General features: G+C 39.6%; 8 protein-coding genes and 1 long non-coding RNA gene across 24 annotated transcripts; 4 read left to right on the forward strand and 5 right to left on the reverse strand.

Annotated features, from left to right (window-relative positions):
• Positions 1-21,931: 21,931 nt before the first annotated feature.
• fam110c (family with sequence similarity 110 member C) lies at positions 21,932-25,696 on the forward strand. Its single transcript, XM_047388442.1, has 2 exons — positions 21,932-23,314; positions 23,744-25,696. The coding sequence occupies exon 1, from the start codon at positions 22,117-22,119 to the stop codon at positions 23,122-23,124; it is 1,008 nt and encodes a 335-aa protein (XP_047244398.1). The 5' UTR covers positions 21,932-22,116; the 3' UTR covers positions 23,125-23,314; positions 23,744-25,696.
• Positions 25,697-26,442: 746 nt separating this feature from the next.
• On the forward strand, positions 26,443-43,818 carry fbxo25 (F-box protein 25). 7 transcript variants are annotated; one of them, XM_047387884.1, is made up of 11 exons: positions 26,443-26,598; positions 27,951-28,131; positions 32,832-32,935; positions 37,391-37,440; positions 37,579-37,671; positions 37,773-37,866; positions 38,928-39,112; positions 39,302-39,493; positions 39,755-39,919; positions 41,001-41,027; positions 42,986-43,818. In XM_047387884.1, exons 2-11 carry the CDS (start codon positions 28,007-28,009, stop codon positions 43,073-43,075), a joined length of 1,125 nt encoding a protein of 374 aa, XP_047243840.1. In that variant the 5' UTR covers positions 26,443-26,598; positions 27,951-28,006; the 3' UTR covers positions 43,076-43,818. The 7 variants fall into 7 exon arrangements, 5 of the variants coding, with proteins under 5 accessions (XP_047243840.1, XP_047243841.1, XP_047243843.1 ...); XM_047387885.1 differs by having other exon boundaries at positions 39,776-39,919; XM_047387887.1 differs by having other exon boundaries at positions 39,302-39,484; positions 39,776-39,919.
• A 1,352-nt stretch (positions 43,819-45,170) lies between these two features.
• On the reverse strand, positions 45,171-68,027 carry si:ch211-225h24.2 (uncharacterized protein LOC564539 homolog). Of its 2 annotated transcripts, none has more exons than XM_047387890.1 (4): positions 67,637-68,027; positions 58,745-58,798; positions 49,706-49,821; positions 45,171-46,675 (listed from the first exon to the last, which is right to left on the reverse strand). In XM_047387890.1, exons 1-4 carry the CDS (start codon positions 67,721-67,723, stop codon positions 46,237-46,239), a joined length of 696 nt encoding a protein of 231 aa, XP_047243846.1. In that variant the 5' UTR covers positions 67,724-68,027; the 3' UTR covers positions 45,171-46,236. The 2 variants fall into 2 exon arrangements, with proteins under 2 accessions (XP_047243846.1, XP_047243847.1); XM_047387891.1 differs by lacking the exon at positions 67,637-68,027 and adding an exon at positions 67,374-67,482.
• Positions 68,028-71,712: 3,685 nt separating this feature from the next.
• Positions 71,713-75,692, reverse strand: LOC124882250. Its single transcript, XR_007041843.1, has 2 exons — positions 74,599-75,692; positions 71,713-73,670 (listed from the first exon to the last, which is right to left on the reverse strand). It is a non-coding gene; the product is annotated as an uncharacterized LOC124882250 (long non-coding RNA).
• A 6,237-nt stretch (positions 75,693-81,929) lies between these two features.
• On the forward strand, positions 81,930-97,303 carry cmtr1 (cap methyltransferase 1). 3 transcript variants are annotated; one of them, XM_047387947.1, is made up of 24 exons: positions 81,930-82,081; positions 83,732-83,833; positions 84,283-84,443; positions 84,569-84,727; positions 84,821-84,913; positions 85,006-85,077; positions 85,286-85,380; positions 89,307-89,379; positions 89,484-89,682; positions 89,789-89,907; positions 90,015-90,111; positions 90,212-90,344; positions 93,246-93,425; positions 93,510-93,566; positions 93,657-93,714; positions 94,207-94,275; positions 94,402-94,533; positions 94,634-94,759; positions 94,944-95,035; positions 95,307-95,375; positions 95,547-95,594; positions 95,719-95,831; positions 95,956-96,064; positions 96,324-97,303. In XM_047387947.1, exons 2-24 carry the CDS (start codon positions 83,737-83,739, stop codon positions 96,457-96,459), a joined length of 2,487 nt encoding a protein of 828 aa, XP_047243903.1. In that variant the 5' UTR covers positions 81,930-82,081; positions 83,732-83,736; the 3' UTR covers positions 96,460-97,303. The 3 variants fall into 3 exon arrangements, with proteins under 3 accessions (XP_047243903.1, XP_047243905.1, XP_047243906.1); XM_047387949.1 differs by having other exon boundaries at positions 81,956-82,323; XM_047387950.1 differs by having other exon boundaries at positions 81,956-82,139.
• A 933-nt stretch (positions 97,304-98,236) lies between these two features.
• Positions 98,237-103,954, forward strand: hebp2 (heme binding protein 2). 2 transcript variants are annotated; one of them, XM_047387951.1, is made up of 5 exons: positions 98,237-98,361; positions 98,542-98,669; positions 100,425-100,560; positions 101,056-101,236; positions 101,822-103,954. In XM_047387951.1, exons 2-5 carry the CDS (start codon positions 98,595-98,597, stop codon positions 102,006-102,008), a joined length of 579 nt encoding a protein of 192 aa, XP_047243907.1. In that variant the 5' UTR covers positions 98,237-98,361; positions 98,542-98,594; the 3' UTR covers positions 102,009-103,954. The 2 variants fall into 2 exon arrangements, with proteins under 2 accessions (XP_047243907.1, XP_047243908.1); XM_047387952.1 differs by having other exon boundaries at positions 98,288-98,361; positions 98,532-98,669.
• A 4,424-nt stretch (positions 103,955-108,378) lies between these two features.
• Positions 108,379-177,892, reverse strand: nhsl1b (NHS-like 1b). 5 transcript variants are annotated; one of them, XM_047387554.1, is made up of 8 exons: positions 177,681-177,892; positions 131,954-132,106; positions 125,368-125,495; positions 121,275-121,479; positions 119,377-119,508; positions 114,120-117,308; positions 112,798-112,936; positions 108,379-109,937 (listed from the first exon to the last, which is right to left on the reverse strand). In XM_047387554.1, exons 1-8 carry the CDS (start codon positions 177,832-177,834, stop codon positions 109,280-109,282), a joined length of 4,758 nt encoding a protein of 1,585 aa, XP_047243510.1. In that variant the 5' UTR covers positions 177,835-177,892; the 3' UTR covers positions 108,379-109,279. The 5 variants fall into 5 exon arrangements, with proteins under 5 accessions (XP_047243510.1, XP_047243509.1, XP_047243512.1 ...); XM_047387553.1 differs by lacking the exon at positions 177,681-177,892 and adding an exon at positions 174,852-175,539; XM_047387556.1 differs by lacking the exon at positions 177,681-177,892 and adding an exon at positions 166,106-166,296.
• Positions 177,893-185,598: 7,706 nt separating this feature from the next.
• LOC124881782 (wiskott-Aldrich syndrome protein family member 2-like) lies at positions 185,599-222,449 on the reverse strand. The gene is made up of 2 exons (XM_047387557.1): positions 221,780-222,449; positions 185,599-186,490 (listed from the first exon to the last, which is right to left on the reverse strand). Exons 1-2 carry the CDS (start codon positions 222,096-222,098, stop codon positions 186,474-186,476), a joined length of 336 nt encoding a protein of 111 aa, XP_047243513.1. The 5' UTR covers positions 222,099-222,449; the 3' UTR covers positions 185,599-186,473.
• Positions 222,450-225,528: 3,079 nt separating this feature from the next.
• On the reverse strand, positions 225,529-234,505 carry acbd3 (acyl-Coenzyme A binding domain containing 3). Of its 2 annotated transcripts, none has more exons than XM_047388853.1 (8): positions 234,171-234,505; positions 232,781-232,922; positions 232,355-232,495; positions 231,987-232,145; positions 231,602-231,776; positions 230,366-230,612; positions 229,502-229,786; positions 225,529-227,691 (listed from the first exon to the last, which is right to left on the reverse strand). In XM_047388853.1, exons 1-8 carry the CDS (start codon positions 234,436-234,438, stop codon positions 227,477-227,479), a joined length of 1,632 nt encoding a protein of 543 aa, XP_047244809.1. In that variant the 5' UTR covers positions 234,439-234,505; the 3' UTR covers positions 225,529-227,476. The 2 variants fall into 2 exon arrangements, with proteins under 2 accessions (XP_047244809.1, XP_047244808.1); XM_047388852.1 differs by having other exon boundaries at positions 229,502-229,789; positions 234,171-234,503.
• Positions 234,506-239,341: the final 4,836 nt, after the last annotated feature.

A 239,341-nucleotide genomic window follows, 5' to 3' on the forward strand; every position in this document is an offset into this window, starting at 1 on the left:
TAATCAGTTAGATGATAAACTGGTTTTTTATGATTTTGAATGCTTCATCGATGAGAATGGTGTGCACATCCCCTATCTGGTCTGTGTTAAAACGCTGAAAGGTGAGGAATGGCATGCTTATGGATTGAATTGCACCCAAAAATTACTTCTCCATTTCAGGAGACCGATGTACAGAGGCTTTACCTCAATAGTCCACAACGCACGTGGGTATGACAGCTACCTGTTTCTCACAGTTATGCTGCAGTTAGGCATTAAACCTCATCTCATCATGCAGGGAAGTAAAGTTCTCTGTTTAACCGACCCTGATTACAGGTTAAAATACATTGATAGTCTGTCCTTCATGTGTATGAAGCTTAGTGCGAAGCCGAAAGCATTAGGTTTTAGTGATAAGACCAAAGGTTTTTTCCCCCACCTATTCTCGTCTGAGCAACATCTCCAGTATGTGGGGTCTTTTCCTCCTCCATCTTCCTACGCTGTAGAACGCATGAGCCTTCAAGAACAACAGGTGTTTAGCAGCTGGTACAGAGAAGCGAGCAAAGGGGTCTTTGACTTTGAGAAGGAAGCTCTTCGTTATTGTAAAAATGATGTGGACATTCTTTATCAAGGTTGTGTTAAATTCAGGGATGAGTTCTTTAAGGAGACAAGTGTGGATCCGCTTAAATGCGTCACGATAGCCTCAGCCTGCATGAAGGTTTTTGTAACCAATTTCCTTCCTCCTAAAACCTTGGCCATCCCCTCACCTCTGGACTACAGGCGTAGTAGTAAGACGTTTTCTAGTACGTCCATTCAATGGCTTGGCTGGATTTCAGACAGCAGAAAAATTGACATCGAACATGCATTAAACATGGGGGAAAGGAAAATTGGTCCATATTCTGTGGATGGGTATGCAGAGATTAACGGTGTCAAAGTTGCGTTTGAATTTTACGGCTGTTTTTTCCACGGCTGTAAAAAGTGTTACATGCCTCATGACAAGCATCCTTTGAGAGGGGTAGCATTTGAACAGTTTTACGCAGCCACTGTTGAGAGAAGCAAGGTGCTCCAAACTGTGTACGGTCTTTGTCTCGAGGTTATCTGGGAGCATGAGTGGACTGAAATGAAAAAATCAGACCTAGGGGTGATCAGCTTTCTTGAGAAAGTTAATGCACCCGAACCGCTATCACCCCGAGATGCTCTGTATGGTGGACGCACCAGTCCTATGAGGTTGAGGTACACAGCGGGGGCAGGTGAAACTGTACACTGGATTACTGTGTACTGTGGATTACACATCTCTGTACCCCTATGTAAATGCTAGCTGCGTCTTTCCCCTCGGGCACCCCACCGTCATTTACAAACATTTTGATGACCCCAGCAGCTACTTTGGCCTCATCAGAGCTGTGGTCTATCCGCCACGAGGGCTCTTTTTCCCTGTTTTGCCTTACAGAACATCCCAAGGTAAACTGGTGTTTACTCTCTGCCGCACATGTGCTGAAATAAATAACCAGTCAGGTCCCTGCAGGCATAATGATGAGGACCTAGCTCTGACAGGTGTGTGGGTGAGTGTAGAGTTTTGTAAAGCGCTGCAGTGTGGTTATCGCCTAGCTAAAATCACTGAAGTTTGGCATTTTGAGAAGACCAGCGACACAATCTTTAAAGGTTACATTCACTGCTTTTTAAAGGGTAAGCAGGAGGCTTCAGGCTACCCATCTGAAGCGGTGGATGAGGAGAGCAGGTCAAAGTATGTCGCAGACTACAAACTCCACCAGGGTATCCAATTAGACGCAGGCAAAATCGAGGTGAACCCTGCCAAAAGACAGGTAGCGAAACTGTGCTTAAACAGCTTTTGGGGAAAGTTTGCGCAGCGAAGTGATCTGTCTCAGACCACAGTCATCACTAACCCTGATGAGTTTTTCAGCTTCATGTTCTTGAGTAAATACAGGGTTAACTACTTCCATTTCTTCAACCCTGAAATGTGTGTAGTGCAGTGGAACTACAGCAAACGTGTCATCTTTCCCCCAAGCAAGGTAAACAATGTGTTTATTGCAGCATTCACCACCGCTTATGCGCGTTTAAAACTTCTCAGCAGCATGGAGCAATTGCAGGACAGATTGATTTATGTGACAAAAAGTGGTGAAACTCCTCTGGAGTTGGGGAATTATCTGGGTGATCTTACTGACGAGCTCGCAGGAGACAGCATTTCGGAGTTTGCATCAACAGGACCCAAGAGTTATGCATATCAAACCAAAAGCCAGAGAAAGCTAGTGATACGTGCTAAGGGTATCACTCAGACGCATGAATGCAGCGAGAGGGTCAATTTGGACAGCATCAAAGGGCTGCTCCAGGGCTACTTACAGGGGTCAACTGAGGGTGTCATTGAAATCCCTCAGCACACGATCAGGAGGGATAAAAAGAGATTCCTCTTAAGAAATGCTGCATTTGTTAAAAGGTTTCGGTTGGTGTATGACAAGAGATGCCTTTTTTCTGACGGGACAACTCTGCCTTTCGGTTGTTAGAGCATAAGAAGAAGAAGAAGAAAGATAAAATAAAAATGTTGCAATCTACCAATTTACAGGAGGTTGATTTTGATCCTAGATTTAGAGCGCCTTTCTCATGTATGATAATAGGACCCAGTGGTTGTGGAAAAACCTTTTTTGTAAAAAGTGTTTTGCAGAACTGTAACCATGTCATGGATGTTGTTCCAGAAAATATTGTATGGATTTACACATCTTTTCAGCCGATGTATGCTGAATTGCAGAAGATGAATAAAAATATAAAATTTGTGGAAGGATTGCCTCATTCTTTTGAAGATGAAAACCTGTTTCCTCCTGATCAGAATCACCTGATTATTCTAGACGATGTTATCGCTCAAGCCTCAGATGATGAAAACGTGATGAAGGTCTTTACCCAGTTTCGTCACCATCGTAATATGAGTGTTATGATGTTGACTCAGAATGTTTTTCATCAAGGAAAGTTCAGTCGCACTATTAGTTTGAACTGTAATTATATGGTGTTGTTTAAGAACCCGAGAGATAAGCTGCAGCTGAATATACTGGCCCGTCAAATGTTTCCATCTCAAAAGGGTCTCTTCTTGGAGAGTTTTGAAGATGCGACGAGAGAAACTCATGGATATTTAATCATCGATTTTACGCCTACCTGCCCAGAACATTTCAGATTGAGAACGGGGATACTTCCTCACCAGTGGCCTGCTGTGTATGTGCCCAGAACAAAGTAAGTCATCATGTCTGCACGTATAAAAAGGAATGTACCATTATTCAGAGCCTTGTTTGAGGCCACCCCGCAGAAGCGCAAAGATATTCTTGCACACTGCTCTCCCGACTTTCTTCAGGCTCTGTGCGAGATTGCACTGAATATCCTAAAAGGTAACATTAAACTATCTCCATCTCAACACCGGAAATTGAAGAAGCAAAGAAAAATCATCAGATTGTTGGGTGATAAAAAAACCGGAATAAAAACTAAACAGTTGGCTCTCAAAAGGCAAAGAGGTGGTTTTATTCTCCGACTCTTGCTCCCTTGATAGGTGATCTAGTGGGTGGTATAATCAGGAAATAATGTCTCTCAGAACATCGCAGAAGATGTTTCTCATTTCCCCTAATCAATTCAAGCGTCTGACCCAGTCAGACACATCCATCAGACAGACGGCGGTAGAGAATTTGGATGCTGAAATGAGAGCGATAATAAATTAGCCCGGTTTGACTTCTTATGAAAAAATCAAGAAATATGATGCACTTTTCCAGAGGTATCTGACTCTACTCAAGCAAGGTGTGAAAGAAGAACAGCGGGTAAGTTTAACGCTGCAGCATGACACAGAGGTTCCTGAACATGAGCGGTCCCAAGAAAAACAAGGCCCAGGGCAGGACGAGGCCCCTGAGGATTAGGTTGTTACGGATGTACTGAAAAGCCTACCGAAGCATAACCGTAAAATTGCTGAGTACATTTTGATGAAATTATCCGAAAGAAGTGAGAGTTGGACTTCGCGAGGTGAATTTGTATATAAAGGGAATGTTGTAAAAGGGTCCCACATGATTGACTTGTTGAAAAATCTCATCCTTCCGTTTAAAAAATCCGGAGCATGGCTACCCCAAGGGTGGTCAGACTTTCTACATACCTTGTCAGAGGTAAACATCCCCATATCTTCAGTCATTAACCCTTATGCTCGTGAAGAATATAGACAGTTCAAAACAGGGGGTACATCTATTGAAAATGGGGGTACACCACCCGGCATTAAACAGAGAAGAACAAGAAGAAGAAGGCAGATAACTCATTCTCCCCATTGGTCGAGATCCGAGCTGGAAGATCCAAAAAATGCTGATGGGAAGTCAAAAAAGTATCTTCGTAAGACGACACTACCACCCCGATGGATTACATTTTCACCATAAACCGTTATAAGAAAATGAAACATGTAGCCTATTTCTGTTATTCAATAAAATATTTATTGATTATATTTTCAAGTCTAGCTTCGTTCTCTACTTCACACACTAACATATGATATCATTACACAAATATTAAATCATAAGAAGAAAAAAAACAAACAATGAAAAAAAAAATAAGACATTTTAAATTCCATAACAATCCAGAAACATCTCCAAAGAGCATGTTCTGTGAGTATAAAATGTACAACTTTGATTAATGACACATTTCTGATATTGTTTCACAAAGTTAGATACCATTAAATCATTCTTAATCACATCTCCGGTGTATTTTGACAACACTTGCTGCAGTGATAATCCGCACGCTCTATGACATAGATAAAAAATGCAATGGTGACCGCACACAGTGGACAGAGTGTTTTGAAGCTGATTATTATGATACAATATTTTTGAGGATCTGTCTTCTAAAAATGTTACGATGCTTGACGGGTAGAACTCGAAATCCGGAGAGAATCCATAAGAGTCAAAAAAGCTGGATTGACCATTCTCATCCAAAGTCAGAGCTAACCAGTGTTCTCCAGGCATGTGTGAAGGATGTGTATTCACAATAAAGTAGGCCGGCCCTGGGAATTTGTCAGCTAGCAGCGGGAGCTGGTCGCACGGCCACACACCGCAAAACAAATCTCCCAGCAGATGATGCAGCAGGTTCTCAATTTCATGATTATTCATGTCTGATTAGATTAATAATAATCCACCAGCACACGCCTCTTTGAATCAATCTCTAAAATAGAGTCATAACAAGCGTAGATGATCAGCGTGGTGGTATGAGGCAATGGGTTTCTGAAACGCATTTCCAGTCTTAAATTCCCACTGGAAACTGGAGATAGAGCATCTGTGTCCTCACCCGGGTTAAGATTAAATGCGAATAGAGAGTATCCTTGATTAAATTCCTGACGTGTTATACTCAGCGGAAGATCTTTTAGATGTCGTCCTGTAGCCGTAAACAAGTTGTAATACTCTCTCACTGAATTACCTTGGTTAAAATTGGGCTGGAAGGCCTTAGCAGGAATTTGTCTGCCATCCTTACACAAAGCTAAATATTCCATATCAAAATGATTAAAGTCAAACGGATTGAGATTGCGTGTTCCTGTAAAAGCGTCATGATCCAGTAATGCAATCACCACATACTTGGGAAAGACGCCTAAGAAAAGATTCTCTTGGTTGCATACCCTTGAATTTTTAGGGATGGAATATGTTTTTACATTCACATGTGAAAGTGGATACAGAGCATTTACTTTCATTAAAGCTGTAGTGTGACCCAGTCGTACAGCTGGAGAGACGGTAACGTTTTTGATGAAAAGAGATGCTCCTAATATCCTGAGTTTGAAAGTAGAGTCTCTTGCGGCTATGAGACAAAAGGCATCGTTGGCTCTTGTAAGTTTAATTTTGAGGTCAACAGAGTTTAAAAGAAGTCTTTCACAGAAAAATATGTCTGCATGCAGGGGGCCTAGGAGATGTACCTCCCTGGAATTTTCCGTAAAGCCTGCTCTGTTGTTAAGACCTTGGTTAGGGCCGTTAGTTGTAACAATAGAGTTCAGAGCCCCTGCAGTGTCTTTATAAAAAAAGACCAGAGCTAAACTGGCTTTTTAAAGAATCCTCAGAAAAGTTTAACAATGTCTCAATCATGGCTCTATATGGATGTGTAGCGCTGGATTGTGAAATCATTCGATCTCCGAGAGTGACGTCACACTGACTGAAGATGGTGTTTAACGGGTAGTTGATGAGCCCTACAGGTTTGTTCCATCCTCGTTAGTAATTTTCACTCTGAGATGCAACAGCGTATCGTTGAGATCTAGATACTTTTCTCCATCTCCCGGAATGAAAAACTCGATCGGGCCTCCATCAGTGATTGCTGATAAAGGCTGGATCTCGGTGTAAATTTTATCTTCAATCGATAGCTGCGTCATCGGGGCAGAAAATAAGTCCAACTCTGCCAGCATGCACTCTGATGATTTGTTATGTAAAAGAGCCATTATTTAAATATATCAAAACATGCGGATGACTTCCTTCCTCTTCGTTTGTCAGCTCCAACTGATCTCCTTTTTCGCGTTTGTCGTTGTTTTTTAACTGTCCTTAAACGATCACCAGGACGTCTTGTTCTGGGTCTTTTGGATAAAACCATAATTCCTGAACCTTCTTGACCTTCGGTGCGTGTAGAACCACTCATTTTACTCACGGCTCTACCGATGACATCCGAAGCGATATTTGATGCAGCCGTTTTAAGATGGGGTTTTGCAATAGCAAATTCTTTTTTAACCAGAGGGGATACAAAGCGGAATAATTTTGAAAATAATGATCCAATTCCGCGTCCGTACATGACCGGGGCCCCATAAAACCCTGGCAGATTACCGCCTGCTTGACTTACATAGTAATTTACAAAGCGATTTGGATCACGTCTCAGACTTAGATGTGCCATGTTCTCTCTTGCCTGCTTGATGCAGTGTTGAAGGACCAGGATAATATGAATGATAATCAATCAGTGTTAGAGGTTATATATATCTCTGTTTATACAAATAAAATTGATCTCAGGCTACGTTGTGATATCACCGGTTTGAAGTGTAGTCTTACGATGGTCTTACCATAGATGAAATTTACAGGAACATTTTGGTCCGATTTAATTTCTATATGGATATTTTCAATATGTCTTCTGGAGACTGGAAGGTAGTGGGCGGGGTTAAACGTCAGAGTAACCATATCACTGAAGTCGCCTTGTACTTTGACGGTCCGCAGTAAAGGCGCAAAAGTGTCGCCTACTATTTGAGGGCTGACCACGTCGCTGTAACAGTATAGGTGATAGAAACCAGCCTTTATATCTGCCGGAAAAGGAGCCAGTTTTGGTTCAGATACATGAATCCATTCCCCTGGTTTCACGCCCATCATATAAGCCAGAGTGTTGAAGAAGCGTATTTCATACAGACCGCTTGCTTGAAATGCAAATCTCTTTTGAACTTTGCTGAATTTAATGCGGATACCCGAGTTCATTTTTTTGAAAAACAGTTCCATCTCTGTCTCGAGTTGAGTAACGCTGTTATAGTAGCCACTTCTGATCCTTTGCGTATTGATCTCCACATCGCCAACCTTCCTCCATTCAAAGTAGGCATCATAATCCGGTAAATTATGCCATGTATGAGGGTATGAAATCTCTGCTAATGCAACCATCCATTGGCCTTCTAAACCAATATGTTGAGCTACATTTACACGGAAACTCGAACTGGTATTATTTTTAAACACTTCCATGCTAGCATTAGAGGGAAGGGTAATGTAAAAACCGTCATCCTCTGCCTTGCGTTTCGTGATGCTGTATGAATCATTAGGTTTTAGTACACACCTATTTTATACGTTTCGTAGTTCATCAAACTTGATCCAACTGTTGAATTTCTCAGGCCAATTTTTCCAGCGTACAAAAACCTGTTTGACACCCTTGACGGTGCGTTGATTTAATATTTTCCCCACTTGATACATCTTGTCCTTAAATATTTTTACCTTTTGAAGTTCCTCAGCGTAAAAAGAACCCTCAATAGGTTCTCCATCCAAATCTTTGAGTTTGTATACAGGAGGAGATCGGGGTATCCGCTCATACACTGTAAACACTTCATCCGTAAAACTCTGTTTGTATTTTTTGTCAAACACTCCACGTACCTTGGATATTCTGACAAGATCCCCCTGTTTAAACATTGTCACTGAGGCCCTGCAATATCTGTTGGAGGTAACATCGTACAGATTCTGAAACACTTGAAAGGCATTTTCTGAGGTCACTTCCATTGGGCTCATCTTAATGCTGGTGTGGTAGCTGTGGTTGTAGCTTCTAGTTAAATTTTGCAGGACGTCAATGTAACGCCGGGTGTTGTTAGCAGTAAAATATCTCCACATCCTTGTTTTTAACGTACGGTTAAACCTCTCAACCACAGAGGCTTTTGCTTCACTTGCTGTGGCAAAATGTTCAATACCGTGTTTTTCCATTAGAAGCTTAAATTTCTTATTAAAAAATTATTTCCCTGCATCAGTCTGAAGTTGTTTTGGGACTTGACTTTCTTTAAAAACTGATTCAAAAGCCTTTAGCACCTCTGCAGCAGTTTTCCTCTTCAAAACACGTACATACACCCTCTTTGAAAAGATGTCAATGACTGTTAATAAATAATTGTAACCGTCATTTTCCTTGGCCAGAGCTTGCATGTCACAGAGATCGGCTTGGAACTGTCTCAATGGTCTGGTGACAAAAACTCTGTTTCTCGGGAACTTTATGCTTGCAGGTTTATGTAGAGTATAGGTATCTTCTCCCGATAAGAAATTGTTAATTTTTTCAACCGCTACCTTCTTCCCCGTTTCATCTTGTATAACCCTCCTCAACCTTTCTAAACCCACTAAACTTCCAGGATTTGATGGGTTGTAATATACATTTTTTAATTATCCTTCTTTCAGACATCCCAGTTTTATGCTCACTCTGACAACTACTTGTTAAATAATGAATAAAACAAACACCTGAGGGTATATTTATACTTCTTTTTTTATTTTGTACCTGTATTTAATAGAGAAACAGAAAAAAAAAACACATTCAGATAATAAAGATCAATTCAAACATTGCAATCTTTAAAAAAAAAAAAACTGTTATATATGTATACCAGTAGAAAGCCGAGAGAGAATACAGAAAAGACAAAACAAGTCATCAATCCTCTGAGATCGGATCGTAGCACTCTGAGACAGAGTTAAGCTGCTTGAGACAATCATTACCGCTCATCTTATCATACATATCAGTGATTGCACTATGGAAGCCTTGTACCGATATCAGTTCATATAAAACCGTCTCAGAAATTGTTTTCACTCTGAAGTCATCTGCTTGTATGCGTCGAAGTGTCAGAAGTTTCCGAATAGCAGGAAGGAGCTTGGGGTTTACGAGTCGTCGCACGATGCGTTGAAAGTTGACTTGGTAAGACTCCTCCTCCAATATCTCCAGGCACTGATGCTGTCGTTGGCTCGGGTGGTTCGTAATGCACCCATAACAGGTTTCTTTGACATAGTTCAAACAGGTTATGTTAAATAAATGAAGTATTGCTGTTTTCACCGTATTGATGAGAGCGCTTGAGATCCAGCCGTCAATTTCATCACCCTGATTACTCTCCTCCTCCTCTGGTGAAGGCTGAGGGGCAGGTATCGGGTCTGGAGTTTGTGGGGAGGGTGAGTAGCTGATGGTTGCCTCGTCCTCCACGATCACCCTTGTCTTCAGGTTGGATATCTGTGTGTACAGACTCAGCCACGCATAGCGGTGAATAGAGGCCGGGTGAAGGCGGATGATACGATCTGAGGTTGTATCCTGTCGGTGTCCCTGAACTGAATAGGAACTCAAAGAGCTGCGACGATGAGGCGGCTGGTGAGTAGAGGTCTGGAGAAGGTGGATGATATGGCCCGGTGTTGAAGCTTTCATCATCATGATCAGGAGAGAAGACGGTCTCTTCTTGCTGGCTGTAGAGGTCCCAGTATGGTGTTTTCCCGTACGCTCCATACATTCTCAAGGTCTGCCGCCCGCCGTTATGAAGAAGAAGAGTCTGTGAGCTCGCAGTTAGACCCTGATATATAGCGCAGGAAGGTGGGAGGGTCCTCAAGAAGGGGAGTGGGTCCTCAAAAGAGGGTGGGTCCTCAAAAGAGGGTGGGCTTTAGATCCACAACAGGGAACGTCAGGATTCTTTTCACTGACATAACATCAATCCAGCAGCGTGAGTTTTCGAAAAGGTTGGAAAGACGCTGTCCAATTTCATTCATCTTCTCAACCCAAGCATCATATGGTAGAGCCAGCACAGTCTTGAATACACCGCAGTTCTGATTGAATGCCTCCAACACAAACAGATCTGAGGGGGTCGTCTGGGTCGTCTGGTTATTCTTGCGTTTGCTTGCCTGAAAAGACCAGTGGCCATTTGCTGTGGTTTTTGACCCCCACACTGCACTAAAGAGAGGTTCTCTCGCAGCTATTTCAACATCGGAAGGACACATTCTCATCCTTTTTGCTGGTCGAGGAGAGCTTTCATCTTCATCCTCCCTTTCGTACACTGAGACTGATTCAGGGTTATCGTTAAGGTGTGGGATTGCCAGCCGTAACACAGCCCAGTCATTGTGGGTGAGAGTACACAGAGCCAATGATCCATTAAATACCTCGTCTTGATCCAATTGATACAGGCAGAGCTCTCCTATTTCGTACATGAAAATATACCCCCAGCTACCGCTCAGTCCATATGGTTCCAAAGACCACTCTTCCTGCAGAGTGTCGAACGGAGGCCTTTGTACCTTGCATAGGTAATATGTTGATTTCTTCGGGGCATCCATTTCACGGCGCGTATGCCTGTAGACGGTTACTGGGGTTTCACACAGAAGAGATGTACCTCTTAGCTGACCTGAGGCCTGTTTTTCATCCATTGTTGTTGGTGAAGTTGAATCATCATCTGCAGAGTATGTTACGATAGGAATTCCGATAGGTATCTCAGACGAGGAAATAGATGATGTAGATGGTTGTTCATCATCTTGGCACATCTTGCTTTTCTCCCCGGTTTGATGAAAAACTCTCTTAACTCTAACCATTGTTCAACAAGCATTCTTTTCCAGCGAATGCTGCAGGTAAATTGTTGCGTTTTCCGCTAGTATTTAAAACAAACAATGAAGAACGCCCCTCTGTTTTTTAATTTGTTGATTCTAGATTCGCCCCCTAATGACGAAATCCTATTAGCGCGCTTAGTTACGCCCCTTGGCCATACCCTCCGAGACACCTCAGCAACAGCGCAGACGCGTTAATTCATTAAACAGTGGATGTGTATTGTCAGACAATGCTCCAGACTTATAGCCAGGAAAGTGCTATTTTCCTCTTGATTACTTTTGACTACAGTTGGTGTGAAGACTGTCTGAGACAATACACAAGTTGTCTGCTTTAATTCAATAAACAGTGACATGTCAGGATTTTATAACCTTTATTTTTTATTTTTTCAGTTTCTTGTTACGTTTTACATAGACATACTGGTTACAACCTCTGGCTCCCACGTGGAATGAGGAGAAAACTGTTTTCTCTAAATCATCAATAACTATTGCTCTAAGATGAAAAAAAAAGAAAAGCTTAAGGTAAGTAAAATTATCATCCATTTTACCAAATGGAGTCTCTCATGATTCCAAACAAAGTCTTTTAGCTGTAGAATCCATTTCTAATTTGGAAACAGGATACTTAGCACTCATAACAATTTTTTTCAGTTCATTGGTTTCTCTGTTTTAGATCATCTCTACAACAGAAGCCAATTCATCCTTCTTTTCTAAATAGCATCTAAATAACCCCCTGTGTTAAAACAAAATGAATTTACAATCTGTCAGGTTCTCTCTTTTTATCAGAATTTCGTGTGATGTGCCTGCATTAAATTGAGTGACCTTTTAAAGTGGAGAAACTACATGTTTTGTTTTTAGATGTAAAAAACATCTAAAAACATACAATTAGAAAGATTCGCTTCCTTGTAATGACAACTTCCGGTTAATGACAACATCCAATTAATGATGATATCCGGTTAATGACAACATCCGATTAATGATGATATCCGGTTACGTCACAGGAAGCCCCAGCCACCGGAAGTCCCGCCCACCTGTCAAAATTTTCACACCTCGTTTGATTGAAGGATGTCCTTAATGTCTCTTACATCCTCAAAACATTTGAAGTTACTTTATAGGCACTTAATGTGTAATTTCTGGAATTTGAGGAATGACTTTGATGAGGGCAACAAGCCGAAACATGTCGGTCTGCTGAAAAAGTTGCTTCCCAGTACTTCAAGTATTGCCAGAGTCTTCAATTCTCCAGATTTTTGACTCTCTCCATGCACCACCTCAGGAGCCAGTGAAGTTGTGCCAGAAACTTTTGGATCTCTAATTTCTGAAACTTACCATGTGGTTTTCTGGAATGATGTTTCCTGTTTGAATACACCCATCTTAAAGTGATGCATTATTGGTAAGCTTCTGCAGAACTTCGTGACAGAAAGAGGAGTAAATTCAAATGAATTTAAACCAAGTGTTGTCACAAAGACACATCTAAAACTTTCAGGAAAGCAGAGTTTGAGGCCAATTACACACCCCTTACTTACAGGTTGCTTTCCTGTAACATTCCTGATACTCTCCAAAAGTTTCTGGCTTCTTTTTGAAGCTTACCAGGTAGCCTCTCTGAAACTTTCTTGAAATTTGCCGGATCCTTTTAGGAATGGTGCCATGTCTCAAATAATGGTGGACCAGAGTTGCAGGACGAGCTGAGACAATAGGTGAGATGATCAGTCATTTAATGTGATGAGCCAACTTACAAGAGCCGGTGCAGGCTTACAGGAGATCCAGGTAACAATGTTCATGCTAAAATCCAGATTTCTGGATCTCTGTGAAAACTTCAACGAAGCTAAATCAAGACAAGCAAACAAGACTAAATAAGACTTACGACACCGCATGGAACAAAGGAAAAAGACGAGCTTAAATACAGACGAAGGTGGACATGAAACAATAGGGCAGGTAATCAGGGAAAACACACACAGGTGTGCGGGAAGACAGAGGGGCAGGTGAACCAGATAGGGATAAACGAGAACATGAGGACCCCGACAAGTCAAACAGTAAACAGAACAGAACCGAGAAGATAAAACACCAGAAACAAGGAGTCAAGACTTAACCATACTTAGAACAGAAAAAACACCTGACTAAATGTAAACAAATACCAACCAAAAAACACACACTGTGACAAATGAGTTTCATTGTGAGGGGGCTTTTAAGGTGATACTTTCCAGGAAGCTATAGTAAGCTTCAGGAAAGCGCTTGCTAAGTTCCAGGAAGTAACCTCTAAAGTTAAAGGAAGTGGTAATGGCAAGTAATAGCAAGTTTTGGGTCTGATCTGGGGCATCCTTTCAGGAAGAGGTGATTGTGAAACCTCCATCCCAATAAAATTCCCAGACCACCTCAACTGACTCCTTTCAATGCAGAAGAGCAATGGCTCTACTGTGAGCTCTGAAATTGTTCAGACCCAGCAGTAAAATTGTTAATAAACATTTTTTATATGGGCTACAATTTGGCTACAGAAAATATTTACCCCTTTGCAGCTATCAGCAAACATGTTAGTTTTTGCTTTAAATTCAGACATAATTGCCTCTTTTACATTTACGGTTCCAGCACCACTCTGCTCGATCTCACTGTACTCTGCACGCAATCTGTTGTGTTTCCATTAACTCACTGATGGCTGGCGGTATGGCTTGAAGCCCCACGCTATTGATCATTCGATTGCATTTGAGCACTTGCAATATATAATGTGCTCTCCAAACCTTGAAAAGTCCCAGATTACAATTGCAAGGATCAAGCCTTGCATTTTTACAATACTATCCATTGTTATGTTATTTTATGGCTCTGATGCAGGCAAACAATTGCATACACACACCACCGTTCGACAGAATGGTTTATTAAGAAACACAAGTGAAGGCCTTCGGGTTTTCTGTACCACGTCAGGACGAACACTGAAGGGAGAAGGTGAGTGTTAATTGGAGGCAAGTTATTGCTGAATGTGGAGAGTGAGGAAGGTGAGTAACTCTCTGTCTGAGGTTGAAAGGTTTGGGGGCGTCCGAGAGGCTTGTGCTGGCTGAGCATCTGTTTTGTCTTTCTCCAGCGTGAGGCTGATAGGAGCAGCACAGCAGGCTGAGGGTGGACAGACAGGTGAGCGATGGGTTGCCAAGCCATAGTGTAGCTAGGCGGTAGGAGAGCTGATGAGCAGCAGTGAGACGATTAGCAGCGGGCTGAAGAAGGATCTTCTAGGAAGTCCCCAACCTGAGAAGCACCAGCCACAGAGGAAGGGACCCGACACAGGCTGCTGGAACAGGATCCTGGAAACAAGGAGGTAAAGGTAAGATCAATGATTGAACTCCCTATGAAGGAGTCAGCAAGACCTGGCCTGATTACCATGACATGAAAGCAAACAATCTAGTGTCTCTCTCAGGGATTCCTGCTTCTCTTAAGCACCTCCTGATTATCCTGATGAGCTACAGCTGTGTTGCCTGCCAGTTGCACCCTACTGGAGACAGTGAGAAAACAACAGAGGAGCACCAAACAAACCTGCGCAAAGCTCAGACTGTAACTGATACACATTATAAATAAAATAATGTACATAGCTGAAATCTTTGTATATCCTCTGCAACTGAGCATCCATTTGCAACGAGACACTTTGTCAAACTAATGTAGAAAAAATACATAATGCATCAGAAGTGCAAAGTACAAATACATTGAGCCATCTCCGTGTTAACAATGCTAATGCAAAAATGGCGAATAAACCTTGCCCACACACAGATTATAACAAACAGGTATTTTGTATTCAATTTTGAACTCCTGGGCATCTGCTCATTGTATGCACATCATTTCATTCATTTGATCTCTTGTATGTAAAAAGCATCCATTACTTGTTTTTCCACATTAGTTGCAAACAAATCTCATTATGAGTCTTTGTTGTTGGTGAAGATTAAAGGATTGGATTCAAAAAAAGAAATGTAAAAGTTTAGAGTCACATCTCGTCTGTTCCCTGCAAAAAACAGTTATTTTCTAAAATACAGTAAGATTAGTCTGTGATAAATAGACTGACTCACTGATTGGAAAGTGAGCTGATAGTCCTGGTAATAAAATATGAATACATAATTACCAATTATCTGTTGCTTTACATACTTAAACAATTACTGCAGGCAAAACGATAGACGTACCAATTACATCTAATAATTTGAAAGCCGTTTTTAATTGAGTCAGCCCGTTTCATTCACGACTCAGAGACGGCTGGTAATTGTTGTGAATAACTCAATGAGATAGCAATTACTGCATTATGTTGTGTCACATTAAAGAGTGCAATATGTTTTTCCAGCTAGCAGTGTAAGGTTAGAATTAAAATGAAGCAAAAGTTGCTCAGGGGAAAAGTGGCTAAATGGTGTCAGTGTACATGTTTACTTTGTTTCCTTCCATCCAACAAAGGGCTTTTCTAATTAGAAACAGATTTCGCAGTTTTTGTCCGAGAAGTGAACATTGCTTCTGCACTGAGTTTCTGACATTTAATTCGAAATATAAGACACAGGTGTTTGCAAAGAAAATCTGAGAAAGACGACCTAAAATAGTCAATGCAATCATATTTGAATTAAACAAAAGTAATTAAAAACATACATTTAGACAAGGTCCACTGCAGGATGGGGCCCTGGAAAAACCTGGAAGTTTGGTTTTTTTTGTGAGTTGCATTTTTAAAACTCCTAACTTATTAATGTAATAATTAAATTCAATCTGACTTAATTAAGTGGTTGGGACGTTTTGCATTACCTGTATACAATCATGTGGAAAAACATACACTCAGCCACAGCTTTGGGGCATATGGATATTTGATATCCATTTTAATTTAACTGAGGGATTCAAGTAATGTAAATAAAATATTCTGTAAAATTTTATTTAACATGGCTAAATTTCCAAAGAGAAATATACTAGCATAATCCCATTTCATTCCCACTTAAAAAGAGGTCTGAAAATAATTGGATATCACTGCATGGAAAAAAGTCTACAAAAGCTTACATGCTCAGGTCAGGCCGTTCAAGCAAGTCCATCCTGAAAACAGACATCAAGATGATAAAAGAAGTCTCCAAAAACCATAAGATGTCATTGTGAGACCTGCAGTAGCCTCTTGCTGCGGTTGATCAGAAATCATATGTTTGTAAAATCAAAAAAAGGTGGTTTGGGGATCATTTGCTACAGGAGGACCTGGCAAGCTACCCATCATAGAACCCACCTTAAATTCTACCGTGTATCAGAGAGTTCTTAGGGAAAATGCAAGACTATCTGTGAAAAATTACAGCTGAAGCAGAACTGGACCCTGCAACATGACAGTGACCCAAAACATACAAGTAAATTCACCAAGGACTGGCTAAGAGTTAAGAAATGAAAAGTCCTAGGACTAGTCAAAGCCCAGATCTTTATCCATTTGAGAAGTTGTAGGATAACTAGAAATGGGCTGTACATGCGAAAAGCCTTCAAACATCTTACAGCTGAAAGTGACTGAAGTTATTTCCACCAAAGGTAATAAGGCCCGCTTTAGGGGGTTGGGTGTCCTAACATTTTCCTCAGTTAGAAAACACAGTTTAGTTTTTATGTTTTGTTTAGTAAGTAAAACAAAGTTTTTTGGTGTTTTTTTTTTTTTAATTACTTTCTTTTAAAGTTTGGTTGCTATGGCATTTAATTAGTGGTAATGAATTATAAGGGCTGAATACATACACACAAGGTACTTTTAGATTTAAATTTTCAAAGAAACCCGGAAAACCATATACTACTTTCCTTGGTCTGTCACAGAAAATCCAGATATTGCACTGTAAAGTTTGTGGCTGTAACATGACAACATGTAAATAGATTAGAAGGGTATGAATACTTTGGCAACGCGCTATACTTTCAGTTATATGACTTAGTATCAGGGATCAGAGTCCTGATCGGTACATCCCTTGTCAGTATCTGTTAGTTATCCTGAACAAGTATATAAATTATAAAGGAGCATTGTATATTTAATATTAATACAGTTTAATTCAGTTTACTGTTCACTGTGTAGCAACACCTGATGATGAACCCTGCTTAGAAGGAGGAAAATAAATGTGGGAAAAAGAAACAAGCATGCAAAAAAGTCTGCAACACGTAATTATTTAATCTTCCTTTCTAATTTTGCTACTGCAGTAAAAACGTCCTGAAACAGCTTGTTTTATTTGTACTTTTTTAAACTAATACATTAAAGTTATGCATCATCATTGCAACCTGACTACCATTCTTTGTGTTCTTCTACAAACTTACAAAAACTTACAAAAACATGTTTGAGGCATTTCAGCTATGTGTATTAATGCAACAGTATGTCTGCTTTAAATTCCCAGTCCAGTCCTAAAAAGTAAAGGCTTATCATCCTGGCAAACAACCATTAATCATCATGACACATTCTGAATGCCTTTTGATCTGAAAATCTGGGAATTTCTCTAAAGGGCTAGCATTATTAATTCAAAATGGAGGTCAAAAAGACTGGAAATACAAGTAAAACCCAGCGGAATCCCCTAGAGAACAATTTGGTCTATAGAGGGAAGCCAATCAAAAGAAATCATGTGCCTGAATAAATTTAATCAGTGATTAAAAGCAGATATGAAAATTATGTACAAACAACAAAAATCTGGTTTAAATTATGTGATTTTGGTCTTTGTTTTCTTTTAGTTAATTAAACTTGCAGGAGGATGTCAATAATATCTTTTTGAATGAATGAATGTGGTAAGAGATGGTGCTCAGGGGTGTTTCTGGCTAGAAAAAAGGCACCTGAGAATTATATACGTTCTATTTAGCTTCACCCTGACCTTCAGACTATCCATTCCAGTGCTGCCCTCTGTCATCTGAACAAGTAAAGCTGGTGAGCTGATGTGTTTCAGGTTCAGTTGGGAGACATTTGTTTGAATGTCTACTTTAATTCCCTTTTTTTTTTCAGATGGAGCAAATGGAGAGCTGGATGTTACGTTTTAAACTGTGACTTGAGGATTTTATTTGAAGTGTTCAAAGTTGTCCACACATATTGTAAACTCATAGATCTTCAGAGATTTGGGTTTGTGTTATGGTTGGTACTGAAAATATATATGGCAAACATACTGTGAAATTTATGTTCATTGCAACAGCAAACCTAAATGATGTTTATTGGCATTTTTGTGATTGACCAAGACAAAGTAGAGCACAGATGTAAAGCCAAATAATAACAACGTATAGGTTGCAAAATGTTCGCAAATTAAAATCTGAAAAGTGTGGTATGTATCTGTTTACAGCCTCCTGGAGTCAATATTTTGTAGAACCACCCCTTGCAGCAGTAACAGCTGCAAGTTTTTAGGGGTATGTCTCTTCCAGCATAGTTTGCACATCGAAAGACTGTAATTTTTGTCTATTTGTCCTTATAGAATAGCCTAGTTAGATTGACTGGAAAGCACCTTAGAACATCAATTTTCAAGACTCTCAAGTGAATTTAGCCTTGAACACGCATATGTGCTGTGTCCCATAAGGCTTCTGGCAAACTGCAAACAGAACATATTATGGATCTCTTTCAACAATAGCTTTCTTCCTGCCGCTCTTCAATAAAGCCAGATTTGTTCAGTGCACAATCTGATAGTCTTCTAAGTCTGTGTGCAAGTTGTAATGACTTGTTGTGGTGACTCGTGAAGAGAGCAGCAAAAAAGGACTTCGTTTTTACTACACACATCTTGGCAAACCCACAACGGTTACCAGTTGTTCAAAATGCGCCTGCCAGGCTGGTGACAAAATCCTCCAAGTTTTCACATGTGACACCAATCTGGATGCAACTAAACTGGCTTCTGGTTTATTTTAGAGTGCAATTCAAGGTTCTTTCACTGACTTGGAGAGATCACAAACCGACAGATCAAAGGGCTGCTGCACCCATATGTCCCTGACAGGTCCCTGAGGTACTGTGACCAGGGCCTGCTGCTGGTGCCCCATAATGAGTTGAAAACAAAAGGAGACAGAGCCTTCTGTTCAGTGGCCCCCAGACTCTGGAGCTCCATTACTTTGGACATGAGATCGGTGGACTGTGTTGTCTTTTTACAAGCCAGCTAAAAACATATCTTTTTAAAACGTCTTTTGTTTTTATGCATTTTTGGCTCTTGTGAAGCACTTTGTGTTTTTATGTCCTGAAAGGTGCTATATAAGCAACGTTTTACATAGTTACTTACTTACACCACTGAAACACCAAGGAAGGTACAGTCAAAGCCCCATTTTAGTGGACTTGTTTAAGGGTAGCCGCACATTTTGGTTTGAGTGTTTGATGTGGCAATTACAGGCATTTTGATTTTGGCATTGAAAACTGATGGGGGATTTAACTTAGGGGTATCTGAATAAAGGGTACAGAATATAAAGGCATACCACACTTTGAAAACACTTGTATAATGTATCTTCCACTTTACAGTTATGTGCTAATTTGCGATGCTCTATCTTAAAATAATCCCAATAAAATACATTGAAGATTGTAGATGTAATGTGACAAAACATCATGGTTTAGATGGTAGAAATATGCTTGCAGGACACAGTAATGAATGTGAAGAGCTCTAGTGTTACCTGTAGGTGCCACTATTCATTTGATAATTGCAGTGAAAACCTCCAGATGAGACTGTGAGAAGAGTGTAAAATCAAACAAGGTATTAACAAAGGCAAGTTGAGCAAAACTGTGCTAAGGAGTTGCTATGGCCTTTCTCTGTTTTTTGTTTTTGTTTTTTCTTTTGGATTTTCTGTTTTAAGTATAATTAAAGATGCTGGACCCATGCAGTTACTTAGTCCAGAGTAGCACAGCATATATAGTCACGATTCAAAGGCAGAATAAATATAGAGCAGTAAAGCGCAGTTTAAGTTTACTTAAATCAAATTAGGTTTACTTTGAACGTTACAAAGAACGGGCAGGCATCCAATGCAGAGGGGGCAAGCAAAGACAAGATCCAGGCGGGGTTAGAAAACAGGCAGAAAAGAAATAAAGGGAGTGCTGAAGCTGCCAACATAAACCTGACCAATGCTTACAGATTAACCTGGAGTGAGCACCGGCTTTTAAGAACTCTAGCAACATAAGTATCATCTATTCACAACAGAACCTGCTTTCTTATTCACATAAAACTTGATGTAGATACATTTTATTGTTTAAGAACAGACCGTGTTTCCTTCCTCCCACACAGCTCCTCGCTTTTACTCAGCCTGTGCAACTATGGTGGTAAAATGTACAAAACCACCAAGAAAAATTATCAGAAACATTGTTATAGGTGTGCAGGGAGTTATGGGAGATCACGTGACCCATCTGGCAGACAATGCCGGGAAAGGCAGAAAAAACAGAATGGTTATCTTGAACAGGAAGACTGGGTCATATTCAAAACCATATTTACATGTGTATGACACTATATACCAAATTCAAAAAAGGAAACAGGCAAAATCTTAAAATTATGCAAAACCGAAAGGCTAAAAATACTCACATGTTGCACTTCCTGTCTATCTCCACTTGGTGGCCTTTCAACAATGAAAACGTTTTACATGTCAATTTTCTTGACTTTGTGCTTCCTCTTGTAGCTAAACTGTCACTATAAATACATCAATGTTTATTTAGAAGTTTATTATTCATAGTGTCCCCACCTACCATTCTAACAAGTTAAAAAAGTGACTCATGAAAACCTTTGTATCTCTTGAATTCTTTCACATTAATGTTCCAACTACAGATTTCAATGTATTTTTTTTTTCAGGATTGAAACTGTGCATAGTTGTGAATTTGATGGAGATGGATACATATGTTTATATATATCTTTCAAATAGACACTGAAAAAAGTGTGGTGTGCATTTGTAATTAATGCCATTAAATCACTTTTTTTATGGACCCGCCATCTGCACTTACAGGTGTCTGGCTACCAGCTTTTAACATTTAGAGACTGTATTTTTTGCAGCTTCTTATTTGCTTAGTAACCAAGTCAAATTGGACGGAAAGCATTTGTAAGGAAAACTATTTAACTCTTGCTACATATTCTCAGTTGGATTTAGGTCTTGGCTTTGAATGGGCCATTTTAACACATGAATATGCTTCCATTGCAGCTCTGTCTCTTTTTTTAGCTCGAGACAATTTTTTCAGCACTTCTGACCAGCATTCATGTCTCAACTAAAGAAAAGCATCCAAACAGCATGATGCAGCCACTACCATGTTTCACACTGACAGCGGCGTGTTAAGGGTGATGTACAATGTTAGTTTTCTGCGACAAATGTAGACCAAAAATGAAATTTAGTTTTAACTCTATTTTCTTTAAAAAAAACTTTATTTCTTTTTGCCACTCTTCCTCATAGGCCAGATTTGTTTGGTACACAAGTAAAAGTTGTTCTGTTTTAAGGGGCGGTTTCTCTCACTTAAGACCTTGTAAAGCTAAGACCATCATTCTTACATTCTAGAATGATAGATAAGGGATTTTTACGGATGAGAAGGAAGTGGAACGGTGTACAATTAATGTGAACCAAAAGAAATCTACAACTGTTTTCCCCTCAGGGAATTTAAGAGGAATAATTGTTCAGCTTTCCACAAATACCACAGCAAAATGTACTTCCTGGTATTGCACAATGATATTTAGATAAGGCGGCAATCACTACTCACTGCAATCTACCTTCCTTTCATTCCTTGCATTACTCATCATATGCCCAATTTAGGGATGTGTAAAATGTTTTCGCACAACAATTTCACTGGGGGGATAATTATCTTTTTCTTTGATGAGTCGGTTTTCCAGGTAAACACCCCAATAAACGTTGAGGAAAGGAACTAGGAACAGGTGAAAACTGGTTTTCTGAATGATTAGGCAAGTTTATGTCTCATGTTGAGCAACAAGTTAAAAGACCCGCATCTCCATTTGAGTAGGAGGTGGGAAAAAACGTCTGCAGGGGTTTCAGCTTTCATTGTTCTGAGTATCAGGTGTACTTTGAACAGGCTTGTGTTTGGTTAAAACTATTTCTCCACAGGATGGGTGGGGTGAAGGCATGTGTGTCTGAGCAGACAAGGTAAAGTCTCCTATTGGGATTCATGCTCAGGCAAAGAGCGGGCTTGAATGGAATCCTGCAGCTGTGACTCTGGACTGTAAACCAAAGAATTTCTCAATCTTGGAAATAACATTGGACAGTTTGTGAGGATAAAATGGAGACAAATAGTGGTACCACAAAAATCCTTGGGAAGGGTCCCGAATACCTTCGGAAGCAAATGGAACGTGAGAGTGAGACAAAAGGACGTATAAGTGCTGTGGAGAGGTTGGCTGCGAGTAAACCACAGTACGTCAAAAGTCAACAAGTGGTCAACTCCACCCAGGAGCCAGTGATCAGTCTTGGTTCAGCTTCTGTGAGTAGCACTGGGTCTTCTAACCAAAGCTCAACCCCTAACGGGAATCTTGTCTCTGGGAGTAACTCATCTGTGCCTAAAGGTGTTGTACAAGTCGGTTTACCGGTGCAACTACATTGGCCCAGCTCCAAGAAAAGACCAGACTCTCGTCTGCTTTTCAGGCAGAAATGCGACTTACTGCGAGGGTCAGCAGTCAATGACCAGAAACACCACGTGACTGGAAAGCTGCCACTCAGTCTTGGGAATATACATATTCCATTGCTTCAGGCTGCTGACAGGGAATGTAAGTATGAGGACAGCAAGGAAAAAATCAGCACACCTGAGGGACAAGCAGGTAGCTTCCACATTTCTCAGTCAGACAACAGGTCCAATGGAGCGGCAGAAGAAAGCAGCAACAAGCCTTCAGTTGGTGGTCTTCTTGCAGTTCCTGAGATTGAGTGGAGGTCTGGCAAGGGAGTGAGCCGTTCCCACTCGGATATCAGCTCCAGATACTCCAAAAACTTTGCAGACTTTGATGCATTTTTTAAGTACTGCGGCCTAGACAGCGAGGTGATTGAGTCCTTTGGGAGGGAGAACTTCTCAGCGTGTTCTGACGAGAATGTGATAAACATTCGCAGCGTCAGCATCTCTACGTCTGACGATGGTTTTTCCAGGGAGAGTGGTGACAGTGACAGGCTTTTTGAGAAGGAGCTGCACAAAAAAACACAGCAAGGCACATCAGTCATTGAGCGCAATGCACGTATCATCAAATGGTTGTACAGCTGCAAAAATGCTTCGGACACTGGAAAAACGTTACGGGACCTTAACTGATTGTTCAATAGAAGTTCCAGACTTTTTTGTCAGAGACTGAAATGATCGTGACTGACTTCTGTCCCTGCATCCCTGCACAGTAAATATCTCCAAATAATGGGTTCAAGACTGCAGGAACACGTGTTGCCACCATGATGTCCAAAACTGTCTCAAGCACAACTCGACTGACATCTGGGGAAACAAAAAATGAGTCAGTGCTTCTGTTGTACAAACATTTTCTGTGTCACATGAGATCACTTCACATTTGCAAACTGTAACTATATTTAAGAGTTGTGAAAATGCCTTTTTCTTTAAGTCTTACAAAGAAGATTTTAAGGCAGAGAGCTATGTAAAAGTAATTGGCTAAAAGTCCACTAAGCCAAGCTCAACACTCATTACATTGTATCTCATCATAATCTTGTATTAAACTATACATACTTAAAATATGTGTGAAGTTCTGACAAATGTGAATTCCCACAATGGGATTTTAATTCTGACATTTTAGTATATATTTAAAGGTCTAATATATAATTTATAATAAAAACTATTTCATTATTTGCACTAATGTTTGCCAAAAATGGTATGGAAATGGTATGAGTAATCAGGATAAAAGTTTAAAACCTCTTTTCTGGATTTTCAGATTCCCTCAAACACGAAAGCAACTCAGATAACAGCTTAAGTAGGTTCATAATCTGATGAGTGCATTCCTCCTTTTTCCAGGTGAAAGGTATGCAGTTCAGTACACACACACACACACACACACACACAGACTCAGACAAAAGACAAACACAGTTAGTCAAATAAAGGAATTGTCAGCCTTTAAGACAAACTTCCTCCTTAAATGTTACTGTCATCAGATGACAGTAATAAAACAAGAAAGTGTATTTAATATGATTCTAAGTGAGCTAAAAAGCAGGACAAATGTGATAATTTCCTTAGCCAATCCATCACCTGATCCCTAAGATGTGTGTGTGAGGAATGCGGCTGATAATCTGATGGGCTTATGTCCAGCGACCCGTTGTAACTGTATCTCCACTTACCTTCCAGTCTTCGTCTGCTTTGTCTCTTTAACACATTCCCCCATTTTCTGTATCCCTGCCATGTTTCTCTCAAGCTTCTTTGACCCTCAGAGGGTGTAATAGAAGATGGGAAAAACACAACTGATTGACCAGGGGGCTTAAGCCGTATTACCATCTGCTGTTTTTTATTTGGAAATATATTAAGCTTACTATTTTTATGGTGTAAATAGAGTAAGTAAAACTATTCAACAGTTATAGAGATACTTTTCCCTAACTACTAAGGTTATGCCATAATAAGTCACATCCAATCATCTCTACTTGTCAGTTGCCAGGTCCTAAAGCTGGTTAAAAAACCGATCAATTAAATCTCAGTGGCATTATGACTTTTACCACATCCCAACTTTAAGTTGACTTTAATCCTTACTTATATCAAAGTTTTAAACCACCATTTCTTAATCTTCTTATCCAGACTGTGTAAAATTCAAGCAAAGCAATTAATTACTTAATGTACTATTAGTGTGCCATTCATGATAAAAGATTTCCCCTAATCACAAAACAGAATATGTTGCCTTGTTGGACGCAGCAAGGCAAGGTACGAGCCAGACTTTTTTGCAAAATCAAAACTAACTTGTAGTTTAACTCGTCACTAAAGTAAAACATGTCATAGTAAGTTTTTCTTGTTTTGCCATGTCGTTGTAAAGTGTTATTTAATCACCAGAAAATCTACTGTGACATCACATAAGGCATGAAGCAACAGCTTTAGTAAAGCATTTTTGAGAATTTCCATTTGAAATTTTCTTGTCCCCCTATTTATTTGCCTACCTTGAAAAAAATTCCTTCTTTAAAGTTGTTGTGCCTCTTGTGAAGTCAGCAACCTAAGAAAGCAAAGGGTAGAATCAGTATTTTTACATTTGTGTGCTTTTAAGGAACTTTGTACTTTGTGAAATCCAGTTGAAATCGATATTTTATTGCCATGGGCGGTTCTGGACAGGGACCAACAGGGTCCAGTCCCTCTGTAGAACTGGTCCTGACCCCTGTTTTGGCCCCTGTACTGCATACTAATACTAAATCAATTTCTTATGATGATATGTACTGGGGCAGAAACCTTAATTTATTGGTCCATTAGACTAATTTAATTTTTTACCTTTACAGATTCACTTTAACAACAAATTAAAGATTAAGATGTTGCACTTTTAGCTTCAGCCTTATTGAGATACGATCAGAGTTTTCATCTGCTAGATCAGGCGCCTGCAACCTGCAGCTCCAGAGCCGCAAGTGGCTCTTTGGCTCACCTAAAATATTAAACAATAAAACATTGCCCTGTTTATATATATGTTTTATTCTTTACTCCCATGAAAAAACAGCCCTGCCCCTTGGTAAATTGGGTCTAGAACCGCCACTGTTTATTCCCCAGCTGAGTTTTTATTGCCAGTGTGTATTTACTATATAAAAAAACACCACTATACTATCCTTTATGGATACGATTTTATGGTTCAAATTGTTTTTTCATAAAATATGACAAACTAATACTGATAATTTAGATTTAAAATAAAGGTTAATCTGTGTTTACATAATTGACTATGTGAGCATTAGATTTTGTTTTTATATATATACAGCTTGAATTGAGTCATTTCAGAGTTTAGGGGCAGGGTCTAACCTCAGAACCTATGTTCAAAAAAGATTAGGTTTCTGCTGTTTGATGCTCTCTCTCAACACAGTTTTGTGTCAAAATTCAAAAGTCACACTTGTCATTATCATAAAAATGTTTACCACAAAGTAATGTCACAAAGACCAACAGTTGTCATGTGAAAGCACCTTTATTAAGCCTGTAACAGTTTTTTAGGAATTGCTCTCCTAAATTAAAATGTTTTTTTTATGCACACTCAAACATAAGTTTTTGATTTTGGCTTGATTAGGACAGTGAGATGCTGGTATTTCTTAGCGGCGCACAGTAATTTATTATTTAAATTCTACCTTTGTCAGATGATCATTGACTACGATTTACTCATAAAGATTGCACAACCCTTCCTGTTAAATAAAAACCACAACACAAGATGGAAGCCATAAATTACATGCAATAAAACTGGAGTTGTAATGCACGTTAACATTTTAAAACGTCGCACAGATGTTGCCACTTAGTAGCCCAATGGTCCCGTTCCCATCCCCCCATCTGCAAAATAAAAACACAAGTACATGTGCGCAGTCCTTCGTCACGTGTAGGAGTAAAGCCCCAGTAAAACACACGGGATAAAAAAACGGAAATGACTGACAACTCTGATTATCCAATCAGATGCGTTGATCCGGGTAGCAACAGCGTAAATACGAACACACTGTCCAATAAGAAAGTAGCAGGTGGGCGTGAACGAATTCTTGGTTTCTGCTCTGTATTTACTTCCGTCAATATTTCCAGCACAGCAGGAAGGAGAGCTGCGAGAAACAAACTGACCAGCCACAAAGGAACTCCTTGGATCTTAAGGTTTGTTTGGCATTTTTAGAAACCCACAGCTGAAGATTGTAGCTGTTTAGATTATTTATTTTATCTTCTCTCTGTAAAAACGCGTTAAACCGAGTGACAACAGTTTTCCTGCATGGTTTTGAAACGTTAAGCGTTGAAGCGAGTTAGGCTACCGTTACTGCTGCTGTTACTATGCAAAGGCACAACGCCGAAAAAAAAATGCGTCACATACAATTATATTTGAGATTTTGAAAATGACTTCTGCTTAGACACATTTCCAGTGCTAAACATAAAACCCATAAGAATAAGCTCATTATTTAAAGGTTTTACAATCCAATTGGCCCTCTTGTTATCTGGCTTAGTGTACCTGCAGCCATAAAAGTGGGTATAGGTGCAAACTGTTTTCTCTTTATATCTATTCTAAATACTAAAAGCATGCATTGAAATAAAATTGAATGGAATTGGTGCATTGACTTACACTGTAAAGGAAAATGTTTATTCTGGAAATTGTCTTCTATTTTAAATATAAACAAATAATATTTATTTACAAATCATATTTATTTAGTTTATTAGATGCTCAGTTTAACATATGTTAAATAACCAAATGTATTAATATAAAAAAAATTATGTAAAGTAACAAGTTTGAATTTTTCTATGCAGGATGTTCATTTTACATTCACAACAAAAGGTCGTGCATAATTGTGGGAGTGATTAAAAAAGTATATGTGACTTTCACATATTTTGGAAAAATTAATATGAAAAGTGTGACATGGCCCGTTGTAAGAAGGCTTCTTTTATTGACAAAGAAGCGTACATGTAAATGATGGTAACAAAAAAGGACAAGACATTTAGCCAAATGATAGGGAAAAGATAGCAGTTGAAGTGCAAAATTGGCAGCTGAGGTAAAAAATAAGCATGAACAGGTATTGTGCATTAGTCTATTAAACTTACACCTCTTTTAAAAAGGAGCTACAGACAAATAAGACCAAAACTGAACTTTTTGGACTTCGTGCAAAATGTTATGTTTGGAAGAAAACTAACTCTGTATATTAACATGAACGCACAGTGCAGTAAGGTGGTAGGAGTATTATGCTGTCATGACACTTTTCGACAGCTGGGACAGGGTTAGCTCTTGATGGGAAAATGGATGGAGTTAAATACAGGGTAATCTTCGAAAAAAAAAAATATGTTAGTCTTGGAAAGTGTGGGAATTTCACATAAAATCCTAATAAAAAACATTTAAACATCTGTTTGTCAACAGGTATGAATAGTTCTGCTAAACTGTGAAAATGGCAACAAGACCATTCCTAATTTCTCTCCTTGTATACAGTCTGGAACCCACAGTTAAATCTTGTTACTTGTTAATCCTGTAGGTGTTCGCCGTGGCTGCAGCTCTTCTCTGCTCATAGTCCTCCGTTCCCCAGTTAGTATGCCTTTCTTAGGCAAAGACTGGAGGTCACCTGGATGGAGCTGGACGAAGACGGACCATGGCTGGAAGAGGATTGTTTTCTTTGGACACGAGCTGGAGAACAACAAAGAGATAGACCTGGAAGAGTAAGTTTATTAAATGTTTATCGCTGTTACCTGCCCTATATTTACCTTTACAAACACAGTAGGTGATTTTTACACCTTTATATAGCCACTGATGCCCCACATTTGACTTATCTGTCCGCACAGAAGTATAAATAAATATATAGGAGTATCTCTGTACACTGCTGTCAAATAGAGGACGTGTGTTTAAGACAAGTATTATTTAAGGCTAGTAATTTTATTTCCCAGCTAACTTAAGACATTTTATCTTTTTGCAGTTTGTATAAATGAAGAACTTTATATTTAATAGCAACCTGAGAAGTTTTTTGAGTGCCACTTTAAATTTCATGACCAACTCAACAGAGAACATTTCTGTCTGGAGATTAAGTATGTTGAGTTTTACTGTTGAATTTTTCTTGTGAGGTACTTGTTAGGTTCTGCTAAATCTAGAATGTTTTTTTAAGAGGATTCATTTTCCAATTATAAAAGTAAATCAAGTGGAGAGTAGACAGGAAATTAATGTTAGAGATCAAACAGTGACGTTATGTTATGATTACATGGTCAGTATCTCCAGCCCTCAGGCGACCACCCAGGTTTAGATTTCTAACTGTAGTTGATGTTTTATTACACATTTTATTAATTTCTTTGAGTTACGGGTCTATTTATGTTTTCTATTTATGCCTGGTATATTGAATGTCCCTCAGGGTTATAATGTTAAAATCAACAGATGTGAAGCATGTCTGAGACTGTTTGAGATGATTGAAAGGCAACAGTAGCTCAAATAACCACTTGTCACATCCAAGTTATGTGGGATACCATCTCTGAATGGACATGTAGAACCTTTGAGCTAATGGGCTACAGCAGCAGAAGACCACAACAGGTGCCTTTCCTGTCAGCTTAGACCAGGAAACTGAGGCTACAATTGGTCAAACGTTGCCTGAGGGTTACTTCCACTGCAGGATATTGTCAAAGAGCTCAAATCTTCTCACACCGGTTTCTTGAACATGACGATGAGATCACGGTATTGCAATGGCCTCCACAGTAAACAAAATTTAATTTAACTTGTGGAGTAACAAGAGTTTCACATCATGAATTTACGGCTGACAAATCTGCAGCAAATGTTTGATGCTACCTTTTCAAAGCGGACCAAAAATAGGGTTGTCCACATTTACTTCCCCATGTCCTTGAACGCAGACTGCTCATAGTACCACCATGTGCCTGTATTCCTTCTATTTTTGGGTCAGTTTAACCACATTTCATTCAAAGATATGCATTTTTAATTTTTGAAAAATGTTTACTCAGAAGAGAACAAGAAGTAAAAAACTGGAACAAAAGAATAGACAATAGTTGTTGCAGACCCTGAGAGATAAATTATCCTGCTGGGAACAACAGCAGGTCTCCCCATCCTGTACTTGGAAGCATATTAATTGTTTTTCTTCTACTTGTGATCTTTATCTGTTATGTATTTTGCACCACTCTCTGAGTTGGAGCATTAATGCACATTGAACCCAATCACAACACTCAGACTGCATGAGGATGTCCTGGAGAAGTTTAGTGGACCACAGTGGGCAGGTACAGATAAGGGAATTTACATCACACAGGCTTTGTTATTTAACCATAGAGCAGAGTGGAAGATAGAAATCTGCCCTAATTTGTGAATATTTTACCAACCCTATTGCACCATATCTGAAGAAATTATACTACAAGATATTTGCTTGGGGTAGCGAGTGAGAGTCCAACTAACTGAACAAAGACATATGCTCAACAAGAAATGGTATCTGGTAATGACACAAGTCTCCCAGGAATCCCAGCATCAACTGGTGACATCTCATTCAGGTCACAGTCTTTCCTTTTGTATTGACCAGCCAGCTAACAGTGACTCACAGCCCCACACACTGTAGTTTCAGACAATAACCAGTGACATCACTGTTCAGACTGGCTGCTCTCCAAACCCAGTCCCACTATGATAGCTAGTGACTTCATACAGCTGGAACACAATGTTTATTGTGTGGTTGAGGTCAGGGAGAATGAGTAAGTAAATGTGTTACTTATTATATGAAAATACTTCAGCAGGAAATCCTTAATCTTTTAATCATCTGAAATTGTTTGAAACAACCATGCAATAAATGCAGCCACAGTGTAGCCTTTTATAGAAACGTATGTCTGCCAATGTACTTGACTGCAATGTTCTACAACTTGATGGTGCCTATCTTCAGCAGTCACTGGGAGAGAGGCGGGGTACACCCTGGACAGGCCGCCAATCCACAAGGCATAGCGAAGTCTTACCATCAATCAGTTGTTAAAAAAGAATGGATAATAATGTTGTGTGCCACAAACAGTTTTAATATCTCAGCAAAAACTGTTGCAGTATAATGTTTGCCTGCTGAGGTCCAGCTCATAAGAATACAATCATGTTCTAAACTGAACGCGTTCAGACTGAAATTGTTCTATGATCATTGTGAGCAGGCCTAATTGAAGAAGATGGGGAAGAAAATGCAAATATATTTGAGGATAAATTGATTTTGTCTAGGCTGTTTCTAAGATAGTCTATTCATTTTGCAATAATGAATTAATAATCTGCCCAGTTGGTTCATTATGCAGTAAATATCTGTCCGAAACAATGTAAGGTTAGCACTTTATGGCTATAGATAAAAAGTTTGAATGTTCAATTCGATTCAGTTTTATTTATATAGTGCCAGTTCACAACACATGTTGCCTCAAGGGACTTGTGTGTGAGATATTTTGCCAAGAAAAATATTGAACATTGTAAAACATGAACACAAACCTTACTACAGATCGACCCAGGCAATTCCAGAAATCCTTACCAGTTTAAATCTTAATTCCCTTAAGAACACAAATGGTATAAAGTCTAGAAAAATTGCTTCAAAACTGCCATTTGCATTTTAAGTAATGCAACATACATGAAGGAACTTTAACCTGCATCATAACACTGTTGGCATACTTGTAGGGTATAACTGCCATCCAGCTGCCAGCAGTGCTGCTTCATCAGGTGCTCAGCTTCCGTCAATAGATTATTAATGCACAGAAAGTCGCTTTCCAGCCCTGCTCAGCCCTTTGATCTGCAGCTTAAGTGTACTTAGAGAAAATCTAGTAATAAAATGGTTCTTCATAGTTCTTCATACAGATCACAGTTTAATATTTGTGTTGGGTGTCTCACCGTGGAAGTATTTTTTTTAACTAAACACATGCCATTTTTCTTTTATAGTAGAATTTTTATTAGTAGTCCTACATAGAAGTATTGGGCAAATATCCAACGATGCTGCTAATGCAGAGCAACGTAAAGTACCACAATGACTACTTTCTGCCTGTTTAGAGGATGCTACCTCAGATACAAAAGCAAGATGCAGTCTTCAGGTTTAGTATGTAGTCCAAAATATTCTGGAAAATGTTTTAAGTCTGAGAAAGTTTGAATAAAAGAAATTTGTATGTAAAAATGACAAAGTTTAATCCACTATAGGAAAATGAATAAAGATTTCAGCAAAGTTAAAGTTCATGCTCTGCATATGTAAAACATAACATTTGGCAAGCTGAATGGACTTTTACATCCCTTAATTCCCCACATCAGGTGTATTTATTAGAGACTAAGATGCTAAAGCTAATGGAGAGTACTGTGGATGTTATGTGAAGGTAAAGAAAGAAAAGTGTGGAAATCGCAATTTATATAAATTTTATTGTAATGTATTTTCATAAAATCATGCATTTATAATTAGATTTCATCCTTTATCTTCTAAACCCATAATGTTGAAAAAAAACTGCTAGAAAAAATCTTAAAATCTGTGTCTGGAAAAGTGTTGAATTTTAAAATGGAACCCTTGTAGGATTCCTCAAACCTACCAAGTAAACTTGCCCTGCCCACAGTGTTTATTAGACTGGTATATGTTTATGGTAAAAAGTAGTTATTTTGTAATAAATTGAACCTAATCTCGTAAAAAATCAGAAGTTTGCAGTTTACTTCAGTGCATGACCAGTTCTAATGTTGGGAGGCAGACCTGGACACAGAATAAAGGCCATGTTTTACAACCACCACAATATTATTATCTGAATTTACAGTATAATAATTTTTTCATACAAAAATATGTAGCAGAAATCACAAGAGATCCTCTGGCAGCTTTATATTTCTATTCAGCACAAACATGTACATATGAGATGTTTCCTGTTAGAGCTTTTCAAATGACAGCTTATGACAAGTTAAGGTCAGCTGCCACAATGTTCAGATTGTAATGATAAAAACAATGCTGCTGCTGTGCCAGGGACAACAAAGGTCAGATAGACGTTTGTTATTTCTGGCACAATAGATCTGTTAATGTTTGTAGCTCTTTATTTGACATGTTTTGCCTGCTGTGTGAGAAAAGACTGAGTCACAGTTTCTCGGAGTCTCAAGTATGTCTACTATCTGTAGTGTCTCCATCGTCGTGCAGACAGAATGACTCAGTTCCCTTTCTGATTTTTATGGCTCCTCATGGCCTGCATATATTTTGTGCTGCAAATCAACAATGCACAAGGAGTTTAATGACTTGTCTGTAGTTAGCTGATTGTATAAACTTACAATATAGCAGCTGTTACCCTGCTCAGAAGATACAGCTGAAAACGAGTTGCCTTTACTGTCTTTACTGTGGTTTATAATTACTGTTGTGAACCTTCTGGCCAAACCTGTATTATCTATTATTAACTCAATACAAAAACTGTTTCCTCTGTGTGGACAGGCTCTGCAGTGACAACAATGAAAATCTGTTTTTCGGAGAAGTGTGTGAGCTCGCCAACACCAAGAGGAAGAAGGAGTTGTACAACAATAATACTAAATCCCAGTGTGAGTTTCAGACACTCTGTGGGCTTCATTCAATTCAATTCAGTTTTATTTATATAATGCCAATTCACAACACATGTTGTCTCAAGGCACTTCACAACAGTCAGGTACATACATTCCAATAAATCCTAAACATTGAACAGTGCAGTCAGAGTTAGTTATTTAATCAAATTGGATAAAACGTTTTTCTATCTAAGGAAACCCAGCAGATTGCATCCAGTCAGTGACTTGCAGCATTCACTCCTCCCGGATGAGCATGTAGAGACAGTGGACAGTCACTGGTGTTGACTTTGCAGCAATCCCTCATACTGAGCATGCATGTAGCGACAGTGGAGAGGAAACACAGGAAGAAACCTCCAGCAGAACCAGGCTCAGTGTGAGCGGCCATCTGCCACGACCGACTGGGGGTTTGAGAGAACAGAGCAGAGACACAAAAAGAACAAAGAAGCACTGATCCAGGAGTCCTTTCTATGGGAAGGAAAAGTAAATGTTAATGGATGTAGCTCCTTTAGTCGTTTCACCTAGAAAGAATGAACAGATCAACTCTGAGCCAGTTTTCAAGGTTAGAGTCTGAAAGAAAGCACATAGAGTTAGTCACAGTAGAAGCTCAGTCAGTAGCCATGTCTAGGAGAGAGAAAGGGTTAAACACTAAAAGACAGGGCTATGTGGATCATCTGTACAGGTCCTTCTCAAAATATTAGCATATTGTGATAAAGTTCATTATTTTCCATAATGTCATGATGAAAATTTAACATTCATATATTTTAGATTCATTGCACACTAACTGAAATATTTCAGGTCTTTTATTGTCTTAATACGGATGATTTTGGCATACAGCTCATGAAAACCCAAAATTCCTATCTCACAAAATTAGCATATTTCATCCGACAAATAAAAGAAAAGTGTTTTTAATACAAAAAACATCAACCTTCAAATAATCATGTACAGTTATGCACTCAATACTTGATCGGGAATCCTTTTGCAGAAATGACTGCTTCAATGTGGCGTGGCATGGAGGCAATCAGCCTGTGGCACTGCTGAGGTCTTATGGAGGCCCAGGATGCTTCGATAGCGGCCTTTAGCTCATCCAGAGTGTTGGGTCTTGAGTCTCTCAACGTTCTCTTCACAATATCCCACAGATTCTCTATGGGGTTCAGGTCAGGAGAGTTGGCAGGCCAATTGAGCACAGTGATACCATGGTCAGTAAACCATTTACCAGTGGTTTTGGCACTGTGAGCAGGTGCCAGGTCGTGCTGAAAAATGAAATCTTCATCTCCATAAAGCTTTTCAGCAGATGGAAGCATGAAGTGCTCCAAAATCTCTCTGGATGTTTCTACTCCAGACTCAGTCCACTGCTTCCGCAGGTCCCCCAAGGTCTGGAATCGGCCCTTCTCCACAATCTTCCTCAGGGTCCGGTCACCTCTTCTCGTTGTGCAGTGTTTTCTGCCACACTTTTTCCTTCCCACAGACTTCCCACTGAGGTGCCTTGATACAGCACTCTGGGAACAGCCTATTCATTCAGAAATTTCTTTCTGTGTCTTACCCTCTTGCTTGAGGGTGTCAATAGTGGCCTTCTGGACAGCAGTCAGGTCGGCAGTCTTACCCATGATTGGGGTTTTGAGTGATGAACCAGGCTGGGAGTTTTAAAGGCCTCGGGAATCTTTTGCAGGTGTTTAGAGTTAACTCGTTGATTCAGATGATTAGGTTCATAGCTCGTTTAGAGACCCTTTTAATGATATGCTAATTTTGTGAGATAGGAATTTTGGGTTTTCATGAGCTGTATGCCAAAATCATCTGTATTAAGACAATAAAAGACCTGAAATATTTCAGTTAGTGTGCAATGAATCTAAAATATATGAATGTTAAATTTTCATCATGACATTATGGAAAATAATGAACTTTATCACAATATGCAAATGTTTTGAGAAGGACCTGTAGAAGGTGAGCATTAAGTTGTTGCCAGCAGAAGCTCGGATGATTCCCCTCTCCAGAAAGGTGTCACAGGTAGACACAGAGTCAGGCCAGGTGTAGCTTCTAGGAAGAGAAAAGAGAGAGAACATAAAGTTAGAAGCTGAAATAACAGAAAAGAATGCAAAATTGGAGAGTAGTGTGAGAATGTAGCGAAGAGGGTGAAAGTGGTCATTATGTCCTCCAGCCTAAGCCTATAGCAGCATAACTACAGATAGTTTCAGTTCAGATTATTTAGTTAAACGGCGCTTATTTACAACAATGTCGTCACAAGGAACCCCACAAAGGGTCTCACTGATGGTCATTGTTATACTAAAAACCACAAGGATTGGGATACCTCTCTTTGTCAGACTGATTATAACCATTGGAATAGAGAAGGGGTCGCACAGGTAGCAGAAATTGAGGGTGTGTTTGCACCTCAACCATAACTGAGCCGGTTTATGCTAAACCTGACTCCCCCTTACTCCATCCAACAGGGAGGGAGGAAGGCTCCCTCCCTGATAACCTAAGCCACTCTAACTATAAGCTTTATCAAAAAGGAAAGTTTTAAGCCTAGCCTTAAAAGTACACAGGGTGTCTGCCTCACGGACTAAAACTGGGAGCTGGTTCCACAGGAGAGGAGCCTGATAACTAAAGGATCTGCCTCCCATTCTACTTCTAGAGACTCTAGGAACCACCAGTAAACCTGCAGTCTGAGAACAAAGTGCTCTGTTAGGAACATATGGAACAATCAGATCAACAACAAACAACAAATGCATGGACTAGTTTTTCAGCGTCACTCCTGGATAGAATATTTCTAATTTTGGCAATGTTCCGGAGGTGAAAGAAGGAAATCCTAGAAACCTGTTTAATATGGGATTTAAATGACATGTCCTGGTCAAAAATAACACCAAGGTTTTTTACTTTATTACCGGAGGTCAATTTAATGCCATCCATGTTAAGTGATTGACTAAGCAGTTTCTTTTTAAAAGACTCCGGTCCAAAGACAACAACTTCTGTCTTGTCTGAATTTATAAGCAGAAAATTTAAAGTCATCCAAGTTTTTATATCTTCAAGACATGCTTGTAGTCTATCTTACTGGTTGGGTTCATCAGGATTTATGGATAAGTAAAGCTGAGTATCATCAGCGTAACAGTGAAAATTTATCCTATGCTGCCTGATAATTTTACCTATTGGAAGCATATATATAGTAAAGAGAATTAGTGGGGAGTCTGTGAAAATAAAAGGTGTTGAGCACAAAGGTGCATGTCTACAAAAGTAAGATTTGAACGCTGAATGCAGGACTTGCAGTTTACCCAATAACAAATAGTGTTCATGTTTACAGCTTCTCCGTATTTATTGGTACCACAGGTAAAGATGTGTAAAAAGGGTAAAATAAGCACATTTTTGAAAAATCACCAGTAGCACAATTACTGGCAACTCTGCTGGTAATATTTTTGTAAAATCCCCTTTTTCCAATAGTTGGCAATAAGTCTCCTTCTGCAGCATTTCCCTAGTTGGGACAAACAGAGAGAGGCATCTTTGATTATTGCTATTTGCACAATCTCTCTAGATCATCCAGAACATCACAGATCACTTATCAGTGGACTGGACTGTTTGTTTCAAAAAGCTAAACATTAGTCTCATCTTTCCAAAGCCCAAGTTTCCAGTTAAAGTCCGGTCAAGGTTTAAATGTTTCCATTTGTGAAGGTAGGATAGAAAGGTATTTGTTCTGGTGTCGTTCCAAAACTACTGGTTGATAAGTAGATAAAGTCTAGTGGCACCTATGAAGATCCCGAAATGCGGGATATCAATTAGCTTTGTAGACTTTTTTTTTTTTTTATCTCCCATACCTTCATTTTCACCGTACATGACAGAAACAACAGGTCTTCATCCAACCTATTGGCTAAAAGAAGTAGGTCTCTACCACGTCCACTTAAACAATGAGTCATGGTGTACCAATAACAGGTACTCTTATCTACTCAAAGGTACAATGTAAACTATGCCTTTTGAAAAAGTATTAGTTACATTTATTTTATATGAACTGTTAAGGGTTTCAGTAAGTGTGTCACCAGGGATTTTTGTCTTAAAAGATGTCTTTATATGGGTTTTTTTTTCCACTGAATAAATATTCACACATTAAAGGCTAATTCTTTATATATGTTTGTATACCCGGGACTATGCTATTGCAGTAAAAAATACATCTATTTTAGTGTGCCAGTAAACCTTTGGTGTCAATATAAATATTTGTTGTTCCAGTACTGCAGCTACATCTTTGTAAAGATCTGCATCCTGCATGTTGAGGTAAACATGATAAAGGTTACCAATACCGGTAATTGATTAAATATCTTTGTTACAAAGCGGGAACAAATGAAAGCATTCTGGCCTTCATTTAAGCAGAATGAGACTTAAAAAAAAAAAACCTAATGCATAGTTTTCCTTTAGAGGTTTTGATGATCAGTGTAAATAAAGACACGTGAATACTGTTAACATATACACTTTCTGTCTTAGTTGTTTTCAGAGATAAATGGATCTACGTGCAGAAAGGAAGCACGAAGGAAGTAAGTCCTGAAAAGCTTTTATAGTTGTAATATTTTGGTGTTGGGCCTTGCTGGCAGAGTATGCAACAGAACATAATTTTTTCACTAATTCCTTACTATTGTGTGTGCTAACACATCTTTGTTCTTATGTGCCAACAGCGACACGGTTACTGCACAATCGGGGAAGCTCTCAACCGACTAGACTTTTCCAGTGCGATCCAAGACTTGCGAAGATTTAACTATGTTGCAAAGGTGTGTAGTGAATGTCCCCTTTACATAGTGTTTAATTTCATGACCTGTGCTGTTGTCTATTCTTCTTACTCTTTGGATCTATGTCTTTCTATCTCCCACAGCTTTTCCAGCTGATAGCCAGGTCTCAGCTAACGTCTTTGAGTGGAGCTGCCCAGAAAAACTATTTCAATATACTGGAGAAGATTGTACGAAAGGGTAGGAGGAGCTGACACTCACGCAGAATTGTTTGGTGGATATTTCTTACCTACAGATCTGCTAAGGAGCTAGAATTGAATCCTAGGATATGGTTTTGGTAATATTTTACAGAAAAAAAAGCTTTATTTCTGCACTGGATTCAGAGCAGATAACTCCAGATACATGCTGATGCAAAAAGGCCCATCAAATCTAGTAGATGGGAACAATGTGTGACTATTTTTGTGTCGATTTTATTTTTAGTCACACACACCAGATGCAAGTGATTAAATAGATTTTTTACTTTTGAAATATTATTTTAATTAGAGCACCTTCCCCAGGTCAGAGGAAGGTACTCTAATTCTAACAACTTAATGAAGTAATTGTGTCAGAATAGCGTTTGTAAGTTAGTGACACTAAAAGAACACATTAAAGCTCTTAAATAAACAGTTTGGTTTCTATTTCTGCCCGTTATGCACGTATTTGGCACCTCTCTACATCCCCACCCCCAAAATGATGATTTTTAAACACAATTTGGACATTTTATCTGTTCTGAAAAAGGATTTGATGAAAGGCCACACTGGAGGACATCCTTGATCCGTGCTTTGGTAAAGTCAGTAACGTAGGAGGTTGTTTTATTCCCTTTTATCCTTCTCCAAAATTAGCACCAGTTTTAGCAGACAATCTCCGTAACACAAACAGTTCTGGTCTTTGAGTTTTTGAAGCTATTAAACCTGTCTGTAATTTACAAAAATATGAGTGGATCTTTCCCTAAATGTATACATAATCATCTCTTAAAGCAAACTGCGACAACACGGAGAGATGCTAGTTGCTCAGTACAGCTGTTTTTGGATCACATCTGCCTTTACCGTTTAAAATCTGAAGGATTGCTTAAACTCAAATTAATTTTTGAGTCGTAATCATAAACCAGCATCACTAGTGGGCTTTATACAGTTGTGCTGCAAAGGTGTGTACAGCAATAAATCAGTACTGTACCTTTAGAATCAATCATCTTGGTCTTTACTTGTGCTTTCTATAAGATTCATACATGTTTATGTTCTTTGTGTTTTCAACCTTGACTTCAGTCCTAGAGGACCACTACAATCCTCGCCTCGTTAAGGAGCTTCTGCAGGACCTGAGCTCCACACTTCACAGTCTGACCATCCATGTTGGCAGGTGTGTCCTCGTGGGCAACGTGAACATCTGGTTGTGCCGCCTGGAGACCATTGTGAAATGGCAGCAGGAGCTCAACAATATGCAGATCCCGAAGGTAAAAAAAAACATGTTGGAGTAAATATCTACCCCTTAAACGTTTTATTTTCAACTTTAACTGAGTTTTAGCAGGGTACTCATCACCCTGCAGACCCATGTGCAAAGTGGACTTTTTTTTATTTTGCAAAGTAGATCAACGTTCACTGTTCAAAGGTAACTCAAGTTTTGCGCTTTTTTTCTTTCATAGCAAATGTACACCGGCTTGTCTTTCAACGACTTGCCGCTGTACATGCAGAACAAGATCCTCTGTAAGTTATCTGACGCCTGTGACATCATCAACTTGGGTCAGGCCACGCCGACGTTGCACGTCCTCAGTGAGAACAGGACGCTGTGGAAGAAACTCTGTCAGTTTCACTTCTCAGACAAACCGGTGAGGAAGGTACACATTTATATCAATCAAAGTGAACTTGGAAATTTATGTTCAATGGCTTGAACTAGTTGTAAGTGGCAGTGACAGCCATTTTCATGTTAGCCACTAGAGGACAGTATTGACTAAATTAATCTAACTGTAACTGACAAATACTCACATAGAAGCACCAAGGAAAAGATTGGTTTTAATTAGGAGTTGCACCAGTTTTAATTATACCTCTGTCTCTTGTGATTTCAAGTAGTTGTTTTATGCTTCCAATTCTGCTTGTGGACTTCCACTGCTCATACGCAGTTCTGCAGGAATTTGGGTCTAACCAGAGCCGACAATGTGGACTGGAAGCTGATGTACTTCACCCTGCAGAAGCACTACCCCATGAAGGAGCAGTACGGTGACACGTTGCACTTCTGCAAACACTGTAGCATCCTCTTCTGGAAGGTAAACAAGACAAGCAGCCCATTTGGATCTGCCTTTGCCTACCTCAGGGATTCTCACTTCTTTTCCTTCCTGAAATATATGACACATTACACTTCAGATTTTGTTTAACAGTTTATTAGTTGAATTTTGTCTTTTGACTTGTTTTAGGGTTTTTAATTAGTTGTTTGGATTTTGTTTTTAGAATAATTAAAACGGTTTCTAACCAAAGAAGTGATTTTCTAACTACACATTTAATTTGTGTAAAATCAAAAATGTGTTTTATGCTTACTGAAACCATACGAAACATAATGTTTTAGATCAATTCAAACTATAAATTATAGTGGACAGGATAATTGATTTTGTTGAGTTTGTTTATGCTGCACATTGGGAAATGGCGTTTGCAATGAAATGGCTCGCAGTGTTTGAACCTTTCCAGAATTAAGATATCTGCCAAATCAAACATAGCTTTTTCTCAGCTTTTAACCAAAAGACTCTTTCTTATCTTTGCTGAAGCAAAAAAAAAATCTGTACTATTGTTTGATTGTCCTGGAAATCTGCAAAAGCCAATGTTTGGGTTCAAAAGTTTAAATATTTTATTTTCTGAAGTGGAAGGAAAGGTGTCTGTCTTGCATTTTACTACATCTATCAAAAGGCATTTTTGAGGTTTGCTTGATTAAGTGATGCATAAATATCAGCACACGTGAGCTCTGCTAATAATCCTAATCCCTGTTGTTCATTAGAACAATGGATTCTGCGAACTTGTGTGCTCACATGTAGAAATATTTTATTTACAATGAGTTGTCTTTTTCTCCCAGGATCACATGACAAAATATCTTGTTTTGTACTCAGTGAGTTTTTCGATATTTTATTTTTTTCCAGGTTTTTGAGTACAATTATTTGGGGAATATTAGATTAATTTGCAGAAATATAAAGAATTGTACTTTGAATGAACAGTAACTTTGTTTCCTTCTTTGCACCAGTTGTTACTTTCCTCCGCTGCTTCCTGTATGATTTAACTCTGCCTTCTCTGCATCCTTTCCCTTGCTTGCCTCCCTTCCTCCCTGCACCTCTTCCTGCTTCCCCTTCTCCCTGACTCCTTAAGGATCGCCATGTGGCTTTGTTCCTCAAGGTACTCCATGTCCTATCATGCCTTTGTTCTGTGCTCTGTTGACCATATTATGATTACCCTGTTTCCATGAGTTGAGCTTTGTCATGTGCTGTTCCAGATTTATCTTGATGTGATCATGTTTTCTCAGAATTATTTACTAAACATTTGCATTCTTTTCACTGTGTTCTTATCTTTTAGCTTTACCAACTTGTTTTTGTTAGATCACTGTCTAAAAAGGCTGGCAGCTGTCTACTAATCTAACATAAATGTTTAGATAAATGTTTGTCTGAATGCCGATGTTGAAATTTTTCAGTTTTCAGTAACTAATTCTGATTCTACCACTGCATTTCTTCAAGTTATTCCTGCATTGTAGCTGATTGGTTTCAAACAAAATTATATTTTAAGATGTGAATGAAAAACTTCTTGTGCGTTTGCAAAAATGTACTAACAAAATTGTCACTTTTTCTGGAAAAAACATTAACAATAGAATAATGATTACTATGCTATTTTAGAATATTGTTAAAGTTAATGTTTTTGTAGCCTACAGCCTTTAAACTAATGTAGGTCATAGTTTTCTACACTAGTAGCCTTTTTTTTTTAAATAATTTCCTCTCCAGACGCACTCAGATATTTACTGTCTGGTGAAACACCCTCAGTCTAACTGGCTTAGGTGTGTGCATGTGGCTTCTCTACTTATTTCAGATGGTTTTTTGGTGAAACATGCAGGAAATAAGTATTTTTTTTTTCCTCATTTTACTGGAAATGGACCTCCATCTGCCAGTTATGAACATGAAACATACCCTCATATTTAGGATTAATATTTCTCTTAACCAAATAGGTCCAAAGAAATGCTGTCATACTAAACTCTTTAACACATTTTGTAACATTACAACCACAAACTTCAGTGTATTTACTGGGAGTGTATGAGATGGCAACATAAACTAGCACATATTTGCAAAGTGGAAGGAGAATGATTCATAGTTTTCAAAATTCTGGATGCATGCATTTGTGTTCAGTCCCTTTTGAGGCTAGACTTTGTAAAACCAACTTTTACTGAAGTTACAGCTGATGGTTTTTTCGGCTCATCTTAAGATGCTAATTTCTGACCGTTCGTCTTTGCAAAATAGCTGTAGCTAATCCTGACTGGGTTGAGAGTATCTGTGAACATCGATTTTTAAGTCTTCCCAGGTCAGGACTTTGACTTGGCCTATTTAACACATGAGTATGCTTTGATGTAAGCCAATCCCTTTTAGCTCCAGCTGTATGTTTGGAGTTGTACTCCTGGACTAGCAGCGTCTAACAGGTTTTCTTCCAGGATTATCCTGGTTTTACGTTCCATCCATCCTCCCATCAACACTGACCAGCTTCCCTGGCTGCGTTGAAGGAAAAGTATCCTCACAGCATGGTGCTGCCACCACACCATTGTTAAATGAGGAATGTGCTCAGACTGATGTGTAGAGGTGCATTTTCTGCCACATGTAGCGTTTTGTGTGCAGCCCAAAAAAATTAAATGTTGGTTTCATCTGACCAGAGCACCTACTGCGTATCTGCTGTGCCCCCCCCCCCCCTTCCTTCTACTTCACAACTCTGCTCTACTTTGTGTTGCTCAGATGCCTGGAATTAAAATAAAATTCATTGCTGTGTGTATTTTAATGTCTCAAAATGTGAAAATGTTATTAATAGCATTGCAAGGTACTGTACATGCAAAGGGTGGGCTAATGATATGAACTGCTAGTACAGCAGTTTTCTGCAGTTTTACTTTTTTTATCAGAAGTTTATATGGTTTTATCAGGTTGTTTTTAGTGACAGTGGGAACATCTAGTAGCTGTCTCTGTACTACAGTCAAAAATAAGTAAAGAAGTTGCAAATAAACCCCGATATACTTCAGTAAATCTATTTTTGCTAAAACTTTACATTGTAAGTACCGTCTTCCCTGGTTACCCATCCTTCTCACATTCTGCTTGTTGACTCTCCCTCAGGACTTTGGCCACCCGTGCACCGCCAATGATCCAGACAGCTGCTTGATGCCCATTTCTCCGCAGCACTTTATCGACCTCTTCAAATTTTAAACCCGCCATGTTGTTCTCCGACACGACGTCCATAACTTTCCATCCCACTTTGAGTGTGTTTAAAACACCTCAACGTTGTTTACTCAAATAAAAAAAAAAAGGGCTTAAAACTGTATGAAAAGGATTTTCATTTTTCAACGCACAACTATTTCCAAACATAAAAAAGACTAAATGTTTTTTTTGCTTGTTTGTTTCAAAACTTAAAAAGATCTTTTATGTTTCAGCACATGTCCGTCGTGAAGACAGAAAAAGCTTCTCTCTATAGAGGGAATTACATTTTGTAAATATTTGAAAGGAAAAAATGTATATTGAAGGAATTTATGTGTAAAATGTGTTTTAGCCTGTCTTTGGTAGCTGTGTATTCAGTGATTGGATGTATTAAGATTTACAGAGAGCTAAAAGGCAAAATATGTCTGGGTTTAATTGCATCCTGATCTTTTATTTCTGGTGGCATTTTTCTACAGTAACAGTTCCTTCTTCGTGTTTTGACTCCGTTTACAAACCGTCAGTTGTCCTCTGTTAGCTAATGTAAATCTCTGTTGAGTGTACATGTTTTCTACTGCTGTTAGGCGTCTGAAGTGGCAAACAGAAAAAAATTAATGTGTTTAAGGGGGAGGGGATGACTTTTCTCATTCTCTTCCAACTTTTGTAACATCCCTTTACCAATCCATACTCTTGAAGGTACTTTTATGAATTTTACCATGTGGGAACTAGCTATGAATTAAAAGTGTTTGTAAAAACTGCTTGTTTTGCTATTATATTTTTCTTTTTATGGCTTTGATGCAGATATACCAATGTTTTATAGTTCAGATTTAACAAAACAAAAACACTTTCGCCAAGGTGGAAATGTCAGGAAGGTTGCAAGAATAGATCTAAATAGTTAATCTAAAATTTTCCTGCAAAGGGTGATAGATCTCATGTTCACACAAAAAACAAGTAGCATCTTCATTTTAAAATACAAAAACTGAAAACAGCAAATATGTCAGAATAACTCCACTTCAAGATACATGACCCAGCACTTATAGTGAATAGGGATACTGCAGGCACCACATGAAGTGCATCTGTATTAGTGCACACTGTAAGCATTGGTAAATTAGTACATTTATTTAAGTTGTCTAAAAGAAAAGCAGCAAAGTTATTTATTCAACCTAAGAGAAAAATACATCATTAAAGAAATAAAATGAATCCTCCTGAGACTAGTTTTGTCCCACATAGACATTACTGTACACACGACATTACAGAAGAGGTTAAAAAAAGAAACTTCTTCCTGCAACTGAATTGAGGCACTAGTTTTTAACTGGAAACCATAAACGTGTGTCCAAACTAGTGAAACGCAGTGTGTGAAGCACACACTAATTCCTTAACACCCACAGCCAAATCGGTACTTAAAGTCACTTCGCTAGGTTGAAATTCACAGCAAATAGGTCCTTGGTGGAGCAACTATGAACCAGTGTTAGTTTGCATTTTAACTTATTTGGCTATCTTTATTTTTTCAAAGGTCTGAGTTAAACAATAGGGCAAACCCTTTTTTCTCAGTCATGGGACCGTGTTTATAGATGAAGCAAATTTGCATGAAAAGACTTAACTCTTTTTTTATTAAGGATTGAAAAAGTGTGCTATGATTATTAAAACAAAGCACCGCCTTCGCCAATTATTGTTACCACCATATAAAGACATGTAAAAAGCCTTCCAGATGCAACATCTTTAGTATAACAAAGAGTGAAGAGATGTAGGACACAAGAAAGGAAAGGAGGTAGGTCAGAAAGATGAAAGGATAGAAGTGGAACAACGGTAAGCAGAGGAGAGGAGGAAGAGAGGTAAGAAAGGACAAGATAAAGGAAAGAATCAAAAGATGTGAGGAAGAAAAAAAGACAACGATGAACATAACTTTTAGACAATAGGGTAAAAAAATTGAAATTATTTTCTTTGTCCATACTTCTCCAGATATGGAAAATACTAAAATCCAACTGAATACTTTTCCATACTGTAACTCACTAGAGGCGTGAACTTTTCCTCTACTAACTCCTCACCATATCCATCACCACACACACTGTTATTGGTTTGCTTAACTTCAAAGACACATTTGCACACATACTGTTGTTTCAAAGGTGTTTTTTTATGATTGCACAACCCATTTCTGGGCTTCTTAAGTTAAGGCTTCAGACAGTTTCTGGGTGCTGCATCTGTAAAGAAAGGAAGTAAAAACTAGCTACATAAATTTTCAGTAGTATAACAAGCTTGCATAGTATTTGATTGTCAGAGCAAGAAATGTATCCTCGACTGTTGGCAAAGAATCGCACATTTAAGAAATCATAACAGACATTTTACAGTAGTGTAAGTCTTTCATTTCAACAGATTTAGCATTTGCTAGTGATTCACACATAAAGTCCTTTTAAAAAAGCTCACAATACAAATGATTTACATTTCCTTCAAATCTAATATTAGAGGATTCCTTTTGGTAAAATGATGCCATTAACTACAGATTGTTCATAAATTGGTAAGCTGGAGCCCTAGTTTGAGTTTTTTCTGTAACCATCTTGTTCTTGACGCCATGGATTACCAGGACACTCAAAATGGATGAATCAGGGTAATGACAACTAAAATGTCTTGTAGTAAAATTAATGTAGTATTTGGGGAAGAAGTTAAGGGCAAATATCAGATTTTAGAAACAGAAAACCTACAAATATAGAAATTATGAACCACAAATAAATCACAATCTGGCTTTCTATTGTTTTCCAAAGCAGATCCGACATTTTCTGATACAAAAAAGCCTTTGGAGCTACACTTCTCCACAATAGAAAGGCAGCGGCATATATGGCTGAATTGAAAACGTTTGGCTGCATTCTTACGACGCCTTCTGCTTGGTTTCTTTTTTTAATGCTTTTTTATACATATTTCTGCCTTTGGATATGGAAATAACATTTATTACATACAGACCCAGAAAAAATTAAAAAGCAAAAGTTGTAAAAACTGATATACTATATGCCATTGTTAGGAGAAAAAGAAATCCTGGCATCTACTGGCCACTACTGGAATAGCACTTTAAGGCACTGCCTTGTTAATGTCTTGAGTTACAGTGTAGCATTATGTTTTCTTTCTGGAGCTAGATTAGAAGGAGGCAGAAATTTGGTTCAGATAATTGTCTACTTAGGAAAACAGTGCTATTGTTTAAAGCCTGCCCATGGGCTCTCTGACACGATCCCTCTGCTCATTCTGCTGATGCCAGCCAGCTTGACTTTGGCACGGGCCGTCCACCTCACTGCAGCTGCTGGGTCATTGGAGTCTGTCAAGTTGGCATAATGAGAGGAGTCCTCTTCAAATCCCTGGCCACCCCACGAAGGAATTTCCAAGGGAATGCTTATGGAGTCAGGAGGAACGGACAATTCAGACTCCCCATTCTGACCGTTCTCAACGAGGGTTTCATCGGTCTCAGTAACGATCCCCAACTGTGGTGGCTCCCAGCCCTCCATCTTCTCAAGCTTTTTGGCAGGTGAAATTTGCCTCATTGTCATTGTAACACTGTCCCAGAAACAGTGTCCTTTTTCCGGCTTGTCCTTCTTCTCCTTCTCCTTCTCAGATTCCTTGACCTTTTTGTTGGACCTTTGAAGAAACACAGAAAGGGTGAGAGAAGTTAAAACATGAAGTTACAGGGAACTCTGTGGACCGCCTGTGCTGTAGCCATAAATAGAACTGACTGGCTGGAGGAACTGGTGTTTATCAGACGTTTCAACACTGGAGCCCAGAGTGTTCCTCTACACGCTGAGTCATTATGCAAGAATTCCCTTTTGTTTGTCAAAACACGGTCATTAATAAAGGTTTTCCTGTTCATGTATGTTCCACTTCCTCAGCAGGTCTAAACGATAACTGCTTTTTAAGGGTTGCATATAAACAAATCCAAGTGGCTGGGTGTGACTATTTCTTTTTTTTAGTTGAAAATGTTTTTGCTTCTCACACTTGAGCAGGAATGACTGAAACATGCTGATATACTGACCTAATGTAAACCAGAAAAATCTTGGCCTATGGACATTTAACAATACCTCTTTTACTTTGGTTGAAGTACTCCATTGGCACACTGACAGTTGAAACAGGACAAATACCAACTAACAGGTTACTTTTTTTGTGTACGGAAAGTCATATTTAAAATAGTTACATCTAAGTGGGATTATTGCAAATGGGGAATTTGTGCAAGAATTTAAAAGTTGTATTTACAGGAGTTGGACAATGAAACTGAAACACCTGGTTTTAGACCACAATAATTTATTAGTATGGTGTAGGGCCTCCTTTTGCGGCCAATACAGCGTCAATTCGTCTTGGGAATGACATATACAAGTCCTGCACAGTGGTCAGAGGGATTTTAAGCCATTCTTCTTGCAGGATAGTGGTCAGGTCACTACATGATACTGGTGGAGGAAAACGTTTCCTGACTCACTCCTCCAAAACACCCCAAAGTGGCTCAATAATATTTAGATCTGGTGACTGTGCAGGCCATGGGAGATGTTCAACTTTACTTTCATGTTCATCAAACCAATCTTTCACCAGTCTTGCTGTGTGTATTGGTGCATTGTCATCCTGATACACGGCACCGCCTTCAGGATACAATGTTTGAACCATTGGATGCACATGGTTCTCAAGAATGGTTCGGTAGTCCTTGGCAGTGACGCGCCCATCTAGCACAAGTATTGGGCCAAGGGAATGCCATGATATGGCAGCCCAAACCATTACTGATCCACCCCCATGCTTCACTCTGGGCATGCAACAGTCTGGGTGGTACGCTTCTTTGGGGCTTCTCCACACCGTAACTCTCCCAGATGTGGGGAAAACAGTAAAGGTGGACTCATCAGAGAACAATACATGTTTCACATTATCCACAGCCCAAGATTTGCGCTCCGTGCACCATTGAAACCGACGTTTGGCATTGGCATGAGTGACCAAAGGTTGGGCTATAGCAGCCCGGCCGTGTATATTGACCCTGTGGAGCTCCCGACGGACAGTTCTGGTGGAAACAGGAGAGTTGAGGTGCATATTTAATTCTGCCGTGATTTGGGCAGCCGTGGTTTTATGTTTTTTGGATACAATCCGGGTTAGCACCCGAACATCCCTTTCAGACAGCTTCCTCTTGCGTCCACAGTTAATCCTGTTGGATGTGGTTCGTCCTTCTTGGTGGTATGCTGACATTACCCTGGATACCGTGGCTCTTGATACATCACAAAGACTTGCTGTCTTGGTCACAGATGCGCCAGCAAGACGTGCACCAACAATTTGTCCTCTTTTGAACTCTGGTATGTCACCCATAATGTTGTGTGCATTTCAATATTTTGAGCAAAAATGTGCTCTTTCCCTGCTAATTGAACCTTCACACTCTGCTCTTACTGGTGCAATGTGCAATCAATGAAGACTGGCTACCAGGCTGGTCCAATTTAGCCATGAAACCTCCCACACTATAAATGACAGGTGTTTCAGTTTCATTGTCCAACCCCTGTATATGTGTATTTCAGTGAATGATCTTTTGCTCTTTACTGGCTATGAATGATCTACTCAACTCTTTTAAGGGACATCATAATTATCCCCATTAAGGCTTTTTCCTACATTGCCAAGGAGAGCTGCACAATATTTGAAATTGTAACTGTCATTGCAATATTTGTGTGTGTAATATTGCAACCACAAAGGACTGCTTGAATGCAATATTTGGAGGGATACAATATTTCAAGTGTCATGCATTCCTGCTTTGCATATTGCTTACATATTTCACCAGTTGGATGGACTAGCTGCCCTTATTGTCCATATCTAATATCGATTTTGGTGGCTTAGATGCCAAAAGCTTACAAAGAGTGGTGGAGACATTGTATGGGGTTAAAGAAAGAAAAGAGTCAGAAAAGGTTAAGTTAATGGCAGTCGGCATCGCAATTTTCAGCAACGTTATCACAATTTTGCCATCTTGGGCTTAAAATACAGTTGTTACTCACTCACAGCAGGAGGCAAGAACAAAACAACAAACAGGCAGGCGAGACAGGCATAGCATGATCTGAGAATGTTTCCGCGAGGAATAAACAGGACAAGTGTACATATATGGAGTGTGACCAGGTGAAACAAGAAGACAGATTAACTAGGTGCAGGTGAACCAGATAGCATTAATTGACAGAAGAACAAAACTTGGCTGGAGCAAAACAGACTCTTGAACACAAACTAACAGAAACTAGAAAAACATGAAACAAAAGCATGACCAGAAAAACAAACAGAAGAACGGTTCAAAACCTTAACTGTGAAAAACAAAGAAAAAACCCGAAACCAAAAAACCAAACAAACCCAAATCACAACAGAAACACCCCCCCCCAAGGGCGGATACTAGACACCCACAAGAGTCCAAACAAAAGACAACCCAACCAGGGCGGGCGGTGGGGGCCTCGGTAGGAGGGCCAAAAACAAAAACAAAGTTCAGGCGGTCGACAGCTTTTAAAAACTTTTTAAAACAAAAACAAAAACCACTTTCCCCTGTAAAGGAAAATAAAATATGGGGTTGTAAGAACTTTAGCACTGTCCTGTATGATCGTGTTCATTTTTTGTTTTTAACCTTATAAATCTTCTGCCATAAATTTTTATGTCATGATAAAGTAAATATGTTTGCAAACTCACACTTTGCGTTCTGCCACCTTCACTCCAGACAACAACAAGTGTTCGTCATCTTTAAAGGACAGCATTTTTTTCTCCTTCCTCTCCTTCTTGGACATCATTTTCTTCACCTTTGCCTCCTGATAAGAACAAAACACAACAATGGAAAAGAGGGCTTAATTTTAAACATCACAGCTAAAACATTTATAACCCCATGAGATACATGTTAGTTGTTTCTGTTGCCTTTTTTTGGTTTGATTTACCCTCTCTACATCGAGATATTTCACAGATGAACAAGACAGGAATGCAGAGAAGCAACCATTCGTTCTGGCTGACAGTTAATCATATTTTGGACTTTGTGGAGATTTCAGAGTGCATTCCAATGGGAAAAAACTCCTGATCTCCTCCATCGCATCAGAATTCCTTCCTGTGTTTCCCGGCTTTCTACAGAGTACTCATACATCCATTATCAGCAAAGATGGAGCAAGGTTTTGACTTCCTTTCTCGCCAAGGGAGAACTCCCAATCTCAATTGTCAAGGTCTCGCCCTCTACTCCTCCTCACATCTGTGTCTGCCTGCTCACTCAGAACATGAAATATTATTTGATTTATGGATTTAACCCAGGAGAACTTCTTTGCACTGGATCAGGTCAGGTCAAAACTCTAAACATGGCACACAATGCAGATCCATTCATGTTTGGGACAGGAAGCAAACAGCTTGTTTGGCCAAGAAAGCATTCTTTCCTCAAACCAACCCAACTTCAATCAGATCTGTCACCGGATAAGGCTTCAGAATGCTACTGTTAAGATTAAAAAAACCTCCACCAGTAAGCAGGCCCTGCATGTTTAACATTCGTTCAACACATCTTAGAACAGATGATTCCATTCATGTCCTTCTTGTTGATGAATGGGGAAACAAATACCATCCTCCCACTTACGCAAACATGATTAACCTACCATGAAATAAATATTTAACCTCTCAGTCTAAGCTCTTTTCAGCACCCAGTTTCTGTCCTACCTCCTGTTCTTTTTTTCAGTAAAATAGGGTTAGCTGCTCTTCAGTAGTTTGAGCTCTGAAGAAAAGGAACCAGGTATGCCAAAACCACGGGAAGTCCTCACTGGACGTGAGCATGTGTGCAGCTAAATTCCACTTGCATGCTTGCACACACTGCAGCTAAACTATTCTCTGTTCTCTTGAAGACTCGTTAATCTCTCTGGCCAAAAGGAGCCCCTTAGCTTGCTGTGTGTGAAGAGAAGAATTAGCAGCAGGTCCATGCCTGGCAAAACACTACAACTTTTATTAACCGGATTTCTGGCATGAAAGCTGAAGGAGGTATTATGCATTTTAAAAATGCTCATTTTTTTTGTTGATATGAGTACTCTAGAAGTATTTTTGTGATGCTCATCAGCTTTTGGGGCCAAGTAAAACACTTTTTTCCAAAATTGATGTTGCCTTATCACTTGAAATCTTTTCTCTCAAACATGTTATCTATAAAAGCAGCATCTTAAAACAACCGCCATCACAGATTAGTAGTTTACGCCTACATAAATATCCCCTTAATGCAGATTTCTTCGGTCATTATTGAAAACTTGACATTTTAGATCATATGACTGACACTGTTTCCAATATGAATGCAGAGGAAACACCATTCTAGAATTGCGCCGCTCAAGGTGGCAGCAGGTTGGAGTAGCTCTGTTACTTTTGATTCTGATTTATTCTTTTTTGGGAACTATTCCTCTTGTGGTGGATACAGTTGATTTTTTTTGGATGACTGTCCACTCCAGTGTCGGATGCTGTGCAGCTTGGAGGATTTTTCTTAATACTTTCTATTTTTGGACATTTGTTATGATGCATTGCCGTGGCAACGGGGTTGTTTCTTACAACCGGGAGCAGCTGATTAATATCTCAAAAGCTCAAATAATACTTCAGCTACAACCCCAAATCCCTGATGAGTTGAAAAGGAGATGCCGTGGGTGCAGAGCAGGAGCTAAGAGAAGAGAGAGAAGGAGGAAGTTCAAACCATCTCTTCCGTCGATTTTGATGAGCAATGTGAGATCGTTGGGAAACAAGTTGGATGAACTCCAAGCCCTACAAAGGACCCAGCCAGAGTACTGGGCATGCAGTATCATGTGTTTTTCTGAGACATGGCTGCAGGATCATATCCCTGACTTCAGTGTCTCTCTGCCAGGCTTTTTAACCATACGAGCAGACAGAGAATTAAGGAGGAGCGGCAAATGTAAAGGAGGTGGACTGGCAGTACTTGTGAACAACAGATGGTGTAATCCAGGACATGTTACTGTGAAGTGTCATCTCTGCAGTCCAGATATTGAACTGTTGGCAGTAAGTTTTCGTCCATATTATTTACCCAGAGAGTTCACCAGTGTTATTTTGGCAACAGTTTACGTTCCACCTTCCGTTGTTGCCAACACTGCATGTGATGCCATCAGCTCAGTTGTTGCTAAGCTACAGACACAAAACCCCAATGCTTTTGTGGCAATTTCTGGTGATTTTAACCATGCTTCACTCTCTGCTACACTTCCAACGTTTCAACAATTTGTCAGCTGCTCTACCAGAGAAAACAAAACATTGGATTTGTTTTATGCAAATGTCAAGGACTCATACATCTCTAAAGCAGGACCTCCTCTAGGCAAATCACATCACAATCTTGTTTTTCTCTGCTCGAAATATAAGCCCCTTGTTCAGAGGCAACCTGTAATAAAGAGGACTGTGAGAAAATGGTCACAGGAAGCTGAAGAAGCTCTGCAAGGTTGCTTTGAGGGTACAGACTGGGACGCACTGTGCCAGCCACATGGAGAGGACATCAATGCCATGACTGAGTGTGTAACCGACTATATAAACTTCTGTGTGGATAACATCATCCCCACCAGAACTGTGAGATGCTTCCCCAATAACAAACCTTGGATCACCAGTGACCTGAAGGACCTGCTTAACAAGAAAAAAAGAGCCTTCAGAGAGGGAGACGGAGAATTATTGAGGAGTATACAGAAGCAACTTAAAGTCAAAATAAGAGACAGCAAGGAGGTGTACAAGAAGAAGCTGGAGAGTAAGCTCCAGCAAAACAATATCAGAGATGTCTGGACAGGGATGAAGAAGATCACAGGCTTCAAGCAGAAGGATGATCAGACCGATGAAGGTCTGGACAGAGCCAATGAACTGAACACATTCTTCAATAGGTTCAGTTCAGAAACAAGCTTCGCATCCTCCTCTCCTGCTCACAGCCAAACAGACATTCCATCTTCCTTTGACCCACAGGACCACAGCTGCCCAGTAACACCTCACATTTTTTATCTTCCACCTCAGCCCTAGACCCTTCTGCTTCTACATGTTTGCCTTCAACCATATCAGAAGATGCTGATACATCCTTTGCTTCCCCTTTCCACCTGTGTGTCTCAAGAAGTCAGGTGAAGAGACAACTGGAGAGACTGAATAGGAATAAGGCTGCAGGTCCAGATCATGTCAGCCCTAGAGTTCTGAAGGCCTGTGCAGAGCAGCTCTGTGGGATTCTGCAGCACCTCTTCAACCTTAGCTTGGCCCAGAAGAAGGTTCCGGTGTTGTGAAAGACCTCCTGTCTTGTTCCGGTACCAAAGAAAACTCACCCATCAGTCCTCAATGACTATAGACCTGTTGCCCTGACATCTCACATTATGAAGGTCCTAAAGAGACTCCTGTTGGCCCACCTGAGTAAGCAAACAGTAAACCATCAGGACCCCCTTCAGTTTGCTTATCGCTGTGGAGTTGGAGTTGAAGATGCCATCATACACCTGCTTCAACAAACCCACTGTCATCTGGACAAAGCCAGCAGCACTGTGAGGATCATGTTCTTTGATTTCTCCAGTGCATTTAATACAATCCAACCTGGTTTGCTTTGTCAGAAACTCCAGAAGACTCAGGTGGAGGCCTCAATCTCCTGGATCAAAGACTACCTGACAAACAGACCACAGTTTGTGAGACTGAAGGGTTATGAGTCTAACCAGGTAGTCAGCAGCACAGGAGCACCACAGGGGACTGTACTCTCACCATTCCTTTTCACTCTGTACACCTCAGACTTCCAGTACAAGACAGACTCCTGTCATCTGCAGAAATACTCGGATGATTCTGCAGTCGTGGGGTGGATCAGAGATGGACAAGAAGCTGAGTACAGGAAGGTGGTGGACCGCTTTGTGGCATGGTGTGGAAACAATCATCTCATTTTGAACGTGACTAAAACAAAGGAGATGATTGTAGATTTTAAGAGAAACAGGAATAAGTCAAAAACTATTTCTTTCATGGGAGAAGAAGTGGAGGTGGTGGAGGAGTATAAATACCTCGGTGTTCACCTGGACAACAGACTAGAGTGGAGATGCAACTGTGAAGCCATCTACAAGAAGGGACAGAGCAGATTGTACTTCTTGAGGAAGCTTAGGTCCTTTGGTGTTTGCAGCAAGATGCTGCATATCTTCTATAAGTCTGTTGTGGAGAGTGTGATCTCTTCTACCATCATCTGCTGGGGAAGCAGCATCAGAGCCAGGGACTTAAAAAAGCTCAACAAGCTGATAAAAAAGCCTGGCTCTGTTCTGGGGACTCCTCTGGAACCTCTGGAGATCATTGTGCAAAGATGGATTCTTCATAAAATGAAGAACATTATGGAGAACCCTGAGCATCCTCTTCATGAGACTGTCCTACAACAACAGAGTGTCTTCAGTCAGAGGCTTCTTCAGATCTGCTTTAAGACGGAGCGCTACAGGAGATCCTTCCTGCCCACAGCAATCAGGATCTACAACGGCTCTTTGAGGAAACCTACATAATATGAGCTATAACAACATTTAATTTCCTTTTGGGATTAATAAAGTATTTTTGAATTGAATTGAATTGAATTAAAATTACTGCAACTACAGCAGATTGCAAAAATCTTCTTTGAACATTTTCATATTTTATTACATTACATGTTACAAAGTAACATATTTTATTCAGATTTTATGTGACTGACAACACAAAGTTGCATATAATAGTGAAATTATGTAAAAAGTAATCTCAAAAACATGTGCATTTGTTTTCAGAGCCCTTTACTTTCCATGTGTGGCAGAAAGGTTACACTGCACATCCCTCTTAACACACCATCCCAGTGTGAAGCATGGTGGTGGCATCATAATGGTGTGGGATGCTTTTCTTAAGCAGTGAGAAGGAAATAGTCAAAGTGAAAGATGAAGTGGATTAGAAGATTGTAGGGGCTGCATCATGCTGTGGGATAGTTTTTTTTAGCAGGGTCAGGGAAGTTGATCATACTTGATAAGAAGGTGGAGCTTAATAGATGAGAATCTATTGCAAGACTTGCTCGCCACCCAGGCTGAGCTTGAGCTATTTTGTAAAGAGAAAAGGGAAAAAACCTCAATCTTTGTGTGTGCAAAACTGGTTAAGACATCCAAAAGACTTGGAGCTTCTGACAAAACTGTGAAAAAAGTCTGAAAAAGTTGCAAGGGGCTGAATGAGACATTCCATAATTCACACAGATGCTGCGCATGTGCAGGTTTTATCAACAGTCAGACTGTGATCATTCTTTTGAAGCCCTTTTTAGTCACACGCACAAAAATTATCATGCAAACACTGAGGAATTAAAGTTCTTCTAAGCCTCAGCTTCTTCCAGGACTCCTTGACCCCTTTCGCTGTCCTAGTATGAGCATAAAACAACAAAGCATGAAAGAGTTGTAGCTGTTCACAGCAACCAAACAGCCTGTGGCTATTTTCAGCTTTGTTTTTCCTCTGCAGCGATTGTTCCAGTCCAAAACACCCAGCTCCTCAAAAGAATGCTGCATTTCCTTCCCTTCTCGGGCCAACTACCCCCTCCACCTGTGCTTCCATCGAGGGTCACACTTAGGAGCTGAAGGTACAACAAGGCAGCGGGCCTGAGTTCAGGGATAACACAGAAGCCTGTCTTTGATTTGCACTCAGGCTTCACACATGCAGAAAGCCACACCTCTGGGTGAAGACTCACTGTCAGCACACAATATGAGATGATACACATCTCCAATGAACAGGGTGATGAGAGACAATCACCTGCACAGAAAGAGGCCGACTTGTCGTCACAACGGCATCAGAAATAAAGCATTTAAAAGGCACGAGAATCCAACCAGGGATCCTAGACAGTTTGAAATCTAATCTCAGTCTTTTCCGTCTTTTCCAGGTCTGGATAAGTTTGCAAAACGAAAATAAGAGTAAGAAAAATATAACTTTTTACAGATTTGATTCCCTATCCTATTGCCTACTATTAACTGGATCATTAAACTTATTAACTGGACCATTAAACTTATTAACTGGACCATTAAACACAAAAAGGCTGTTTACAAAAACTTTTAAAGTGTGGCACTCTGTAAAAACCCTGATGTATCTCTATTAGGCCTAAGCATTATGTTAAATTCAGAGCAATTTCTTCCTGTGCAAAAATATCTTTAATATATTTTCTTGGCATGTGTGAATTATTTAGGACCTGTATTTCAAGATGCTTTCGGATTGTACTTAATCAAACTGATTTCATTCGGAAATTGGGTTTTGTTATTCGATGAATTGTTATTTATTTTAGATTTTAGATTTTTCTTCACATTTTTAAAGCTAAAATAAGACTGAACTCGTGTTTCTGTTTTGTTACAGAAAGATACAGATAGATTAGGGAACTTCTTCAAGCTTTATCTTCTCTCTCGGCTGATGTCAGCTGGGACAGAATGTATTTACAGAGCAAGTTACAGCAAAACCATAGCCGTATCATTGAACTAACATTAAAGACCATAAAAAGTCTGTTGTTTCTTATTATTCGTTAGATGTAAGTGCACAGACTCTCCTTGTTGTACTCCCCTTGTTTCTTCTTGCTTTACTTATTTAGGACATATTTGGGTTATATAGCCAATAAAAGGACTCAAGAACTCTTACTATAAAAACTCTCCTTCTTCTGGTTATGCATCTGTGCTACAAACACAGGAAAGCTCTGTCCGCAGTTCCAGATTAAATCCACTTATATGACCCCTCCTTGCGAACTTGTGTTGAGTCATTACTTTTGATTGAATTTAAATGCTTCAAAAATACTATATATACTGTAAAGCAATGAGCTGCTGTGTGTCGCTATGAACACCGCTGCTCTCTTTCAGCTCAGCTCAGGGTAGGAATGTGTGTGCAAAGATCAAACAAAACTGCTGCTCAGTCCCTATCCCTAAGTAATATGTGTGAATCCTTACCCTGCAGATGGAAAAACCTAAAGCCTTTTTCAGTTATTTCTAATTAATTATTTAGGTTTAGGCAAAAAGGCAGAAGAACAAGACATTTTTTAATGAAACCGAGAATGAATGTATGTGTGGAAACTAGTTAATGCTTCAGTACAGGTGATCAACAAGGGTGTTAAACAAACAACTTGTATGTTAGTTTAAAAGGTGTTATTTTAATGCCTGACTTTTTTTGGCTATGCAGACATATAAGGTAAATAGCATGATAGCATCATGTTAGAAAAATCAGCGCCAAAATTGAGGCATGGGTGAGTTACTGGTGTCAAGGCAAACTGAAATGTTGTAAAGTTGAGGTTTCAAACCATTCCTACAGTCTAAAGTGCCAGAGAAGGTCCCGGAGTGAACAGAGTTTTGTCAGCACTGCCCCAACCCTACCTGTTGCTGCACACTACCAACCAGCTGGCTGGAAGAAGGTTAATTTTTCTCTCATCTTTGCAGGCTAACTCGGCTGTCTGAACATATTTACGGTCTATAAAAAGTAAAAAGTCAAAGTTTCAACACTAAGGAAGCTCTGACAATCACTTTTATTAAAGTATCACTGATTTAAAACTAGAGAACGTAAGCTATGGGTCAGCTGGCGAGCTATTTTTGGTTTTGTAATAGTTTATACTATTTATTAGGAGGACATGTGCTACATAGTATGTATATAGTAAACAAAGGTACACATTCTGTTAGCACTGCGAGATGCAGATTATATCTGTAACCTGCAGTGTTTTGGACAGCATTACTGTAGTGGTGTGAACTATTTACAAGTTAAATTATAAACAAATTAGCCATCATAGACTGAACTGTAATGAGGGGCTAAACACAGAGACAATGATAGATTGATGTTACAACAACGCCTGCTAAAATGTGCAGAACCTGAGAACTGTTTTAAGTTTTTGACATTTTTTATGGTTGTTGTGAGGCAGAAGACTAGAGACTGCTGTGTGCTGAATTTAGGGCCTTCCTAGCAAAGAAATGTAAAATCTATCACATCTTAAAACACACAAATGAAACAAATATGCTGAAGGACCAAAAACAATATATAGGGATTCTTTTAATAAATCAGAAAACAGTCCGAACTTGAAAGAGTCAAGTCCTAAATTCAGCAAAGGGCAAGAGAGAAATTCGGACAAAGACCGTAGTAAAGTTCACACACACAGTAAAAATAAAGCAAAATAATGAAAGACAGATTTTTAGAAATGTTTTTACTGTCTACGGCAAAATCAGAAGTGTATATACTCTAACATTACCATGCCTTTAGAAAATTTGGGAAAGCCCAGTTAGTAATGTAGTGGCTTTGAGTTATGGGTTAAAGCACAACATTTATCTTTACTGGAGGGAAATCTGTTGATTTATTGAGTAACTGATTAATTTCACAAAATAGATAACATAATTAAGAACAAACATTAGAGCAGCCCAGAAAAGATGTGTGTGACCAAGGTGGCCTACAAACCTGACTCCAGCTGATAGCTGGTCTGTTTACAGATAAACACTGCAGCCTCAGCAGTCCTCTGACTTACACAGCTGGTGTACGGCTGGAGGAACATTTTGTGCTCAGAAGACACTGTCTGACCCAGTTTGGACATATGAATTTATCAGCACTTGTGTCATTTTATGAATTTGGACACTTTTGGCAACATAAGATTGTGTATTTCGGTGACACTGCAAGCATGTGTGTGAAAAGATAAGAGGCTGAATGCTTCATATCTTTAAGGAGCGTGTGTCAAAACAGTTTAAAATGCATGTATGTTTGGAAGCAGATAGTGTGTTTGCATCTTTGTTATGTCCAAACTGCTGTGACGATGCCGTTTACCTTGGCTATGGCAGTGACAGCTTCCTCCTCCTCTTCCTCTGCCATGTCTTTGTCCTGCAACATACACAGACAGACGAACACAGTCAGGGACAAAACACCAGCAGTCACTAAACAAACCAGCTCACACCATTTACTTTATACTGCAGGGATGGAGTGTGTGTTTGTGTTAGGAGTGTGTGGACACTTTTCCTGTGAAAGGGAAGGCAACTGTTTGAAGATAAACACTGTGTTCAGCGGGCTAGGTGGAGGTATGGATGGATGGAGGAATAGGGAGGATATGAGGAAACCACTAAGCTCTGAGGGCCAGATTTAAACAAAGGACAAAGAAAATAAACCTTCACCTTCAGCATTAATACTGCATTGTTTGGGTTTGGAATTATTTTGGTTCCATTGTGCTTGATAACTCAGACTCCTTTTCCTATTTTAACCACATCTTTTTTTTTTTACATTTGTGTTATGTACTTTTTTTTTTTATTCAGAACATTTCTTTGTCCTATCTCGGCATTTCAGGCATACCATATGGAAAAACTGATTACCTACATGTGCCAAGGCAGTTTTGCTCTACTAATTGTAGTGACTGGCTTTATTAAAGCAAGACTGCATCTGACATCAAAGCAGACGGACCACATCAATGAAATAGGAACTTGTATTCGAATGACCTTTGGATTATGTGTATTGATGTGTGAAATAAGTGTATCTGTGAATTTGTCACTTTCATGTGCAAAAGTTATGAGAATGGTGAGAAGGGTAGAAATCACTCCGTGGCTAAGTACAGCACAGGGCATTTAGCTTCAGCTCCCAAAAGCAGCAGCAGCTCCAGGTAGACAGACACAAGGCATCCTCATAGGATAGTTATACACCCAACACAGTGGTAGGTCCACAGCAAAGCACATAAGCAACAGCCCCCATGCCAAAGAGGCACAGAAAGAGATGCTGGACACAGAACTGTTCAACTCAACACCGCAGCAACGTCCCCCAGTTTGGGCCAAGCATAGGGCCCAATCACTCTGGCGGCCACACAATGCCGCAGCAAAACTTCCCATCACTAAAGAGGGGAAATCTTCCCAGAACCCCCAAACAGGCATCAGCCCGCCCCAGCAGCTGGACCTAAGAAGGACCAAGAGAGGGAGGTCAGAGTGTGAACACGCTAGGTAAGTTAACCCCAGGGAGGCCAATAGGAAGGGATCCCAACCAGAGCCCAGACAACCCCTTCAGCCCTTAGCTGAGACCCATAGGCCACTGGACAGGAGCCACCCTGAACCCACCATGTGGCAATGTGGCCCAAGCCTCAACACACATCACCACAGCACCCAAACCTGCCTCTCTTCTGTGACACCTGCACCCAAGATCATCCACACACTACCAGCTCCCACTGAACCCCAATATGGATCTACTCTCTGTGGAATGTTTCTGACACCTTGACACCTTATGATACAAAAGATAAAGGCAGTTTTAAAGGCAATCAGGTAAAAGAAAAGTGTTCCTAATAAAGTAGCTGGAGAATTTGATCCACAGCATTAATAAAGAAAAAATTTTTCGATGTCTGACAAGTAATGTTTCATTTTTCTTTTTAACTAACTGATGTGGTTTAAAGGCTTACAAATTACAAATTATTGCTTAACTTATTGACACTTTGCAGTGAGCATGGCTTTTTAGACACTGGGTTGAATTGATTTTTTTTTTTACATAATGCCAACATCTATATATTGAATCATTACTATTTACTAAATCTTTGTAATGGCACCAGTTATGTTAACGTATTTCATTTTATCCAGTGATTCTCCATGGAACAAGTCGAATTAGGTGTACATTAAAATAATGTTAACACAAAAAACTATTTTGACTGATATTAACTGTGGTCAAATTACATATATGGTTTAGAAAACTGCCCAAAACATTAAAAGACAGTAAATAAGAGATGGGCAAGTCAGAAATCATCAGATGTGCAGTCAAGCATTAAGACTCCTGAAACAAAGCCAGAACGTCTGCTAGGGCTCTGAACTCCAAAATCGTCTAACATCTAACAACTAAAAGGCAGAAAAAGAAGCTAGCAATGGCTGGACAAGTCTGAACAAAGTCTGCTGAGTCTTTGCCACAGAAGCTGATCAAAGAAACACACACACTCATTACCAACTACCGTTAAAGCGCAAAGGGCAAGTTTAGGATGAGGGAGGAAGGATTTTGGTGGGAGTAGTATGCTAAATATTCCTAAAACGGATCAACAGGAGTTTATATTTCTTATAAGGACAAAATGGACATTTTCTCTTAACGTTTTACTTTTGTATATAAAAAGGCACACAGGTGAATTCAACACAAAAAGAAATTATTTACTTAAAGTCCTCAAATGCTTCACATTCTCAAATCTAGGGCACAAAAAGTGTTTCAACATAACACTGTACCACAGTGTTGACTAATTCAATATTTTAGAAACACACCACTGTTTAAGCACCTGGTTACAGGTTCAACACACCTACCCATTTATGGAAGAAGTCTGCATAACAGTAAGTACCTTACTCACTCATCAGTCCTCAATGACTATAGACCTGTTTCCCTGACATCTCACATCATGAAGGTCCTAAAGAGACTCCTGTTGGCCCACCTGAGTAAGCAAACAGTAAACCATCAGGACCCCCTTCAGTTTGCTTATCGCTGTGGAGTTGGAGTTGAAGATGCCATCATACACCTGCTTCAACAAACCCACTGTCATCTGGACAAAGCCAGCAGCACTGTGAGGATCATGTTCTTTGATTTCTCCAGTGCATTTAATACAATCCAACCTGATTTGCTTTGTCAGAAACTCCAGAAGACTCAGGTGGAGGCCTCAACAATCTCCTGGATCAAAGACTACCTGACAAACAGACCACAGTTTGTGAGACTGAAGGGTTATGAGTCTAACCAGGTAGTCAGCAGCACAGGAGCACCACAGGGGACTGTACTCTCACCATTCCTTTTCACTCTGTACACCTCAGACTTCCAGTACAAGACAGACTCCTGTCATCTGCAGAAATACTCGGATGATTCTGCAGTCGTGGGGTGGATCAGAGATGGACAAGAAGCTGAGTACAGGAAGGTGGTGGACCGCTTTGTGGCATGGTGTGGAAACAATCATCTCATTTTGAACGTGACTAAAACAAAGGAGATGATTGTAGATTTTAAGAGAAACAGGAATAAGTCAAAAACTATTTCTATCATGGGAGAAGAAATGGAGGTGGTGGAGGAGTATAAATACCTCGGTGTTCACCTGGACAACAGTCTAGAGTGGAGATGCAACTGTGAACCCATCTACAAGAAGGGACAGAGCAGACTGTACTTCTTGAAGAAGCTTAGGTCCTTTGGTGTTTGCAGCAAGATGCTGCATATCTTCTATAAGTCTGTTGTGGAGAATGTGATCTCTTCTACCATCATCTGCTGGGGAAGCAGCATCAGAGCCAGGGACTTAAAAAAGCTCAACAAGCTGATAAAAAAGGCTGGCTCTGTTCTGGGGACTCCTCTGGAACCTCTGGAGATCATTGTGGAAAGACGGATTCTTCATAAAATGAAGAACATTATGGAGAACCCTGAGCATCCTCTTCATGAGACTGTCCTACAACAACAGAGTGTCTTCAGTCAGAGGCTTCTTCAGATCTGCTGTAAGACGGAGCGCTACAGGAGATCCTTCCTGCCCACAGCCATCAGCATCTACAACGGCTCTTTGAGGAAACCCTCATAATATGAGCTATAACATTTAATTTCCCTTTGGGATTAATAAAGTATTTTTGAATTGAATTGAATTACTGACCTAAACAACAAGCTTTTTATGTGCATCGCTGAGGCCTTTTTATTGATTACACTATGTTGCCAACACTTAACTACACTGAGACTGAAGACAAAAAGCCAAGTTAGTCTAAACTCACCAAGATAACATTTTCTTGGGAAAAAACAACAGCTGGTGCCTGTGTTGGAGCCTTCCACCAACCATATATCACAAACAGCAACCAAAAGCTATGCCTTTTTTTATTGTCATTAAAAAGACACACTTATAGTCGACTACTTACATTTAGGTTGGAATGGGAACATATTAATATGAGGTCGAAAAAGCATCACAAGCAGACAGAAAAGATTTAAATCCTGTACTGAAGCAACTTCATAACAGATTCTAAAGTACTGAAGTAGCACCGTGGTTACCTGGCTGGCACACAGCTAAACTTGGTGGGTATTTTTCAATGATTAATAAACAAAGAGAAACACTATGCATCAATAACGTAATAGATTGTGAAGGTTCTATCCTTTTAGCTATACGTTCTCCCATGTGTATTAAGATGGTTCATATAGTTATTGTAAATATCTATGAATCTGTGGACAGACATTAAAGTTACAGATGTCACCACTTAAATGCAATAAGCTCAACACCAAAATATATTTCTAATCTTGAAAAGATTAACTTGAATTTAGCAGATAAAGCAAATCCTCCTTTAATTTAACGTTCCTCCCTCCATCAGAAGATTAACTCTGTTTAATCTTCTCTTTTCCTCCTTTAAAGTCTAATACTTCAGATCAGAAGCTGTCTTTAAATGTAGCTCAGTCCTTAGGTGAATTTTAACGATCCGTCTTCACCAAAGTGGTAGATTTAGAGCTGTGTTCGCTCGGTGTTCAGGTGTGTTACGCTTTAGGCTAAAGACAAACATGCTCCTGCTTCAGGTTTACAGCTGCTCACAACCTGCTGAACTTCAAAAGAAGTACTGATGGCCCAGAGCAGGATGGAGGCAGGAGGAGAATGATAGTGTCTTGAGATTGTGTTTTATCCTCACTTCACCTTTTATCTTCCATCTTACTTTTCTATCGTTGGGTGTTTTATCCCTTTATACTTTGTCTGAACCTGCCTGACTCTAATGTTCAGCTTTGCCATAAAACAAACGAGCTATCTGTTCTGCTATTAATGCCAGAGAGAAGAGTTTATAAATAAACTACCCAAGAAAGAATAGTATTACTAATATAAGGAAATGTATCCTTCTGTGTGTTTAAGACAGAGTAAAAGGTATACAAGCAAAATTAGAAACGTCTTCTGATTAATGAAACACTAAATAATAAGCAACAGCATAAAGTGATACTACCTCCAAAACTTAAGATTTCTGTAAAAATACATAGTTTCGATTATAGAAATATGTTTACTTAACTGCATTAAAAAACACATTTAGTTGTTTGGTTCACACTGTTTAATTCGAACTCTTATAGCGCTTTAAATCAGTAATGCATGGAGAAAAAAAACACATCAAAAACAAATATCACTAATTCATTAATCAACTATGAAATGGTTATTTCATAGTTTAACATATTAGGACATAATGAAAATTAAAACAATTATCTCCTTATCAGCAGGTCTTAAAATTAAGAAAATGCAAGCTGAACAATTGAAGGTACTGCACGAATATCTAAGAAATAAAGCCTAAAATCAACACTTCATTTAAGTTTAGGTCTGGACTTTGAATACGCCAAAACTCATTAATACACCGATACGCTGATCGGTAGTCCCCTTGTCACATTTCAATGTGACAAGGGGAGTTCAATGTGGAATCGAACCCATAACCACCTGACTGCAAGACAACCAGTCTAGAAACTTAGCCATGGTCGCTGGTTTTCATAAAAATTTGCACTGAGGACTTTGATCAAATATCAGTTTTGTTCTTGTTTGCAGATAATTTTTTATGAGTGTAGGCACATTTGTTGATGAAGTTTATTAGATGAACATCACCCCACCACTAATAACGGCTTTACTGTATGTTTTTACACAATTTTTCTAAGGTAATTTTTGGATCAGATGTTCCATGTCCTAAATTGTACAACATTAACATGTCAAGTTAGGGGTCTTTATTTTATACGATCTCTCTGTTCCATGCCAATAAACCTATTACATTTGGATTTGGGTAAGTTGGATTTAGACTGTATGAATACACCAAGCTGGAAGGGCTTTTCCTCATGATGATAGTCTACAGTGGGTGATAAGACTAGAGGTTTGTCTTCCTCATTTGTTGCTGTCATACATTTCTATTGTAGAGGACCAGTTATATTCTAAAAATATCATGACAACATCTAACTTCCTAGTTGTGGAACATTAATATGCAAATGTCCACCATTTTCCATGCCTCATATCCTCAATCTCTAAATCTGCTGTATTTCAATAGAATGTTTGAATATTTTTGTTGCCCTACCGATAGTTTATTAAATTGTCATATTGTGAAAAGTTGAATCTTTTTATGATTAACTTAAAGTATTAACATTTTGATCCCCTCCTTCCTAGTTTTGTCTTCAAGTAGCTTGCATTTACTTTAAGAGCTTTTTTAATTAACTCCAACATCTTTGAGCTGCCAACAAGAAACAAAATAAACCCAAAAAATCCCCCCTCTGTTGTTTTCATAAATCTCCATGAGTTAAGTCTGACACACAGCTCCCTCATTTGCATAAGTGGAAGGAAAAGCACTGCCTTTCCAGACTGTGTTATCATAAGTTTCATCCTGTTCTCATCCTGTATCTCTTAAATGGTTGGCGTTCGCCTCCTCGCTGTGTTTATGACATTTTACGATTCAACCTCTTGACCTCCTTGGATAGTCTTTACTGCCATGGTGACTCAATGAGAGCTCCCTGATAACTTTCCCAGGACATCGAAGGCAGAGTTGATGCTCACTCTGATCTCAGAACAGTTGTTGACAGGCAAGTAACTCTTATGGTCACAGAACAAACTGAACTCAGGGAAGGATGTCAGAAATGAGGGGCGCATGTGCTTGTTCCCAAGGTGGAAGTTAAGGAGAAACCAATAAAGTCCAGCTGAGGGTCTTAAATGTTTACATTACCACAACAAGACATGAAAAATTATGGGAAAGCATGATGCAGTTGCCTACAATATGATATATTCATATTTATCCTCATCTTTAATGGAAGGTGGGCAGATCTGTAGGACGTGAACAGCATCTGAGTGGTGGTTTAACACAGAGTAGAAGGAAAATGAAAGATTATTATTGTTATAAATGTAATATTTACATTATGTAACACTTTGATTTCACTGAGTGCTTTCTCAGATTCCTCAAAATCCTTCAAAAACCTTGACTTATTGCATCACTTGCAGCAATTTCTGTAACACAGAGTTGATTAGATAAGCGTGCGCATTATTTTGACTGTTATGATGCAAACTAATACTAGAAAAATGTCCCATGTGAGTTTCACAGATTAATCTATCCAGAGATAAGGAAACTAGGACTGACCTGTGACCTTCCTTCCCTTTAACTGGAATGTTAACTTGAAGTGTGCACCTAAGAATGTCACATTTTTCTTTAAGCCAAATTCAAATTCCACCAGATTAAAAAAATTATTATAAACACGAGACTCCCACAAGATAAACATGTCATTTTTCTTTTTCATATGAGCCAGGACTGTTGGAGGCTTCCTCCTTTTCATGTGTGGAGGATCTTGTGTTTGCTCTCAATCTCCCTCTAAAATAAAATGACAGAACCCAGCTGCTGGTTAGTGATGATGCTGAGGCTTTTTGGACCTCAGTCACACACTGCTGTGGCTCACCTGGAATACATGGACACCGCATAAACACAACAAGAAACACATATTCGAAATATCCAATCTGCACACAAAAACAACATGAACAGCTGGGTTATATCTCTAGCTATCCGAGCAAATAGTCTGACTGATAAACCAGCTAATATCAGCCAGTATTGACAACTGAGCAACTTTGTCTTTATTTTTAGTGACTTTTAAGATTCTGTAGTGACTCTTCAAAAAAGTGACTAGCAACAAATCTTGTGGCTTTTTCTGACTTTATCAGAGACTCTGAGCACACGGGCCTCTTGGCTGTGTTTATGACATTTTACGATCCAACACCTTGGACCCCTTTGGATATACTTTACTGCCTCCAGGAACCAGACTGAAATCAACTGAGTAACGCATACCTCTGGCTGCCGGCTAACTGTAGCTTTAAAACAGTCTTACCCTAATAAAAGTGATGGGAGATGCTCCTTTAGTTTCAATGTCATTATTGTGTTTCGGTTGTTGTTGGGTTTTTTTTTGCCGGAAGCATAAAAACGTCTAACAAGCTGAATTTGTCTTTTCTGTAATCGAGGAAAAAGTGGTCCCTCTTTTAGCCAGCTGACCGGCAGCGCACAGCAATAGGTGGAGGACGGGCGGTTCCGACCTAAAAATAATCCAAGCTTGTTGCCATCACATTAAAAGAACTTTAAGCTGTAGAAGCATATGATGGAAAGTTTTAGTGGTTTAGAACCTGTAACTTTTCAGAAATGTGTATATGTTGATACCCGTAACTAAGCCCATGTCTGAATGGTACAAACATCGACGTGTCAAAACTGAAGGTGAATGACAAAACTCCAATCAATTTCAGCTTGTACTTCCTACTAATTTACTTAATTTCAAGAGACCATATTCAAAGCCTCATCTTCAAAACATATTTTTACAATAATCAGTTAAAGATACTACAAAATATTCTTGTTTTGCACGGAAATGTCCAGCAAAATTCCAGCCCGTATTTTTTCTTCGTCATATTTAATGAAGCACCTGCGGTTAATCATCCTAAGATGTCTTAAAAAGTCTTAAAAATCGTTGAGGTTCAACCCGTGAAACTTTCTCTTCAACTGACCTGACATAATTTAAAGCACTTGTTCGCCTCCTCCTGCTTCCTGCCCATTCGAGCTCTACGCCTTTACTTTTAACCACGTTAAAAACAAAGCGATTTGCAGTTTCAGGGTTTCTTTTTAAATTCTCAACACCAACATATGTTTAAATGTAAACAAAAACACTGATGTAATTGGTTCGGATGGTTCTATAGCAGTAACAAAGGAACCAGTTGCGTTAATGGGGTCATTGTTCAGACCGTTGTTTCCTCTCCGTCTGTCTCATTACCTCGTAGGAGTGATGATAGTGCCAGGACATGTCGTCTTCCTCTGACGCATAATTCACCAACACTTTACTCTTGGTTTTCTTGAACATATCTCCACTTATCGCTGACGAGAGCAGCCTAAACGTTTCCAGGTAAAACAAGTTTCTGATTCGGCACCAAAGACAAGTAAAGTTTACCCCGCTCCGTTTAGTGTCCGCTTTTCTGGTTATATCGCTGCGCAGCACCACTGAAACGCGTCCAGTTCTTTAGGATATTTCTCCTGCTGCAAGTCCAAAAGACGTACTTTTCCTTCTAAAATGAGCTCAACCACAGAGCTGCGGCGAGCTGGTGTGTTTCCCGAGCGTTTGGCTCTTTTTTACGCAGCGGTTTTACGCATTTTGGACCACCTGGACTTCAGACTTTAGCTCCTCCCATGTCGCCTCCCATGTTCCTTCAAGTTGCCATGACAGAGGGAGGAAGGGGTCACACTTCTAATCTAGGGCCAAAACAAACAGTCCCAGCATTCATGCAAAACCATTCAACTTTATTTCATGCCCAGTGACTCATAAATGTAATCACACCTCTTGAACTATCGTTTAACATATTGTCCTGTTGCAACCACAAATGTTTGTATTTTACTGGAACTTATGTAAAAGATTAAACAAAAGTAGTGCATATGTTTTTGAAATTGAAGGGAAATTATTCACTTTTTTTTTTTACTTGGCTGTTTTCACAAATAAAACTAAAGTTTGGCATTCATTTATATTCAGTTCCCCAATCCTTTGCAGAACCACCTTCTCGCTGCAATTACAGCTTCATGTTTTTGGGCTTCTGTCTCTAACAATTTTGCACATCTAAAATGATTTTTTTTTCTTCATTGCAAAATTGCTCCAGCTCAGTCAGATTGGATAGAGAATGTCTGTAAAAATAAATGTTAAAAATAAATGTTGCAATAGAATCTTACCTGAATTTAAGTGACTTGGGCATCTTTTAATGTTAATCACTCCATTGTCGCTCTGGCTGTGTGTTAGTGATGCGTTGCTGAAAAATTAACCTTAGCCATCCTGTATTTTGTCTCATTAATTTTCCTCTGACCCTGCTGTGGGAAATCATCCCCACAGCATGAGGCTGCCACCACCATGTGTCGCAATGAAGATGGTGTGTTCTCAATTTTGGTCTCATCTGACCAGAGGACCTTCTTCTCATATGTCTGCTTTGCCCCTACATGGCTGATGGCAACCAGACATCATAGATTCTTTTTTCAACAACTGATTTCTTCTTGCCACTCCTTTATAAAGGGTAGATTTGTGGAGTGCACAACTAATAGTTGTCCTGTAAACGGACTCTCCCAGATGACTCCTCCAGAGTAACCATGAGCCTTTTGGCTGCTTCTCTGATTAATGCTCCCTTTGTCCAGCTTGTCAGTTTAAAAGCACAGACATCTCTTGGTAGGTTTGCAGGTATTTCAAGCGTTTACTATGTTCCAGTGATGTATTGAACAGTGATGTTTGAGATGTTCAAAGCTTGTTTTATAACCTTACTCTGCTTAAACTTCTCTACAACCTTATGCATGACCTGCCTGTGATACAGATGCTCACCAGTGTTCAGACATTATATTTTTGAGTTTCAAAACTTATTATATGTTTTTCTTTTAAATCACAATTATGCTCTACTTTATGGGAGAGTGTCTCATAAAATCCTAATAAAATACACCGAAGTTTGAGGCTGTAATGTGACAAAATATGTACATCATGCATTAAATACAAGTTATTAATTTTAGATTATGTGATGGCAATTTCTGGGATTTGCATTTGGATCAGTTGTTCAGATCAAAGGTCGTCTAACTTGTTTTTTTACCTGATGATCTGTAAAAGAACACAAATTATTTGAGATATAGAAGATCCAAGCAGATAAATAAGTTGATTGATGCTTTTTTTTCTGTCCTTGCTATCAGAGTCCTTGGCATGGAAAATCTGGTGTTCAAGGAGTCAGGTTGCATATTTACTGTAGACAGAGATTGTTTATTGTATAAAGCATAATCAGAATCAGCTTTATTTCCAGGTTTGTGCAGACAAACAACAAATTTGACTCCGGTAGACTTTGCTCTCAATAATAAAGAATATCTTTTTAAATGTACATATATACACAACTGACTTTACAATGGAATAGAATATAAGCCACCTAATTTACAGTGCTGAAATTGAAATCCCTTTCCCCCTTTCTTAGGGGCCTCCGACGCCAGAGGAAACAAATAACACATTATGCTGGAGGGCTGACCTCTTAAAATAGCCACAGTTTAGCCACCTCCCCGGTTAAGACCCCTCACCTGATTCAAAGATCTGTCAAGTCCCACATCAACGGCTATGTTATGCAGTCTGTCAGCTGGGAACAGGGAAACAGGCGGAAAACAAATGTCATTAAAACAAGCATGTGACTTTTTACGTCCTTCAACACATCGGACAGAGGTTGCTTTAATAATTCAGTTGAGGTAATTTTGGGGTGGTGAAGTAAATGCTAACCATTTTTCTCTATAAAAAAGTTCTTTAAAGGAGTTTGATGTTAGTGCTTTTATTTGTGTCAGCTGACCTAACCCATGACCGTCTGTTAAGATGAGTCAATCAACACTTATTAGGCAGGTCAGTGACCTTTAACCCTGTAGGCCGTCACCATGTCATCTGTTGATTTGAGAGCTCTTCAAGGAGCAGCATTCCCGTCCCAGTCTATCTCAATAAGGCTAATTTAGAGTTCAGACGGCTCTTACTATCTGACATTATCATCCTTTATCAGTTCTTTAAGTTGTCTTCATCTATTCTAGTGGTATTCCATCCTTTTTTTAAAATAAAAGTCGAAATGTACAAGAGCGTGGATGAGTGTGTAGCCCTCCAGTCATGACTAGAATGATGAATTTTAACTCGGTCAGGGAGAACATTAATCTAAGAAGCAGCCAAAGGATCCATGTTAATTCCAGAGAAGCTGCAGAGATCCACCGCTCAGGTGAGAAAATATGTAGATACAACAATATAGGTGACTTATGTCTTCTATGGAAAAATGAAAAACTTCAATCCTTATTGGCCAGTATCCTGCAACTTTTAGATGGGTTCTGTAGAACCTAATTGCATGCTGAGGAAGTAGTTTAGGTGTTTGGTTCAGAGGCGTTGGATCAGAGACACATCTAAAAAGATGCAGGACACCAACCCACCAGGACTGAAGCTTAAAACCCCTGCTCTAGATAAAATTTGATGAAAACGCACATCAGATCTTTATTTGTGAAAAAGTCTGAAACTCATGTATTATTTTCCTTCCACTTCACAATTATAAGATAATTTATGTTGCTCTATCTCATACACTGAAGGCTGTGGCTGTAACGTGCAACATGTGGAAACGTTCAAGAGGTTTGTTAATAGGACATGTCTTGTTAAGCGTACATACTCAGTTTCCTCTGATTTTTCTACACGTCTTTATTAACTTCATTTGCACTTTAGTCATTATTTTCCTCAAAACATTGTATTTTAACAATTTTCCTTTACTGGATGTAATTTCTTTGTAGATCTTCCTCACTTAGAGTTCTCTTTTTTATTTTTCCTTTTTTCTTTTGTCATTTGAGTTGTCCTGTTGTCTTCTTGTACAGTTACAACAACCCGAAAGACTTAATGTTCTTTGTTTTATCCCGACTGAATCTCATTCTCTGGATATCTTCCTCTACTAATCTAATCACCTTTGAATTTAGGACTGTAAACTGTGGAGTCATGTGCCTTGAGATAATGAACCTATTTGGTTCCTGTTCTTGCCTGCTTTCTAATGACACATTCATCAAAGTTTTTTTATGTCATAAATAAAAAGTTGTTGTGAATAGCACGCCAATAAGCTGTAGGTTAACAGATTTCAGATAAATTCAGCACTCAAATGTAGGGAAACATTTAGAGGGTTTAGTGCAGTGTTACATTTGTTTCACACAAAAAAAATATCTTTGTCAGTTGTCTTTTTTCCAATCAAAACCAAGACAAAAACAAAAAAAAACTCACACAAAATTACCTAAACTATGGAAAAATGACTGACATTTTTATCAACAAAAAAAATTTACAAAAATGACACAGGGAGAAAAAATCAAGTCAGATTTTATTTTAGTCATTAGGAAAGGTGAGATGAGGTGTCTCAGGCATCAAATCTTCACCCATGGATCCTGTAGAGGTCTGATCTGACCTGTTCTGATTTGTTCACGGGTCTTGCTGAACCAAATGGGTTTCATAGGTGACACATGAGCCACTCTTATGTCACCTGCTCTGATCTTTGAGACGACAGGTCAAATGTGGCGGGGCCAAACTGTCATGGAGGGAACAAAGCTTGGATTGTCCGGCATGCTCTTACAGTCACACTCAGATAGATTTAACACACATGTTGAACAGCTAATCAGATCCTTAACAGATGTTTTTCTCTGAACAGAGTTTGTCATCTTTTCGACACTGTGGTTATTTACTTTTGCTTCATGAGGATTTAAAAAAAACTTAAGACTACTTTGGCAAAGCAGGCCACAGCTCTAAAATTGTTTGAAAACAGCCTCGTAATTAGTTTCAAGCTGGCATAACCAAATTTTTATGACACATGAGAATTAATTCGGTGAAAGCATTAGGTGTAAGGTAGCAATTGTAAAGTAAAATCCATAAAAAATTGTATTAAAAAGAGATAGCAAATCTCAGATTACATGAACATGCATTCTATTAGTAACTTGAATTGACCTTTTTTTTCACTTTACTGCCCGGACATCTTGTTACATTACTCCTGTACATGTTATGTTGCAAACAGAAACAGTCAGCTGAGATTAACTGTGACTCAGCAAACAGCTTGATGAGATTCTCAGGTCATCACATTGAGACACTGTTAACCAGGAAAAGAGATTAAAACTTTAATTACATTCACAGGCCAAGTCACAAAGATGTTCCTCAGAGACTCCATTAAGGCGCGACGAACAGTTAGGATCTGCAGTGACGCTCTAGGTTTTACAGAAGTGATGCAGCACATTTTATAAATCCTCGACTTATTTAGATTTTGCATTTGCACATAATATGATGCATTGTGGATATTGCAGTATGGCATGATGCATTTGGATTTATTATGACAGAGCAACACAAGGTACTGCATCATTTTAAAGTGGAAGGAAAATTATACATGGTTTCAAGTTTTTCTGACAATTGTGCTATGCATTGCATTTAGCCCTCCTGACTTAATACCTTTGCTGCAGTCACAGCTAAAAGCCCTCTGGGGCAAGTTTCTACCAGCTCTGCACATCTAGAGAGTGAAATCTGGAAATCTTGAAAACCATGAATAATTTTTATTCTACTTCAACTTGTACATTTCTCACTTCCAGATCAGCCCTGCAGAATAATTTTGTAAAAATGTTTCTTAACTTTTCATGTAGGCTGCTTGTTATAATTGATTGTGGTCCTGGTGAAAGTAACACCTTTTTCCCTTTTAGCCGAAGTTGAGTCTCAAAGCTGAAGTAATGCTTTGCAAGGATTTAGCGCGTTCTTCAGTGGCTGCATTCCACCTAAGCATCTTTTCTTTTAAATCCAACAGATGGCATTTTATATAAGCTTTACTTTGGAAATGTAGTCGTCCCATTAAACACAGGAAAAGTCACCTTTTACCATGAGGTAATTTTGTGTCACACCTCATCAGCCGTGGACTGCAAACCCAAAATAGATTAGGTAAGTCTCTGCATATTCACTTCCTTCTTAGTGTTTGGGGACAAGCTACCCTATGGGAGCTCACATCCACAGCTCTCATTACAACTAACACTACAAACAAAATAAAACAATTATTTAAAACTAAAGCACATTTTGTATGTAGTATATTTTAGGCCAAGTTTGCTTATAAGAATATTTTCTTTTAAACAAGGTGTATTTTTCTGATTGTGGCTGATCCAGGTATGTCCCAAAAGCTAATAAGACAATATGCAAGGGCTACAGGTTGGAAGGCCTTCTTGCCATTAACCTAATCTTCAGCTTCCTCCACAGATTCTCCATCGGTAGTAGCTGAGCATCTCCAAGACCTTATCATTACCTAGGGCCAGAAGAAACATGCATGATCAAAAAAAAAAATTTATTTCAATAATTAGACATTGGATAATTGGGTATGTATAATTTTGGGCCTCACAAGACACAGAAAACAAAAACAGTTGCTAATTATTTCTTCAGTCTCTAAAACCGCCTATAGTAGAATTTAACATTTAAAGGAGTGCTGTAGCAGGAGAGCAGAAGAGTTGTCCTGGATCTCATGGAGATTCAGTGTTATGCTAAGAGGATGAAACATTCACCAAGATTACTGGATCCTTGAAAGTCTGAAATCTTAGGCCTCAGACTCTGCAGAAAGCATGAAAAAGATACATGAGATGAACTCTTGCTTTTCAATGTGAACAGCAATATGGCCTCCAGCAGGTTGAATGCACTTTAACCAAAGCATAGAGCTTACATTCTTCTCCTTTTCCTTTCAGTAAAGACTGTGGACAACCTGACACTGTACAGGACAGATCTACAGGTTATGTTGTGTTATTATTATTTTTTATTATTTTGAAAACTGTAAGTACATTTCTAAAATGATTATCAAGCTCAGGTCATGAAAAATATTTATTTTTTAAAAACTGTGCTAACCACATTTATTAGCACCCCTGATAAAGTCTTTAAAATAAAAGCATCCTTTACTGCAACAGAATTATCTCATACATAGAACTGAAAGCAAATTCAATTTCCAAATACGCTTTGCAAAAAGCGTTTGGAGCGTTTGTCACCAGAAAGCTCAATCTTAGGGTCACCGCTGTAAATCAGAATGAATGAGTATGTTTGCTTTATCTAGAAGCTGTTTTTCCCAACCGGGAAAAGTTGTGTACATTTTGAATATTGAAGATACATAAATGTCACAAAAACAACTGCCAACACACACTATTACACTCACTTCTACTCTGCAGTAAAGACATTCAGTTCTTTGTGGTTACCTGCAAGGCAGAGTAACAAGAGCCTCCTGAATAGGTCGTAACAGAAACACAAAGGAGCTCTGTTTGTATGTGTTCACATCCGTTAACATGAAGAGAGGGAAGAAAGAAGCTGTCTCTGTCTGGGACTCTTCTCTTACCTGAAGGAGAGGAAGGTTGATTAAAAAAGCCAAGATCTATATGTGTTTCTACATGGTTTGAGCAGATGGAGTGCCAACACAGCAACAGGTCAAATCCAACATTAGGAGCTCGTGTATGTTACATTCACTCAACATATTTCCATGCATTTTCTCCAGTAAACTCACCTGTAATCTGTACGTAACAAAACTGTAACACTTAACAAGCAACTGCTTGGTTACCAAGTTTGTTTGTTTTTATTAAATCGGCTTACATCTGTAATTGGGTCAGAACTCCGTGCCTAAGCCTACAGTATCAGGTGGTAGCGACTAGCAACTCTGTGAGCAGTTCAGCTCACTTAAGTTAAACTATGTTTAATCAGGCTGCAATTTAGAAACAAACATCTAGCAGAGAAGGAAAAACAAGGTCTTAACACATCACAAAGACAGAAGCTAACAAACACAACATAAAACAGTCAATCAGGAGAATATTAGGGCTGTGCAAATTTTGGAAAAGTAATTTATACAGGCCTGCCTGTTTGACATGTTGGAGTTGTCCTCCTAAACTCCTGCGTGTTTGTTTATTTGGTCAAAGCATCTTATTTCTGTACGAGAAAAAACTAAACTTAAATGTCTAAGAAAAGAAAACACGGACAAGAGGTTGAAGCTGATTCACCCGGCCGGGGGAAGAGATGCTGCATCTGCGTAGTCAGGAACACGTCTGTTTGTCTCTCCCCTGCACCGTTCTTTTATTGAACATACACATACTACAGAAATATACATTTTACATTTGTTGTGCAGCCTTTTCTCAGTTTTCTCACACATTCCTTTGCTGAAGGACAGTTTCTCACACGTCTTCATGAATCTTCAGGGAGAGGAGTTACCATGCCTCCCTAATATACTGGTGGCTTCTCACGATACAGACAGAAAACACCTGCAAGCTTTAACCTTGAATAATAAACACTCATTGTGTGACCACACTAGAAGCTACTGTCTAAGGATTTTTCTAACTGTCAAAAGCATAACTAAAAACTCCTAATAATAATCAATCTATAAGCAGCAAATCCCAAATATATCTTAGCTTTAGCTACTAATGATAAGTCATTTATATTAATGATAATAATAAGGCTTTTATATTTCCACAGACAGTACAATTATGTTTTTGTTTTTATTATTTCATTATGAACAGGTGGGTTGGAGAAAGGATGCATCTTAAAGTTGCAGGATAGGTGCTCTTTTTAGCAGGGTAAAGGTTTCCTCCTTGAACACCTCCCATGAAGGTTATTCTTGGGCAGTCGCTTTCTAATTGTACAGGAATGCACTTTTACCTCAGCAGTAGAAAGAGCCTGCTTTAGGTCCATTGATGACATTTTAGGGTTTTGGGAAAGTTCTAGAAACACATCAAATTACATGCCTAAGATTTAAATAAGTCAAACCTCTACAAAATGATGTTCTCAATATGTATACCTAATGTAATGTGAGTGTTTTAGACATTACATACAGCAGAAAATTGTCTTTTTAAGTTTAATTGTTTATTTACATTAGTTAAATTCTGCTATAATCTTCAAATTAATATTAAATATGTATATGTCATATAAGTCAGAAAGACACAAAGGCTCTTGATTTTATACATCAATCTGCTGTACTAATTTCTGCAACAATAAGCCATTTTCCAGTGGTCCTTTTTCTTAATTTATGTATGTTTACTTTTGTCTAATGTGAAAAGTCTTCTTACTCGTGGCAACAAATCATGCGCTTGTTCTATGCTGACATCTAGTGGACACAGCAGGTACTACTGCCATCTTTTCGGTATGTACTAGAAAATCGATTAACCAGTAGGCCTATGTTAAGTCAAGGTATATCACAGAAAACACAAACCACACCTTAACTTTTTTTGAGTTTTGTAATGATTTATTTAAACGTAAAGATTTATACACAATGTAAAAACTATTTGTGTATTAAGGTGCTTTGTTGTGCACGGGGTTTTCAGGTCAAGACATTTTTCAAAAATGTAATTTATTTACAGCACTTATTTCAGTAAACTGCAATAAATCTTATATGGCTGGTGGAAATATAAACAACTGTCAATCTCTTAATGCAACAGTTTTGTTTTTAACATTTGTAATTACAGCATTTTATGCCTTTATTCCACAAACCTGACTCAATACATGTTGCTGCACCAACATCAAATAAAACATAGCACGGTTATACTAGCTATATACTACTACCTCATACTTCTTTTCTCATGTGTCAAGTGTAAGCTGGTCTTAAAAAGGTTTTTACCTAAAAAAAGATCTTGAGGGATGACCCAATCACTTCACTCACATCTTATGACCTGTTAAAATACTAATCTTTCTTTTTTTATACTCATGATATCGTAACAATTTTCTGGTTGCCTTTGCAAAGAGGTTTAATTACGATCGTCTTCACAGTTACAGCCTAACTGATCTGATTTACATTCATGTGCTGTCAAAGGTAATTTTCTCCATTCAAAAGCATCAAACATAACAAGTACACAGCCATAAAAATTTACATTTTTGTTGAGACCTCTAACGTGTAGACATCTACATTGTGCATGATATTTTTGTGTGCAACTAGGAGAGACCCAGGTGGATTCACATGTTGACCCAAGGTGGCATCCAGGGTGGCTGTCCTGGTTCCTCTGTTTGGCAACATGTTAGTCCAGCTGCATGTCGCCCAGTTCAGCTCACAAAACAAGCTGAGAGGTCCTGCACTACTAATCTCCTTTAGCATCCAAGAGACATGTGCATGACAACATGTACAGGTAATGTACACAAAAAAGCGCAGGAGTTGTACACATATATTACATTTCTAAAATGTTGACTGTAGATTTTTCTTTCCAAGCCCTAAGATTTTGTCACAAGTCATCACAGCACTGTGCTTCTCTGACAAGATTGTTTCATCACATATTGGACTAAACACTACATCAGTTTCTTGCAAATTGACGGCTCTAATAGAATATTTCCATGATACGGCAAAGGAAATTAGGCGAACTGGGGAATATGATCCAACTGCAACGTTAGCCAAGTTCAAAAGAATCATTATTAGCTGCTTTTCTGTTTACCTGTGCATCCTTAACATTAAAAAAAAATAATCTGATCTGCAGAAACAAAGAGGTGGCTCTTATTAAGACCCATATATTCATCACATTTAAGGCAACAAGCTTACCAGTTCAAACACAACAAAATATTAATACCAACTTGTAAGAACTTGGGCAATGTTGAACCTGAATCACATAAAGAGGAAACGCAAACAGCAAAATAAAGATTTAATTAGTAGGGTTGCAGCAGTTCATATTTTAGGGAGATGAATGTGTTCATTCTCATAGATATTGTGACTTAAAGACTGAATGTAGGAATAAAAGCTGCCAGATGGTAAAATAAAACTAACTTTAAACTTCATTGACATTTTTAAATTGTGTGTGAACAATTTTGTCTTGAGGGTGACTTTTTCATTTTAGTCCATGTCCACTGACTTCATAAAAAAACATCTACTGTACATAATCCAAAAAACAAAATAGTATACTTTCCAAAGTAACCAGAGTTTTAAAAAACGAAGTTACTCCTCCAACCATTTCATCTGAAGAGGTGACTAGAAGGCTTGCAGTGCCGTGTGAGCTGGCGGGAACTGTAGCCAGACAAACCCACACCCATCAGACCCATTAGGAGGGCCAAGCCCGGCGTGGCAGAGCTCTCCCGGCTCTGCAGCATTGTCTGGGCTGCTTGGGTCTGGAAAAGAAAGTAGGAGTTGTCACTGTGTATGCACCCTTAAGATCCATCTCTAGACAGCCTCCTCACAAGAGCAGAGGTTGATCGAGGCTTGCACACAGCGATGTGTCTCCGTAAAAAAGTGACCTTCAAAGACCTGTCTCATCCCAGCAATGGTCTTTCCATAAGATAAAAGTCAGACTAAAGTTTCCATATTTTGCATTATTGACTTTGTGTCTATTAAACCTGAAGATTTTGCAATTATTTATTCATTATTCCTTAATTTTGACCCAATCCAGGTCGTCCACTACAGTCAGGACTAAAAAAAATTAAATGTATCAGTTGTTTCTTGCTTTAAAAGCTGAATTCTAAACATTTGAATCTCTCACAGCTCATGAGAGGATGGCACCATGCTTTTGCTTGCAAATCAACACCTTTAATCTTTTTTAACCAAAACTGCAGTTCATTTACCCTCACGTATGTGACATTCTGCACTGACCCTCAGAACGCCACCTCAGCAACACACATTATGAACTGGTGTTTTTTCTTTTTTTAAAATACTTTGGAGCTCTAGATTCAGCTGCAAGTGTCTGAAATGCCTACCAGGACACATGACTTTAATGCAACTGCTCCCAAGATCCAATTAGAGGGCATTTACCTGACCTGAAGACAACTTTAACTCAAATCAATTTAAAGACAGGCTGCTGTGGTTCTCTATCCTAAATCCTCCCATGACTCAGAAAACTGTGAGCTCTTTGGAAATCAGGGTTATCGTCTGAAATAAATTACCTTGTTAATTAAGCTATATAAAATACCAAAATTCAAATGTTTGGTTGAATAAACCCTGATTTTAAATATCCATATGGTGCATAGAGCAACAAAATAATATGCAACTTAATTTGTAAATACACAAGCCCCATTATTTTTCATTGCAGGATTGAAAAATGTGTAGCACCTAGAATCCAAATAGTTATAAGAGCCTTTGTTAGTATTTCCTTCCCTGATTTGCCACTGAGATGTCTAAAGTGCTCAGAAATCTATCCACATAAGGACAACATCCGAAAGCATCACACAAACCTGCAGGTATCTGATATATCCAGGGGTCAGGCGTGGGATGCGAAAAAACATCCTTGCTCCCTTCAAACTTTACAGTAGAGATCACAAAACTCCTCTGCAACTTGGCCTCAGGAGCTGCTGCAGGGAAACTGTATCCCACCGTTTCTTTGTGTGGAGGCACCAATAGCTCTCCCCGGTTTCTACAGCCACGAACACCTCAATCAGACCATCTGCTCTGGAGAAATCCAGTCTCTACAAGTTGTATATAAACCCTTGGCTTCATTGTCATTGCGTAAGCTGGTAAGTTTGTGTGTCTCTTTGTGTGTCTGTGTGTGCATTTGTGTCACTGATGGATTAGGATATCCACTGGCGACATGGTGGATTATCATACCTGGGATAAATGTTCCCCGTGTATCGTCCACCAATTATGCATGTGGAAAAATACATTAAAGGATAACAAGGCAACACTTTAGTGACGTCTACTGGGATACTGTTAAGTAGTTTTAACAATTAAGAACAATTAAAGTTTGTTCCTATTCTAAAAGGGGCACAGAGGAATCTAACACCACTGTCTGAAACAAGAATCCATTTTCTACCCTTACTCCTCATCTGTGACGGCAGAAGTCCACCAGTCACTTTATTCAGAATGAAAAAATGAAAAATACAAATATATTAATTAAGGTTTAAATTAGGTGACATATGTTGAACTAGTTTTTTAAAAGCAAAGAAAATAACTTATATTCATTACTGCTTAATTAAAACACTCATACTATAAAAGGCAAAATACAGTACCTTACATTTGTCATATCATAACCACAAACACTAAGGTATTTTAGTGGGAACTAGTTAGAGCTTTGACTAGGCCATTCTAACTCTTCTTTAGCTCCATTCATCTACCCATCGGCTCTGACTGGCTTCCCTGTTCCTAGTGAAGAAAAGCACCTACATATCACGATGCTGCAAACTCTACATTTCATTGTTGGGATGGTGTGTTCATGGTGGTGTGCAGTGTTACTTTCCCCCCACACATGGCAGTTTTGTATGTAGGCCAAAAAGTTTAATTTCTTTCACATGGTTTCTGTGTTGCCTACATGGCTTGTGTCAAGCTTTAAAAATTGCAGTTGTATTCATTGATTTAAAGTTTTATTGAAAAGTTCATTTATTTAAGTAATTCAGTTCACTAAATAAAGCACTTTATATTGATTAATTACACACAGACTGGTGTTTTTAAGCCTTTATTCCGGTTAATTATGATGATTTTCTGCTTACAGCTACATTTAGGATTAGAATCTTATACCTGAACCATAAACCATCCGAACCATTAAAAAAAAATTATACAGAAATGTAGACTTAATGATAATATGTTTAATACTGGCTTAAAGGCTGTAATTTTTAAAAGGTACTAATTGGACAAACGAGCTTAATCTGAACACATATTTTAATTTATTGAATATGAGCGTATTTCTTGTTTCTTTTCAATAGTGACTTTCTTGGTACTGTAGGAAGGTTTGAGAAGCGCACGACTAATAATTGTCATGCCAACAGGATGACCAACATGAGCTATGGATCTCTGCAGCTCCTCCAGTGGTATCATGGGTCCCTTGGCTCCTTCATTTAGCTGCGTCGTTAGTCTTGGTATGTTTGAAGTTGCGGTACTCTACTCTATCTGCAGATGATTGACTGAACAGTGCTCCATCAGAAAGCATAGGAAATTCCTTTTAACCTTATTTTAAACTTTACCACAGCTTTGTCCCTGACCTGTCCGGTGTGTTCCTTGGTCTTCAAGAAAGTCTCTGTTCTCACCTACATGCAGGTCGACTCTACACAGGGACTTCCAATGGCAATTGGTCACGCTTGATTTTATTTAGGGGTATCATAATGAAGGGAGGTCAGTTTAAATGCATAACACACTTTATTGTATCTATATATTGTTCTCACTTGATTTTTTATAAGCCAAATATAATTTTCCTTTCAGTTCACAGTCATGTACTATTTTGCACTGGTGTACTATCACATTAAATCTCAATAAAATACTTTGATGTTTGTATTTCAGAAAATCTGGAAATGTTGAAGTGTTATGAAAATTTTGTGTAACCTTCAAAAAGCTAAAAGAAAAAAGCAATAGATAAAAATTTTCCTTAAATCAAAAACATTACAAATAAGTTTTACAGAAGATGAATAACAGTTGTTTTCTGGTAAAGCGTTCAGGAAAGAGACAAGAAGCAACATTTTAAACATATTTTTCATCCAAGCAATGATGTTTAGAACGACTGCAATGATTTTATCAATGCATACAAGCATTTAGCCTTCTACTTGCTGCTGAGAAGAAACGATAAAAAGAGAAAAATACAAAAGTAAAAACACTCTGAATTGGAATGCCATGATTAAAACACTCCAACTCCCATGTTGTAGTGTGTGGCACCTTCCGGAAGTATCGTCATCTCTCTGCGTCCGTCTGAGGAAGAAGGGCGCTCTGATTACGGAGAGCGGGCTAAATGTTGACTTCAGAATTTTTTATTTTTTTTGGGCACATTTTTTCCATTGAAAATAAACCGCTTACTCGAACGTTTTGAAACATTTATGACAGTAAGTCCCTGTCGGTGTTGTTTCCCCACAGAAGAGTGAAGTTTTCCCCTCCGAGCTGGTAAAACAAAGAACAGTTGGCTAACATTGCACGCTAACAGCTAATGCTGCGTAGTTTAATTTCATTGAAAACACAGCCGACAATAACCAGTTAATCTGTCTACGCCTCTTGGTGTTTTCTTCAAAAACATTTCTCGGAGACTGACATGGGCCTGTACACAATACATTTACCACATAATCGATAGGTAATGTTTTGTATATGAAAGTGTTTTCTGATGTTTATTAATGTGTGCAGTTCCTGGCAGGGATACTGTTGAATTTGCTGGGTTTGAGCTCGAAAGGCGAGTTTATTCCCTATTTAGGCACAATTTAACAACACATTAACATAAGATAGATATTAAAATGAATTATTTCAATAGAAAAATTCTGTGTTGTTTAGGTGCGTTACAAAAAAATGCAATTATTGGAAAATATTAGGCGCACATTGTGCATTTAAAAAATTACATTTATTTGTTTTCTTTTAGCTGTTTTTATTCTGAAAAAAAAACTGTATGTAATGATTCTGCTCTGTCATATGACCTTCACTTTCATGATCAATAGCAGGAATTATTCTAATTGGTGATTTTGCTTTGTTGATGTTCTGTCAGACATCTTAATTTCTAAATTTCTTTATTAGAATCAGTTCCTGTTCTGCAAAGCCAATAACAAATGTTAAATATTTGCCTTTCTTTTGTATTTAGTATAAAGTGTGATTTTTAGTTCCTTGGTTGAACCTCATTCATTCTGTATTTATTTCACATTCTTATTTGATGTTGTTTGCTTTTCTCCCAAACCCACAAGCTTTGGGGACCAGTGCTCTGTGGATTTGTTCAGGCTTTAGATGAACTGATCAGGATGTTTTTCTGTACCTCATCAAAATGAAAAAAAATAATAGATAGAAGCAGTATAACAAGACTATCATAATTTATATATCAAAGCATTTGAGCTTAACCTTAGCTACATTTTTAGTAACTCAAATGTGTGCATCAAACTCCATGCATTTGCTTGATGCTTTTATAGAGTTAAAACTGGGGGATTTCTTAAATTAATTACATATATAAAAAAGTATAAATCAGATGTTTTATGATTTGACATGCTAGCTACAGATCAGACCCAATGAAGGGAAAATTGGGTATATCCAATTACCGGTCAATCACTTGCTATGTTTTATACACAGGCTCGACATTAGGAAACACCAGTCCCTGATTCTGTCTCCGCATATTTACACACCAAGCCTCCTAACCATCAGTCAGTGGTGCAGCCTTTCCCATCTGAACAAAAACATGCATTTGTAGAGCCAAATGGAGCAGGAAATTATCAAATATTAAATAAGCTAAGTGCTTGGTGTCCAAGTTGACTCTAGTTCAGTTAGGGATGTCTCTTGTTTATAGTCAGAGAATTATTTGATGATATACACTGATCCATGATTTTCCAAAGAGAAGCAAATTAAAAACTCCAATAACTTGCAAATTCCAGTTGTTGGCTTGGAGTTTATCTGTGGAAGGTGTGATCCTGTCATAGTTCTTGTGTTTTGCCTATAGTCACTGTGACTTGTAATCTTGTTTGAAGCACTTGCAGTAGTCTGGTTTTTACCACCTTTCTGCTGTTTTTCAGCTATAATGAAGAGAAGAGCGGATGCAACATACTCACCTCTGCATGGGAAGAAGAGGCACCGCGATGAAAGCAGCTCAGATGAAGAGTCACTGTCTAGACAAGGTAGATAAATTAATATCCATTAACTAACTAAATGCATGCTTTTAGGTTATGGTTAGCAGTGTAAATGAAATAAAGTATCAAGCCCTTTGCGTGTTAACCACACTGGCTTTATGTGTCCTTTTAGCATTGCATGTTTTCAGTATGCATTTGGACATTATTTACAGTTTCACGAGCTATATATGAACTGCATCTATCCATTCTAGAGGTTTTAAACAGAAAGCAGTGAAGTCCTAAACTTTTTGTGATAGGGGACTTCCAGAGGTCTAATATGGTATTAAATGTTGAATGCTAGCACTAACACCAAGTGTCTTATTTTCTAAAAATGCAATATAGGCTGCATATTGGTTTTATTTGTTTGTTTTTGTTGGTGAGGTGTAATTTCTTGTTGTGTTTACCTGCTGTTAAATGAGCGGTTTGTTTGTGTGTCTCTGTGTTGTCTTCATGTCCAGACTCCAGCCAAAATGACTCCCTCAGTGACCAGGAGGATCACAGACCGAGCTTCTCCATGCCGTCTATATCAGCATCCTCCTCCTTTGATACCCAAGACAGTGATGGCTCCGCTCAGACCTCAAAGTTCACTATGTACAACAGCGTGTCACAGAAGCTAATGGTGATGAAATCAAAGCCTCTTTATTTTGAGATCTCTTAAATCTTATTAGATTAGTCTGATTGTTTAATAAAAGTATTTAATGCTATATTTTATTAACTCCACTATTCGTATGTCTTATCCTACAGGCAAAAATGGGCTTTAGAGAAGGGGAGGGTCTGGGTAAGTTCGGCCAGGGGCGCAAAGAGATCGTGGAGGCTTCCAACCAGCGTGGAAGGAGGGGTCTGGGCCTCATGCTGCAGGGTTTCCAGGGAGAGCTCAATGTTGACTGGCGTGATGAACCAGAGGTCAGCAAAACCAGTACCCATCTTCTGCTGTTTTCGCAACTTTTTCTTTGAAAATGATTTGTCGAAACCAAGATCTTGACTTTCAATTTGCAGCCAAGTGCTGTTGAGAAAGTCGACTGGTTTCCCGAATGCACCACAGAGACCCCAGATGCAGATGAGCTGAGGGACTGGTTGATTCTGGGACCGGTAAAATATCAACATGGACATTCACTTTCCGAGACTGTGATCCACACTTTGTGGTGTTCTTGGATGTAAGTCTTTGTTTTATCTCTGTGCAGAGAAAACTAAAGATTGAGGATGAAACTGAGTTTTGCACAGAAGATCTTCTGCACACTCTTCTACGGTGCAAGGTGAGCTGTAAAATACTAGCTATTTATAATGTTTGATGCAGTATAACCACTGAATGGAATAAAAGTGCAATAAGACCAACGCTAGTTATGGGCTGTTTAGGTAGTTAACTACAAGTTTTATCTTAATTTATGTGTATCTTTGTCAGTTTTATCGTTGAACTTTCATTTTGGCAGTTTCTTTCTTGACAATGAATTTTGTGGTGTTCAGACGGTGTTTGATGATCTGGAGTGTGAGGAGATGAGGAGAGCACGAACACGCTCGAACCCTTATGAGACGATCAGAGGAGGTATCTTTCTCAACAGGTAAGGGTTGATGTGAAATGCCAGCTGGACTTTTTTATCTGTAGGTACTGTTGAAGTAACGTTCTCTCTCTTTTTCTTTTGTATTTTTGCTTCGTTGTGTTCATTTTCATACTGCTCAAAATCACCGGGTTCTCTATGGGTTGGGGAGTAACTAGTTACATGTAATGTAAGTACAAACTAGCAAAAACAGTGAAAGATCAAAGCATTATTTTTATTTAACATTTGTTTTTGTTTTTTTAATGCATTTACATTTCCGAGTAAAAGTGAATGCAGTACCTGTGAGAACACAGAGTGAAGATGTAAGAGCCATACTGAGAGAGGATTAGCACCTATGAATATAGAACCACATGGCAGAAACCTATTCTTTAACAAGTATAAAATATGGAGGGATATTGAGAGATTTCAGAACAGTGAGATAAAACTGTGGGTTTATTTCAGAATCAGCTTTATTGCCAAGTTTGTTCATACAAACAAGGAATTTGACTCCGGTACACTTTGCTCTTTGGTTTTGTTTTTGTATTACAGAATATACAAATTTACAATTTACAATGTACAATATACCCATATTTAATAAAAAGGTGCATTTGCAACATCTGTTTGCTGTTGTTCTGTACTCTATTAAATGTTCATCAGAGAAACAACCTGGGGGAAGAAACTGTCTCTGTGGCGGCTGGTTTTAGTGAACAGTGCTCTGTAGCGGCAGCCTGAAGGTAAAACTCTAAACAGTTTATGTGCAGGGTGTGTGGGGTCTGCAGAGATTTTAGGAGCTCTTTTCCTGACCCTAGACCTGTATAAGTCCTGGATGGAAGGAAGGTCAGCTCTGATTATTCTCTCTGCAGTCCTGATTATTCGTTGCAGTCTGGACCTGTCCTGTTTTGTGGATGAGCCAAACCACACTGAGATGGATGAAGACAGGACAGACTGAATGATGGCAGTGTAGAAGATGACCAGCAGCTCCTGGAAGGTTGAACTTCTTGAGTTGCCTCAGGAAGTACAGTCTCTGCTGGGCCTTCCTTCAAACAGTGTCTATGTGTGAAGACCATCTCAGGTCCTCAGAGATAGTGGTTCCTAAGAACCTGAAGTGGTCCACGGCCGATACAGTGTTGTTGAGGATGGTGGAGGGGGGTGTATGGGGGTGGTGTTCTCTGAAAGTCCACCACCATTTCCACAGTCTTGAGTGGGTTCAGTTCAAGGTAGTTCTGACTACACCAGTGTACCAGCCGATCCACCTGCTGTCTGTATGCAGACTCATCACCGTCCTGGATCAGTCCAATGACAGTGGTGTCGTCTGCAAACTTAAGGAGTTTCACAGACGAGTCCGATGAGGTGCAGTCATTTGTGTACAGAGAGAAGAGGAGTGAGGATAGAACACACCCCTGGGGGGCACCAGTACTTATTGATCTGGATCGGGAGAAGATGCTCCCCAGTCTCACCTGCTGCTGTTGGTCCGTCAGGAAGCTGTTGATCCACTGACAGGTGGAGGCTGGGACGTTGAGCTGGGTGAGCTTCTGGTGGAGGATGTCTGGTATGATAGTGTTGAAGGCCGAGCTGAAGTCTACAAACAGGATCCTGGCGTACGTCCCTGGGTGGTCGAGGTGTTGCAGGATGAAGTGTAGACCTAAGTTAACAGCATCATCTGCTGACCTGTTTGCTCGGTAAGCAAACTGCAGGGGGTCCAGCAGGGGGCCTGTGATGTCTTTCAGGTGCTTCAGCACCAGCCGCTCAAAGGATTTAATGACCACAGACGTCAGGGCTACAGGCTTGTAGTCATTTAATCCTAGGATGGTGGGTTTCTTGGGAACCGGGATGATGGTGGATCGTTTGAGGCAGGAGGGGACCTCACATTTCTCCAGTGATTTGTTGAAGATCCTTGTGAAGATTGGAGCGAGTTGATGTGCGCAGGCTTTCAGGCATGATGGGGAGACGTTATCTGGTCCTCCAGCTTTCTTTGTTTTCATGCGCTGAAAGAGCCTGTTTACCTCTTCCTCGGAGATCTTCAGTGCAGGCAGAGGATCTGAAGGTAGGGTGTTGGTTGTTTTACGGGTCAAATATGTTCCTGAATGGGATGTAGAGGGGATGATTTGAGGTGTGAATGGTTTCTTGTCATGTCTGCAGTAGAAGCCATTCAGACGGTTGGCCAGGAGGCGACTCTGTTCAGGATGGGTGGAGGGGCTCTTGTAGGCAGTTAGGTTTCTCAGACCAGTCCATACAGCTGAAGTGTCACCAGTATAAAACCTGTTCTTCAGCTTCTCACTGTAGCTTCTCTTGGCTGCTTTGATCTCTTTTGTTAGTTTGTTCCTGGCCTGCCTTTACCGCGCCCAATCTCCACTGCTGTGAGCTTCTTCCTTTTCCCTGCGCAGATTCCTGAGGTGTGGAGTAAACCATGGCTTGTTGTTCCCAAAGGTGCAGAAGGTCTTGGTCTGCACACACATGTCCTCACAGAAACTGATGTATGATGTCACCACATCGGTTAGTTGATTTAAGTCAGTGGCTGAGGTTTCAAAAACAGTCCAGTCTGTGCATTCAAAGCAGGCCTGTAGCATCTGCTTTGATTCCTCAGTCCACTTCTTAACAGTGTGAACCGTGGGTTTGGAAGCTCTTAGTCTCTGTCTGTAGGTTGGGATGAGGTGGATTAGATCATGATCCAAAAAACCCAGAGCAGCCCTGGTAACAGCATGATATGAGTCCTTTAAAGCTGTGTAACAATGGTCCAGTGTGTTTTTGTCTCTGGTGGGACACTTAATATGCTGTCTGTATTTGGGGAGTTCATTGGAGAGGTTTGCTCTGTTACAATCTCCCAGTATTATGATGAAAGAGTCAGGGTATTTTTTTCTCCAGGTCTGTAATCAGCTCAGCAAGATGTTTTACCACGGCAGAAGTGCAGCCATGCGGTGGAAAATATGAGCCAATTATTATAAACGAGGAAAACTCTCGGTGAAAAAAGGGTTTACAGTTTATGGAAAATGACTCCAGATCCGGACTACGTGTTTTTCCAGCACTTTTACGTCTCTGCACCAACTTTCATTTATATAAAAGCAGATTCCACCACCTCGCCTCTTCCCTGATAGCTCCGCGCTGCGATCCGCTCTGAGCAGCTGGAAGCCCGGCAACAGCAGTGCGCGGTCCGGGATGTTTTCACTCAGCCATGTCTCGGTAAAGCTGAGAACCGCTGATCCGCGGAGGTCCGTGTTTTTACCGGTGAGGAGAAGCAGCTCGTCCATCTTGTTTAGAGAGCGGACATTTGCCAGGTGGATTGAAGGCAGTGGTGTTCGTAGTCCTCTTTTGCGGAGCTTTACCAGCGCGCCAGCACGTTTTCCCCTCCGTATTCCGTATAGAGCCGCAGCTCCGCTTGCCAGGAGCTCAGTGAACCTCGGATCGATGAAAGATGGTGAAAAAAACCCAAGAGAGGACTCTCTGATGTTGAGAAGTTCCTCCCTACTGAATGAGACCACAGTACTGTGGCTCGAAAAACATAAAAACACTCAAAATACAAAAACAAAGAGAGAGCGACGCTCCGAGGCTGCCATTGTCGGCACCATCTTTGTTCTCAAAAAGACGAGAAAGACAAAAACAGTGAAGCAACTTATAATATTTGCCAGAAAAATATGTCGTTCAAGTCCCTGTCAGCAAATAATTTGCATCCTCTCAGTAATTATTTCCCAGATCAATATGGCTTACCCCAGACCGGCTTCTTTGAAACAAATAAAAATAAGCCAGACTTTTGAACGGCTCTTTGAAAGAATCAAATTCACAAGTTTGAATTTACAGGACCACCACCTGTCTTGACCACCTTCACTTGCCTCTGGCCTACAAGCCGTTAGAGCTTCAGCCTCTATGACGGATCCAAATGCCTTGAAAGTAAAGAGAAAGGTGTTGCTGCTTTCATTTTGTCACTTTATCATTTTAATAATGTCGTCTGTATTTAGAGCAGCCATGAAAATGGCCAACATTGATCACTGCTTTGACAACATGTTCACCAATCCAAAGGATTCTGAAGGGGTGAGTGTTTCACTCCTAATGTATGCTGTCCTGAACCTCTGATGGATCTCAAAGTGCAGGCCCAAATAAACACGTGATCAAATAAAATCTCTTGTATTATCCAGAAATCCCTGGTGAAAGACCGCGAGGGCGAGCTTCTGTACTTTGGCGATGTCTGTGCAGGACCTGGCGGCTTCTCAGAGTACATTTTGTGGAGGAAACGCTGGCACGCTAAAGGCTTTGGGATGACGCTGAAAGGGCCGTGTGATTTCAAACTGGAGGATTTCTATGCAGCGCCGAGCGAGTTGTTTGAGCCCTACTACGGTGCGTTAATAAAGCCTTCACATCTCACAGAGGGGAGAAGAGAGGCAGCTCATATTTCTGGTAATAAATGATTCAGCGGACGCTTGACCTGTGGTGTGTGTCTCAGGTGAGGGTGGAGTGGAAGGGGATGGCGACATTACTCGGCCTGAAAACGTGACTGCTTTTCGTAACTTCGTCATGGAGAACACAGACAGAAGAGGGCTGCACTTCCTCATGGCAGATGGGGTAAGCTTTTCCGCTTTACTTCAAATGGTTCAGAAATATAATGTAAGCCTGTAGTATTCGGTGTGGTTTGCTGGAATCAGTTTTGATGTGATTTTTGGAATTGGTAGGGTTTCTCTGTGGAAGGTCAGGAGAACATCCAGGAGATCCTCACTAAACAGCTGCTGCTCTGTCAATTCCTCACTGCCCTCTCCACTCTCAGGACAGGTATGAGTGTGTGTAAAGTTTTTCAAAAAGCTCAGTAAATCGGCACACCTCCATTTATCTATACCAGAAGTTATTTTATCAGCTTTTTTTCCCCTTGCAGGTGGCCACTTTGTCTGTAAAACGTTTGACCTCTTCACTCCTTTCAGCGTGGGTTTGGTCTACCTGCTCTACCTCTGCTTTGACAGGATCTCACTCTTCAAACCTGTCACCAGCAGACCTGCCAACTCTGAGAGGTGGGCTCCTTGAATCTGTGCATGTGAGAAAATGATCAAAACAGGTTTACTTGTTTGTTTGCACCATGCGATATGCTTCAAAGAAAAAACAGGTTAAGTAAAATTACATTAAAGACAAGAAATGCATTAAAATAGCATTAAAGTTGAAATTGCAATGCAAGCATAAGAACAAATTAATAGCTAAGACATGATAATAAACTGATAAAATAAGTTTTGGTCTTTATGGGAAGTATGCAGTCAATCTAGATGGCTCAGGCCTGATTAGTATCTTTGAGAAGTATTTAGGCCTCAAGACAATAACCAAGACAGCTGAGGTATTCTCTATTTCCTGCTGTTGGCCAGGATTCTCACAGCAGCATTTTGGATGAGCTGCAGCTGTGTAATTGAACTTTTTCTTCCAAGACACATGTAACATCTCCATTAATTGCTTTAGTTTTTAGCCCTTTGAGACTAGTTCAGTGCTAATCTCTTACATTGAATTTTTTTGGGACCAAATCCAATGGCCTTTACTGCAGTAAGCTGGAAATACTGACCCGCCCACTCATTGGCACTGACTCAGTGACTGTAAGGGATTGAAGTCATGTGGTTGCACTGAAATAAAATCAATATGGAAGAGGTTTTTAGGTCAAAGTAAATGTGATTTTAAAGCATTTGAAGTGTTGTAAACATTTGCCATTTACAGTAGCTTTAAACATTGACCTCATAAAACATTTACAAGGCAACAACATCTATAAGTCATTTCAGATCTGTTCCTATTTAGCCACACTGATTGTGGTGATTTCTCGACTTTAGGTTGAATAGCAATAACTCAGAGTGTTGTTAAATGACTTGTCTGAACATAAACAAAGACCTAAACTTAATTGCATACAGAATTAGTATTTGCCTCTTTATATTGTTCTTTTATGTTTCCTGTCAAAATAGACGTTACCCTAAATATTAGTCAACAGATCAGTTGCAATTCTGAATTTAGGAATGCTTTCATTGAAAATCTGAGCCTTATACTCTTAAGTGCAGGTCGCATTTTAGATTGTAAAGCACTTTGTGCAGCATAATTTGTTGGAAATGTGCTATATAAATAAACTTCACCTTGAGACATCAGTTCATTTCAGTTCTTTTACAAACAGTAAAACACCATAAGCAATATTTGCAAAAGCAAAAACAATCACCTTTGACTTTTCATGAAATTTAGAAAATAAATTGAGCCATGCAAACTTTCAGTTCTTTAAGACAAATCATTTATTGTGTGCATGGATTAGTCATACTTGTGTTTTAGGGTGAATAAATATGAGTGGAAAGCAATTTTGTGCCTTCCGATAATAGAGCCAAGGGGCAGGAAATACGAAGAAAATAGCAGAGGACCAATCATCGAGCCCTGTGGGACTCCAAAAAGTGACAAATCACCACTTGTCACTTGGAGTGACCTATGACCCATATGATCATTGTGGCTTATTGCCTGTTAATTCTGTTCTGAAGTCCTGATAGTGAGAAACATTTTTACTTTGAAATTTTGAAAACATTTAAAATTGGACATAAAAAGATCAAATTTCTGAAATCCAAAATTAGGTTTTGGCCAAGGGGTTCAATTCAATTGAGTTTATTTATATAGCACCAATTCACAACACATGTTGTCTCAAGGCACTTCACAACAGTCAGGTACATACATTCCAATTAATCCTAACCATTGAACAGTGCAGTCGGATTTAGTTATTTATTCAAATTGGATAAAAACTTTTTCTGTCTAAGGAAACCCAGCAGATTGCATCCAGTCAGTGACTTGCAGCATTCCCTCCTCCTAGATGAGCATGTAGAGACAGTGGACAGTCACTGGTGTTGACTTTGCAGCAATCCCTCATACTGAGCATGCATGTAGCGACAGTGGAGAGGAAAAACTCCCTTTTAACTGGAAGAAACCTCCAGCAGAACCAGGCTCAGTGTGAGCGGCCATCTGCCACGACCGACTCGGGGTTTGAGAGAACAGAGCAGAGACACAAAGAGAACAAAGAAGCACTGATCCAGGAGTCCTCTCTATGGGAAGGAGAAGTAAATGTTAATGGATGTAGCTCCTTTAGTCGTTTCACCTAGAAAGAAAGAACAGATAAACTCTGAGCCAGTTTTCAAGGTTAGAGTCTGAAAGAGAGCACATAGAGTTAGTTACAGTAGAAGCTCAGTCAATTTCCATGTCTAGGAGAGAGAAAGGGTTAAACACTGAAAGACAGGGCTATGTGGATCATCTGTAGAAGGTGAGCATTAAGTTGTTGCCAGCAGAAACTCGGACGATGCCCCTCTCCAGAAAGGTGTCACAGGTAGACAGAGCCAGGCCAGGTGTAACTTCTAGGAAGAGAAAAGAGAGAACAAGGTTAAAAGCTGAAATAACAGCAAAGAATGCAAAATTGGAGAGTAGTGTGAGAATGTAGCAAAGAGGGTGAAAGTGGTCGTTATGTCCTCCAGCAGCCTAAGCCTATAGCAGCATAACTACACAGATAGTTTCAGTTCAGATTATTTAGTTAAACGGCGCTTATTTACAACAATGTCGTCACAAGGAACCCCACAAAGGGTCCCACTGGTGGTCATTGTTATACTAAAAACCACAAGGATTGGGATACCTCCCTCTGTCAGACTGATTATAACCATTGGAAAAGAGAAGGGGTCATACAGGTAGCAGAAATGGAGGGTGTGTTTGCACCTCAACCATAACTGAGCCGGTTTAGGCTAAACCTGACTCCCCCTTACTCCCACCAACAGGGAGGAAGGCTCCCTCCCTCCCTGATAAACTAAGCCACTCTAACTATAAGCTTTATCAAAAAGGAACGTTTTAAGCCTAGCCTTAAAAGTAGACAGGGCTGTGGTTTAATTCGCCCCTTAAGTAAAGCTACATATCTGTTGTCACACTGTTGTGTACAGGTACATCGTGTGTCGCGGTCTAAAACCAGGTTCTGATGCAGTCAGAGAGTACATGTTCAGAGTCAACCTGAAACTGAACCAACTCAGGAACAAGGACACTGATGTTACAGAAGTGGTTCCACTGAACATCATAAAGGACGACACAGACTTCTTCCAGTTTATGATCAACTCCAATGAGAGGTAGAAATGCAGGTTTCGAAATGTTTTTCAACAACTGCTTATTTAACAGTGTTGCTGACAAAGACTGTTCTACTGTTCCTGCAGCCTCTGTGCAGTCCAGATCAAGGCCTTGGCTAAGATCCACGCTTTCGTCATCGACCCGTAAGCAAGCTCAGCTGATTCAGTTTTAAATAATAATTTGTAATCAGATGACTCTAATGTCTGAAAGTGACTGTGTTGCAATATTTAAAGGGAGCTCTCAGAGCCGAGACAAGCTGACATCAGGAAAGAGTGCTTAAAGCTTTGGGTGGTGAGTGGAGAAACTGTGAACTCTGTGGATTTCATTGCCTTTTATTTGTTAAATCGTGGGAAACATTAGAACACCCAAAGACTGCCAGTGTGTTTTTCTAACATAAATGCACATTTTATAAATTTAGGTAATATAAATAATCACTAATCAATAAAAACTGAAGAAAGGGCCTTTTTAAAATTGTCTGTATTATCTAATAATACTTCCTAATGAATTTAATTCAACCTAAGGGGGTAAGACTAGCTTTTAGGGACTGGGGTGTCCTAACTTTTATTTCTCCATTAGACTATACATTGTTATGGGTAGCCTTTCTTTGATGGGTGTTTACTTGTAATTGGATCAGTTTCTTTTCAAGGGATGAATAAAAAAAAAGATGTCTGATGACATTTCTTGTGAAAAGCTGAATATTTAAAGTGGTGTCCTTGTTTTTTCACACGACTGTAGCGTTATATGTTATTCTGTTTATTGTGGTTAACTGTTTTCTGTTTGTAGGTACCAGACAAAGCCAGAGTTGCTCCTTCTTCATCCGACCCAAAAACCAAATTCTATGAACTGACTAAGGTCTGATATCAAATATCTCAATATCTTTTTATCTGTAATATAAATTGGTAAAAAAAAAAAAAGATAAAATCTTGCTACGTTTAAAGTGTCTGGTCTATAATTGTCCTTTCGTCCGTTGTGCCTCAGAACTCAGATGTGGACGCGTTCCAGAGTAAGACCACTCCTCTGGACTCCAACACGCTCAGTAAGCTGCGACACATTTTTGACTACAGGTGCATTGTGGGAGGTGGAGAGCAGATCTTCCTGCTTGCAATGGGGGTAGGTCTGAAGACACAGCACCTTTTCTGTCTTGTGTTTATATCTAGAGTACTTTCTTTAAAAACTGCTCTCATCCTCTGCTGTCTGTTTGATTGTGTAGAAGTCTCAGATCTACACGTGGGACGGGAAGATGCCTCTGCGCTGGAAAAAAATGGAATCTTTTAGGCTGGAGCTGCCGAGGGAAACACTCCTCAGTGTGGAGATCGTTCAAGAACTGAAAGGGGAGGTGAGAAAGCATGCTTAATCTCTTTCGTCAAATCAAGCATTATAACAACCAAACAGAACAAATGAAACAAAAAATAGATTTGATTAAAAACTTCTTTCCTTGTTTTAGTTTTTAATAAGAAGAAGAATAACTTTTATATATAGAAATATATATATGTATATAACAGCGTCCGTTTGGCTCTCAGGGTAAAGCTCAACGCAGAATCAGCGCTGTCCATGTAATGGATGCACTGATTCTTAATGGTACCGATGTAAGAGACCAGCACTTCAACCAACGGTAAGATGTTGTCTGTGTTACTACCAGCAGAGTTATCAGGATATATTTTTTAAACATGTTTTTTGTTTGTTTAGGCTTCACTTTAAGCTTTTTTAGGAATCTAACATTCCCAGCCCTATTGTTGGTACCATTCGTCTATGTTTTGGGGCTCTTCAGGTGGTATCTGTGCTGTAGACATCCACAACAGCACAAAAACTGTGAAAAGAGATAAGAAGTGTTTCTGTTTACCACAAATTACTTGTTTATAGTTTTCGTTTTTTAAATTTTGCAGGATCCAGATGGCTGAGAAGTTTGTGAAGGCGGTGGCAAAACCCAGCAGACCAGACATGAACCCGATTAGGTAAGAACCTAATCAAGTTTAGCCATTTTTACTGCTGTTAACTAATTTAACAGAAAAATGCTGAACATGTTTCATCCCAAAGTTTAAAATGAAGTAATGCTGCCAAATGATTTAACTCAAACGGTCCTGGTATTGTATAATACGTATTTACATGTTTTTCCCCCTCAACAGAGTGAAGGAAGTTTACAGACTGGAGGAAATGGAGAAGATTTTTGTCAGGTAGAAACACAACAGTTTCCATGTGGTTACCTGTAATTATAGGGATTCTTCTTTTTCTTTAAGATAAATGTTACTTTAGTCATAAGAAATTGTCTCCAAAGATCCAAATTGATCTATTTTCCAGACTAGAGATGAAGATAACAAAGAGTTCAGGAGGTGTCCCTCGTCTGTCCTACACCGGCAGAGATGACAGACACTTCCTTCCAACAGGCCTCTATATCATCAAAACTGTCAATGGTGTGCATATGTGCTAATTAATAACCCTGTCAGCTACATGTTTTCACTGCATATAGCAATAAATGTGTTGAAATAAAAAGATAAAAGCGAAACTTCTCTGTTTTTTTTCCCCATCTGCCTTCAGAACCGTGGACGATGGCATACAGCAAAAACTCTAATAAGAAGTTCTTCTACAATAAGACAACCAAGGAATCAACTTATGGCATGCCACCAAATGCTGCTGCTCCTTTCCGGTATGAATTAACCGTTGTTCAAAAGTATTCATAGGCTAAGATGAAGGGGTGTGAACAGTTAAAGGCTTTAACTGGGATTTTATCTGGTAGACCAACAGAAATTGCAAATGCATTCCACATTTTCCCATTTTTATTTGTGATGAACTTTAAAAACCATTTATCGTTTTCCTTCCACTTATGGTTTTGCATTACGTTTTGGTGGTCGACCACGTAAAATCCTAATGGCAGATAAAAAACCTCAAATATCTGTCTTTTTCAGCGTTTGTCACTCTGAGCGACTCTTCTGGGCCTGGGTGGACGGGGTCATCGTTCACGACTCTCAGACCCGAATGGACCCAGAGAAACTGTCCAAAGATGGATTTTTAACCTTTATCCACCAGCATCACCAGTACTGAATAAAGTAATAAAAAAATCAAGAGCTTCGTCAGTTGCAGCTCGTGCACAGAGGAACAAAGTGATGGAGCATGCAGACCCTTGGAAAATTATTTATTTGACAATAAAAGAGCGATAAAGTCTTCAGATTAAAACATTTTTTTATCTGGCCGCGCAGCTTTTTGTCTAATAGGTACAACTGCTGTAAGACCATTATTAAGCTTCTTGCTTGTTTTTTTTTTTTTTCTTAAAGTTTTTTTTTTACTGAAGTTGTGGATTGTCTGCTGTCCTTTGTAGCAATGACGACTGATCAAAGCAGTCTCAACAGTTCCTTCACCCTCAATAAACTGTACTGAATCATACTGGCCTTACACAACAACATGGAGTCAATGAGAATGCTGCCGTTTTCACCATGCCTTGCATTTTCCTGTACATCCATGTTTTCTCAACATCTAATTAAGGAGATGCTTTGCTGTGCTTGCGTACATCGCTTTACCAATTACAGATGGGGTTTTAATGGTTAAACTATGCATCAGTGTCGATAAGGTCAGTTTAGCCTTCTGTACTACTGCTCTAAAACCAAGACTCTTCTTTAGAGAAGATGAAGCAGGACACTATAACCAGCTGCACCTCTGCCTTTTCCTCACTGCTAATCACCCTGGATGTAGCAGCTCTCTCTCTCAACCTCTCTCATCTGTAATGAACTCTGTGTGTGACCTAAATCTCTGTTATTTGGATTTTGTGCCTCATACGCTCTGACAATGGTTAGAGATGCTGCAATTTACTTATTTTTCTGTTGTCGAGTGAGCTGTATGGTTACTGGGTGTAAATACTAAAGCAGTAAATAAATGGGTGATTCTATTGCCACAGCTTGGTTAAAGTGAATTGAAGTCAGACGATCAATATTTTAGAGCTTCATTAATACTTATTTTGCTTATGTGCAGTGAAGCCTTTTTGGTACAGTCTATAAATAGATGTATGTTTTATTGTAATGAAATAATCTCCTGATGAACATTTTTAGAAAAATCCAATATTGAGAAGCTTTATTCAGTGGGGTGAAAAAAATCCATCATTGGGAAATAATCGTTTTAAAGAAAATAGATGAATATTTTTACAAATTCAAATAACATGTATAAAAGTAACTGAAGTATTTGTTAAAATGTAAACATTTATACTATAATTTGTATTGCCCTGGGGTATAAATATGATGCGACAGAAAGCCCTGATTGTCACTCTTCAAAATAGGAAAGACAAGACAACAGGCCATTGAACTACTACAATAAATTAATAATTGCCTTAACCGTGTTTACAGTGACATCTGCAGCAAAAAAAAGGGCGTCTCCATAACAACCGTTGTAATGTTTTGGATCACATCTTAACCATGGGTGCGATTAATTGTTCAAACTGTAAATAAAATGTTTTTTATATTTTCAATGATTTAATCAAGATAATCCTTGGGTAAAACCCTTATGAAGCATATAATATAATCCAGATTTGTTTAAATCTTCATCAAGAAACTATTTTTAATGGAACTTAATTTTGAGCTTTGTGATTTCTTAATGTTGTTTCGAACCTGTCAATTAAATACAATCAGCATAGATTCATTAAAAAAAAATGATTTGGTAACAACTAGATATGCAGATTAAAAGTCAGAAACCTCATTTAGGGAGTCGCTGTTTAAATTAAATTGATTAAAGATTTTATGTTTAAATCTCAGGAATTGTAATGTTAGGCTTGTAGATGTATAATTAATCCTTTTTGAAGGAGAAAAACATCCAAACGGACTTATTTCGAACCAGGTCTTTTATTCTGAAGTGTCAGTCACTCAACCAATCAGATGTCAGAGTTCTGTGACAGGAAGCGATGTTACGAAAACATTGAATTGATCGTGACGCCGTGAAGCAGAGGGTCAAACGCCCTTATCGGTAGGTAATTGTTTTATTATTATGCAGCAACGTCATAAATGCAACAGATATATTTGAAAGTGAGAAGATGAAGGTTGCTTAGTGACACACAGAAGCCAAGAAGTTAATTAGGCGTTAATGATGATGATGATGATGTAACCTCCTTGTAAAAGTTCTTACACTGACTTCAGCTTTTTGCAGGAATTTGGAAGCTGAAGATTTTCTCCAATTTGAGGACCAGCAGCCCGTCAGTCATGCTGAAAGCTATGGGACAAGTTTTATTCTCCACCGGATTGAAGAATCCTAAATTCACAGCAGAGGAGCCGAAGGTAACTTACTCCCAGTTAGATCATAAAACCAGAACTTCAGACCTTTTACTGCTCTGTTTTCCTGGCTGTCATGGGACCACTCGCCCGGTTGACAGTTAAATTATTCAGCAGTAATTCTGATTATCTTTTAACCGCTCTGCTGTATTGGTTCAGCAGAGATAAAGCTCACCTTCACTGACTGAGCCTCTCAGATAAATAAAAAGCGAGATTCAGTTTGTTTTTATCCATATAACAGTAATTCTAACTGGCCACTGTTTGTTGGGTAAATATGCACCTTGAACATGTAAACCTTCTAGAGTGGGGAGTTTTTGTTTTTTCTTCTTTTTATTAATAGCCCGTGGATATCTAAATAATCCTATATATAATGGTTTTAATATGAATAGGATGCTGCCATGTTCTAACCCAGCTACAGAATTAGTTGTTATACTAGTGAAAAACCTTTATTATATAAAAATGAATGAATTAGAAAAACAGGTTGTTGGTGGAAGAAGTATCAGACCCAAAGGTAACTCTAAAGGGGTTTGGATGAGAAAACTCTATCAATATACAGTATTTACTACTATAAACAGCTTTTTACATGTGTGGTATTAGCCATGTAAACACTAACAACTTACAATGAAAATAAAAAGTGTGCACACCCCTGATAAAAAGCCAGTTTTTGCTGAAACAACCAAATCTGATGTGGGGAAATTAAATCAAAGATAAAATAATACTTGGTTCAAGCACCTTTAGGTTCAGTTACAACGTCCAGTCTTCTTGTGTTTGAACCACTCATCAATTTTAGTAAATCTGATATAGCTGAAAGTAATTCCTAGCATTTCCAGACATTTACTCATTTGCATCTTTTAGCTAAAGCCAGAGAGTTTACAAAGGATTAAAAAGGGTCTCATTGTTCAAAGGTGTCAGTCAGGAGAAAGATGTAAAAAGTTCTCCCAGGTGTTTCTGCAACATTTATGAAAAGGCAAGACAGAAACTAGGAATAAGGAGAGAGAAGCCTTTTCTTCCAAAGAAAACATCCAGATTTGGCTAATAAATCTGAAAACCTTGTGAGAGAATGCAGAAAGTTAAACTTATTGGCTACAATTCAAAATAATACATTTAGCAACAATGTGCATCATGGAAAGAACACAAATTGGAAAGTGAAACATGGTGGTGGCGGCATCATGCTTTAGGGTACTTTCCTGTCAAGGTGGATAAAACTATGAACTGTTCTAAATAACAAATAATCGGTTTTGAAAACATTTGTCTGCTGGAAAGCTGAAGATGGAGGTGTATTTCATTTTGAAGGTGACCTCAAACATAAATAGAAATTACAAAAAGATTGGTTTCACCAGAAGAAAATTAAAGCATTGCTAAAGTCAAGGCTTAAATCGGTTAGAAAATGCACAAGTGATGCCACTGCAATACACTAAGACAACTGCCAGGGAAGACTGAAAGCTTTAAATAAATCAAAGGGTGCTTTAACCAAGCATACGATATGCACACTTATGCAACAGGGTTATTCCACATTTCTTATTTGTTTGTATGTTAAACTTGAATTAATTTATCATGGTGTCAGTTGTTAACATTACTACAACCTGTGGAGACTTTTTATGGCATTTCTAAATAATGGAGAGTAATATTTTGCAAAGTAGTGATCTGCAATTTAAGAGAAGCACATATGATATTTTGATCATTTGGGAAAAAAAGAGAGTTAACCAGAAGTGAAAACCTCACCGGCCTTAGGTCAAATGAGTGTGGGTTTTTGTTTAACAGGGACAGGACTATGAGATCCGCACCTACCATCCTGCTAAGTGGGTAAGCACCACTCTGAGTGGGATGCAAGGTGACGAATGCACGAAGACCGGCTTCCGCAGGCTCTTCAGCTACATTCAAGGCAACAACAAAAACAGTGAGTCTGTGTGAAACTGTCAGATGTACAGGGAAGGGGGGAAATAACCCTATACTTTATTACAACTTTGTTTTTGTTTTTTAAGTAGTGTATTGAACTTTACAGAAGACACCTAATTAGAATGAACCAATAGAGGGAATAAACGTGCAGATTAACTGCAGTTCGAGACAAAGAAGTTGATGAATAAATGCAAGAGAAAAGACCCTTTAGTTCCTGCTCAGCAGTTTAGGCTAGCAGCACTGCTTTTGTCTGACTCGGCAGTTTGCAGTAGCATTATTGATGATCTTATATATTGTTTGTGTTGTTTAATACTGAGGGCTGCAGCAGAGGGAGAGCGCTACCTGTAAACATGGGGTCTAATCTTTTTATCCACCATCTGTTCAGGGATCATTTCACACCAAATTTCTCATTCAAGCAGCAGAACCTAATATTCCCAACACAAGCTTGACACATCCTAAACCTCACCTGTTGCATGTTTTTTTCATGCCGCTTTAGAGGCCAAAGTGGAGATGACCGCCCCTGTGACATGCCATGTGGTCCCTGGAGCCGGTCCCGCCTGCGAATCTCAGTTTACCATATCCTTCTACATCCCAGATGAGCTTCAGGCAAATCCACCTGAGCCCAGCGACCCGGATGTGTTCATGGAGGACCGAAAAGAGTTCACCGCATATGTCAGGTATTGAACACTGATAAGAAACCAAAAAATCCAGATGGAGTGTCCTGTCCTGAAAGCTTTGGCTAACCGTGTGGTGGGTCTGGCTGCCATGCAGTGTCAGTGGCAGATTTGCTCTGGAAAAGCTGCAAGGATGCTCATGCTGATGGCATAAATTCTGATAATAATAAGAAAATATTAATAATAATGATAATGAAATACAAACACACGAAAAGCTAAATGTGTCTACTACACCCCCACCTAACCCAGGAGCAGTTCAGACCCGAATATTAAACAATTTAAATTCAAGTGTAACCCCTTGACAGCCATTGTCGCAAATTCAAACCACCACTTAGCCAAGGTTTCTTAGTTACGCATACCTAGGATGATATTGAAAGCACATTGCTGCCATCTACTGGACAGACTTATGCCCAGTTATGTCTAACTTAGCTAGTTTGCATGGTAAATACCTACATGTATACTTATTGTATGTAATATATATTAAATTACCTCTTTGGCAGATAAAACTCAAATAATATATATTTTTAAATTTTAAATCTAGTCATGGAACTAGTAAGGGCCTAATTCTACTCATATTCCTATTTCCAGGATGTATGGTGGTTTCTCCAATGACAATATGAAGCGGGAAGAGCTCCTGAAGCTTCTGGAGAGCCTGAAGAAGGACGGGGTTGAATTCGTCGACAAGCCGTATTACACGGCCGGGTACGACAGCCCCTTCAAACTGACCAACCGCAGGAACGAGGTGTGGGTCCTCAAGAAAACAGAGCAGCAGTAGAGATACAACTAACTGCAACTTAAAAATGTCTTAGAATAATGTGTTGATATATTTCCCCTGTTTGCAAGAACTTACTGATGATGACGAGACCAAACACTTGGTAGATGCAGTTGTAATAGATGTAAAATGTCCAGCAGGTGGAGCTAAGTGGAATAAAAAGTGCCTTGATTTTTTTTTTCTTTTTAAAGCACACAAAAATACATTAGTGTTTACTGGTTTAAAGGTAGATTTTACTAATTAACTGAACAATTTGTTAACATGTAATCCTGAATTTGAAAGGAGAGGTTTCCTTTTTTCATCGAGCTTGTCTGAAAGCCAGGTTTTTATAAAAAGCATCTGCTGCTATTGTTCCATCTGGACAGAAAATCTGAGAAACTAGTCCCATCTTCAGTCAGAAAGTCCCATAATGCCTGCAAAAGTTCCCAAACTTTTCCCATTTTTGCCTTAAAGCAACAAATGTGTTTTTTTTCATTGGGGTTTTATGCAATAGACCAACAAAAAGGCTTTAGATATTTTTTATTAAACAAAAACAAAGGTCTGGTGTGCCTTTCTATCCAGCACCTGTGAGTCACTATTTAAAAAAAAAAAACATCTTTTACTGCAGTTTCAGCTGCAAGTCTTCGTTGGATTTACCTACCAACTTTGCACGTCCAGACTGAGATTTTTGTTAATTCATCTTGGCTCGATCAGATTGGATGGAGATCTTCTGTAAATGGTCAAGTCTTGCCACCTTTAATTGATCTTAGATCTGGACAGGCCTCAAGTTGTTTCTACACAATATTTAGTTCCATCTTCCTGTAAACTCTGAAGAAAATCATCCCCACAGCGTGATGCCACCACCACCTTGTTTTACTATCAGCACCATGGTGTGTTCAAGATGATGTTTATTTTTCCTCCATGCAAAACATTTTGCAGATAGGCCAAAAAGGCTTTCATGTTGTTGTTGTTCTTCCACGTCTGCTGTGTCCTCCGCATGGCTCATGCTAATAGCAAATAGGACTTTTTATGTCTCCCTTGTAGCTTTTTGCCACGCTTCCATAAAGGACAGTTTGCTTGAGTGCATAAATAACAGATTCAGCTGTGAATTTCTTCAGTTCCTCCACATATACCAACAGATCTTTGAGGCCTTCAAAGTACAGCTGGATGTATTATACTTTGTTCAAATTACATGTATTTACTCGATGCAGTTGGTCACTTCTGAATGCACCGGGTGTTATTTCGGGATATCAGAGTGAAGAGGTCTGAATCCAAATACATTCCACATTTATTTAGATTGTATTTCTTAAGGTTTTGGCAAAAAAAAAAAAAGGATAATTTTCTTTCCACTTGGTCTGTCAGATAAAATCCCATTAAAATAAACTGAAGTTTCTGAATCTAATGTGACAAAATATGAAAACGTTTTGCAAACCACTGTAGAGGATATGGAAAGGTTTCCATACAAAGAGCATCTCAGTATGGAAATCAGACCTAGATCACTAGCGTTGACTCATAATTGTATCAGTACTTTTAAATTGTACTTCCTTTTTACTTTGAAGGTTTGCAGCAGATGTCTTTGCCTTGTTAGGTGTCTGTCAGTTTGATAAATCCTGGTTTATCTGGTCTCAGACGTCACCCACAGCCTCTCCTATCAGATCCAGCGTGATTACTGACTGAGTCACTATTTCTGGACTTGTCATACGACAGGAGACTCACCGTTTGTCATTTTCCTCTGCAGCTAGATGAACGTAGGCGTGTAAAGTTAGTGGGTGGTGCTGGGTGGCTCTAACCCACAAATCTTTTCGCAATTTAGACATTTAGGAGTAATCATGAGCACTAACTTGAAAATGCCCTTTTAACATGAGTAACTTTGTGTTGTAAGAGATACTACAATGTACTTGATTACTTGCTTCTGTATGATGTTGAATGTGAAGTTATTTTATCAAAAATAAAGAGCACTAATCAAATGATCAGTTATTTTTTTCATTTCTACAAACTTTACCACCAGACTTAAAAAGTTCTGATTGCCCTCCGCACTCCAACGATTGTGACCTTTTTATCAGCCGGATTAAATCTTCGCCGCTGTTTGCTTTGGCCTTTATCCCCGCTCACCCTCCTCATCCTCCTAAGGTTTATCTGCTGAGTCACTCATTTTATTTGTGGCAGGACTGTTTCCAATATCATGTTCAGACGCTCAGCAGATTTTTCTGTTTTTCTCATTTAGAGCACAAACACACCGTCTCAGTTGAATGTTCTCCAGTCAAGTGGATGTCATTTAAGGTCCTCGCTGAGGTGTAGCATTAATGCTGGGAACAAATATATGAGGTTTCCTGTTTTAATCTCAACACCAGAGATGGTGTTTTAGGTGCCTCCCTGCTGTGTGTTAAGGTGGAAGAATTAGTGTGGGAAACAGTCCTAATTCTCTATATAATAGTATGCCAGTAATGAAAAAAACAGCCTGTTATATGCTGGATAATTTTAGTTTAGTTTAGCTTGGTAACTAGATAGACTGAAGCAGTGGTTCTTAATATTGGGGTCGTGACCCCACTGGGAGTCACCAAACAACAAGTTTGAGGTTTCCTTAAAATGAAAACAAAATAAAAACAATAATGGGAAGTATGTTAATGCTAAACATGTTAGAAAAGATTAAAGAAAAACATAATACAAGTAGAAAAAACAATATATCAGTTACTTATAATGTCTGTTATTATACATCTGTTTGATTAACATTTAATGCCAGTTATTTTGGGGATTAGAAGCAAAACTAAAAGCGAAACTACTGGACTAGAGCAAGACGGCATAAATTACTAACAACAAACTAGCTGTGAAAATGATTTATACTAAACTTAGGTGAATAAACATATTTTCAAAAGACAATATCTTACACATTTTAGGCGATGCAGCACTCAGTTATCCAGTTTTCTCTTGATTAGTTCTAACCAGTGATCAGTTGGTCAAATACATAAAAATTGGATTTCCCCTTGGTTCATTAAACAGTGAGTTTTTAGTCCTTTTTTGGCCATTTTTAAATTATACAATAATTCACTTTGAATGTGTAGCAGCATATTACAGTGGTGCCCTTAAATATTGAATGTGCACAAACAAGAGGGTGGATGGATGGATGGATAGATAGATGGATAGATCCATCGGATGGACTAAAAGATGAAGAATAAATATACAATGAATGAATGAATGTACAAAAGAGGTCAGAAGGATGTTTGGATGAATGGATGAACAGATGAAAGTATACAATATTTATACTATAGGATTAAGAATAAACTACGCAAATGCAAATATTTTTCAATGGCCTTTTTTCTATTTTTCATCCTTATCCCGACCTGTTAAATACTTAAAATTCCAAAATTTCCTCTAAATGCGTAGAAACCCTGGATACAGGCTTTATGCATAAATTGGGATGTCTTGTAATACCTTCATTTACCTTTGGGATCAAAACTACATCCATCACAGAACTTGCAGCACATACTGTAGGTCTTCTTTAGTGGTCAGTGTTTGTCGCATTTACTTGCGGATTTAAAACAAAGTTAACACAAATGACGTGTTAAAACCTTTAACCTCCTTTAGTTATCAGGCTGCTCTCCTGTGAAACCAGCTCCCAGTTTTAGTCCGTGAGGCAGACACCCTGTCTACTTTTAAGGCTAGGCTTAAAACTTTCCTTTTTGATAAAGCTTATAGTTAGAGTGGCTTAGGTTATCAGGGAGGGAGCCTTCCTCCCTGTTGGTTGGAGTAAGGGGGAGTCAGGTTTAGCACTAAACCAGCTCAGTTATGGTTGAGGTGCAAACACACCCTCCATTTCTGCTACCTGTATGACCCCTTCTCTTTTCCAATGGTTATAATGAGTCTAACAGAGGGAGGTATCCCAATCCTTGTGGTTTTTAGTATAACAATGACCATCAGTGGGACCCTTTATGAGATTCCTTGAGACAACATTGTTGTAAATCAGCGCCGTTTAACTAAATAATCTGAACTGAAACTATCTCTGTAGTTATGCTGCTATAGGCTTAGGCTGCTGGAGGACATAACGACCACTTTCATCCTCTTTGCTACATTCTCACACTACTCTCCAATTTTGCATTCTTTGCTGTTATTTCAGGTTTTAACCTTGTTCTCTCTATTCTCTTCCTAGAAGCTACACCTGGCCTGACTCTGTGTCTACCTGTGACACCTTTCTGGAGAGGGGCATCGTCCAAGCTTCTGCTGGCAATAACTTAATGCTCACCTTCTACAGATGATCCACATAGCCCTATCTTTCAGTGTTTAACCCTTTCTCTCTCCTAGACATAGCTACTGAATGAGCTTCTACTGTAACACACTATGTGCTCTCTTTCAGACTCTAACCTTGAAAATTGGCTCAGAGTTTATCTGTTCTTTCTTTCTAGGTGAAACGACTAAAGGAGCTACATCCAACATTTACTTTTCCTTTCCATAGAAAGGACTCCTGGATCAGTGCTTCTTTGTTCTCTTTGTGTCTCTGCTCTGTTCTCTCAAACCCCCAAGTCGGTCGTGGCAGATGGCCGCTCACACTGAGCCTGGTTCTGCTGGAGGTTTCTTCCTGTTAAAAGGGAGTTTTTCCTCTCCACTGCCGCTACATGCATGCTCAATATGAGGGATTGCTGCAAAGTCAACGCCAGTGACTGTCCACTGTCTCTACATGCTCATCCAGGAGGAGGGAATGCTACAAGTCACTGACTGGATGCAATCTGCTGGGTTTCCTTAGACAGAAAAACCTTTTATCCAATTTGAATAAATAACTAACTCTGATTGCAATATTCAATGATTAGGATTAATTGGAATGTATGTACCTGACTGTTGTGAAGTGCCTTGAGACAACGTGTTGTGAATTGGGGCTATATAAATAAAACTCAATTGAATTGAAAACCCTGATAAAACGGATTCGCCAGGTCAGACCTGATCAGTGCATATCGGTTATAATGCCTCATGGTGAAATCTTGAAAACATGAGCTAACTGCACCAGGGAAAGAGCAAATCAAAGTTCCTCAAAAAGCCTTTTATAAAGGTTTTTACATTTTAGAAGCTTGCATTTTTAAAATCAAGCAGCATCTTATGGAGGAAATTTGGTACAACCATTCAAATAGCACCTAGACAAACACGTCCTAGTTTTCAGCTCAGCGTATCTGAAGCAGCACATTGACCAGGCTACAGTATGTTGCCAGGGTGGAAACTATTCCCGATTTCTCTGATGATCTCCTTTTTTAGTCACACCCTGTAAAGATACAGTACAGAAAGAAACGAGCTGACAGAAGGACAGCAGGAAGCGTCAGCAGTGTGACTGTAGGAGAGGGAGAGGGTATTGATTCCCATCTGACGGCCATATGGAGGCAGCTTGTGGAGGACAGGTGACTGCTGAATCAGGGGTGGAAATCCACAAAAAACTGTAAGAGATCTGTGTTTCTGTTCCTTCGAGAATACCTTTCAGAGAGGATTTTTACTGAACCTGTGGAGTCAAAACGGCTCAGTGCTGCTCAGATCCCTAATAAGATGTCCAGAAGGAGATGTAATTGATGGCCCTCCACAGAAGGTGAAGGGGGGTTAAACTTTCCAAATGACTGAGGAGCATGGGTGCCATGACCACGGCACTGATGAGGATATGATTTGGTGCGTCAGGCAGGCGGATGGCCCCGAACCACACACAGAGACGACTGAAATATTTCAATAACACCTTGTTTTATTTGTATTACACAGACATAAAAAGAAGCCTGGTGCTTCACTCCTACCTCTATCTGCCTGTCAGGCTCTAACAAACCTGCAGGACTGAGATGTTTCCAGTCACACAGAGGCTGGGTGGTCCCAGGCTGTTATGGCTGGTACATCATACACCTGTCAGTCTGGTTCAGAAATCTGAAGGGAGCACTTTTACTCAGCTGTGAGCATCAGAAACAGATCAACGTGAGTCAGGAATTAGGACAGGACCAGTAGGACTATTAAAGGAGAAATAGCTGAATATTTGCTCAAACGGAAAAATATAAACCTGGTATATATTATATGGTCCAGGTCTACAAAATATTTCAATTTACCCGATTTTATTACCAATCTTATGGTTAATCCATCCATCCTATATAAAGTCTGACCACAAAAGATTATTGTCACAGTAATGTTTTGTATTTATACTTTAAAAATGTCCTAAAAAGGGACAGACGATGGAATTTTGACATGAAAAATGTGAAGTAACCCTCCTTTTTAAGTATATTATCCCAATGCTCAGCTATGAAAAATAAATGATCTAAACAAAGCAAACAAGGCTCTAAAATTAGATAGTTTATAAAAGAATGAGTCAGACAGCATTTTAGAAATGATCGAATCCCTGAAAAAACCAAACAGATTTGTTATCAGAGAAAAACACATGCTCAGACTGAGATCAGATTACCAGCCAGTTCTGTTTAATATTAAACTCTTTGGTTACCCACATAAAAACTAAAAGAGCTCGACAATAAAATAAGATCTTTTAATATACATTTACAGGTTCATATTTAACTCCCAAACGCAACTCATAACTAAAACGACCTCTAAAACATATTTCAAAGTCACAAACAAAAACAGATCTATGCACAGTGCAAAGTCTACAAACTAAAAGTCAAGATTTGTCGTTCCAGTCTTGGCTTCGTCCTCACTGATCCCATCTCTAGGTGGTAGCACGGAGCCCCCTCTGCACTTCCCATGGACCACTGAACACTTTAACAAGTGAATTGTGAGCAGAAAGTAAAAAGCTGTTGTTTCTACAGCTGAAGGTGTACCGTCGGGCTTTCTGTCTGCTGTACCTTGTCCTCAATTCGGTTTTATTTATGATGACATTTGTAAACGGTGCTGCTTGCAGTCACGTTCTAAAGCCAGGCGGTGAAAAGTAGAAACTGAGATTTACAGGCGGAGAGAAAACCACATCTTTACTTTCCAGTCTTTTGAAAAAGTTCAGCTGCAAAGTTAAACAATTTTCACTCTGCAATTCCTTCAATTCACCTTATTTTGACCCCAAATACTTGTCCTATAACTAAACTAGAAGGATTATTAAAACATTTAAATAAAGATGCCATGTGTTAAAGAATGACTTCTTTTCACAAGTAGTGAATCACTAGAAGATTGAGTAGAGACTGAAATTATAGGAGCAGAACCGTTTTTCCACTTTAGGCAGGTTTGCATGGTCCATGATCAGGTGACCACCGGCGTCACATCACTCCTTCAGAGGCAGCACAAAGGGGGCTGGAGCTCAGGGAGGCTCCTGTTCAGGACCCCTTCCAGGTTATGTTCCACATGAGTTCAGCTCATCAAGTGCCATTGGAGTCTGTAAGCATAGGGACAGTCCGGACTGCTGGTTCCGACAGATTTTCAGCAGTTTCTCCGTACTCGCTCTCACCTAGCTCCCCTTCGCGCTCGCAGATCACAGTCATGGGGCTGCTGAGGATTCTGTTCCGAGCGTTGTATTTGCTGCTGGCGGCAGAAGGAGGAGTGCGGGAGCGTCCGTACTTTGAGATGCCCATGGAGTAGGGTGAAGACGTCGGGGAGGACAGACCCAAGGCCTCATAGCGGTTCCACTCCACCTCTGTTGCCCTCTTACCTCGACTGGGAGAGTTGGAGGGGCTGTTTGGGGCCATCGGTGAGACTGGCGAAGAAAGAGCGGGGTCTAACGAGCCCTCGGAGCGTGTTCGCTGAAAGCGTGGGTCAGTGGAGCGAAGCATCTCGGCGGCAGACATCCTGAAACTGGTCTCGGAGCGGCTCCCCTTTTTGAGGAGGAGGGCCTTGAAGGTGTCGCTGCTGGTGGAGGTCTTGCGAAGGTTGCGCTGAATTGACCCCGACTGGCGGGTTAGCGATGACAGGGACACTGGAGACAGGCTGGTGGGGGTCGATGGTGGAGACTGAGATTGGCTCTCGGTTCGGGATTTGTCTTCTTCAGACTCCCTACGTCCCAGGACCTTCCGCTTTGACCTGTGGACACGAAGACAACTGGATTCATTACATGTTTAGAGAAACTCACTGCCAGTAAGTTCAAGAAGGGTCAACTAAACAGCAAAAGGTTAGGGTTGTGATAGACCAATAAGTAGTGCATAAATGAAGTGAAGTGAAAATTATAAATGAATTTTAGAAAATATTTCCACAAATAAATCTGGAAACCTTGGCATGCATTGATATTCAACTATCTCAACACTGCTTTGAAGCATGTTTTGCTGCAGATGCAAGTCTTTTTGGGTATGTCTCTGTGAGCATTGCACATCTAGAGACCAAAGGTCTGGTCCTTTCTTTTTTGCTAAATAGCTCAAGCTTAATCAGATTGGACTGAGAGCGCCTGTGAACATCAGTTTTCAAATCTGGCCGCAGATTTGTTTGCAGGGGACTGCTGGAAAGGCTCAATGTCTGCTGTTTAATTCCAATTTCAATAATTTTTTTAAATTTCAATAGGCCTTTATCTCAATGTACTAACACCTGAATGAATGTCACCTGTGATCAGAAAAACTAAACTGAAGCAGCAACAAATATGCAACCAAAGAAATGTATTTATTATTACCATGCCTTTTTAAAGAGTAAAAATCTATGTCAATGCAGAATTGCACCATAAGAGTTCAAGGCATTAAAGCAATCCTTTATGTACAAGTTAAAAGCCACAAGTTAGCCAAAATACCCATTTCACCTCAAAATGAGAATATTGTTTAAAGGTCACGTTGTGCTGAAGACTTAAAGCCTGTTTAGACCATAAATTCAGTAAGAAAGCAGTAGTAGCTGTTCTCTTATTTTTAGTTGCAGTCTAATTTTTATGTGTTTGGACCAAAGTGAATATACCAAAACACTAGAGAAAATGTCTAACTAACTTAATTTGGTTCTGGATTTTATTCATATTCAGATCCCATGCACCAGTATGTCTAGCAGCACCTCTGAGAGAACATAATTAAATGCATTGAAATGCAGCGCAGGAATCTGATGCTCAAGGTAAAGATATGAGTGAAGGACCCATGCAGAATATATAATCCTCAAGTATTCAGAAGGAAATTCCTCCATTTAGGTAGAATAACTGGAAAAAACATAAAGCTCTTGCTGAAGGTCATAAGAGGGAGGACTGAAAACATGATTGATTTATGTGAGAATTTTCTCTCTGATTTTAGAGGACTTCAAAACACATCTTTGGCCTAAATTCAATCTCGTTATAGCAGGCTCCCTCTGCAAGTTGTCACTTGAGCATTGCATAAGATAGGAAACCTGACTTCATTCGACCGTGACAACTCCACGCTGAACAGCATCAATAGATATAGAGGAGAACACACGTGCAACATGAGACAGAGCTCAGAGCACACAATTGATCTCTTCCTCCTGGCTGGTTTGGAGGGTCTTATTTAGGATGAGTTTTCTGCTTCAGCCCTGAAAAGTTTTCATCAGTCCCTGAAAACAATGAAAACTGTTTTAAGATCCAAAAATAATTAGATATATCAGCTTATCGATCAGTGATCAGAGGATCAAATACAGAAACATCTGAGATCTTTTTTCTCCTATTCATTAAAGGTATTAAATTAAAAACTTTTATGGGTGTATTAAAAATCAAATAGAGATAAGAGACGTATACCTGGGGAACAATCTCAGAAATCCTTCATTTTCGGTTTGATTTCACACTGCTACCTCTTCCAAGAAACCTGCTGCACATTCTTTCCCTCTTCAGTTTATAGTCCTTAGAAAATAAAAAATATAACTAAAAAGACAGCTCACACCTAAAACAAAACCATTTGTATCTACCAGGAAAAACCTAGTTGGTGCCTTTTAAGATTTATTTCTTAAAACAAAAAACTGTCTCTGAAATATTGCTTCAAAATTTCCAAGTTAATTTAAATCTCTGCCTATTTTGCAGCTAAAAACCTCCAATTATGATCATTAATGCTGCATGATGCTGTCCCAGTCATATAGACTGCTTTTCTGTGCAAGTGTACATATCTCTAGATATCTAGCGCTGCCAGAAAACTTCATGTCCCCCAAATCTGTGAAATTATTCTTTACGCTTCGTCCCCCTGAGGTGTTGCGGAGGAGGAGGAGGAGCATGCCGAACAAATACAAATAATTCGCCTGCGAGCTGCACACAGTCTTCATCTCTAATTAGGCTGCACAACAGCAACACCATACTTGTACACGTGATGCGATGGGTGCCATAAATACATTGAAAACCCCTCTTCTGAGCAGAGATAAAATCCCGTCAAATAAAACGCAGCGATGCTCAGGGAGAAGTCTGACTGCCGCCGCTGCCGCACTTGAGTGTGGAGCAGAAACTGGCGGGCTGCATGGGATATTTATGCGGCGCAACGTATGCAGAATGTGTCACAGAGAGCAGAAACATGAAGGTGGGAATGTCTCCAGTGGCCTCTAACCCAGATTAGGACTTGAGGGTGTTCAATAGTTAAATAATAAATGAAGAAACAGCCGTTTTTCCTCCTCTCCGGTTGAGAATGAGCAATGAAAATGTGACTAAATGAACACAGATGCCTTTATAAACATTTAATGACTCATTCTGGCTCCAGAATTGTAGCTTCTTGTCATTTCACTGGCCAGAAAAAGAGGAGTTTGCTTCAGTACCGGACAGGGTTGGATTATTAAAGTTATGCCTGAGAGGTGGAGGTGAAGGAGGAGAAATCAATGCCTAAGGAGTGATGGAGAGGAAGGAGCATATTAGTTTGTTAGGAGAGCTGAGGAAGAGGGAATTGGATGTTGACAGAAAGTATGGAAGCAGGAGCAATAACTAAGAGAAGGCTCGGCAGAACAAATTAGATTTCTGAAGTTGAAGCCTGAGATTAGGAGAGTTGTAATGAGTTCCTACCTGTGTATTACAGCAAAGAGATCCTCTGTGGTTCTGGCTCGAGTAGGAGTAGGAGTTGGGGTCACCATGTTCTCGTCAGGTGCCCCGTTTGATGACAGGGCCGGAAACGGTTCAGCCGTACTGGATTCAAAAACCTCACCTGAAGAAAAAAGCAACTTTTTTACACCTTCACAAAGAAAAAAGCAAACACACTCATGTTTCCATCCTGTCGCATTGAAATAAGCTCTATCCAAAGTGGAAGAGAGGAGGTTTCCCTGACTGTCCTCTTACATTCTCCTTCCCTCCATATGTTTTCTCCTCATCCTCCCTCGCTCAGGTCTGAGCATCAACTGCCTGCAGTCACAGTTTACACTCGCCCCTTCCTCCCCTTCATCCTTTCTACAGATCAGTTCCTCTCCCTCCACTCTGGTACGATGTAGCCCCTCCCCCCGCCAACCTCCCTCCAACCACAAAACAGAATCTCCCCTGGGACGCATGCCCCCATCGTTACCTCATATGAAGAGAGAGAGAGAGGGAGAGGGGTGGAGCGGTCCAGGAAGGACAGATTTAGCGAGATGGAAGAAGAGCCCAAAAAGAAAGGCTGAGAGAGAAAATGGACATTTAGACAGAGAGAGGTTTCCTAAACATATTTCATATCAAAATCCCATTCTTTCATCTCCAAACTCAAATATCAAGAGTTTTCAGTTCTTCTTTAGCTCATTCTTAAACTTTTAAACAAAAAAGGAATGAAGGACAGACTGAATGCACAGAATATATATGATGCGTGGGTGGATACGTGGATGGAGAAAAGGAGGGATGGATGTATAAAAGGATCGGCAGAGAGACAGACAAATAGGCGTGTGGAATAAAGATTAGTTGGACTGATTAGTTAAGGGATGGATGGAACGTTGAGACAATGAAATAAGAAATATTGTCAGGAAATACAAATTTATTTCCATACAGATTTCTTTTTTTCACACTTAACCAGATCTGGGAAATGCCTAAATTAAAGACCATGCTTTTCTAGCCTGTACAGGAACGTTCCAGAGAGATGTTGGCCAACAGAGGCGTGAGCGTGGTGGGATGGGTGAAGAAAGAAAATGTGTGTTTAAGAGAAGGTATGATTTTATGCTGCAGCGCTGCTGTCCCAGTCATAAGCTACCGTTTTCATAACCTTAAAAATACTCTAATTTCCACTCAAACGGCAGTCAGCAGCTCAACTTCTAACCACAGCAGACCACCTAATAAACCAAAAGTCTTGAAGAAGAAGAGATTTCCATCCAAGTTCATGGTTTTAGGATCTTCTCTCTTAAAAATAAATCCCAAATTGAATTCAAACTCACCTATATCATCCTCCTTGGAGCTGATGGATCCGGTTGTGCTGCTCAGTCCATCTTCTTCCTCTTCATTAGTTTCTCCATTTGGAAGTTTGTGATCAACGCTTGTATCTCCACTTGTGAAGCAGGAGTCATCCTGGTCTGGTGATGCCTCACCTCTCCCTGACAGCTCAAGGCTTTCTTTAGTATTCTCTTCATCCTGTTGCTCACTCCTCTCTATCACCTCCTCCTTTATCTGCTTGTGCAATGCATCCACTTGGTCTTCTGATTGGGTGAGAGAAACTGTATCGTGAAGCTGTGGCTGAACATGTTCGCTTGGGTTCAACGGTAAGATCAGAGAAAGCTTGGGTTTCTTGGAGACCGCCGGGGGCTTCTGTTTGATGGGGGACACTTCACAGCTGCGTGGGCGGCTGTGCAATGAGATCCCTTCCTCGTTTTCTTTACCGTTTAGCAGACAGTAACTTTGTTCTTCAGTTTTCCCATTGATGGCAGCGCTATCAGGTGTTTCATCTGTAAAACTGCAGTCCAATGATAGCTTTTCCAGAAGCTGTGACACAGGTGACGGTGGGGTCTTGGGCAAATCCTGTCCTGGACAACCAGTCAGCACTTCAGAGTAAGATGACTCCTGGTCCTGATGTTTCAGACCCAAAATGGTTTCTATTCTGGTTTCCTGAGCTTCAGTGTGGTCTAGTCTACTGGTAATTTCATTCTCTGGTCGTCTGACTGAGCGAAGCCGGACACTCTGCAGTGCAAATGGGGTGATGAGGGGCTTGGGGGACTTGGAGGGGCTATTAGAAATATCTGCCTTAGGAGGATCTTTTGCTGCCTTCTTAGGGGGTGAGGAGGATGCTGAAGCAAAAGTAGGCAGTGGAGGAGGTGGAGGGGGCCGTATGGCAGGAAGAGGCGGGGGAGGGGGTGGACTGAGGCTCCCATTAAAAGATGAGCTGGTATGGATTAGCATGTCTGGGGATGGCGGAGGAGGGAATTCTGGGGAAGTGGAGCAGGCAAGGAGGGGACTCAGTGAAGTATCCTGAGGAGGTGGAGGAGTACAACTTGGAGGGGGAGGGAAAGGTGGAGGTGCATTGAGAGGGGTGCTGGGAGCTGAGGACGAGAGCAGCAGTGGTGGAGGTGGTGGAGGGGGACCAGAGCTCTTCAGACTGTCCGAGGTGTTGGAGGACAGGGATGTAGAGGAAGAAGAGATGGAAACTGAGGAGAGGAGAGATGACTTCCTCTCTGGGACTTTGGGCTTGGGTCTGCCACCTGACGGAGATATGGGCCTGATGAATGCAGGTACCGGTGTTCCAGCCGTGGGGGTATTGGACTGGCTGGAGTAGCCGCTGGATGGGGAGGTGAGTCTATGCACCCTGTCTGGTGAGGAGCTGGAGGGTTTGGTCTTCACAGACACTTCTACCTCCTGGGTTGTAGTCCCCTTGGTCTCACCTCCATTCAGAAATTTTCCTGGATGACCCCCGGCTGTGACCTTATCTGTGGTGTGGCCAGGAGGCGTCTGAACCATCTGGTCCACTTGGTTACGCGGGTAGTCTGAGTAGTATCCCCACGAGTCAGCATAGTCAGAACGCAAGCTGCTGGTGTCGCTGGGGGTGGGTGTCACATGGCAGAGCGAGTACACGTTTGGCACGCCTCCACAGCTGGCGTTCGCTGTCAGGGAGGCTGCAGAGCTACCTGCACTGATGCTGCTCTGACTGCGTGACCGCATCACCCAGGGGTCATCGTAGTCACTGCTTGGGCTGTGCGAGGGTGAAGAGGGTGAAGCGCCCTTTCCTTCCCCCCCTCTCAGTCCCATCTGTAAGCTCTGCTGCAAGCTGGCGATCAGAGTCTCACTGAGCATGCTGCCGTTCGGCACACCTGCACCGCTGATGGCGCCTACGCCTCCGAGGGGCTTCTTCACTGCAGGCTTGCGTCTCAGAGAGTCCGTCCGAGCCGGGGGGGGCGGGGGTTTCCTGGACTTGCGAAGGGAGATGCTGCGGGAGAGGGAGCGGTCACTGTACAGACTTCCAGAATCTTCCTCACAGACTACCTCACGACACTCGTACATGCTGTGTCTAGAGGCTCGTCCAGCTGTGGGGCCGTGTCCGCTGCCATGACTTCGGGAGCGTAAGCCAGAATCCAGGTGCATAGAGGTGTAGTATCCATCGTTGTCCTGAGAGTAGAGGGAACTGGAGTCGGTTGTGGTCCTGGAAGAGTGGTCCAAGCTGCTGTAGAGCTGGTTGATGGGAGTGGAGCAACTGGAAGTCAGGGTGTGATGTGGAGCGACCACATCTTCAGGCGTGTCATAGACCGAATCCTCCTTTGGTAGGCAGTATGGCGGAGTGGGGGCCAGTGTGCTGTGGCTGTGGATGCTGCTGTCTGAGTGACCCGACTCACTAGCTGGCCTGCCAGGTATCAGACAGCTGTCCTGAGGTGTGTGCATGGGGGTAGAAGTGGCCAAAGCTGGGCTGTGGATGAAAGCTGTTGGACTGGACATCAAGGGGTTGGTGCTGGTGGAGGAAGCCTGGCTGAGTGCTCGAGATATGGGGTATGCTGAAACTGGTGACTGATTGTAGGTCTTGAGGTTGATCACCTCAGTGGAGCTAGACAAGGTGGCATTGGGGATGTAGGATGTGGAATAAGCAGCATGAGGAGAGACAACGCACGCCGTACTGCCACCCCACCCAGTGTGGGGTGTCCCTCTCACCTCTTGAGACTTCGGCCTGGGTAAAGAGTTCATCCTTGGAGTGTTCCTCATGTGCACCACCGTGTCATCAACCTGAAGCTTCCCAATCTGCCTCTGAGGTTGGTCCTCTGATTTTATGGGCGTGCTGCAATAGATGGGATCAGCACTGAGGGACACCCTGGCACCCTGTCGGGGAAGGCTATGAAAACGGGAGGGGTCTCCGTTAAACTTATGCGGTAGCATTACGACCCCCGAGCTGTCGCTGCTGGAGATGGAGATGCTTCCTGTCGAAGAGGAAGCAGATATACCAGCCATCTGAGCAGCGATTCCCTGTCCTCTCTGCGCCCGGATTCTTCTCATAGACGGGGGGACGACCTTTACTTCCTCCGTCTGGCAGCTCGAATCTCTGGTCTCTGAGTGTCGGAGGGTTGAGTTGACGCTCCCCACTCGGCCCAGAGTAGAGTACTGTCCTGGGATGAACATTGAATGTGGCCGAAGTTCTCCGCCTCGCCCTTTAGCTGCTGTGAATAAAAAAAGAAACATTTAATGTTGAAATATCTTGTTCTCTAGTTCCACAAAGCCTTCTACTCATCGGACTGGACTTTCAGATAAACTGGTCACAGGGAAAAATTACTTATTAGATTTAGCGTGACCTTGTCGCATGTGTTAATAGCATCTGGTCTTCTTCATTAAGGAGGAAATGATGATGGGAGACACTCCATTACACTTCCTCTCTGAATCGTGTTGTAGCTCAGCCTAAAAGATTACTGACCCCAACACTCACATTAACATCTAAACGAAAGACACATGAGCATGCATGTGCAATGCAAACATGCTCATTCATGATCAGAAACACAAGAACACGCACTAAATGGAGATACAGAAAATATGCATACTAACCATACTGGCTTGTACACAGTCTGACGAGTGAGTATACAGAGAAAGGATGTCTAATCTCATTTGTGGTGGTTCTTCTGTTGATGTTTGCATTCGCACACTCACTTCTGCGTCCTTTCCTTTCTCCCTCCTCCTTCTCTCCCTAAACCACACACACACCCTTTGCTAAAAGCTGGACTGACAGCTTGGCTGCTGCTGCTGCAATAGATAGATTAAGCTGCATCTCTACTTTGCAGGCAGCTCCAGTGCTAAAGGAGGGAGGGACGAAGCACTGGGACAATTACCCCGGAGCGAGTTATGCTGACACTCAAACGCTGTAGTCAAAGGGGCACTAACCAGACGTTAAAGCTTCGTTCCTATCAGTCCTGATTGATCTCAGTAACCACAGGAGAAAGAAGACAGAAAATGCTGCTACCATATGACAACTGCGGGAATTGTAAACATTAGTCATGCTGCACTGTCAGAGTACCTTGTCAGCTTAAAGAGCTTAGTGTTGCTTAACAGCCAGAAGAGTAACTAAGGTTAGAAAACCACAGAACCTTACATTGGAGCGGTTCAAATAGTTTAAGAATACAACATTCTTAAAGAACCTTATTATTTGCCATAAAATCTTCACAATTTCCAAAAATAGAAATACTCATTTTTACTAGACCAAAACAAACCTAAAGGCTGTGTTGACAACCTCAATGGAAATAAAAGCCACAAAATGACTCGAAGCATTTAATGACTGGTACTTAACTGTGGGATCGGTTTAACTGGGTGGGGGACAGCAGATATGAACATTAAATATGCATGGTTTGTCATGAGCTTCAATGTAATATACTGGGATTGTATGTGATAGACCAACACCAGTTAGTAGTTACCAATTTTGAAGTGGAAGAAAAATAATACATTGTTTTCTAAATCTTACAAGTAAAAATCTGAAAAGTCTAGCCTGCTTAGATTTTAGCCCCCCTGACTTTAATACCCCATAAATAAAATCCAGCGCCACCAATTGCCTTTAGAAGACACTTAGTACACAAAGTCCACCAAACATCCAGATGTTCTGTGAAGAGCTCAGATGTTTGTCAGAGAACATAAGTGAACAAACAGCGTCATGAAGACCAAGGGACGCAGATGTTTAAAGCAGGGTGAGGTTATAAAACGATATCAAAAGCTTTGACATTTCAGAGTGCTGTTCAGTTCATCATCTGGACAACTAGTAGCCGTACACTCCACGAATCCGGCCTTTATAGAAGAACATCCAGTCAATGAAATGGTTTAGATCAAAGCATTTTCACGTGCTAAAATGGCCTAGTCAATGGCCAAGCCCCAAAAAAAACAGGGAATCTATGGAAGGACTGGAAGGATGATGCTCACAGATGCTCTCCTTCGAATATGACTTGTGGAGTCATACTCCAGTTGGAGGTGAGGAGGGGCTCAATACCAGATCTCTTCACAAATGAACCACTATTGTTGGTCTGTCACATAAAACCTCCATAAAATATATTGAACTTTGTGGTTGTAAGATGACAAATGGGAAAGTTCAAGGGGTATGAATGTTTTGGCAAGGCACATCATCTCTCTCCACATAAAAAGTAACCCACAATGCATAGTTATGTTGGATAAAGAAAAGAGAAAGCATGAGGTTGTGACAGAGTGCAGGATGCTCATGCAGAGAGAAGGCACAGAGGGCTCCGCAGAGATCCATACCTAGCTCCTGGTTCAGGTTGTCAGGCAGCCCTGATATAGTCTTTCTGCGTTTGACCTTCTTGGGCCGGCGGGGCACGGTGTCAGTGTTAATGAGGGAGCGCCGGATGCTCGCCTGGCGGTCAAACACTGCCCCTGGAGGCGGGGAGGGGGGGCGAGAGCAAAAGGCAGGCAAGACACAGGCAAACGGCACTCGGTTAGTCGGAAGGAACCAACTCAACAACATGCAGAAGGTTTCAGGGTTTTTAAAAAGCTCAACATGCAGCATTAACAGGTCAGGAAGTGTGGGTCGGTTCAAACATTCAGGAATTTGTTCGGGTTTGATTTTTATTAACACAAACATCTTTTTAAACCTGATTCATTAGCTCCGTTAAATGAGTCATTGGAGCTCAAAGCAAACAGAGCTGTCCCTTTAATTTGCAAGGAGAAAATATACATGACATTTTTATCAACTGCATTAATTGGTTGGTAATTATTCACTTAAACTACAACTCTTACACATTTATAAGTAATTTATAAGAAGATTTACAGATTCAATTTATTTAAAAACAAACTACAAATAGCTCTTAAAGATGTCTGATGCAGGAAAATCACACCCCAAAATTTGATTTTGGTATCTAAATGTGAGTGAATACAATTAAAAGCCTTTGCGTTATTTAACGCAAACACATGTACATTAACAGTACATTTACCTTTGGAAATCACCTGTAATCATCTGTAGACAACTTTATTATTTATTTTATTTTTATTATGTTCCTACAAGGAAACAGTTTGGCAATTGGTTATGTGTTTATTTCAAACTTTAAAAATGAACAACTTGAGTAGAAAGACGTAAAATATCCACACGCACAGTGCAAATACAGCATGATAAGAAGTGTGCACATTCACACAGACAGTGTTTGGTGCATCTCTCTCTCTCTCTCTCTGTCCAGCTTCCCCTTAGGATGACTGAAATGTTGGTGTAAACTGCTTTTCTTTGTGCTGTGTGGCTAGCTGGTGACAGGCTGCGGAGCATCAGGGAAGCAGGATCTTATAAGAGACCAGATAGTGTCTCTCAGGCTTCTCCTCAAAGTGACAGTAAAGTGTCTGATCTCTCCATGAGTCCTCATGTGTGCTTTAGAGGGTTACTCAGTAACATGAAGTGACAGCGGTTGTAGTCAATACTAAATGAGTGGAGTAAGACCAGGTTAGGCTCTGATTAGTGTCTGCAGAAGCAGCTGAAGCTAAATAATAAACAATGGAAGAATAAAAATGAAAAATAGCTTCCATTTATTTTTTTAAACACCAAACCTTGAAAAATGAGATGTTCCTGGTGTGGCATAGCACTGAAATGTGCATGACATGCTAACAGGGTTGTGACATGTTTCTGTGTGTGTTCGTCTGTCAAACGAATAGGGATCTGACATAAAATCAGCGACAACCCTTGACCTCTGGATAAGCTGTCAACTGATTTTCACCACAAACGCTCGGTCACACATGCGTAGAGTAAAGGTGAAGGTCAAACCTGTTCTGACAGGATGGGATAAGAGATGATAACACGGAGGTAAACCTCCATGACGGACAGAGTTTTTCGTCTAGGTGATGCGATACAGTTGCTGATTAGTGTGTATCCAGTCACCTCAGAGTGTAAAATAAAGGACAGGCCAGGCCATTAAAGTGTTTCCCTTACTTCACTTCTGAACTGAAGAATATATGGAAGTTAAGTCTGGAAATGCAAATACACTATTTTCCTTATTCATACAGAGTGGAAACTCTGGTATTCATCATGTTGTTGAAACTGTGGTTATATTTCAACACTGATCTAAAATATTTTCCATATATAATTTTCTAAAAATGGGCTTTTAAACTAAGATATTCAGAGTAACTGGTTGGTTGCCTGTTGTTTGGGAGATGTAACAGACCTGTGATGTTGATAGGGACCACATCTGTGGGCACGGCCTGAGCCGCCCGCCTCATCTTCTCCTCTGGGGTCGGGAGGGGCGCGGCCTTGTTCCACACCACCTGTCCGTCAGCCTCCGACACCTCGCCTGCCTCGCCCCCTCCCTGCGGCGTCGGGGATCTCATGGAGAGCTGGGATTTGTCATCCTCCGCTGACGAAGCTGTCGACTGGAGGAGGACAGCGAAGCGAAAGTTTAATGTGGCAGAAAATAGGAGGCTTGAAAGAAACAGTGAGAAGAGACAGCAATCAGAGGGACAAAACGTGAGAAAAATGTGACTAAAGATTAAAAACACGTGATGGTTGTTTTAAATCATCCACTGAAGACTCTTCATGGATTGACCTGTAAGAGATTCTGGTGCTATTAAGATGTTTTATGATCAGTTAGATCCAAATGGAAACAGCCTGCTGACTGAACTGGCCCAATAGCTGAAGATGACACGATAAAAGCTGCAGGGCTGCAGCGAGAAGACAGAATCATTCAAGCAGTTAAATGACCTGACACACTAAGAGTCCTCGATCGTGAAATTGAACGGGGGAACCGACAGCCATGTTAAATTGAGCCATTGGTCACCGGCAAACCAGTCATTTTAACGTCTTTGTGTTTTCACTAAATAATCCTGGAGAGATCACCCATTGATGGTGTCACTCAAGCGCTGTTTGTTTGTACTTGTAACACGTTGAGGTGTTCTGCTATGCCTTGGACCACTCTGAAGAAGAAGCACACACCCACAAAAGTGTCTCTTTTGCAGGTTGCTTCAAATGGCTTCGTAGGATCATAGATTTCATCAAAGCTGATTCTTAACCATGCAGGTGGAAACCTGGGATTTCAAAACATGGTAAATATGGCTGTTATCTGAGTCCTCGACATGGAATTAAAAACTTTCATTCAGATTAAACAACTTATTTTGTTGATTTAGAAAGCAAAACACCTTTAGAATAATTAGTATTTAATTGTAAACTGAATATTTATTGCTGATTATTTCAATCTCTGAGTGTGAATGCTGTGTATTATTCAATAAAGTCAGTAAAGGAGTGGGGTTACTTATGATTCTGCATCACCTCTTCAACCTTAGCCTGGCCCAGAAGAAGGTTCCAGTGTTGTGGAAGACCTCCTGTCTTGTTCCGGTACCAAAGAAAACTCACCCATCAGTCCTCAATGACTATAGACCTGTTGCCCTGACATCCCACATTATGAAGGTCCTAAAGAGACTCCTGTTGGCCCACCTGAGTAAGGAAACAGTAAACCATCAGGACCCCCTTCAGTTTGCTTATCGCTCTGGAGTTGGAGTTGAAGATGCCATCATACACCTGCTTCAACAAACCCACAGTCATCTGGACAAAGCCAGCAGCACTGTGAGGATCATGTTCTTTGATTTATCCAGTGCATTTAATACAATCCAACCTGATTTGCTTTGTCAGAAACTCCAGAAGACTCAGGTGGAGGCCTCAACAATCTCCTGGATCAAAGACTACCTGACAAACAGACCACAGTTTGTGAGACTGAAGGGTTGTGAGTCTAACCAGGTAGTCAGCAGCACAGGAGCACCACAGGGAACTGTACTCTCACCATTCCTTTTCACTCTGTACATTTCAGACTTCCAGTACAAGACAGACTCCTGTCATCTGCAGAAATACTCGGATGATTCTGCAGTCGTGGGGTGGATCAGAGATGGACAAGAAGCTGAGTACAGGAAGGTGGTGGACCGCTTTGTGGCATGGTGTGGAGACAATCATCTCATTTTGAACGTGACTAAAACAAAGGAGATGATTGTAGATTTTAAGAGAAACAAGAATAAGTCAAAAACTATTTCTATCATGGGAGAAGAAGTGGAGGTGGTGGAGGAGTATAAATACCTCGGTGTTCATCTGGACAACAGACTAGAGTGGAGATGCAACTGTGAAGCCATCTACAAGAAGGGACAGAGCAGACTGTACTTCTTGAAGAAGCTTAGGTCCTTTGGTGTTTGCAGCAAGATGCTGCATATCTTCAATAAGTCTGTTGTGGAAAGTGTGATCTCTTCTACCATCATCTGCTGGGGAAGCAGCATCCGAGCCAGGGACTTAAAAAAGCTCAACAAGCTGATAAAAAAGGCTGGCTCTGTTCTGGGGACTCCTCTGGAACCTCTGGAGATCATTGTGGAAAGAAGGATTCTTCATAAAATGAAGAACATTATGGAGAACCCTGAGCATCCTCTTCATGAGACTGTCCTACAACAACAGAGTGTCTTCAGTCAGAGGCTTCTTCAGATCTGCTGTAAGACGGAGCTCTACAGGAGATCCTTCCTGCCCACAGCCATCAGCATCTACAACGGCTCTTTGAGGAAACCTTCATAATATGAGCTATAACAACGTTTAATTTCCCTTTGGGATTAATATAATATTTTTGAATTGAATTTTTTGAATTTGAATGATGACTTAATGTGGAAACAAGGTCAGTTATTACAGCTGAAGCGATATGTTTGTTTTTAATTTTTTTATATATTTGTGGAGCTTAGAATCTCTCTGCCCAAAAGAAACATCTGCAAACGCAGATAAAAGCAACATTCATCCTTGATATTTTTTAAAGGATTATTAGGCAAACAAGGGGATGGTAACAGAACAGGAGAAGAACAATTTTAAGCAAAAAAGCAAAGCAGTACTTTGATAACACCCATAGACTGTTATCTACATTTTTTCCAGGTTAAACATGAAGCCAGTTTCCCTTTCTTTAAGAGGCTGTCAGGTTAAGCTAGGATCAGGACAACAAGAAGTGACGGCTGAGAAAGGAGAAGGAGAAACAGTAGAACGAAGGACAAGCAGACAAAAGAGGCCAGAGTGGAGTGGGCTACGGCTGGGCCTGCAGGAAGTAGGCTAGTATGCAGCGATGGAAATAACAAGAAAAAGGGAGACAAGTTATAATAACAGTGGAAAGAAACAGTGAGAAAGTCAAGGGCCAGAGAATCTCTGAACTGAAGACAGATAATTAAATCCAGTTTCCCTCTCGAAATTTACACTTTATATTGTGGCAGATCGACAGTACAAAGAGAAAAGAGTGCACATAAAATGTCCTCTGGAATGTTTTCCTAACTTGAATAAATGTACTGAAACAAACGTTATCAACAAAGTGATGCCTCTGTATTGTACTGTGTTTATATAGACAAATGAAGTTTTAGATGAGGGTATATGTTACCAACCATTTAATCTGTACTGCAAAAAGCTGCAAGATGCAACATTTTCTTTTAAGTGCAAAGAATACATAAGTGTTGTAGTCCTAACATATACTTCACCGGGTTCTGATTTTTCCTGACCCAATTCCATACCTTTTAGCGAATTCTGTTTTCTTTTTTCATATCTATCAAGAGTTTGAAAATACTAAAACTACAGGTTTTTTTTCAGACTATATTCTGTTAATACAAAACTTTGTTTCCCAAAAATGTTCAATATTCAAAAGTGTTAAATAAAACAGCTTTTGTTCAGGTTCATAAATATATTCTGCTTAAGAAAACCAACCACTAAATCTGGTTTCACACATAAACAGCTATAAATAAAAAATTTTGTAACTCTTTTCACTTTTCAGTTTCAGTCTAATATTTTCTTCATCATCCTGCAATAAAATGACTATGAATAAAATGCACACCTCTCTTAAGTCTGTTCAAAAAGACTGCCAAGTAAACGGCACTATGCTTAAGTAAAGCAAAATAAACATTGACTTGAATGGTTAGGTTATGCAGGATTTTGTTTGCCAAAAATATCAAACAAAACCTGGAAAGACATGTCATGTTTCCCTTTTTAACCACTAGAGGGCTGACTTAGATTGAATAATACCCAGTGCTTACGGCCCACTGCTCTGCTAGGTTTTTTTTACTAGTTTCCCTGCTGATTCAAATGAAGTTGCCAGGCTTCTGCAGAACTTTGAGACATGCTGAGATACTTAAAAAATTTCAATCAGTGTGTTTTACAGCAGGGACCCAGAGATCAAAGTGGACCACAAAAACCTGGATTAATAATCACTTTACGATATATTGAAACATTTTCTGCATGCTAACTTGTATATCTGTATGTGTTTACAACCATACCTTTGTGTCATTTTCATCGTCCTCTTCATCACATATGCTGCTGGTGGACTGTTTGGGGTCAGAGAAAGTGGGACCCTGCGAGTAATACTGAGAGCTCCGGAAACCGTCTTTCCTCAACTTGTCACATTCTGGAGAACAAAGACAAAAACATCACAGATTATAAGAAGATCAGACAATAATCACTAGATAAGATATAACTATTTTATCTAAATACTAAACTCCAAATTGTGGTCATGGATAGGTGACAGCATTTTCTACAACTGGAGTCTAAGACTACAGATTGTGTACTTTTCACTTGACCATGGATTGTTATTGTTTAACTGAGCATATGTAGCATTAAAAATAAAACGTTTAAATCGTCTCAAATCTAGGCATTTAAGTTACAACTGGTGTGAGAAAACCTGTTAGATTTAGCTAGGGACAGAAAGCTATTTTATCCTATTCATTTAAAAACAATACAAACACTTACTGTTCTGAAATGAATTTCATGACCTATAATCCGAATAGAGAAAACTCAAGGGTTGTGAATCTTACACCACACTTTTTTCTTCCACTTAACTTTCCATCAAAAAGTTTTTTGTTTTTTTTTGCTTACACAATAACCTTTTGGGTCTTACCCTTCTCGTGGAGGATGTCAGTGAAGGTCTGCTGGACAACTTTCAAATCTGCACTCTTCCCCAGGATTGTGTAGGACATAATTTAACATTTCAATACTAAAATAATTTTTATTGGTCTCATATAACATTCTTATTTTCTGAGAAACTGAATTTTGGTTTATCAAGACACTTTCTGTTTTTAAATCAATATAAAACATATTCTAAACACATTTTTCTCTCTGGCTTTTAACCCACTTTGAGGGTTAAAAGGGTTTTGTGGTTTTATTGATGTTTGTTTGTATGTATCTACTCTCTATTTTACTCATTTTATCGTGCTTTTGCTTTTACTTTGTTCTATTTGAATTATCTTTTGTTTTATTAGCTTTTGAGGCTGTGTTAATAACTTTGGCCAACTGAGTTGTATTTTAAAGTGCAATAGAAATACAGCTGAGTTGAGTAAATATTAGTCCTCATTATTAAAATCAACATAAATTACATAAATCACTCATAATGAGTACGAATGTCACTTTGTGAAGCAAATCACTCAAAATAAGTAACTTATTGGTGATATTCTAATTTAATGAGATGTACTAGTTCACATTAAATATAGTTTTCCATCTAGCAACCCATCATATATGGTACACATATTTGTTAAGTAAATTTTCAGTTTTTAGTGGAAAATACTGTAAATTGTGCTTGTTTTGTACATCTGACAGTCATGTGAAGGTAATCCGTTTTGGACTCAGCCGAGTGCTGCTTCTGTGTCTTCTTGTCAACACCTGCTGTCATGAGGACATTGTGTGTGTGTGTGTGTGTGTGTGTCAAATTGTGATAAGAAGAGACATATATGCGTTTCTGTGGAAGCAGAGGAGGTGGTATCAGTTTCAGTCTGTCACACACAGATGGCAAAACCATCCCTTTCTCCCCTGCTTCCTCCTGTTGTCTCTGGGGGCACTAAACACATTGTTGCTCTCTTTGCCAGTGTCTTCATTTTTTTTTTACTAGTGCAGCCTTGCTTTTGTGTATTATTGTACAACCTTTTTTATATAGCACATCTAATGTATTTATAATCTAAGAACAAGTATACATTTGAGAGAATTTAAACAACTTACCAACTTGCATGGGGTTTGATTTGATGGGACATTGACAAATACCTGCTTATTTTTATGCATTTTTCCCTTTGTGATGCTTTACTAAAAAAGTCAAATGTAAAAAGGGTTTTACACAATTTATTTATTTGTTTTTGATTCACATGCAGAACCTCTAGAAAAATTCTGGATCAGTAACAAAGTACATTCACCTTGCTATTAGCTTGGAGCCTCGGAAAACCTCCTTTTTGATCCTGTTTTATGTTTAATTCATCCCCTCAGCTAATTACAGCCTATCCCTATGGAGAGGCACACCGATGCATGTATAATACTGTCAGCTAATGGAGCCTGATGGGGCCAGCACACACCACTAACACAAGAACAAGCTGATGAGGTGCCAGTCAGTTGAGATGGGATTTAGGAAGAATGATGGTAATTAGGAGGATGACAGGGAGAGAGTGGTGTGGCATGAATTGGGATGAATGATTAAAAAAATTATACTCAAGAGAAGTGTTTCTAGTTGCTAGGGATAACTGAGGAAGAACCCAAGTAATAAAAACGAGTTAAAGTAACAGATGGTCCATTTTAAGCACCTACATTTGAAAGAATGACTAGATACACTATCTCAGAAATATATGACTTACAGAAAGGTTAGAGTACTTGCAGCTAAACTAGTATTTCATCACATTATTTCGTGTTTTCTGATTTGGTTTTCCTCATGAAATACAGCATATCAAACATATAGAACGGAAATAGTTTTTTTGTTTGTGAATCTACAAACTTATTCAAAGAAAAATAGCAGCAAAAAGAATCCCAAAACAACTGACATTAAATGTCAGATTACCTGCAACAAGTTATATTTTAATTCACAAATAAAGATTGATAAGGAAGGTGCCACATTGACAGTTTACGTGAATGCAAAATAACTGCACTTTCTCTTTTCCCTGTGTTTGCAGCAGGTAGGACAAACCTTTCAACCACACTGGTCGTTGTTTCTTGTTTTCCATATTTTTACATGTTTTTTGCGGCACAAGAGGCCTTTATTTTTGTGGGGTTTTTTCCGAAATATGGAGACAGGACGTAGGGCGGAGGCAGGGAGAAGAGATGGAGCACAGGTCTCCGAGGTCTGGACTCGAACCTGGGACGGCGGCGTCGAGGCCTCAGTCCTCGCGCCCTGAACTAGTCCATATTTTTGCAAATCTCTGTTTATACCTCCTGTCCACACACAAAATGAGTTTTTTATTTGAGAAAATAAAAACAAAACATATCTTTAAAAACTGTTTCCAAAGTGGAGATTTTGAATAAATGGTTTTTAGACTTTAGTGAAAATGTGTAAAGCTCCTCTTTTAAGGCGGATCCTGTATTCTGTTGTTGCAGGAGCTGAAATCAAATCATAAAGTTTCCCACCTGCAATGCAATTACAGCCACACAGATTGATCTTGGAGCAGGATAAATCGAATGTTTCCAAAACAAACACTTTATATTAGCATCTCTCCAACTAATAAAGAATTGGAACCGCATTGACTTGTTCAAGCAGCTGGCATGTTTCCTCTGTGTCTGAAAAGGCCTCATATGGGTGTCAAAGGGACACAGAGAGGCTGAGCAACTGGATGGGTATTGATTATTCAGAAATGCAGAGCAGAAAGTGGCGTCATGTATCTATATCAATGTACTGTAGCTGGTCGTGTCTGCATGAAACTGGGACCAAATCCTATTTAACCTTCTTATCCCTCAGTTACCGTGACCCTAAAGCATACAGTAATTTCCTCCGGGTCACATTCTAAGCAGAACTCTACTAATAAAAATTACGATCCATTTCGTGTAATGCTGACTGCATAGAGATACACGACAAATTAAAGGTCACAGTGCTCAGCTATGATTAATACTGTTTGAGTTACCTGAAAAGAAATTATTTATATGCAGCAACAGCTGATGGAGATTATAGTTGACTGCTATAGCCCATACTGATGTAAAATTACAAATAATATTTCAATTTACTTCAATTTTACTAAATTGTATTCCTATTTTATACTCAGCTGTTATCATTTAGTCACGACCTGCATTCATTTCTTATAGAAACTAAAGGAGAATGTGTGCCCATATTTGTCTGGTAGTGTATATCAGTTGATTTCTATTGTTACTATCTATTGTAAATGGCTGTAAAAAATAATCAAAATCTCACCTATTATTTGATAGTATTTTTTTCTAAAGTCCATAATCAATGTTTCCATTTTCAATTAAAGGAAACAGTTTTGTTTTTTTTTAACGTTGAATAAATCCTGAATCCTGAAGAATACCGAGACATTTTATGTTTTAGCCTGTTAAAGAAAAAGGCAGTTTTATAAAACTGGCCATTTTATAAAGGATTATTAGGGAAACGAGAATGATCCCCATTTCAAACCCAGCTGGTATAACTTAGTCCCAACCTACTTCTAACTGGTACTGAAAAACACTAATGTATACCCATTGATTTAACCATTACATCACATTATTTCTCTTGGTAGTTTGTAGAGCTGCAAAATATCTCAACTCTAATCGTCAACACAATATATAAATGTACAATATTGCAATTACAATGAACAGCTGGGATCCTATATTTGGTAGGATATTATTCGAGTGCCATGCATGCTAATTCTGTGTGCCAATAATATGGCTGGCCTGTTGGACAGACTATCACTGCTTTCGAAGCCTGTACTTTATATATATATTAGTGTTTGAGATGCTAAAGCTCACAGATAGTGGTGGGGACATTTGATAAAATAAAAATTAAAACCATCTTCAGAAATCTCTGTAATTGTGCAAAACTGTAGAATTATTTCTGATCCCCATGTAGCCCAGTCAACTCTTATAAAATATAAGAGAGATTATGACCCCTGATCAAACTTGCCTAGTGTGCCTCAGATAAGTAATATCACAATTGTTGATAATAAACTACGGATTACATTACACTAAATTACTTTAAGACCTTAGCTATTAAACTGTGTGTGAAAAGATAAGCGGTGGGTATGAAAAGCTGCCTTGTTCTGGGTACTAAAAGGTCAGAAGTACAAAATGGTCAAGGGGTGAAATGGTGACAATCAATACAGAGCATGCAGAAGGCTTTTCTTGCTACAAGAAAAATGAAAAAACAGTAGAAGGCTGTAGCTGATGTGTGACCATCACTAAAGTCTCCCAGGCCTCCTCGAAGAGGACAGGTGCTTTCACTGGACAGCTGTTGTTAGTCTGTTAGTTAGGACACCTGGGGGATGGGGTGGTGTTGGGTTAAAGGGGGGTTCAATTAATCCCACCACCTAGGTGATGTTTGCGTGGTTTTCTACTTAGCAACATAAATATTTCAGGAGGTAATATCAATTAGTAATAGTCCAAGGGTCAAAGAAATATGAAGAGAACCTGCAGTGCCCCTGTTTGTAAGAAGGTGGCTCCTAAACTGAAAGCATCATGTTACAAAAGCCAATTCTTCATTTTCCGCTATCTCCCCCCATTAACTCCAACATACAAAGCCATCCTGAGATGTAAACTTTCCGCTCTTACAGTAGCTTGTAGTCTAATACACACACCTGCATGCACCAGACCCGCATCTATTTGAGCAATGAGGCGATAAGGAACCTTTGTCAGAAAGTCTCAGCAAAACCAGTATCAGTATTCACTGGTATTCCCACTTCCTTTTCTGGGAAGGTGATCATTTTACATACACAGTTGTGTCTGTGCTGCAATTTGACTCCATGTGTTTGCTGAGCAACAAAGGTGTGCCTTGTCTCTAAGCGCACTGGACAAACAGGAAGGAGCATTTCACAGTGTTGTGTTGGTGGATAAACACAAAATAACGTGTTTGGAAATGTTTTTACTGCGTCACACACAGATACTGGTTCCTTTTACCTTGAAGCAATAAAAAATGTTGACTTTTGTCTGCACTCCTAATGGTCAAACTTACCACTAATACAAGAGCTGCTTTGGCCAGTACCAGGAAGGTAACACATATTTATAATAACACTGAAAATTTGCCTATTTTGAAGTTGAAATATCAAGAATGTTTTGCATTTTAGTGGATTTTATGGCAAATCCATCATAGAAGAGACATTAAACAGCACCATAATTTATAATAAAGACCTATTTTAGTAATAGGCTCAAGTTAAATTGTCTTACGTTAATTTACATTCACTCTCTGGCACACCCTTTTCACAAACGAGACATTTAAATCAGTCAAGAGTAAGCAAATGAGGATCATCATTTGCTTTTCATTTGTTTCCATTTGATTATTGGATTCATAATTATTTTGATGTAATAGTATAAACGATAATATGGGACAATATTAGGACAGGAACCCCTAAACTAAAACACAAGTAAAACCCCTAAGCAAGCCTGTAATTAGATCATTTTAAGCTGCATCGGCTCTGAACACTTACCAACCAGTCAGAAACGTAAAAGTTTGATATTTGTCTGATTAGTGAATGCACCATACTAAACACAACCAGGTTGCACTGACAACAATGCTCTTCAGTGTGAAAGTTGTTACTGACAGAAGACAACTCCATGTGAGCCATGTTTATTATTATTATTATTATTATTATTAGTGTTTAAACTGTATTTTTATGATGCATCAAGACATATCTGCAGTTTATTCAGGCTGCAAGAGAGTGAGAGAGAGCAAGGCTTTCAGTCGATAACAGTAAGGCTGAACAGAGCGAAGAAAACATTTCAGCATCTGTGATTTAACATGCTAGCCTTTTAGTTAAGACAAGAATCTACATAATCCAAGCAATACACATGGAAATGGATATTTTTTTTATGCTAGCGGGGCTGATTGCCAATAAAAGATCCAAAACATCATAAAGCAATGCATGACCAAAGAAATGTTCTAACAGTGCATATTTTAGGTCTTCCTCATGTGTTTTTGATCTTTACCTCGCAAAGCGGTTTTGAGGTTGACTTTTGCCTGCCGGTGAAGGTCCTCTACACAGGGCGGTCTGCTGCCTGGGAGAAAGACGTTCTCCCGTTGATGCCAGGGAGCTGTGTAGTGGACCGTCCATTTGCTCTCCTCATCCAGGTTAGACACGGCTGCAGAAACAACAAAAAATAAGAAATTAACTTTGCTAAACTAAACATTAGTCCTGGGGCTTTATTGGTTCACTGAAACATTTTGCACCTTAAATACCAAGTCCCATCAGCCATTTTTTCGGGGAATTCTAATATACTGCATAATACAATCAAAAATGCTTTAATTTACTAAACATGTAGTCAGTATGCAACTTTCTATATCGGGTGGAAATTCATGACTTGTGAATAGAGTCACTTCTCTGAAACTGACTGTAAAGGAATGCAGAGCATTTCACCCCTTCTCTGACTCCAATAAATAATGTCTTGCAAGACGGTTGCCTTATTTTGGTTTGATCCTGGTCTTAATCGCTCATATTTCATTGGAATAAATTGGCCCAAATGGTAATTAGGACCACAATCAATGGAAATAGGTTGTAATAGAACGTCTTCATAAACAGGAGTATGAATTGTTAAAGACCGAACAGACCCGGAGACCTTCAAAATGTGGTGACCCTTAAAGAGTTTGCTTACATGCAGTGAAGGGACAGAAGGGAAGAGGAGTGGAGGTGTTTTTTTTTTGTTTTTTTTTTACATAGGTGCCATGCTCCACACCATCAACACAACACTTATTTGAGACATCGCAAAGAAGTTTTACAAGTCATTGGGGAGGGAAATAAGTTACCATCTCAAACAACTCAAACAACTGAAACCTCTTTACAACCATGCTCCTTTCAACAGCAAAAAGTTCCTCCAAGAGACATAAGTTGTGAGGCATAAAACAATATGTTTCTATTTGAAAGCACATCATATACAGCATTGTTCTAAACACAAAACTGCTTGGATTGAAATATGCTTGCTCTAGATACCCTTCAGACTCAGTCTTTATGCCTCTTATCAGATAGAAGTTTTCTTTATGCCACTGCAATCAAGGAATTTCTTCATGATCCGGGTATCCCATTTCCAACTGTAGCCACCATTACCTCACTTAATGACTGAAAATTTGATTCGGACTCTTTATGCTTACCAAGCGAGCGCAGCCAGGCCAAAGTTGGTGACTGTGGATGTAGAATTAACTCCATTTAAAGCACCATCTGTTTCCCTTTCATGACCACCACAACTCAGAGATCGGCACAACTCCTGACCGGAGCAGGATGAAGGGGGACGGATCACGCAGTGGATGTAGGTGTGGGAAGTGTTTTGTTTTGTTTTTCACAGGTGCAAATGAGCCACAGCAGAGTGCACTGCATGTGTGTGTCGGGGGAGCATGGAGGCACTAGTGGGTTAGGAAGGGGTGGCTGGAGCTGCAAATGGGGTGTTAAAGAACATGTAGCTGCTTTGATATACAGCTGAACCTCTAATACGTCTCAACAGTGAATATTACAAAGGTGCTTCTGTGTCTTTGTATCTTAGCATTAAACACTGTTTAATGTCTGCTTATCAGAGCTGTATCACATCTTAAATTCGGCACCTAAATGCCTCCCCTGCTCATTCATAAACGTTCAACCATTCACAGCTTAAAAGCCGTGGAGAAGGTTGATTGTATTTATTCATGTCCCCTGTTAATTACTTCTTTTTGTTGGTTCCCCCATTTCTGCTACGTGTGTGTGTTGCATGCAGAGTCATGTTGACTTACAAATGGCTGAAAAATGCAAAGAGTCTGGGTCTACCCACTCAGCATTACTGTTGCTTAAAGTATAATAATCACATGGGTGAGCTCTAAAACCAAAAACAATCAATAATGGAGAAACACAAGCAAGAGGAATTTGGGGATTTATTCTGATTGGTTACCATCTTAAGGCACGTTTCCTACTACAGGAACATTTTCTAGGAACCAAAAGGCCCTGGCAGTGTCTTTATACCAGGAACTTTTACATGGAATTCTGAGGTATGAGAGCAGTATACACTTTTAATTAGTTTAATTATTTAACATTGTAATACAGTGATTTCTGATCATAGTCATGCTGTGTTAGCTTCAACTATAATATGTGCTAATTCATCAAAGTCTATTTATAGCCATCTGTGGAGAAAGAGTGTAAATCCTTCATTCAAAGTAAAATCTTTGGGTTTTAAATCATTTATGTTCTGTGACACAAATAAAAAAAGGAGACAAGCCCTGTGGATCATTTCCAGATTTTTAACAAATAAAGCACAGCTCCTGCTCCATGTCTGCATGGTTTAGGCTCCTTTGAAATAGGTCTCTCACGCATTAGGATTAAATATACGTGAATATTACAAACCTCCACCGACTTCAAAGTGATAATAATACAGTTTCACAATGTAAACGCTGTGAAATCGTCACAAGCTGATGGAACATCAGGTTTAGTTCCCAACAGGAGGCGTATTTCCTCTTCAAAAGCAATCGAAGTCCACGTTGTCAAAATCCCTTTAAAACTGGTTATAGTTTCACTTTTCCGTGGAGTTCGTTGCGACTCTATATAAGTTTTAAAGTGAAGTCCCTGTGATAAAAATACAGCCTTTGAATGTGTGATGAGAGACTTGCTCCCACTCAGCCTATTTCTGAGGGAGACCTTGGTCAACAGTGCTGCAGTGAGAGGAGATACCAAGCAGCTAAAGTTCATATTTTGGACTCTACAGTGGGAACGTTACTGGTCTTGAGACACGCATTGCGATGATTACGGTAAACTTTATCCTAACAAAAGCTCCCCAAAAAATAAGTGAGAACCACAAATAGTTTGTTATGGTGTTTTAAAAAATGTACAAAACCTGCATGTAATTACTGTATGGTAGCATTTTAGTTGCAATCATTTTTCACTAGACATGCGCCTACAAAATGCCTGTTGACCAGATTTTGATGATTTTCAGCTTGAAATGTTGACTGGATAGAAGATTGGGCAAAAAAATTAATTGTTTTCAATGAGTGGATGTACTATACCTAAGTACTACCAGGTCAAGGTAACAACGATCTTCAAGCTATTTAAAATTAAACCATCTTCTATGTAAGCATGTCAGTTTTACATTTAAGCTGCTAGTGAGATGTCAGCAGATAACAGGAAGGCAAAATGTATTACAGCAAAGTTGCTCTGATTTATCCTTTTGAACTTTCAACCCGTTATGTAACCTGCTAGATTTAAAAATGTTGACAGCCTTTGAAAAGTCTTAGAATCAATGTAAGGTTTTGCATTCTCTAGGGAATACTGCTGTTAACAAGTAGTAATGCTAAACACGATGACCATGCCAATTTAAATTTAAGATGATAAAGACAGTTGAAAATTTCAACTCTGTAATCTCGAATTTGTAAAATCCAAGTGGTATTCTATTTTACACCAAATGCCATCTTATACACACAGTGTGACGTCACCACTGCTTTTAATAGAAATAATTTTTGATCATGCACAGAAGGAAAGCAAGGAAACAATAATACTTTTTCTCACAGTTCTTCCAAGAAATTGGGGGAAGAAATCTGTATCATCGGCTCAGAGAACAACAAAAACTGGAAATCAGCCACAGAACTCTGATCTGACAAAGCAAAAGAGAAACAAAACAAGTTGATCATCAGTTCAGCTAAAAGCACCACCTACTCAGAAGGGATGCTACACCAGAACTTGTATTAGATCATTGATCCCTCAGCCATCTGTGAATAAGAGTTGATTTTAAACCAAGTATCTACTCAAGGATTTTTTTTCTGTCCCTCACTTACACATAGGACAGGTAGGCCCCTCCCCCAGCCTCCTTTCCTACCATGAGTTTTGAAAAGACTAGTGAGCAGACCAAGGACATGAGGACTGGGGACACAAAGCCTGTATTGTCTCACCGCATCAGTCCCCACATCAAGCGTTCCAATGCCACAATACCCCTAGCTCCCAAACACACACACCCAGGACACTGGCGCATAAGTCTTTTTGAAAGTTCAGTAATCCCTCTGTCCGCTGACATCCCAGCCCTCCCTGGGCTGCTACCAAACAGAAACTGGGAGAAAAGTAGCTAGTAAGAGGCTTGAGGAACACATTATGAAAACCAGTGATGAGAAAGAGGCCGCAGAGGACAATCCCAGGACGATACCTTAGCATGGAAACATGGTGGGCAGAAAATAGGTTGTGCGATGTCTACGTTCCCTCTAAACTCAGTCCTATTTCACCCTTAAACCAATGCAAAGGATGGACATTTAAACTACACCCATGGTTCTCAAACTGCAGTTAAAGTACAACTGGTGGGAATGGAGCTGAGTGCTTCCCCCAAAATTAACCTTGATACAACGTTTTTGCAAACAGCCAAAAAACTTAAAAGAAAAGTTCAGCTTTTTAAGAACTCACCAATATTAACTGCTACATTTTGGATTTCCAAACACTATAGCAATGTGTCTAAAGGAGGTTGTGTAGTATTTGGTGGTACCAAAGACTAAATGAGATACAAACCATCACTTTTAACTGCAGCGATTACTGCATTTTATATGCAAAGCAGCCGTTTTGGATGTTAGCTGGTAATAAACCTCATACTTCCCTCGTCTGATTTGATTCTTTCTGTGAACATTTCCAGCAATAAACTTGACAATTTTAACCTCTAAGTAAAAATTAAACACATTTAAATTGCACTCTCCTGTCAATCAAGCAGTGCGAATGGATAAGAATAGATTTTCCCTACTTTCTTGACATAAAACTCCTTTTTATTACTGTCAAAAAAATCCATGTGCACATAGTGGTACTTGGAAAGGCTCTGAGTCATTCCATATCCCCAATGTGTTTCCACACATTACCAGTAAACTCCTATTTCCATTTTGTACCTTTAAACTAGCATTTCACACCCACACACTTAAACTATCACATAGAAGTTTATTCTTTTTTGTAGTCAAGTCTTTTTTATGAATTGTGGAGATAAATACCCCTAAAAAGTCTCAAACCATACACATACGTTTAATTTAATTGTATATTATTTTCGGAAGACTTTCAATTACACCATATCTGAATTTATTTTGGTTCTGATTACCATTTATCACATATGTCATATAAAAGATTATGGCCTCTGACCAAATCATTACTATAAAACATTTCCTGCAAGTAGATGTTAAACATTAAAACAGGGTGCCCAAAAGTATAACAAACATTATACAAAAAGTAGTTTGCCACAGGACGTTTTGTACCAAACACGCGTCAGCCTGCACAGACGGCTGCATTTCCCAAAAAAAGTTGTATAAAAAACAACCAAAACTGTATGAACTGGTGAAGGGGCAAAATGACCAGCGGTCCCTTGAAAAACTTACTGAAAGTTATTCAGCTGGTACTTGTTATTTAATGTTGGGGTACCATTCAACTAGATGTTTCTTTTCTAATTTCTTAAGCTTTTGTGTGGCAAGAAAATAAAATGGCCAAATAAAAGTTAAAATAATTATAAAGACCTCCTTACAGGCCTTTTAAAATTAACATACTTGTTCAAGTGTTTAAAGAAGAAAAATGTTGTACAAGACTTCGACTTACTCTTTGGAAACTTTTTTCCCAGATTAGTTAAATCTCTACCAACTGCAAAAAGTTTGTTATTGGTCATTTAATTCACTGTGGGGGAGCTTTTTTTTTCATCACGTGAAGAACATAAAAAGATGCAGGGCAAAGTGTAGGAAGCAAGGAAATGCTAAAGTAATGATTAACAACACCTCAGGCTCAACTTTAACCCAAACACTAGCTATAAATAACTTGCAGACAGACTTTAGAAGCAGCTTGTGCTGCGTCAAGCAGGTCTTTAAGTCCTCACATGCTTAATACACACTCACTGATTAAATAAGTCATGCAGTACTATCCTAACACTATTTAGCATAAACACTACATTATCTGTGATGAACAAAGACATCCTAATCATTTGTTGTGATATGAAGTTTCTCCAGACATCATTTTCTTATTAATGCTGCAGGATTATTTAGTACCACGACATGGTGGCTCTGAAATCTTTGGCCAAAGGTTACCTGGTAACAGCGTGAAACACAGCAGAGGCAGCAGTAAGGCAGAATGGCCACAAGTTGTAACAAAAATCATTTAAACACTATTAAATCAGGGTTTATTTCACTTTGCAGAAGTTACAGCATGGAAAGCTGCAGGAAATTCATATACAGATCCAAAAGGTTGCTATAATCTGATGCAAAATGGTGATTTTTTTAAAAGATACATTTATTATCAGCATCAAAAAGAATAGAAAAGATAATCTTACCCTTCCTCTTGAAGAACTTAATTACAGACTTCAGTGAAGTCCCGATAAACACCATTATTCCGACTGAGTGCGATATTTTTTATTTATAAAAAAGTGGCAGAAAACCAGCCAAATCCAGGAGTAAAATGGAGATAAACCAAGATGAAGGTGTACCACTGAGGACGCTGTTCCGCTCACATTCTCACAAGTGCAGGCGGGCATCTACTGTGCTGACAATACGTCTCTAACCCTACAAACACACACGGTCCACCACTCCCCCCCCCCATCATCAACATCACCACCACGCCTCCAGCAGCTAGTCCTGTCCTCTGAGAAACACACACACACACACACACACACACACACACACACACACACACACACACAGCACGAGGGGTGCAGCCCCGGCCCCCCTCTCCTTCTCTACATGTGTGATGGTTACCAAGGAGTTCTGGCAGCCCATCCCTTTATTTCTCATCATTAGAGATTCTTTTGCAGCATCTTTGTGCATCTATGCTGACAGAGCTGGAAGTCAGAGGTTTTTATTAGAGCAGACAGGCTGTGATAGCTGATAATTATTCAACTACATTTATTTTTTCTTTCCCAAACTTTCCAACTGGCAGTTTAACTGGAAACCTGGTAATTTGAACCTTAACCTAAACTGAAATACCCTCATAAATGTTTAGAAGAAGTATTTTGAAGAAGGGAATATGACACGCAACGCATAAATTGTAATGATAATGGACCATTTTTGACAGTTTTTAACTCATAAAAATGTATCACATCTTTTTAAAATAAACTTTTCCTCCTCTATCCGATTGACCTACGATCCAATCTGTCCAGAGTCTATTGCACAAAAACTCCAACACCACCCTTTCAGACAAACACATTAGCCCCTCCTTTAGTAGCCGTATTTAATTTCAGCCAAAGCGGTTGAAAATGAAAGGGAGGTGGAGTTGAAGAGGTTCAAAAAGAGAATGAATGAGAAGGCAAATGATCCCCGACTTTGTATTAAAAGGTTTTTCAGTTCTCACTGCATTCTGCCTCTCTTAACAGCTCCTTTAGTTCAGTACTGAAGGGATGAGATAATTGAATGCTACCACTTTCACTCTAGGCTGTCAGTAAATCATTTGCAAAGTTTGTTTCTCTGAATTTTAAAGCTTTAAAGTATTAATGTATTTTATATTAAATACAGTTCACAAAAGCATAATATTGTATAATTGAGAACAATGCTGTATGTTTTCGAGCAATTATCAATACGAACACTATGGATCATGTACAGCAGCACTCTTCGGTGTGGAAGTTGTTACTGTGTGAATAAAACTGAACCTCGACTTGTTGGAAAATGCTGGATTGTTTATATTTTGCAGCTATTTGGAAATCTCAGAGTTAAGGAAGAGGTCTAAATTCTTCAGAATATATACACTGGGTCTCAGGTTTACAGTTAGCAATGCTAACTGCGCTAATTGCTAGCATTAGATGTTACAGAGATCTCAAACTGTTAACGCGTCGTCACACTCACTGTGAGTTTGTTTTGACTCAAGGCTGTAATTTTATAGTTTTTAAAAGGTAATTCGGAATCGGCTGAAATCGGTATTGGCAGGTCACAGACTTCCAAATCCAGAGAACAGAACGAACTTTCTTATAGAGGCATCTTTTAAACATAAAGATTACTAGGAGGAAGGGTTGGGGGATATTAACTTAAAATTTTATCATGATATTTTGTTTTACTTAGTGTGATAACGCTAACACTGACGATAAAAAACTATTTAAAGCTTTTTAGCAGTCTTTTTAAGGCAGCTGTATGGCACACAGCCCCACAAACACAGTCTTTAAAAAACATTTTTAAACAGGCTTGTTCAGGACACCAGTGACATAAAGAGGTGGGATCCCTAACTGTACACAGTAACTGCATTTAATCATGTTTACGAATGTATTGATATTTATTGACCCTCTCATGCAACCAACAGTGTAGGAAAAATAATAATCCAGACAATACAGTGGCTTTTGGGGGTTTTCTAACATCATTAATTAGAATTTACTGTCATGATAGATCCAAATTCTTAACATGATAAGAAATTTTTCACAATAATGATAAACACAACAATAAATGCCCACCCCAACCAACAGGACAGGAAATCATTGAATTAAATATCACTATCATGTCTGCTGTAATGGTAACAGGAATTATGAACCAATCAGAAAAGACTGATTTCACAATGTTGGGAAGTTTGCAGTGAATTTTGCAGTTAAAAGCACGTTTGTACAGTGTTAAGCTACTACTTTTATGCTATACTTTTATCAATGTGATGATGGATTATAAGCATTTTAAGCAGACTTAAAAAAAAAATGATATTGGGATGTTTCCTTAAGTTCTTTCAAACTTAATCACAATTACTTTAAATTCTGCACACTAAACAAATTAATTAATTAACTGCTACCTTATGGAAGCATCAAAATCATCAGTTTGCTGATAACCTTTTATGCATCTATACTGTATCTTGTCCTGCTTGGCACACGTACAGTATTAGTGTAATTTATGCAGACACGAGCTCAAGCAGCTCCTGTCATTAGAGAGCCTATTGTTCTGCAGGAGGCGTTAACAAGCACGCACGCATGCACTGTCTGACAGTCAGGTCAGCATCTCTATCTGCTGAAAGAGCGCTTCAAATCTAGGCCACCTCCTGGATTAGGGATATCCATTCATACAGTCATCTGCTGCGTCTCGCTGAAGAATGGAAGCCCCCACTTTAGCCCAGCCCAAACACTATAAATCTTTCATCTGTTCATACTCCAAGCAGCATATGAGGGAAGTGCAAAGACCGAGTCTGGGAATCCTCGGGCCAAGAAAAAGGAAGGACAAACAGAGATTAATGTGATTACTGCTATTAAATGGGAGTCCTACTAATGTTAGTCCTTTGACATTTATTAAATTCAGATTATAAAAGCTTAAGCCGTTTTAATCCATTTTCTTTTCCACACAGCCAGTTTAGTCAATATAACAGAAATAGTTAAAATTACTTGCTGACTCTCTCCAATTATTTCCAGGAAAACAAGCTTAAATCTTGATTTTGTTTTTCATCCGACCAAAGACAGTTCAAAGGTATAATGACTGGGAAGGATTTAAATTTGATTGACAGATTTCCACTCATTAAACTGTTTATTTTTAACAGCAACTGAATATTGCTTCAGTATTGTGTTAAAAACACTTATTGCATTACGTCCTACGACAAAACAGGTACAATTCTTAAATATTTGAAACTGGAGCACGTGAAAAGGTGGTGATGAGAAGAAAAAGGGAGAAATCGGGGGTGGGGTAATGTCTTAATGAAGTCTCGGTGATTTACTGTGGCACAGTCACCAGGGAGAGACCGATGAAGGACGGCTGATCTTCCTCCTCTCACTGGACTTGTATTCTCATTGTCTTTCCCGTCCTGTTTTCACACCCCATTTGGATCTCCCCATCAACCTGGCAGAGGCAGCTGCACAATGTCTCTCACATACAGGCCTGCCAGGAGAACAGTTGTCTGCAAGTCAGAGGGGTGTTGGTTCCACCCCAGGGTTCTTCAGCACACAAGTCAATGTGTCGTTGTTGGACATCCCGAACCCCATGCTTTCCTGGATGTATTTACAGGTGTTTGACAGTCAAATGTTCAGCTTGGGAGATTACATACACCAGGGAGCACTATGTGGAGGATCCTTACACATTACTCACAACCAAAATCTATACTTTTCTAGACCAAATGTTTTCCAGCACAATTTTTAAAGTTTACAAAAATCATTTCCATGGCGCAAATTTTTGAACAAAGGTCAGGCTTTAAATACAGAACCTGAAAATCAGGAACTAGAGATTGGTTGGATGGATTATCAATTTAAAAAATGCTTCATAATCATGTAACATCTGACATATAAACCCCGCCACCTCTCAGCATCTTTCCTAATTGGACTTATGAGGAGCAAGTTAAGCCAATCCTTTAAACCCCTCACCTCTGTCTGAACCACTTGAAACCAGTCCCTCCTGCTACTTCCTTTCCTTTCACAAATCCCCGTGTTTCCATTTTTCTTTTACACACAAGTGCTTTCATGATAGCTAATGTAGTATTGATTTTATCCTACCCTCTTCTCTAGTGCACCTCTTGCTGTGGCCCAGACCTTGCATGTCCTTACCTATGCTATGTCCTTACCTATGCTAGCTGAATAGAAAGAGAAGAATCAAATGCAACATGAACATTTTGCATTTTGCATTATGTAACTTCTTTCAAAATTACTCCACTGTATTCATTAGATCAGCATAAACGGAGCAGTAAAAACACCAAAAAATGTATCTTACTTCCTCTATATGCCTGCCTCTATATGCTTTAAATGGAAATTGGTTATTTATAATGAGCAAAGCTGTGTGTTTGTTCTCCTGTAGCCGTTTTCCATCTTCACATGTGAATGAGAGCTAAACAGCAGGACTCAATAGGAACCTGATCACTTTGGTTCTCTCGCTGCTATGAAAAGCAAGATATAAATAATTTATCAGCAATGAGTCATGAGGGGTGAGAGTGAGACATACTAAGGAGATAATATGACATGATCAGGGTAGAGGAGGTGAAACTGTAAACCTCGTCTGATCAATGCATTGGACATATGCAAAGGTTCTAGTAGGACTGCTCAAAGTTTGGTTTTGTGAAAAGTTGTTTGTACTTTTTAAAATGGAGTGAGTAAGGCATAAATGTGAGTAATGTGTGTAATACCCCTATTGGCGACTGTGGCTCAGTGAGGCGACTGTGGCTCAGTAGGAAGAGTAGTTGTCTTGCAATCAGAAGGTAGTGGGTTTGATTCCAGCTTCCTCCTGCCATATGTCGATGTGCCCCTGGGCAAGGCACTTAACCTCAAGTTGCCTACCAATCTGCGTATCGGTGTATGAATGTGTGAGCGTTAGTGAGTGCGATTGGGTGAATGTGGTTCTAGTGTAAAGCGTTTTGAGTGGTCTGTATGACTGGAAAGGTGCTATATAAGTTCAGTCCATTTACCATTCACTGGCAGCTATGACTTTTACTATTAAAGTTTTAAAAAGTGTTGCAGTCTTTTCAGAGATGACATTTTTTTACCTTATTTTTTTAACCTTAAACTAAAACTTGAGGAAAAGCCTTGGTATATCTGCTGTTGCGGCCATTTTCCCAGACCGTTAAAAAAAAAAGGGCAGTTAGGAAAAGTTCAACTTCAGACTCGAACTTTCACTCAAATCACAGACAGAAGCCGAGGTGACAGACGGGCCTGGCTGAATAAACAAGTCCTGACAGCTGCTTTTTCCGACACTAATGATTTTACAATCAGGTAAAGTTCCCGTGTCACCCCCTGTGACAAGTTGAAATGGCAAGCACCCATCTAACTAACAACCGATCTGAAAAACAGACCTCACCAAGGCTAGTTTCACTACAGTGCCGGAGCAACTGCCAAACGTCTTATAAGAATACGCTAGCAGCCATTGGACAGGTGGATACCATAAGCTGTGCTTTAGAATGATAACTAGATTAAATTAGGATTTTTCTTGGCTGATACAGATTTGTGGTTTACTTTAGGACCCGACCTGCTGATTCTGACTACTTTTCAACACTCTAAAGCACATGAAAAAGAAACAAAGAGCTGCAGGTACTTTGAGAAAGTTTGTAGTTTTTAGATTCAAGCAGACAATCAACAACCTACAAGAGCATAAACATCAAAGCCAGTCTTTATTGGATTTGTATACACAAAAGTGAAGCAAAGGACATGCTGGACGTCGATGCATCCATACTCAAACGTTGGAGGAACATGTTTTAGATTTGGCACATTTAATAATTAGGAAGGGAAAATTTTTTTTATTGTTTCACTAGTCGATGGCAGATCAAAGTCAATCAAGGACAAACTGGTCTATTCCAGTCTCTTACTGGTTGCTTAATACACCTCTAGTTAAAACTCAATTTTAGATTAAAAGTGCTGCACTTTCATTGTAGGACCAAAGGTTACTGGACAGCCCTAAAATACACATTTCTGTGAAGATTCTTTGCATCATGGATACTTTATTTCCTATAACAGCTGACAGAGGGTGCCGTCAAAACCAAGCAATGGTCCTCTAGGAGCTTCTACATGGACATTTTGAGAAGACATGTAAACTTTCTGAAGGTTTCTACATCTTAAACTTTTGATTTAAGGTGAAAAACAGAGGAGAATCAAGTCAGCAATCTGTATACATGTGTGTGTGGTGTTCTCTGTTGAAAGGCAGGGGGGAGGCCTCCTTTTATAAGCTGCTCGTCTTTTGTTATCCATGAGAAAGCCCTCCACGTCAGGAAGACAAGCTGCTAGCGACGCCCTTCTTTCACAGCCAACTTTACGAACATGAGCGGCCTGCGCTCGTTGTGTTTGTGTGGTTTCATTTAGCTGTTTTGATGTGGTGACAGATATGTAGCTGCGTTTTCTGCTCAAACACCACACGATCCTCACGGAAAAATCAAAGTGAAATACAAAAGGAGGAGAATTACGCAGGAGGCGAAGTAGGATTCAGATAAAGTTGAGAGATCATTTGATGTGGTAGGACCTGAGAAGATTAAAAATAAAAGTACGATGAAATAAAGGCAGCTGATAGAAAAGTCAGGGGTGGAGGGTAGAGGAGAAAAGTTGAAGAAAGAAAGATAAAAGTGTGAATCATGGTAGGTCTGGACTGAATTAAAACAACAAATACACACTGGAAGACAAGCACAGAGACATAAAGCACCACCCAGCATGCACTGCGGTCGTGTCTAATTTTCTGTCCTCCAGTGTCTGACCCCGATGCTCAACAACAAGCTCCTTTGAAATTCAAGCCAGGATGAAAAGGTGGGCTGGGGGTGCACTGAGAGCACACAGTAGATGTAAGTATCTCAGTATGACTGTGTGGATGAACAAAACTGTTAAAACTGTTCACTTTCACATGAAATCTCTCAAAAGTTTAAAAACAATCTGCGGGTGAATCTCAAAGGAGAAGATGAACATCCGTGGCAAATTCATTTAACAGGCCTACTCTTGTTTCCGAAAGTTCAGCGCAATAAAGGCGGCTCTCTCCTCAGAAGGAGCAACCCTGTTGAGCAGGGAGTTAAAACGCTGTTGTTTTACAAGAAGACTGATGGGCTTTCTGAGCTTTTAGAAAATTTGACAGTTATGTGGCTAATTTAGGACATCCAATACCTTCATGGTGCATTTGTAACCAACTGTCCCTGGCAACGTTGCTTCAAACCTACTGCCATCCTACTTCCCTGGCTTGATGCTGACTGGATTATGAGCTAAAACTAGACTCTAGATGTGTATTAATATGTTGTTGAAACAACCTGAAAACTGTTATAGTTCTATGGAAGTGAGTGTTGGACAAACTCATCGTGTTTGATACAAGATTTAATTTACCTTAGAAGTTGGAGCTGGACATTGCGTCACACTCCAGTTCACCATGGTCCAGGGATATTTTGCACAGGTGCTGTTGTCTATAAGACCTAACATAATAGCAGTAATTTTTTTGCATATAAGTTTGTTTGGGCAAATTGTTTCGTTTACTTTACTTTTAAAGCTGCTTATTTTGCCACACGTCTCATATCTAAAAACATGTTTTAGCTGAATCTAAATTAGAAGAAATAAGAGAATTTTATGAATTGTCAAGCCTCGTTATGTCTAAGAAGTGTATGTATTGTTAATAACTCAAGCTCATTTTGTATGGTGTGTGTTTACTGGGATGAAGGGTGAAAGTTGGACAGTCCCCTCTTCCATCAAGACAGAGCACAATTTGTGATGTTTTTTTTTTTTGGCCCTCCATACTTTGCTTAACCATCTGGGGATGCAAGTCTAGTACTCCACACACAGCCCATGAATGCCCTCAAGTGGTTCAATAATTACTGGCTAAATCAACAAGAATGTAGACTGGACACATACTAGCATAGCGTAGTTTGGGATTAGGTGATATTATAAACGTCTTTTTGCTGCAACATTTGGGTAGCACCATATAACATTTTGATATTGTTGTGAACTATGGCACTGACAAAATTGTGATTAACCCATATTTTCCTCACTTTCTTTTCCACCATCATTAACGCCCCTACCACCTACCTTGAGCGTCAGCATGTTGGGCATTAAGATCATGAGTTGGAATAAACTACAGCAAAGGTCCATTTAACTGGCCAAATATATTGATGCCAAGCTTGTAGCATGGCCCTGAAGTGTTACAGCCTACCAAATACCGTATCCTATATCGATCATTTTCCACTGCAGTACTGCACATATTGATATAGTTATAATGATTGCAATTCAGAATATGGTGCAACTTTATCCAAAAATATTGAAAATTTGTTCTTTTGCATTATTTAATTGCCAGACAATCCTAGAAAGGTACAAGAATAAATCAAATATTACACTGATAATGCTAGTTAAAACAACAATGGAGCAGATTTGTTTATCTTGCCTGATTAATCCTAGTTCGGGTCCAAAGTGTGGATATAAATGTGACTGGACCCAGCTGCAATCTAGTACTGGTTACTTTTTAGTTACCCTCCTGTAACAGTTCCCTCATGTCATTTGTGTGTTGAGCATCACAACTAGGATCAAGTATTGACACAAGAAGCAGGTTATTATGTTTAGTGCTTTTTTTAATACATAAAATGTATCTAACTGATGCCCGTGCATCTCAAGTTGTAAAAGACTTGTGACGAGATATAGCTCTATCAATATTTCCTCCCACCACATAACAGATTTGAAGAACATGTCTGATGTGATGCTTTAACACTGGTCCAGTGACACAACCCCCACTCTTAACATCCTGCCGCCTTGTCTCCACTAATATCGACTCCTGGACCTTCTGATTCTCCAGTGACTCCACTGAGGATCAGCTACATCAATAAGCACATGGTCCATATCTGGTTTTGAGAGTAAAATCTGACATAAGATGACTCACTATCTTGCATTACACTGGCATTAAAGGCAAGCTTCGTGAGACAGTATGTCTGGATGTGGACATCATTGTGCAATTGTGAAGAATTTTTCTTTAATGAAAAACCTCGAAAACTGAGACACACCTGGATAATAAAAACAGGTCAGCGCAGTTGCATTTTAAATGTATTAATTAGCATCCTTCACCTGTTGGTCTTACCTAAGGACAACATGGTTTGGAAAAAATGAGATAAAAAGGGCAGAAAAACCAAAAGTACCAGAAGAAATAACACAAAGAACCCTGAAAGTGCTGCATACTTGTCATTTTTTCACACAGAGAAACAATATGGATGCCACCCTGCTTTTCTGCCCTACTTTCAGCACCAGGTCTGTCTGCTCTTCTCTCCTAAGGGGCTTTGTGTGTCTGTGTTTCCTGCCTCTTCCTTCATAGCAGCATACAATCAATCCAATTCTATAATTAACTTCACATATAAAATGCCATACATCTGACCTTGGACAAAAAGAAACAATACATCATGTAGAACCTGCTATTGTCTATATACATTTTCAGAGCAGCAAATCCCATTTTAGTTGTTTTTAGGCTATAAATACTAAAAAATGCTAAATTTAAAACCAGGCTTTAAATATGTAACATACAAAAATGACAGGGAGGATGACTGGTTGGGGCACAGGAAATACTTCAGTTCAATCCTATACTTTGACTGGAGGAAGCCTAATAAATCCTTATTATTTACTTAAATAATACTTAAACTGGATCAGAACGCTTTGCTGTTGCATTCAGCTTCTGCTGATGCAAGAGTTTTTTTTCTGGTTTAAACTGAGAAGCAGAGACAGCCTGAGCTAATTTAGGTTAAGTGCCTCCGGTAGCTGAAGGGCACACACCAACAAGCAACCAGGGGCTAGCCTGTATCACACCTAGGAAAGCTCTGTAAACATGTTTCTATCAGGAAAACATAAGGACAATAATGGGATGTGGATTAAAATGTCAGCATATGTTTTTATCTATAGTTCTCCTGTTAGTAGCAACGCTGGCACTGCGTGGTTTGACCTATTTCTTACAATGGATCTCACTTTCCATTGGCAACGACAGTAGGTCATCAGGAGAGAGTGAACACTCAACTGCAAAAACAAACTATCCAATCAACAATCAGAAACACAAATAAATGACCAACAATCACAAATTAAGGAAGTGGGTGAGACACTTCCTGGCAATGGTGACACAACTGGAGGGCTGGATATGAGATCGGATGCTGGTTCTGGTGGCTGGCATTGATTCTGTTTTATCATAATGCATGACTGCATTTGGCACAGCTCATCAGACCCAAAACATTGATCCAGTCAGCGCCACCTCTGGGTTCATCACAGGAAGTTTTACAAAAATAACCAATTTTACAGAAAGATTAGAATGAAGAGAAACTCTACAGCTCCGGATCAATACGCTCCTTCCCATTTCTTATCTACATATTACCTGTCCCTTCCCACTTCTATTACACCCTAGTAATAAGCTGTGGGTAAGTTTTGGTTTTTAGCAGAGTAACACAACATATGACCCATGATCAAACCAAAATTACTCACAATGGCCTCCTGTTCTCAGATTTGATTTATTAAAGTAACCACATTTCCTAATAGTGGACTGAGCAAAGAAAATAAAAATACTTGAAATCCTTGGTTGTCTGTGGCAGATTGTTCCATTTAATTCCTAAAAAGGTCTGCCACGAAACAGGCGAAACTACAACTACCCAAGATAGTGAGGTGGAGAGATCACACCTCTAAAATCTAGCAAGTTATTCTAGGGTTATCGTAGCAGTAACTACTGATCTGCTAGATGCATTGTATTAAATGACTATACAGTATCAGCTCCTTTGTACACGCCTTCTCAGTGGATTTCAGCCATGTTCCAGTGTCCTTTTCTGTGCTTTAGGCACACTATAAAAGCCTATAATGCACTGTTTAGTGGCAAATTTTGATATAGAGGTCATGGCTCCCTGCCCAGGATGCTCCCCAAGCACTCAAAATGAAAAATTCTTCTTTGTGCCTCAAACAAGTTTTCTGTTGCTTATCTGTATGTCCAATAAATGGGGAGTGGGCACCCTTTGAGGTTGTGTACAGAGTAAACACTGTATAAAACTCTGGCCACGCATAACAGCTGACTTGTATCACTGAAGAAGGAATCCAAATCTAAATACCTAATCTAAAGGGTTATTTCACTTGTTTAAGGACTCTAGGCTCTGATTTATCACCAAGTGTTGGTTCTTTTAGAGAAAACAGGAAAACAAGGGTTTTCAGTGCTGTTTTTAGCATTTCCAACACCTCAGACTGAGGTAAGTGTAAAATCTGTATTATAAGGTCAAACATAGGTTGAATTATTCTAAAATGATTATCGATTTGTGAAACCCTTATTTCTGATACATACAGATGAAACCAAAATTATTCACACCCCTGGCAGATTTACATTTAAATCTTTTGATTTTACTGCCATGTTTCTTCTGTAATGTTAATGTTTTGGGGTAACCCATTCCATTTTTCTGACTTGAAAATAAAGAATCTGTGCAGCAAGTAAAAAACATTTGGGTGATGAAAAGGAGGCCTTCCAACCTCAAAGATTTGTAGCTCATCACTGAAGATAAATCATCAAAATACCAGTGCAACATACAAAAAGGTGGTCAAAAGTAAGATTTATTATCAAATATTAATGAGTCATTTTCTCTTTTTCCAGGTTTTTGTTGCTGCTCACAATATAACCTATTAATGAACCTAGATATGACATCCTTCACAATAAACAAACCAGGAACACTCTGGTATTCACCATCCAACATTACAATGCTACTTCAGTCTTGCTGTTAGAGTGTTGTGATCCCTGTTACTAATGTAAAGACAGTCTTCGTGTTCTGGGATACTTTGTTGAGCTGCACAATACTTAGAGGCATAGAGTGTCTCTGCAGTTGTTGCTTCATGTGAAATTTTGATGATTGGTTATGAAGGGATGAAGGGGTGAGCATGAGAGCACATGCATGTGTTAACCTCGACTTCTACCAATGAAAATCCCGTGTTAGACATCATCTGGAGGTTAAAATAAATTGTGACCCCGAAATCTACTTAACCCTGCGTTCCCTCCCTCCAGCAGCCTATGCTACCCTCCTCCCTCTGTCCATCCATCTTAGCTTCCCACCCCCTTCTGGCCCATCTGGGCAATAATGGACGGTTTGGACGGAGGCTTTAATAGTGAGAGCAAACCTCTCTTGGAAGCAAATAGCGCCCCTCGTTCCTAATGGGCCTCAGGGGAAATGATTACAACTCCCTGATCAAATATTCCAAAAATTTAAGACCAACATCACTCCAAATTAAATGCCTTGCAAGACCTCATGTGGCTCTTTCAGGTGTACATAAATAGTTGTTCAGAGCCTGATAGGAAATAATTAAAACAAAATTCCATTTAGTTATTGATATCATAATTTAAATCTTAATATAGTCATATAAAAGTGCTTCAAATCTACTTGTTAAAACTGCTGAATCAAAGAGTGATTTGAAACTACGATTATAAAACTTCAGATTCTTTCCTCAGTTTGCCTGTATTCTTATGCCCCCTATTGGTGAAAATCAGTAATAACATGAAGCTTATCCGGGGTTAGTTTTATGCAAAACAACCAACAAATTTAGCTTATTTTACAAAGAAATCACCACCGTCATCCAATAATGATCTCCAATGGTTGCACAAAGCTGTAGCTCGCCTTTTTTCTACAGTTTTCATTTTCTGCGAGTCCATCTACGCATGCATATGCAGGGAAAACCTTCAAATAAAAGATGTTGCCATGGTGAGGGCAACTCATTAAGGCAACAGATTTAAAGAGGCTCTTAAAATCACGTTCTCTCTCCTCCATGTCCCTTCCCTCTCTCTTTTATAATCAGTCTCTATGACGGCACATGAGCTTTTCAGAGGCTCGGTTGAGCTTTGAATGGATCAATGGAAACCTCAAGCTGACTCGGACATAACTGGGGTCTGGGACTGAAGCTGGGGGTACAGCAGTAGATAAAGAGTATTACAATATGAGGCAGGTCACATGTGTACTCCCAGATTAGCAGGAATGTTCTTGTATATTTTTTATTAATTAGACCACATAATTGAATTGATTTTGCATCGGGGAAACACCTGAACAATAAACATGCATGCAGTGGGTTGCAGTCGCTGATTTAATTGTTGTGAACTATTGGGCAAAAGTAAATAATACAGAATAAGCTGCAGACAGGCAGCAGGCAGCTCAGTGGGGCAAGCAGGGCTAAAAACGTCAGCGGACCAGACTCGAAGCAGCATGAGGTGGAGAAATCTCCCTCTTATAGCAGCTCTCATTAAAGAAATGAGCTGTGACTGAGATCTGGGCAGCCACGGAGTGATTAAGCACGCTTAGCCAGCACTACATCTCGCTTAGATATTTGATTAAGACTAGTGTGGGACTTCAGCAGGCAGAAACTGTAGCTGTGTCGGCCCGGATAAAGTCAGAAGGCACTGACAAACACACTTACCTAGCTCATGTGCGTTGGTTCAAAAATGTATATAACAGGATGTGTATGTTGGAAAATGTTTCATTTCACCCAATCCATGTGCGAACCTATGAGACTAACCTGCATTCACAACTTAACAGGACGTCTTCCCTCAGCAATGTTGGCTGCCATCTTTTTTATCTCAGGTCTGTCTTGCAGACTCATAACAATGCAGTAAAACCTGAGTCTGATAAGAGAAGTATGACTCCAGAAAAAGAAGATAAAATAGTTAGATTATGGTTGCAGTCTAAAGACTTTTCCTGACTAAACCACCAGGTGGCTCCAAACATCAGAGAGAAGTCAACAGGAGTGAGTGAAGACAACACAAAACACTAGCAAATTAACTAAAAAGTAGATATCTGTATAAAAAACACACAACCATCTTTGTCACAGCTCCCCAAGTTTTAATCCCCTGACTAAATTAATCAATAATGGGATAAAGGTCTCTGCAGATCCCACTGATTATCTGGCTGTTATGTCCTGATGTGATAATCATACCACTAAGTAAAACCCAGTTGTAAAACATATGGGGCCGAGAGGCTCTCCGACACCTGATCCCTTCATGGTAACAATGCTGATTCAGTCCTCTCCTCCTCCTTCATCACCTCCAGTTTCCTGAACGAAAAGCCAGCTGAGCCCAGGCTCAAATTCATTATCTTATTGCTCTATCAGTGACTCACGTCAACGACAAAACCGTATCTGTGACAAATCCAGTGACATGCAAGTTTAAAACGTTGTGTAACACCTGAGTGTTACAAAGAATTGTTTCAGTTGGTGAGTCATGGGTTTTGTTTAACGATATACTGTATATTAAAAAAAAAACCTGGTAAACCGGATATATGAAGTAAAGCTTTAAGATAAAATCATTAACAACAGGTGTAAAGATATAAGAAGGCTTCTCACTGTCTTCAAAACTCCTTGCAACTAGAAAGTGTGACATTGTAAACATTTAAATGCTGCTTAAAGTAGTGACTTTCCAATTTGAAAACGTATAACAAAAATATTTTGTTACTTCACTTTTTAATTTCCAACTCTAAATGCCAGCTTTCTGGTTCGTTTTGGCACTGAGAAGTCTTCAAATAAGGAAGAGGTGATTTATTTTTAAAACCAGCAATAACAGCTCTTCTTTGAAGAGGATGAAACAAGTTGCTTGTTTGAAGACCTACAACCACTGCTTGCAAAATAATAACCACCAGTGAGAACTAATGCTGTAAAACAATGATTCAGTGATAATATGTGCAGTAATCACGCTGTTATGTGTATACTGTTACTGCTGGAAGAAGACTCAAAGTTAGCTATTTTCGGTAAATAGTAATTGGACTGAACTTATATAGCACCTCTAGAGTCATACCGGCCACTCAAAGTGCTTTACACTAGAACCACATTCACCCAGTTGCACTCACAAACGCGCAAAGATTTATACACCAATAAAAAACTTGAAATTAAGTGCCATGCCCATCATCAACATGTGGCAGGAGGAAGCTGGAATCAAACCCACAACCTACGGATTGCAAGACGACTCCTCTTCCCACTGAGCCACAGTTGGTGACGTCAGAAAAGGCACAGCCATTTAAGAAGGTATTTAAAAGACAGTGAAAGAGTGAGAGAGAACAAGATTTTCAGCAGATAACAGGAAGGCGGAATGCAGAAGAAGAAAGGGCCTTTGTTTCAACCCTTTGAGATTCTGACCTCTGGAACATGGTGGATTTGGAAATATTGGCAACCTTTTGGAAATGTCAAGGTTTAGTAAATTGTCTTCAGATATTTAACAATGCTGGCCACATTCATCGCTAATATAACATGCTAACGGCAGTTTAAAATCTAAAGTGTAAAACCGTTTTGGTTTTTGAAAACCCTGTTTTACAGCAACTGCTTGCTTTCACACACAGTGTGACATCCCCTCCGCTTTTAAGATAAATGTTACAACCATAAACGGTAGGATGGCGAAAAACTACATTTTGTTATGTCTATTTATATTATAGTTTTAAAGAGGAAATGAGATCAGCTATAATCTGCATTAGCAGGTCGAAACTTTACAAAAATGAGTGATTGAAAAAAAGGACAAAAATCTCGACCATTATTATCACACATACTGTTGAAGCGTTGCCAAGCTTAAAGTGAACCTTCTATTGGATTATCCCTTAACTGAGATTATTGGACCATCATAGGATTTCTTTATGCAGAGTAAATTCATTTGCAAAAAAGAAAGGTACATATTAATGCAGTCACTCTTAAACAGAGTTGAATAATTTAAGAGGAATAAAATGAGACAGAAAATTATAACAAACAAGACTGCTTTGAAGGAAAAATACAGGCATCACCCATTTTACAGTTGAATGACCCTAACCAACCCCTGACTCTCAAATCCTTAAAGTATGTGTTTGTGTGTGAGAAATCTCTTTTCCTTCATCTCATTAAGCTATGTGTCTTGCTTTCCACTCCATTGTTCTCCCACCTTCAGCCTGCTATTCACGGCTCCCCTGCGCATTCAGGCTAAGTGTGCACTTGTCTGTATTCATCAGTCCTAGAAAATGTGCCGGGATTTAGGTCTTATGAGTTCTGCAGGGGAATCTAACATTTCATTGTTAATTTAGGAGCCGTTTAGAAATCCAACAAATCTTACATCAGGAAGAACAAACTTTTGAATGAATCTCTTCCCTCATAAAAATGTTGTCCCACCCGCTGGTGAGACTTCGTAAGAAGAGTTGAAAGAAAATTTTAAAATAAAACTTTTGCTTTCTTTCTCTTGCTGAAGATACAATTTGAAAAAGTCCCCAGTTGAATCTGCAACTCAATTAGCTTTTCTATTCTTGTTTTACATGCTAAAAATGTGTGTATAGGAAACAAAAAATGGTACATTATGATGAAGAACTAAGGTCAGAACCCTTTCCAATTCACCCAACCAAAATCATATTACCTTAACTGGGTTTTAGCGTTTCTTCCCCCATTCTAAGAGTCAAGAGCCATTTCATTTAGCCTCATCTTGTTACTCCATAAGTCTGACCTCTCTCAGGTGCCCTTCCCTAGGGGGCAATTGCTTAGATTAGTCAATAACTGTCTGTGGCTATATCCTATGAGAGTTTATAGGGGATCCTGTCAAACACCTGCTCCAATTCTAAAAACATAAAAGAAAAGAGCTGGAAGGGAACTTAAAGATAAATCAGATTTGTGTGTTAAAGAAATCTAAATATTGTTTAAAACAATAAACTCTCATGTAGAAAGAGAAACGAGGGAGAACATTTAGCAAAAAAAAAAGAGAAAGAACAACTGAAAACGATAATCAGCACGAAATCCAAGTAAACAAAAGTGCACAAAGAACGAATGAGCTAAGTTCCAGCACGGGTTGGCTTGTCTGTAAGAGGGTCATTAGTCCAGCAGTTGGACGTTGACTAAACCTCGACAGCAGGGACAATACGGTAGCAAAGGCAGTTACATCTTGACCTGTCAGGGCGTATTAGGCCAAGTGCTCGTGAGGATGGTTTATGGTCATTTGGCAGCACGTTGTTAAGCTCCTCTTCCTGAATCCTGACTGGCGCTTTTTTTTTTAAAGTGCAATAAGTACATGGACAAAAAGAAAACAAAATGATTTAAGGTTATAAAAGACTGCTTAGCCAGTTAATTTGTATGACAACACTTATTTGGAGTTCGTGTATTGTACAGTGCACAAAAGATGTCTGGACACAATCGAAGGCGTTTTATTCCACTGTTTCGCGTCTCTCTAATGGTTCCTTTATGTAGTGGCAGAGGTGAAAGTGGGTCACCTCCATAACCCGAGCCGTGTGTCAGCTCCATCACCCTCATACTGTCAGCTCCCTTATTCACTTCCCTGCATGCCTGGCCCATCACCTCCAGCTGCTTGCTATTATGTCCTGTTCCCAGGGGTGGACACCCAGTGGAGCGTCTTCAGTCACACGTCCCAAGTGACACACATTCGTGCGTATTATGTGTAAACTGCATGGATGGATACTGAACTTTCACATTTTGCCATATTACAATCACCAACTTCAGTCTTATTAGGAATTTATGTGATGGACCAACACAAAGTAGTGTGGAATATGTTTAATCCAGTCCCACTGAGAAAATATTGGTACAATCATCAATTTCTGCAATTACAGCTTAAAGTTTTATGGGTGATGTATCTACCAGCTCTGCAAATCTAGTAGAGCTGCACAATATTAGGAAAACAGGTGAAAGGTTTTCCACGTAGGGCCAATTTTTCAGTTTTGGTCTTATGTGAACCAGAGCAGCTTCTTTCACATATTTGCTGTGCTCCCTAAATGGTTTGTGGTAAACTACAAAGAGGACTTCTTATGACTTTCTTTTAACAATAGTTTTATTTTTGCCACTCTTATATTAGGGGACAGGTTTGTGGAGTGCACAACTAATAGTTGTTCTGTCAATAGGTCTCTGCAGCTCTTCCTGCTTTATTACCCTCCCAGCCTGTCAGTTAAGGTGGACAGTCATGGTTTGTTCACTGATGTTCTCAACAAACCACTGAGAGCTTCACATAACAGCTGTATTACGGAAATTAAAAGAGACAAAGATGGACTTTATTGATTAAATAGATGACTTTTAATGGTAGTGGGTTGCACTGGATTTTATTTAGGGATATTAGAGTGAAGCGAGCTGAACCAATGCACGCCACACCTTCCAGGTTTTTATTAGTTTAAAAAAAAAAAAAACTTAAAATCTGCGTCAAAACAATTGTGTGCTACTTTGCACTGGTCTGTCTCATAAAATCCCAATATAATGTCCTGAGGTTTGTGGTTAAAATATGAAAACGTTCAAGGGACAGGAGTACTTTTGCAAGGCACTGTATATCCAGAAGGTTAAAGATTTGAACATTTCAATGGCAAGAATAAAAACTGGAACACATTTCCACTCACAGGGACACCACCTATCCCAGGTTACAAACTTCATGCATTAGAAACAGCATTTATAAACAAGCCGGTCAGGGTCATTGGGGTTTTGCCTGGAGTGGCCAGTATTCACCAAAGGGCAAAGATGTCTGGGGTCATAAAGCCACAATCCACACCCAACCCAAATAGGACATCCAGCAAATCATACAGAAACGCGCACACACACTGATTTACCCGTAACGACAGACGGCACAGATCACTCAGTTACAGGGGGATGAAAATCAACTAATAGAAAGAGACAAAGCCCAGCTTGGGAGGCTTCTCCTCCATGTGTTGTGACCGTTGCTCTTGCAAATGGTGTTTAACTATTTCCCTCAAACTGTTCGGTGGGAAACAGTTTGAGGCCCTGCTATCACATCTTTTCCTTTTGAAAATATCGACCATTTTCTAATGACACACGACAAGATTTGAGCAACAAATGTTGTCTTCTCTTAATTATGTACCTTTTCCCTCCAAGCAGGTTGTTGTTTTCCCTGGTGAGCCTTTAACTACAGGTCCAAGCAGTGGTTTGGGCGTCCAGAGAGAGTACTGCTTCTGGTGCACCTTTGAAACGGAGAGGAGGCGCTTGCGCAGACAACCTTCGGGTTTGGGGGGCCTGGGGTTGGGGCAGACCTGGCCCTGGAGGCTGTTTCCCATGTTGCTGCCGGGCTTGAAAGAGCACAGAGTCCGCTTCTTACCCGGGGGGTCCTCATCGCAGGCTCTGTCGCAGCAACTGACCACTGGCTCCGATGAGAGGCAGTGCACGTATGTGATCATCCCTGACCAAGACCTAAACCCCTGCCACCTGCCCTCCCCTTCTCTATCCCAGACCTAAGCCCCTCAACTACACCTCCTTCTGGTAAAAGCCTCCTTCTCAGGACCCTTTGCTAGAGGTGATGTGACTGAGACACCCCCCTGTACTCTCAAACCCTCAATGGGCCTCCCCCCTTCATTTCTGGGAAGGCAGGATGGCGGTCTAGTGGGTTTTCTGAAACCCACACGGGACTCTATTCTCCCACCCGTCTCCTCCTACCGGTTTTGTCTTTGCTTTCCTCCTCACAGGGGAGTTTTTGACTTGAATTGATTTGCCTGACAAAGGAGGGTTATGCTCGGTGTTCGATTACAGCAATCAACTCCAAAACAAACATTTTTGCTGAAATATTGCAGCAAAAAGTTGTTGAAAAATAAGTCATGGCTGTCAGTAGGATGGCCGAATCCAGAATTCTTGCAAAAACAAGAGTTGTGACCCACAAATTTAACCACGGTATGTTTCTACAACACCAAAAAAGCAAAAGTAAGGTTAAAAACCAGCAGAAGTGGCTTATTTGAAAATACCTGTGGTTAAAACAAGTTTTTTTTCTTCAAAAAGCAATACGGTCCTAAAAGCATCTCCACATTTTATGCAGAAAAAGATCCACAAAGGTCAAGAAAGTAGTTATGCAAAAGTCTTAAAAAAAAAATCCAAACTTGCAGAAGAGTGCTCAAAGAGGCATCAATAAGCACACTTCTTTCTCCTCCTGCTATTTGAGAAAGCACCAGCATTGTCCAGCGAAGTCCACATGGCCTCTCCTCTCAGCTCCTCCTCCTCCCTCTTTCCTCTGCTCCTCGATGCTGCTTTACTAATCTGTAAAACCAGATTATCCAGCCGCCAGACCCTTACTGCTAGCTTCTGATTGTGACAAAGAAACTAAAACACAGATGGACACCAGTCTGCTGGTAATTTAGTGCATCGATTTCACAACACTGATGTCTGGAAATTCAGGATAAATCATGCAATCATCTCGACAAACATATTAATTTGGGCCAAATATTTACCTCGTTGTAATAAATCTCAGAAGTTTACACCAATTGAATAATGTTCTTCTGCTCTTTTCCCTTGGAAGCTGCAGAGGAGCACAGAGGGTGAGTATAATACCTGATAATCTAACACAAAGGGGTGTAAGCATAGCAGATGAAAAGATAACTGGAGGGCCAGTGAGCACTGACAGGTTAACAAACAGGGTGAGAGCAGCCATGACCAGAACAAACCTTGAGCCAAGTGAAAGGTAAGCACATTTTGACATCTAGATTAAAGTTAGACATTAAACTGTACTATAAATAAAGGAAATTGGGGGGGAAAGTGGCTAAAATTCTGTTAATAGGCAAATGTCTCCCTCTAGTGGTGACCGTCACAAATCCTGGCAGCAAACAGTCTTATTATATGGGTGCTTAGGAGTGAGATGACCAAGAAATATAAGGGATTCACAAACATTAAGAAAATAGGTATAAATGCTCCCTTCATTACTTTGGAAAAAGACCATTTATGAAAGAAAGACGGGTACTTCCTTCCAGCAATGCCTGAATTAGTATTTAATCATATTAACTAATATTGTTGTGGATGAACACAAGTTAAAACAAGGAGGTGTAAGCTATTGGTGACGTTCTCCTTTTTTGGCATTTTTGTGGATGATTATTTCTGAAACTGAGTGTAGTTTCTCCAGAGCAAGTAGTAGTAGTAGGATAACATGCAAACGTGTTGATAGAGATGCACAGAGAAATCTGCTGGTGACTGGAATCAAATCATTTCTTGCTTGATCGGCCCTGACCAGTGACTGACCGGTCTAAAATGAACTTTTCCTATCTTTTTCGAATCAGTGAATGCGTCACACCACCCTTAGGTGTGGAAGTTGCTTTGTATTTAAAGTCAGACACTCTCAGTATCAGTGAGTTGATAAAAAATGAAGTTGGACGAAGCACGTAGATAGAAGAAGCTGCTTACAAGGAAACTATTTTCTAGAACATGCTCAGACATTTCTGGTCATTCAGGATCTAATAGAGAGCAAGACTTTCAACAGAGAACAGTAAGGCTCAAAGGCGTGTAGCAAAGTTGCTCGGCTTTACCCGTTTTACCTTCCGACCTGCTATGGAACATGTTGGATTTAGTAACAGTGGCAGCTTTTGCAAATGTCACATTTAATGTAAGGATCAACATTCTCTAGAATAAACACACAGACTGCTGTTTATAGAGCTAGCTGCGCTAATTCTGCTAATATAAGATACTCAAGATAGTTTAAAATGTCAACTGGTTTGTTTTTAAAATATTAGTAAAACCCTGTTTTATAGCGACTACTCTGTCTTTCTTACACAAACAGAAGCAGAAATCGATATCAGAAGGTCAAAGCTTTACATGTAACAATATTTACGCTGACAGCCTCTATTATTTAATGGTGTATGTAGTTGTGTTTTTCTTTTGACACCAGTCTGTGCAGATTTTTCATTAGTCATGTATTTCCACAGTTCCTCTTATTGGGTTAAATGTGCAGAACAAGCCCAATAAAGAATGAAGGCTGCATGTTAATAAAAAAAAACATGCAATTACTCAGAGCATAAACCTAAAAAAAGGAAGAGTCACTGGGCGATTGTCACTGTGCCAAAGCCTTCACAGATAGCCAGGGGCTAAAACACCCATTACCAACAGTTATTGTTTCCACAGCATGGTGAGGCAGCCAACACACAAGCCGATTAAGCCCTAAACCATGGTGCTCTCACACACAAATTATAACTGACAAACCATTGCATGCATAGGCACACGCAGACATAAAAAAAACAAAGTGTGGAAACACGTAGTCCGCAGGGCAGGCCGAAATATTCCGACTGTGTCCTAAGCTGCACTTAGCAGCGCTGATGTCCTCAATCCAGCCGCAGAAACGCAAGGAATCTACCAGTTCCCTCAGAATAACATCAGTGCACAACTTAGGTTCATTAATGCACAGTAAAACATCAACACAAAACATATTGAATACATATTGCATATCATTTTGTTGGCTCTGTGTGTTCAGGCTCAGATTCCCATCCACTTCCTGTGAATGGTCGTATTAGTTGTTCTGAATACCTGTGTGGGCCATCTTCTTGAAGGAGGCCATGCTCGGTTCTCAGTTTAGGTCGTTTGTGCATAAACATGTTTTTACATTCTGGTGGATGCACACACACAGTTGCACAAATATTTTGGGTGTGTGTTTTGGGGGGGTGGGTCTTTGGGAGACGGACAATGGTTTCCATGGACACATGTCTCTGAATGGACTGAGAGGAGCACCTGCATGCTGAGTTAGTCCTCTGTCTGGGGAAGTCTTCCACCCGTCCACAGGGAGTCAACCATTGTCTTCCCAGAGTTCACCCACCACAAAACTTTTCCCACTTTGTCTTTCTGGACCTCACATTCACATTTACCTTCAGGGAAAAGCTTTAAAGCCTTTTAATCACCGTTTCAGTTTAAAAAGATAATAAGACCTCATTACTGACTGAATGTTTCTCTTAAATCTCTAAGGTTTTCAAAAATCCATTGTTTTTTATAGCTTTTTCAGAGGACAAAAGGTTTACCGGAGTCCCTGCAGATCCCACTGAGAGCCAACAGGAACTTCAGGCTCTATTGTTTACAGATCAAGAACAAAATTCCATCTCATCTTAGATTTCCTCTTAAAATCTTCATCCAAACTCACTGCAGATAAATGTTAGTTTCTAAGAGTAGTGTCAGATATCCAAATGCAGCAAATTAGTTTTAACTAACTGTGCTACATCCTGCAAATGGCTACAGTTAAGCTATTAAGGCTGAAAGATCAACCTTACCTGTGGTTGGCAGTTTAAAAATAAGTGTATCTAGATTAATGATTTGTTTATTTTTGCTTTTACTGCTTTAATCTGTATGTAGAGCAGAAAATGGGGAAATATATGATTTGAATAATAACTCTTTAGAACATTTCGCAAGAATTCATTTTGAGGCAGTTCCATGTCCAATTTTTTCTGTTCCTGCTAAAATATTTTAGTTTTACATTTCTTTTGGTTGAGTTAGCAGTCATTAACAAAATACCTCCTAAATGACCACAAGTGCAGATATTTCATTCCCTCTCTGCAAATATCTCACCTATATCACACATGGCAAGTTCAAGGTCTGCAGGCCACAGCTCATGCCAGTCACACTGCAGATCCCATAATGCACTGCAACAGCTACTTATGTGTCAAGAAAACAGTCAGTCAGTGGTTGGATTGGATATTTTTATATTTCTATCGACTATATTTATAAAACATTGAGGAGTTTCACCTTTCACCGGAATTTCAAGTGTTTCTACAATCCCGCTCCCCTACCAGGAATAATTCTCCTATGCTGGTTTCATTTTCACTCCTCCTTTCTTCTCCTCCACTGGAGAAATGCAGCCTGTCACATCAAGTGTGAGAACATCCATCAGCACCATGATCCACGTCCAGGGGCGAGGATATGGGTCAGCCGAGAGTCAGCAGGTCACAGTCTGTACAGACACTGACTGCACAGGTGTTTTGGTTAGAGGGGAGATTTAAAGGGTTGCCAAATAAAAGTTACCAAAGTGGTAACAAAAGGTCTAATTTAGGCTTTTTGTGGCTCCAGGGTGAAATTAAATTCAAAAGCAACCAAGCAATGGATGTAATGAGGCTGAAGATGGGTAGTGCTACATCTGCTGGTGTAGAATCAGCAAAATTCAAGAAGGAAAACAATAATTAATCAAGCTGACAAAACTACCTTAAATTGATACAATGTCAACCTTGAAGCCTCTTGTTTGAAAACCGCATTAACTTGAGGCTTTAAATTATTTAGAAATTGTTCTTATTGCAGGGTGGAGTGATAATGCAGCATGTGGTTTCAATGAAATTTAAACAAGAATTGGTTGTATGAGACTGAATTTATTACTGATTTTCTTTACTGCATACAGGTTCAAAATTATACATACAGGCTTCGACATACGCATGCCCTTCCACTAACAGCTGGTTAAATATCTCTTAGGAAGTTGCACCTTGACCACAGATTACAAGCATAATTCTGGCTGGATATTTGACCTCTATTCATGGCAGATTTGGGAGAGGTTATTTTAAATGATTTAAACATAATTCACATGTTTTCCACAGGGTTCAGGTCCAGGTTTTGGGAAGGACATTTCAGAAGCCTAATATTAGCCAGCTTTTTCCACTGCAAAACCAGTTTGGATGTTTGTTCTGGATGTCACTGCATTTTCCTATTGGAACAGCCTGTACTGTCAACATTTCAAGCATGTACCTGTTGATTTGAATTGAAGTTGAAGTATTTGGTGGTAGTCCTCCTTTGTTATTCCATCCACTTTGTGCAACGCAAAGCTATTATTGGAAGGCAAACAGCCACACATGATGTTGCCACCACCATACTTAACAGCTAGTAGTGTTTTTAGGTCTCTTCTTCTATTAAACATGGCCAAATAGCTAAATCTCTATCTATACTAAACTGACTGACTGAAACTATGAAAAAAGAAATAAAAAATGCTTTCATTTAAAATTACCCGCTTTTCCAACAGGCATAAATAAAAGAAAATCAATATATTACTAAGACTGCTTTTATACATACAAAAGCAGCAAACTAACACGAATTTTGAATTATCATTTTAGGATACATTTTGCCAAAAAGTGATTTGTACAGAACAAGAATTTAAAGAGCAGAGCCGATGCTTCTCCGCATCAAAAGGAGTCAGCTAAGGTGGTTCAGGCATCTGATCAGGATGACCCCCTGGGTGCCGCCCAGGCACATCACACTGGGTGGAGACCCCAGGAAAGACCCGGAACTCGCTGGAGGGACTATATGTCCAATCTGGAGTGGGAACGCCTTGGCATCCCCAGAATGAGCTGTAGGATGTCTCTGGACAGAAGGATGTCTAGGGTTCCCTCCTGGACCTGGTCCTGTACCCCCCCACCCCACCCATATCTGATCTCAAATAATTGGAAGACTATGAATGGAACAGAAGTCACTAAAATTTTAATTATTTTGTTTTAGGTTAAACGTTTAATGGGCATATGGCATAAAACTACATTAATGTCCAGAGCAATAAGACCAGTAATAAGCTGTGACTTAACAGTCTAGATTTTTCAGTTGCTTAGGAGGTAAGCTCGACCAATACTTCAGAAGGTTTTCAAGTCTTTATTTTCTCACACACAAGAGTGAATCGAAAAGAAACCAGTTACACAGTGGACCATATTCAGCTCAGCTGAAAATATGTTCTTGCAGACTGGACAGAGCCCAAGATGGCCTTCAGTAAACTTGCTACTAGGAGGTCAGTTAAAACTCATTTGTGCTCAGGAGGGCTTACATTCGTGACACTAACAAAGATGGAGAATTTATTTACCCCTCGCACGACAGGAAACCTTGTCAACCAAGTGACATCGACATCTTCATCTCCAACTAATCCCTACTCGCATCCCATCCATCGTTCAACTTTCTCCACTGGGGCTCAAGCCCTGAAACAACTTACGTAACATACAGAAAGCCGAACAAAGACGGAGAACATAAATCTACCCTCACACGGGGCTTATGCTGTAACACGAGGTTTTGGTTTTGGTGGTGAAAACAGATGGGAATTCACCCTGACCACAGCTGGGATGTAGGAACACGGACAGAAAAGTGTCACGTCTGCTTCGGAGCTGAAGGAAGCCTGTTTAAATAATATAAGCAATCATTTAGCAGCTGGCAAACATTGTAATCTAGTGGTTGGATCACAGAATTTAACATGATGCAGAGTATTTGGGTCAGTATGCTCAAGTGTTTTGAAGCTAAAAACCCAAACTGGAAGCGTTTCAGCTGATATTAACCAAGGCAGGCATGAAAATATTCAACATTGGTTTAGTAAAAAAAAAAAAATTGAAACTTGGGGGAAAAAAACCTGGCAGTGTTGACGCAACATCTGTTTCTGTCCATTTTTCAAGAGTTGCAATCTGTGGACTGTATTTGACAGCATGATTTAGTGCATACAGATGCAAAACTGGGACACTGAAAGATATAGTTGATGTGTACAGTTTATATTACCTCATTTCCCCTGCTATAAATCTACAAACAGCATAAAAAATTGTTTCAGAGGAAGAATTAGTTAAATAGCAAAAACATCAGAACGAACAATCAATTAAAACCAGATTTGTTCCAGGTAACGTATAATCCAGCATTATTTGCATGTGAAGAGTTTATGGAAACCAAAAATAAAAGAAATTTGAAAAGTCATAATAGAAAAAAGTCACAATTATATATTTTTACAACATGTGGAAAGTGTCTTGATTGGGCAACAGCATTTTATTCAACTCTAGTTATAAGTTAGTTTTAAGTTTTCCTTGCTGGCTGCTTTATCATATATCTTTGCTACTGTTCCAAAGTTAGATGAAAACTAAACATGACGTTCCTATAAAAAGAAACTAAATGTAGTTTTAAAGGCAAACGGCCCTTACACAGTGAAATAGCTTTATCAGTTCATGTCGTCATGCTTATGAAGTCTTTAAGATTTATTGTAAGAGTAAAAAAAAAGATCAACAGACAAAGTTGGCCATATGTCAGTTTTTGCTATCAGGGTTTTAAACAGCACAAGGTTTCAGAACCGCTGGCATATTCTTTCTCCTCCACTCTTATGGATTCTAGGTGTTTTATGAAGAAACCAGCGAAAGTACTGGATGGCTCAAAGAGAATCCCAGCGCTGCCCCTCCCCCACTTGTTCCTACACACTGCAGGTCTGCTGGCTGAAAGAAGGCTAATACACTTTTGGTTGCCACTGAGCTGTTTGGAAATATTCACAGTTGTGTAAAACATAAAAAGTCACAGTGTTAAAACTAAAAGGAGTTTCGGTAAGTTATATTGAAGATTTTAACAAATGTTTTAATTAATTAATTAATTAATCGATGTGAATGGTACAAAATAAATTTAGCTTAATAGTTTCCATTTAACCTAAACAAAATGTAAAGCAATCATTATCCAACTACTGAAACTCTAATTTAAAACCAAGCTTTGATAAGCTTGGTAAAGGTACAAGATTCTGTACAATAAACACTTAAAAACTTCAACTGAATTGGGTTTATTCTAACCAGATTTATAAAATCTAAATCAATACATTCTACAAGTATTCTTATTAATGTAATAATTTATGTTATTTTATCAGCTGTAGGGTTACTTGTCCTCTGTTTTGTGTTAAAGAAATATATAATTCTATAAAGTTTTATGTTTTTCTGCAAATACCGTGATACCTTGAAACCGTAACATTTCTTACACAAGGTTATCACAAAATTTAGATCTTTAGATGAGAAAGAAAAAGCTGTGCGAGACATCCAGTAAAAAGAGGAACTGGTTTACTCTTATTCCATCAAGTAATGGCCAACACATGGCTTTACTCTGCAGCTGCTGCTTCACCAGCTGTTGCTGTGGTCAACAAGCTCACACATGAAAGAAACAAAAAAAAGGAGTTGTAGCTTCTTAAAAACATTGGATTCGATTGACATCAAGCAGCGGGTGGCCTGAAAATGGAAAACTGAAAGGAAAGGGTAGGAATGAAGTCTATTAATGTGGTTAAATCACAGATCAGAAAGATGGAACAAAGGAAGAAGTGCTTAAAGAGACAAAGAAGGAGGGTTTTCCCCTCATTAAATGGAAACGCATACGGAAGGGTTTAAAACAAGGATGGACAGTAAGGGAGGTGGGAGTCTAAGTTTTCTTTGTCTCACAAAGTGTACAAAGCAAACTCTTCGATCTTACCTTTCAGACAGAACATGGTTCTTCACCTCCTCATCCAACAATAAACTAACACTGGTTTCGTCTCTCTGGTTCATTACTTCCCAACAATCCTCTCTCTCGCAGTCTTCCTCCTCTCCCTGTTTCTCCAAACCACTCGGTCAAACTGTCCGCACGCCGACACACGGATCCTGACATATTCGCTCCGCGCTCCATCTCCCTCCCTTTCTCCCCTCTCACACACATGTGCACGCTCTGAGTGGCAGCAGGCCAGCTTCTACGCTGCAGGAAAAGCTCAGAGACCACCCCTCTCTCTCATCCCCTCTCATATCCCTGCCCAATCAGAGGATAGATGTCATATTAACGCTCAGCCTCTGTCAACAAAGACAAGTTTCTTTCTTGGTCTCTTTAATGCAATTAGATGAAGGCAAAAATCTAATAAATCTTAACGTATTAGGTCAACAAATTAGTTTAAATGATTTTAACAGCATGAAAAAATAAAAACATAGCTACACCACCCACCCAGTGAAAGTGTTTGCAGGTGACAGTGGTTGTAGACGAGAATCTAGGATGTCAGCAGTTCACGGTGAGATGGGGGCCCCAGTTTGACGCTGATCCATTGTTCACTGATCAAATATAATCGCTTCAATCCCCACAATTCAACAGTTTGTTATCAGATGAAGCTACAAGCTTGGTGGATTACAAACCCTCTGAACTGCACTGCCACTTAACACAACACTCACAGTCAAAAACCAACATAAATCAACGCAAAATACTCTTATCTCTTTTGTCAAAGTCTGAAAAGTCGAACAAACCACCTATAACGACCATACAGGTCCTTCTCAAAAAATTAGCATATTGTGATAAAGTTCATTATTTTCCATAATGTCATGATTAAAATTTAACATTCATATATTTTAGATTCATTGCACACTAACTGAAATATTTCAGGTCTTTTATTGTCTTAATACGGATGATTTTGGCATACAGCTCATGAAAACCCAAAATTCCTATCTCACAAAATTAGCATATCATTAAAAGGGTCTCTAAATGAGCTATGAACCTAATCATCTGAATCAACGAGTTAACTCTAAACACCTGCAAAAGATTCCTGAGGCCTTTAAAACTCCCAGCCTGGTTCATCACTCAAAACCCCAATCATGGGTAAGACTGCCGACCTGACTGCTGTCCAGAAGGCCACTATTGACACCCTCAAGCAAGAGGGTAAGACACAGAAAGAAATTTCTGAACGAATAGGCTGTTCCCAGAGTGCTGTATCAAGGCACCTCAGTGGGAAGTCTGTGGGAAGGAAAAAGTGTGGCAGAAAACGCTGCACAACGAGAAGAGGTGACCGGACCCTGAGGAAGATTCTGGAGAAGGGCCGATTCCAGACCTTGGGGGACCTGCGGAAGCAGTGGACTGAGTCTGGAGTAGAAACATCCAGAGCCACCGTGCACACGCGTGTGCAGGAAATGGGCTACAGGTGCCGCATTCCCCAGACCTGGGCTACAGAGAAGCAGCACTGGACTGTTGCTCAGTGGTCCAAAGTACTTTTTTCGGATGAAAGCAAATTCTGCATGTCATTCGGAAATCAAGGTGCCAGAGTCTGGAGGAAGACTGGGGAGAAGGAAATGCCAAAATGCCAGAAGTCCAGTGTCAAGTACCCACAGTCAGTGATGGTCTGGGGTGCCGTGTCAGCTGCTGGTGTTGGTCCACTGTGTTTTATCAAGGGCAGGGTCAATGCAGCTAGCTATCAGAAGATTTTGGAGCACTTCATGCTTCAATCTGCTGAAAAGCTTTATGGAGATGAAGATTTCATTTTTCAGCACGACCTGGCACCTGCTCACAGTGCTAAAACCACTGGTAAATGGTTTACTGACCATGGTATCACTGTGCTCAATTGGCCTGCCAACTCTCCTGACCTGAACCCCATAGAGAATCTGTGGGATATTGTGAAGAGAACGTTGAGAGACTCAAGACCCAACACTGCTGGATGAGCTAAAGGCCGCTATCGAAGCATCCTGGGCCTCCATAAGACCTCAGCAGTGCCACAGGCTGATTGCCTCCATGCCACGCCGCATTGAAGCAGTCATTTCTGCCAAAGGATTCCCGACCAAGTATTGAGTGCATAACTGTACATGATTATTTGAAGGTTGACGTTTTTTGTATTAAAAACACTTTTCTTTTATTGGTCGGATGAAATATGCTAATTTTGTGAGATAGGAATTTTGGGTTTTCATGAGCTGTATGCCACAATCATCCGTATTAAGACAATAAAGACCTGAAATATTTCAGTTAGTGTGCAATGAATCTAAAATATATGAATGTTAAATTTTCATCATTACATTATAGAAAATAATGAACTTTATCACAATATGCTAATTTTTTGAGAAGGACCTGTAGTAGGTGTTTGTTAAAACTTGGCTTCAAAAACTGGAAATGTTGCTATGATTGCCCCAAGGGAGGATCTGCGGGGGCTTTATCAGGTTCAGTATTACAGGTTTGTACTACGTAGGGGTGAAAGACTCTGTTCCTCAGGCAATTTCCCAACCTATTCAGTCTTAAAATATGTGACCAAAACACCTTAAATGTTGGTCAGGAAAGTAAAGAACCCAAAGGCCCTCAGGATGGAGAGGTCTGTTTACAACTTCAACAAGTCTCAAATGTGTTTGCAGAATTTTATAAACCCCCAGGGTCTGACGGAAGAATAAAATGAAGAAAAAAAAAACATTTTCAATAACAACCGTTTCCTTTTTTTTCTTAGGTGACAGAAGAGTACAGGTAAAATTATTAGGAGTTTCAGTTTGAACTCTCTGCCTAGATTACAAGCTGTCAGCAAGAAAAAAACTAGAAAATATTACTGTTTCATTAATGATTAAAAGGCTGAAACAATATTTCTGCGTGGAGTCTCATGAACTTGCTAACCCTTTGTCAATATGGCCTGTGGCCTCCCGACTCATCTGCCTTGACCTGATGTCAGTAATTAGAGGCGGATCGCAGAGCGTGTGTCTGAGCGTGACAGCATGACTGTTGGCACGAGAACGCCTTAAAAACAGCGTCCACAACTAAAAACACACGCAAATCCTTGAATAAACCCACCTGACCAGCCTGTAAAAAAAACCACCTCATCAAACTGCCTCTTTAACTGGAAAGTGCCCGACCCATTATGGCTTCAGCTTTAAGCGTGTCAATAAAACTCAGTCTCAAGGTGAACAAAATCTCCATTCTCACAACGCTAAAGCTGTAAATGTAAAGAGGACGTTTTTTTCAATATTATAAGCCGTACCAAGATATTTAACACAACCTATTTGAAAATATTTCAAAGTACATTTCTATTTATTTGTGATTAATACATCTTTGATAAAGAGACTGAGATAATTGTCTCAACTCAAACAATGAACCTCTAACATTTCTAAACACATAATTAACTCAATTATACAACTGAAAAGAAAATAATAATTTAGGAACATTTATGTTTAGATTATCTCATTTTGTTGCTAATAAGCAGTAAACTACATAAAATGCCTTAAAAACCTATTTTTCTTTTTTGTAATGAGCTAATTTAGACAAACAAAGCAAAAAAGATTTTTTTATTTATTCCTTAACAGCAAAAAAATAAAAAATACTAAGTTCAAACATTATTGGTTTTATTTAAAAAATATTTTAAAAACTGCATATTTTCTCCCCCAGATTTCAATTTAAAAATCACTATTTTATCTATTTTATTAATTTACATTTTTATGCAATTCTTTTATTATTTATATATCTCTATCTATAGAGATATACAAAATAAATTAAAAGGCAATAACTCAAGAAATTAAAATAGTATTGTTATAGGGTTTACTGTTGTTTCTAATGGGAGATATCTTCTGCTAAAAGCCTCTTCTGCTTGTTCAATCTATAAAGTCTGCTATCTGATGTTCAGCAAAGGCTGGCATGGTCAGACACGTCTTCTGATTCGACGGGCCCTCCTACCTGTAGGTACTGTAACTTTGATCAGACGGCTGTTATCAGTCTCCAGATTTCACTCTTCGTCTTCAGATGAAACACCATCATCAGCCTTGGATCATATCTAATGCCCCATACTAATGCTTATCTGAAAGCACCTCAATGTGCTTCGCGGACATTCTCACATTCAGTGCTGCACAAGCACGCCATGGTGTCGTAGCGTGAGCTTTGTGTGCTGCGTCAGTGCATGGCAAGACCGGGCAGATAGAAACAATAAGCAGAAAAAGTTTCTGCAACATGAACCATCAGACAAGCAAAAAAAAATTACCTTAACAGAGCTTTTAGTTCAATTGGTGAGGCAGTTTTTAAGCTGTGGGACAACATCAATGGATCCTGGTGAAATAAGCCGCCATTCCTCTATCCCCTTTCAAACTGAAATCCTGTTCAACCCATAAAATCACTAGGCTTTTTTTTCTTCCACTGTTCGTCATCCATTCAGGCCATTAGAGTAATTCACCATAACAATGAGGCGTTATGTTGTAAGTTAGGCAAAGTGGGTAAAACGTTTGTTCGATAATGAGAATCAGAAGGAAAGATGCCACTTACCTACAGGTGATTGCATCATGATCAGCACACAAAAAAGACAGAAAATGGTCATTAGAAACAGTTTAAAGTAATGCTTGACACACAGATCTAAAAATGGAGTGTGCGTGTTTACTATTTTAATCATCTTTACAGCCTCAGTGTGCATCCATGTACCGGGAAGGGCGCCACAATCCAAGATCTCCCTATCTGGGTTTTATCGAGGCCCTGCAGGTTTGTTCATATCTGCTCATCGGGATTTACAAATATTCTACATGGTGGCGATGAGCTTATTTCAGACTATGGAAATATTTCCCAAATTCTCTAACACTGTTATGCAAGAGCTTCAATAAGCATCTCACAAAGAGAGTCAGTTTTGTCCAAGCAGCTCGCTCACATGGTCAAAATATATAAATACCTCCCTAATGACATTTTTATGAGACCCAATTCTGGTTCTGATTGCAACACTGATCTAGTGCCAAGGTATAGTGAGTATGTAGGTTAATCTGTGTTCTCAAAAATATTACCAGCCAGGATGACATACTGTAGATAACTAAATACCGCTAAGCCCCACGACACACAACTTTCATGTTAACATGTTTTGCATTTGCCAAATGTCAGAGTCTTGATTCTGAACCAGACATCAATTGCATTTTATTTGATGACTTAATGTACTGTAAATAACAAACAACTTTATAGGAAGCAGAAATGTAAACAGGACCCCAGACGGGGATTCTGGATGAGAAACGTTTTGCTTTCAGTTAGTTGAAACTCAACTGACCGATCAGGACTTCTCGAGTTGGGCCATTTGGGCCAGAAAAATCGCAAAAATAAATTTTCAGGTGACCTGTCTATGGCTCTGTATGAGTGTGACAAAATCGTTAAAAAAACAGAGACAGACGAACCATTCTAACTCTAACATGCATCCTTTCTGTTCACACCGTGTTATAAAGCAAATTAATGCATTTAATTTAGACCAAAAACAATAAAAAAAAAACACTGATGTTTTTTTTGTTGTGATATTTTCTTCTTAAAGGTCAAACCATAACTCCATTGAGACATTACTACATGTATTCAGGCATAAAGAAGTTAGTCTTTACCAAAAGGTTGTCTAAAATTAAATTGCTGAAAGCTATACGTACGTTTAAAGCACAACAAAACTTTATATAAAAATGTTCTCAAATAATACCCTGAACACTTTTTTCTGCCAACTGTAACAGCTTTGTTATATATGCTTAAAATACTTTAAAATTATGCTTATTTTCATAGTAAATACATTTTAATTGTTGCTATAGTCAAGAATTTATTTTTCTAAGCAAACAAAAAACAAGAAAATGTTTTATGATCATTTTTGTTGTATTTCTGTTCTGATTGGTTTTAACTCCTTTCCCACAAAAAGTACGACTTAACTAGGACAACCAATAGCAGCTTGTGTACCCGGCAGCTCTTCTACACAACAGGAAGGTCAAACCGACCAGGAAGCAATCAGCTGCATACCTATTACCGTGACAACCAAGGTAAACACCCAAAAAGTCAAGCAACAGGCTGCGTCAAAATTGCAGGCTTTGGATCCGAAGGCAGTAATTTTTAAGCTATATTTACTCTGAGGCAGTGTGCATGGCGGCCCGTGTGTCTTGTAATTGGCTCTGGTGCGTGCACGGATGTGAGCTCCAGTTGTTATAAATACTCACGGCTTAAAATGGAGAATTACTCTTATGTTTCTTTTGCAAATTAAACCGCACATGTGTCCTCTGGACTGGAAGAGTTTTAGAGTGACCTGTCTATGACTCCGTCTCTGGCCTAACATTAGCTATAAAAAGATACAAACTGTATGTAACAAAGAGACGGGAAGCGACAGAGGAAAGAGGGCAGCGCTAGAACAAGCCACCAGACCATTTGCATGGAAGAAACAAAGGGTTGTAATAATAATACATGTCATTCTTAAACACTCTGGTTGGTAATATACATAAAGTCTGGTCTTACTGGGGAATAAAGACTTGCTTGTAGCCACTATCACAAAAATAATACAGTAAATCCAAGGATCTAACAAGGAAATGATTTGTCAAAAAATCTCATAGCTTTCTCAGGAGCTACATGTGTAGGAAACATCATTATTATGCAAAACCGATCACAACGTGACGCAAGAAGATATTTGTCTGGATATGAAAATGCTTTGTCCTCAGATTCAGCTGTTTAAAAATATTCGGTCATGTTGAAAGCTGCACAGTAGCAAACAAATAGGCAAGCGATGCAAAGTGAAGTAATGCTGCCAAGCAGTACAGCTTCAAACAACTTAAACTAAACTATTTCTGTTATTTTTTCAAATTGCATTCGACAATGAGCCAATGAGCCATTAATTTAATATTTTATGATAGAAACATCTAAAGCAGGGAACTACTTAAGCTTCATCCAATCCCAAGACTTTCAAGCCCTCAAATTATTCAAGTTATGTGCGTCTCTGAGCTGTTTTAGGAAATGGGCATGTTCAAACGCAACAGAGAAAATTGAGACGTGCAATAAACAACAACAGCAGCGACAGGCTTCACATTCCTGTCAGGCAACTTGTCTGTAGATTAAAATGTTCCTTGATTTGTTTGGAACAGTAGGGCTGAAAACCATGTTTCAATTTGTAGTCATTGTAAAAAGGACTAAATGAACAAAGACAGCAGTTAAACCAAATTATTTTGGTAGTATAATCAACACAAAACAGTCAAAACAAATGTTAAACCACTGAAGCAGCTCAGTAATAGAACCATCCAGTATGCTTTGACCCTTTCTAATTAGCCAAACATTACTAAAATGTGGAAACTACCATTTAGATGGTACCTTTTCTGCAGTTCAGAAGAACCATGACTATCTTTCTGATAACCTGCTTGCTCCTGAAGGTCAGTATGTTGTTTTGTTTGTGTGACCCAAGCAGCAATATCTAAATGAGCTCTCAATCTGTTCACCACGTATTCACACCTGACTCATCCAGGATACATGCTTTCCTAGCAAGAGAGAGTCCAAACATACCGTAAGGCTGGTACTAACGCAAAAAAGATGCTACTTATTTGTGTTTTCTTAATAGAACAAAGGTTTCATAAACAAACGTGTCTTTGTTCGGTGTTATAATCCAGTTCGGGTTTGATCGGTTTATGTGTTTTAGGTTTTGAACTAGAAATCATTAAATGCAGGTCGGATTGACTGCTTAGCTTAGTGCTAATAGGAGGCCCCAACGTTGATGCTAATATTAGCACCATTAGGAACTAACTGTTAGCCAGTCCTACTTTTCTACAGAATATTCAATCAGCTGCCAGATAAACCAATTTAAAAGCGGTGGAGGCTTCTTCATTGCTTCTATAACACAGTGGTGCAGACAGCCTGACAAGCAGCTCATGTTCGTCGACAAAAAGGATAACTCAAGAACTACTTTCTTTCTACTTCAAAATCGCAAACACGGTCAAGCTTAAAGCACTGATCTTCATGGCTCGCGATGGAAGCTTGGACTTAGTTTACCAGAAGTCACAGGCTGACAGCAACTGCATAGCACTTTGTAAGATGGATATTTCACTTTGACAACAATTACTATGGCATTTTAATACCAAAAGGGCTTTTTAAACCACTAAAATCTACTGATGTCAATAAGGCTCAAAGTTATTTAGGTGAGTTGCTATGGAGCAGCATTGGTGAATTTTCCATTAAAAGGTTAAAAGCAAAGCTACAGTTAGAACCATTGCCCTATACGTCTTATTGACAGAGATGATTGGTGCACGCGTTGAGACACACACCTTATCACCCAACCAGTGAATAATCGAGCCCTAACATCAGTGAACCTCTACGAGAAGTCCCATTCATCCCTCAGCTAGGATGTCCAAATACGAAGTATAAAGTCAGGTATTTTGTTAACTTGTTCTTCATGGTCAGCCATCTAAAGATTACACATGCCCTCTGCCTGGCAACAAACTCTGAGCAGTACCGGCCTGCGACATCACCATTATATGACGTCGCTTTCTTCCGGTCTGACAAGTCTTTATTTACCAATCGCTCTTTGACCACCAAGGGTGTAGAACAAACAGAGCTCCCACTCACTCACAATGACAAGAAAGTAGTAGTTGTAAAGACAGAAAGAAAGAGGCAAAAATTAACAGATGTGCTTCTTTGTTTACTTTTCCATGTAAAAATATTAATTGGGTCTTAGAGGTAAAGATAAGATTTACAAGGGTGTCTGTTATGTTTTTCATCATCTTTCTCCACTCACCTATTTTGTGTTGAGGTCTGTACACCCAGTCATCATCGTCCACATCCTGGTCTTTTTTTGGCACATGAAGATGAGTGCGGGATCGCGAGCGTGGGTTGTGAACTACGTGCAGATCGCTTTGACTGTGGAAGAAGCGTCTCCGCTGGTGAGAGAGGGGGGACATGTTAAGCCAACTGAGAGCCCGCGTCAGGCCTGCCGGCTTTTCCTTGTGGAAGGAAGCGGATCTCTGGTCTCCCCTCATGTTCGCTCAGAAAGAGAAAGAGCTTCGGAAAAGGTCTGATGAAATGTTTTAAGAGTAACCCCAAATAAACCAGACGTTCTAATCAGATTCCACATTAAGGAGTAAATTAGTTTCAAGCGGAACTTCATCTATAAGCCAGTTTGTTGTCCAACTCCACATCACGACTCCGACCGGGTACCTCCCAACTTTTGATCTCCTTCACATCATCCTCCTTTGCCAAACTGAAATTCTATCTTTAAACCATCCTTCCACATCTCTTCCATTTCTTTTTGCTTTACGTCTTCAGGCATGATTTCAAAACCCAACGGTGTAATTGGGCAATCCAGTTAGCTGGAAAAAACATCCACCCCTCTACGCACGCTTTTCATAGAAGGGTGGAGAGGGAACTTTCCAAACTTCAAGAGGGTATTGGTAAATCACAGCAAATCATCAGTTGTTATTTACAACCACGCAGGCTTTTCGGTGCCGTTATCTCACAATGTTGGAGCTCATCAACAGACACGCAACTCGTCAGTGCAGCAGACATAGAGGTTAAGAGGTGTCAGTCTCCCTGGGTCTATTCCCAGCCTGATGAAGCTATTTGCATGCTCAGAGGAGAGCAAAAACACCCCAACATGTGTTGTCCTCCAGCCAAATGGAGATCCTTCATCTTTTCCTGATTCTTCTTGTTCTTCCCTCTAGTCCTGATTATGCTGATGATGGTAGAAGAGGTGAACCGAGCAAGAGGATGTTGTTTTTTAAACAAGAAAAGAAAAAGCGAAACAGAAAATGCCGCAGGCGTTTATAGCCGTCAGGATATGGACCTCCAATCAGCTCATCAGGTACGCGAGACAGGACTTATCAGGAAGGCTGCACCCGCTGCACGCCCAAAAACACAGACAAGTTAAAAAGAAAGCCCCCTCTGCAGAGGATTCTCAGAACTTTCTGCATCTGGACAGTCCAGACTTCAAGTGTATGACTGAAGGAGCTGCAGGGCGTAAACCCAAACCTAAAACACACTAAACCGAAATATGAGTCAGCCCATCCCTTCTTCCTTATTCCCTGCCTCTTTCTTTTTGTCTGTGATCCCTGGTCTCAGCCCCTCCCCTTCATCTATTAGCCAGCATGGCAACCACTACCCACAACTTCCTCACACCTTTTTCACCTCTTCTTCCTTTTCTGTTTACTCTCCGAGTAATTCATGCTCCCCATACCTTTCACTTAAGGACATTTCAAAAGCCCACAAAAGCTTTCTATATTTAGTATGCACTGTGTGTTTAAGGCATGCAAAAAAGTGTCTTGAGGTTCACAGGAGAACTGTTTTGGTAGCTGACTCCATCTTCCTAACATGCAGGAAGCAACTGGAAAAGCAAAGTAGGAGATCTAGCTGAAAAATCAGCCAAACATAGTAATACATTTTGGAGAAAAAGAAGTTGGCATGAGCACAGACCCTCAGGTACAACAGCTTCTCTAATGCAATAGATATCTGTTCGGGAGGAGGAGTTTTCCCACCCAACTGTGAATGTAGCACAGTCATGTGACCACCAAGGTGAGACAGTAACTTATATGTCTACAAAAAACCAGCAGTTATCTCTGCAATTTCACAATCTGAACTAAACCTAAGCATAAAAAGCTGATCATTTTTTATTCTTACTGTAAAATAATACGCGTCGTTAAAATACTAAAAGGTCCTTAACGAGATGGATCAGTTACGTTACTGAAAGCTGATTCCTCGTTTGTTGTTGTCATGTGTGTAAACCAACACTCCATTGCTCCTTTAGATCCCTAACATGAATTTATTTTCACTTTATGAGCTTATTTTTGGAAATAAATATAGCTGTGTTTTTTGGGAATCTGAGCATGAGCGCCAAGTTCTGAAATGGTAACAATCAGGAACAAACACCTTCTTAAAACACACCAACAGTTATGGTTGTTTTCAAGACCTTTGTCCAGAGTGATGACACAAGAGGCCACTGTCCTTTAATATTTAACCAGGATTGTTCTTTACTGAGCGGAGGCTGAAAGGTAAATAACTAACTACACGTTAGCCATTATGTTGATGAGGAAATCATCTGATTCAAACTTACAAGCATCAGAAAGGCCAGCTTCTAGAGCATGACTGCAGAAAATACAGTTAAAGATTTTCATTTCGTTTAAAGCCAAACAACCCCCAAGAGAACAAGAAAGCTGAGAACGTCAGCATCCCAGTTTAACCCCCTACTTCATTTCTATTTCATGAAATGTACAAGCAATCCTAATAATCAATATGAAAATCAATATGAACAGCTGGATATTTCTGCAATGCCAATCTAGTTATTAATGTGCTTTAATGCTCAGAAATAAAAACAAAACAAATATGGTGTTGAAGGAAATACGTCACCACTTGTCACCATGATATGGTTTAAAGTAAAACAGCTTACATACAATACATACATTGTCACCTGAAAGTATTCACAGTGCTGCACTTTTTCCACATTTAGTTATGTTACAGCCTTATTCCAAATGGTATCAACTGAATCTTATTCCTTAACATTTTACACACAAAATACCCCGACTAAAAAAATCCCAATTACGCAAGTTTTCATAGCAAGTTGAGCTGAGGTGCATACCGTTTCCACTGATCATCCTTGAGATGTTCCAACATCTTAAATGGAGTCCACCTGTGGTAAATTCAGTTGATTGGACATGATTAGGAAAGGCACACACCTGTCCATTTATGGTCCCACAGTTGACAGAGCATGTCAGAGCACCAACACCAAGCATGTAGTCAAGAGTTTGACAAAAGGCACCTGAAGAACTCTCAGACCATGAGAAACAAAATTATCTGGTGATGAGACAAAGATTAAACTCTTTGGTGTGAATGCCAGGTGTCATGTTTGGAGGAAGCCAGGCACCGCTCATCAATAGGCCAAAAAGTGAAGCATGGTGGGAGGGAAGTAAATGGAAAATGTATGGGATATCACTTTAATATGTAACAATTATAATAAAACGCAAGAAACATTTATTAAATGTGTTTTTTTGTTTGTTTCAGGAGTTTGAAAACATGCCATATACTACTTGCAGTAAACAAAATAGAAAACAAAATGATCCGGGTTTAATTCAAACGTCATTACATCACTTTGACCATGCAAGTGACCAAAAGAGGAGTATGCATGTTCAAGTAAATGCTGTCTTGTTATCTCAGATGGGAGCGTGATCATATCAGCACAGAAATGAGGCTATGTTCAGCTGTGAGACGACACATGCCTTAAACATGCAGGAAATACACTCCAAGTATTTCTTTCTGGCTCCTACCTCCATTACATTATCAGGACAGAGTTAGAAGGTTAATCTGAGTTACTGGATAATTAAACCTAAATTAGATGAAATCATGGAAAATTAAAGGATATCTAAAGATCAGCTGGACGCTGAAGTAAAGGAGGTGCTGTATAAACAGCAGACTTATGATTTGGTGATATTTTAAGACAATTATTGTATTTTACTAAAATACAATAATTAAGATGCCGTTTTAAATTCACTGATTGTCTGGATGACACAAGAGAATCTTGTAATTACATTCAACATAAAAGCTGACCTTCTAAACTGACTAAATTATATATCAAGCTATATAAACCAAACAAAGATCAAACATATCAGCTTCTCTATACGTGCCCTTCACTCCTGTGTGACACGAGACGGCGACATACGAGTACGATCCGGTTGCAAGGTAACTCAATCCGACACAAGAGCGACCCGATCAGATGTTCCTTTAAAAGATAAACATCACTTCCTGAGCTTTACGGTTGAAGAAAAGCCCACAAGAGTGCCTCCACACAACCACAATTGTCTCTTTCACAAAGCAGCCATGGCTGAGCGTCCCGGCCAAGTTTCAAATGCCAGCAAGTTGACTTTTCAAAGCGTTCGTCTCTCAGCGGCAGCACGTCTCCAGAGCCAGTTAAACACAGGGGTTCAGCTGCACCACAGAGGAAACCTTTTATTACCCCTGAGCACCCCACATTTACAGGGACAGTTACATGGCAGTTTTGCTGGAGATAGACTGTTTTGGTCCAAGACCGCATGTGGGAACAAACTAACATAAGTAGAATCCAACAAACAGTTGATTACATTTTTTTATTTTTTTATTTCTTTTCCGAAAAGGTGTGAAAATCTGCAGCCACAATCATCCATAAAAAAGGGTGTAGTACGGAAAAATCGGAGGATGCAAAGATCTCCCATTAAAATAACGTTGTACTCTTAGCCTCTGTTTCTTCCACATGACACTTCTGCTTGACCTCGGACGCTGCCATCCTCAGACCCTGAAAGCTTTTTTTAGCCTTCACTTACCCCTGCTGTGTCTCAACTACTCTATTCTCATGTTTGTTTTTTGGACATGCCATAAATTCAACATAGTTTTTGCTTTAGGACAGATCTGCTGTTAGAAGCTGAGAAAAGCAATACAAAAAAAAAAAAAAAAAACAAGCTCATCCCAAATTACTGCAACATTTAATATGAAAAATAACCATGATATTTAAAAACAATGTGTATATTACAGGTTACTAATTTCACATGGCAGGAACCTGCTTTGCAGATGGTTGAGCAGATATATTTACACCACTTGACATACATGTAATTAATATGTTCAATTCTATTCTTGTTTTTTCTACATGACATAAATTGCCACACAGCTAGCTGTTCTATTATCAGGTGAGCTATTCAGCAGCTTAGAGCCACCAGAGGCGCTGTAGGGATGTAGCAAAGCACCAACCCTCAGACGGCAGAGCGGAGGCTGCTAAGCTCTCTTTACATGAGTAAATAATACAACTGATTTAGAAGACATTGTACTATAACTAGAAAAAAAATCTCAGGCTTGCAATAGTGCCTTTTGAAGAGAAACAGGCCCACAGCCTCACAGAACCTTTACCATACTCCTACAGTGGGAATGAGGAGTTTTTCCACATATTTATAGTTCATTTTACACCAGACCTATCTGGAGTATTTCCAAAAAGCTCAATCTTAGGGCTCAAGATTTTTATTTACTTAGTTACAATTTATGAATGTAGAATAGAGTTTATATAGGCAGCCTAAAGTTTAAGCCCAACTTTCTTCTGTATAATGATTTAAACCTCTAGTAGTGTAAATGAATCTCTGTATACTTTCTACCCCCCTTGTATGTAATTGCCATTTTCAACCACACGAGGGCACTACTTTACTACATTTCCTACGCCCAAGCTCTCTAATGTGGTCACTACAATAGTTCATTACCCCAATGCAGAGTCAAATGGGCCTGAAAATATTTACACGTGCTTGTCTTTATTCATTTATGCACGTTGAGCATCTCAAAATGAGGCTTCAGTTCATAAACAACGCAGACCTGGAGGGAATAAAGTTTGTGTATTTACAGGACCCCCTGTGAGTGCATGTATTGTGCAGATAGCAATCTGTAGTGGGTGATAACGCAGCTATTTCAAACATTCAAGGCCTATCTATGGTCTCTGGGGAATAGCACTTACACACAAACACACACACCTACGGTTTTGCTGAGCTGTTAAATGGCGACTACATGGGATCAAAGACCAAAGTAAACATCTGTCCCTAATCTCTCTAGCCATGTGCTTGAAATGTGTAATGTCTAGCAGTCATACGTTAAACAAGAAAGCATTGCAAGAAAACAAAGCACTTAAAAGAAATGCATTATTTATAGACATGTGGAATGGAAACAGAAACAGAAAAAACTGATGTTTACCATAACAAGCACTTCATTTTTTTTTTGCAAAAATGTGTTATATTCTAGCTGCTTTAAATCTTATAATCCTGTAAATGATGTGCACCGCAATGATCGTGTCCCCTTTCCCCACCTGTTGCAAAACTGCGGTTTCTCGCGGTATTAAGGTAACTGTTTCAAAACCTACAGTTGGCCAGCTACAAGCCATATATCTGTTTTGCAGCCAATTGCAGGCTGGCTAATGAACTGGCTAATTGTAGATTTATAAAGATAACACTACAGTAGCCAACTGCCAAGAAATTACAGGAAGGAGGACATTTTCTAGAAGCTTTCCCATGTGGATTGCTTTAGAAATGGGTTTTGTCTGAGTGTGTTTTTACATCACGTGTCAGTGCAGGTTAGTCCCAGAGCACAGAGTAAAAAAGCAAAGCAGTTCCAAACCTTTGACCTCTTATTTCTGACCCCAACGTCCCAACAGACTCACAGCTGCTGCTCAACGTATGCTTAGAAGTCTGGCTGTGTGTATTGTAACAGTTATGCACTGAAGCCGTGGATCCTGGGCAATTTTAAGCATCTAAACACTCTTGTACAACATTTGAACAAGGACGTGTGTGCGTCAGACCTACATCTGAGGAGCAGCGAAGTCCGGCAGAAAACCCTGTGTATTTGTAAGTGATACGGGCCCGAGTATATTCATGGTAAATACTCTGTGGGATGTCTGAACAGGGAAGAACAAAAGAGAGGAGACGACAGCTCTGAGGATAGCCCTCAGGAGTGGCTCTCCGGCTTATAGGACAAATGAACTCCGGTAATCCGAGAACAACGAGCAGGGCCGCGTCCAGTGGTTAAAGCAGAGAAAGGGCGCGGCCGAATGTGCATTCTTGATCAGTCGTGCCTGAGCAGAGGGGCTAGTCCTGTGGACCTGCAGCCAGATGTATTCTGCATTGGCTTTGTGCTTTCACACATATTGCATGTTTTTGGTCAAATTCTCCACATTTAAAACAGTATTTTAGGAAGGAGAGGGGACTGCAAGTGTGCAACATTTAAAAATATGTGGCACCACGACGTGTCTGGCTGTCACAAAGATGTTCCCGTCTGTACAGCTTGTTTGTCATCGCTACAGTATTCAACATGGCTTGTGCAATCCTACAGGGTGGCTGAACCTGTTTTACATCTCACAGGTAGGACTGTGCACTCAGTGGAAAAAACATTCAGCGCACCAACTGCAAGTCCACAGCAGGTTTTTGGTGGCGAATATCATTAGGAAACAAGAGTCTTCTGTTTAATAACACATGGGTGACAGATGCAGAGCAGGGTTTTAACATATCCAACAGGAAAAGAGGTGCTAAGCCTCCTGAAACGCCTGCTGTTTATATCAAGCCTCGGAGGCACCTTTCTATTATAATGCTAATAGGAATATGGAAACGCTACCAAAATGTGTCAAAACAGGCCAAAAGAAAACTCACGAAGAATATTAATTATGCTTCTTTATATTGTAGGTGGAAGAGTTGGGCAAAAGAAAAAATAGTTACACTAATGGTAAAAGGTAAAGGTGTAACTGGCCTGTATTTGTATAGCGCTTTATCAAGTCCCCAGAGACCCCAAAGCGGTTTACACTACAATCAGTTATCTGCCATTTCATACACACATTCACACACTGACAGTGGTGAGCTGCATTGTATCCACGGCTGCCCTGGGCAGACTGACAATCAGCGCCACCGGGCCCTCTGACCACCATAAGCAGGCAAGGCTGGTGAAGTGTCTTGCCCAAGACTGAGATGGAGGGAGCGGGAAAACAATTTAGAAACAATTTCTTATTTAAAACAGCTTTCTTTATTTTCATGAACATTTACATTGTACATAGATTCTCACTGAAGGCATCTACACTGAATCAACACACATGGAATCACGCAGCAAACAAAAAAATTTTAAATAACTAATTGTATTTTTGATTCCTCAAAGTACCCACCTTTTGCTTTGATGACTGAAATATTGACCTTTGGCCTCCTTTCAATGGACCTTTGGGAAGTTCTTTTAAGGCCTTGTCCACACGTAGGCGGATATCTGGAAAGATTTATAACTTTTTGGCCTTTCATCCACACATAAACTCTGTTTTACATCACTAAAAAAGAATAATTATGAAAACTCTGGCCAAAGTGGAGATTTACCGACTTTTATGGTTCGGCGCATTACTGTCTGCTACAAATATTGTGGCGCTGACGTCAAATGTGCGACCATTGTTTATAGACTGGGCCATATAGTGGAGTAAAAATGAATGCTGTCAGAGAGGTGCTGATTACATTGGTTCAGACACTTCTGGCTTGTTGTGTTTTACAAGCCCTGCTGTTGCAACACATTAAGGGGCAGAGGAGAAAGAGTGCTTGGAGATGAGCTGCTTTATATTCTAAAACCGTGTTTAAAAGAAGTTCAACTTCTTTTCTGTCTACACAAACGAACCTCCTGGCCCTATATTTTATACCTAGCAGGAAGTCGTTATTGTTTTGAGGGATTCTGATTGGCTGATATAGGTTTCATTTTTGCAGTACACTGCCCCCTACGTGTCTGGAATTTTTAACACAACGCTCAGAGGTGTATTTCTGCGGGTTGGTGTGGATGAAAACTTTTCTGAAAAACCTCACGTGTGTACGATATTGTTTTTCAAAATGATCTATGGGAGATATTCGTTTTTTGTTTTTTTTTTAACCCTGCTAGGTGTGTACAAGGCCTAAGATTCTTTGGAAAACCATTCAGGTGGCCACCTCAAGGAGCTCGTTGAGGGAATGCTAAGAGTGCTGAGCAGTAATCAAAGCAAAGGGAAGGAATCCAAAATATAAATGATGTTTACAGTAATTTCACCCTTTTTTCTTCACTACATAATTCCATATGTGTTCAGAGTTTTGATTGCTGTCAGTGAGAAACTACAATGTAAATGGTCATGAAAATAAAGAAAATCATTACATCAGAAAGTGCTTTTAAAACATTTGACTGGTAGTGTATGTTAGTCAACTTTCTGTATATATATTTGATAAATATCTGTATGTACCAATATATAATTGGTATGTATATAGTCAATATAGGCTGCACAGTGGCGCAGTTGGTAGAACTGTTGTCTTGCAGCAAGATGGTCCTGGGTTCGACTCCCGGCCGGGGGTCTTCCTGCATGGAGTTTGAATGTTCTCCCCATGCATGCGTGGGTTCTCTCATGGTACTCCGGCTTCCTCCCAAAGTCCAAAAACATGACTGTTAGGTCTCTAAGCTGCCCTTAGGTGTGAATGAGTGTGAGCATGGTTGGTTGTCCTGTATGTCTCTGTGTTGCCCTGAGACGGATTGGTGACCTCTCCAGGGTGTACACTGACTCTCACCCGTAGACTGCTGGGGATAGGCATCAGCTCCCCCATGACCCACTATGGAATAAGCGGTATAGAAGATGAATAAATAAATGAATTTCAACATAATTTGAAATACATTAATCTTACAAATTTAGGCAAAATGATAGAAAAAGAAGAATATCTGCTACCAAACCTGGAAGAAACGAGATAAAGTGAATTATAATTAAATACATAAATGTATGACTCATTATTAGCCCTAAAATAGAAGAAAGAATAGTATAGAATAGTAGAAAGATCTACAGGTACACTGTTTCAGTCCATGGATAACTGGGTGAATAATAAAATGATCAACAGATCGTGCAAATGGAACTTTAAGGGTCTCAAACTAGTCCATCGGGGCTGGGTTCCTAAAGTGTTTAGATGAGTCTCTGCTCCATGAGGCAAGAGCCGATTTTAAAGGATCAAGGTAAAAACCAAGCCTTTGAAAGGTTCTGGTCTCAAAAACACCAAAAACAGAGTTTTCTCTGCCTCTGTGGAGCATGAAGTAATGCAGCACTACCCCTGTTGCTGCACAATTTTAAGTTTAAGTAAAAAAAAAAAAACTCATTAAATTCAATAAAAAAATTATTTTATAATTGCCAAAGAGAAATTAAATGTTGTTGTAGCTTATATGAAATAGGTTTCTTCACAGAGCTGTTTGGAAATATTTGCAGTCATTAAAAACACGGACAGGTATGGTGTGGAAACTAAAGGGGCCACCCATCACTCTTATTAAGGTAGTGCTTGTTTAAAAACTACAACAAGCTACAACGAGTCCGTTGAAATGGCAGAAAAGGGTTAAGGAAAAGTTCAGCTCATGTGCTGACAGCCAATTTGGCAACTCACCAGGAGTCAAATCTGGCAACACGCCCATCAAACCCCAAAGGGGCCTGCTTTCTGTTGCCTGTTTGACATGGAGTGTGAGTCAAGGGGTGGGGGAAATACCAAGAGCAAAAAATGAACAAATAATCTCCTAAACAGAAGGGGAAAACACTGAAAGAACAATGAGGGAAAAGGTGTTTTGCATATCAGGACGTGAGGGTGAATATTTTCCACGTGTTTTCATTTATAAAGTATTTTTAACAAGCATACAAGCAGCACAGAGAGAAAGGAAAAACTAATAAAAGCCAGGATGTGTGAAGTAGCAGTAGCAGAAGCTGCTGCTGCAAGTTTGCGTGTTCCTTGTCAACAAAAAGCCTACCAAGAATCAATTGGTGTTGGTGTGAACGCAGATTTAAAGGGAGGTCAAGATTGAGAAGCTGTGATGATGAAGTGCAGAACAGACAGACAAAAAAAAGACAAGGAGTGACAGACAATTATGCTGATTAGGCAGGCGGCAGGCTGACCGTTACAGAGACAAAAGGGGCTTGACTCAGTCTGGCTTTGTGGTGTGGTCTACTGCTGAGAGCTGTCAAACACACACACACACACACACACACACACACACACACACACACACACACACACACACACACACAAAGCCTATCATTACTCTCAGCTCATCTCCCTTATCTGGGCTCATATCAAGACATCAACCATTCACAAACCTCTCAATGCTGGTCTGAGATCAGCTTTAATTTACCAACAAGCACACACTCACAAACATACAATACAAGCTCAGGCACATTCCTGTCTGCGACCTCCTTCCTCGCTGCTGGCTGACGTTCCTCGTTTCTGATCCAAGAGGAGCTTCCAATGCCAATCATCCTTAGAGGAGGATTTTAAGGAACATTACAGACCAACGGCCGGGAGCAAACATAAAGTAAAGAAAACAGAGAGAGAGAGTATATTTAAAAACGTGGTAAGTTGCAAAAGGGCCATCAATCTAGAAGAGAGGAGGTCCATGAAGGAACACCATTTCTCCTCTTCCTGTTATGTCTTCATCCGTCTTTCTCCATGTTTTATGAGCCCTCTCTGTGTAAACTCTCTTCATCTAAAGTTCATTTCTTACAATAAATCTCTGTATTACATCCAAAAACGGATCAGTTTCAACATTTTCTCTCTTTTTGGACCTCTCTCCTCCTCATTATATGCTTTCTTTGTTCTCACACAGTCTCTGGGTCTCAGTTTGGGGGTGGAACATAAACTCTCGGCCCACCTCAGACTCCAAGCCAAAGGCCACGGGTTGCGACCACCCACCCACAGCGCACTCTGCGCTGCAGGGATTTCCATGCGAGTCTCTGTGAGCGTGTTTCCTCGCAGCTGCCCTTCTTCACGCCCGACTGCCTGCATGTACCTGCGTCGGCTTACAGGTGTGTGTCTGAATCTGCGTACCGGCGTCTGTGTGTCTGGTCACGCACTCCTCAGGAGGGGAAATCTGTGCAGATGTTTGTTCAAGCTCTGCTCCCACCTTAACAACAGAACACAGAAACCTGAGGTCGTTGTTACACGCTGGGCAAAAATCATTGTTTTACGTTGATAAAATGTAGGGAACTTAAATTACAGCCCTCACAGATCAGTATCGTGTAGTTTTTATTGTATCTGAGGTTCCATCAGTTCGCTAGCGTCCTCCAGGGCACCTTACTGTTTTAAACCAGCTCAAATTTCTGAGACTCTTGGGAAGAAAACATCTTTTAGAGTTAGGTTGAAGTTTCCTTTATTCATCTGTAATCTCTGTTTGAGGAGCAGATGAAAAATGCACACTGTCTCTCCAGCCAAGCTAAGATTTTGCTTCTTCTACTGGACCTGATGGGGGTCGCAGAGTTGCAGTTTCTTCATTAGGAAGCATTTTTATGTGTTTTTCTGAATCTTATTTAAAGCAATAACAAGAAGAAAGCCAGAATAATGACTTTTATATTACCTTATTAATATTAGTGATGCACCAATTAATCTAGCAGTTTTTCCTTTTTTTTTTGGCTTTGATCAATGATTGGCTGATCGAACATTTAAAAAACGCCCCCTTCTTCTGTGAGTAAAGTCCTTAACAAGCTTAGTAAAATCTGACAAAGGTCAGGAAAACATGCTTCGGGGTATAAATTGGGATATTTTATCATTTGTTCATTCATGGGAATCAAAACCAATATTATCAATGAACTCACAGCACATTTTTCTTTTATGGTGAATGTTTGATACATTTAATTGTCCATAAGTTTGTTTTCTGGTCATTGGAAAGAAAATCTAAATCAGTATCAGCCAGGAAAAGCCTGATCGGTGGATCCCTAATTACAAAGCTTTTTATTAACTATAACTTTCCAGACGGCTGCCATGTTCCGGTTTAGACTTGGATTGCCTTAAATACCAAAAACAGAGACACAGCACAGGCCAAGATACCAAAAAGGTAAGCACATAATATGGGTTAAATAAAAATAATACAGGATCTTGGTGTTAAAGTTCAGATTCAATAACACCATGCAGTATGCAGGATATCATCTTAATTTGTTGGACAATAGAGCTGAAATGTTGTGCAGAGAGAAGATGCACACAAGAAGTCTAGCTCTTTCTGACCAGTTGTCATCATCTTCTGCAAAAAGACTCCATGCAACAGGAAAAAAAACATTGTTTGCATGAGAAGCATTAATTACCGACACTTGGAATACCCAAAATATACCGCATTGCTCAAATGCTCATTTAATTAGTTGGTAATAACAGAGTTAGTAACCTGTGGAGATCAGTTCCTATGTAGCCAACAGCACCGAAGCAGACAAGCAGACACATGCAAACACACACTTCAGAAAAAACCCCTGAAGACATTTTAGAGAGAAAAACGTCCATCAACCCATTTTCCACTAAAACGATGGAGGAAAAATGTGCCTAGAACCCATCCTGACTGGTAACTGAAAACTAGCTTCATTAACTACATTAAATAAGCTTTTTATTTTAAGGTTGGACACTAGCGACAAGCTAAAGAAAATAAACAACAGCGTAAATTAGAGCTACACTGAACCTCGATAACTTAAACACTTAAATATACAGTTAAAACCAAATTAATATTTTCCATACACTGAATAAAAAGACAAAAAAATTATATAAAAATAAATAAATCAAACTAAACCTTTACCATTTTAGGTCAGTCAGGATTACCAAAATAATTTCTATCTGCTGAACGCCTTTCAGTTCAGAAATTTACATACATTTTCTTAATATTTGGGGATATGATGAGACAATAAACTATAAAATAATTTGTTCAATAGAGAAAAGAGAAAACAGGCTACCCAAACAGACAATGATGTCGCAGAATCGTGAAAAACAGAAAAAAACAGGATGCCCACTCAACACCTTCCTGACCCCTGTGCATTTCCCAGATGTTTAGGGTCCCAGAAGTGAAGTTTCCACTTCCTTAGAAAAAACACTTTCCCCCCCCCCATGTGAAAATAACAGGATGGGCAGTAAATCTTTGGATCCAAGTTGCTAGTCACACTGTTGGACAAGTCAGCTGGGGCTACAGACTGTTGGCAGGACAGGCAGACATGAAGACAAGCAGCGTGAAGAGGGGTGAAGAGGGTCAGAGGGGTGTGAGAGCAGGTCAGAGCACTACAGCGAGGAAGCATTTTATGGCTGAACATAAATAACTCTGTGGGTAATTCCTAAAGGCTTTTCAAATGTGCATGACTTTAAATTATAAGATTATAAGATAATAACCTTACAGATTATTAACAGAGACTCAAATGTATAAATTATACATTATTTTAGTGTTTGTTTCCATGTTGGTGAAGTCACCCATTGGGTAATTTCCAATGGTTTTTAATTATTCTGAATTATTGTGAATAATGAGCTCCACATTTTGGCTAAGCAGCCACTACTGAAGCATCTGGGGATTTTAAAGAAGAATTTACAGAGTTTCTATTATTCCTTCAACATCTGGAGTCCTGATTCAAACAGTGCACCGCAGACTGGGAGCGGGTAATCTCACAGGGCTAGAGTGTCAGATAAATAAAGCACTTACCTATTGAGTTGCGGAGGAAAGGTCAGAGAGAGGTCAGATGAAAGCAGGATGGATTGTATGTGGAGAGAAATCAAAAAGACAAGAAACATCTTTAGGTTCATTTGGGAGATGCATTTGTTCATATATAACCAGTGTGTGCTTTTGAACTTGACAGAAGTCAAACGTCACAGCAAACTGAGGCGAGGCAAGTTTATGTGTTTTCCCATCAACAAGGTGACGATATATTGAGCTGAACTGAATGAGAAAAAGACAAGCATTGCATACCTAATATCAATGGAGATCATTTGTGGCAGAATTTGATTATGTTTACTAAACCATCGATCGAAAATACACGTCTCTCTTTATATGAATCTTTGCATGAAAGGTAAAAATCTAATAAAAATAAAAAGGTGCATTCAGAAAATCAAACAACCTGAACGTAAACAGAGACATAAACCTATTATGAGCTAAAACAGAAACACCTCGGTTATGTGTGAGAGGGTTAAAAAAAAGTGTTGATGAATACAATTGTCACCTCAGATGTCTGCATAGTCGAGTGGTGAGTGCTGGTGGAGCTTTGTGAGAGTGGTGTGTGTGTTTGTTAGAAGAAGGACAAAGATGGAAAATCCCCAGGGATTTGATACGGATCATTTAAACTCTTCCCGCTGCTACAATAAGACATGACCAGACAGTCACTCCTGCTCACCTGAGTCATCCTTCTAGGTGAATCTAGGGCAGCCAAAGAGCCAACGCTCGTTTTTAACAACTGTTCATATTAAAATTATAAGTATTATAACAGAGAAAAGATGATCATTGTCTTTAAATTGGTAAATATTGCAGTTCACATATTTGATTTTTCCCATTATTTCCTGGATGAAGTCATGTCCTGGTAAAGGGGTTATTTAAGTTGCTTTTATCTTATTTAAGCGCTTGTGAGAGCAGAAATGTGTACCCCATTTACACTTATTTTATCGGGGGACTGTAAAACAAAGCATTTTCTAATTAATCATAGTCCACACAGAGTCCGTTGTTGATGCTATGTGCAGGAAATGAATGCATGATAAAGAATGGAGATTATCTAACAAGAGAAATTAGCTGGTGACCTGGAACAGAAGGATTTTCAGCTTGATCGGCCCTGACCGGTCAGAAACTCAAAATCCCAATCTTTTTTTTAAAACAATCAACACACCATAGGCAAACAGTTCACACTAACAACAGCACACTTCAGGCTGGAAGTAGTTACTGAGTGAAGATCCAATGTTAGCCATTTTAGCATCAGCGACACTAGAGGAAACAAAAAGAAAAAACAAAGTGTAAAAATCCATTTAAAGGTTAATTGTATTTTTTACGTAAGCTTAAGTGCGGTTAGCTTAAGCTCCTTTGTCACACTGTAATTGTGCAGTTTTCATCGTTTTTTATTAGTATTTCTCAGTATTTAAAGTGTTAATGGAGTCCTCACATTACCATCACCATGCACATTGGAAGTTGTCCCAGAAGGATTTGGATCTCAGTTTATCAACCTGACTTTTTAGGTAATAAGAGTAGCCGACGATGCTTGCTTTTTATTTGGTGCTCGTATATAAAAATAAAGAGAAAAAGAGAAGTTTTCATCCTTTTTAGGCATCTACTGATCAACGATGAGTCAATTTGCCCCCTCACCAATTTAACAATATGTCACCAAAGATATTGAGATCTTGTTGGAGCCCTCAACAAGAAACACACCAAAGTGAAAAGCACTCAAGAAGTCTAGCTCTTTCTTGAAGCAGCCTGAATGAACAGCTTCTCATAGGAAAAAAATGGTCTTCGTGTTCAAACACCTCACTGATACTGAAAATAGTTGCGTATTCTTTCATGGTAACGACTTCCACATCGAAGAGTGTTGCCGGAAGCACAGCCTGGTGGTGCTTGGATATGGGGCATTCACGGATCGGAGACAGATCGGATTTTTGAGTTTCTGACTGTCTGCTCTAAAAATCTGGTTATTAGGTTCACCAACCAATTTTTTTGTGCATGTCTACTCCTACTATAAACAATTATCAACCACTTCCAGCAAGAAAGTTCAAAAGGAATAATTAAATGTTTTTAGTTATAGTTCTACAAAAGGTTTGGCACATCGTGGCTTTAGAGAAATGCATCTCCACATTTACCGTTTCATGTCAAAGGATTACGAAAAATAAATTAAAAACCTATATTAGCATTTTCTGCATGACATTTTCACCTCTCACACACACACTTGCCACTACCTGCAGCTGTGAGAATGATCTCCTGTTGGAAGCTGCATGTATTAAAAAGCAAGACTGAAAGGTGCATTTAAATAGAGCTTCACACTGCATTCCACTCTATTATTTGATAAAAGGAAAGCAATGTATGTAGCATCAGCACCTTCGAGATGAATTTGCTCCACAGTTTAAAGCTAAATTTTATCTATTATCCCTGCAGGATCAAACAGGAATAAAAAAAGAGTTATTCGTTGATGCTTGTTATAATCCACTATATAAAAAAAGCTTTGGCTTTACCTGCAATGAAAAGTCTTCCAGTCTGCTAGTTTTCATCCATTCCTGCATGCCCCTTTCATTTCTCAGTCCTGACCTCGTCCTCCCTGCACACCGTCAGCCTGAACAATGCAAGCTCAGATCCCACGCTGCAGCACCTGCTGATTACCATCAGCTTTTTATCCCTCTCCTGCTTTCCTTTTTTTTTTTTTTTTTTTACCCAATTCACACATTTATTTTCTTCTTTTAGCTCCTCGTCTCTCAGAACTCACACCATCTTCATCAGCAGAGACTGCTCCATATTTAAACATTTTTTTGTAGTTAATGTTTTAAATGCAAGTGCTCCAACTATTGGCTAACATGCAGGCTCATCCAAAAAAATATTCACACAGACCTGTATAGGGGGTCTTCCTCTGCTTTTGGGATAAAATCCTAATAGTTTTCATAGGCATTTTATCTGTTAACTGCACATACAACTAACAGGACTCCTTTACTCTGCCACATTAATATAAATGCTACACACAAATCAGCATCCAACCTCTGCACCGCCTCAGTGCATGTGTGAGGACCCCCCACACACGCCGACCAATCAAAAAAACCTGTCATGAAAAAGAAGGGGGTGTTCTGCGAGTGGTGCATTCATAGGGGTCCCTAATGGTGACCCCCTGCAAACCTCGGGTTCCTCCGGTAATGTGGTCGCTATCTACCACAGGCTGCTGTTGCCAGGGTGACGTACTGTGGCCTGTAGTCAAGTTAAATGGGACATAGGGCCCCTTTGAGTTATCAAGTTGGGGGGTCAAGGGCACATACTTTAGGGTTCTTTGAAGGGCTAAGCTGCAGACTAATGTAGCCTGATACATGGGCAGGTTTCTTTGATTTGTAAGTTAAAAAAAAGTAAAGTGGGTTCCAAAAGTTAACACACCACTTGAAGTTTGATCACATTAAAACCAATAGGACAATTACAGTTTTTACTTTTTATTCTGTCAATGATTTATAAAACACCTTTTCACAGCAATCACACCTGCAAGTCTTTTGAGTTCTGTCTCTATCAGCTGTACACATCTACAGACTAAAATCTTTTCCCAATCTTCTTTGTGAATTGGCTTAAGCTCAGTCAGATTGGATGGAGAACATCTGTGAACATTCATTTGTAAGTTTTGCCACACAAATTCTCATTTGAATTTAGGTCCAGTACTGTGCTGTTTCAACACATGAATGTCCTTCTATGTAAATCCAGGGTCTAACTAATGTCCTCGAGGGCTGATGTCCTGCAACTTTTAGATGTGTCATGACCAGGACTCAGCAGAGGTTCACTGCATGCTGAGGAGGTAATTCAACTATTTGAACCAGGTGTCTTGGACCAGGTGTGCATTCTTCTAAAAGTTGCAGGACTCCTAGGCTCCTACAGGAAGGCGAACCTGCGATCTCAAGTTTCTACACTCTACTGCTGAAGCAGACCTACAGGACACTACAGAGCCAGTTGCAACGAGAAGTTGTAGTTGGCTTATGCAGCTCCACATCCATCTTTCCGACTGTCATTTTAGGTTTGCTCCATCCTTTGTTTAAAAGGTAATTATGCATGTGACCGACTTTTAGCACCGGTTGTTTTTATGGGTTGCTTTAATCACAACCTGCGAAACTTTGCGGAAACCCCTCAACTGACCCTTCCCACAGACAAATCCATCACCGCCGCTCTAGTTTTCCGATCCAGCAGGAAACAACTGCAAGAGACGTGTCACATCCTGTTGCTGGACACGGTGACAATCACAAAGAACAATCTAAGGGACACAATTGGATGAGGCAGCTGTCTGATTAAGAGCACTTTTCCTCTGAGCGTAGAGTCTGGGGAAAGCGGAGGATGGCGGCAGGGGCAGGAAGTAGAACAGGATATAGTTGACAGCGCCATCTCCCACAGGATGCTGGGACTTGCAAGGCTGACAAAGGGTTATTTCACGAGGAATAAGCTGGAGGTAGAAAAGGTTAAATCTAAATACCAAAACAATAAGGAACCAGTTGGAAAATTGTGCTAGAAAAAGACATGAGGAAATTTTTAATTCAAAAAATTTTTATTTTCTTGTTCCGTTTTCTTAGAGGTTTAAATGTAACTGAAGCTTTTAAATCTTAACATACCTTTTCACAGCAGGTTTTTCTCGCTTAATTTGCCTCTGAAGCTCCTACTTTCCTCCATTACTGACATTTTATGTCAGGGTTAAATAAAGCAACAATCTAGTTTGTGTTCAAGGACACAAAAAAAGCTGCTTCCTAAACTGAGAACTTAACTCATCAGAGACACGTTTATGCCAGAGATGACCTCTGCTACCTGATTTCTCTCTTGTCTCAGAGAGTTAATTTATGCAGTCTAAGAAACAAATGACAGCTCTGACTCTATGCATGCATCCAACAATAAACATTCAAATCTATAATCAGCACATAGGGTAAAAGGTGCATCTATTGTGAAGTTCTCGTATTTCTCAACCTTTTTATGACACAGGGGTCACTTGTCCGTAATAGCAACCATGAAACCTGGATATGCATGCAGCACTGGAATCAGCAAGCTGAGTTAATATAATGTTGACCTGTAGCTGTATGCAGCAGAAGTATGTGGTGAGGTTATAGATAAGTTTACGAAGTCATGGAAATGGTAACAAAGCAATCAAAAAAACACAGATTTCTATCCACAATTTTTCTTTTTACTTGGCTACTAGTGTCAATAAGTATGTGTGCACTATTTCCTTTTCCACAGAAAGTACACCCGGGCAAGTGATTTTATGTTAAGCTGTCCTCTTTCTTGCACAAAGCCATTCTTGAAGCTATAGCTGCAATTAATGTGTATGCTTTGTTTTTCTTTAACATAGAAAGTACTCCCAGCTCAGTGATTCCAATTTCTGCAGTGCCTTTTTCCTGGATGAAGTCACGGATTAAGCTTTCACTGCCATTAACTCTGTATTATTCTTGCATTCAGACCTAGATGAAATGGTTAGTTTCTTTCTGCTTCCTGTTCCAACCAGAAGTCCCCTTTCACAGAGCCTGGTTCTGATGAAGGTTTCTCAATTAAAAGGAGTGGTTCCCTTTCACTGTCGCCACATGGTTGATCAGTATGACTGCTGCACAGCCAAAGAGTCGATGAAAATTGATGAACTTCTGCAACTAATGTTTTACCAGTAGGCATTATAAAAGACCATGAAAATTTGACCATGCTGTTTCATAATTAGGACTGAACTACATGTGACCCACTTCAGATATTATTTATCTGATCTTTATGGAGCTGTTTGTCTTGTAAAGTGCCTAGAGATGACATCTGTTGTGAATTGCAGCTATATAAACAAAGTGAATTAAATTACATTATTATGTTTGTACCTTTGTGTCATGAATTAATTTATTGGCTCTTACGTTTGATGGGTTGCAGAAACATGACAGTGTGTGTGTATGTGTTAGGTGCTAGATGGCATCAATCACACAGATGACATCATGAAATAAATCTGTTTTATGCAAATGGCTTCCAGTCTGTTGGGTGGTTATTCATTATTTTATGTCAAGTCTTTACAAAGCTAATACACGACGCAGGCAGTGCAATAATAATTAAATGCACCTAAAACTAAGACATTGAAAGAAAGAAAGAAAGAAAGAAAGAAAGAAAGAAAGAAAGAAAGAAAGAAAGAAAGAAAGAAAGAAAGAAAAAGAATAAAGGATTAAAGGAGAAAAGGCAGAATGAAACACAAAGGGATGAAAGTAAGGACAGGAGGAACAAAGAAAGGACATAATCCATTCTTGACTTGAGGGAAGAAGGAATGAAGGACACAAGGAAGAATGGATGGATACAAAGAAGAAGAGAAGGACATGAGGAAGGGAGAATGGAAAGGCATGTGGAGGAAAGAAAAGAAGGAGATAAGGGAAGATAGAAAGTGGGGGGGTGGAAAGACATAAAGAAGGATCAAGGAAAAACAACATTTACACAATGGAACAGGAAATATAGTCTAGATATACAAATATTTTTCTATACTCGTTATTTTTTCCACACTTATCCAGACATGGATAACACTAAAATGAATTTCCTGGGTTTCCTGTGTAGGAACTCTGCATTAATGTAAAGTGATGCCAAGTTTGAAAAACTAACCATAAAGTCCATATTTTACAGCATCCATTAGTAATTTGATATGATTCAAGTGACTTTATCCGGCTGATCAGTGACGACAAAGTCGGCACCAAAGAACCCAGTATGTTAGTATGTGTATGGGCCTGGTGGTTATACTACATTTCATGCTGACCAGGGCATGCACTGGGTTCATAGAGACGTGATTTCACACAATGGGCTTTGTGTGTGAGACTGTTTGATGGCGAGGAAAGATAAAAAAAATGAGGAGGAGGAAGTGGACTTTATAGGTTAAAACAATTAAACATGCAGAGATTAACTGTAACAAGAATCAGACTTTTCTAGACAAATGCTCTCTGTTTCCCCCACTTCATGGAAGATTAAATCAAGTTAAGAATGTTATTAATTCCAGAAATAGACAATGACCTGTCAACAAAATTACTTTTCTGTCAGAGAAAAAAAGTGCTAGAAAAAATATCGGGGGTGCGACCTTTAATTGCCTAACCGCACATGTGGCAAAACTTAGTCAGCTACACCCAAAGTACTCCACCCATTCTCTGGCAGCCAACTGGAAACTAGTGGGGTCGTCGCCAAACCACACATCGCTCTGTTGCTTCAACCTAAACGATAAATACGAACCCCGACTTGTGCAAGCCGTGAGCTGAAACAAAGACAGTGAGCGGAGCGGAGAGGAGAGCTGCTTAGGCCTCCAGCGTCACCTCCCTGCTCCTGAAACCTCCTCCCCAACCATCGCCGGCACAGCCCACAGCCGCATGAAAGGCCAGCTGGGTTGGGTTTCCATAAGAGGAAGAGAAAGGGGTGTGTGGATGTGTGAATAGAAGGCTTAGATGGTTATGGGGGAGCTCCCTTCGACCTGGTGCCCCCAGCCTTAACAAGTAGAAGACAGCTGTCTTCCTGAAGACCTTCTCTGCTTCTCCAACACACACAAACACTCATCCCTGACCAATTAAGGTACCTACTAAGGTCATTAGTGGTTGTTTACATAAAACTCCATGCTTGGGTCTTTTTCTCCCTTCATCCTTCTTCACTTCATGACCTTTCAACTTTTCATTTTGTGATTTATCTTGGTTGAAGTTCCTTAAAAAAATTTTTTTATTAAACCAACTAATATACAGAGCTCAGAAAATGTTTGTGTCTCCTTACAGATTTCATCTGTTTTTGCTTTCTGTCGCTTTTAAATGTTTCAGATCAAACACATTTTTATATCTATTAAAAATAACTAGAGGAAATATAAATAGTTTTTTCAAATAATGACTTCATTTATGAGAGGAAAAAGCTACCCAAACCAACAGGGTCTTCTGTAAAAAAAAATGCCCTCTTTGTTAAAATATTAATTAGATGTGATTAACCATATTTTTTTGAAAATCTAAGTTGAACTGTACCAGTCACACCTGTACAATCATGAAACTCCTTATGTAGAACCTGTCTGGCAACATGAAGTAGGCTAAAAGTTCTCAAAACGCTACAAATTATGAATAAGATTCAAAAACGGCAAAGTCATTAACATCTATCAGTGTGGAAAGGGTTACAAAGCCAGATCTAAGGTTTTGGGAGTCCATCAAACCACTGCAAGAGAAGAAAAAATGAAACAGAGGTGAAACAGTCTGAACCAGTGGCCGCTCTACCAAAATTACTTCTCAGGCACATCAACAACTCATCCAGGAGGTCACAATAAATCTCAGAACTCACTTGTTTCAGATTAGGTCAGCGTTCATGATTCAGCAATAAGAATGAGACCAAGCAAACATGGCTTCCATGGGAGAGGTCAAAGGTCAAAACCACCGTGGCCCAAAAATGGCACAAAGGTCCAGCTCACATTTGCTAAAAAACATCTTGATTTTCCAAGACTTTCGAACAAATATTCTGGGATGGATGAGACAAACGTGGAACTTTTTGGGAGGTGTACATAAAGTTACATCTAGTTTAAAACCAACAATATTTGATATATAGAACATACCAACAGACAAACACAGTGGTGGTAGTGTCATTGTCTGGGGCTTCTTCGATGCTGAACGACCAGAACAGTTTGCTATAATTGATGAAACCATTAATTTTGTTCTCTAGCAAAACAAAAACTTGGCAGGAAAATTTAGGGCCCCTAGTTTATAACCTTAAACTCAAGTGCTGGAAAATGGTTCAAAAATAAAGTCAAAATGAAAGTTATCGGAGTAACTTTAGGCAGGAATTCCATCAGCGTTGCTGAAGAGGAACATTTTGACTTAAAGTAGTCCCAAGATAGATGAATAAATACTTTCCAACTCTAATGCACCTAAAATCGTAGTAAAGTACCAGGGAACCTTCACTCTGATTTATGAATGCTATATTCTTTTATAAATAACATTTTGCCACACAGTTATAACAGAACACGCTTTTGGGGCTTTCCATTCTTTTTCTGCTAATTTTGTAGGACACTTTGTAAACAGTGATTCTCGCTCGATACATAAAATAAAGATTATGAAATTTTACCAATAAATTTAGATATCAGTTCTTGTTTAAAAGTTTTGCTTTTGGAGTATTTTTCCATCTTTTTGAAGCATTTACCTTTTTTCATGCTTTCAGGCATTTTTTGCTTTGTGTATAGAAACATCGTGGTGGTGTTTCAATCTTTAAAAGTCAATTTAAATCTGAAAAGCTTTTTTCTTTTTCTGCACATCCATCCATGGTTCTGTGAATACAAATCCAGCGGCTTTTATATGAATATAAAAGCCGGTGATGTATAACATTCTTTCAATGTTACACATCAACATTCTAAGCAGTAGCAAACTTTCAGAACGTTTACATGTTGATTTATATTATCTCAACTAAAGCATATGATCGAAGGTATAAACCTTGGTTAACATCAAATTTAAAGGACCTTTCAAGGACTTTCCAGGACCAATTTCCTCAAATTCAAAGACCACGCCCAGCAGCATTTATCTACTGCTACCGCTAAATATGTTATCAATAAACGACTTAAATACAATGCAAATTCTATAAAAAAACTGAATGGAATATAAGTTGTTGGATCAGAATTAATGAAAGAAGGTTGAATGTATAGCCTACCTACATTCATATTGATAATGTTCCAGTATTAGTATACTAGTAATAGTATTTTTTATTAATGCAGTTTTCTCATGTCCAGAATATTGCAAGTGAGATAGTTTTATACCCGAACGTGTAACTGTGACGTAGACATGCACCAAGCTGTACCATTTGAACCAATAGGAAAATTCAACTGTGGTAACCACCGTTCAACCCAAAGAAGGCAGCACTAAGACGGTTTTAGAACAAATATTGCAGAATTAAACAAGTTTACATGAAAATGTAAAAAAATGCACAGTATCATAAAGATAGAACCCTTAAGGCAAAATTTACATTTTATCTGCAAAAAAAGTTGATTTGGGGTTTAGTTCCACTTTAAGATGATGCAGCTTGTGTTAATCCGGCAAACATAAAACCCAGTTATTTTTAGGACAGAGTTGCTGATAACAGTGTATTAGGATTGTAACTGTCCAAGTATCACAAAGAGCTAGCTAAAAGCAGTTGATTTTTTTTTATTCAGGTTTCTGTCCCTTTTTTGCATGTTATTGTTGCATGTTTTGCACACAAGTTGACCATCTTCGCTCAGTAGAAACCTGATATACATCACTTTAGACATGCAGCTATTGGACTTTGAAATTCTTGTACTGTGTTTAGTTTCAACGATAACCGCAATTTAGGTATTAAACATTTTATACTAGCAAACAAAGAAACAGAAGCCACTTATTACGAATTCTTGCTGTCAACGGAGAGGTTACTCGTTTATTAAGAGTCGTAGATTCCTCGCTCCCACACAGGAAACAATCTACTCTTCTTACACTGCTTTGCAAAAGTATTCACACTCCTTGAACTTTTTCACATTTCATCATTTTACAAGCAGAAACATACATCTTTAGGATTTAAATAACAGCAAAGCAGCACATAAATAGTGTGGAAGGAAAATTATACATGCCTTTTAGGTATGGCATGCATTTGTAATACCACTCATGTAGGTTCACCTTCCAACAGAGCAAGGATCCTAAAAATGCAGTCAAAGCTACAATGGAATGGTTTAGATCAAAGTGTATTTAAGTGTTAGAATGGCCCAGTCAAAGCCCAGACCTAAATCCAACCAAGAATTAGTGGCAAGACTTGATGTTCACAACAGATGCTCTGCATCCTATCTAACTGAGCTGGAACTATTTTGTGAAAGAAGAATGGGCAATAATGTCCATTTCTACAGGGGTTGGACAACGAAACTGAAACACTCGTCATTTTAGTGTGGGAGGTTTCATGGCTAAATTGGACCAGCCTGGTAGCCAGTTTTCATTGATTGCACATTGCACCAGTAAGAGCAGAGTGTGAAGGTTCAATTAGCAGGGTAAGAGCACAGTTTTGCTCAAAATATTGAAATGCACACAACATTATGGGTGACATACCAGAATTCAAAAGAGGACAAATTGTTGGTGCACGTCTTGCTGGCGCATCTGTGACCAAGACAGCAAGTCTTTGTGATGTATCAAGAGCCACGGTATCCAGGGTAATGTCAGCATACCACCAAGAAGGACGAACCACATCCAACAGGATTAACTGTGGACGCAAGAGGAAGCTGTCTGAAAGGGATGTTCAGGTGCTAACCCGGATTGTATCCAAAAAACATAAAACCACGGCTGCCCAAATCACGGCAGAATTAAATGTGGACCTCAACTCTCCTGTTTCCACCAGAACTGTCCGTCGGGAGCTCCACAGGGTCAATATACACGGCCGGGCTGCTATAGCCAAATCTTTGGTCACTCATGCCAATGCCAAACGTCGGTTTCAATGGTGCAAGGAGCGCAAATCTTGGGCTGTGGACAATGTGAAACATGTATTGTTCTCTGATGAGTCCACCTTTACTGTATCAGGATGACAATGCACCAATACACACAGCAAGACTGGTGAAAGATTGGTTTGATGAACATGAAAGTGAAGTTGAACATCTCCCACGGCCTGCACAGTCACCAGATATAAATATTATTGAGCCACTTTGGGGTGTTTTGGAGGAGCGAGTCAGGAAACGTTTTCCTCCACCAGTATCACGTAGTGACCTGGCCACTATCCTGCAAGAAGAATGGCTTAAAATCCCTCTGACCACTGTGCAGGACTTGTATATGTCATTCCCAAGACGAATTGATGCTGTATTGGCCGCAAAAGGAGGCCCTACACCATACTAATAAATTATTGTGATCTAAAACCAGGTGTTTCAGTTTCATTGTCCAACCCCTGTACATGTGCAAAGCTGGTAGCTATAATAGCAAGACAAGGTGGTTCTACAAAACATTTATTCAGGGAGGGTGGAAAAAAAAGGGATGACACCTTGTTTAGATTTTTACATACATCCCAATAAAATACATTGATGTTTGTGGTTTGTACTGTGACAAAATGTGGAAAAGCTCCAGGGGTATGAAAAGGTTTTTTGGGACACTACGTTAGGAATGTAGCAGGGCTTTCAGCATGTTGTAACATCTCAAAATCGGTCAAGAATGGCTGTTTTTGTGCTCAACAAGACATTTTGCTTATGTGACTGTGCTGGTCAACTGAAAGGAATGAGCAACTATCTCATTTCCTCAAGGACAAATGCAAAATGTGCTCTTGAAAAAGGACATAAAAATCCGACAATAAGGAAGAGGGAATGCAAATGGGATTAATCTCACAGTTGAAAGGACTAGGTTGAGAGAGTCAGAGTGAACATAAGCAAAGAGGTGGACATGCCAGTAACCTGTGCCTCTGTTTTGTATGCGAGAACAACAAGGCGTACGCTTATATCAGGAAATATCCATTGCAGCGTATCTGCATACACACCCAGTGATTACAGTCTGTTTGAATCCATATAAAGGATAAATCCTGGGGTTAAAGAAACTTCTTTTATGTTTTTATTTCATTAATGTGAGCATTTCCATTCAGTCAAAGATTAAAGACAAAGAGTGAGAAAATATAGCAGAAAAAGCTGACAGAAAACAGATGAATCCTGAACAAAGACCTGAATTGTACATAAAGATACATAAAACAGAAAGACTGATGGATTTGCCTTTTCCTCTCAGCCCTGGGGGATCTGACATTTCCATCCAGACCACTGATCACTGCCTCACTATTCCCACAACAAAGACCTTTAGTCTCATCTCCAGACTTGCAGGATCTCAGAGGGGGGAAAGCATTGCTCCCCAAAGACCAAGAGCCCTCACTTGGATCATTACCTGCCTCACTCAGGACCTGGAGCCTCTACAATGAGTTTCTCCAACTGTCCCAGGAGGATGAAGGTGGAGTGACGCCCATAAAACTAGAGATGCGGCTGATAGGACTGAGTCAGTTGAGTGTTAGCAGACTTCAGAGGCACACTGTTGGAGCTAAGGGTGTTTTAGTGCAGAAGGGCGTGGTGAGGGATTTATTTTATGTGTCGCAGCCTTGTTAGCTGCTTTGGGGCCCCACTCAGGCAACTGGATCAAACGAAGGAGGGATATGTGTGTGTATCTGTGTGTCGGAAAACCCGATTTAAGAATCCAAAGAAGAGGAAAGGCAGTCAATCAACTACTAAGTCAACAATCTTTTGTTCCACAAATAAATCTTTTAACAGAAGTAATCTCAGCTGGACAACTCTCGCTGTCTCTTACTATTATATTCAGGGTACATAGACTTTATTTTCAGACTCAGATTTATAGTGTTCTCAGGCCAATTTTTACCATAAAGTTGTGAATTTACAGCAGATGTTCAATGGAGGTTAGGATTAAAATACCAAACATGCGAAAGCCAGGAACTGGATGGATGGATAGATGGACAGACGAATGGACAGACGGAACAACAAACTTTTTTTCTACAGTCTATTTTACATCCTTTCCGGACCCGGAAATTTTCAGATATTTTTCCAGACTGGGTAAAATCCCTGCAATTTAAGAAACCAGATTCATCACAGACAGCAGGGTATCAAACACGAGTGAAACTATCCAACAAAAGCTACAGCAAAGATGACACCGCTGACAACAATAGTTACCTGATACACCGGTACCACAGAAGTGCATTATGTCCTATGGCCTGAAGCTGTCCCTTTAAATGCATTCAGTTCTTGGTGACTCATTTCCTAGCCTAATGATCCAGTATGTTAATGTATCTGCTACACATTACATGGTAAATGCATTGCCCTAACAATGAAAGCTCTGGTGTACCAACTAATAATTGGCATCTTAAAGACTGTCTACAGAAAGGACTTAAGTTCACCTGTAGCTAAAGAAAACACCTAAATATAATGGTAATAGCCGGTCCCTGTCCTGCAAATGAACCCAGTTTCCTTCCACATACAGCTGAGTCAACATACCTTACCTGGCAGTGACCTCAGGACTCAAGCTCGTGACTAAAAACTTGGTCTATTTTCAAATTTAACCCCTTTCTCATCTTCAACGGACAGCATCTTAACACTACGAAGCCGGACAGTCAGATCTGGGATGGAAATGCCACCAGTCTGCAAAACGTCTCATTTTTTCAAAATCTGGCATCATAAGAATGTATAGACAAGCAAAGACCTCAATGACTGGCACAGAGGGAAAACACTGAAGCCAACAACAGCAGCGGAAAAAGCTCAGACAGACCATGATATATTCAGAGGATATGGTTTGTACTGTAGAGGAAGCAGTAAAGTCAACATTTACCACAGCCTAAAGTAACATGCAATTACTCATATCCATAATTACATCCTCCCACAGCCATAATTCCTATAAACCAACAGGTAAGACATCTGTAGACATATACAAGCTTGGTTTCCCATCAGCCATTATTGTCTGATCTTTACAACCTCATTCTGCCTTCTTTAATGGTTGTTCAGACTCCAACTGGGACCAAGAAGATTAAACCACTCTGTAGTTATATGAAATTATCCTCTTCATAATCCCCATCACTGACTCTTAAGGCCCAGTCCCACAGTGTGGCAGGAGAGGACCTCTTTCACCAACACAGACACACAAACGCTGGATTTCAAAGAAACGCACTTCTAAGGAGCACCAGTCAGGAAAGCACATTTGAACACATTTGTTTGCTAAATATTTCTAATGAAATGTTCTGTGTGTTGAAATGTATCAACACAGAGGGGTGCATTGATATATTCAGTTCATGAGGTGAGACAACATTTAATTTCCTAAAAGTAGAGCTTCTTAATTTAGGGATGATTAAGACTTTTTTGGTCAGTCTGTCAGTCAGTCATTTTCTACCGCTTATTCCATAGTGGGTCGCGGGGGAGCTGGTGCCTATCTCCAGCAGTCTATGGGCGAGAGGCAGGGTACACCCTGGACAGATCGCCAGTCCATCGCAACACACAAACAACCATCCACACTCATTCATACACCTAAGGTCAATTTAGAGAAACCAATTAACCTAACAGGCATGTCTTTGGACTGTGGGAGGAAGCCGGAGTACCCGGTGAGAACCCACGCATGCACGGGGAGAACATGCAAACTCCATGCAGAAAGACCCCAGGCCGGGAATCGAACCCAGGACCTTCTTGCTGCAAGGCAACAGTGCTACCAACTGTGCCACCGTGCAGAATTTTTTGGTGTTTGTTTGTATTTTAAAAACAAGGAAAGTTTCATAAATCATAAACATCTGCTTAAAGAATCTAATCAGTACTGCCAACTTTTTGTAGAGTCAGTAGCTCCAGAACTCCAAACCCCTGCTTGGTAAACCAATGGATGAATCTGGGTTTGGAGGTTGACAGGTGAACTCATTACCCGACTTTGTGTCAAATGTGAAGTTTGGTACAGATGGGATTATGGTGTGGGGCTGTTTTTCAGAGGGTGGGCTCAGCCCCCTAAGTTCCATGTAAAGGTACTCTTAATGCTGCAACGTAGCAATGGGAACGGTTTGGGCATTGCCTCTTCCTGTTCCAACATGACTGCACAAAAGTGCACAAAGGAGATGTCCATAAGGAGATGAATGAGGGAGTTTTTGGCGTGGAGGAATCTCACTGGTCTGCACAGCGCCCTGAGCTCTCCTTGACAGAAAACTTTTAGGATAAATTACAGCAGCGACCGTGAGTCAGGACTTCTCATCCCACATCAGTGCCTGACCTCACATGTACGTCTGGAGATCATATTTATAGGAGATGTCACTTCTTTGTCCTCAACTTGAGATTTTTCAAAGCACATTTTACAAAATCCTGCCATGCTGATCAAACACAGATGAAGACCACTTTAAAAACTCCAGGAAACTGGCTGCATGGAAACAAAGTATAAAGATATTAGGTGTGCTTTAAAACTTGTAGACAGTGGTGCACCTTTTATAGGTTTAAGAACATTAATTTCTTTTTTACTTTTCATAGATTTTACCATTGAAAACCAAACATTATTAGTAACTTGGACTTTAGCTGCTCTTACACCAATGACCCAGCTTTCTTAATTAGATTACTTAGTTCAACTTCAGCACCAGTAAAAGCAATATATATTATTAGCACCTGAAAATGTGGATTAAAGCTGTTTTGTACCAGTGACTCAGCTTCACTAGTTAGAATTCAGTGGAATGATAAGACTTCTTAGCACAAGATGCTTTCCCCTACATAGAGGACTGAATGATATAATTACCTCTTTAGAAAGATTGGTTTAGAACCAGCTCTTACCAGTAAAACCCAAGGGATTAGTAATGTTATCTGTATCATTGTAATATTGACCAGAGATTTTTAGATTTCTCAGAAGGATTCATAGATTTTTAGATTTCTTAGCATTTGATTTGTTTTTCTGTGTTCTTTGTGATTGTATTGTAATTGTATGTACAGCTCTTTGAGTGTCTCGTTACTGAAAAGCGCTATATAAATAAACTTACCTTACCTTACCTTACCTTAATTGTATTCCAATCTACATTTACAACACCATAGAGATTGCTGAAAGTGACTAACAGCTGTAAATCTTAGGTTTTAATGACTCCAAGTAGTGATGGAAGCTTTCAAAGGATCTAAAGTTTTGAACACACATCCCCCATGAACTTCCCCACACAATAAAGTCTCTGTAGATAAGGCAGACGGCTCAAGCTGCTACTGGGGAAAATTCAGTAGCCAATGGGGATTCCAGCTGGCAGTATGTCATATTTCACAGAGAAACAAACACATGCTCATGTTTTTGCTGAACAGCCATGCAGAGAAGATTGATGAAGCACAGATGACCTGCATCAGACTAGACATGGAAAAATAAAAGCATGACTTTACAGCTGATTTTTTTTTTGTCATTATTTAACAAATGATCAGAAAAAACAAAGCTCTAACTCAAAAGTTGCATATAGCTAATTATACAGAAATGACAAACCCAGAGAGGCATGGCAATAAAAAGGGCTGGAAACATTAAAAAACCAGACAGAACGGACTCAGTCTTTGAAACATTCAATATTTTCTAAGACAAAAGAAAATCCATACACAATATTTCTAACCAAATAAGGTGCAGATTCATGTCAACACCTAAAACCACTCTGTATATTGACAGTTCCCTGTCCCTTTAGGTAAAAATGGCTCCAGGCTTTATTGATCCTACCAATCCCTCCACGCATGATCTTTTTGCAGCTTTTGCACCACAAACAAAACCTCACATGCTGAGTGTCCCAAGACATGTTCTGCCCCAAGGCATCTTATAATGTTCCACTTTTGACAGGAAAATCTCACACCGCCTTCAAAGCCCAAAATAAACTCAGCAAAAATGAGTCTGTCTTTGCATGTTGTACTCACCTTTCTCACTATTGCATTAAATATATGAGTTGGGATGATCCTTTTCCTTGGGTTAATCCCTATTCCCATCATAACTCATGGACACAATGAAAACTCCAACCGTCCACTGTCACCACATACTCGATCAAGAGGAGGAAATGCTGCAAAGTCAGTAACTCAATGCAATCAGCTGGATTTCCTTAGACCGAAAACCTTCAACCAATTTCCTTTTTTGGGACCCTGGCTATATGCAGTGATAGATGTATAAAAGATTTTCGAAGTATAACTTTCATTGCAATAAACACAAAATAACATGATAAATGTTTAAATCACTCATCCTTATTGTTTATTCTAGAGTGGACTGTAATATTTTAGGTAACATGCATTCAAACTGTGTTTATCAAAAATAAATTTGGACTTTTGACATAATTTACCTCCATATTTCATGTATTTATATCCTTAGCGCCTGGGAGAGTCTTAGGGACATTGAAATGATGGAAAAGAATAAGGGTGAGGAAATTGTTAGCTGCAATCTATAACTCCATCACAGTATTCAACAACATTCCATTGTCCCTAACATTGCACAGCCTTATTTTATGTTGGTGCTTAAAGCTGCAGTAAGGACTTCTGAGGAAACCTGGACTTAGCCTGAAAGTTTGAACAAGCACACCTTACAGGTCCCTCCACCTAGCTCTCTCCTGTGCTACAGTCCTCCATCCACAGCTCCTCCCCCACAAAGGAGCCTGCCGTGACCATTTAGCTTGCTTTTCATCATTGGCCTTCTTCTGTTTACTTGTATTTGTTTTCCGAGCTGGTGCCACTTGAGAAATTGTCAGTTTTAGTGTAACGTTAGGCTGTTTCTCCACCATTAGCACAGCTGCAGCACACCAGCAATCTTTAGCTTGAACGACGTTAAGCGCTGTGCTGGGGAGGGGTGTGACCAGTGCGTACACAAGCATGATTGACACTGCTAAGACATCTTTCCAGGCTGTGATTGGTTGGTTCTGACTGGGAGCGGTGTATTTCTGCAAATGGCAGTAGGACCACTGAGAGGAGCTAGAGGAGCTTGATTTTTGTCACAGATCATCTGTCTCATATTCTACTGTCAGGACATAGTGAAAGTTTTAACAAATATGTTAAAAACACATTTTTACGAAAGTTACCTACTGCAGCTTTAAGTCTAAGTTTATCAAAATAACAAAAATGTTACAGATAACATTATTCTAACTGTAATAGATATTATGTTACTTGTGAGCAACAGTAGGAATAGTTGTTGCTAAAAATTGATTAACTTATACATTTGTTAACCACAGCATTTTCACTCCAGGTTATACTGTAAGAATCTCACAGCGGCCCAAGCCTGTTTAAAACAAAAGGGTCAAAGGAAAACGAACTGCAGTCACTAGTACAGTACAGGGTGGAGTATTTACACAATGATCTAGATCAATATGAGGACGATTAAACCTTTTGAAATGAACTGAGGTCAGCATATTTTGTTGCTGCTCCGATACAAACATTCAGACTTACAGGGTGGGAATGGGCAGGAAATAAGCATTTATTTTTAAAAAAAAGACCAGAATCATAGTTGTGTTAACTTATTTTTGTCATCAAAAAGGGAAAGAAAAACTTTAGCATGTTAAACAAAGCAGCAGCCTGGCGAGTGAACTTTCTCATCCTTAAGGGATTTCTCTCCTTACAAAGCCTCTGATGCAACAGTAAACAGAGCTCACCTCAACACTGTCAGCAGCTCTGCTTCACGCCACCATCATCTCCTTACGGTGCTGACAGCTGATACAAAGCTCTTACAGACTTCTTCATCGCAAAACTATGGATCTAGCCAAAACTAAAATGGAGCCAGCCTATTACATAGTGCATTTCCTCCAATTTTGTGTTTAAACTACCGATATTGCAAAGGAGGAGAAGTTGCTCCATGCAAAGGATGGAACGCACAAATAAAGTCTCAAGTGTAAAAGTTGCTTTCTGCAAAAGAACAAAACTCTTTGACCCTTGCAGTCTTGTTTATTCAGCTGAGGAAGTTCAAGTTATGCGAGGTCACCGATGTTTAGAGGATTAAATTTATGTCCAAAAACACTCAGCCAACAGCTGTTTGAAATGACTCCTCTGCCAATCCAAATATAACAGAGGGAGGCTTCACCCCAACTTCTCATCTCTCTGTATCTGGATTTAAAATGCGAATGTTTCATCCAAAACAGCTAAATGGAATCTACAACAGCAGGTTCTCACAGAAGTCAGGGTTTGCACTGGGCGTTATTCCACCAGTGCTAATATATCCCGTGTCGTTTCTTCTTCAGAGCATAATTACACAAAATGAGTTTTTATGTGCTTAACAAGGATGGATGCAGTACATGGCAGTCACTCAGTCGTTAAGCATGGCTGTATTAGCCTGTGTGTTAGTTTAGTGTCAGAAAAGAAAATCCTTGTTTATTTTTCAGAGTGTAAATGTAGCAATTGCAAATGCAGGATAACAACAGCCTTAATGTTCCTGTTAGACGAGCCACCATCTGCTGCAGCTTGTCACCATGTACTGTATAGATGCATGTTTGCCTGCTATCCTGTCTGACATGCCACTGATAGGCTATCATATTACATACAGGATGCCGTTTAGCATTTAAGTTGCTACCATTAAAGCAGGTTAGAGTGTGGCTTTACACGATCCTTCTTCTAAAATAAAACTTACGAAAACAGATTTTGCACAGCAAGCTGTGTTGTAAAAATGTCAAGCGGTACAGAACATAGGTGCTCCTTGAGTCAATGTGGACACCCGGGGGTGTTTTGAAACCCAAACTGGGGTTTTTCCCCAAAGATGGTTACTTGTGTGTAACATAGGCTGTACACAGTGGATGGTACTGTACTGCAGGATCAATGGGCAAGCTGCTAAAAGTTTAGAATTTGTTTTTTACTGTGTTGCCTGCAAATCAAGCCACTCTAGAGATACTTGAATGACAAAGAATAAGACCCCTAAACCTACATCAGTGGAGCCTATCTACTTGATCTTTCAACAATCTGAGACTTCCAAAAAAAGCTATTCTTGAACTCTAAAACCCCTCATCCCGTCTGGTTCACAGGATAAACAACCTATATCAAGGCAGACAGACAAGAGCCAAACTATAAATTGCATAAATACAAATAAATGAAAACAAAATCCACATGTGAAGGCTAGTCAGACTGCAACAACAACATAAGCCAATATTCCTCTGTGATTTAAGGCTGCTGCATGTTTCCCAAATCACCCTCAACTCTCATGCAAAACTAAAAACAAAAATGCAAAAATAGGTTACATATCGACCAAGCTTACAGTGTTTTCACACCAAATCTTTGGAACACTTTGTCCTGTGCCAGAGTCTGATTCTGGAGCAGATTATGTCCGTGTGAAGCTATCCTGAACCCTGAAACACACCAGAGAACCGTACCCTGGAACGGTCCCCTAGACCCTTGGGCGGTTTGCTTCCAGTGTGAATGTGTGCCAGGCCAGCATACCAACAGCAGGAAGAGAGGATGTAACATAAGAACAGCACATTTAAGTAAAGAAGAAGTAGAGGAAAAACAAGGGAAGAGTGCGAATCCAAAGAGTTTTAAAATGACTTGTGGGGCTACGTGGACTGCGTAGTGAAGGGGTACACCTGCACAACTACATTTAAACACCAAAGTAGTAACAGAAGCCCCCCTGAGGCGGACTTTCTAATTCGTGCTTTTTTCTTCAGCGCAATACTGCCCCCTAAACAATCCGTTGCAACAGCATGACGTTGTTTGGTTTAAAATAAAGTCTAAAGTGTGAAAGTAAACTGGGCCAACTGAAGGTGTTGAATTTTCACTTTTACCGATCCCAGGACCAATCCCAGGACTGGACCAGCTGGTCCACTTCAGTGGAGGGGCCAAAGAAAGTGCCAGAATAACAGGTGTTTTTCTTAGACTGTATGGAATATAGAGCTCTGCCCCTCCCACAACCTGCTGCTAAACACTACCAGTCAGAAGGTGGAAAAGAGACTGCCAAGAAACAGTCAAGTCATTCAAACTAAAGTAGCAAAACCTATGACTCTTTATTAAGGCATTGCTGTTTTAAAACTACAGTTGGCAAGCTTCAGCAGCATGTTCCGTTCAGCAGCTGACTGCAGGCTGGCTACAAGAGAGCAGATAGCCCAACTAACCAGCTAATGTCAGTTCCTTACACTCAGTGTTACTCTATAAAGAGCAAAATTACACAATTAGCTCAAATACTTAAAAACTACTGAGCTCAGCAGATGTTTAAATTTAGATTTTTGCGAAAGCCTATGTAAAAATTCCAAAAAACAACAATAAATAAATGTTTTAGATATTATTAGGACTGCAATAATGAACATGTCACTATTTTACCTTCAGTCTGAATAATCATTGCTAAAAGCAAGTGTTGATGTGCTACCTGCAGGCTGCCTACCTGAGCTGGTAGATCAGCAAATAACCAGATAGTAATCTCAGAACATCAAAATACCAAAGCATCGTGGTATTACTATGGAAGGTTATAATACAATATATTTCAAATTAATACTGCCAGTTGTGAAATGCAAAGCCATAGCAATAGAAAAATAAAACCCTCTAATTCATTTGTTTATTTGGAAAATGGTAAAGGCCAGCTATGGTTATGGTTCAAGACATTTTACATTATTTAGATTTTATTCAAAACCGCAAAAAGTCCCCTGCAATTCAGAGCTTTATGACTTGTTAGGGGCAGAAATCCAACAAGTTGTGTGCGACACAGAGTAAAACAACTGTGTGTGTGTGTGTCTCTTTCTTCCTACATAACATGGACTGCGGAGACATGCTGGTGAACTGTTGTGTACTTAAAACACAATAATAAGAATGATACAGGGCAAAAACAAGCATATATGAGGAAGGACATTTTTAAAACAAGATGGAATCACAGAATGAACCTCTAATTATAAGAGAAAAAGCAAGCAGACGATGAAGGGGAGCAGGGGTCATGTCTTTGTTGTGGTGAGTATAGTATGAGGAGTGACATCAAAGGGCAGAAAATGGAGGAGATGAGAGAGGAACGCTGTGGAAAACATGTGAAAGAACAGGAAGAGACAAAGGAAAACAGAACAAAGAAAAGAAACTGATGGAAACGGATATGATGATGTATTATATGACATTTATGTTGACAGAGCCATGCATTAATTGAAAATGTTTTAAAATGTTTTGCCTCTTTAAAAAATATTTTTGCCACACCATTCCTGTCTCCTGGACAATATTTCTTGCCATTAATTTGCCACATGGGAGCTGGGAAAAAATATCATGCAAGCTCATCTGTCATGAAGAGTTTCAAACAGGGATTTGCTGGCAGCTCCGCTCCTGTTTGTCTCTCAAGTAAATACATTTTGACCCAAACATCTGGTTGTGTGTGATATTTTTCCTCTTCAACAATAGCTGTGTAAAAATCTCTAGCGTGACCTCAAACTGGAACTCTTTAGCTCTAAATAAAATCTTGTGGAGTGTACAAATTAACCAAACCTCATTTCTTTGGTATGAATGCAACCACAGAACAATCTAGTAAGAAGGGCCAATGATCCCAACTAAAACTGTTCAAGTTTTGTCCCTAGTTACACTTTGACTTATAGCAGATATTTAATACAAACAATATTTAACACAAAATCTAGTTCACTAAAATGTTTTTCAGCAGTGCGCCTGTTTAGCTCCCAAAAAACAAAGTTACTCGCTGTTTTTTTTTTTTTTGGTCAAGTGAAGAGAAGAAAATGAGTCCATAGTTTAGCAGATATATCTAGAGACACATTTTTCATTTAAACAGTTCTCAGCTCATTTAGAACCTGCAACACGACAGACAGACAGACAGACAGACAGACAGACAGACAGACAGACAGACAGACAGACAGACAGACAGACAGACAGACAGACAGACAGACAAAAAAGGAAGGATTCTAGAAACAATGGGAAGTAGGAAGGACAAGGGATGGAAAAAGAAGAGAGAACATGAGGAAGGAAGAACAGAAGGAAGGAAGGAAATGCACAAGAAATAAGTGAAGAGAGGGCATAAGAAAACAAAAAACTAAAGGTGGAAGTGCCAAAGGAAGGACACAAAGAATAAGAGATAAGATGAAGGGGAAACGACAAGAAGGATGAACATTGGTTAGGATGAAAAGAAAAAGAAAAACTCGAGAAAGTGAGCAAGAAAAGGATAGAGAACAAGTGAAGTAAGAGCAAATGGAAGGATGGAAGTGCACAAGGAAGGAAGAAAGCACACAAGAGAAGGATGGAAGAGCAGAAGGAAGGAAAGAAGGCAGGCAGGCAGGGAGGAAGGCAGGCACACCTTCTCCATGCTTCACGGTGGGAACCAGGCATGTAGAGTCCATCCGTTCACCTTTTCTGCGCCGCACAAAGACACGGTGGTTGGAACCAAAGATCTCAAACTTGGACTCATCAGACCAAAGCACAGATTTCCACTGGTCTAATGTCCATTCCTTGTGTTCTTTAGCCCAAACAAGCCTCTTCTGCTTGTTGTCTGTCCTCAGCAGTGGTTTCCTAGCAGCTATTTTACCATGAAGGCCTGATTCACACAGTCTCCTCTTAACAGTTGTTCTAGAGATGTGTCTGCTGTTGGAACTCTGTGTGGCATTGACCTGTTCTCTAATCTGAGCTGCTGTTAACCTGCTATTTCTGAGGCTGGTGACTCGGATGAACTTATCGTCCACAGCAGAGGTGACTCTTGGTCTTCCTTTCCTGGGGTGGTCCTCATGTGAGCCAGTTTCTTTGTAGCGCTTGATGGTTTTTGCGACTGCACTTGGGGACACTTTCAAGGTTTTCCCAATTGTTCGGACTGACTGACCTTCATTTCTTAAAGTAATGATAGCCACTCGTTTTTCTTTACTTAGCTGCTTTTTTCTTGCCATAATACAAATTCTAACAGTCTATTCAGTAGGTCTATCAGCTGTGTATTGTATCCACCTCCTGCACAACACAACTGATGGTCCCAACCCCATTTATAAGGCTTGAAATCCCACTTATTAAACCTGACAGGACACACCTGTGAAGTGAAAACCATTTCAGGTGACTACCTCTTGAAGCTCATCAACAGAATGCCAAGAGTGTGTGGAGCAGTAATCAGAGCAAAAGGTGGCTACTTTGAAGAACCTAGAATATAAGACATATTTTCAGTTGTTTCACACTTTTTTGTTCAGTATATAATTCCAGATGTGTTAATTCATAGTTTTGATGCCTTCAGTGTGAAGCTACAATATTCATAGTCATGAAAATAAAGACAACTCTTTGAAAGAGAAGGTGTGTCCAAACGTTTGGTCTGTACTGTATATGTGTGCATTTGCAAAACTTTTAAAACATCTACTGTTTGTGTGAAATGATAAACATGTGGAAGCTGAGATTTACAGAAAGACACCAAAAGAAATGAGATCCAGCTTCCCTGGGGACTCCCAGTCTGTCCTGTCTCGAAAAACCATCACCACAGCGGAGATTAAACCCTCTCCTTATTGGCTGCTTATTATCCCACAGCAACCTCAACTACTAACTAGCTAGCACGCAAGTCCCACATGTGGGTTCTTTAAATGTGAGAGCATACTTCCACATGTGCACATCACTGATAAAAAAAACACTTAAATTTCATACTGTGTGAAACAAATCTGAGAAATCTTAGAAAACGGTCAGACAAAGCACAGAGGAACATATGTACATATTTTTCTTTAACTCTCTTACTATGACCTTATAGGCCTAATCTGTACGTTTCAGCACTAAAATATCTCACTTCAGCTCAATAAGCAGAAACAACGGAAACTGAAAGAAGCCGGAAACCAAGTGTATTTTAAAACAGGAGCCATCAGATAATTCATATCTGGTGAGAAATTATTGCTAAAACACATGAGTGTGCTATGCAGAGTGAATTATTTAACCATGCAGCTCAAATCTGGTTTTACCAGCAGTCAGGTCAGTGTGAACCGATTCAGCCATTTTATTCAACCCAACTGGGGTTCATCAAATCATTGTAAGGGAGTTGTTCTCTATTAAAAGTAGACACAACGGCTGAGAAGAATGCATCTATTGTAGCAGCATCATGCATGATGACAAAGAAGGGTGTTATTTCTACACTGTCTAGGCTGTAACTATGAAACCTGCAAAAACCGGAGACTGTAAGAACAAAAAGAAGGAAGGGTGGACAGTAGGAAAAAAGGGAGAAAGGTCACAATGAAGAAATAAAAGATAAAAGGATGGAAAGAAAGGAAGGACAAAGAAGGCATAGAGGAAGGACACAAGGAAGTAAGTAGTTTCAAAAGGACACAAGAAAGGATAGAAGGTTGGACGTACAGTAAATGCAGGAAAGAAGGACACGAGGGAGAGGGGAAGCACAGAAAGAAAGATGGAAAGAAAGAAAGCCACAAGACGGGAAGAGGAAAAAAAGAAAGTTAAAAGGCAAGAAAGTACGGCAGAAGGTTAGAAAAAGGAAGGAAAGAAGCAAATGAGAAAGGAAATGGAAGGAGTGAGGGAAGGCAGAAGGACACAAGACCGGAACAAGGAAGAATGCTAAGAAAGAAGGATGGAAGAAAGGACACAAGCTTTAGACACATTTCCACACTTCTATATTCTTCCAACATTCTTCCAGACCTGGAAAATGCTAAAATTTCCTAAACTTTTCCAGACTGCATAGGAACCCTGTCATTCAGTCCACATCAGATGCAGCTCAGTACCAATTCTCCGAATGTTACAGCTCTTTCCGAGTAATTTTTCCCGTTTTCCCCCTCACACTGATTTCTCTGTCTGTACAACTGGACCTGAATCTTTTGTTCCCCATGGGAGTGTGTTGACCTCTAGAACCAGGCCAGGCTCCTCTCTCTGGAGCGAGTTCTGTGGGAACCGACTTGTGGATTCTGTCAGCGTAATGACTGCTCTCCGTCGATGAAAGGCAGGGAACTGGGCTGAGACAGAGTGAATAGCGAGTAAAGAGAAGCCACGCAGGAATAAATGTGGCTTACATGAGCATCTTTTGGGTGGCAAACCGGAAAAGAAATAAAAACAAAACTGTAATTAGTTTATCCGGGCATGAAAGTGGTTTGAAAGAAAAACAAACTTGGATCTCAGTCAGACGAGTTTATGCAACTCAACCAGAGCACTCCCAGTCTGAGTAACAACTGTCCATCAACGAATACTACTGCATGTTCCCACAGACACGCAGGGATCCTAAAGAAACACTTGAACATAGCAACACACCCTCAGCATGATAGCATGCAGCAGATGAAAGATCAGTCAAAGACTGTATGCCTATAAATATCTGAGGGATAGAGGAGGAATGCTCAGTGCTTAGTGTGTAAGAGTGTGAGGGAAAGACAAGATGGACTATTGGCAACAGTGGGTCAGCTAGAACCAACTCCCTTTTTGCTCCATTTGTGTGAATGTGTGTGTGCGCGCGTTTCCAAGATCCACCTGGTGGGCATCAAGAGCTCTGACAGGGAAGCCCCGAGACTCATCTAACTCCAATTAACCTTCACCAGTTTGACCTAGATTCATCATTAAAAATGAAATACTCCAAGTTCAGCACTGAGCTATATTTGGCTGAAGAACCAGGTGTAAAACATATAGGAAAAACACCCCTCATATACTGCCATGCAGAAGTATTCACACCCCTCACATACTGCCAGGCAGAAGTATTCACACTACCTTGAACTTTTTCACATTTTTGTTGCGTTCCAACTACAAACCTTAATGTATTTTTCCGGGATTTTATATTATTGACCATCACAAAGCTGGAGGTGAAGTGGAAGGAAATAACCATACTTGTCAATTATTTATGAAAATCTGAAAAGTGTGGCATGCCTTTGTGTTTAGAACACCTGAGTCCAGATTTTGTAGAGCCAACCTTTGCTGTGTATGCAGCTTCGAGTGTTTTGGGGTATGTCTCCACCAGCTTTTCGCATCTAAAGACTACAGTTTATGCTCATTCTTTGCAAAATACCCCAAGCTCAGTCAGATCGGATGAACTATGTCTGTGATCAGCAATCTTTTAAAGCCACAGATTTTTGATTCAATTTTGACATGGACTTTGCGCAAACGTATGCAGGGATGCTGTGTTCAGGGTGATGTTCAGGGTTAGTTTTTCTCAACACACAGCATTTTACATGCAGGCCACAAAGTTCATTGGTCTCATCTGGGCAGAACACCTTCTTCCAAGTGTTTTGCTGTGTCTGCCATCTGGTTTGGGTCAAACTACAAACATGAATTCTACTACCTTTCTTTCAACAATCTTCAACAAATCGTCTAGCTACTCCGCCATAAAAGCCAGATTTGCAGACCAGACTAATAGTTGTCCTGATTTTCCCAACTGAGCCATGGAGCTCAGCAGCTCCTCCAGAGTTACAGGTCCTTCTCAAAATATTAGCATATTGTGATAAAGTTCATTATTTTCCATAATGTCATGATGAAAATTTAACATTCATATATTTTAGATTCATTGCACACTAACTGAAATATTTCAGGTCTTTTATTGTCTTAATACGGATGATTTTGGCATACAGCTCATGAAAACCCAAAATTCCTATCTCACAAAATTAGCATATCATTAAAAGGGTCTCTAAACAAGCTATGAACCTAATCATCTGAATCGACGAGTTAACTCTAAACACCTGCAAAAGATTCCTGAGGCCTTTAAAACTCCCAGCCTGGTTCATCACTCAAAACCCCAATTATGGGTAAGACTGCCGACCTGACTGCTGTCCAGAAGGCCACTATTGACACCCTCAAGCAAGAGGGTAAGACACAGAAAGAAATTTCTGAACAAATAGGCTGTTCCCAGAGTGCTGTATCAAGGCACCTCAGTGGGAAGTCTGTGGGAAGGAAAAAGTGTGGCAGAAAACGCTGCACAACAAGAAGAGGTGACCGGACCCTGAGGAAGATTGTGGAGAAGGGCCGATTCCAGACCTTGGGGGACCTGCGGAAGCAGTGGACTGAGTCTGGAGTAGAAACATCCAGAGCCACCGTGCACAGGCGTGTGCAGGAAATGGGCTACAGGTGCCGCATTCCCCAGGTCAAGCCACTTTTGAACCAGAAACAGCGGCAGAAGCGCCTGACCTGGGCTACAGAGAAGCAGCACTGGACTGTTGCTCAGTGGTCCAAAGTATTTTTTTTGGATGAAAGCAAATTCTGCATGTCATTCGGAAATCAAGGTGCCAGAGTCTGGAGGAAGACTGGGGAGAAGGAAATGCCAAAATGCCAGAAGTCCAGTGTCAAGTACCCACAGTCAGTGATGGTCTGGGGTGCCGTGTCAGCTGCTGGTGTTGGTTCACTGTGTTTTATCAAGGGCAGGGTCAATGCAGCTAGCTATCAGGAGATTTTGGAGCACTTCATGCTTCCATCTGCTGAAAAGCTTTATGGAGATGAAGATTTCATTTTTCAGCACGACCTGGCACCTGCTCACAGTGCCAAAACCACTGGTAAATGGTTTACTGACCATGGTATCACTGTGCTCAATTGGCCTGCCAACTCTCCTGACCTGAACCCCATAGAGAATCTGTGGGATATTGTGAAGAGAACGTTGAGAGACTCAAGACCCAACACTCTGGATGAGCTAAAGGCCGCTATCGAAGCATCCTGGGCCTCCATAAGACCTCAGCAGTGCCACAGGCTGATTGCCTCCATGCCACGCCGCACTGAAGCAGTCATTTCTGCAAAAGGATTCCCGACCAAGTATTGACTGCATAACTGTACATGATTATTTGAAGGTTGACGTTTTTTGTATTAAAAACCAATTCTTTTATTGGTCGGATGAAATATGCTAATTTTGTGAGATAGGAATTTTGGGTTTTCATGAGCTGTATGCCAAAATCATCCGTATTAAGACAATAAAAGACCTGAAATATTTCAGTTAGTGTGCAATGAATAAAATATATGAATGTTAAATTTTCATCATGACATTATGGAAAATAATGAACTTTATCACAATATGCTAATATTTTGAGAAGGACCTGTACTATGGGTCTCTTGAATCGCTGTTTCTCTGATTAATGCTCACCTTGCTTTGAGTGTCAGTTTAGGTGAACAACAAAGACGTGGTAGGTGTGCAGTTGTCCCATTCTCTTTCCATGTTGAGATGATGGTGGTTTTTTTCCACTAATGTTCTCTAACAAACTTCTGAGACCTTCACAGACCTACTGGTTAATGCTCAGTTTACATAGCACACAGGGGGACTCTATTTACTAATTAGGTGACTTCTGAGGGTAATTATTTGCAATGGGATTTTATTTATGGATATCAGAGTAAAGTGGGATGAAAGAAATGCACGCAACAATTCAAGTTTTTGTTAGTAAAGAGTTTTTGAACCCATGCCACCTTTTCATTCCCTTCACAATTATACACAACTTTGTGTTGGTTTATCCTATAAAATCCTAATAAAATATAGTAAAGTTGTAATATGATCTGAGTGCTTTAGACGCTGTATGCCATGATGTCCTCTAATCTCAGACATCACCTGAGAAATTTTAAGCTACTATTTAGTCTCTAAACAAAACGATTGCCTCATTTTACACATAAGGGTGAAGCAAGGAAGGCTGTTTATCCAAACACAGATGACATGGCCCTTTTGGCCTAAAGCGGAAATCCAAGCTAGGCCATCCAGCTTTGTTTAAACTCTTGACTGTGTGTGTCAGGTGTTTCCCCCAAAGAGGCTTGCCAGAACGACCTCTGAACTTTGCCCCTGCTTCAGCACAAATGGATTAATGGTAGCAAAATACACAAAAGTAGATATCCCGTTTGACCTGTTCAATCCAACCATGATTACTTTAGGTGGATGTACACACATTTTCTATGTCACTCTCCCATTCGATAGTGGTGTCCCAGTAATATGATCCACCTCTGAACTGAAGTAAAATCCATAGAGGTCTGAAAAGGGATTTGCCAGTGGTAAATATTTACATGCAACCTTTAAGGATATATGATGTAATGCAGCAAATTTAACGCAGCTGGGTAGCAAAAGTCAACACAAGATTACGTCCTATCAAGGCTCACATTATGAAGAACCACAAATCCAACTGTGTAAACAGGTAACAGCATAAGCTTGGAAATGTCACAGCCTGCCTCTGCTTCATGAAGTCACACGAGTTTAAGATCAGCTTTCATTCAGAACGCCACCAGGTCATGTGACATATTTAAATGGGGCACTCTCTTCCTGGAGGAATCCTGGAAGGCCCTTCACAAGGCAGGCAGGTGCTGTTGGTTTTTCCTTTATGCGTGGAAAGATTTAAAGTAAAGCTGACAGGTCTGTGCTGTAATAAATTGGAAGTCTGAGCTTCTGTACACTCGGGGCTGTGCTTGGGGCCATGTGTGAGCTGGCAACTGCAGATCGCAACATTCCTGCCCTGCTCTCCTTCACTTGACTTCAGCTGCCATGCAGGAGCATATCGGAGTTTGAATGGGAGAAACCAGGGTTTGCATTAAAAATCCTCATGAGGTGAAGATAACAGAGGAGTCATGATGTGTTTTTCATGAAGATTTTACTCCCTGAAGACGACAGCCTAACTCCCGTCTTTCTATGCGTCTCCCAACATGTTGCTCATCATACAACAGTCTTACTCATGTCTGGGATCTGTCAGCTCGCCTTCATTTCCCACAACGACTTCTGACTGAGTCACAGTCCGAACCAAGAGAGGATGAACCTAATACTGTCACAAGGACGGCTAAAGAGCGGAAACAAAAACCTGTGAGTCAGAGCCAAAACCGTCCTCTTTCACTGGTGCTTAGTGGAATCCGGGCTGGCCCTTTGAACCCTACTTTGCAACATATTTTAGAAGCTAATTAGATAAACAAAGAAGCCATCCCGGAAATCAGCATGTAACGATGCCATAACTGCTGTGTTTATGAACAATACAGCATAATAAAGGGTTATGTTAAAGGCAGTAGCAAGGAGTGGCTCGGATCTATTCCAGAACTTACTAATGTTGCTTGTTATGGAGCGCTGAAAGTGACACAGATAAATAGCTAAACAAATAATTAAATGTTTACTTAAATAAAGAAACATCTAAAACGGATACATTAACAATTACCTTATTTACATGTTCCATTATTGATAATATCTGGTGATTCTTTGCTGCCTGCAGCACATCATAAATTTATTTAATCCATCAAGTTATAAACTGTGTTTCTTTTATCCATCAAGGGGGCGTGGCTAGCTCTAATCTAGTCAACATAACTGGTCTCATGTTAACCAATCAGATACTACGGTCTATTTGACATGCCACAGCAAATTATTTCATGGCGCACTGTGGCACGGTAACCATAAAATAACTTAATACAAAAATAATTATGTATGATTTTTACATCATTTAAAAACAACTCACAGTCAATTCGTTTGATAACTTATTAAATGTGTTTTTCCTAAATCTATTTTGTAAGAAATAGAATTTTTTTGGTCTGTTTTTTGTGGCACCTTTGGCACTCTACATGCACTTGCTCTGTCAATTAACCAATTAAATTAACCAAGGAAGTTATTTTGAAAGCATTTTAAGTAATAAACTGACATTTAAATAATGTGTGATACATTAAATAAACACGCACATTTATTTTTATAAAAACAAATCTAAATAATTATTTAATGATTTAATTGTTGCATTCTTGCACTTTTGACACCCCAGAGTGACTCAAGCACCATTAGTCTGTTTATGAGTTAATATATAAATAGAATTTTGCTAAAATAATAAATTGATGTGGGAAATACTTATTGATCAATTTATTTATCCATTAAATGTATTTTTCCAAAAATACACACAAGGCACATTGTGGTGCAGGAGTTGGGAAATAATTATATAATTTTAATATAACTGAAATAACAATGCATTTATATAAGTAGGGTTTTTTTGTTTGTTTGTTTCTTATTGTAACGTATTTAAGAGATTGATGATTGTGGCACTTTTGGCACTCCACAGCCTGGTTCAGGCACCACACCATCAGCCAGAGCCTAAGTTAATATATGACCAATGTGTGCAGCTTTACACTGACGCACAAGACAAATTAAAATCCCAGAGTCAGGAAATCGATTTTCCAATTATCCTTCTGTTGACCAACTTTGTTTACATCCTTCAAACTGTATGAAGAAGCAGAGGAAATGTCGTCTGGGAGGTTCTCTGTGATCTTATGCCCCAATACAGACCTAAACACAGATGGTCAACTAGCTGAGAGGACATCCATCATTTTTGAAGGGACTCGATGCCCATATTAACATAAATCTGATGGAAGACAAAGACGGCCATGTGAGGACACAAGTCAGTCCTCCCTCGTTGTGTCAATATGTGACAGACCTTGGACCTGACCAGATCCTTAGACACCTGTCTTATAGCTGCCAATTTTACTTCCAAATGATTCATCTAAGCTTTCAGTAACAACTAATAAATATAATAATAAATGCCAATGCAGATCATTGCACATATGCCGGGGGTTTAAGCGTGATGTTTATGATGAAAAGGGAACTTTTCAGAACTTACGGATTTGAACTTTCTTCGGATCCAACTTCAGGACCTCATTGTGCAGATTGTGCAGGCGGCCCTGAATCCTGCAGGACCTTCTGAACACCATCCCTGCCTCCATTTCGATGCCCAGGAAGATGTCGCTGGCATGTCGGGAAAGGTCTGAGAGTTGCTGGATTATGCTGGTCAGCGTATGACAGCCAACCTCATCCAGAGAAGAGTATAAAACAGGTCTTCGGAGTTTGCGACTCCCGCTTCCCTCCCTTGGTTTCCAGCCGTCCCTCGCCGATAACCGACCCACACGGCGCGGCTCAATAGTCCTCTGATGAAAGGGCATATTTAAGTCATACCAATAACCTTTAGCGGCACCGAAAACTACACATGAACAAAAAACTCGCGTCAAAACCAAGCAATTTAGAAAACAAACTACATTAGGGCGAAAAGTATTATTTCCAAGGCTGTAAAATCCCTGAATCCCGCCATATTTATTGTTTTTCAAAGCATGGCACTTTGTCCTGCTGCTGTACACCAGAGACGTTGCCTCTCAAAGTCTATTCAAATTCAACCAGACAAGCTGGAGGAGGAAAAAACACGGCAAGGAAAAGTCGGGAAGAGATGTCTTCACCAAAACACGGAGAATACTCAACCACCTGTAGGAACTGGAGCCGGACTCAGTTTACCTGCCCTCCTTCAGAGTCAGTGGCTTCACGGAAAAGCTGGAGCGGATTTCCTTAAGAACGGAATCCGGAGGGACAGCAGCGGCTCTTAAGGGAAGGGAGCGGAAAAATACAATGCTGGCGTTGAAAGGCGACTCTTACCATATTTATAAGCGTATATAACAGTATCTTTTTTTGTACTTTATGCCTTTATATATTGTACGCCATCAACTTGCCAATTATGATATCATCTTTGTGATATTTATTTTCGGTATTTCCACATGAACAAAAACTGGAAAAGAACAATAATAATAATTACAATAATAATAATAATAATACAGAAATATACCAAAGCAAGTAGGCAGAAGCACACCTTTCACTCACTTTGACATAAATGGCAGCATGTTCCTTTTACTTCAACAATAGGCAGGCATGTAGGACTACAAATCTAGATTAAATTGGGACAAATCTTGTACAACAGAATGATGATCAAATCCTCCATCCATTATCTATACCAACGTATCCTTACAAGGTCAAGGGAGGGCCAAGGCTTAGCAGTCATTGAGCTAGAGGTGGGGTACAGTCTGACTGGCATCCAGTGCATCACAGAAACAGGACAAACAACCATGCCCATACACTCATACCTAAGGGCAATAGAAATGTTGTCTGACTGTGGGATACAAGCAAGCTCTATGCAGAAAGAATCTAGGACTGAGATTAAGCCCAGGACCTTTGTGCTCCAAGGCAACAATGCTACCAACTGTGCAGACTGATGATTACACCTCACTATTATATCTGTTTATATAGTTATGGATTCTGAACATGACTTTATAGTTGACTGTCCACCATAAAAAATGTGTCCCATGTACATTTTTAATTTGAACATCATTTATAGGATACCTTTTTTTTCATTTCCCTATCACTAAACCTAATGAATTGGTTCTGAATGTAATTTCATGTTAACTTAAACCACCTCTTTAAAACCATAACTTACATTTCATTTGGACCCAGATACTGGTCCGTTAATGTATAGTAAAAAAAAACATTAACGACTCAGCAGTGAACATTGTGGTACACCACAAGTAACCATAAGTAAATCAGTCAACATTATTTCTGTGAACATACCATTTATTAATAATGCAACTATTGTTTAAGAATGTCTTATTCCTCTAGTACCATATCTTTCCAGCGTTTTTCATCAGCTGTCCATAGTATATAGTGTCAAAGGCTTTTAAAAAAATTAATAAGCACTCCCACTATAAAGTACCTAATGCTTCTGTCAGTCAGTCAGTCATTTTCTACCGCTTATTCCATAGTGGGTCGCGGGGGAGCTGGTGCCTATCTCCAGCAGTCTATGGGCGAGAGGCGGGGTACACCCTGGACAGGTCGCCAGTCCATCGCAGGGCAACACACAAACAACCATGCACACACTCATTCATACACCTAAGGGAAATTTAGAGTGACCAATTAACCTAACAGGCATGTCTTTGGACTGTGGGAGGAAGCCGGAGTACCCGGTGAGAACCCACACATGCACGGGGAGAACATGCAAACTCCATGCAGAAAGACCCCAGGCCGGGAATCGAACCCAGGACCTTCTTGCTGCAAGGCAACAGTGCTACCAACTGCGCCACCGTGCAACCCTCCTAATGCTTCTGTTTTATTATAAATATTAAAGATGTAGTATTTTCTATAGCCTTAATTTAAAAAAATATTATTAACAATATCTTAACATTACCATTGTATAAAGAAACAGAGTGAGTAGGGGCAGCAGCCACAGTAACAGGAGACTCAAGCTGTTTTCTCATAGCTTTGAAAATGACCCTTGGAAGACATTCTCTGAACGCTTCTCTGTAATGCATCCCGTCTCTGCTTTGTCCACCATCTGACATTAACTTTTTAAAATAAAACATATAAAAGGAGAGAAAACACAGGTTTTTTTTAAAAAAATAGTTGCATAATAAGCAATCAGTTACTCCTCCTGGTCTTTCACACTCGATGGGCGGTTGACCTTTCCTGTGCGATATCTGATGCGCCCCCTGGTGTCTGTAGGTAAGCACAGCATTTTTATGGAGCTGCCTACATGTGACCCAGGCAAGTATTTTGCAAATCATTACTAAGCAAACTGGAAACTGCTTCCTACTTTCCCAAAATTAATGTACAGTATGACAATGTCTTACCAACTCATTCAATAGAAGTGAGTAAACTCACTTTAGAGTGCTCTGAATGTGCGAAATTTCATGTGATTGATGGTGTAAAACAGTAAAGACAAGGTGGATCATCCTGCTATAAATATGATTAAAATCCATGTTTGTCCTCCTCCCAAAAGAAAATGTATTTGATAGGAAAGTAGAAAAAACGCTGGTGGGAAAAGGAAGGAGTCTGGTAGTGTTTTCTTGTTGCAAGGTTATGACCAGTGTCCTTGCATTCCCATCATTGCTTCCTTGGTTTGGTTCAACATATGTGTGCTCTGAAACTGAAGTGTTTTCTCACTGTTTTGAAAAATAATTTTTTTGTTGCTAGAGAAGACGTGCAGCTCCAAGATTAGAAAAGCATCCATTCTTTAGTAAACAATGTTCCTACGTCATATTCGGAAAAGTCTGGAATTTGTTTTCAGTAATTTCTAAGTCTGGAAGAAAGAAAACTTAGTAGATGATTATTTCTTGTCTTTTCATCCTTTCTTCCGTGTCCATTTCTGTCCTTTATTTTTATTCCTTGTATTCATTTCTTCCTTGTCATTTTTTGCTCCTTTCCTTCTCCCACGTCCTTAATTTGTCATCTCTTTCCTTCTTCCAAATGTCCTTTTATGTCCACCCATGTCATTTTTCCTTCCTCCCCTATATCCTTTCTTCTGTCCGTACATGTTTCGTCCATTCTTTATTTCATAAAGAGCTGAGAACTCAAAAAAACTGAGGTTGGAAAAAGTAGAAATGTTTACTTACTTTGGAAGAACCCTGAAGCAAAAATGAAGCAATTACTAGTTTTAGTATACAATTTTCTGATGGTAAAAACTGTGTTGAAAGCTTATTTAATAGCAAGTAAATCCTTGTATTCCAACAGAAAACACAGAGTAGAATGTGTGTGAACATGTGAAAACAGGCGAAGACACAGTTCAGAAGATGACGTTTAATCAAGATTAAATATATGCCCAAAAATGATTTTGCAATTTAGGAATTCAAAAAAAAAAAAAGTAAAACAATAAAGATAAGCTTTCTGTCATACCAAGTCTTATACTTTTAAGAGGTTATGGAGGACAATGAAAATCTCATTCACCTTATAATACAGTGCATTGATTTGCCAAACCATCGCCTTCTTCCAAGTCTAAACCCTTCCTCCCGCCCACACACATTAACCCATTTCTTGAAGTATTTACATACAGGGCTTGACCAACTAAACCAACTGGTTAGAAATAAGAAACTTAACAGAAACACATCTGTAGGTACAGGAATGGCGTTGACTGAGCCATACATGTGGCAGTTTGAAGACAAAGTCACTAAACGCATTAGAGCCAAGTGTATTTAAAGTACCGGAAACTGTTGAACAGACCCTCATTTGCATGTGGACACACACATTGCACAGGGTGATAAAGCCTTAAAGAATATTTTTGCTTTTGCCATTGAACAAACCCTAGGTTTAAACCAACTTTTAGAGAAATATTCACCCAGCAGAGGCAAAAACAAACAAGTGGTGCATAAATTTAGATGAATTTGAAAGTTGGCGACATGTCATACAGAACACAAACCAGCTGTCTTCCTTTATTCCAAACACCAGAGATGAAGACCGGTGACAACGTGAGGAAATCCACACCAGAAAGAGTAAAAATGAAACAGCATGTGTGCATCACAGATTTCTGCACGGATGTAACAGTGTGCCATGACCTGAAGGAACGTGGATGGTTTGGTTCGTTTTATTGTCAGGTGCTACAGATTACTTAAAAAGCACACGAAAACAACTCTCCCAGGTAACATGAACACCATCTCATTTAATGTGACTTGTAAGGAATTTGATTTAAAACTCTAAACAGATGACTGTTTAGTCAGTTGTGTGGTGCATCATGGGAAAGAAGAGAGGAAACAGCTGCCTGAAAACAAAAAAAAAGCTGCATTTAGAAGTTGATTTCTGTAATGTGTATTAAGATGAATCTGATGAGCGTGACACTTTATGTGACCATTATTTTGTAGTTGTATTACCTGTCCTTCATAAATTACACCAGTAGTCTATATTAAAGAACATCTACTGCTATTCTGCCTGTGATACAGTATCAAGTCATGAAGATAAAAAATGTACAGGGAGCAATACTGTGAAAAGACGCTTGCTCTGGATGAATGATCCTCCCCTGACTTCATTTAAGTTTAGTGACTATGGAACAAAACAACACACCATCGTTTCACAGCAAAAATAATGACTATGTTTGTGTACGCTGATGTCTTTAATGTGTAATTAAGCATACCAGAGGATCTCTGTAAAAGACATAGTGTTATGAAGCATATTTCGCAGTATCACTGGAGTTCTAAAACCATCTGTGTTCTCGGGGGATTAACGACCACTATTTCCGACAAACAGGAAAAGTCGGCTCACAGTGTTGGACGTGCCGAGTTTCCATTCGTTTTAATGGGTGTCAGACACACAAGGCCACCCTGGGATGTCCCGGGCTGGCGTGGTCAGGAGAAAGAAGAGGAGGAGGAGCCCAGAAGGGGGAAGGGGGAAAGGTGGTAAAACCCAAGTTTAGAGGACATTCGTACAGCTTTGTGTATGTAAGTTCAGCAAGGGCAGTTGGTGAATTTACAACAGGAATGCACATTCTTTTTATCCCCCCAAAGGCTCGAACAAGATGTGTAGTATGGCTGGAACTGGGTTCACGCCTGTACATACAGAATACATCGGAGAAATCTCCAAGTAAGGGATCCAGATGTGTCCCTCTGTCTCCCTCTGGTGGTTTTTCCTCCATAACGGATCAATTAGTCCTTCACACAGGCTGCCTTTACATACATCTCCACCGACACACACACATAATATGAACAAACACTCTCCTTGGCTCTCCTTGTGTCTTTAGTCAGGCTTATCTGGTGTAGTAGACTCTGTAGTAAACACTCTTGGAGCGCCAAAGTGAATAGGAGTTGTCAAACTTGAGCAGATAGACTCCGCGGCCGGGATACTGGTGGCTGCCGGCATACACCTCCTCATGACAGTCCCGCCGGTAAACCGGCACAATCTCATCCACATGAGGCTTACCTGCCTCCTTCTTCGCCTTCTCCTCCTCAGTGGGAGGGTCACCTGAGGACACGAAAACAATGTGAAAAGTTAGACTGGAAAAATAAATTAAATATACAGAAATGACTGAATGTCATTCATTTTAGGGCAGCTTGCAGAAGATGTTTGTAATTAGACATTTATATTCCTAAAATAAAATCTTTACAGAATTCTTGATGCTTCAGTTTTATGAATAGGCCTTTTATTTTCAAAAGCACTTAAAGACCTTCATGTATGAATACATCTTCATATTTTCACAAAGCCAATGCATCTGTACACAACTGACAGCTGAACCTACTAATGTAATTTCAGAACTCGTTTTTTTACATAAAACCATTAACACAGTCGAGGTGTTTTGTTCCTCTGGGGGACAGTAAAAGTTTATCTATAGTGTGCACTAGTCAAGGGCCCGTTACCGTTTCAAATGTCCTAAAAATGTTCCATCATACCATTCCTGTGGTTTAAAACCTTTTTAATGGAATGAAAGAAGAAGTGCTGGAGAAACAGGTGTCCTCTGGCTATATGGAACATAATAGTACAGTACTGTTTCTGCACACTGCTAGTCAGATGGCTGAAAGAAAGCACCTACACTTTTCCCTTGCATTCTGAATATGGCTGTTAGAAAATATATTCAGTTGCACAAAATGCACATCAACTAAAATTATCTGTAGACTTCTCATCACCTTTTAATACAATCCAGTCACATGTTAGTTCAGCCATTTTCAGATTTCAAGATTGCTGCTGGAATGGTGAAATGGTTGCTGGATTTTTTTAAATTTGTCAGCAAATGAACTGCCCCCTCTAATCCCCTTATTACAGTCAACGGTTTAGAAGGTGAAGTCGTCCTACACTGTCAAACTAAAGTCCCCGCTGAGGAATAACAAAAATGACTAAATTATTGTGGAATTACCAACAAAACCTGCAATTTTGACCCAAAGTTATGACACCATGAGAATTTCACCCCAGCCTAATGCCTAGTTACCACAGACTATATTAACAATAAGAATAAAATATTCCTAGACAAAGTTGTGTTTATTGGAACCATAATAACTTCACATCTGCTGCGGAGCCAGATGAGGAAACTAGCTACCGACACTTGTGAATTATTTATCCCGCATATATAGAATGTTTTATTTCCGGGGATCCATATTGTGTCAGTATCCATTATGTTAGGATTATTTAACAGAAAATCCATTGTGCTAAAAAGTAATGAAAGCTCTGGTTACAACTTGCAGGCTTATTTTTAAAGGCAGAATCCGATAAAAGATTAAAATCAGTAGTCGGCAAGCTACAAGCAGCATGTCTCTACCAGAGCAGATAGCCTGACTAATTAACCAGCTAGCATCAGCTCTTATACTGTAGTGTAAAAAAAAAAAAAATGCACAAAATTGTGCACAAAGGTATAATATTCTGCACAAATGGCATGTTTGCTTGAAAATAACAAAGAGTTCTGTCAGGCATTAATATTTGTGCCTCAGTGCATACATTAAAAACAAATGCTGCATATATTTTAATAACTGTAATAGTTATTATATTATTTTTGTTGCTGTGCTCTAAATAAAACCAATAAGTCTTTGTCATAACCGTGGCTGGACGATGCTTCCTCTAGTGCACTAGGTTGAACATCTATACTTCTTCTGGACTCTTTTATAAAGCTTAAGTCAAACAATAAAACTAAAATAAAACATACCAATGGTTTACAGGTAGTTCAAGGTGAAAAATATTCTAGATATAATAAAAACATCAGAAAGAATTGGAGGTCAACCCCTTTATTACACCAGCGACCACTACATCTGGGATGAGAATATCCACATTCCAGCTAGAGATCCCTTACCTTCATCGTCCTCGTCTTCATCGCTGGACTCCGACACGTGCACACTGACTGAAGCAGAGGCAGCGTCTGTCCACTCAAAGAACACCCCAAAGCCAATGTCATAATAGTCTGTAGCAAACTCCCAGAACAGGTAAGATCCTTCCTCGTGGGTGGGGACGCGCACCGTCACAACCTCGCCACGCCCCACCGTGATCACGCTGTCGGAATCCTGGCGGATCTTCTCCTTGAAGTCCTTGATCTGCGGCCGCGTCCACATTGACGGTGCAGCAATGACTGGTGGGGAGTCTGCTGTGATTGAGGAAGAACAGACATTATGCAATCTGTTGAAGGAATCTGCTACAGGACTTTGAACCGAACCCTACCCTGAGAAGAAATATTACACTCCTCAGTAATTATTTACAGTCAAATAAAACTGAATGACAAACTAGCAGATCCAACAGGCTGACGAATAATTTGTTGATAAAATGCATATGTGTGTGAATGATCAATAAAAGGCAGCACATGTGTACAAGTGATGGAGTTTTGCATACACAGCTATTCCGCTGCCATTTTGTTCTCCACGTTATCTTGCCCAGGGACACCAGATGCTATGTGTTTTCAAACCAAATAAATGCCCTGCTCATTTCCTGCAGGACACTTTTTTCCTGTTAGTAGAACTTGTGGCCAGATGATATCTAAAACCTATCATGTATCACTTGCTCCAGCACTTATCCTCCCTCCCCACAAGGTCACAAGAGCACTGACTGTTCCACTTCCTTCTGCCATTAGCTGCACTAAAAGGAAAATAGGGATCTCTCTTCACGAGTTCAATCCTGCACTTGTGTTTTTATTTCCCCTCAAAAAATAAAGCTTCAGCCAACAAACCTAATAAAGGCCCGTTCTCGGAGACCTCCTCTGCGGGCTCTGGCTCCGGCTCCTTGTCCATGCTCTCGGAGTAGGAGTCTGACTGGCCTCCATTGACTGTAGGAGCTTCCTCGCTGATGAGTGCTGAAGAAGCACATAATGTCCCAGCTGCTGAGGCAGAGGTGATTTCACCACTGTTAAAGCTGTTAGAATCCAAGGTACCAAGCAGCGCCGAATCATTCTGCTGCTGTTGCTTCTGTAAGGCCGCCTAGGACATAAGGAGAACGGCAGAAAATAATCATAAAGTGAACTAGAACAAAAAAAAATAAAGGAACTCTCTTCTATAGGACTAAAGAGAGTTGAATTGACTTGTAATCTAAATTAAGATAGCAGATTATAAAATAAAAAATAAATAAAAGTTATATAGTGCCTTGAAAAACTGTTTGTAGTTCTCAGTTGTTTTCACATTCTGCCATGCATTTCAATTATGTGCTAGACCAACAAAAAGTAATGCGTAACTAGGAAGTGGAAGGAAAAGGGTACATGGCATCTACACAATAGCAGGATTAGTATACAATTTCACAATAACTCACGCTCAGTTAGATTGGACAGAGATGCATCTGAGAAGATCAATCTTCAGGTCTTGCCACAGCATCTCAAATTGAGTGTAGGTCTGGACTTTGACTGGGCAATTTGAACACATGAATATGCTTTGATGTAAATCAGGCAAAAGTAGCTCTGGTTGTATTTAGTCCCGTCCACCTTACCATCAATTCTGACTAGCTTCGCTGTCCTCACTGAACCAAAGTGATGTGTCGTGTTAATTATCCACCACATAGTCTCATCTGTTCAGAGCACCTTGCTTTCTGTGCTGCGTACACGGCTTGTGGAAAACATTAAATGGGACATTTTATGGAATCCTTTCAACAAATGGTTCCGTCTTGCCAGTTTTCCAAACAGGCCAGATTTGTGGGGTGCACAATTAATTGTATTCTCTTGAACTCCCATCTAAGCAGTGGATATCTAATTTGGTGACTTCTGCCCTTCATTTTATTTAAGGTTATAAGGTAGGTATAAGGTATAAGGGTGCGACTCATAAAATATACACAATTTGAGATTTTTATTTGTAAAAATCATGTAAACTTTTCCTTCCACTACTTTGTGTTGGTCTATCACATAAAATTCCAATAAAACACATTAAAGCTTGATTAAAGCCAGTGCATATTTGTAAAACAAGCTGCTGTAACTACTTCATACCTGCTGCTGAGCGAGCTGGACCTGGTAGAGCTGCTGCATGTACTGCTGATAGTGCTGCTCCTGAAGCTGGCGGATAAGGCTTATCTGTTGCTCTGGGTTATTGGGGTACTGCTGTGCAGCATACTGTTGGAACTGCACCGCTGTCTGGGCGTTTAACGCCGCCATTATCTGTTGTCTGGTTATAAAAATAAAAAAAACAGCGGAAAGCTTTGTGAGTCGGGATATGCAAGGTATAAACAGAAGGCATAAACAAGTTCAAGAATCCAGCAGCATGCTGAACTTCCAGAGGTAAAACAACATGTCTGCAAATATCAATGATAATACTGAACTCTAGGACTCAGTTTTGCATTTTCACTCTACAAACACCTTCCAATGACACACATACTTCTGCTGCTCAATCCTTAGCCTCTCCTCCTCTGCCTGTCTCCTTTCCTCTTCCTCTCTTCTCAACCTTTCCTCCTCCTCAAGCCTCCGTCTCTCCTCCTCCTGCCTTTGTCGCTCCCTCTCCTCCTCTTCTTGCCTCAGTCGCTCCTCCTCCTCTTTCCTAAAGATGGGCAAAATTAGAGAACATATGCTTAAATATGCGTTACTCAAAATCAACACACCACACATCAATTAAGCATCAACTCTGATGCATAAAAATGCTAAAAAGATTGTTCTTAAAGGTTTAGGCACCTGGAGGTAAATATATTAATATAAAACAACATTGGCCAAGTTAATATTTCGAAACTGCAGCAAATCTATTCACTTTACCTTTTCCGCTCCTGCTCCTCCCTTTCAATCCTGTGCGATATGACGTAAGGAGCAAAGAGGTTACAGCACTTGTTGAGAAGCTTGACAAATTCCACCATAGCCTCTTCTTTTTCCAGATTACCCAGGGACGCCCACTCCTTCCTGCACATAAAGTAACATGAAAGGTAAACAGCACAATCAAATAATGAATAAACAGCCATAATAAATCTCTGCTAATTAGAAAACTGGATAAATAATAATTAGTGCAGTAAAAGATCCGTGCCCATAAAATGTTCTAATGTTCAATTATTAGGGGTTATAAACTGTTCTATGGCCTAAAACAGATCCTCTGTGAGTCAAAATGTTGAGTTTTCTTATGCACACAAAAAAATATATATATGAAAACTACATAACTCATACAAAAGTAAAGTAGTTTTCTGGGGTTACCTGCGGTCATTTCCCAGGACATCAAAAAAGCCAACTTCTGGGGACGCATCAGGATTATAAGGGCCCAGCAACACTTGCTTGTGAAGGGCCACCAGTCGAAGCTTCTCTTCATAAGTAGGGTGAAAGGCCTTTCCATCTTTATCTAATCCGGGGAAAAACAGCAATGTGTGAGAATTCAGTTTGCATGTTTTCAATCCCAATTTACACCGAAAAGAGCCTCTGATTATTGCAAAAAAAAAAAAAAAAATTAAATGTGATAATCTCCAACAAGGAGGAAGCCAAAACTAAAATATCCAGCGTATGTTGGGGATAGTTGTTTGTGCAGTTCAAAATCAACATGATCATCTATGCAGGGTATCAGTAACAATTACATGATCAGATCAGGATGTCACCATGACAATTATGGAAATTAAGAATGCCGTTTTGCTTTGAGAACAGCTTTAAAGGGCTAAATAAGTGAATGCCACTGCCACATTTTATATATATATATATACATAGAGAGAGAGCACAGGCAGATTTATGTACAGTGTGGTATCTAAACAAGTAGAACTAACCCTAACTGACACACTGAGAAGAAAATACAAAATACAAAGCTGAGATTTTCTTTGTGCAGAATGGCAACCAGGCCACAAGCTGTTTGCACAGTCACCAATACGGTTCTATGCTAATAAAAACAACCCACATGCCCGGTTTTAGACGTTGCTCACACTTTGAAGGAAAAATAAAAACTATTTTAGTATGGATTTAAAATACACATCTATGACCTATAATTAAAGATGCATGCTATTCTGTTGTGTTAACATGCAACCAGAAGAGGCATATGATTGACAATATTAGACTTTAGATGGGCAGAAAACGATCCCTGCCATAATCCAAACTGTTAAGAATTAAGGAGAAACAACAAAGCATGCCTCGGTCCTCAAACGTAACTCCTGGACTTTCTAAGACATTCAATTTGCATTCATAAACGCTCCACTCGGCTGCAGTAAAAAGGCAGGGCGTGTTAAAACCCCCCAAACAAGTCGCTGTACGCCACCACATTCAGCTCAAAGTGGATCACTGCTTCAGCCGACGGAACACAGCTTATTTCAGTCAAACTAAACAAGCAAAGAAACGAAAACACCCCCAGAATAGATGGATAACAGCGTCTTTACGTCACACACAAGTGCAGACCAACTACTCAGTCGCGTCGTTCTTGTTTTACGCCTTAACGGTCAGCTATTATGTTCGTTAGCTACTGATTAGCTAGAAAGCTAATTTGCGAATGACAGTTAGCAGCTAATGCTAGCAAAATGCTAACTATGGCTGGGAGGAAACCGGACTCGCAATAGAACAAGCGATTCAAAAACCAGCTGCCTCTCTGCGTCAACATCTTAAAAATGTCAAATACCTTTAAAAAATTTAAGTGCCAGTCCGTACAGCTCCTGTAAAGGAAAGCCCCATTTCCTCTCTATCGCAGATTTGTCTGTCTCTCCATCGTTGCCCTCTTCGTCCGCCGGTTTATCGTTCCCAGGTTCCGTGGGTGCGGGATTCGGTTCTTCGACCTGGTTCTGCTCACCCTCCGGGTCTGGGCTGAGGGTGAGGCCGTCGATGGAAACTTCGAGCCGGCTGGTTGTAGCGCTGTCGAGGTCGCCGCTCTGAACCTCTGTCGCCATCATTGTAGACTGTCAGCTGAAGCAGCCACGTACCTACTTCCGTTTAGACCTGCCGGAAGATCCGTCTGTTTTTTTTTTTAACAAGAAAACAGTGACGCGGCTTTATACGGAAGAGTATTAGGGCCACTAAAAAGAAAAAAACAATTCTGACTTTTTTCTCAGAATTCTGAAATTAAAGTCAGAATTCTGAGATTAAAGTCAGAATTCTGAGATTAAAGTCAGAATTCTGAGATTAAAGTCAGAATTCTGAAATTAAAGTCAGAATTCTGAAATTAAAGTCAGAATTCTGAAATTAAAGTCAGAATTCTGAAATTAAAGTCAGAATTCTGAAATTAAAGTCAGAATTCTGAGATTAAAGTCAGAATTCTGAAATTAAAGTCAGAATTCTGAAATTAAAGTCAGAATTCTGAAATTAAAGTCAGAATTCTGAGATTAAAGTCAAAATTCTGAAATTAAAGTCAGAATTCTGAAATTAAAGTCAGAATTCTCAGAATTCTGAAATTAAAGTCAGAATTCTGAGATTAAAGTCAGAATTCTGAAATTAAAGTCAGAATTCTGAGATTAAAGTCAGAATTCTGAAATTAAAGTCAGAATTCTGAAATTAAAGTCAGAATTCTCAGAATTCTGAAATTAAAGTCAGAATTCTGAGATTAAAGTCAGAATTCTGAGATTAAAGTCAGAATTCTGAAATTAAAGTCAGAATTCTGAGATTAAAGTCAGAATTCTGAAATTAAAGTCAGAATTCTGAGATTAGTCAGAATTCTGAAATTAAAGTCAGAATTCTGAGATTAAAGTCAGAATTCTGAAATTAAAGTCAGAATTCTGAGATTAAAGTCAGAATTCTGAGATTAAAGTCAGAATTCTGAAATTAAGTCAGAATTCTGAGATTAAAGTTAGTTTTTTAGTGGCCCTAATACTCTTCCATATAATTTAACTACTGAAGCTAAATACATTATTTAATTCTGATTGAAGCAAAATAATATAAAAAATCAGCTAAATTAAAGGAAATAAATATATTAAAAAAATTTTTAAACCACTAGAATCAAGGGCATTGTCTTGACTACCAGCCATAATAAAATTTCATTCATTCATTTATTCTGTCAGTTTTTGTTCCTGACAGCTGGCGACTCACTCCTGACCTCGCTGCCACTAAACAATATGAGGACAGTATAATAAACGAATGAAAATAAGTATTGCTATGGCACACCAAGATTACAGGACCTATAGGTGGGAACCAAAAGCTCTGAAGAGGTGCATCTGCTGTTCACTGCGTGCCTTTGTAGTTTCGTTAGATTGTTACCAAAAGTTTTTGGAACAAAATAGAGCTTTTTGCCTGGAGATGTTTCATACTGACCATTTGTTTATTGGTACTGTGGACTGAAAAGGCAAAAGTGGAACCTTTTAGAAGGCGTGTGTCCCATTATAACTGGTTTAAGACTAACACAGCATTTGAGAGAAAGAATATCATAGCCACAGTCAAACACGGTAGAGGTAGTGTGATGGTGTGAGGCTGCTTTGTTGCTTCAGGACCTGGACGACGTGGAGTAATTGATGGAACCATGAATTCTGCTTTCCTCTAGAAAATCCTGATGGAGAATGTCCATCAGTTCATGACCTTCAGCTCAAGCACACTTGGGTTATGCAGCAGGAGAATGATCTAAAGCACACCAGCAGCTCCACCTATGAATGACAAAAAAAAAAAAACACAACTAAAGGGTTTGGTGTGGCCTTTTCAAAAGCCAGACTTATATTTCACTGAGATGCTTTAGGGTCACCTTTAACAAGATGTTTTGCTCAAAAACTCTCCAATGTGACTGAAATAAAGCAATTCTGCAACAAAGAATGGGAAAAGATTCCTCCACAGCGATGTGAAACACTTAATGTCACAAAAAAATACTGGTGAGCAGTTGCTGCCGCCAAGAGTGGTGCCAATTATTAAGGTTAGTGGTCAATTACTCTTTCACATAGGGCCAGGTGGGTTTGGACAGCTTTTGTCCCTTAAGAAATTAATTCACCATTTCACAAATGCATTTAGTATTTATTTTGATTATATTTATTTGACCAAAAGTCAAACATGTATTATTATTTAATGTATATTTGATTGCCTGAAACATTTAAGTGTGACAAAAAAAGCAAAAACAGAACTAACCTGTGAGGGTCCCAATACTTTTTTACAGCACTGTATACTATTGAAGTATTTAATGAACTGATTCATATTCTGACTGGGAAAATTAAGCCAAATTGGCCTTGTAGGTTTAATAATGTCTAATTTGATTTCTAAAAAGTACTTTTAATTAAAATAATGTAAATCTGTATTTATTATAAAATTGCAATCAAGGTCCTGTTAAAAACAGGCAAACCTAATAGTTATTTCTTGGATTTTATTTATGAACAAAATTTGGCAACCAAAACTTAAGTGACAATGTAATGTTTAAACGAAAAATATAGAATGCTTTATTTGAATCAATCAATCAAACAAACAAATCAATCATGGAAAATGTTAATTAAAAGGTATATTTAAAAACTTTTAAAAACCTATTAAAATCACTAATGAAGAAATAATCAGGGACAAATTTAGAAAAAAAAAACTGCTAAAACCGAGCCACCAAACAATCACAAAGCAGAAATACAGTAATTGTAAATAATGAAAAATGACCATGTTCAGAGATCTAAAACAACCTAAAAACTACCTGCTTCTATTTTTTTTTTTCTGAAATACACAAAGACTGCACAGCAAGGAAAGGTTCATACGGCAGCTGACATTTTCACATATCTCTGCAAACCTTTGAGGATGGTGTACCAGCATGTCTGCAGAACAATTGCATGTGAGTTAGATCAAACTGTTAGTTTGCCAAGTCTTTAAAAGGTGTGAACATGTTTTTGTTTCTGGATCCTGATGCAGCTGCTGACTGGAAATGGCCCTTAATCCCTATGTGTCTCTAGTGTCTGAAGTGCAGTCCTAACTGCACACAAACAGAGTGACCATTTCTAACTATTTTCTTGTATTTCTGTGGCCTAAAACCAAATGACCTCCCCCCCTAAAAAAAAGTAATGACAAAACTTTGTGCCTCTTTTCCTACAGTTACTAAATTTGCAAAGGTTGTGACTTGTTTATGTAGATTTAAGTCTAGAAAGCATATTATCGCTTGTAAAGTCCACTGCTCTCAGAGAGGAGCTGTCACTGACAGTCACAAGGGAGCTGGAAGTTTAACACCCTGATTTTGCATAGCAATATGGTCTGTGTTCACAGGCAATACCCAATTAGGGTCCTCAGACAGAGCGACTGACAGAACTGTGAATGTCCTAAGCAATAAGCGCATCCTACCTGAACAAAGGTGAAGACGTTAAAGCGCTGAGATCAATAAGCACTGATGTTGATGTGAAAGGACACAGCAGAAATCAGGAACATTCACAAAAAGTTCAACTTCTACACACAGGCTGGGTGACCTATATTCTCAGTTAAATTTATTTTAAAAGGTAGAAAAAAAAGTTATGACTAACTACAATTATATTGCTAAACATGGAGTCTTTTTTCTAGTGGTGTATCACAGTAAGAGATTAACCCTATAAATCATGTGAGTCATACAGAGTCTGGATTTAATTTAGTGATTCAGCTTCATAATGTAAAAATCAACCCACACCCAGAAAAGTTTCATATGTGATAAATCACGCATTTTTCAAAGGACACTTTTATGTAAATCAACCAAACTTGTGATCAAATGCACGTTTAACTAAATAAAAGCTAATTCCTACTAATCGTGTCAAAACAAAAGGAGACAAATTATTCTGTCTGCGGTCGCTAACCTCTTGACTTGATCCCCCTGTGACTCTTTTGAAGGTGAGTCTTTTAATAACAAGTGCCCACTCCTTTAGACTTCTACTTCAACTGGAGTTTGTGTATTCAGACTAACACAGTTCCCACATAAAAAGACAGGGAAGAATAATTTTAAGGTAACACAATTTAAACTTCTTTATGGATGGATGTTACAACTATACATTCAATGCATTTTACTGGGATTTCATGTGATAGATCTACAAAAAGTAGTGCATAGTTGTAAAATGGAAGGAAACCTATTTTTTTTTAAATACAAATCTGAAAATGGGGCATGGATTTATATCCAGCCTCTTTGAGTCAACACTTTGTGGAACCACTTTTTGCCTCATTTACAGCTGCAAGTCTTTTGGGGTATGTCTATGCCTGTTTTGTACATCTAGAGACCAAAATGTTTGTCAATTTGTCTTTGCAAACAACTCCAAGCTCAGTCAAATTGGACAGAAAGCATCTATGAATGGCAATTTTAGGTTTTACCAGCTATTTTAAATTTGATTTCTGTTTTGTCTGGACTTTGACTGGGCTATTCAAACACAAAAAACATATGAAATGTGGCTCTCACTGTATTTTAAGGGTTGGTGTCTTGCTGTAAGTGGAACCTCTGTTGCAGTCTGGAGTCTTTAGCAGCTTTTCTTCATTTCCCTGTAACTTCATCAACTCTGAGCATCTTCCCCTGTCCCTGTTGAAGAAAAGCACCCTCAGAGCATGATGATGCCACCACCATGCTGGTGTCATCAGAGCATCTAGGTTTGCTGTTTTCCCCATTTGGCTTACAGAAAACTGCAAACAAGACTTAAGGCTTTCTTTTAAGTGTGGAGATTTGTGGAGTGCACAAGAACAATACAGATAAGGTAATTATAGTGGGGGATTTAACATTAATGTTGACACGGAAAGTGATAGCCTAAATACAGCCTTCAATGCTATCTTAGACTCAACTGGCTTTGCTCAAAACATTAACAAACCTACCCACCTTTGTCTTCATTCTCTGAACCTTGTGCTGACATATGGCATTGAGTATAAAGACATAACAATATTTTCTCATAACCCTGTCCTGTCTGACCATTTTTTAATAAC

This window comes from Girardinichthys multiradiatus, chromosome 15 (genome assembly GCF_021462225.1).
Source record: "Girardinichthys multiradiatus isolate DD_20200921_A chromosome 15, DD_fGirMul_XY1, whole genome shotgun sequence".
NCBI classification, from domain to species: Eukaryota; Metazoa; Chordata; class Actinopteri; order Cyprinodontiformes; family Goodeidae; genus Girardinichthys; species Girardinichthys multiradiatus.

Excerpts from the sequence above, each read along its gene's own strand:
- LOC124881782 (XM_047387557.1), bottom strand. The coding sequence starts at position 222,098 with ATGCCCTTTCATCAGAGGACTATTGAGCCGCGCCGTGTGGGTCGGTTA.
- fam110c (XM_047388442.1), top strand. The coding sequence starts at position 22,117 with ATGGAGACAAATAGTGGTACCACAAAAATCCTTGGGAAGGGTCCCGAA.
- si:ch211-225h24.2 (XM_047387890.1), bottom strand. The coding sequence starts at position 67,723 with ATGTTCAAGAAAACCAAGAGTAAAGTGTTGGTGAATTATGCGTCAGAG. Across the intron at positions 58,799-67,636 it reads ACTATCATCACTCCTACGAG|GACAAAGACATGGCAGAGGA; the intron begins GTAATGAGACAG and ends TGTATGTTGCAG. Across the intron at positions 49,822-58,744 it reads CTGTCACTGCCATAGCCAAG|GAGGCAAAGGTGAAGAAAAT; the intron begins GTAAACGGCATC and ends TGTTCTTATCAG.
- acbd3 (XM_047388852.1), bottom strand. The coding sequence starts at position 234,438 with ATGATGGCGACAGAGGTTCAGAGCGGCGACCTCGACAGCGCTACAACC. Across the intron at positions 232,496-232,780 it reads GTCCTGGGAAATGACCGCAG|GAAGGAGTGGGCGTCCCTGG; the intron begins GTAACCCCAGAA and ends CTTTATGTGCAG. Across the intron at positions 231,777-231,986 it reads CTAAGGATTGAGCAGCAGAA|ACAACAGATAATGGCGGCGT; the intron begins GTATGTGTGTCA and ends TTTTATAACCAG.
- cmtr1 (XM_047387947.1), top strand. The coding sequence starts at position 83,737 with ATGAAGAGAAGAGCGGATGCAACATACTCACCTCTGCATGGGAAGAAG. Across the intron at positions 85,381-89,306 it reads GGAGGTATCTTTCTCAACAG|AGCAGCCATGAAAATGGCCA; the intron begins GTAAGGGTTGAT and ends GTCTGTATTTAG. Across the intron at positions 90,112-90,211 it reads CCTCTCCACTCTCAGGACAG|GTGGCCACTTTGTCTGTAAA; the intron begins GTATGAGTGTGT and ends TTCCCCTTGCAG.
- hebp2 (XM_047387951.1), top strand. The coding sequence starts at position 98,595 with ATGCTGAAAGCTATGGGACAAGTTTTATTCTCCACCGGATTGAAGAAT. Across the intron at positions 98,670-100,424 it reads TCACAGCAGAGGAGCCGAAG|GGACAGGACTATGAGATCCG; the intron begins GTAACTTACTCC and ends TTTGTTTAACAG. Across the intron at positions 100,561-101,055 it reads TCAAGGCAACAACAAAAACA|AGGCCAAAGTGGAGATGACC; the intron begins GTGAGTCTGTGT and ends ATGCCGCTTTAG.
- nhsl1b (XM_047387552.1), bottom strand. The coding sequence starts at position 157,353 with ATGATCACATACGTGCACTGCCTCTCATCGGAGCCAGTGGTCAGTTGC. Across the intron at positions 121,480-125,367 it reads ACGATGAAAATGACACAAAG|TCGACAGCTTCGTCAGCGGA; the intron begins GTATGGTTGTAA and ends GTCCTCCTCCAG. Across the intron at positions 117,309-119,376 it reads CAACCTGAACCAGGAGCTAG|CAGCTAAAGGGCGAGGCGGA; the intron begins GTATGGATCTCT and ends TTTTATTCACAG.
- fbxo25 (XM_047387884.1), top strand. The coding sequence starts at position 28,007 with ATGCCTTTCTTAGGCAAAGACTGGAGGTCACCTGGATGGAGCTGGACG. Across the intron at positions 32,936-37,390 it reads CAATAATACTAAATCCCAGT|TTGTTTTCAGAGATAAATGG; the intron begins GTGAGTTTCAGA and ends TTTCTGTCTTAG. Across the intron at positions 37,672-37,772 it reads GATTTAACTATGTTGCAAAG|CTTTTCCAGCTGATAGCCAG; the intron begins GTGTGTAGTGAA and ends TATCTCCCACAG.